This window comes from Coenobita brevimanus, chromosome 1 (genome assembly GCF_032717465.1).
Source record: "Coenobita brevimanus isolate Jiangsu-jjx chromosome 1, ASM3271746v2, whole genome shotgun sequence".
Lineage (NCBI taxonomy): Eukaryota > Metazoa > Arthropoda > Malacostraca > Decapoda > Coenobitidae > Coenobita > Coenobita brevimanus.
In genome coordinates, this window is record NC_136954.1 from 69,682,795 (window position 1) to 69,971,152 (window position 288,358).

General features: G+C 42.5%; 11 protein-coding genes, 5 non-coding genes and 1 pseudogene across 17 annotated transcripts in view; 8 read left to right on the forward strand and 9 right to left on the reverse strand.

Annotated features, from left to right (window-relative positions):
- Window positions 1-12,051: 12,051 nt before the first annotated feature.
- On the forward strand, window positions 12,052-17,686 carry Sec13 (nuclear pore and COPII coat complex component secretory 13). Its single transcript, XM_080279772.1, has 7 exons — window positions 12,052-12,157; window positions 12,624-12,797; window positions 14,191-14,329; window positions 14,579-14,709; window positions 15,205-15,459; window positions 15,821-15,964; window positions 16,660-17,686. Exons 1-7 carry the CDS (start codon window positions 12,155-12,157, stop codon window positions 16,768-16,770), a joined length of 957 nt encoding a protein of 318 aa, XP_080135898.1. The 5' UTR covers window positions 12,052-12,154; the 3' UTR covers window positions 16,771-17,686.
- A 1,552-nt stretch (window positions 17,687-19,238) lies between these two features.
- Window positions 19,239-35,918, reverse strand: Idh3g (Isocitrate dehydrogenase (NAD(+)) 3 non-catalytic subunit gamma). 2 transcript variants are annotated; one of them, XR_013899127.1, is made up of 10 exons: window positions 35,833-35,918; window positions 34,362-34,397; window positions 33,834-33,940; window positions 33,125-33,237; window positions 32,302-32,492; window positions 31,293-31,426; window positions 30,493-30,724; window positions 30,103-30,289; window positions 29,067-29,218; window positions 19,239-19,830 (listed from the first exon to the last, which is right to left on the reverse strand). XR_013899127.1 is itself a non-coding variant. In XM_080279880.1 (10 exons), the coding sequence occupies exons 1-10, from the start codon at window positions 35,908-35,910 to the stop codon at window positions 19,809-19,811; spliced, it is 1,182 nt and encodes a 393-aa protein (XP_080136006.1). In that variant the 5' UTR covers window positions 35,911-35,918; the 3' UTR covers window positions 19,239-19,808. The 2 variants fall into 2 exon arrangements, 1 of the variants encoding a protein (XP_080136006.1); XM_080279880.1 differs by having other exon boundaries at window positions 29,137-29,218.
- Window positions 21,676-27,110, forward strand: LOC145409336 (uncharacterized). Its single transcript, XM_080279838.1, has 3 exons — window positions 21,676-21,779; window positions 24,395-24,514; window positions 25,466-27,110. The coding sequence occupies exons 1-3, from the start codon at window positions 21,743-21,745 to the stop codon at window positions 25,645-25,647; spliced, it is 339 nt and encodes a 112-aa protein (XP_080135964.1). The 5' UTR covers window positions 21,676-21,742; the 3' UTR covers window positions 25,648-27,110.
- A 2,036-nt stretch (window positions 35,919-37,954) lies between the features above and the next one.
- Window positions 37,955-42,979, forward strand: LOC145409573 (TNF receptor-associated factor 6-like). Its single transcript, XM_080279962.1, has 6 exons — window positions 37,955-38,027; window positions 38,160-38,299; window positions 38,537-38,720; window positions 39,670-39,804; window positions 41,124-41,330; window positions 41,636-42,979. The coding sequence occupies exons 1-6, from the start codon at window positions 37,986-37,988 to the stop codon at window positions 42,668-42,670; spliced, it is 1,743 nt and encodes a 580-aa protein (XP_080136088.1). The 5' UTR covers window positions 37,955-37,985; the 3' UTR covers window positions 42,671-42,979.
- A 5,812-nt stretch (window positions 42,980-48,791) lies between these two features.
- On the reverse strand, window positions 48,792-69,572 carry LOC145409673 (3'-5' RNA helicase YTHDC2-like). The gene is made up of 29 exons (XM_080280049.1): window positions 69,423-69,572; window positions 69,014-69,104; window positions 68,413-68,606; window positions 67,554-67,756; window positions 66,904-67,070; window positions 66,120-66,214; window positions 64,435-64,599; window positions 64,252-64,306; window positions 63,269-63,483; window positions 62,579-62,706; window positions 61,331-61,512; window positions 60,803-61,038; window positions 60,251-60,378; window positions 59,506-59,640; window positions 58,837-59,025; window positions 57,876-57,995; window positions 57,355-57,512; window positions 56,937-57,051; window positions 56,246-56,406; window positions 55,749-55,859; window positions 54,650-54,900; window positions 53,524-53,717; window positions 53,093-53,219; window positions 51,919-52,386; window positions 51,446-51,657; window positions 51,081-51,218; window positions 50,179-50,280; window positions 49,241-49,376; window positions 48,792-49,120 (listed from the first exon to the last, which is right to left on the reverse strand). The coding sequence occupies exons 1-29, from the start codon at window positions 69,535-69,537 to the stop codon at window positions 48,924-48,926; spliced, it is 4,788 nt and encodes a 1,595-aa protein (XP_080136175.1). The 5' UTR covers window positions 69,538-69,572; the 3' UTR covers window positions 48,792-48,923.
- Window positions 69,573-70,249: 677 nt separating this feature from the next.
- Window positions 70,250-70,368, reverse strand: LOC145390367 (5S ribosomal RNA). The gene has a single exon (XR_013895614.1). It is a non-coding gene; the product is annotated as a 5S ribosomal RNA (ribosomal RNA).
- A 2,106-nt stretch (window positions 70,369-72,474) lies between these two features.
- On the forward strand, window positions 72,475-82,257 carry LOC145409782 (uncharacterized). The gene is made up of 9 exons (XM_080280121.1): window positions 72,475-72,555; window positions 73,410-73,585; window positions 74,021-74,249; window positions 74,785-74,941; window positions 75,631-75,757; window positions 75,940-76,170; window positions 76,741-76,913; window positions 78,302-78,430; window positions 82,150-82,257. The coding sequence occupies exons 2-9, from the start codon at window positions 73,426-73,428 to the stop codon at window positions 82,189-82,191; spliced, it is 1,248 nt and encodes a 415-aa protein (XP_080136247.1). The 5' UTR covers window positions 72,475-72,555; window positions 73,410-73,425; the 3' UTR covers window positions 82,192-82,257.
- Window positions 82,258-90,471: 8,214 nt separating this feature from the next.
- Window positions 90,472-123,522, reverse strand: LOC145402883 (uncharacterized). Its single transcript, XM_080274812.1, has 16 exons — window positions 123,469-123,522; window positions 120,643-120,790; window positions 120,273-120,398; window positions 119,839-120,011; window positions 119,033-119,233; window positions 118,119-118,272; window positions 117,674-117,789; window positions 116,982-117,155; window positions 116,042-116,320; window positions 115,634-115,775; window positions 114,131-114,252; window positions 113,158-113,319; window positions 111,184-111,276; window positions 110,997-111,068; window positions 110,409-110,513; window positions 90,472-95,596 (listed from the first exon to the last, which is right to left on the reverse strand). The coding sequence occupies exons 1-16, from the start codon at window positions 123,520-123,522 to the stop codon at window positions 90,713-90,715; spliced, it is 7,005 nt and encodes a 2,334-aa protein (XP_080130938.1). The 3' UTR covers window positions 90,472-90,712.
- Window positions 123,523-134,330: 10,808 nt separating this feature from the next.
- Window positions 134,331-155,508, reverse strand: FER (tyrosine-protein kinase Fer). Its single transcript, XM_080280165.1, has 17 exons — window positions 155,287-155,508; window positions 154,566-154,739; window positions 150,988-151,084; window positions 149,817-150,009; window positions 149,058-149,195; window positions 146,284-146,541; window positions 145,454-145,631; window positions 144,017-144,055; window positions 142,518-142,556; window positions 138,777-139,007; window positions 138,275-138,469; window positions 137,704-137,880; window positions 136,728-136,941; window positions 136,121-136,273; window positions 135,771-135,893; window positions 135,123-135,245; window positions 134,331-134,607 (listed from the first exon to the last, which is right to left on the reverse strand). Exons 1-17 carry the CDS (start codon window positions 155,500-155,502, stop codon window positions 134,468-134,470), a joined length of 2,688 nt encoding a protein of 895 aa, XP_080136291.1. The 5' UTR covers window positions 155,503-155,508; the 3' UTR covers window positions 134,331-134,467.
- Window positions 155,509-195,490: 39,982 nt separating this feature from the next.
- LOC145415854 (5S ribosomal RNA) lies at window positions 195,491-195,607 on the reverse strand (annotated as a pseudogene).
- A 6,775-nt stretch (window positions 195,608-202,382) lies between these two features.
- On the reverse strand, window positions 202,383-213,487 carry LOC145409972 (glutathione peroxidase 2-like). Its single transcript, XM_080280227.1, has 5 exons — window positions 213,395-213,487; window positions 207,504-207,673; window positions 204,539-204,667; window positions 204,079-204,230; window positions 202,383-203,051 (listed from the first exon to the last, which is right to left on the reverse strand). Exons 1-5 carry the CDS (start codon window positions 213,447-213,449, stop codon window positions 202,988-202,990), a joined length of 570 nt encoding a protein of 189 aa, XP_080136353.1. The 5' UTR covers window positions 213,450-213,487; the 3' UTR covers window positions 202,383-202,987.
- A 23,339-nt stretch (window positions 213,488-236,826) lies between these two features.
- Window positions 236,827-236,898, forward strand: TRNAP-AGG (transfer RNA proline (anticodon AGG)). Its single transcript has one exon. It is a non-coding gene; the product is annotated as a tRNA-Pro (tRNA).
- A 99-nt stretch (window positions 236,899-236,997) lies between these two features.
- Window positions 236,998-237,069, forward strand: TRNAP-CGG (transfer RNA proline (anticodon CGG)). Its single transcript has one exon. It is a non-coding gene; the product is annotated as a tRNA-Pro (tRNA).
- Window positions 237,070-237,153: 84 nt separating this feature from the next.
- Window positions 237,154-237,225, forward strand: TRNAP-UGG (transfer RNA proline (anticodon UGG)). Its single transcript has one exon. It is a non-coding gene; the product is annotated as a tRNA-Pro (tRNA).
- Window positions 237,226-237,308: 83 nt separating this feature from the next.
- TRNAP-UGG (transfer RNA proline (anticodon UGG)) lies at window positions 237,309-237,380 on the forward strand. The gene has a single exon. It is a non-coding gene; the product is annotated as a tRNA-Pro (tRNA).
- Window positions 237,381-243,049: 5,669 nt separating this feature from the next.
- LOC145402975 (uncharacterized) lies at window positions 243,050-271,618 on the reverse strand. Its single transcript, XM_080274851.1, has 9 exons — window positions 271,517-271,618; window positions 260,877-261,692; window positions 256,469-256,638; window positions 255,064-255,223; window positions 253,831-253,942; window positions 253,121-253,284; window positions 252,504-252,731; window positions 251,059-251,235; window positions 243,050-243,100 (listed from the first exon to the last, which is right to left on the reverse strand). The coding sequence occupies exons 1-9, from the start codon at window positions 271,616-271,618 to the stop codon at window positions 243,050-243,052; spliced, it is 1,980 nt and encodes a 659-aa protein (XP_080130977.1).
- Window positions 271,619-283,165: 11,547 nt separating this feature from the next.
- Window positions 283,166-288,358, reverse strand: part of LOC145410067 (uncharacterized) — a 12,717-nt gene continuing 7,524 nt past the window's right edge. The window contains exons 5-6 of the mRNA XM_080280299.1: window positions 284,817-284,893; window positions 283,166-284,027 (exon numbers count right to left, since the gene is read on the reverse strand). Coding sequence (XP_080136425.1) covers window positions 283,769-284,027; window positions 284,817-284,893 — 336 coding nt within the window. The 3' untranslated portion in view covers window positions 283,166-283,768. The remainder of the gene's footprint in view (window positions 284,028-284,816; window positions 284,894-288,358) is intronic.

The window sequence follows — 288,358 nt, forward strand, 5'->3', positions numbered from 1 at the left end:
ATTCTTATAGCTGAGATTTTGGAAGTAATTACGAGAAAAAAAAACTACAAAAAAAGAAAAAAGTTAATACAATTTTTGGACTTAGTGGCAGTGCGATATTAATCAGCTAGATAATAAAACAATAATATTAATAATAATAATCATCATCATCATCATAATTAAGGCAAAGCTGTACTTTTTGAAGCAAGGGAGTGTTTTCAGGTCTAATTAAATATAAAAATACAAAATGATAAGATCTAATACCTAATGGCCGTAATTTGCGTGGCTCCCGTTCTTCGTGTAATCACTTTGGAAGGTATATTTGTGAAGTGGGTTGATGGTTTGTTAATTGTGCTGTCTTGCTAAACGACTGCGTGACTAGGGGTGATTTACTGGGTAGGAAAAAGAAGGGGGGCGGGGAATGGAGGGGAGAAATGGGAGAGGAGAGGAATGGAAGGGAAAGGAAGGAATGGGATGGGAGGGACGGTAATGAAGGAATGGGAAGGGAAGAAAAGAAGAGGAAGGAAGGGATGGGAGTGGAAGGAAATGATGGGATTGGAAGGGGAGTAGAGGAGGGGATGGGAAGGGGGGAGGCGAGAAGGGGAGGAAAGAAAGGTCTATCCACATCAAAGCAGTTTTCCATCCACCCATTTATTGATCTATCCAGTGTTAATGCCTCTCTCTCTCTCTCTCTCTCTCTCACACACACACACACACTTTATAACCAGCTATCTAACGTTCAATCAATGACAACAATCAAGTGGCGCCAATATAACCAATTCTATTTAGTAGGTACGGTACCCTCTAATTTCACTCCCCTGGCCTCCCTCTCTCCGACTCTCTCCTCTTCCCTCCCTCCCCCCCTCCCCCCTTTCACTCCCTCCCCCCCTCCCCCTTTCACTCCCTCCATCCCTTCCTCGTTCTCACGCCCCTACTATCCTTCCCCTTCTCTCTCCTCTCACCCCCTCCATCCCTCCCCTCTTCCCTTCCTCCCCCTCTCTCTCATTACCTCCCTCCCTCTTTCTACCTCCTCCTCCTCTCACTTCTCCCCCTTACCCCATCTCTCTCCCTTCCTACCCCAAAGGGAGATGGTGTTAAAATCCCCCCCCCCTCTCTCTCTAAGGTCCATTCAGGTGAGCAATTTCCGGTGGGTCGTTAACCAATCAGAAGCCGCCCCAATGACACGAGAGAGAGAGAGAGAGAGAGAGAGAGAGAGAGAGTGTAAAAAATGCACTAACTCGTCGGAAAAGTTCGGACACAGAGCCTTCATTATGTACACCAACTCTAAATACGTAACGAATCCTTTGACCCAAATATCCTACCCACCACCACCACCACCACACCACAACCATCATCGCCACCACCACCACCACACAGCCACCATCGCCATCAATATTTAGAACTACATAAGGCCAACACCACTGAATTATCAAAACACACACACACACACACACACACACACACACACACACACACACACACACACACACACACACAGACACACACACCACATTTTCTAATACACCGAAGCAGAAAACGGGGAGGAAGAGGGGGCAACTAAAGGAAACGCCCAAACCTCAACCTTGGACGTGATGACGCGCTGAACTGGTTAATTCTAGCTACCTTCACACGCTTTTATTTAAGACGGGCCTCTCTTACCAAACCACCACAGCACAGGAGGAAAACAACGTTTGAGTCGTAAGAGTGGCACTAGGAGCTTTGTATCCGTTGCACCTCTTCGTTAGCGATCGAGGTAACTGAGTATACCGGTATAAACGAAAGAAGGAAAGCACAGCAGGTACTGGATTCTCTCTCTCTCTCTCTCTCTCTCATTTAACCCCTCCCCATGCTGGCGAAGTTGGTACAAACAGGGAAGGGCTGTATGAGAAGTGATACATTTGTAAATCCTTTCCACAGCACTGACTAGCATGAGCAACAGGAGAACGGGTAACAAGACAGACAGCAGTGTACAGGAGAGCTGACAGGTGTTTGGGTGCACACCTGTCACTCTATTCATGTGTACCTGCCTCACATACACTCCATTTGTACCTCATGAACACTTCATTCATGTGCACCTCTTATGTATACCTGCTTCATGTGCACATTTCAATCAGAGCTACTTCCAGTGCACTGTTCATTTAGTGCACACCTGATTCATGTGCAGCTCTCATGTACCGTACACTTCTTTCCCATACACCTGCTTCATGTGCACTTCTCATGTGTCTATGTGCACCTGGATGATGTGCCCTCTCATATACAACAGTTTCACGTGCACCGCTATCATGCAGTTCCCCTCTGACTTGTTTCATGCACACCTAACAACTTCAAGAAAAAATTCCTTCATCCCTTCACTCCAAGTACATCACATATATTTCACTTCCTGCTGCCACAAGATTTAAGTCATTCAAAGTGAAGTTCTAGTACTGAAGGAGCAAAAGGAAAGTTCCATCAACAGCATCCAGTTAGAAAAATATCTCCTATGGTGAGAGAGAGAGAGAGAGAGAGAGAGTGCAAGTATGTACTGTGTGTGTGTGTGTGTGGGGGGGGCTGAATAAGTGATAAATGCTTGGAATAAACAATGTAAAGTGCAAGTCAGGAGGGAATGAATAACTGAAAAGTCTCTCAAAGTATCAAAGTGACCAATGACATACTGTTTCTAAAATAATAAAAACAGAGTTACCAGTAAAATGTAAATACTGTTGCTACTCCTTAATAAAAATAATAAATAATAAACATCAGTCATATTAAACAAGTGCCTGTAAACAACACGACCAGATCGACGACATGCACAAAAAACGAACATTCCACCACCAGCCAACCTGCAGGACAAAAACTACCAGGTACCACAACTTATAATCGCCACACCAATCAATACTTCCCTCACCACAAATCACAAAACACTAGCCTGCCACTCAGCTGCCAGTGCGTAAATCATGGTTGTATTGGCCTTGCAAGCAATTCTAACATGTGCACAACCACAAATCAAACAAACTTCTACTCCATTCCTGTGAACACTCTGCACTCTACGTTACTGGCATTCCCTCACTCTACTACATTCATTTTACTCTAACCTGTCCTAATACTACCATCCCATACTGTCCTATACGGTACTCATTTTGCTCTAACTTGGCCTTTATGCCATTCCTCTCTGCAATGATCAGTTGTAACAATAAACTAACACCAGAATATGATGCTACTCAATTAAGTGTGCTGTGGGAAGGGTGCAGACCCTTCATGAATGGATGCAAGGATGGAGCCATCATACCGCTTTATTATACGCCAATGAGCCACAGGACAAGAATCAGGGCAGAGTAAAGAAAAACAAAAAAAGTAAAAAACAGAACCATTTTCCCCAATATTCATGCATAAGACTGTAAAAGATTTCAGTGCAATATCACACTCAATAACTACTAATTCACACAATCCTGACAGCTTATAAAAACTTCAATACAGAACAGAATGGAACTGCAGACTGTACTGCAATAATTTCCTTGCCAACCTCACACCAAATGCAGGTCATAAAAGCCACAAAAAAGTTCATATTCAGATACAATCAACCTTCAAAGTACTGGTCCTCTTATCACACATTACTGAGAAACATGAACAAAGTATTGTGACATATGGGCCACCCACTGATTAGGTTATACGTACAATATTGTTCTTGGTATTTACTACTACTATCACTTGCATAAAATTTAACATATTAACCTAGCTGCTAGATTTTTTGAGGCACCCAGTTAACAGAGTCATGTGTGTCTGCAGAACTTGCTCATTTTCACATCCACTGAACCCCACAGATGTGATAATTTTCTTGGTCGACTGAGCAAGAAGCACAAACACATCCATCAATACAATGACCGAACTAGACTGGTGGTACTTGTTACAGGTAAGAGATGTGTTTTCCAACATCACAAATTTTCTATATTATAGTTACAGGTAATTATTTTTCATATACTGTACATTAACTAGTCAGTTTGCTTTCATCTAATGGAACTGGGCCACATATACAACTTAAGCACCTGTCCACATATAGCAACATTTTTTTTTTAATGATAGAACTACAGTAGGTCACTCACACAATTATGCTGTAGTGGCATGAAATTCAGTGGCATCAGTTATGAGGCAAAAATGAGTCTCCCTGGTTACTAGTCAGACAGACCCTCCAATCTAACATGTGGCCATCAGTTAATCTAAAAAGAAGTGATCTTTATCAGGTGAGAACATGCACACCATAGTATTATAATCTGGAGAGAGAGAGAGAGAGAGAGAGAGAGAGAGAATGTTTAAGTAACAATGAAACATGAGTACAAAATTTCCTGCAAATTATAACAGACTAATACTAAAACCAAAGTTTTTAGAAACGTTAACGAAAAATGTGCTTGCTTTATCTGGCAAACAAGTTTATATATTCACCAATCAATACCCAATTGACGGGCACAGGGAAAAACGAGCACACAATTACCTCTGCCTTGTCAATAAGGTTCTCTATCCTATAATTTTATACTTCTCACCCTAATTTCTGTTGAGAGAGAGAGAGAGAGGAGTGGAAGTCTAGCCGATAAACAAAGGATGATGATGAGCATAAGCAGGTCGTTCAATATCATCCCCAACAACCTGGTTTAGGCCTAATGTCCTGAGCTACTTGGGGAGGGTATTGATTATTGGACAAATTTCCCCAAACATGATATGGATCACAAAGACCCAGAGGCACAAGAGAAACTAAAGATTAGCCACTTCGGAGCACTTCTTTTTCATTTTGTTCAAGCAACCACGAAACACTTTTATTCAAGTTTCAATGGCCTTTTCACTGTGAATAAGATAATGAAGGAAATAACTAACCTCTGTCATTAGAAGTGCCTCCCTCAACCTGCATACAATGATCTGGATAACAGTATGTGAAATCTACATTAGCTATGTGACTATAGAAGGTAACATAAGGTCTACCTTTGACTTGAACTGCAATGGTACAGCACTCATTCCAAAGCTCACCACCAAATACTAGGCTACAGTTTGAAGCTTATGTAAAATCCTGTTACTCTACTGCTGAACAATTTATAAGGTAGCTACAAATTACAAACTGCAGGCCTGGGGAGCAATGACAGAAGCCTCCACAAAAACACAACACCCGTAAATTTATATGGCTACTTGATTTACTACAAGTCAAAGTTGTGTGAGGAATCTCTTCTAAATACCCTCATTCAGTAATTAAATTTGTATTTAGAATGGTATGGTATTTACTGCTGGCTACAACAAACCCAGTTTATATTTCCCTGCCTCTAGACTTCAGTTAACAATGTAAAGGCATGCTAAAGTTCTTGTGTTTAGTGTTTAGATCTGTGCTTTTTGTTTAGTGATTAGATCTGTGCTTTAGAGTCTCGCCTGCTTTCATTCTTTGCCGTCATCTTTTTCCTTGAGGTCTGGTGGCACATGACCCTGTCAGCTGCACTGCCAATTTTTTATTTCATTTTATCAATCATTCAATCTACCATGTTCATCAAAACACAGTAACAACTTATAAAGCCATGGGCTATAGATCTATTTGCAAAAAAATGTGAGTTAACAAGAAAATATACACACAGTGTATACTGTAATAACCATCCTCATATGGAAGTTAAGAAGTCACTGCACGATGGTATTGTGATCCCTACCCTGACGTATGGAAGCGAGGCATGGACCTTGCAAGAGGGGAACAAGTCAAGAGTGAGAGTAGTGGAAATGAGTTACTTGAGAGGAGCATGTGGAGTGACGTGGAGGGACAGGTTGACGAATGAAGAAGTGAAGGAACGTTGTGGGGTAGATATGGATGTGGTTGAGATTAGGAGAAATACACTGAGGTGGTTTGGACATGTGGAGAGAATGGAGAATGAAAGACTGACTAAGAGGGTGTATGTAGGTGAGGTGGAGGGAGGGAGAGGGAGGGGTAGACCGAGGATGAGGTGGAGGGATGGAGTCGAGAGGTATATGAGGGAGGGGGGGGTGAGTTGGGGGGAGGGTAGTCAAATGGTGGGTGACAGAGTGACTTGGAGGCATTTTGTCTGCGGCCACCCTTTGCAGGATTAGGGCGTCGGGCTAGACAGATAGATACCGGTAGATAGATATACTCACGAGCCATAGATTCTGCTCACTGTATACCATACTCCTACCCTCATTTGGAGGGACGCGACTACCAACAGATTAAAAACTATTAAAGGAGAACAATGTGAGATGGAAAAGTTGAAAAGTATGAATTGGAATACAATTACAGAGAGCATCCCAGACATATTATTGAATGCAACACCCCATCTGGCAAATCTAAATTTTCTATCAACTTGCACATTTTCTTCTTGCTGTAGGTCTGTTCTCTTTAAGCCAGTTACGGTACATCCACTCAAGTCAGAGGCCACAACTACAAAGAGGTGACTCTTTCCATCCTTCTACTGCCCAAATGTCTTAATCTTTTTTATTTCCAAAATACCCGGTACCATACTTAAGTCTTGATGAACTGGAAGATTTTGAAGCACCCTCTCCCCCCCCTTTTAGGGGGAGGGAAGAGATCTTTCCAAACTGTCAGCATGGGCAATTTTTTACCTTCCTTTCATATGCCTCACCATCATCATTTGACACATTTAATGAAACTTAAGCAACTGTGATCATTATATTATTAGCACTTGATGAAATCTGGCACAAATCAATAGCTACTGTCTTCTCTAGGATCCTATAGCATACTTACTGGTATTTCAATGTCTTCATCTCAAGCTTCAATTCTAGTACATTTACATCTGCTAATGTATATAACTGATCAATTATGATGTTTTCTTCTAATGTGTCAACAGTTCTGTTTTGTAATGGTGCTGTATCATAATCTTTGTTGTATTCTAGCCCTACCCACTCATATACTTAGCGAATCCTTCATTTTTTTAAATTGCTTCTTGCAACATCTATCACAACAGTTTCACATACAATACCGGCTACAACACTGATAAAATAAGGTTCAACACACGCCTCGTGATATATACAAATTTCTGGTGGAGAAAAAAGAAACCCTGGTGTTTTTATTAGTCTACTCCCAAAACTTAAGTCCTTCATCTTTCTATTCAGCACAATTCATCACACAAAAACTAGAAGACCCACTAACCTCCAACAACAAAAAATGCAGTCATTCGCATTCTTTGCCCCCTTGTGCTTCTCACAAATACTGTATTAGGTGACACATTTCTTTCTGAGACTACGGAGGTGGTCAAAAAGCTTTCACCTTATCACCTTTCCTTCTTTCATTGATTCCCATCAGTCTCTCTTCAACATAATGTTGCATCAATCTTTCCTTAATTATTGCTATTATACTGGAAACTTTTCTTCTCAACTCCCTTTTCTGTCAATCTTCCTTCTTAATCCATCTACATCTCTCAACTTTCCTTATGGCATTTTTCTCCCCTCTTTACTTCTACAGAACTTCCATCTCTCTCCTTTCCTCTTTATCTCTACACCCTTATATCATCCTTCAATCTCCATCTCTCCACATCATTCCCTCTTTTTCAACATTCCCTGTCCATCTCTACTACCACAGTATCAACCTTCCCTTTTTCACCTTCTCTCCCCTTTAAATCAATATTCCTTCTCTACAATACACCTATTTCTATCCACCTTCCCTCATCTCTACTTTCTTCCCTTTCAATCAGACATTCATCTTTATCTACGCTCCTTACCACTTCTTTTTTATTAAAATCAAGCTTTCCTCTTTAGGCTATACCTCCCTCACACTCAATCAACACCCCCTGTCAGTTTTTCCCTCATAATCTATCAACCTACTCTCCTCACTTTATATTGCCACAGATCGTATCATATATACAGTAGCTATATCCTTTATTCCTACCTTAGCTTCCCTATTTGGTAAATATTATGTTAGCCTGCATAGTCTTATTTATGGATATTACCCAAATCCACCCTAACAAGACCTAAGCTGACCTGACCATAAAAACAACATACAGGTACCAATTTTCTTGGCTTCACCATAAAACACATCCAGCACTTGAATCATGGCTTTTCCATGTTACCCTTGATCAGAGCTAAAAGATGCCAAGGTACAGACCAAGTGCTGTGCTGGGCATGACCTGTTTAGTTATATTAGTCTTGATCTTGTTAAGGTCAAACTTTTAGAGTTGGCTTAGCCTGCCTATGTCTTAGCCATTTGGTACAGTTTGTTTGGTAACCACTAACATGGCTGCAGAAATGAACTTGATGATTAAGTCTCCTTTTATGTTCCTATTCTTCCACGCTTTCAAATTAACTTTCCATACTGGTATCCACCTCCACTAATATCTACATTCACCAGTACAATATTTATTTTCACGAGTATCTATCTTCATTTGTATTTAGGTACCGATCTCCATTATGAATTTCAAAATATCATATAACTCCCACTAACTGACACCCACACAGCAAACCAGCCTGGCAACAGCCCCTATCATTAATCAATGTTCATGGTCACAGTTCCATGGTTTATCTAAAATTTCCAAAACCTGCATCTGTACAGGCCGACCCTGGGATGTGACACCCCAGCAAAGCGATGTGGGTACAAATACCACCCTACCCCGCTGAACAACGGCCAAACGCCGGTATGACGATGGGTTTTGCTTTCTTTTTAAACTGATTTTGATGATATTTTAGAACAATTTTGTGTTTAGGTTGATTTACAGTATAAACCATTTTTAAGCTAAGATTAATGTGCTTTAGTCATAAATATTGTCATTTTGGGGTACAGTTTACAAAGTTTGATATTTTCCTGACATATTTTAGATGACTTTCATATTGACTCTTCAGGCTTTGTTTAGCTTCTTTTAAAGCCATCTGGGGGTTTTGGTTAGCTAGAAACTTGTTTTTGGACTCAACTGGGTGGGTTTAGGACTTGGTTGGGGGGGAAACCTAAGGTTCAAAAGCACATCCCTATACTTTACATGTTACATCTACCCCGAGATACGATACCCTGCCTAACGATGGGTTTTTACTTAACCAACTGCATCATTAAACCAGGGTATGCCTGTATCTGTACCATCATTAACCTCTTCCATTCAAAGACTTTTTTTTTTTTCCTTATTTCATGCTACCTTATGCAATTCTGAAATGGCAGGATTTCCATATACTGTACTTCAATAACCCTTTCATTAACAGAGATATTTTTCAAGTTGCTTAGATAATCAGGAAGTACATTTTTTTTTTTTTTTTTTTATCATGACCTAAAATTCCTTTCTCAAACCAGAATGCTTAGTTCCAAGATTAAAAATAAAACATCATCCAAGATACACACAATGTTATAGGACGAATGTTGAGCTGCAATAATCTTATCATTGTGTGTAATAAGCTGCAAATGGAAGAAATTATCCACCAGGCAAAGCTGATGGGAACTGTAGTAAGAATAAACCAATAAAATACAGTACATCAATGGAGAGCAGCAGTTATTACCTTCATGCAAATATATAGACGGAAACAGAGACACCTTTATGGTAAATCAAAGCTTCATTTTAGCACAGCCTACAACAGGATTACATTTCTTTTTCTCCAGGTGATTTACTCAGCTCAGGAAAAGCATTCAAACTGGAAGGTTTAGTTCCTGCATAAATACTTTCTATACAAGGCTGGTAGATTGGCAGCTTCAGACAGTCATGGCTTTCCAGAGTTTCTTTTAACCTGTGTGTGTAGGGGTGCATGCTTGTACCCAACTAATCAAACTGATCTAAATAATCTAAACATATAAAACTAATCCAAACATCCTTGCTGAGGGTCATGACTGTCCAAAACTGCAGTAGTACAAGTTGTTGTTAAATAAAATGGTCTAAAGTAGGAAAAACATGCTGAACTACTATGCCACCACAGTGAAAGGCATGAACATGTCCTTAAACATCATATTTCACAAAAATTAATCATATATTCTTCAAATTAGTTTGCTATAAATTGTCAAAAATATGAATTAAGTGACCTGGACCTAATTAAAAACTAAATATAGATAATAAATCAATACATCTACACAACTACAATATAAACTTCACAATTCAACCACATTTCTGATCAAACAATACCCGCAATATACCGATTATACCACGTCAACTTGCAACCTAATCAATATTGCAATTAACATCAAAATCCCTTACAATATTACAATAAATCAGTAAAAAAAAAAAAATCTCCGGTAATACGATCTAGAAAGCCAGTTTAGAAGGTTAATAATACTCGTAAGACACATCAACTTCGAGGAATATCGGAATAATTATTAATACCGACATTCGAGGTAAACAAATATTGCAAATAATTCACACCGATAATAAAAATAAATGGTTTGTCAGCTCACCTCATACTGTTGTACATCTTGGCGACCCTGGCTGGACAATTCGCTGGGTGGTAGTGGACAGAATCACCTCAAAGGGCCGTAATTAGAGGCCATTATGTTATTTCACCTGTGCACTGACATTTGCTGATATAGTGATGAAAGTGGTACAGCCTTCACCATATCCATCCCTTTATTTCACATGTTATTAATCACTCGATCACTAATGCAATTCAAACACTAGTCCAACAATTCCTCACCAGTTCGAAAAGCTTGCCAGGAAGTCGGTAATTGCTCTGCCTGCACTGGAAATCACTGAAAATGGGCCATATATTCACTACTGTTTGTCCGCCATTCTTACTAGTTGCTTCGAGGTGCCTCCAATATCATTCCGCGCGCAGGAGTACCAACCCTCATTAATATATACTTATAATGTCCAAAATATTAATTTTTCAGGCTCATGTAACTAGTGAAACTACTAATAAGGAATTCATCTTGCTCCTAGGCTAAAATTCTAAAGATATCAGGATGAATAATGGAGCTTTAATCATCATCGTATTTTTATCGGCTGTGTCCCCAATCTACTCACTTACATTTCAGAAATCAGCCATATCATACTGTCATAGGTTTCTGATTTATAGAAACACACATATTAAAATAATGTATGTGGACTGCTTGTTATATAAATATGGGTGATGGGAATTATTAACATCCATATGGAACTGCGTTTTAACAGTGACGGGTGTCAATATGTTTGGCAGTAGTTTGTGGGTAAGTAAATATTCCAAAAAGAAGTCGTGGAGATATCCTGAAGCTGCCTACATAATAAGTCATATGTTAGCCAGGTATTGAGAGTACTAGTTTCTTTCGCGCGTGCTCTTGGCTCCTTGCCAGGGAGAAAAAAACACTATGTCGCGCTAAATTTAAAAGCCCTCACTATCTCTCCCTTATTTTTTTGTTGGTAAAATAACCGAGAACTTGGCAGAAAAGTAACTCATTCCATTACTTCATTACTGAGGGTGGTTAATGAGGAAATAATAAAAAAAAAGAAATAAGCAGAATAATCCATTTACCAAATACTGCTCCTCGTCTTTTGTACGAGTTATGGAAGCATTAAGAATAATCTGCTCGGAATGAGAAACATACCTACTCCACATAATGAAGACTGAGTACAGAAATTTGGTTTTAACAAGCAGATACGGTAGATTCACTTGCAAACTATTCCTAACATAATTAATGTTACTATTTCACGAGTTAATTACGTGAATTAATCAGTGGAATGCGTTTTGGCAACTTCATTGATTGTTTAACACTGAAAATCTACCGCAGCATGCATGCTTTGTCAAAATGTCACAATAGTAGATAATAATGGGCTCTACCAGAGATCTTGTTCAAAGAAAACGACAATGAATAATCTTTTCAGCAGCAACTACTGTAATTTTGAACTTCCCTCATATGCTCACTCAACATCCACTAAAAATGAAAATTTGTGTGACATGTCAGAAATATTGCTATTAATCTGGCTGGTGATGTTAATTATATAATATTATTTTATTTAGTTATTCTAAAGTTACTGACAGCTATAACTGGTTGCTCTAGAATCAAGTGTTATAGGCAATAATCTACGGCTAACTACAAATATTTATCAGTAACATTCAAAATATACAAATAGAGTATATCACACACATATTCTACATTAAACAAATGGATATAAAACATTTTCGAAGCTAATGCGGGTGCACGACGGACATTTTCGTGGACCCGGCGGTTCTGCCACGTCCAGCTGGAATTTGTTGTTGTTCGAAGAGTTGGAACCAGGTTATCCTTATTTTGCATAAATTATTGTACCAGATAACATCATCTGGCCTTCCACCTGTCATCATGGTGAGTGTCTGGGACGTGGGTCATCTCATGAGCTTATTTATCAACCTGCACTTGATATTTGCTGTAAATTTTGATAGCCTGACCACCCATCTCTTGGACTTAGTTTTATATAAGGTGTTCATAAGATTAATGTGCCCCACCTGTTATAATTAGGTTAATACACCTTGAGTATATGCTTCTCCTTTTTCTGTCAACTGTAACTGTCATGTAAAATCCTGCGTTGTATAATCGTGGTTATGGGCAAAAAACTGACTTCTGCCTCGTTATACAAATGTCCCATAAATCCCTCCCAGTCCCCTGAAAGACGGATGAAGAACTGTGGGAGGAGGGCAGCTTCAGCCTGCAGCCTTCTGGGTTCAGTGTCCTCAATTTATTCAACCAGTTGTATGAAAAATATTGGTATTTTGGAGGCCATCCCCATAATATGCAACTCTGCTTACTACTCTCCTTGTTCATCCCCACGCAGGTGTCTGTAATAAGCAACGTGGACACTGGTCATGATGACATGATCCACGATGCCCAGATGGACTACTTTGGCACCAGATTGGCCACTTGCTCGTCAGATCGCTCTATTAAAATTTTTGAGGTCAAAGGATCCACACAGACCCTGGTAGCTGACCTTAGGGAACATGAAGGACCCGTGAGTATACTGCATATAAATTTCACTTAGAAATATGTACCATGTGTGTGGTATGAGAGAGGGGGGTGTGAGTTGGGAGCAGGGCAGTGAAATGGCGGGGGACAGGGCGACTTGGAGGCGATTTGTTTGTGGCCACCCCAAACGGGATTGAGGCATCTGGCAATAGATAGATAGTGTGTGGAATTTCCAAAATATTAATACACAGAGCTCACTCCACCCATAAGTGGAAGTATTTTGAATGATGATGAGTGATATGTATGTACAGTTCTTATTATAATCATATTTCCCTATTTTGTAAATTATGTGGAGAACTGTCGTCAAAGTGCCTTGGCTAAAAGGGTCATTCCTCTATTTGATCACCTGCCTCTCCACACAGGCAAAGCCTTCCATACTAATTACGTATATAATTAACTTTACTGGACACATTACTGTATCTACAAGAACATAATAGCACACAAAATTATGGTTTAAATGCTTTTTTTTTTTTTTTTTTAACAGACTTAGCCTAAGAGTGCCACCTCTCCATCTGAAGAGCAGAGTTACAACAGGAGGTTAACATTAGAGTACCAGTATGGTGTTAGTGAAGCCTCTGTGATACATTGGTAGAGTGTCAGTCTTTGTACATAGGAAAACAAGGGTTTGCATCCAGCCAGGGTAATAAACTTTGGGAGTGTTCACCTGGCCACCTACTGCTTTGGCAGACATAAGGGATGCTGTGGTTGAACCAGTCACATACTATAAAATATGCTTACACCCAGTTGACTTGCGCAGTCTGATTACACTTGTTTCACAGACTACACACACATATCCAAAGCCACTCAAATGTTACAGTCACACTTACAAGCACTTCTCACCCTACATACAGTCTCTACCAGACAGCCTAAGTTGGTAGAGACAGGCTACATAGGCTGTATCGTCCCCACTTCGGTCGGGATAGGCCAGTCCTGCAGCGGACACTCAACGGTTGATGGTGATGATGGTGTTAATTATGAAGTGATATGAAAAGAGTGTAGATTGGAGCATTGTCTTTTTCTGCTGTATGACTATGTAAAATATGAAACTGAGGGCCAAGTTGATATTCAGGAACTGTAATTGATGGTACGGTAAATATGGTAAAACTTAAAATTATATTTATTTCACAGAACAATCCACCCAGTGAAGTGGTGGCTTATATTGTACAACCGTGGATTATGTACAAGGGATTATTCCCCTGAACTAGATCTAGATAGATCATATAGTCCTGCAAGGATTACAGGAGAACGCTACCCCTCCCAACAAAGGCAGTTACTGTACCTGGAGTGGTGCAAACTCTTGACCTGGTGATCTCGAGTCACTCGCTTTACCGCTGAGTGACCCCACTCCCCGGATGATGTACAAGACATGTTTGTTTCAGGTGTGGCAGGTGGCCTGGGCTCACCCCATGTACGGTAATATCCTGGCCTCGTGTAGTTATGATCGCAAGGTGATAATCTGGCAGGAAGATGGACATAAATGGAAGAAAATACATGAATATGCTAACCATGACTCTTCAGGTGAGGGACATATTGATTTTGGTATCTTCTTTAATTAAAAAAGAAAAAGTTTAGACCTTACTAGAACTGTACTCAAAGTTATTTAGTTTTATTATGTGCACTGTACTGTTCCAATATTGTATTTTACTCCCCGCACCCATCCAAAAAGAAAAGTTTAATGTATATTTTTTTCTTGCCTTGTGTACCCAACCCCACACCATCCTTAGGTGGGAACAGAGACTTGAATAATGATGATGTTATTGCTTACAGTGAACAGCGTGTGCTGGGCACCCCATGAACACGGCCTGATACTGGCGTGTGCATCTGCTGACGGCTCTGTGTCAGTCCTTACCTCCACTGCACAGACCTGGGAAACTAAGAAAATCACCAATGCTCACTCCGTAAGTCAACACTTAATTCAAGCACAGCATTTTGAAATAGCTTCTGTGCTGAACCACTACAGAATCAAATTACAGTTTATTACTTTCAGTTGCTTTCTGGAATCTCTGCCCCTCTCCCTCCATCTGTAATAAAGTGCTGGAAAAGCAGAAGTTATAGATGGGCATATAGGCTTATAAACAGCATATAGGCTTATAAACAAAAACTCATTGCATCTTTGAGTGTCTCTGCTTGTACTGTACTACGTTCTATGCCTTTCAATCCAGTGATATATTTTATTATATTGTGATAATACTTTATCAGTTTTATAGGAGTGGTTTACTGAATAATATGTGCTTTTTGAGTTCAGAAAGTCTAATCTAAATAGAATTTTCTGCAGCTAGCAAGATTAAAGTAAAAAGTATATCATCAGATTGAAGGGGTAATACATTAAATACAACTGTCAGTACTGTTTTATAAAGTATTGTGTTGACTGAAGTGTATTGTCCAACCGTCAGATTGGGTGTAACTCAGTCAGCTGGGCTCCAGCAGTGGCGTCTGGCGCTGCTGACGGCTCTGCACGGTCGGGCCCGCCAGTGCAGCGCTTGGTAACTGGTGGCTGTGATACCTACGTCAAGATCTGGCGGCTGGATGCATCGAGTGGAGAGTGGACTGAGGAGAGCAAGCTGGAAGGGCACTCAGACTGGGTCAGGGATGTTGCATGGGCTCCTTCCATTGGCCTTCCACGCTCTATTATTGCATCTTGTTCCCAGGTGTGCACAGTAGTGGTACAGGCAGTTCAGAAATATCACAATGCTTTATGTACACATGTGACAGTAAAAGGCTGGGAAAGACTGGCACATCAGCAGGGGTAAACAAGGATCTTTAAAATAGGGTGACACAAGAACTTTCTTCTGGGGATATTTTACCATAAGTCTGGAATGGCCAGGCATATTTTGGGAGTGGCTAGTGGCCTTTCACAATATCATAGCATATTATCTCCATAGGCAACAATGGAGTTTTAATTGACTGGCTCTATTTGATTTACTGAGGACTTAGCAGCAAAAGATAATGTCTAAAGGGCAGTGTATAACGAGAACTTAGTGGAGATCTGATTCCACCTTACGTTACCAGGACCGGCGAGTGATCATCTGGGTGAACGATGGTGTGACTGGTGTGTGGCAGCCACGGGAACTGAACACCTTTGATGATGTCATTTGGCACGTCAGCTGGTCTGTTACTGGCAACATCCTGGCAGTCTCAGGTGGAGACAACAAGGTCAGACTCTAAGGGACATACAGCATTATGAACACTAAGTGCTTGCTGGTATAAGCAGGAAATCATCTGGAAGTACAGTAGCAAGAATATACTGATAGAGTACACCACCAAAGTGCAGGGGTTTGCTTGGTAGACATTTTCCTCATTTTGCAGCTTATTTCTGAAAGGTCAGTGACAGAATAAGACTATGGCTGTACATCCATTCCATAACACACTGTACAGTAATTTCATCTAGAGCTTTTTTGTTCTCAGAGTAAAGAGCCTTGATCTAGATCTTGTCCTATGCAGTGTGGGAAATTGGGTTAGGACAATGATAGAGCCATGATAGCTCAGTGTAACTGTGTTTGCCTCATAATCTGAGAGTATCCTTAGTATGGGTTTGAAACTAAGGTAGACACAAGTGGGTGCTGGTAATGTCCTTGAATATGCAAGGGTATGTTCACACCATGGCAATTCAGACTGGCAATCTACAGATAAAGACTTAGACATTGCCAAGTACAATACTCTTGACTTCCCCTTGCACTACAGTACTCATACTACATTACACAGTCTTCTGATTTTACTCGGCCAGAGTGGGGAAAGCTTGAATTTGGCAATAATTCTGCGGTTGACTTAATCTATACCACATACAAATGACGATGCATAGCTCTTTAGCTCGTCGCCATGTAATCATGCAGAATTATACTTTTTTCCAGATGAGCTTGTGGAAGGAGACTTTGGAAGGTCAGTGGGTGTGCCTCAGTGACTCTGCCAAGAGCCAGCAGCAGCAGCAGCAGCAGCCAGCCTCAGAGCAGCGAACACTATAATTTATTGCCCGAAAGTCACATTAAACACACCTCGGGAACCTATGCCTGACTTCATTTATGCCAAACGTATCTGCTGGGTATACCATATAAACCAAAACCTAAACCTTGTATAACCTTTTCAAAATTAATTTCAGTCTTGTCTTTCGAAATTCTGCCGGATACCAACTTTATGTCTGATGCTATTTTGCAGCGTCATGTAAAGCCTTTAGTAAAAACATACCCCAGTATAACTACCTGGCATACCCCCCTTAATATGGTTTATTATATTAATGTCACAATACATCAGTGCCAGGAAAGAATAAAATGGGAGTAACTGTGCACTTCAGCTTCATCATAGCATGGCTGGTGGAATGGAGTCACATGGCATGTAAAACTGCCCAAACCACTGGCAAACCACTTATAAACCAAACTTGTACATGTATCCAAAATTCTAGGTAATTTGTGGGATATGCAGGTACATCAGTTGATGTAAACCAATGTTCATCAAAACTATCAGTGGATGCAGTCTGATAACAAGTGCTTAAACAAAAATACAAGTGAGTTTATACCAGTTTTCAGTGTTTTCATAAACTAGGATATATGGAGAAAAGATATCTATATACAGTACCTGTATTACTGTACCAGTACTTGTATAATGTGGAATATATCTGATATTTTTCAAGATTCTCCATTCCTGTGAAACTCTAGTACAATCTTTTTTTAACTTCTTCATGAAAGCAGCCGTAAGGAGCAAGTACCATATGATTTAAGTGTAAATACTGTAAAATTAATAAATTTGTGTTGGTAATTATAACTAACATAGCATAAGTGAGATTTTCATTGGGTACAAGTTTTAGTTACATGATGTTTTGTGTACAACTGAAATCCTGTATTGTTTAATTATTGTTTTGAAATATTGTAATCTAGGCTTATTGGAAATAAATATTTATAGATAAAATCATTGTTTAATTCATCATCATCATCTGGACCTCCTTTCCCACCCTAGGGCAGGGTGAGGAGTATCAATGTCCAGACAGCCCAAATTCGTCCAATCCAAAGGGTCACGCTTCCATTCACTCATCTTTCAAGCCCCCGGAATCCTGGCTCTATCGGATACGCCAAAAACATTCACCACATTCTGAAGCTCACGTAATCATATCCAACAGAGTCAATACAGACGTTGCCATGTTAAAAAGGGGTGCCAAAATCCCTAATCATGCACTTCTCACAACATTCATCCAGCCAGCTCGATCTCCTGTCAGTTCTCTAGCCTCACCGACTTCCATCATAGTTTAAAACTGTCTTTAAACTACTGCACTGTACTGTAATTACAAAACCTATTTTGAACAACTACAAACCATGTTAGAGTTAATGTGGCTTGATGGTAGCATGCTCAGTTCATGATGTGCACACTCTTAGTCTGGGTTTCAGCCCAAACCATGGCAAACAACTGATGTGGATATTGGTAATGGGCATCTTGGAAAAGAGGGATGACTGCGAAATTTAAAATAACTTGTTTTTGCATGACTGCTGGATGCAGGAATGGTTAAGATTCAAACTGAATACAAATTTCATTAAGCCATAGCCTGTCTCCATACTCCAAACTTTTCTTCATCCATCCATCACCTAAACCTGTGTTGCCCCATAAGGAGTGTAGGAGCCCAGAGAAAGGCAAGTTGGTACTGACATTGAAGATGAGAGTGACCAGCCTCACTCATCCCTGTGTGGCATTACGTGAGCAATAAACCACAACCACCCCTTGGCTATAAACTTACACAGGTTCAATCCAGCTGGAGCACCTTAATTACCCACTAAACCACCAGGTGCCATAGTTTGGTTGTATGGTTACCACCCAGCATAGTAACTGGTTTCCTTGTGTACAGGAAACCATTTGGCTTGTCACTCAGTGTTGAGTCATCCATAGACAGAAGGAAGAGAAAATAATGAAGGAAAGAATGATCACCTGGAAGCAGCACTACATCAAGTGAGTGGATGGTGAGCACCCCCACCTCAACTTTTAACCCCCGCTAAGCAGCAGACCTCGTATGAGGCACAATGAAGGTCTGCATGGACCAGTTTGAAAGCCTCATAAAGAACAAATTATCCTGTATATAAAAATGATTCAGGGGAGGTAAACTACTTACAATGAATCAGTCAGGCAAAGGTTAATTACAAAAACCGATTTGACGATTGCTCCCCTGGCCTAAGAAGCCTTGCATAGCTTTCATATGCTTGTACTGTATAGACAGAAAGTGCCACTAAAACAATGTTGTCACATTCATCACTGCTCCCCTTCCCCATTTGTACCTCACCAGCATGGGGAAAGGGGAATGGCTAACTTGGCTATTCCCAAGAATGTCTGTTCCTACAGTGACTAATTTAGACATACTGTAAAAAAAAATAAAAATAAAAAATAAACGTTATTGCTGCAAAACTGGCTAATAAAATGTCCTGGAAATACCAGAGTACAGGTTACACATGCATAGTTTTATTGCAGCAAAGGCTATGTACATGATATTCTACACAGAATTGCTGAACCTTTATAATTTGCTACAGTTCAAGGATGTCTAGTATATCTGTGACGTATATGTCAGTAGTGCGTATATGTCAGTAGTGAAGTCAAGACACTAAGCACAATAAAGTACAGGTACATTGCTACATTTATCTATATTTTGCAGTAAATATAGATTTTCTACTTTTCACCTAGTTATTCTAGAAGTATAAACAAACAGTACCAACTAACAATATATCAGTACCATAATGTGAGTCACCTGAAGTTGTACAAGCTGTGGGTATGTCTGCTGAAGTAAGGTTCATGTAGAAAGGAGTCTTCACAAGTATGTCAACATACCTGTACAAACTAAAATTCTTTAAAAATGCATATACTGTACATGTATTACAAAACATTTATAATAAACAATACAAAATTATTTAATGGACCATTTCAATATAAAATTCAATGCATACTGCCAGTCATATTATATTTCACTACTAGCCATCACTGGAAATTTAATGTTCGATGGATGAGGGCATGATTTCAACTTTACCTGTTGTCACCATCACTGCAGTAATGCTGGATCCCTGTTGAAGAAAATATTCAAATATTAGGAGTACACTACGGGAACATATCAAGACTTAATGTTCCGAATACTGTAAAGTTCCATACCACCATGTACAGCTGTGGACAATAAAACTGATCGACATCTCAGTTGATTAATTAAGAAATTTCTACTTTATTCTGAGGTCTGTTGGGCTTCAAAGATCACACTGCTGAGTTTCAACAGCTACTGTTCAAGGTCTTCCTATTAAAGTGAAGTGAAGCAATGTTTACTCGTATGTCTGCAGCTGTGCATTAGCTTTCTTTCATACTACCTGTCATTGTTGCGGAGTTCTTACTCCTTCCACAACAAGGTGCAGGGGAATATAAGGCAGCTTGGCTCCTGGGTGAATACCACAGCTGCTTCTCTCAGGGAGCACAGCATCACTACTACCACCTGATTGATATTGATTTGCATACATACTGACAATCAAGTCCAAGATGAATGGGTCTCACATGGGTCAACTGTGCTAGAAGAAAAAAACGTACACAAAATTGTACTGTGGCTACTGCCAAAATATTTAACTTTAGAATCAACACCTGTCATCATCATCATCATCACCTTTTTCTTCCACTGAAGGATAAAGTGTGGTAGAATCAGTGGCAGAGTCATTGAGGTGGCCAGAGCTGCCCTGGCCAACCCTGAAATATGCCAGGCCACCTCAAATTTTAGAAGGATTACCTCCAGACTCCACTGAAGAGTTCTTTGGCCACCCCATAAGTGGGTTTGGCCATCCCTTTGCCAACCCATGTTCAAAATCATAGCTATACCACAAATGGGCAGGACAGATACAGCATGAGAGAGGGGGGAGTGATTTGGAGAGAGGGATGCATGATAGGCTGGGGGCAAGAAACAGTTCATTGTGGTCACCTTTTACAGGATTGATTTAAAAATGCCATGATCCATTCATATGGAATTCTACCCACATGGTGAAATTGTGCCTATTTATGACATAACTGTTTCGGCCTGACTTGGATGGACACAATTTTCACATTTGGTTATGCTCTTCCAATCAAAAGTTCTTGATTGTGTCAGAGGCCAGTATTCATCGAGCACCTTAGCAAATTTGTGTGCTATGCCCGTAGAAGTTTTAAACCCGCCACAATGGCTGCATGGCCTGCGTCAGAGACTGAAGCTGCTGGCCTGTTAGCACCTGGGTTCAAATCCTGGTGCAGGCAACTGGCATCACTCAACTTGGGTGTCCATCCATCCTTTACGGGTTAGAAGGTAAATGAGTACTTAAGGTAACACCTAGAGGAAGCACCTGTGGCAACCTGGATGATGCAGTGGCCTTGTATTCCTCGCTATTGGATGCAAGCCCGCTACAGGCTCATAGGCCTAAGTTAGATATGAGCACCAGTGTTAAACGCCTCGTGGTGTATGCCCCCACCTTTTACCATTAACTCCTGTCTGGGTGGAGTGTTCGCAGCTCTCTCTCTCTCTCTCTCTCTCTCTCTATAGACACACTTCCAGTATAAATGGACGGCAATGTCAGAACAACCTTGAAAAACCGTCGGGACATAAGGAAAAATAAGAAACAAAATGAAGTATTCACAAGGAATCTCATACACAACTTCATCCATTCCATCCATCATCCAATCCTACGTTGCCCCACGAGGACCGTAGGATCCCGGGGCTAGGCAAGTTGGTCCTGACATTTAAGATGGGATTACGATCAAGAATTTTGATAAATAATCTTGAGGGTGTGGGAGGAGCGACCAGCGTGCGGAGAGGTTGCTAGCTACCACCACCACCGCAAATACCACAATTTCTTCCACAACCAGTCACCATGCTGGCAGTGAAGGAAGCAGGGGTGGGTATGGCGGCCGCGAACCCAACTGCATACCAAATCACCACCTAAGCAACAACATCCAAACCCAGCCTCAACAAATTACATGGAAATCGCCTCTAATCTACGAATGCAACGAAGAGGTAACGCAAACTAAGCACGGATACGCATACGCTCACCATCGCTCCATTTCGCAAACTGACTAAAACTTGTGACAAAACTTTGACCCTCGCAGCTGTCACTTAAACCCTATGACCGCAATTTTAAGAACTTGAGTATATGGACATTTTGCTACGTAATACTTCGAATTAAGACACTGGAAACCTAACGCAGAAACTGCTGCAAATTCAAAAGAGATAATGATAAGAAGAGATGAACTAAAATCAAACAAGGGCGTGACTGGCTTAAGTAAACAATGCCCTCTCGCTGACACATGATATCTCAAGTAACATCTCAGACGACTTGTGCCTTCATCCCAACATGTAACTTATTAATATATTAACCACTTCAAAATGCAGATATAATAGTTTTGATTTCAGACGGCGACTTACTTATTCTACCTAAGCAACGCTGAATACTAGTTTCACTTTGTGCAGATGAAGACGTGTACTGAAAGAAGCATGGGTAAGATGGATCAGGACAGGTTGGATGGAAACACAAAAGCTGATAAAAGTGTAAACGAAAAATGAGAAGCTAGGGAGAGAGGCGGCAAGGGAAAGACCGGGATGGAAAAGGGTGTGTGAAGAGAGAATGACAGAAAAAGGGAATGAAAAGAAGTGAAGAAATGAAAGGGTGCACGAATGGGATATGGGAGCAGGGATATAAAAGTGACGGAGTATGGGAGGGAAAGAGAAACTAAAGAGAAAAGGATGGAAGTGACTGAGAGAAGGGCGGACTGGGAAGGATGATACTGACGAGGGAGAGGCGAAAGCGGGAAGAAATGAGAGGGAGGGAGGGAGGGAGGAAGAACAGGAAAGTATGTATTGAAACGATGAAAAGCGTGAGTGGGTGAAAATTTTATGCAAAGATCAGAGGAGATTTAGTGAGGAAGTGAAGTAAGTTGGATGGATGGAGGGAAGGAGGGAGGGGATGGAGGAACAGGTGGACGGATGGAGGGAGACTGGGAGGGGAAGGATGGATGGAGACCAGGCGTGGGAGACGATTGACTGTGGGAGGAAGAATGGAAAAAGAAGGATGGATAGATGAAGAGAGCGAGAATGGGAGTTGGGAGTGGACTGAAAAGAGGGAGAAAGCGTCAACAGAAGTGGATGGAGAGTGGGAGACAGATGTGGAGGTACTAAATAAGGAGGGAGACAGAGTTAAGACAGGTGAGAATGTGAAAGGCTTAAGGAGCAGTGAATGTACAGATGAGAGGGACTAACAGAAAGACAACTCCTACAGAATAATAAAGAGCACATAAAGATATAAAAAACGGTTTTGATAACTAAATGTAGTAACCTAAGTCGCCCCGTCCCGACCGATTTTCCACCACTGACTCTCCCCAATCGCGACCAATTTTGGAAAAAAAAAAAAAAAAGCTCAAACCTCCGCTTTTGGTGAGAAACATCGCTCACCTGAGGTTTAAAATACTCGATACAGGTAGCAGTACTCCTTACCTTACTGGGTTTTCGATCATGCTGGCTCCAAAGAAAACGAGTTACAGTATATGGGAGGGTAACTATTCCACACCACTCAAAAACGATATTTATTTATTTATTTATTTGGTACGATTTTATATGTAGTACGAGAGTATATTGGTTTTCATACAATAATATAGGCAATATAAGCATTGTTTCACTCACTAACACATCAACATACCTGACCTTTTTTGGTGACATTACCTGATCATCATTTCTGTTTCTTCCTCTAATACTACGTAAACTTTGTCCTCCACATTGTCATCGATTGGGGAATCACTCTGGCCCTGAATGTCTTTATTGGCCAGGTCACTGGTAACAGGTGAATTGCTGAGACAATGGTGTGCAGGGGGGGGGGAGGTTATGCAGGGTAAGGCATTGTCCCTGCCTGGCATCTTGTAGAGGATGGTGTCCCATGTATACGTACCAAAAACCACGCATGAAAATTGAAAATTGTGCAAAGTATGAACCTTGCAATTGCGCGATGTACTGGTACGTCGATGGATCTAGCTGTGACAAAACGTTGTAACGTCCTCATACGTCGATGGGACGTCTCGGGTTAAAACACACACACACACACAAAGATGCATGCTCTCTCTCTCTCTCTCCATATAATCTTCAAGATACATAAACTCCCAAATAAGTATTGGTATCAATTATTAATAGTGAATTAAGTAATCCACTTTCCTTATCTTTCCATCTTTTCAGATCTCAAGAAATGCAGGGATACCACCAACACATATTCTCCCCTCTCTTCTCCCTCATTTTACACTTCTCTTTCTTATCTCTTGCACACTCCATCTCCTCAGTCCATGACCAAACCTCCATTCATCATCAACATCTGCCTCTCCTAAAACAACAATACATACAGACCCTTCTTCAACGTCGCATTTCATCCACATCCAGACACAGAGTTAATTCTCTTTTCCGACAAAAATATCTCACACACTCTAACCACCAAGCATTTTCAACACTCTACAGCCACCAAGCCTCATCTATTAATGATCTCCTGTCACTACCTCATGACCATACGAAGTTCACCTCCCTCCATCATACACCAAAAGTAAACTATCACCAAAACATATTCCTACCCCAAAACACTTTCCCATTCCCTTCTCAAGACCACACCAAGAGGAGGGTGTGGGATGCAGGACAAACGAGCATTGCTGAAGAAGAGACTGAAGTGTGGCAACTAGATGAAGAACCTGTTGTAACTTCAAACAACAGATCAATAAAATCAGGTTTGTATATTCAAATATACTTTATGCCCCACAGGAAGCAACTCCTCTATGAAACTGTCTGTCTATGCAGTTCATTTACCCTATGATTCTATAGCCAGATGCCTTAATCCTGGAAGGGGTTGCTATGAACTAATTCCTTCCATGTCACCCTGTTCTTTGCAATCAGAAAGCCCTCCCTTACTCATATACCTTTCCACCCTATCCCTCCACTTCATCCTCAGTCTCCCCCTCCTTCTCTTTCAATACATATTTAGGTAACAATTCAAATTTTAATGGTGGTTTGGTTTTTCTATCACATAAAATTTTTTCTAAGTTACTACAGCCTAGCTTCAGAGCCCTACTCCACAAAGAAGGTAACATGGGACTGGCTGGTAAGGTTTCCCAAATCACTCATGTATAGTAGAGAGCCACTTTAAGTATTGGTACACAAGAAGCTTGTATGTATAACTACAATACCGGTCAAGTCCTATACAGACATAAATAACCAGTTTTAATATATCATCTAAACTTAAAAAGAAAGAAATATCAATAACAGACATAAATACCAAGTTTTAACATATCATCTGAACTTAAAAAAGAAATAATAACAACACTGTTCAGCTTCCTTCTACTCTAATTTACCTGATGTTATCCTCTATACCAGAAGATACCTTAAAGCATTTCCTAGTCTAGTATAATAAAATCATTCTCCTGGTAAAATAACATTTTTAAAGGTAGACTACTTCTCTCTCCGGTGCTGGAGAGGGATGCCTCCTTGTGGTAGCACTAATATAACTGGATGGCTCTACAGCCTGCCTATTTGAATGTCCCTCAACTCCCTCCCAGTCCCACGAAAGAAGGATGGTGGACAGAAGAAGGGCAACTTGAGCCTTAAGTCCACACGGTTCATGTTCTACTGAGCCTCGGCCACCACAAAAACAACAACAACCCTTTTTACCCTAATAATTCCAGAGGGAGAGTCAAAATACAACATGGGAGGCGTGTGGTGGAGGGTAACGAGTCCTGATGACCCAGCAGAAGGAGCGGAGCCAGCAAAGTGGGATGGGGATGGGGTGGAGGAAGGAGTATATAAGAATGATCTGCAAGACTATGAAGTGCTGCAAGATGAGTGGACTGAGGAAGCTGTTACATGAAGCCAGTGCTTGGGAATTAGTTGCAAGGAAATAAGCTGCTGCAAAATGAGTGGGTGGAGGAAACTGTTACAAAAGGTCTATGAATGCTAAGGAAACACATTAGCTATTGTAAACTGTATGATGCTCTCAAAAACTTGCCCTTCAGCTCTTCCAGTGTTTTGCAGCATGGTTTCCTTTTCTGCCCAAGGCAAGGCTTCAGTTACTTTTCGTACCTTCCCACAAGATTATACCCACACGCAATGATTCATATAATTATTAATAAAACTAAAAATATAGCTTTACACACACTCATAAGCAATGTTAAAATTACTTCGCAGTACTAATCCCAGTACCATACCTAAGAATCAAAGACAATATATTAAACCACCGATTTAAGCAAACATGGCACTGAATACTATGGGAAATGCCAGGTAAACTGAAAATGTAATTAAACAATCTCTAATTTACAGTGAACTGCAAAATTCAACAGGAAATAACAATAGTGCCAGTAAGCACTGTTTATGAACTGAAAGCAAACATGACAAAATACTGACAGTTTCATCACATTACAAATTTTTGGTATCTAGTACAAGAGTAAAGAAGGAAGAAACATTGAACTGCAGATATAATACAGTCAAAGGCAAGACCATTCAGTAACATACAACTCTAAGAAGGAACTACTATACTATCTCTACACCTGCCACAATACAACTAAGCCTTAAGTCATGCACAACCTTCATGCATCTACTGTTACACTACTAGAAGGGTAATGATATTAACATTAATTATAGACTTTTGACTACTGTTACTACTGTACTGTAATATCATGTAATGCCTGTAATTTGCAGATGGCAATGCATCACAATGCAAATTCAGAGCAGCTAGGCTGGTGATGATATTGATATTATCATCAGAAATATATACTGACTCTATTGGGTACATTTATGTGAAACTACAGAATGTGGTGAAAGTTTTCAATGTATCATATTGAGATAGGATTCAGGGGGCTTGAATGATGAGTGAATGAAAGCATGGCCCACTGAACTGGGCAAACTTGGGCTGTCTGGGCATTGCTACTCCTCACCCTGCCCTAGGGTGGGAAAGGAGGTCTCCAGATGATGATGATGATATAATATGGTTGGGGAAGTGGGTAATGATATTAACAGTATCTAGTTAATAGGTTATTTTTATAACCCTAAACTACTGCATTTAATTAGCATTTTTTCACTGCAACTTGTGTGTTTCTATTAACAAATGCCTGCTTTCAAAGAAGTGCAATAAGTTAATAAAGTCAGGTATCATATATGTCTGTATTTTGATTTTGCTTCACCTACAGATAACGGTTGTAAGACATCTCTAATTTGGATAATATGTGCAAGCGATTTTTCATTAGGACCTCAGAATACTCATTCACTATCTTCAAAATAATGTCAAACTAAAATACTTTCATGCAGACCCAACCATACATACCAAAGATATCTTTACATACAGAATGTATGCACTATGGGTCACAAAAGTGTTGGTTCACAGGATGTCCGATGCCTACCAAAAACATCTGATCAACTGCTGATGTTTACCAACGTCTCATTGTGTAGGAACAATGTCTCTTCATATAAACATGACATCTGCTATATGTTTGCGAAAGCATATTGCTAGTTGGCAATATATGACACCTCCTGATATGCGGGATAGCAACGTGAGGTAGGTCGGACATTAATATTTCAGTGACCTTCATTCTGTGGTCCCAAATGTTTCATGCATATTGTGCACTGATACTTCTACGACCCACAGCACATACATTCAGGATACCAAAAATATACTTTTATATATGTTCGACAATACTATTAGCACATTACAAGGTGCTCAACTAGTGTTCTTGATTACTTCTGCCAAGGAGGCTATGCTTTTGCTGATGTTGGTTTATTTGTCTGTTAGCGGGCTTACTCAAAAAGTTATGAATGGATTTTGCTAAAATTTTTTGGAGGGGCAGGGTATGGCCAAAGGAACAGTCCATTATATTTTGGTGGTGATGCAAATCAACACCTGGATACAGGAATTTTTTAAAAGATTCTCTACCATTGTGGGATAGTGGCAATTTCAACATTTCTGCTTCTAACTCGATAAATAATGCCTACAATGCTTACATAAAAATTACAAGAAAACATCTCCATTAGATCTACCACACACTCTGCCTTGGCAAAGGTTTGCAATCTCAGATTGCTCGTGTTTTGTTTTTGTGATGCATGTATGCGAGACCCAGTATTAGCTTACTTTTTCTTGTGTGTGTGTGTGTGTGTGTGTGTGTGTGTGTGTGTACAGTATACAGTACTCATTTAAAGCTAATTTCTATCAGGATCATGAGTCAATACATACAAACAAATGAAGGAAATCTGAAAATAATAAAGATTTATCAGCAAGTACATAGCTTAAAAACAAAAAAAAAATGTTTGCTATAGACATGCTGATGCTACTCTAATAAAGATGCTGGCCATCCGATAAATAGAGAAGAAATGAGGACACCTCGAAATCCTGAAAGAACCAAATAAACCCTTTCAGTGCAATGATGTCTTTTATTGTTGCTACAGTTGCTGCACATGGATACCTTCATATGGCAGCACCAATATATTCAGGCAGTGAAGCTGCCCAGTTATAGTAATGTCCCTCAACTTTCTTTCCCCTGAAATATGATGGTGCACTGAAGGATGAAGGCAACTTCAGCCTGCACTCCCTTGGACTCCCATTCTAAGTGACCTAAATGACTCTAGGATTGAAACTACCACTATTTTTGCTTGGGCCAAATTTTGTTCAACAGAATAAAAATGCCTGACTGTAGCAGGAACAAAAAGGCAAAAAACATCATTGTAGTAAAGGGTTCAAAATCAAGAGCATGTTGTCTAAACAGAAACTCAGCTAAAAATCCATCTACAGAGGTCCCAACATCAGTCTAAATCATGTTTAAAATGAAGGGAAGGCAGTACTTGTACTATGGCACGTAAGTTAGATTTCACATAGCCTTAAGCTAAGCGACGAAAGCTTTCCTTGGTTGGCATTGTTTTGGCAAATTATCTATAATCAGTATTAACCCCTACACATCAAGTAATGTCCTTTTTTGTTCATTCTTGCTGCTACCAGATAATTATAATCAACTTAGGAAAGGTGTTTTGTACTGGGGGGGGGGTTTGTCAATGTTATATCTAACCCCTCCAGTTCAAAAAATTTCTCAGCTGAATAAAATGGTGAGGAGATAGCAAGAATAAGCAACAAAAGACATCCCCAGGCTGAATTAGTAAATGACTACAAGCAAAACTAAAGCAATGACCAGTGATCAGTAATTCTTCAGGTCTGATATCGTACGGTGAATCTAAATATCATACATTAAACCCACTAACCGACTAAGATGACTGAAACGCAACTGTAAAGCTTTCCGTCTGCTAACTTACAAGCTTGGTAGGTGCAGGGCAAGCTTAGGGTGCAATGAGGAGAGGGCTGGAGGGGAAAGGAAGAGGTTACCAATGGCGGTCCTTTGTACTGGCTTGTAGCTCCTTGATTATATTCTGCACAACATCCAAGCTCGTTGCTTGCCCACCAAGATCTGGGGAAAACAAGTGGAGAAAGGATGAGAACCCGACTTGAAAACAATAAATGATATGGAAAGAAACAGTGGCATTAAGCACAACAACAGGAAAAGCGATGAGAAACTGACTTAGAAAATATCAAAGATGTCAAATGAAATGGTGTAATAAAAAACAAAAACAGCAGGAACTAAGAGAAATGGACTTCAATTTAAAAGAAATTAATGGCCTAGGCTGAGGACTAAGAAATGTGCACAGTTGGGAACAAATATTTGCCTAATATTTCACATCGATATCACACTTCCCTCTGCTGGCTGATATTCCTAAGCTTAGAGAAGCTTAGTATAAGCATTTTTCCTGACTGAAAAAGCATGTCTATCAGATATGAAGAATCTGGAAAGCAAAAGATGGGCATGCCTTTCTATTTCTTACTTTTCTCTGCTGATTAAAATCCCAAGATAGAGAAAGGTTGGGTATGTTTCTCTGCCAACATATTATTCTCCTTGACATAATGCATCAAGAAGTAATGGACATGCCTTTAGTATGAAGAAAGTACTGTGGAATTGTAGCCACACATTTGTCCCTGAGTGGACAGAGTGAGAATAAGTATCTTCCCAAAGCCTGATGAATACATAGCAGAAAAGTTGAACCATTTGAACCAAGCACTAGTAGAGACAGGGATTTTATTGTATTTCAACGGTTGTAAATTTTCTTCACTCTCATCTTAAATGTCGGTACCAAACTGCCTAGCCCCGGGCTCCTACGCTCCTCATGGGGCAATGTAGGATTGGATGATGGATGAATGGATGTAAATTTTCTTCAGACGAAACTGGAAAAGCTGTTTCTCTAACTGTACATGCTATATTCTAACAACTGGGGAAAAAAAAAAAAAACAAAGGCCAACCTGCAGTGTGAATCATGTCAACATTGAGTGTCTTGTTGATGGCATTTCTTATTAGTTCTGAGTGTGAGTTAAGTCCAAGATGCTCCAGCATGTCACAGCCTGCATTCAGCATAGCCACTGGGTTGGCAACGTTGAGGCCGGCCACTGAGGTACCAGTGTTGCGTGTTCCCGGCTCGAACACTGCATACTGCAAACGTACCATTAATATGTCAGGGTATGGCAGCAGTTCATTTTCTGTATTCTCAAACTATGGTCTTTCATATGGTAAAATGTTGTTTCTTTTCTACATACTCAAACTGTAGTCTTTTCCAACTACCAATAATAATTCTTCTTTTTACATGGAGAGAGAGAGAGAGAGAAAAAAAAAAATCCACAAGGGCCAATACTCACATGATCTCCATAGTTCCTGCCCGACAACAACCCAGGTCCTCCCACCAGACCACAGATCACATTGGAGACCACATTGCCATACAGGTTTGGCATCACCATAACGTCAAACTGCTGCGGTCGAGCGACCAACTGCATGCATGTGTTGTCAATGATCATGTCACTGAACTCAATGTCTGGGTACTCCTCGGCAACATTGCGACATGTCTCAAGGAACAGGCCATCCGACAGCTTCCTGTAAAACAGAATTAATCCCTTTACTTCATACTCAGCCAGCCTGAGAACAGTTTAAGTCTAGCTATCATTCTCCCTCTGAAGCAAAGGTCCATTCCTACTGCAGACCTCATATGGACTGACTGACATTGTGAAGAATACAGTCACAACACCATAAGTTGCACTGGAAGGCTTGAAAATCAACAGTCCATTAGCATAAGAATGAGACTTGCTAATCAAACTACTGTTCAAATCAAATGTAGGGCCTTGTCATATTGAGGTAAAAATCAGACACATTCTGATGCAAAATGTCCAGTCATGCAGGCAAAAGTTCAAATAAGAACATCTGCTCCATGAGGTCAAATTCTGGGCAGTGTGTTTCTCAGTACTAGACATGATGCACCCAATAGTGAAAAAGGTTATACCAAGAATGTGGCCCAATGGAACAGAACTTTTCTCATACCTGCTTTAATCCCAAACCACACAGATGGACAACTTGCATTAGCATACTAATGTCCTACTCCAACTTAACTATGACGAGGCCCAGTCTATCAACAATTGAAATTCAAACCCTAAAAATGGAGACTTACATGATGTTGGCCTTATGGACAGCTGTGACCTTCTTACGCCCATGCCTCACAGCATACTCGAATGCATAGCGTGCCAGTCGCTCAGAACCTCGACGGGTGATGATCTTCAGGCTCTCGATCACACCCTTCACATTCTGCAACATTAATTATCACGAACATCATCACCTCCAGTGCCTTGTTCCCTCCCAGGAACCCCCAAACAGGATACTTTTTTCTCACAGACCTCTCTCTCTCTCTCTCTCTCAAACGCTCCTCTTTCTCTGCCTCTTCCTTCTCTCTCAACAATATACTGTGACACTCTCTTTTGGTATGTCACAAGAATACTGTACAGAAATTCCTCATTACTACTCACCTTTCTGATATTCATTACTGATATCAAACCCACAACAAGAGACCGAAAAAAAAAGGGTAAATGAAAGTTTCACTGCTCTCTTACAGTACCAGGTGTACGAAAAACTTTGCTACATCATGGCACATCTTCCTTAATTAACCTATAATGAGGATTCCCTGTATTACCAAAGTCTAATGTAAGCTCAGTTAGCCCAATTGCCCATTACAGTTCTATTGTTGCCTATAAAACTGATATGTCTATTACCTGATTTACAAAACTAAGTGTAAGGAAAAATTTGTGATGCTCTGGAATACATCAGCAACATATTTGAAGAACTACTTGTTTCAGATGACACCATGCCAACTCTCTCATTCCTTCTCTGCAGACAATGGCCTCTCACAAATCTGTCAGGACCACAGTGGTAAAACTGAAAACATACAGGTGCTGGCCACCCTCCAATTTTAACTAATTTTCTAAGCATGTAAAGATGATAGAACAATTGTTTTTCTTTTAGTACCGGTATTGTTGCTGACTACATCTGTAATATGGGATGCAGGCATTCACACTAAACAAACAGCTACATGTGTTTCATAAATAACCATAACAAAGCAGAGGCTAGCTTATACACTTAACATAGGCAATCTTACTAATATAGCCAGCACCTCTACTTCCACGTACCTCATGCTCCATCATCGAGTACTCTCCCTCAGTATTTTCTCTAATGATCACAATATCAACATCTGAGTAGCGTGATCGTACAGCTGGGTATGAGTGACAGTGCAAGACGTTGGCAAACAGGTCCAGTTGTGTACGCAGCTCAGCATTCCGGGAACATCCATCCATGTCTCCATATTTGGATTCAATACTGCCTGAAAAGACAAAGATAAGATGTAACAGAATGTAAGTACCTGTACGATATCAGTAAACCTTCTATATAATGACCTGCAGCATTTCAATTGGGGAAGTCACAGTGGGTTGTTAAATCCAAAAGTTTGTTACATCCAGTGTTCAATAGTTCACTTAATCTTCAAACCCAAGTCCCTTACAGAGTTACCATAGTTTGTTAGGTACATTATATTATCCTTAGTGTTCATATATTCCATTTTAATTTTCTATGGACATTTGGGCATCATACAGCCATGTATATCTCAATCCAAGCTATCATATGTCAACTGGTTGGTTAGTTACCCCAACCAGCTTCTAAATGCCACCTTAACTAACAATACTCCACAGGTTTATACCTTCACCTGGCAGCTGCCTCTAATTGGATACGATCATTTTCTTCCGATTAATAAACTGGTAATCTATGTCACACAGTATGTTCATACTTACTTGTAAATTTCACAATGACCTTCCATGAATCTCGAATGGTGACTGAGAGAATGGAGTCCAGAGAGAAAGTTAGAAGGTATGGAGCACACACCACCAGGTATTATAAAAACTCACATGCTTTCAGAACAAATGAAAATACAGGTAACTACAAAGCGACACATAAACCAACCCTTCAGGGCAACACCATTCCTCTTGATGCAAATGACTGCATTGGCAAACTCCTCCTCTGTGGAGTCCTTTGTGATCTGAATCTCCTCAAAGTCTACTGGCACACCTGCATATCTGGAAAATTACATCACCGTCACCATCATCATTCATCTTGACCTATTTTTCCAACCACACAACAGGCAGGATCCAGAAACATGGAAAAAGAAAGTACAACAATGGGAAAACAAGAGTGCGCCAAGTGAAATGGGTAAAGGAATCCCTCATATCTTCAATAATATGGTACAGTATCGTATAACAACATTAATAATAATACTGGTATCAATAATAACAATAATGATACACAATTCATTCACTAATTCATCATCTAATCCTGTGTTGCCCCATGCGGAGCATAGAAGCCCGGGGCTAGGCAAGTTGGTCCTGACATTTAAGATGAGAGTGACCAGCCTCACTCATCCCTGAGTAGCATTACGTGAGCAATAAACCCCAACCACCCCTTGGATATAAACCTTCACTGGCTCAATCCGAATGGAGTGCCTTAATTATCCACTAAATCACCAGGGGCCATAAATTGGTTATATGGTTACCACCCAGCATAGTAAATGGTTTGCTGGTGTACAGGAAACCACTTACTACACTGGGCAGTATATATACTGCACATGTATTCTGTAACAATATCTGGCATATGGAGTTTACATAATGTACGGCACCTGAAAATGTTGCGCACGTATCCCATCAGCTCTGGACCGATGCCGTCGCCTGGGACCATTGTGACGGTGAAGCGACCCCCATACTGAGCCACTGGGAATGGCTGAGACTGCAGAAGAAAAGTCAGCTTACTACACCATGTAAAAAATAACAACGCCATCATAAAAAAGTATTAATATAGAAACAAGAAGTGACTGGGAAACCTGAACTCATTAGTAAGGTACTGACTCATCTTTTACCACCAGACTGTGTTACTGAAATTAGGGGAGGTCACTTATAATAAAGGAAAAAACTCATGGTGACTGTTTTCACCCCCTTCATCATGCAGAATAAAACTGTCTGGCAATAGCTTAAAAAAAAAAAGAAAATCTGGAGACTCATTTAGATAGAATACTTTAAGTAAATTAGGTGCAATTATCATACACTATTAACTTGGGGACAACAGGACGTCCATTGAGTAGGTGATCCAATGAATGGCAACATAAAGCAATAGCTACCTGTGTACAGTGTGATGGTGAAAATTTACTTACTGCAGTGAATGTTCTCCTCTGGGTGACATTTGGTGCCTGAAAAGATAAAAATATCTGCACTGTATACATTTTATAGTACAATACAATACTGTATAAACAAAGGCTGTCCAGCATTTTCACCAAGCAATATCTGACATTAACAACATGTAACAAACAACTATCTATCTATCTACCTTAATAAAAAATGATAAAACAAAGCTCCTATTAACTCTCGTGATGCCCCTCTGGTATATGTCAACTTGGGAAGCAATCAGAAAAAAAATAAATAAATAAAACGTGAAATAGAGCACTGAAACACTGACCATCATTAAAGGATATACCATACTTAATAAACAAGGGTGGAATTCTGAGACAGTTACAATCAGTTCCTTGTCGTAACCGAGATTTGTTTCTACAGGATGAACTACACACAGGAATATACTGGTCTACTGAACATTCTCATTTCCTTGTTCTTCCTTTAAAAAAGAAAAAAATCATGAACACGACAGGGAAATTATCAAATGTTTGTTTATGTACCTCAGCCCAAGATACAACACTTCTGTTAAATACTGTACATATACTGATGATAGCTATGACCACAAATGGATGCTGAAGAGTATGGTAATGTCAAACTGAAAACTATCCTTCCTTCAACAAACCTGTACCTGGAAATGAACACTCCAAATTAGCCTACATATAAATCCATATCATACAGGCAAAAAACTCACTAACACGAGAATGCCAAAGTTATCTCGAGGGTTACTCTAAATTAATTGATCCTTCCCCAGCTACTGCAGTCTCACCTAACTATGCTAACTGATCAGACCTAACCCAACCAATCAAAGTAAGCAGTGTGACTCCAAAACTTCAATATACCAAAAACTCTGGGTTTTCAGAAATTATGAAACAATGAAAGGGTCTGTGTCAAAGAATAATTCTGGGTAGCCTTAACAACTTCAAAATTCCAGGGTTAGATGTGCAAGTCCGCTCGTCTTACCCTCTAAGACTTCCCAGTGGCCTGACTGATAACACTGCATGGCATGTGTTGTGCAATAGTACACATTTAAATTTGCTTTGCTTTTCCCACAACACCTACGCTCCCTCATGCACAATACTTTCACACACCATGGGACACGCCTCTTCGACTGTCTACCCTGAAATATATGCGACTTCGCCAATGTGCCACTGGAAAACTTCAAAAGGAAACTAGATTAAATGTTCAGCACACTGCCGGATGAACCACCAACACCATGATACCCCACCTCCCACCACAACACCCACATACAAGTCATTCAAAGGGCGAGAGATTATTAACAGCGTCTCAACGGAGGCTCACCTCAGCTGTGCCACTAACGGGCAAATATTATTCTTCAAAGTAATTGTCAAGTTAGCAGACGGCACCAACACAAAATACTTAAAACGAGTAACTTGCAGCATATATCGTGTATGTTATATACTGGCAAACATTACAATGACACACAGTGTAGTATACCTGAGTAACGGCTCGTGTCCCTTGCAGCAGTGGGCTTATTTTGGAATACAAACGAGATGTTCGGCGTAGACTCGCCATACTGGAGTGATATTCCTTCTCAACCTGCTGCTTAAGATAAACAATCTGAAATCACAAAGATTTTTTTTATTATTGTGTAATTTATGTAATCTTCCCACAAAATCTCACAAGTGTTTGTAAATGTATTGAAAACAATCAACCATTCTGGGTGTATAACTAAACATCCCGAAGCTGAGAAGAAACATTGCTGCTATGGTAAAATTAGCCGAGATTTGTATAACAAAAAACGGAGAAATGTCTATGGTATTGCGAAAGATAAAGGTAAAGGTGATGACACACGCCATGAGACGCTAAAATACGGTGATAATTAGGACTGAGCCTGTGGCAGGTTATTCACCCAGTATCCTAGGATACATGGCAACTACATTTTAAGTTACCAGTTACCTATAGTTTCCCTTAACGTCCTGTCGTTTTCCTTTTTACTTTGGGGTTTATTATACAAGCGACCAAAACTTCACATAGTATATTTATTTGTCATTTTAAATACTTCTTTCTATATCATAACTGCGTTATTTAATCTAGATGTTGGTGGCCGCCATATATGGTATGCCTGATCAGTTAACCCAGTAAACAGTCCTGAAGTAAAAGTGCCTGTCAGACGGGGGAAGGTACGTTCTGCCTTTCTTTCTTTCATATATTCCATTACTCATGTGTTTCGGAGGTATTTTTCACATATTAGGTGCATAAAGATGTGTAAGAAACGGAGAGGAAGTCCAGAAAATGCGGAAGGAAGTGGGAGAGGTGTGAGTCAGTGGTGAGTCATTAAATGGGAATCTCCGGGACCAGCAACAGGTGCCTATTGGTAAGGTTGCATCATTTTGTTCTGTCAACATTGCATTCATGAAAACCACCCCATAGTTTGGTAATTAGAATGGCCACGATGAGAATGTGATCCTTACCACCCAAGCTTCTAGATTATTCCTTCTCTGTATATACCAGCTCTGTGCAAAAAGAAAGTTTCAATGAAGTAGAACAGGTTATTTATTTATTTATTTTTTTTTTATTAACTATAGGCATTGTCATTCATAAAGTTGGGTAATTGGGGTGGCCACAAAGAGAGTATAATTCCTGCTGGCCAGGCTTTTTAAATTTTTCCTCCTGTCATTGTACAAACTCTTCCTTGTTTGTTTTTCTTACTCCTTAATTTTGTAATTGAAATTTTGGGGGGTGTCACTTTTTTTTGTGTGTGATTCCTGATTGTGATGTTTTCTTGTCCCTCCCCTCAAAATGGTAACATGTGGTGTTTCTGAAAATGAGCTTTAAAAAATAATTCGAAAACATGAGGAAACAAGTGCCTGAATCAACATTTTATTTGTGGTCTTCATTCGTAGAGTCTGGTAACTAGGATGGCCTCAAACAGAATCCGACTCTGGAGTTCATGGTACTCCCCAAACATCATATTTTTTCTCCCATGTACTGTACAGTATGTACCTTGAATGATTATTTTGAAGGTGAACAATTATTTTGAATTTGATCTTCATTTCCATCGCAGATTAATATTTTAAAGTGTCCTTAAATGCGAGGCCTGGGAGGGCTAGGTTTACGATTGAAGAGTTGAGAGGAAGGATGGGACTGGAATGTATTGGTTTTGTGATGAGGAGGGGCAGATTGAGATGGTCGGGGCATGTGGAGAGGATGGAGGATGACATTTGAATGTGAAAAGTGAGAAGTATGAACATCAGGGGTAGGGTTGCAAGAGGCAGACTGAAAAAGACCTGGGACAAGGTTATAGTGTGTGACCCCAGGGATAAGGGACTGAATAGGGAGGCTGCCCGGGATCGAGCAGCATGGAGAGCCACCATCAGGTGACCAAGGCCGAAGCATGCAAGCATGTCGGAGCCTTTATAAACAATATGTTGACAGCCTTTCCAACAGTGACCTTATCAACCCCTGGCAGTATGTAGTATTTTAGAAGTATTATAGTTGTCATGATATGGTATACAGACCTGAATATTTATTTTCCACATCAGTTTGGCTGTGTGTAAATTGACACCTCTGTAATGTCCTTTCAGTTTTGTTTGGTGGAGGACAAAGGGACCAAGTGTGTGAAAGGACAGGCTCCTGGAGCATGAGTCATGGAGAGTGCGGAGATAGAGTCCGTCACTGTCCTGTCCAGAGTAAGTCTGTGGTATTCTATATGGACCATACTGTTGTGCAAGGTGTTGATGATGATGAAAATTATTATTACTTTTTACTATTATTAATGCTGTTACTACAATACTGGTAACCATGTTTCCTACCCCTAACAGCAAGAGGGTTATGACTACGTGTTTGTTCCCAACTTGGACCCCAAGTATGAGTGTGCCATCTGTCTCCTGGGTCTCCGCTCCCCCATCCAGACCACCTGTGGACATCGCTTCTGCAAGGAGTGTATTTTTAACAGCATGGCGTGAGTGTTATTTGTTCGCTTTTGTCTCTTTCCATGTCTAGCCCTGGATTCACCACAGTGCTCTTAATGATGGCCCATGGGAATGGGTTACCAGTATTAACTCCATGCTGATGATAAATCATTATAAAAACAGACCACATTGGAAAGAAAGAATTTATGAAGACTACTTGTAGTCAAGAATAAATAAACACCTATAAATACTATTGGTTTGAAGAGGTTTATACTGTGGTTTTGCAGAGAAAGTTCCAACCGATGTCCCATCGACAACAAGCCACTCTCAGAAACAGACCTGTTCCCCGACTCATGCGCTGAGAGGGAGATACTTCAGCTGCCTGTGCGCTGTCCTAACTACACCCTTGGCTGCCCCCAAGTTGTTGACCTCATGTATATTGACAACCACACTCAGGCTTGCTCATTCCAGGTTGGTATTTTAGTCATGTGCATTGACCTATTTCAGTTATTAGGTTGTAATAAGGCAAGGATAATAATGATGATGCATTGGTGGAACAGAAATCAGTAAATCTATCTGCCTATCAATCCATAGCCCGACACCCTAATCCCGCAAAGGGTGGCCGCAGACAAAACGCCTCCAAGTCGCTCTGTCACCCACCATTTGACTACCCTCCCCCCAACTCACCCCCCCCTCCCTCATATACCTCTCAACTCCATCCCTCCACCTCATCCTCGGTCTACCTCTCCCTCTCCCTCCCTCCACCTCACCTACATACACCCTCTTAGTCAGTCTTTCATTCTCCATTCTCTTCACATGTAAATAGATAGCCTAAATAAATAATTACTGTACTTGACATAAGAGTTGAATACCGGTACAATATGTCTTCACCCCCCCCTCCCCAGACCGGGTTGGAATGGGGCTCAGATCTGTGCCAGAGGGCATAGGGCATTGTAGTTCTGAAGCTGCCACTTCCATTCAGTAGAGAGGGCCCCCAAACTGGGAGTAGCGTCCCAGGAGGTTGCCGTATCAGTGAGTGTATAATGGTGGGGTAGTAACAAGGCCAAGGTGCACTTGGAGTGTGTCCCTGTAGCTGTCTTTGCAGTGTGCCCTGAGACCACTGTTACAGCCACTGGCCATGGCTGGTGAGCTTTGGGTCCCTGGTTCCATGCCTGGACTTGGGACTGTGTGGATGGGCAGGGCCTGTGGTCTGTCTCTCCCTTTATTTACCAGACGACAAAAATGCCAGAAATCGAGCAGCATGGAAAGCTGCCATTCAGTGACCAAAGCATGTTGGAGCTGTTACAAACGGTACAATACGATGATCTGAGTGACTGGAGTTCGTTCCTAATTACAGCCACAACTCACACCCTTCGTCATCTTCCGATCCTCCCTCATTCTCCATAAATCTTTTCAACAGCCAGTGATGTGCCCCAACGAGTGTTCTGCCACAGTGCTTCAGAAGGAACTGGAGGAACATTTGACCTCGGAATGTGTCAGGAGGGTCAAGAAGTGTGAGCTCTGTGACGAACCCTATGTCTTCAATGAGGAGCAGGTAAGTTTTTTTTTTTTCCACTAAATTGATGTATCATAACCAGAAGATTGAACACATTTGTCCAACCCTGATATTTACCTTGCTGCAATTATGTTTTTCTAAACGGCCCCCATTGCGAGATTTGGGCTACAAGGAAATTGAAAAATATTAGCAGTGATAATTTTCATAACATTAGCACAAATTGAGAGTACTGTATAAGAGAAAAATATCGGGTGGAAATTCCTTTGATATAATATCCAGTATTAGTTGAAGAATCTTATGCTTCAGTGTATGTTAAGGAAAATAGTTGGCAATTTCTTAGACTTAAAAGATGCGTAGTCTTTGCCATTGTATTTTCCTTATTTACAGCAGTTCTACATTCATTCATTCATCTAATCCTGTGTTGCCCTATGAGCGTCAGTTCTCCCATTTGGAATTCACTAGCACTCAACACACATATGCATTACTTTTACAATTACAAGAATTGTGACATCTCTCATATAGAATACAAACTTCATCAGTAATAAATGTTAAAGTGGCAGTAATTAAACCCTGTAATCATCCATCACAGTACCTCTGCAGGTCGTAGCATTTTGAAAAGAGAAATGCTTTCAGCTGTCTCTTAAAGAATTCAGCAGAAGAGAGTTGTCTCATGGACAGCAGCAATCTGTTATATAGCCCAGGGGCTCAATACACAAAAGAACAATCAGAGAAAGATGAATGGTGAATGGCTCCGGGTTCGTCAAGACGCAAGGAATCATCTGCACTACGTAGCATCACGTGGGCGTGCCAATGGGAATTTCATCAGTTCAGCAAGATACTCCAGTTCACTAAACTTAAAAACCTTGAATGTAATAAGACACAGTTTAAATTCAATTCTAGCCTTTACTGGTAACCATTGCAGCTCAATTAGGAACGGGGTAGTCGAGGTTCTCATGGGGAGACCAAGGATAAGCCGTGATGCTCTGTTTAACACAGACTGAACTTTTGTAAGTATATTATTTGGAAGACCAGTCTACAGTGAATTACAGTAATTGACACGAGACAAGACCTCTGTGTGGACCAGTGTTAAGAGGCAACATCTGTTCAGGAATTTTCTCACAGTACAGATTTCTGATATGCAAGTTACACCCTCTAACAACTTGGGTATTAGCTATGTTCTGTGTAAATTAACTTTGAATTAAAGTAAACACCCAGACTTTGAACAGAACTGGTTGGATGAAGCTGTGACACACCAGTGTTCAAAGCCAGGGCATTGTCAGTCGTCACCTTTTTTTTTAAACACTTTATTTGTTTAATTACTGTGTTTTTTTTCATGATTCTTATCCCTTTATTTACAGTTGCACCTGCTAACGTGTGCCTTAGTGCGAGTGGTGTGTGAGACCTGTGGGATGATGCTGGCACGGGGGGAGCTGACACAACACCTGACCGAGAACTGCCCCAAAGTGGTGGTGGCGTGTTCATTCGCTGAGCACGGCTGCCACCACAAGATGACACGCGCTAACCTCATTGAACACATGGCACAGTCTACACAATTTCATCTTCAGGTTGGAGGTTTAATCAGTCTGACTAGTAGTAAGGAGACGCTTTCCTCCTAACTAATGCTTAGCAGGTTCCAAGCAACCACACTTTGCTGTTCAAGTTGTGAGAATGGCTCAGTTGTTAACTGCAAACCAGCTGATTAGAGGCATTGTTGACAGTTCTGCTTTTTTTACTTTCCCATTTTTCTGACTGGATTATACTGTCATATCCTCTGTCCATATGTGGGAAGTACGGTTATGATAATGACACAGTCATATACAGTAGTGTGCTGGTTTTAAGATTTCTTTTAATAGTCTTCTCTTGATTTCAGCTAGTGTCAACAGCTTATAAAAAGATAAATGCATTTGTGTTGGACCTCAGTCGAACAGTGGGCATCATCCAGTCTCCCCATGGAAGCTTCAGCCGGCAACCCAGCCTCCGGAGCCAGATCTCGGCCACCTCCCCAATACCTGAGCACAACACCAGCCCTTCCAACCCAGACCGCACCATTGAGAAAACCTTGGGGGCAACAGGAGGTGGAGACAAGCCCCCAGTGTTCCCACAGGTGTGTGATAAAAGTGCAACAGATGGAGTGGCTGAAGCAGGCAAACTACAGCTACATCTGGGTCCTAGTACAGTTGAGGAAGGATGTAAAAGTTCTGGGAAAACGACAGCCTCCACGCTAGGACTGAGTCAGCAGAACATTGTCTTGCGGGATCTGTGTGAAAAAAGTGTGGACCTGAGTCAGAGCTTGTTAGAAGAGAACATTAGACTCAGCAACCTGGAGAAACGGGTTGAAGACGTGGTAGCCCTGGTGGAGTTGCAGGCATTGGAGCTTAGTGGAAGGACATACAATGGAGAATTTGTCTGGCGAATTGGGAATTTTACCCAGGATCTTCAGGATAATATGGGCAGGGTGTGGTACAGTCCATCCTTCTATACCTCTCAGTTTGGTTACAAGTTTTGTCTGCGACTCAATGTAACCGTCCGAGAAGGCAAAGAATACATCTCCTTGTTCATCCATCTAAAGCTCGGCGAGAATGACGATTTCCTTGACTGGCCATTCAGCGGGAAGATCACATTTTCAATTCTTGACACAGGTTTGTCTGCAAAGCAGAAGAAACACATAACCGAAACAATATATACCAAGCCAGGGGGAAAGGCATTCATTCGACCCGAAGCGCCTCGCAATCCAAAAGGCTTTGGATACACAGAATTTGTTGCCCTGAAAAAAGTGTTGGATGATCCCGAGGGTTGCTATGTGAGGAATGATACACTTAGCATCAGGGCAGTGGTGAAGCCAGGGGAGACAGAGAATAATAAGAAGATGGGGTGTATTTGTAATTATCAAAAATCAACTCTTTAATAGTACTTTTCGCAAGAAATGCAAGACTAAACCGTAGTCAGTATCTGGTACAAAGTTATAATTCTAGGTGGAGGTGGTATCTCATGTTGGCTATAAATGATTATATACGGTATATTAATAAACGTTGCAGTTGATACAGACATGAGATTTTATCATTCATAATTTTGTTAGTTATAGATTAAGGTTCCCAGATAAAAATTTAAAGGTAATCTTTTATCGGTGCAATCATCCAGGTTCCCCTTCTTACATCCATATACTGGTAACTGCTAGCAACCCTTTCCCAGCCAGCATAAAAACTTTCTGACCACTGAAGACTGTATGGCATCCGTTCAAAAACATAATACTGTACAGTAATTCATCACTGAACTTAAGATATGTTCCTAAATGCTTCTATGCCAAGGGAGCAATGTTTAACTGAAGGTTGTGTTCCAGTAAGAAAAAATTACTGTATTAAATACTGTATTTAAAAATCATATATGGGACAGCCAATGAGTATCAGATTGTGTCTGATATTATCAGTGGATGCATCTTAATGTATTAAATATTAAAGCATGTAACTCATCCATCTATCATCCAAACCTATGTTGCCCCATGAGGAGTGTAGAAGCCTGGGGCTAGGCAAGTTGGTCCTGACATAATATTGCAAGCAATAGTTAAATATATTTTTGAAAAGTGGTGCTGAAGTAGTGGTGATTCAGAGCACTTGATAATGAACAATAGCATGCCACTTAAAGAGTGTTCCCTTGTTAGTAATAGTTTTTCAGTAAAATTTTTAGTTGAAGTGCCTGAAATGTAGAATCACTGTAGCCACCTGCAACAGTGTTTAATGCCTCAGAATTTTTGGTGAGTTTGTTGCATATTACTTGCAACAGTATTTAATGCCTCAAAATTTGGAGTGTATGGCATACTACCTGCAACAGTTTTTAATGCCTCAAAATTTGGAGAGCTTGTGGTTTCCCATACCAGGGAGAGACACTGGCTGTTGCATCCCAAGCCATCTGCTCACTCCAATGCTTCCCTCACTAGAAACCATTCCACATTACTGTTGTCTAAAACCTGTAGCTGTTTCATATTGTACCTAAATAAGAAAATAATACATTGTCCATGTCATGTATAATGCCTAAGAGTTACTTGTTCCTTATTGGGACCAGGTTAGATGTGATTGCATTTGTATATAATGCTTGTATATAATCAGTATATCTCCTTTTTTTAAGGCAATGTGTACATAATTCTCATGGTATATAAATTAGTTAATTTTCTATTTTTGTACTGGTGATGTGACCCTTTTCTCAATTCAGTATTAGCTAAGGCCTAATACAATACACAGTTTTATTATTTCCCTGCAACCACACCATTAATTTACTGTATTCAAATATTTACATAAGTAGGAAATAAATATACTGTATTTTAATAGGTCTGTGGCACAAACCAAAAAAGTGAAATAAAACAGCCTGTCAAGCCTTTTTGTATTATTTTAACCTAATTTTGCCAATTTCCCAAAAGAATAAAATGTTTATGGACTTAACTCAGCCTTGATGCAGTCTGTATGAACAGATTCTTACTAAGCATGTACTATGGATACTGTGATGTATGTATTGCACTGTTTTGGTCTTATCCTATGGTACCTTAACCTAACAACCAATCTAGCCTAACCTCACTTAACCAAACCTAACCCAATCTACCCAATGGCAACTTAGCAAAACAGGCCAAAATGGAAAACCGAATAAGTTTTGGTACAGCTGCGTAGCTTTTAATAAGTGTCAGCCATTATGCTTAAGAAACAAGATGTGTCAGGAAAGCGAAACATGGAAAAGGGTGAAAAGAAAAAAGGGTGATACGGATGTGGGATTCCCCAGTCTCCATCCTTAAGCAGCATCCACACCAACTGTTTGCCGGCACAAGGGAAAGTTCTGCATCACTGTGATCCATACAAGTTCTTAACTGCACCAGTCCTCATCCAGTGGGGCCAGTTCAATGGGTTACGGACAAGGATGCAAAACTCCTGCCCAAAGCCACCCGCACCAGCAAGTATTTGGTAAGGATGCAGCTTTACTCTGGAAAGGGCAAAGAAAGCCTCTGATGTGGCTCTTGTGCCTGCCAACGGCCCAGGAAAATGGGTATATTGGCTTGTATGGGTGTGCAGAGTGTGCGATAAATAAGCCTAGTGGGCTGCAGACTGAAGTTACCCTTCTCCTACAGTTCACCATCTTCCTTTGCGGGTTAAGAAGGAAGCTAAGGGAAGTTTGCATAACCAAGCAGCAGAACCTGGCTATATCGGTGCCACCACATGAGAGCCGGTGTAATACGAAAACAATAGTGAAACGTCAAGCATTTGAAACAAATACTGTACTCCATTATTCAAAAAATATGAGACAACAATTAAAGCCAAGATACATACTGACAAACCTAGACAAACCAACTGAGAAACATTTGCTGATTCTGTGAAAAAAATTGTCATAACTCTTAGTAAACCTGAAACAATGTAAAGAGTTTCTGCCATTAACCTCTGGAGCCCAGCGATGTCTTTTTCAGTTTATTCTTGTCATCTCCTGTCAGTTTTAATTAGTTCAGGACAGCCTTCTCAAACTGGAGTCAGATACTGTACAGGCTCAATAACCCCTTCAGTATGAGGACTTAAGCTGAATACCAATTTCTAGGTGGCAGAGAGGGACACCTTCATATGGTGGCATCTATATAACCAAACTGCTCCACTGATTCATTATACAAACATCCCTCATCTCCCTCCCTATCCCCTATAAGGAGGAGGGCAAACTGCAGGAGGAGGGCAGCTCCAGCCTTCAGTCTGTGAGGTTCAAATTCACATGAGCCCAGGGCTGAAGCTACAAGTACTGTATGGATGCAGCAAGAATAAACTAAAAACAATGTCTTCTGGATTCAAGGGGTGAGTAAATGGTGATTTCATGAGACACAAACTTTGCTATGAATGGGAACAATTAAGAAGTACCAATAATTACAGACTTATTGCACTTGTTATCCTCTTTGAGCATAGCTGCACACAACCATAAAAGAAATTCCATTTACACAATACCAGTTATGAAAATTAAATGTAACTTTCCCATGGTTAATTATAACCTGAAATCATCTATACTTAAATGCAGGAAAGAATACCAGTTGACAATATTTTAAGGATTCAAATACTGTACCAGATAATTACACAGTCTGCTGCTGTGATACTACGTAAGTGTTTGAAGCAAATATCATCGTTTCCCCTGATCACTGCAGCATAAGTTTATTCCAGTATTTACTGCACCAACATAACTGAAACACCCAAGTAATTTTTATAATTCAGATACTCCAACTCATAACATAGATACTGTATGAGAGTTTTCATTCATAATTTTCTGTGTGAAATTTTGCCATATTTCAAAATATTGTACTTCACTGTCAATGGATGTCTTCTGCTCAAACCACTGTCAATATGGAACTTCAATGCAACACTTTTACAGTAAACACACTGTACAGATATTTTACAAGGGGAACATATAATACAGGGTGTCTTGGGAAATGTGCTAAATATCAAGTGATTATTCTTGGACCATCTATCTATCTATCTACAGCCAAACACTTTAATTCCATAAGGGGTGGCCACAAACAAATTGCCTCCATGTCTCCCTGTCCCATGCCATTTCACTACCCTCCCCCCCAACTTACACCCCCCCCCCTTTCTCATATACCTCTCTACTCTATCCCTCTGTCTCATCCTCGAACCTAGCCCAGCAAATAACCTCCTGAAGCGTCTCTTCCTAGGACACCCTGTACAACAAAAGTGAAGTTCTGCTGAGGATTCACATGATTAACAAAAAATATGTATATTAAACATTTACTAAGTCTGACGGCTATTCACAAAAACTCAGCACTATCAGCATCATCTTCATAACCCTGTTCTTCCCTTCACTCCAATTATTCTTGAACCTTTGTTTTCCTTTACATTAGTCAACTCTTTCAACACATAAGGACTTGTACTGTGCACACACTGCATTCATATTACATCTACGAATGGAAAAATGTCAACTTTGCTACCCAATTGGATGAACAATTAAAAAAATAATAATAATTACATGAATCTCCCCTCAGATCAATGACAAAAGATTTTATCAAGGTTAAGATGACTCTACACTAATTAAGAATCATAACAACACAGGATCTTAGTCTAGTTAATATCTGTTTTTCTCCAAACCTCCTGGACCCAAAGAGATAATGCTAGCACCTACAAATCTATGCTGAATATCGGGCTACTGTCACTAGGAAATCTAATATAATGCTGACTATCGGAAGAATCTTAATACAAGATTAAGCTAAGTATCAGAACTCAATTGGAACTGTCATGCTATGTTTGCATGTCCAATAAATTATAATTATACTCCATACTGAAAATGTAATTGCACAACATCATCATCATCATCACTATCATCCATACCTTAGGACTGCGAAAAAGAGAGAGAGAGAGAGACAAACTGATAGGAGAAATCATTCAGCAATCTGCCCTACTAAATACAAAGTCACCTTCTCATTCACTCCCCATTCAAACCCCTGGAATCCTGACTCCACCCCACAAGCATAAACATCCACACCTAACCCCTCCATACCACCTATCATCCAGAGTCAATCTCATAACTACCAGGTATCACTTCACCGGGAAATAAAAAACACAAGCACCAATCCCTTGTCATACATTCCTCAAGCCAACATTATCGTCAGCAAGGGAAACTATCTTACACCTCTTTTCTAACAGCTGTTTCTGCATGTAACAGTTTGATATTCTTTTCTATTATTTATTTTTCCCTTAAACTGACTTAAAAAATGCATATATAACAAAGAAGAAATAATATCGTCTTAGATGCAGAAATAAATCTGTAAGAAAGATGTACAAGCTTCCTTAAATGAAAAGAATACAGTACCATCCCCAGTGTAAAGTTTTCAACACCACTGTACTTAGTCTGTAAAAAAGTTCATAGTGTTACAAATCAGGCAATAAAGTTCTGAATAGTGAATTAACAACAACAATGAACATAACTTTGCTACTGTATAATTTTCCCCCACCCAACTAGCTGCCAGTCCATTCCCTAAGGGCCAGCAGTCCTGTCATCCTACACACCAAGAGAAAATGCCTCTAGTCTGACATGTCACTGCTTAAGCACTAACACTACACTGTTTATTCTGGAATATGTCAGGGCTATTTAAAGAAGGGCTGGTTTGAGCGTACAGTATTAGCAGAGGTGTTTTTCACATATTTCTTGAGGAAGATCAGCAAATTTGTTTTAATGAAATTAAAATCTTCAAACTGTTCCCTGTCCCATCTAGAATTGATCTTGTAATCTTATAGTCAGCAGTCCACTCTTCTACCACTTACTGGTAATCATATCTCAATAAATCCACAATCATCTCTTTTTTAATTATTTTTCATATTCTTTGATAAAGCTGCACATTTAGCCTCTAAGTGCATATAATGCCCAACGTCAACACTTGTAAATGCTCTATCATCCTAGCCTCTCTGTTAATAATACTGTGGCAAGACATCACTCTTCACTGCTTCACTACCAACACAATATAAAACTCAAAAACAATTAAATTTATCCTCACTGTAATGCATCACCTCACTCACACCACATTATACTTAAATTCCTCCGATTAAGCAGCAGAACAACTTTCATCGTAGGGAACAGCACAACACATGGCACACTAAACGCAGACACAACAGCCATACTGGGAACCTGTGGGACAACATTATGAGGGCAGCTGCTTACCTGCGGTTGAAGAGTCTGCTGGGCCAGGCATAACCAGGACTGAGCAAACAACAACAATCTCATCTATTTCACTCTCATAACAACAATCCACAGGGTTCTGGTCCAGATGAGTCAAGGAGTGCAACGAGAACTTACACTTTGTTTTCTTTCTTATACGGTCAGTTTGTCTTCTTCTTGGCATTTACCACTTCCTATTTCAAAAATACATACATGATAACTTACACAGAATATCTCTATTTCCTATATCTTCCTGAACAGTCTTCCATCCTATGTCTCTATCTCTTTATCCTCCTCAGCAGTCTTCCAACCTATATGTCTCTACAGAGTCCTCCACATCTTCCAACCAATTTGTATCCATCTCCTATATCCTCCTCAGTAATGTTCCCTGTATCTTCCAAAGTATGTCTCTAGCTTCAACCTTGGTGTCTTAACTCCTATATCTTCTACAGAATTCCCTGTATCATTCAACCGACTGTACACATATCTATCTATCTCCTATATCCTCCTCTGAAGTTTCCCCTGTACCCTCCACCACCCCCACCTCCGTAGCCATACCCGTTGCCATAGTTACGACCAAATGGTGGATGGTGGAAGGGTGTGTGTGTGGAGCCTGGGTGGACTGGATGCCTGGGTGGAGGAGCAGTGTGGTTTTGTTGGTTTTGTTGTTCTTGTGTTGCTTGTCCACCTGCAGTGTTGCCTGTGCTAGCGTTGGAACTGGTGTTATTGCTATTACTACCGGTATTATTTCCACTACCAACATTACTGCTACTACCACTTCCACTACCACTACTACCACTGTTAACACCACTGTTGTTGACATATGCACTGGGTCCCTTGTTATAACCACCTCCAGCACTACTACCACCACCTGTGTTCCCTCCACCTCCTCCGCTCTTCTCCCACAAGCGAATCAGCTGCTCCCCCACACTTGGCTCCACCTCCTGAAATGGGGAAAAGGCACATAAAGATGAGTTTCCCCAATTTCATCCCACACTCAACTCTACACAGCATCGTCTGCAAATATTAAATACTCCGCCCTTAACTATCAAATGCTCCAGATACTCCACCCTTCACCATCCATTACCATCCCAATCCCTCTCTCCACAACTTAAATATTAACCTCTTTCATAACGACCATATATATATATATATATACTGAACAGCTTTGGAGACATCACACACCCTTGCTCCACTTCAACACTGATACTGAACCCCTCACTCAGACATCCACCTACTCCAAGGCCACATTCACACCAAATGCTTGCTGGTACTGGCAGGTGTGGGTGGCAGTTCTGCAGCACTGTAACCCTAGTAGATGTGGGCAAGAATTGCTGTGCATTGCAGTGATGCAGAACTCCCACCTACACCAGCATGCATTTGATGTGGACATGGTAATACACACACATCAGTAGATTACAAGGATCATAAAAATTCATTATAGCATTCAACAGCTTTCCATCCACACCATACACACATAAAACCTCCCACAATCCTTCTCTATTCACGCCTCATGGACGACAATAAAGTACTGGGGAATCAATCTGTCTGTGATCATCCTTTCTGGGTTTAAAGCATCTGGCTATATAGAGACAGAGACTGACATACAGATGGATAGATACATAGACAGACAGGCAGACATTCAGAGACACAGACAGATAGATATAAACACACATATAAACTGATATAGATGGGTAGACTTAGAAAAACTCTTGAAATACAACTCAGGGCCAGTACTGTACTTGCCTGTCCATCTCTGCTCATGTGGACCTGCATATTCTCATTGTAGGAGTTGTACAGTCGACGGGTCAGGTGGAAACCAACGTTCCATTTCCGTACCCACTCCACCTGACAAGCATTACATTTCATCACATTACAATACAACACATTGTAAGTACAGTATTCATGAATGTCCTACACATGGTGGTGGTGTGCACCCGGGGTGGAGCAGCTGCAGCATCCACCTGGCAGCCAGGCCTCACATTTCCCTGTACCTCACTTTGGGGAGGACCCTGGTCTGGCCCTACTGAGATTCTGCCTACCATACGGGAGTACCAGATCCCTGCCTGGTGTATATAGTACACCATACCTGTAGGCCACCCCCACAGAAGCAGCTGCTTACCTGTGGTGATCTTTGTTAACTGTTAAAAGTTATGATGATCTGTTTATCCAAAGTTATGGAGATTTGTTTATCCTGAAAAATGATCAAGATCCTATACTAATACAATCCCACAGTCTTCTGGCTTTTCCTAAGCAGAATAAAATCATCTTACAGCAGAAAAAATACACTAAAAATTACATCACCAGCACTCAGGGAAAATATTTACTCCCATCTAAACGTAAAGTGCTTGGTGGTTGTATGAGGGAAATCATATACAGTACAACCAATCTTACACACAAGTCAAAGAGAATTTATAGTTCAGGAGTACTTGCAATCCCAAGCTTATCTGAATGTAAACCCTGTGGAGTGCAAGCCAAAACTGTCCTTCTTTCACAGTTCACCATCCTCCTTTTGTGAGACATGGAGGGAACTGGGTGATGTTTGCATAACTGGTCAGTTCCAGCACCCAGTTATACCAGTGCCACCACATGAAGGTGTCCCTCTCCAGCACGAAAAGAATTAATAAACACAGCAATATGACACAAACCTTATACAGTGGTCCAAGAGTGGGTCCAATGTTGGTAATCTCTGGGCACCTCTCATCACTACGCTCGCCTCCAAAGCGTGCATAACCATTGAACTGTCCCCCACGGTGAAGAGTAAACACCAGAAGCACCGCACTGGCCTGGAAATGCATTCAGTTAATAAAGAATATCTATCTTTATCCATTATGTAACTAATAATAATTACATTAACTATAATAATAATAATAATAAAAATAATAATAAAGTACAGTATAATAAGCTTGTCTTTGTTTCTCAAAATTCACCAGCACTTGAAACGTGCTTGCATCTTCGCAGTTACAAAAATATTCACAGACACTACATCCTTCACCTGCAGGAGTGGCAGTACCTGAAGTGCCTGTAGGACCTTCTTCTCTGTGGCGTGTGTGAAGGCCCAGAGTGAGCTATGGTGTGAGGCCTCCAGCTGCTTGTATGTCGACGCTTTGATGATGAAGTACCGAGTCTTGGGGCTAGTCCCGCCCGACGCCCCTCCTCCGCCCTCATTCACACTGTTGCTGCCCCCACTCTCAACACTCACCCCGGGTTTGCCACGGAAACTCCCTGGGGATTAAAGTATTGCATAAAGTCATTATCACCATCACTATCATCATTATTATCATCATCACCATTCTCATCATCATCATCATCAATATCCAGACCTCTCTTCAACTTTACACAGAGCATTTAAACTGTAGGACTCAGATACAGCCTTAACAAACCCCTTCCATACAAGAAGCCTTTCCTAAGTTGAACAAGTTACACAGCAGGAAAATAACTAAAAAGGCCATCATGCAGATTCAAGAAGATTAAAGAGAAACAAACCTTTCACATCCCTATTTCCGATTCTGTTGCCCACACCAACTCCAAGGCCTGAGAATGCAGGTTTGGCCGTGGCGGTGGTGGTGATGGTGGTGGTGGGAGCTGCGGTGATGGTTGGTGTGGAAGTTTTAGTTCCAATTATACTAGATGGGGCTGTGGTTGCTGCAGTGGTTATTGTCGCTGTGGTAGGAAGCTGCTGTTGCCTCAAGTTTGTCGTCGACAGAGGGTAGTTAGTGCCAAGCTTTGACGATGCACTGTTAAACGATGATGTGAGGTTTGCTTTGGTGTCACTTGGTGCTGAGATCTGATTGGATGGTCCCCCCGTTGATGAGGTCTTTGGGCCCATGGTAGAGGGTGTGGGGTACTTCAGAGCAGCCAGTGGGGCCGGGGGCGTGGCTGCATCACTGGTTCTACGTGAGGATGACCTACTTGACTGGGAATCTTCAGAGGTGCCACCAGACCATCCACCCTCTGTAGGTGGCAAATAGTTATATATATATATATATATATATAAAAGGGGGGGAGGGGACCTATCCCCATGCAGGTTCCAACGCTAGGTTACCACAGTCCATTTTTCTTTTTTTAACAAGATAAACAGAGGAAAGAAAAGCAAATTAGTAAATAAAAAAAAAATCCGTACACCAGATTACAGGTGTCCTCCATTCAAATTGCCAATCTACTTTCTGTGGTGGCATTATATGACTGAAAATTCTCCAGTCACCTCTAGGGGAACAAATCTATGAAGGACCATCAATAAGACAGGGTATCTTATGGAATTTTTGCTACTGCACTAAGTATCGCAAAGACAAACTCTGGCACAAGTCTTTAAATCCAATAGTGCCTTCCTACATATTCTGCCCCTTACTTAGGTTGACAGGAACTTAACTGCAGTATTATACACATAAAAATCCATGCATATTTGCATTGTTTTCACCTAGCAGAATTAGGCCATTGTTACACTTTGAATTCTAAATCATGGCTGCATGAAATTCATTGAGGCTAAGCTATGAGATGAGTCTGCTTGGTTACTAATTAAACTGACCCTCTAATCTGACTACACCTGCCCATAAACTGGGCTGACAGGGGTTAGATCTTAGTCAGGTTAGTGGAAACATACTATAACATCGTACATATACGTGTAACTTAAATAAGGTTAAGTATCAAGAGCTGGACTAACCATGTGGGTGTGTGTGGGTATAAAGTGGACGTGGTCGCTGCCCAACACCAGCCGGCTGGGTAAGGTTAAGAGCCTGCTCTTCATGGCTCAGCGCAGCAGCCGTCACTCGCACCACGTCCTCATCAGCCTAAACAACACAAGGCACTAACTTAAACTCTTTTTACTCCAACCTGGCCTAAAATTGCAATCTCCCTATATTAAATGCTGACCTGAATTAACATTTTAACACAAGGATATGATGCTTGTCACAAAGAAGTGCAATGGAAAGAATGTAAAGCCATATTATTGTCTTTTTCAGCGAGTGAGCTGTACAAGATGAAAATCTGACCCAAATTACTGTGAAAGAAGTACCTGTATGGCACACTGTAAATGGACAAAAATATGGACAAAGTTAATGTGAAAGGCATATAGCACAACTTCAGAGTGCCTACCTGTGTAAGTGGCTTGTTGGGTGCCCTGAGTCTGCGCAGGATGAGTGCATGCAGCTTGTGGCGCAGCTGGAGTGCCAGCTGTGCTGCCTGAGGATCCCCCAGGAACTGCACCCAGGAGTCAATGCGCACCAAGCAACTCAGGCCCGCCGGACGCTCCTCACTTTCACTGTCGCTGCTGCAGTCACCGCCGCTGCCTGGTGTCACAACAGTACGGTCACATACAACAGTCCATTAGCCTCCCAGGCCACTTTTCACAATGTTTCAGTGATAAAAGAAACTCTGTTCACCTCTCACGTCTCTTTTTCACGGCGGTTCAGTGAAATACAAAAGTTCATTAGCCTCTCATGCCTCCTTTCACAGTGCTTCAGTGAAATACAAAAGTACATTCATCTCTCATGCCTCTTTCTCTCACTGCTGGAGTCATAAAACAACAGTATTTGAAATGAGAACCCGGTGGTCTGCAAGATGAAGCTGCCCTTCTCTGACAGTCTACCATCCTCTTTCGGGGGTCAGGAGGGAGTCGAGGGACTTTGTACAACTGAACAGTGAAGCCCCTTGGTTTTATTGGTGCCACACAGAATATAGAACTCTCACACTATGCCCTATCTTTTCTGTTTTACTCAGTTAACTATATCCCATGAATGATAAATGTCTATTATTCTTTCTAAAAAATGCTTGAAACCTAAAAATTTGATACATCTTTCACTGGTTCCTTCACTATAAAAGGTTTCTTAAAGATGAATAAGAATAAGGAGTATGGAACACGACTGAAGGGATTAATAAAATACATCATAAAGGTTACCACTCATTTGTTGGCATGCATTAAAAGAAGTGCCCTGAGATGGTCTGGCCATGCAATGAGAGTGAAGACAGACAAACTGACTAGGGAAGAGTATGTGAGTGACGTGCTAAGACCAAGGATGAGGTGGGAGGGGGAGACCAAGGATGAGGTGGATGGGTGGGGTGGAGAAGAACTGTAAATGATTGAGGATAGTGTGAGTTGGACAGAGGGCAGCTCAATGGAAGAGAACAGGGTGACAGGGAGGTAATCTGTTCACAACCAACCTTTCCAGGAATATGGCATCTGCTTATAGATAAATGTAATGACGGGCTCATTTTAACTTACGTGTGGATGGCTCTGAGAGTGCATCAAGTGGCAGCCTCATGGGTCCAGCCAGGAGCAGGACAGTGAGTGGTGACACCAGTGTGACGGTGCGCACGTGAGCCACCACCCCAATGCGCACCATCTCATCATACACCAGCCAGTCTGATGGCAGGGCTGTGGCCAGGGCACGGTGGGCAGCAGTCAGTGAGGGGTGACTCCCAGCTGCATCAAGAAGTGACGATGTTGGATGGAGCCGAACTTTGCTCTCCTTCCTGGGGGAAAAAAAAAAAAAAAAAAAAGGTTGTTGCACTTGTTGTTATAGCTCCTGGGTTCCCTCAACATACACCTAATGACCTACAGTATGAAACTGCTTGAGGAATGCTTAAGTTCTGCAGCTGGTGTGGGAAAGAGAACTAGCACTCCTACTGCACTCCATGACTCACAAACTTCGGTACTGCACCAGTATAGTTCGTTAGTTTTAACTTGGTGATCTTCATAATTTGCAGCTTATTTCTTCTACTGGCAGCTCAATGGAGGGATAAGACAATACTACTGCTCTACATCCTTACCATAACACTTTTTTCATGATGAACACCAACCTCTAGTGTTGATCTCTTGTTACAGCATTCAAGATGGAAAGATGACAATTTAGGCCATGTTAAGGAAGACCGAATACAGTAACTTCCCTCTGCAGGATAATGAGTAGTGAGGGCAGTGGAGGGAGAATTGGAAGAAACATTACAAATTATTCTGCTTCAAAGTGTCAGAAAAAATTTAATTCAACCATTCAAAAGTACCATGCTTGCTTTCCTCTAACTTGGCCTAACTCTGCCCTCTCCCCATCATCAATAGTGAATTTTAACAATACCTGTAGATTAACACAAGAAAATTATACCAGTCATGAATAAGTGCTGTGGGGGCCACTGTACTGTCCTATTCTGCCACTGAGTTTCATGAAATATGCTGCAAAGGGATGAAAACCTGGGACAAGTTAAAGTGAATGGAGAATAGCTAGTATATTAGTTCCCAAGGTTCTTCTAACATCATACCCAACACACTTCTGAAAATGAGATATATCACTACCACCTGATCTTCTGATAAAGGCTGCACCATTACTTACTGTGTTCTCAACTGGCACTGCTCACGGTCAACCCGAATCAGGTTGGGGTACATGCCTGACACCAGGGCGGCCTTCACCACTGCCCAGTTATCACTATTGCTGTTCACATCTCTATCAAAAGACACAAGGGAACATGAGACAATAGAGAGCAACTTCAGCATACAAGAATTTTACTGCAGATTGGAAGATTATTATTACATGTATGTAAATGTATGGCTAATAGAAGCTGTTGTTCTTGCAGTACCTGCAGGCTCATATAATCATGAACCTAGTGGATTGCACATTACCAGCCACTTTGAATGGTCATTCCTAGGGAACTTGAATGAGGTTACGTTGAATGACTGCTTGTGTTGTGATAATGATATGCATGAAGTTAGCAAGTGATGTAAGTTTTCCATTCTGTGCAGCAAGGAAATTTGTAATATCTTAATAAACATTCCTTACTTATACGAAGCATTCAGAATTACTCTGGCAATTCACAAGAGAACCACAAGTACCTGATGTCACCTGGTCCTCTTGCCCTAACGAAGCCAGCCCCTCTAAGCTGTGCCAGCACCTGTGCCCGCACCCCGTGTATCATCTCCATGGCCGCCCCGGAAACGTAGCTTCTCTCGCACCACCCTCGCTCCCACCCCTCACCACACGCCTTCTGCCATGCCTGAGGAAGGACAGAGAGGATGCCTGTCTCTCAAATGTGCTGAACTCATCAACCCCTTCACTAAGATAATGTATTTTTATTCAGTTTATTCGCATCACAACTAAACAATTTCATCCAACTTCAGATGGCCCTCCAACAATCAATGAAGATTACTGCATATCTAATGCTTCCATTTTAAAAACTCTCATAATCCTAAATTGTCTGGATAAAAAATAGTTAAATAACAACTAGCCTAACTGGGTTGATGGGAATAAATGTATGTATGCACACTTGCATGACTTGGCCTTGGTCATCTACTAGCAGCTGTCCACACTGTTTCATCTCTGGCAATTTCCCCATTCAGTTGCTTATCCATGGGGTCACATTCTACGACCTCATCCCAGGTCTTATAATAAGAAAACTACATAAATAAATGAAGCTGTGAGCCTGCTAAGCCTGTCCCACTATATCCAGTCAGCCACCAGCTCAACAGCTTGGATACATGTAACATGAAATCATATAAAGCAGTTCAAGTGTCAAGCCACACATACCTGGAATGCTTTGAGGAGAACCATGTGATCACTGTACGTGCCTGCTGTGAACTTGCGCCTCACTGCATTGGCATTACGCTTCTCATTAGGGTGTTTGGGCAGGGTGAAGGGATCTCTGTGTATGAGTGGGAAGTAACAGAATACATTAATCTTCTCATGTATAAGTGTAAATTAATATACTGTATATATATATCATACAAGATATATTAAGGTGTAATAACAGCAAGGTGATGAGGTATATAAGAGATATATGAGAGAGGGAGGTGTCAGTTGGAGAGAGGACAGGAGATATAGGAGTCAGTGCTGTGAGTCGGAGAGAGGGCGGCCTGATGGAGATGGACAGATGAACATGGAGGCAATTCACTTGTGGCCACCGCTTCCAGGATTAAGATGTGTGGTTACAGAACATGAACCTTACTTGTGAGCTAAACAGGCAGCAATGGTGAGGACCGGGTCGAGACACTTCAGCACTGTTGCCGTGATCACCATTTTGGCCAGGCGAGGTGGGAGAGGTACGTCTAGGAGGTGGTGGCCCAGCTCCGTTACGTCTTCCCACCCATCCAAGGCATCCATGCTCTGTGGTTATGAAGGATGGCATAGTTAGTTTGTTTCCACTTGGCAAAACTGAGTCACTCCTACTGCCTGACACAGAATACACCTTGTTTGCATGTACAGTGGGGGTGTCTGGGAATGTATTAACCCCTTCAATCCAATGACGTCTTCACTTTAATTAGGCTACCACCATGATTAAATTCAGCAGGTGGGGGATACCTTATAGTGTAGGGTAAATGAAGGCTATAGGTAAGACCTCCACTTACAGTATACAATTATCTCCTACACTGAATACAATGACTTGGAGACAGCATGATATAATCTGTGTCACTGGAATAAATGTAGTAAACTGTATACAATGCACATTACTAGTACAACAGATCTCACCTTCAGCAGCTGGACGGCATTGCGCACCACCATGAATGCCGGGGCCTCAGGGGCGCGGGCCAGGAAGTCTGCTATGGGCATATTGGCGGGGGCAAGCAACTTGGTATGTAAACACAACTCCTGTAACCAGAAATCATCACATTAACAGGTGGAGTTCACATTACAGTATTACAAAAGAACCACACTATATGAAATTAAAGACATACAAATATATCATCATCATCATCATCAAATCCTATGTTGCCCCATGAGAAGCGTAGGAGCCCAGGGCTGGGCAAGTTGGTCCTGACATTGAAGATGAGAGTGACCAGCCTCACTCATCCCTGAGTGGCATTACATCAACAATAAACCCCAACCACCCTTGAATATAAACCTACACAGGTTCAATCCTGTTGGAGCGCCTTAATTACCCACTAAACCACCAGGTGTCATAGTTTGGTTATATGGTTACCATCCAGCATAGTAAATGGATTCCTGGTATACAGGAAACCATTTGGCTTGTCACTCAGTGTAGAGTCACTCACTGACAGAAGGAAAAAGAAAGAAAGAAGGAAAGAGAGACAGAAGAGGATGGAAGGAAAGAAGGAACGAAGAGAGGAAAGGGCAGTCACCCGAGAGCAGCACTATACTGAGAGAGTGGATGGTGAGCATCCCCACCTATATTATGATGTTACCCGACAATTCTTCTCATACTGCAGTATTACAAAAGAAAAACATTATATGAGATTTTTAAAAACTCTAAAATACTAAGCAGTTACCTCGGAGTTCCTTTCACACAACAATATTACAAACGAACAATAACAACGAAAGAAAAACATTGCTACTCCTCACTCTGCCCTACGGTGGGAAAGGAAGTCCAGATGATGATGATGACAATGATGAAGAAGAACCTCAAAACATTAAGAACTGACTGCATAGTTCTTAAGTGCCATTATGTGCACAAGTGGTGGTCTAATCCTACCTGCAGTGGAGTCCTGAGTATCTCTGGAGTTTGATGGGGCTGCAGGGAGTGGTAGCGGCCACGAGAGAACAGGTGGTAACAGATCCCTGGCTGGCAACGTCCAGCCCTTCCTCGCCTCTGCTGACTGGATGCCTGCGACACCCACACCGCACGCAGGCAGGACACACCCACTAAGGAATCGTAGCTCATCTGGACGGTAAAAGAATAAATAAAGGTAAGTGTCAGGGAACGGGCACCAAATAAGAATAGCCAACCCTAATTTTTTGCACATACTGTATTAGGGAAGAAACACCTGTGAATGACCAAAATCTACAAATAAAGAAAACATGGTCCCCACAGCCATGATTTACATACGGTATGTGACTGCCTAAAACCCTCTTGTGGTGCCTTGAAACATCACCAGACATTTGAATTTACTTGTTTAATGTGTTTGTTAAGATGACTTGATATAAGTTTTGGTAAATCAACCCAAAATACAACTTACAACAATGTATTTCATGATGGTTCACTCACCTGCAAAACAAGCAAGTGTCAAAACCGAAACTGAAAAAAATGAGTGATGGCTGTATCATTAATTGGAAAATGCAAACATGTAATGTGGAAGGGAATGTGAGACTGGTAAAATAATGAGCGAGATGAACTGAATGCAAGGACACCAACTGCACTAACCTCCTTGACCTTGCCTGAATCCACAACATACACCACATCATTGATGGTGACGCTGGTCTCGGCAATGTTAGTGGACAGCACAATTTTGCGCACACCCGTGGCTGCCGGACGGAACACTCGCTTCTGGTCACTTGACTGTAAACAAACCTCACAGATTTAGGAGAAACTAAATAAATTTGGTGCTGAAGTACACAATTTAATCCTGTGGCAGTGAGTAACTACAGTACTATACAGATTTTTGCATTTTATTCAGTAACTACTGATGTGTACTGTACTAATAGCTACAGTGGGACAGACACATGTAATTCTGGCTAAGGTATCCTGACAACACACACAAAAATTATGAGCTGATGGTTGCAGGGGACCTTATTTATATGCACCACCCTCCTTATACACCCAACAAAGATAGCGTTACCATAATAAAACAAGCTTTATGCTATAATATATGATTTCCAAACCTACTGCAAGTACAGTACAGCTATAAACCAGTACACAGGGATGAGGCGCAGCAATATATGCATGAGGTCAAGGGGAGCTGGATGGCAGGTGACAGGGTGGCACGGATTGTTCATGACCACCCCCTCCAGGATGAAGGCATCTGACAATAACTAGCTAGCCAGACAGATAGACAGACAAACACACAGATGGGGATACAAATAGATAAACAGATAGATAGATGATAGATAGGGTGATACCAGCAGATATACAGACTGACCACCAGCAGTAAAAAGGGTTAAGCCCCAACCTGCATGCTGGAGTGGAGGCAGAAGATGCAGTACTTCCCACCCTGCAGGTAGTTCCTCTCCTCGGCTATGATGCGGTCACGCAGGCTCACTATGTCATCGTATCCCGGCAGGAACACCAAGATGGCACCTGGGAGAAGAACACAGCCAATAGTTTGATTACACATGCACCACTTGTTATAAGGACTCTTTTTTGACATCCTATTTTGCAATAAAATGCTCATTAATGAAATAAAAACTGCTGGTTAAAGTTCCATTGCTACCTATGAAGCTGATATCAGTTTCCTTCAACTTACACTACAAACTGTATAATACCTCTCTAATGAAAAAAGTCTTTCCTAAGCAAAATACAGCTGTCTGGAGGTACCAAAAATAAGGATACATCATCAAACTGAAAATGCTAATATATTAATATCCTTTACCCGGTGACTGTGACGTACAACTTGAGACAATGAGAAGGTCACTGTCAACATACTCATCTGAGACTAAGTAGCAAGAACTGAGTAAAGAATATGTCATTGGAATAAGGAGATTCAAAGACCAAGATCATTTACCTGGTGGCTGTGACGTATGCAGCTTGAGGCAGAGTGCGTTGAGTAGGTCGATGTCAACATATTCATCAGAGACTGAATGATGGTAGGCGTCCAGCAGTTTGCGGTCCTCGGAACTCAGCTCAGGAGGGGCCGGCAGAGCAGTGGGGATGGAGCCTGGGGTCTGACGAGTAGGTGCCCCCTTACCCCCACCCACTACACACCCGGACAGTGACAGTAGATCCACACCCTCACATGCACTGATGATGGAACAAGAAGGTGGTTATTAAAGAGTTGTTATCTTTACTGCATCAATATATCTGTGATTACAATGACAATAACAAATATATATGACAATAATGGTGATGGTAATAGAGAAAATGATGAAAGCAACAAAAATAACAACACTTGTTGCTGCAGATGATGATAAAGAAAACAATGAAAGCAACAAAAACAATAACAACGACAATGATGATGATAGTGGTGGTTAAAAACTGTAGCCCGACCCTCAACACTGTTACCCGACCCTCAAAACCACTGGCTAGATCTCACCTATAGGCATGCAGGAGGTCGAGTGCCTCTTGCTGACCAGTGGTGCTGGCCCAGGTAGCGGCCGTCCAGTCATTGGCCGCTCGCAGGGTCAGTGATGCTCCCAGGGCCAGCAGCTGTTCTATTATGTCCACACGGCCCCTTCCAGATGCAATCATTAGGGGAGTGGCCCAGGTTTCAGAGTGCTGTGGAGGGATGCATGAAAGCTGCAAGTTATGGGATCATTGTCATTATCATTATTATTATTATTATTCAACATCATCATTATTATCATTACTGGGCATTATTCATTATTAATCTCAGCCCTGTTTCCTAATAGCGAATCTTGGTACAGTCCTAAATAACACAAAATCTTCAGTCCCCTCTTAAAAATACAACTTGATTCAAAATACACCTGACCTTCACCCAACTGATGCTTTTGATAACTGAATCACCATAAACCTAACTGTACCATGTGCAAAAATTATCACATAAAATAAAACACCAGGCTTCCCCTTAAGAAATCCCCACACTGAGGTTTGCTAAGGTACGGTACATTGAATACTTTCTATTGACAAGGAGTTCAAACAAGTGGCAATCTATATATCTATTGCCAGAGGTCTTAATTCTGTAAGAGGTGACTACAAACACACTGCCTCCATGTCACCCTGTTCCCTGCCATTTCACTGCCCTCCCCCCAGCTTACACCCAATACTCTCATATACCTCTCAACTCCATCCCTCCATCTCATCCTCAGTTTCCCCTTCCGTCTTCCCCCCTCTCCACCTCGTTCAAATATACTCTCCTAGTGCCAAACCAGCTAATTACTTCCCAACAGTTTCTGGAAGCTGTTGAGAAAAACAAACCTAAGACGTGTAATAACATTTGTAGCATAATGAGAACCTCGGGTTGGACTCTGACTCTATAAACATGTCCTTGATCTTCCTACCTAAAAGTGATGATGATTGTGTGGCTAGTTTTTTCTTTTTTCTTTTTAATGTAAGGAAGAAGGAACCAAAGGACAGATGCCTGCAAGATTGTTCCCTTCAAGAAAAAGTAAAAACAAAATAACAGAGAGCCAAATTCAGGATCAATTAATTTCAAGAAGCCTGGACACACTGGAGGTGATAGGCAGAAGGAAGTATCGGTAGTTACCAAGCTTGCAGCCATAGTTCACTCTCATGGCAACACCCCCTCCCCCAAGACTGATGTGGGCAATAAACCCTCTCCCTTCCTTGGACTTAAACCCTAATGGGATGAGCAAATATTCACCTGGTAATCCGGGGAGACATTTTCCGACATAATGAGGTACATCATCTGGGAGAAAGCCTCATCCGAGCCACTGAGGAAGGCCTCCTGGATACACTGGTCCATCTCCTCCCTCAGTGTGTTGTCAAGCTCTGGTGTACAATGGGGTAATCATTAAACTGATGAAAACATATGCTGATAAGGTGTCTTGTAGGTCAGACAAGAATAGAATTACAGACTACACAAAAGTGGAATTACCAGTAGGTAAGTAGAAAACACTGATGGGTAGCTCCGAAGGATAATCTGTTGAGATTATACAATGGGATATTCATTTGGTGACAACACATACGGTACTAGTAAATAAGTCAAACAAGAAGTGAATAATGGAGTACAAAAATATGTATGTGATGGGGGAGGGTTGTATTAAAGTCAAATCAGTGTGGATTGTTTGTGAGTTGTATTCTGTGTTGGTACGAGTAATGGTCGTACAGTATCTGTACTAGTAGTTCAAGTTTCACCCAAAATGTGAAACTGATGGACTGCAGGCTAAAGTTTGCCTTTCTACAGCCCACCATCCATCTCTCAGGGGATAGGGGGAGAGGTGAGGGATGTTTGTATAACTGGGCAGCAGAGCCACCTGTTTATAACCATGCCACCACAAGACATCCCACTCCAGTATCATTTTATGTTGGAACTGCAGTACTACAAACTCACCTCCCTGGTTCCTGGCTTGTGCTGAACCATGTGTGGCATTTGCATGTAAACTCTTCTCCAGTGCAGCCCCTGCTGACCCTCCCCCAGCACTGGAGACATTGCTCAGGATCTGCTGTGAGATCTTCTGTGTCCAGGCGGCTGCTGTTTGCTGCCCGCTGTGCCTCTTTTCCAATTCCTTTGCAGATTTGATCATCTCAGGACTCTGGTAGTTTGTGCTGTGAATATTTACCCCTTTTCAGTTCAGTGAGGCATTTTTCTGATTTATTTCTGCTACCTCCAAATCATTTTACTGAACTTTGGAAATACCTTTGTGCCATTCGGCTATCCTCCCTCCAGCTTACACCGCCCTCTCTCTCACATCTATCTCTCTGTCAAAACCCTCTATCTCAACCACAGACTTCCCTTCCCCATCCCCATCTCCAACTCACTCATATACTGTACACTCTTCCAGCCAGCCTCTTATTCTCCATCCTCTTCACATGACCAAACTATCTTAGAGTATTTCTCCTAATGCTTTCGATCACATCCGCATCATAGCACTACAGTATCAAATTATTTTATTTTACAAGTCAGAAAGAAGGCTTTTGCAAGGCAGTACAGCAAATCCTCATTATAAGTTGCCTTTTTTTACTTTTTTCGTATGTCTGATAAGCTTCACTACTACAGTACTGTATCTGTAAAGCTAATCTGCTGCACATTATCCCAATTACAGAATCTATCTCTATCTACCTACAGCTAGACACCTTAATTCCATACAAGGTGGCCACAAAAAATTGCCTCCATGCACTCTGTCCCCAACCATCAGGCCGCCCTCCCTCCAACTCACCCCATTCTCTCATATATTTCTCCATATTCCTCTATCTCATCCTCAGTCCAACTGCATGGAAAAAATTATGATGTTTTGGACCACATCCTTACTTAGAGGAGGAGTACCTCTGAACTGTGCTTACTACAGTACCTTAGGAAGACTATACTATACTCACAACTTCAGCACATCCTCCAAGAAGTACTCCTTTACTGGGTAGCACCTTCCAGGAACTGTGTGGACAGAAATATGAAGATATATGTGACATACAACATTAAACTTGCCATTTAAGAATGGTTTACGGCTCACTGATTTTCTCTCTCTCACCAGCGACAAACCACAAACAATCACATCAACTCACTATCAATGACGGGGCAGGAGTTGAAATACTTGGCATACAAATTGACATCGAGGGCAGCCGACATCAGGATCAACTTGAGGTGTCGGAACTTAGGCAGGCAGTCTCGAAGCACAATGAGGAGGAAGTCCGTAAATCTGTCCCGCTCGTGAACTTCATCAACTAGAACTATGGAGAAAAGGACTGTGAGAATGGAAGAAGGATGGAGAAGGATTAAGAAGGAAAAGGAGAGGGGGAGTGTGAGAGGGAAAGAGAGAAGATGAGGGAAAGGGAAAAAGAAAAGGAAAGAGAGAGGGAGAGTGCAATAAAAGAGGAAGGAGTGTGAGAGAAATGATAGTAAGAATAGTGAGAGGTAAGTGTGGTATGTGACAACAGAAAAAGGTAAGGTGTGGTTTATAAGAGGGACGGACAGGAAAAGAGAAACAAAGCAGCTGAGTTAAGGAGAAAGACTGAGACAATATGGGGCAATCAGGAATGAAAATACCTGCTCTGGCAAAAAAGTTGCAGAAATAAAAGATAAAAATAAGAACATGGGGTAAAATAAAAAAAAGCCAATCTCATATGACCTTCAAAGTGGATGGACCCAAGGTGAGGCTACCACAGTCAAGTCCATTTAAGGGTAGATGATCAGTGTACAGACCAGGGTCTGTTACAGCCACGGTCTGATGCAGCTACTTCCCTTGGTGGCAATATACTGTACAGTCAAAAAAGCCACATAATCTCTAAGGGATCAAACCTATGCAAGACCATTCGTTCTAACTAGACATAAATTTGTCCTCTCTCCATATTGAATTCTGGGCTATACCACGAGACCAGCACTAGAATATGGTGCTAGTCATGAGAAAGTGCAATGGGAAGGTTGTAAAGTCACAGCATTTTATTATTCTGCCACCAGGGTACATGAAATAAGCTGCAAAGAGACAAAAATGTCCGCCAAATTAAAATGAAATGAACTGTAGAACACATTAACCATTAGACCACCAGGTTTACTATACAAAAATAGGGAAACCATGCATCCCTTCTGCTTATCCATCAGTAGTTAGCCCCTTCAACCTAGGTACGTCTTTTATTATTGTGGGTAATGCCAGATCATTTTATTCAACTTTGGTGGTAACATTTCTCTAAGGTGAGGGGGATATTGAAAGGATTTCCATCAATCTTATTAGAGTTGGATGACAGTACACCCTTTTATTCAGCTTTATTTAGACATCCCTGGGTGGCTGGGGTTAAAACTGCATGGAAAGAAGGTAACAAATGAAACAGTAAGTTTTCATAGTAAGGGATGTGTTACATAATACCAGTATCAAACCTGTTTTCTTAACCTGGTATTAAAAGCTATAGGAAACTCTTGTAGTACTGTATTTGCAATCCTAGGCTCACTTGAATATAAAACCAGTGGACTTCAGGCCAAAGCTGTCTTTCTGCAGTCCACCACGGGATGTGGAGAGGACTGAGGAAACTCTATAACCATGTGACTCCAACTACTGGTCACATTGGTGCCACCACATGAAGGTATCCCTCTTCATCACCTGGGGAAACTTATACCAGCTTTACAGGTAGCAAAGGACCTTACAACAGGCAGCCTTTCTACAATTTACTATAGATTATGCCAAAAATGTAAAAAAGGAAGATTCAGAACAAGAACTGACTGTACAGGACTAACCACAAGTGACACAGATGCTACTTACTGTGTGTGACGCTGGCCAGGGATGAATCACCACCCATCAGTGTGCGCAGGAGTACACCATTAGTGCAAAAGGTGAGCAGGGTCTTAGGTGATAGCCTGGTGACAAAAGATGAACCTTCATTATCATCAGCATCATTGTTATCATCAAGTACAAATTTTGCAGGGATTAAGGCTTTAGTATTTTCCTTTTTCGTATAAATGTAAATTAGGTTCAATAATCTCAAATAACTATACTCTTTCAGCCTTAACTTAGCTGAGATTTTATCCTTCCGAAGTTTATACCACAAACTTCAGTGGCAGAAAAAGATAATGCTACAACTCTACATCCTTCCTAGTGCACTTCTTGATAACTGACATCATATTCTAGTGGTACATTAGTCTGTTTTCGCAACTCAGGGTGAAGGGATGCCAATTTTAGGCAAGGTTAAGGTGAAGTTAAAGTGTGGTGTTAACGTGGATGTGATTGACAGTGTTAAGAGAAATACTCCGAGATGGTCTGGTCATGTGGAGAGGATGGAAAATGAGAGACTGACTAGAAGAGTGTATGTGACTAAGGTATAGGAGGATAAAGACGATGGGAAAACCAAGGATAAGATGGAGGGATGGAGGGGAGAGATTTACGAGAGTGAGGGATGTGAGGTGTAAGGAGGGCAGCCATGTGGCAGAGGGCAGGTCAACATGGAGGCAATTTGTTTGTGGCCGCCCTTTAAGAGATTATGGCACCTTAAAACAGGTAGATGAATAGAGAGGGAGGGTGAGAAGAGTATAAAATTAATTGTACACACTTGCTCTCCAGTCTGATCTGATAACCAACTGTGTATCCAACTTTCTCTCCCCTTTCCGCTGCCACTCGCTCTGCAATAGTAAGGGCAGAGATGCGTCGGGGCTGGGTGCAGAAGATGCGGCACGGTTTACCCAGGGTTGATGCCTCCTGTAGCAACATTTGGGGTACCTGTGGAGTAGGAAAAAATATTAAAGGTGGCCCACATATTAGGTATCTGTTTTTTTTGTGCTGAGGGGATGGCACAGTCAGTATTTCTGGTGTCTACCCAGCATTATTTTCATTTACCCTAACCCTAAGCATGTTTTACACTATATCTTTCTTATGTCCACTGACTGCCTGGGTGATAAGTAATTCAATGCAGCAACAATAACACCTGCAAAAGGAGACACTGAGGTGGTCTGGCCATGCCAAGAGAATGGAGGATGAAAATTGGGTCAAAACATCGAGGAAGAGTAATGTGCAAGACAGAACACCAAAAGGAAGACTTACCCCTGTGAAAACATTAGAAAAATGCTCTACAGAATAACCTCAAGGTTAATCAATCAGAGATGCTGCCAGTGGTTGTGTAGCATAAACTGCCACCATTAGGTTAACAAAGGTGATACCTGTACACATGCACAAAGTCACTCAGAATACAAGCCTAACTCTCACCTGTGTTGTCTTGCCTGAACCAGTCTCACCACAGACCAATATGACTTGATTATGATGCACGGCAGCCAACAGCTGATCCCGCAGGCCCCAAACTGGCAACTTACGTGCCTCTGCCGCCAACTCACTTGGCCCAGATGGCGGAGGCACCTGCGGTGGTCCGGGAGTCAATCGCCCAAGTGACCGTACCACACTCAGATCACGTACTGTAAAAAAATAATAAATAAACAAATATCATCATTATCCCAAATTTTTTTCAACCTCAAGATGATGAGGTTGGCAGTAAACAAATAAATGCATACAAAAGGAAAATAGGCATTACAAAGTCACTCTGTAGAATTATTTACTGCATAAATACCTCAAAGCTAGCTCAAATTTCCCACTGCTAGCCAGGCACTAACTCAACCTAGGCTAACCCTCACTGCCCAAGTCTCTCATCTGGATCAGCTTGCAAAAACATGACATCAGCAATCAATGGTACCACACAGGTATTCCGATATGTGTGTCATGAATCTCCCAAGCTACTTAGAATATGGCACGGTCATCTATCATTCCAATTACCGGTACACTCCAGGTTGGAGGTAGGTCCTGGTACTTCTTGTTTGCCAATGGAAACAGGTGAGAAGTGTTTGTGGAAGACTGAGTTAGTGGAAAGGCACTGTTTGTGTTATAGTCATCTTTCAGTCCACTTACACTGTAAGATCATAAAGTATGTCTCACTTGGTGGTGACTGGGAGATGATTTTAGCACTCCTTGTTAGTGAGAGGGCAGGGTGAGAAATGTTTTACAAATATGGTACTGGAGTGGCACTGCCTGTGGTAGTGGTGCTGTCAGTGTTATAGATCTCTCTCACTGCACTTACATTCAGGGTTCATGAGTCTGTCCCGCTCAGTGGCTGGGAGTAGGTCCTGGCGCTCCTTATTTGTGACAGGACAGCGATGGAGGAGGCCCAGGATGGTGGAGCGAGTGGAGTCCGCCAGGGTGACCTCTGCCTCACGACTCATGATGGTTGATCCCTCCTTCTTGTACACCGTCAGGTACCGGGATGAACCCTTCCTGTGGGGACCAGGGGTATGCTGCTTAATTACATTATCCTCCTTCTCCTCATCATCATTTTCATTATTGTCCCACTTCTTGTTCCTATCCAAACGTGGGGTGGGGTAGAGTTCAGAGTGCAAGGGAAAATATAAATACATAAAGCAGCAGAGCTAATCAACAGCATGCCCTACAAAATGGATCTCTCATTCACTCAGCATCAAAGCCCCTGGAATCCAGGCTCCAACTCACAGTGAGATAAAATCAGTGAATTTAGACACAAGGTTCTCTTTCATTATGAAACCATGAGACAGAGAGAGAGAGAGAGAGAGAGAGAGACTCTGGGCAATACAGATATGAAGGTACACCTGATAACTGCTGAACTACTGTGACTCCATCTAAAGAACCTAAAACATGATATTACTCACCCTCTGCTCTTGCTCTTAAATCCCATCTGCTGTGAGAGGAAGTGGATGTACTTTCTCTCCTCTGACGTAAGAGAGGATGGAAGCTCCAGCTCTGTGAATCAATATCAAACACTGCATTAAGATCATATTAAGAACACTTTGTTATACATCTCTTTCATAAACACCAGTAAGAGTACAGGATGTGCACTTACACTAAACCTTCAAATAAAATGCTTCAAATTACACTGAAGTCCTTGCTATAAGTAAACTTTTCTACCAAAATGGAAGCAAAATAGAAAAAAAACAAAAGGATGAAGAAGAAGTTCGAGAAGAAACATTTCTAAAGGAAACTGATGTACTGTGAAGGCGCTAATTTCCTGACAAGCATCACATCACTCAGAGAGACAGATATGGGAGGGGCAAGACGCACCTTTCTGGTCCTCATTCTGGGTCAGCTTCTTCAGTGCGAGTGCAATGGTGATCTTCAGCTCCTCACTGACCTGTGCCTCATTCACCATGCGGTTGGGGCCCTTGCGTCGCCCCATCCTGCCTCCTGCAAGTCACACTCTTCTCTGCTCAAGTGGCCTGTGGAAATAAAAGATACTGATGGTGGTAGTTGTAGCCCTAGGTTCACCTGAAATAGAAACCTTGTGGACTACAGGCTGAAGTTGCCCTCCTCCTGCAATCTCCTATCCTGTTTTGAAGTGACTGGGAGGGGGGTTTGAGAGATATTTGTACAGTATTACCCCTACTACCACTTAAGCAACGTTGGGTCTGGTTAGTACTTGGATGGGTGACCGCCTGGGAACACCTGATGCTGTTGGCATCCCTACTTGTCAAGTGGGGTTGGTGGAGGATTAGTGCCCCTCCCCGTAAAACAATTAACTCTAAGCCCTTGGCCACTCCGTCTGGGATACATGGCGTCTGGCAATGAATGAATGAATGAATGAACTACTTCATGGTTTGTTTTAATTTTCTTATGATTATTTTCACTTTCCTTATTGTATGGTTTGGCTTGGCTATACTAGGCTAGCTTGGTTACATTAAGTTGGATGTGATTAGGTTAGCAAGTAATTCTTCCTCCACAAAATGCATTAGCTATGGTACATTTATAGGCACTGTCCCTGCCAATGTTTTTCATTCATTCATTCATTGCCAGACACCATGTATCCCACACGGGGTGGCCAAGGGCTTAGAGTTAATTGTTTTACAGGGAGGGGCACTAATCCTCCACCAACCCCACGTGACACGTAGGGATGCCAACAGCATCTGGTGTTCCCAGGCGGTCACCCATCCAAGTACTAACCAGACCCAACGTTGCTTAACTTCGCTGATCGGACGGGAAGCGGTGTACTCAACGTGGTATGGCCGTTACTGCAGCTAAATTGGGCCTACACACATGAGCAATAATCAAAACAGCTTCTTGAGTTATCAGAAAAGGCTACATGACTCCACTGCTGAAGCCTGTCCAGGATGCAACACAGCACGTCATACTATTAAGCACATTATGGAAGACTGCATTGCAAACCGCTGCCTGCGCCAACAACACAACATACACTCCTTGAGAGCTATGTGGGAAAGCCCGGTCTTGGATGTGGCCTTCCTTAGGGACTCAGGGTTGTTTGGCCAGACTGGCTAGGGATCAACTTCTACTCTAGCTTCTTCACATCAATATACTGTACATGGCTTTCACCATATGGTACACTATGTTTGTACCAATGCTTCATTTTGGCATGACATCTTCCATACAGAAAGAAATTATCCTCCTTATTTCATTCCTATGGTATTTAATTTAGTTACTGTATATACAAATCATCCCCTCAATTCTGTTTCGCATGCTTTACCTCGTACTTTCCCTCAAATTTCACATCATCTCATGGACTCATACTGCAAAGTGTAAATTACAGTACATTTCTAACTGATAGCTCCACCACCAGACCACTGGGTACCTCTCCTTGATTTACACCTCAAATTAACGTGATAACTAAACAAACTCAGTACACAGCTCAATAACACTTTCTTAGGACAGCCAATAATACTGGTCTAACTATTAAAGAAGAATGTATGATAAAGTTTTTTTCATTCAGTGATATTGTTAAAATATGCAATTACCAGTCACTAGTTCATGTAATTATGGGATCAATAATTTTTAATTGTATATAAATACCGGCAGTTTTGAACACATTGTAAGTTCAATAACTGGGGTTATTCACCACCCCTTCCACTCCCACCACCCTCACACTCCTGTGCATGGTTATTAGTATTTTACTATCAAATTAACCGCAACAGCTTTGGCAAGTTAAATGCCTGACATGAAACTCAGTCAAATTCAACCAAAATCTGGAATTCAACAGGGCAGGTGTATAGACATCCGAGATACTATTAAGCAAGAACTTGATTATCAGTAAGAAACACTTGATATTTCTAACAGTGCAAACAAATAATTCTATGAGGATGGTAATACTACAGTCCTGGAAATATACACGTACCAAACCAAAACTCAGCTGCAACCCCGTCACTTGTTTACATCCCCCTCAACACTCAGTTCGTGCAAAATCATATTCGGATTATGACATCGATATTTCATTTTCCTTCATCTAAGAGTGATAAATGTGTAGATGGCACAAAATAAAAATATTTGTATTACCTGCAATATGTTAAGGAACTTCTGTGTACATTTGTATAATCATGATTAATGCATTGAATTGAAATATTTATTGTTGTAAAAAATTATAATTATGAACTGATGTTTGCCGTCACAGTATATACATAGCATTTATTCTACTCAGTCTTTAGCACAATGGTTTCATAATTTTACATATTAACGAAATTTCAGTAGATTGCAGGTGACATATGTACTCTTCCCGAATACGCATTTTGTCGAAATGCCCCACCCACCTAACAGTACTTACAAATTCTACAATATTCCTGATCTCAACTTCTGGATATTATGAAAATATCTATAGAAACAGGGATTTATCGATCATTTGCTAAATATTACATTATAGGGAAGATACCAAACACAATACAGTAACATGTCTGCATAATGTTGCTCTAGGTTAAGTCAAAACTCTAACAGTAAAGAGAATAAGAATGTATATTTGTAATGTGTTTGTTTGGACGTGGGAAGACATTCGTGGATAATCAGCCTTTATATCGCATTTCTTAGTCTTCTTGGCTCTGGTATTTACTTTTTGGTTAACACAAAGCAATGACAACTCAACAGTGGTTACCGTATAACTGTAACTGGAATATTAGCCTGTCGCTGGTGCCTGTCAAGATGGCTTGGTTAGCCTTTGCAGTGCTTTCAGTACCTTGATTTGAGTATGTTTTAGCGTTTTTATCGTTGCAGCTGGTATTTGTTCTTAATTTTTAGGTTTTTAATGCTTAAAAGGCTTGGCCCTTGAGTATTAGGTCCATTCACCCAAGCGACTGTCTGAAATTTAGTCTCTACTATGGTGATACAAACCGCATTTTACATCCACTAATGCCAGATGATTAATGGTATATTTAGCCCACGAATGGGTGCTTGTCATCTAAGGGTTCAAATATTACCTCAAAAGGTACAGTTACAGTAGTTAATAAGGGTGCGGAACTGCATTCTGATAAGCTTTCAGTAGTTATTTAATTTTTTTTTTTTTACAGCTTTCTAAGTATTCTCAGTGAAAAATATACAGTCATACCACGCACTACAGTTAATTTGTTGAAAAACCAGTCTGTCCTTTCACACAAACAGTGAATCATTTTTTCTTGGATTCCTCAGACTGTCAGACAGTATATGGGGGAAAAGTTTGATAATATTTATCATAAGTCACAAGTGCAGTTCAGGTATTCTGAAGCATTTGTTATTTATAACATAGGGTTGCCATACGTATAACATAGGAGTGCCATACGTATCAGCAATTGGTGAAATATGAGTGCAGTGCATTTCAAAATGCTTTCATTGTAGTTATGGCTTCTGTATTATATACCAGTGAGTCTAGTTTAGTCATGTGAGTCGTAGATCTTATGAACTAAAACATTGCAGGGTATAGTTAAACAGTATGGTACTAATGCAGAAAAAAATGTATATGAAAGCACAAAATATAAACAGGGTAGCTTAGAACATAGACTTTTGTCTGTTTGTATATCTTTTACCAGATGCCGTAATCCTGTAAGGGGTGGCCACAAACAAATTGCCTAATCATTTTGTCCTCTGTCATTTGGCTACCCTCCCTCCAACCCTCACCCCCTCTCTCATATATCTCATCCTTGGTCTCCCCCTCCTCCTCACCCCCTACAGTTCACACACATACAGTCATCAAGTCAGTCTCTCATATTCCATTCTCTCCACATGGCCATACCATCTCAAAGTATTTCTCATAACACATTCAGTCACATCCACACCAATATGGACTTCCTGTAATAATTTTTGCAGAGCATTCAAGAGTACAATGGTGAAGTTTGCAGAGGCCGAGAAGCGTGGGCGTGGTGGTGAGGGCAGTGACCGGCGCTACCCGCCAGTGGTGATGGTGGAGCGCGCCAAGATGAGCCGGGCCATGTGGGAGTCACTCAAAGCACACATCATACGCGACCGCAAACGCAAGAAGGAAGGTTCGTGCTGGAATACACTGAGTGTAGTATAGTGTAGTAGTAGTAGCACTGGTAGTAGTAGTAGTAGTAGTAGCAGTAGTATCCCTAATTTCATCTGAACTGTGAACCCAGTGGACTGCAGGATGAAGTCTCCCTCCTCCAGCAGTGCACCATCCTCCATTGTATAAACAGTACAGTAATACAGTATAGTCTGCATTTCACATGGGGTGAGATGGGCCTCAAATTAACTGTTTGAAATTGAATGCTGTACTGTAGATGTGAAAGGACCAGCATGCTTGTGCACTGATGTGGTTGGACCCCACTTGGATATTGATGTTAATGATGATGATAATGATAATGATAATGACAGTGATAATTTTGTGGTGATGATAATAATGATAATGAAAATGATAACAATGATAGCTTCCCTCCTTCATAGCATGTATCAATCCCCAGAGCAAGAGGCAGATGCAGAAGAGGAACGTCTGCGCAAGGAGCGAGAGAACCGCAAGAAGCAGCACGCCATGACCCTGGAGGAGACCCGGGAGAAGCTGTCCCAGATGGAGCAGGAGCTGAGCGACCTGAAAAGCCAGAAGCACCAGCTCTTCCAGGAACTAAAGGTGGTGTTGAATGAGGACGCCACCAGGAAACGAGCACAGCAGCAGCAGAACTACCTGAAGGAGAGGTGAGGGTGAATGACTTGTTGCTGAGGTCCAAGGCTCATCAGAACATAACCCTGGTGGACTGAAGGCTGAGGTTGCCCTCCTCCTGTATTCCACCACTCTCCTTTTGGGGGGATGGGGAGAGAGCTGAGGGACACTTGTGCAGCCTAAGGGAAAGGTAAGGTGGATGGTTGTGTTGTTTTTCAGGTGAGACTGGATGACTATGTTGCTGTTGAGGTGAGATTGGATGTCTGTGTTGCTGAGGTGATATTGGATGACGTGTTACTCTTGGGTGACATTGGGGGTTGGGGTGGAGTTGAGGAACAACTTAGTAAGCAGTAGAGCCACCAAGCTATAACAACACCACTGTGTGAAGGTCTCCACTCTGGATGGGTGAAGAAGGAAGGAAACAGGTGGAGAAAACTAAGATGGAGACAGAAGGGAACAGGCAGAGAATAGTTTGCCCTAAATGAAATCATATGTAGATAGTAAGAATAAACTCAAGAGACATCTTCTGAATGAAAGAGTTACCGGTGTGTCCCATTTTCCTTTCCGAAGTGAGATGATCGCCCATTCATACCCTCATGGCACCATCCCACTTGGAGGCCACCCACAAATGTTGTTTCCTTCGAACCTGGTGCCTGGCCGTGGTTCTCTGCCCATCCATGGTTACAAGGTGCCCACTGCTGCCCAGCCACAAGCTCTTATGCCTTCTGTAAGTACATAAAGCACAGGTACCGTAATGTTATGCTTGCCAACTACAGGTCTTGTGTTTTTGTTACAGATTTATTACACATTGCCTATTTCTCTTCTGATAGTGGTTTCCAGCAATTCTTGGGAGGTAATGAGTTGGTTTTGGCACTTGGTTCCATTCCACAGAAAACAGCTGGCCAACCTCAGGAGGGGGATTCCATAAGAGGAAGCATGGCATCATTTGATTTATTGAGTGATTGGTTAAAGTGATTGAAAGTGTTAAATGTGTTGAGATGGTATGGCCATGTGGCGAGGTTGGAGAATGAGAGACTGACTATAAGAGTGTATGTATGTGAGTGAGGTGTAGGGGGAAAGGAGGAGGGGGAGACTAAGGCTGAGATGGAGGGATGGAGTGGAGAGATATATAACATTGGGGTGTTATTTGGAGGGAGGGCAAGCAATTTGTGGACTCCCGGCCATTGATTCCTTCTTTCTTGCATTAAAAAATAAAGAAATTGCGGAGGATAGGGCAGTGTGAAATGATTTGCTTGTGGTCATCCCTTATGGGATTAAGGCAGCTAGCAGTAGATGGATATAGAAATACAGACGAGTAATTGTTCCCTTCCTCACCCTGCTCTAGGGTGGGATAGGAGGTCTGGTTGATGATGATGATGATGGTAATGTAATTGTTTTGTATCTTCCCGGTGATAGGGTTCGCTCAAGAGGCCTCGCACTCCGTCCCCGCCTCCCCAGCCCGGCTACCAACAGATACCCTACAACTTCAAGAATCTACCCAGCCACCCTCCACCCACCGTCCCCGTCACCGTACCTACCACAAGTAACCCTGCCAGTTTGTTGGTTTATAATTTTGGTGTGTGTGTCCACAACCCACATTACAGAGTGTTGGCAGGGGTGATACATAAAGGTCAGGCATGTTTGATGGATAGATACAGTAGATAGATAGATAGATAGACTGATAAATATTACTTGCCTAACATTTGTGTTACACGTTACCCACAGAAGGCGGTAGTGGTGGTGGAGTATACGTGACAGGTCAGACTCCCTCTTACTACCACGGGTCCTCCCAGGCCCATGGCAGCTCCACACAATACCAGGCCAGCTCCCAGGGTGTGGCCTATCTCCCACCAGCTGCACCCACCCACACCAACCCACCCGCACCCACACAGCCTCCACAGCCACCCACGCGTGATGATAAACACCACCAGCCTGTGTATCTGCAGAGCAGTAGAGGTACGCACTTTATATCTTTATCACATTAAATCATTTTTTTTTTCATAATAGTCATACCATTTCCTGACTAGGAGAGACATTTAGAACTGTAGGAGCTGTTTATAAGTTTCATGTACCCTTTCACTGCTAGCAGGCTCTCTTGAAGTCGAATAAAATCGACTGACAGTTGCAAGAGTAAAATTTAAATGATATTTGGTACTTGGGCTAAAAGGGTTAATCTTGTGTTAAATCAGAGGACAGCAACTAAGAAAATGGATAAAGTTTTTGGAATGTTAAGTGAATGGGAGTGTGGCCCATTTCACTGAGGAGACTTTAGATTAGTTTCTCTTTCAGTTTTTTCATGCTCTCTCAACCCTACCCCACCCCTTCCTAAGATGGGAAAAAAAGAGATCTGAATGATGATGATGATGATGATGACCCGTGCTTTAAGATGGGTGTAATTTTTTTGCTGCCACACATCTATCAGCACTGTCATTTGCCATCACCTCTTCTGGGATTAAGGCATCAGGCTATCGATAACTAATAGACCTGTACTGTATGTTACTTTAAGGCTTTTATGTATGTCTGCAGCCACACATGTATCGGCACTGCACCCACCCCTGGAGCACCACAAGACCAAGGCAGTGGGCAGCAGCTTTCACCCAGCAGGCGAGGGAGCACAGGAGAAGTATTTCCAGGCTGGGGTTCGCAGCCATCTCGCTCTCCATCCTGGTGTCCTTCCTGTTCAGCAGCCTCATCCAGGGGTACATTCTTTTTTTCTTTTTTTTACTAGTGTTCTTGCATTTCTAAATGTTCTACAGGTTGTCCTCATTATAAGTATTTTTTTTTTAAAGATATTTGTGCTATTAATCCTCAGTATGTTGATCAGTTAAGTCCAATGATGTGTTTTCTGTTGTGTAGGCTATTTAGCTATCTGCATTTTTTTTTTTTTTTAACATCTTAGGATAGACCTTTTTTTTTTGAGGGGTTAGATATCACCATAATCAACCCTTTCAGCAGATCCTTCCTAAGTTGAATTAATAACTTCCGGTGTTAGCAAGAATAAATGCGCAAACATCATTGGATTGAAGAGGTAAAGCATTTTCGTACCTATGAAGTTGATGTGTCAGCTTCCTGTCATTATTAGTAGCAACTGTACGTAAAAGTCTGTGATGTATTAGACCCCATCCCTTGCTTACAGTGAGGACCGGCCGACATTTATTTGTAACCCTTGTCATTTTTACGTGATTCTATCCTTAACTTTCGGTCTTTTCATCCATACCTTGTAGAGAATTTTTACATATTCTCAGTGGTTATTTTAATGACCTTTTTTCAATGATGCCTTGTACTAGACATTTTCTTATGTAAGGGTGATTCAGATTCAGGTTAGACAAGGAAATACTGTATTATGCCATTATATAGGAGGGAATACTTTAGGTAGTAGATGGATAGCTACCATCAACCCTGGGAGGTACTGCCTTGAGAGTGAAATGTGACTACAAGCTTGATATCTAGCTATGCAGTCATCACTCTTAGACAGGAAACATTCAGCTGCAAATATAGTCACTCAGTAATTTGTCTTAGTGTCTGTACGTAAAATCCGAGTCCAGGCTGATACTCTCACGTTGTTACAGAACTTTACACATCTCAAATTTCTTCCCAACAGCCTCCAGCACTGTTAGAAAGTAATTAGCTGGTTTTGACACTTGGTTTAACTTCCAGTCCACGGAAAGCATCAACTGTGCCATGGCCAACCCCAGTGTGGGGATTCCTGAAGAGGAAATGTGGCATCATTTTCATGTATGTATGGGTTACTCTCATCTTAAATGTCAGGACTAAATTGCCTAGCCCCGGGCTTCTATGCTTCTCATGGGGCAACGTAGGATTGGATGATGGATGGATGTATGTACAGGGGAATACTTACAGCAGATGTTCATTATAGCTGCTGCCAACAGCAGTGTACTTGTGCAGATGTTCCTCCCAGTGACAGAACACATTCCTTGGCATTGCCACAATGATACAGTACATGTATTTCCTAATGTAACCTGACTTTTGAATGAAACTCTACATTCAGTGGATATTCCAGCGATCCCCTTTCTGTCCTCATTCTGTTTTCTCTTTCCTTCCACACCTGCTCTATTTCTGTGGTCAGGGTGGCAAGGGCGGTAGCATAACCTCGGGCTTCCCTGTGCGCACCGCCCCGCCACCCTCCGGCCAGCCGCCCCCACACACCCCCGCCAGTTCAGCCAGCCACGTGAGTAAGCCAGACGCCAAGCCCAGGGTTAGTGTCATCTATGTGTTTTTTTTTCCTTCTGTTTGCATTTTTTCTTTCCTTTTCTTTTTTCTTTAGGGTTGGACTGCCATTTTTTTCTTGTGTTTGCATTTTTAAAAACTTGATATCTTGGACTGTCTTTTTCTTCTCGTGTTTGTTTGTTTGTTTTTTACTTTTTCCCTGTAGGGTTGAGCTGCCTTTTTTTTTTGTTATATTTGCCTTTTTCTTTTATGACTAGGCTGCTATTTTCTTGTGTTTGTTTTGTTTCTTTTGGTTTGGAGTACTGCCTTCTTCTCCTTATGTTTTGGGTTGCTTGTCCTGAGGGCAGGGCTTCTCTCATGCCCCAACAGCCATGCACGCCACAGTTTATTTTTCTTGTTGCCGACGCTGATGCCGAAGCCATCTCTGGATGCTTGTATAGTGTGTTTGTTTTAACCTGACAAAGATCCCTGGTGCCATTCAGCATAGTTGTTACCCAGGTACAGTCAGTGTGGAGGGTTGATTTGGCTAGTAACCAAGGAGACTCATTCATACCTTATGCAACTCTTTAAATTGTGAGAGTAAACCAGTTCTGTCAGACTAAAACAAGCTAACAGTAGTTTTTGTTGGTAGATGCCTTGAAGTGATTAGTGATTAAACAATTCTGTTCCATATTTCCTGCATGAGTATAGAAGCTTCAGTACATGTTATCTATCTATCAACTGCTAAATTCCTTAATCCCATAAGGGGTGGCCACAAACAAGTCACCTCCATGTCACCCTGTCCCATGCCATTTTGTTGCCCTCCCTCCAGCTGACACCCCTATCTCTCCTATACCTCTCCACTCCATCCCTCCTTCTCATCTTGTAATTATGACTGCATGCATATCTCGGCCATATTGCGTGCTTCAGAAACTTAATGATTTAGATAAGCACTGAACTGTAAGTTACTGCTTTAGAGGTGTACTGAAATGCTTGATTAATACATACTTCTAATTGTAGCACAGGTAATATTGTACTGTTGTACAGTCAGGAACAAAAGTTGGCCTAATATTTCAACTGATTAGATGATGATAATGATGATGATTCACTTTTGTCTGGTGGTTAATATTCCAAATCTGAGAGAGGCTTTTTATATTTCTCTGATGATTCTCTTTGATATGATGTGTTAGGGAGGAAAGCAAAGGATGTGCTTTAACTGTGAACTTGATGCAGTGAAATAGTAGAGCAGACTTATGTCCCAGTCTGTCTGCTAATAATTAATCGGCTCCTGATATTACACAATACAATATTATAGTTTGTAATTCATTTTATTCCTGAGAAGCTGTGCTAATAAAAACCTTGATTAATGAATTATGCTTTGTGTACTGAACTTGACTCTCGAGCAGTGTCCCAGCAAAACGAATTATCGGGTTGTAGAATGAACAAACTACAGAGTGACATTATTGTGGCAAAAGAATGAAGGGTGCTGTTGTTGTTGTCACTCTACCGCAGTCTGTGTGGCCAAGCAGACCCATCACTCACAAGCAAGCAGCATCTCCCCTTTATCAAAACAGGGTCCTTTCATGTGGCGGGTTGCAGGGAAAACAAAGGAGACATAGCCCTTAAGAGGATGAGCTGTGTGTAGGAGATATGTATGAGTAGTAGTCTCAGCCTGAACTTTGACTAATTGGGTGAAAAATGTAAATGTTGGAAAATACTTGCTAACTTGGTATGGAACACGACGTGGAGTCCTCATTCACTTGTGCCAGATTGTGTTTTAGTGCAAGTAAAATTTTCACAAGAATTTGCATTTCCTTGCAGTCGTTTACTTGTGCCAAATTGTGTTTTAGTACAAGTAAAATTTTCACAAGAATTTGCATTTCCACGCAAGCCGTGGCTCAGTGTGTTAGAACGCTCCGCTCTGACCGAAGGGTCGGAGGATCGAATCTACCCAAGGGTCATTGGTAGACATCAAGAAGGGCATCCGGTCATAAAATGCTACACACTCCAATCCAAAAATCCTCCACCCAGAGGCAACGCCTTAGCCCTTCGGGGATACATCGCGTTAAAAAAAACAAAAAAACAAGATTTATATTACTAGTCAAGTATTGAATATAGACCTGTGTTGTTAATGTGCAACTTAATGAAGTAATAAACCTTGAAACAACCTCACAATATTAGAAAACTAACATAAAGTTTTCCTAAACTTCCTCATTACTGCATTTTAAAACCAACCAATTAAAACGAATGATTGTTTGAATAAATATCGACTGCTGAATATTGTTTGTTAGGCTGAAAATAGTGGATATAATTGGATACATTAGCATGGTTTAAAATCCACAAATTACTGTTTGTACCGTATAATAAAATTTCTGATACACCTGCCAGTTAAATGAGTGTGCTATACCAATGTTAAAAAATGTTGTACTGAATAATATTGTCTATCAGTAGCAAAAAAGAAATAAAAAATTGTGTATACTCTTTTTACTCGAACATGGCTTAAAACTGTATTCTTATCTTGAAAGCTGTATTGTATTGTATTAACATGAGTATAATGCTAGTCACAAAGAAGTGCCATGGGAAAGGATGCAGCACTCTTGGATTGTCTTTTTCTTTCACTGACTTACATAAAAAGAGCTGCAAAGGGACAAAAATTTTGGCCAAGTTAAGGTGAAAAGAGTATAGTGAAGTGGCTAACTTGCATGGCCTAAAATGCTGACCCACAGAAGCTTAAGAGAACACACACTGAAAGAATTATATTGCATAGTGAATGTTGTTAAGTTGTGGAGAATGAGAGACAGAACACACATTGAAAAACAGAACCCACATTGAAAGAATTATACTGCATACCATAGTGCAAAATCTTCACCAAGTTAGGGTAAATAGAGTGTTGGAGAGTGAGGTGGAAAGGGAGAGTGGCAGAGAAGACTGAGAATGAAGTGAAGTAATAGGGTGGAGAGGTATATGAATGAGGGTGGTGGGGTGGAGGGATGGCAGCCTGATGGCAGAGGACAAGGTGACATGAAAGCAATTGTTTAAATCCAACTGTTCCAGGATTAAGCCTTCCAGCAGACAAACAGACAGACATACACAGGCAGATATTGTTGATACAGATAACAGGTAGGTACTGGTAAGCAGATATAGGGAGATAAGTAGATGGGCAGATAGGTAGGTAAGGAGGTATATTATAGATAGACAATAAATTTCAGCCCAGGATGGACCCTGGGAGACCTAAACAGCAACCACATTAGGCCAAAGCCATCACTCTCACACAGCAACATTCCCTGTCTGCTTATAATTCTTCCATTTGAACTGTGGCATCAGGGGGTCATCTACTTGTCTCTGGAGTGGCCTGGGAGATTTTCATAGCAATTCTTCCTTAGTGATTTATTCTGCAAATTACACCTTAATATCCTTTGGAAACTGAGTTGCTATTAAAATAATGCAAGTAGCATACAAGATTGGTAAAGTGTAAACTCCGTTGATATTAACCAACAGAGTGCACAGTGACCAGCCGTAGGAGTCTCCCCAGTGCGAGGCTTTGAAGTGTAGGTGTGTTTGGTGTAAACTGAGTTCCAACACACATTCCCCCATAAAAACAGCTGGAGTCAACTTGGGTTAAAACGATATAAAAAGCATGAAAGGGAATGTTAAAAATCTAATGTCCAGAGAAATTGCTAAGGAAGAGATACTACAAAGCCTCCAGTGCCACTTACGTTATTGCCCTAAATCATACCGTCTCTCTCTCTCTCTCTCTCCCTCCCACAGTCATACAGCACCCAGCCAAACTACTCCCGTACATACTACTGAGCTGGATGCTGCATAGGTGTGGACAAGCATTTGGAATGCAAGCACCTTCCAGGAGAAAGCAGAGAAACTGGTGGATGAACAGACGGAAACAGCCGTTGAAGATTCCTTGTTAATTACTTCAGCCTAGGGACATTTTCTTTCATTGTGTTTTGGCCAATATCAGACCATGTAAAATTTCCAGGAGAGTATAAATACTGCATGGTTAATATTCAGTGGTATTCAGTGTCTGCAGTGTAATATATTTCTGGTTTATGTTTACTTATCATTGGATCTTTAGTACCTTACTGAATTTTAGTCCCATGAATATGAGAAGCACCATTTAAGCACAAAATTATAAGAATTATAAAAAAAAAAAAAAAAAGGGATGGCTCATAAGCAGAGGGTTGACGGAGTTAGTTTCCTAGCATCTCAAGTACTGAATGTGAGACACCTAAGTTGAACAGAATTATTTGACAGTCTCTAGGAAAAGGTTAAGAAATTTAGAGGTGAGAAGAGTGGGAGTGGGATGTATAATAGAGATGATCAGAGAAGCAAGACTAATATGGTATGGCTACATGGTCAAGAAAAAAAGATGACCCAGTCAAAACTTCATGGGGAGAACTTGCGAGAAGAAAATCTTGAGTAGGGGAGAGATGGAGTGGAGATAGATGTTAGGGTACTTAGCCTGAGTGAGGAGCCACAATGGCTTAGTGTGTAGTGTTGTCTCATGATGTCTGTGTTACACTTCTAGAGTTGAAACCTGAGTCATGGCAGACCGTTGACGTGGATGTTGGTAGAATACCCTTTCATATACTTGTGAATGTTTTGCTCCCTGTCTGTTTTACCAATGCCATATACAGTCTGGAACACACACAAACATTGCCATTAGGCCCATTATGACACTTCACCTTGGACATGCATCAGTCTTCCTACAGACACCCATTCCCCATTCATGCCTGCTAATCGGAGGAAATGGTTAATTCTTGCCATCACGGCCTTTAGGAAGAAGGTCTGATCCTGCAGCGGATCTAGGATGAACTGATACAGACATAAAGAACTGAATGAACAAAATGCTCTGGATAGAGACTGTTGGAGATAACACAAAAGAGTGGCAGACCCCCAAGTAAATGGGAGAAACAAAGAATAAGAAGAGGCTGAAAGACATGCTTTAAGGAGTTAAATACATGAGACAGCAGTCATTAACCTCTACTGCTTACAACTTTTGCTCTTTGAATCTGGGTGATGTCTCTTATAGTTGGTACCAGGCAGTTTTATTCAACTTGGGAAAGGCCTCGTTATTGAAGGGGTTAATTAATGCCGTATCCAAGCCCTCCAGTTTCAAGAATCAGACTAATGCTGAATAAAATCAGAAGTGGGGGTGCTCACTACTCACTTGATATAGTGCTGCTTTGGATGTCTGTCCTTTCCTCTCTTTCTTCCATCCTCTTCTGTCTTTCTTTCCTTCATTCATTCTTCTTCCTTCTGCCTATGGGTGGCTTTACACTCCCTCTTCTGTCTTTCCTCTTCCTTCTGCCTGTGGGTGACTCTGCACAGAGTAACAATCCAAATGGTTTCCTTTACACCAGGAAACTATTTACTACGCTGAGTGGTAACCATTTAACCAAATTATGGCGCTTGGTGGTTTAGTGGGTCATTAAGGTGCTCCAATTGGATTGAGTCAGTGCAGGTTTATATCTAAGGGATGGTTGGGGTTTATTGCTCATGTAATGCCATTCAGGAATGAGTGAGTCTGGTCACTCATCTTAAACGTGAAGACCAACATGCTTAGCCCCAGGCTCCTATGGTCCTCATGGGACAACACAAGATCGGATAATGGATGGATGGATGGATAGCACCAGTACAAGAGACTTCCTCAGTTTCAGTGGCTAATTGGTGTCTCGGACAACTCAAGGACCACCCTTTCCAGTGGAGGATTAATTAACATTAAAAGTGCCTGGCTGAGGTGGCTGGTTTCCTACAACCCATTGGGTTCACATCCATATGAGTCAGGGGTTGCAACATCAATAACAACAAACTGTCTGAGAGAATACTGTTTGTTTAGTACATTATTTGATGACCACAATATATTTTTCAAGTAGAGTACGAGCTTATGAGTACCCAATATTTCAACTGTTACAATCTTGAAATTATTCACTGCAGTACAGTATTAGATGTTAGTCAGTAATTCTGAGTGTAGGTGAAAGGTGTTTTATTATGTAACTGCTTTGCGTGAGGTTTGGCTACATTGCAACAGGTGAGCTTAGAAATTAATAGACAACTGGTATGTTTTATAGGCCTATTGAGGCATAATGCAGGGGGTGTATATAATGGGATCATACAGCTTATACGCAGTGGGAGGTGGGTGGTCAAGTACAAATAAGTTATATGGTATTAATTTGTGTCATTGTCGAGTGTTGTGGTGTTGGCAGGTACAGCTTGAGGAACTAAGCAGTATAATTATATAGTCCCCCCCCTCCCTGCATTCATGGCTGCCACAGTAAAATTTGTACAGTCAATCAAAAAGGTACCAGTATCTGAAACTTTCCTTCTTTAAATTTTGAAACAGCAGAATGAAAATAATCTCCAATGACTCTTGATAATTTATGTCTGCTGTTTTGTCAATACTGCATGAAGAAGGAACAGTGTAAAACTTATGACATACTTTGTCCATGGAGAAATAACTGCTTTAGGAAAAAATGTGAACAGCAACAACATTCACTGTGAATCCGTTGACCACATGCTTGATGATACCTTTTGACTGAGGGTACAAATGTAAAGTACGAAGCCTGAGAACCATTTTGTGGTAGTTTTTGTATACTGAAACTTTATTTGTGTCATAAATTTTTAAGATGAGGAATCTTAATGCACTCACTGTGATGATGATATACTGGTGAAACTGGGAAAACGCAATCAGTTTCCCACTCTGCAAAAATTTAAATACTTTACTGGTAATGGTTATTTTGGCAAGTCAAGTTGCACAAATATTAAATAAATAAATTACTGCACCTCGTTGCAGTTTGACAGTACTGTAATATGTACAGTTACGACTTGGTAATCATTAATGCCTGCCATCATTACAAATGTGAATGTAGGTATGTAAGCTAATGAACTGGACCAAGTTTTAAAATAAAGTTACAGTTCACTTTGTGGTATTATTACAAAGCCTTATGTAATGACGAGAATGGGAAATGTTGTTCAGGACTTAGACTCAGGCAAACAGGGGTATATAAACTAAACATTTATAGGGTATATCCTCTGGCCAGAGCATCTGCCCAGCAACTCTTGCCAGTTCTGGTTCACGACTGTGTGAGCTAGAGTTTATGGCAACAAAAACTACAAAATAATAATAATAATACGATCATGATCATCATCATCATCATCCTGCCTCTTTTTCCCATCTGCAGGTGAGGTGAGGTACAATAAAGAAAGTCAGGAAAAAAGGAAGAATATGGCACAGGAATAACTACCTGTAACCAACAGCATACCCAATGCAATACATCACACAGCCACTCATTCACCATTAATTTATAACACCATAATTGCCTCACAGCACTGCACTGACAACAAATATGAAAATGCTGTCTGTTGATTTACTTAAGGAATCATTATAGAAACGTGATATACACACAATATTCCTGATTTATGTTACATTTATTGATACAGATAAACAGGAAATACTGTATGATGTATAACCTAACCAAAAAATTGCACAGACAGTATTTACACCGCATAACAGCAGACAGTTTATAACTAAGAAACAGCACTATATCAATACATGGAAAACAGACAATTTAAAAAATGTGAGTTGTACTGTACACTGATCCTGAAGCACAATGTTCCTTGTGCAACAGGTACAGTTCATGTAAAAGACAAACCCTAAGAAAAACACCACCATCGTTATGACAGGAAAGGGGAAGGGGGGGAGGAAGAAACACAAATTAAGGTAAAAGTATTTGAACCTTGGAAAAGGAACAAGTTTGCAGATTTCCCTCTTTTTTGTTTTCTTTTTTCACTACTTACTGTTTTTGGTGCACTTCCAACATAGATTATGATGTCCTAGATAAAGTTAATTTACTGTAAGAAGATTTTTTTTTTTTTTTTTTTTTTTAACCACACAGCTTCCCTCAAACTTCAAACCCTCTTCTTCAAAGCTGGGTTTGGCATGGATGTTTCCTTTTAATCAGGGGCCACATGCATAAACTATTAAAAACTTAAGTATTGTATAAAACTGCTTGTTTCACTTATACAATTACTACACATTTTGCAACAAAACTAAAACAAATATTACAGCAAAAAAACAAAAACAGAAGAATCAGAAATATTAATGTTGGCTCTTATGGAGACTTGTTTATCCTGTACACTGGTTAGGATTCTTTAAAAATATGACCCCCTGAAGTTTAGCCTGTTGGGTAGGATAAGTGGTGATGAAAACCTATTACAATCACCTTGTTTTCACCTGACAGACATCCCTAACCCCTTCCAGCGCAGATGATGGTCAGATATAGTTAGACTGGAGGCTGGATTTGACACGGAGACACTTTCATACCTCAATAATTAACATTCATTCATCACCTCATCCAATGTTGCCCCATGAGAAGCATACAAGCCCAGGGCTAGGCAAGTTGGTCCTGACATTTAAGATGACAATGACCAGCCTCCCTCATCCCTGAGTGGCATTACATGAGCAATAAACCCCAACCACCCCTTGGATATAAACCTACACTGGCTCTATCCAATTGGAGTGTCCTAATTGCCCACTAAACCACCAGGTGGTATAATTTGGTTATATGGTTACCACCCAGCATAGTAAATGGTTTCCTGGTGTACAGGGAACCATTTGCCATGTCACTCAGTGTTGAGTCACCCATAGACAGAAGGAAGAGGAATGAATGAAGGGAAAAAAGGACAAGAGGAAGGAAGGAAAGAATGAAGAAAAGAAGGACAAGAGGAAAAAAGGAAGGAAGAGAGGAAAGAAGGAAGAAAGAGAGGAAAGAAGGAAGAAAGAGAGGAAAGGGCAGGCACCCAGGAGCGCACTACATCGAGTGAAAGGATGGTGAGCACTCTCACCTACCACAAAGAACATTAATTGAAATCTTATGCAACCACAGCTTAGTATTCAATTTGAGTGTAGCCCAGGTCCTTCAGACAAAAGTATATTGACAATAATGCACCCACTTATGAATCTACTGTATTAAACAGATAACAATACAAGCCACCCAAAAAAAGTAGAAAAATCATCAATTACCATGTAGCTAAACTATAGTAATAGGCCTTTCTTTTAATCTGAAGTTTATCATGGTGGGCAGGGGAAGAAATGATCAAGACCTGTTAGTGCACTGATCTGTGAACCTGATTAACTGATGAATATGATAAAATCCCCCCCCCCCCCAAAAAAAAAAAAAGTTCCTTATCTGAGAGAAGCTTGATATGCTTCTCTGTCCACAGATGATTCTCTCTGGTATGATGCATCACGAAGTATGAAGTAGATGCAGTGGAACAGAAGGCAAACTTTTGTCCCTGGCTGTATGGGAAATCTTGTGTGTATGATCCAGAATACTTCAACAGGGTTCATATTAACACATATAAACATTCATTAAACTAATATAAATATTCAAACAATAATTATTAAAATATCAATACTGCATACCATGCATATTAAAAATGTCAGAGTCAATATAAAATTACATCTATCATCCAATCCCTAAAATAAGCGTAGAGGCCTAGGGCTGGGCTACTCGGTCCAGATATTTAAGATAAGAGTGACCAGCTGCTTGCCCCTTTGTGGCATCATGTAGGCAACAAACCTCAGCCACCCCTTGAAATTAAATCCTTAAGGGTTACATCCAGTTGGAGCGCCTTAACCCTCTGAATCTAGGTAACGTCTTTTTCTAGTTTACTCTTTCTGTTCCCAGATGATTTTATTCAACATCAGAAAGGTCTGTCATACGGAAGTGCCATAATTGGGATGTATCTAATCCGCCAGTTCAAAAAGTCTACCCTTAGCTGAACAAAATCATCAGGATATGGCAAGAATAAAGTGAAAAAGACATCCAAAAGTTGAATGGGTTAACTCACTAACCCACCTTGCATCTACAAACCACATGAGGGCAATGAGGCTAGTGCACTACGTTAATGCACAGCATGGAGGCCCACCCTTGATCTCCCTGCATACACCAGACAACTGTCTCATAAAGAGGAAAGTACTTTGATGAAGATTATTACTATTATTATTATTATTATTTATTTTATTTTATTTTTTTTCAGATGAACAGTGGAAGAAAAAAACAAGCAAAATAAAAAAAAAATCCATACACCAGATTACAGGTGTCCTCTGTTCATGAAACATTTGTAACAGTTGGACAGAGACTATAGAAGCAGCATATAGCACAAAAACCATCTCGTGAGCCTTGCAATAACACCTGTTTTTTTCCATACACTCACTAAAAATTTATTCAGCATCCCTGGGGGTGATGAGCTTTGAAATGAGTCACAGAAGTGAAACCATATTCATCTGGCAGTGTTGGTACTTTGGAATCCGTAGTCCATGCATTGTATTTTATCAAACCATAAGCAACGTTGGGTCTGGTTAGTACTTGGATGGGTGACCGCCTGGGAACACCAGATGCTGTTGGCATCCCTACGTGTCAAGTGGGGTTGGTGGAGGATTAGTGCCCCTCCCTGTAAAACAATTAACTCTAAGCCCTTGGCCACCCCATTTGGGATACATGGCGTCTGGCAATGGATGGATGGATGGATGAGGATCCCAAATAATTTTCTGGGGGGTGTACATAAAACAACTCAATCTCATTACCTTAAAAAAAAAAAAATTACATTCTACTTTACTTTTGGCATTTCCTGATGATTTTAAACAGCTTAGGGAAGATCTCTCACACTGCAGGAGTTAACATAGGCTGTATATAACCTATCTAGTTTGAACAGTCTCTCCTAAGCTGAATACAGTTGTCTAAGGCACCAAAAAATAAACTTTACAGAAAACACTAAGCTAAACTGATTAAAACTGAGAGTAAAACAATAAATCATCATCACCATCATCTAATCCTGTGTTTCCCCATGAGAAGCGTAGCAGCCTGGGGCTAGGCAAGCTGGCCCTGACATTTAAGATGAAAGTGACCAGCCTCACTCATCCCTGAGAGGCATTACGTGAGCAATAAACCCCAACCATTCCTTCGATATAAACCTGTACAGGCTAAATCCGATTGGCGCGCTTTAATTACCCACTAAACCACCAGGTGCCATAATTTGGTTATACAGTTACCACCCAGCGTAGTAAATGTTTTCCTGGTGTACGGGAAACCATTTGGCTTGTCACTCAGTGTAGAGTCACCCATAAGCAGAAGGAAGAGGAAAGAATGAAGGAAAAAAAGAAGAGGGGAGTGTGGTCACATGTAAGCATTAGGAGGAGGAAAGAATGAAGGAAAGAAAGACAGTAGAAGACAGAAGGAAGGAAGGAGGAGAGGAAAGGGTAGTCATCTGAGAGCAGCACTACATCAAGTGAGTGGATGGTGAGCACCCCCACCTACCAATAAAATAAATATAAACATTAGTCCAGTACTGTAATACCTATTAGTTCAAAGCTCAAGTTCCATCTATAAAACTAGCAAAAATCTACCTACCTATATGTCTACAACCAGACTCTTAATGGTGGCCATGAACTAATTGCCTCCATGTCACCCTGCCCTCTACCTGCAGGCTGCCCTCCCTCCAACTGCACCATCATTCAAATACAGATCATAAACTGTACTCTAATTTATATACCATAAAAATTACTTAGTACAATTAGTAAACATGGAACTCTACACCTCTGTCAACAAGCTGCCTTTCCTCCAACCACACCAGCATCACTCATATACTGTACTCTCATTTATACACCATACAAATTACTTTAGTACAGTTAGTAAACATGGAACTATACAGTAAAATCAAGAGTTCATAATTTACACATTCACAAAGACTAAAACAATCTTATAAACACTCATTCAAGCTAATTACAACTACTGGGATTGAGGAAAATTGTACTCAGTTTAGTGTGGGGGGAAAAAAGGGAGTAATGACTGTATGCTTAAAATCCAAATTGCAATGGGAAAGATGAGGCCAGAAATTTTGATGAAAGTTCTGAAGCCCCCAAATTTAGACAGATTCTGAAGCCCTCAAAGTTAGATGAAGTTTCTGAAGCCCTCGAATTTAGATTAAGTTTCTGAAGTACTCAAATTTTGATGTATTTGAAGCTCTCAGATTCAGATGACATTTATGAAACCCTCAAATTTACAGGATGTGCTGTACTCCCAAATTTAGATGCAAGTTTCTGAAGTAACAGATGATAATAAAACACATCTGGCATCTCTATAGTAGTTAGCAGTTGCTGCCCATCTGCAGCTCATCATCTTCCTCTGGAGGAACAAGGAAGGAGTTATGGGACATCTGTATACACTAATCAGTCTGTGGAATCACCTGGTATTATCAGTGCCACCACATTAACGGGTCCCTCTCCAGCACCAACACTCATTTACTTTACACCAGCACCCTACTGACACATGGATAACCTACGAGGGGACCTGTGTGCACGTTCTGGCCTTTCTCTGCTCCCTGATCTCTCTCTTGTTCCATCTCCCTTCTTTGGCGTCTTTGCACCTTCTTCACTGCTGCTTCCATCCTTGCTTTTCTTACTTCCACTACCTTCATCTCCCTCCTCAGTCTTCCTCTTGCCATGCTTGGTGTCTCCAGCATCACTTGAATGTTTGCCTGGTTTTTGTTCACCTGATTCACCAGAGCTGCTGCCTTTCTTTTCATCTCTGGATTCGTCCTTCTGCCGTTTCTCTACATGAGTTTTCCAGCTCTCGTCATCTCTTGCTGATCTTCTCCGTGACTTTATCTTCTCATCTGCTGATTCCTCCTTCTTTGGAGATTCAGTCGCAGAGGAAGAGGAATTTAAGAAAGAGGAGAAGGAAGAGGAGGAAGATGATGAATTAGAATCTGCCCCACCGAGTTCCCCATCTGTGGATTTTCGGCGTAGTTTTGACATGTATTCCTCGGACTCTGGTCGACTTCTCTTGCTTGTTCTCAGCTCTTCTTCCCTCTTTTCTCCACCTTTGTCCTTTTCTCTTCTTCCCCCATGCCGTGATATTTTACCGACATCTCTTTTCTGTGAATCATCTGTTGTTGGATTATCTTTATCATCCCTTGATTCTCTGCCTCTTCTTGAGATGGCTCGTGAATCAGCACAAAGTTCACTAGGTTTCAGTATCCCATCATCATCTTTGGTCTGATCACTTTGTTTGTCTTCACTCCCCTTTTCTGTTTTCAACCGCTTGGTGGATCTCGTAACAATATCTTTCTCCTGTTTTATTCTTGGGAAGGTTTCTTGGGATTTGTCACTGGTTCGCTTGTGTCCTGTATTCTGCTTTTTCTCTTTTTCTTCAGCTTTCTTCGTATTCTGTTGCTTTGAGTCATTCTCACAAGTCTCCTCAACAGTGATCTTATTCATTTCCTCCTCCCTTGTCTTCGAGTCCTTTCGTTTATCTTTTGGAGACTCTGTCCCAGGGCGATCGGCTTTCTCCCGCTTTTCATCAGCTTTCAGATCCTGATCATCCCTGGATCTTCTCACACTCTGTCTCCTCTCTGGCCTTCTGGTTCCTGTTTCTTTTTCTGCCTTATTCTCATAATTGTCTGCCCTGTGAACCTCTACTGATGTTATTATCACATTCCTCTGACTGACTGTTTGGCTGTCTGACTGCTGCTGGCCCACTGCTTTCTTATCTCCTGTCTTTCTCTTCCCAGTATAATCTGATGTCTCTCCATCCACCTCCTTGCACTTTGCATTTTGATCATCATGTGTAGAATCTGAGCCCTTTGATGAGTTTGTAGAGGAAGATACTACAAAGGCTTTCTTACCGTTGGCTTGTCCTGCTGCTGAAGATGTTGATTGTTGCTGCTGCTGCTGTGATAGGACATTTTTTATCGATTTTTGTTCATTAGTACTTTCCTTACAAGTGACTGGAAGCTTTGTTGAAGTACTGGTGATGTTTAGTGGTGCTTTGATTTGAGAGGATTCAGATTCTTTTGATATATCTGATGGGGAGTTCTTGTCCTTCTGGATACTATCCTTATTTCCCACCTCTGTTCGGCATTCAGCCTTGGATTTGATATCTCTCTGTACTCCCTCTTTACTTCCCAGGTCTTTCTGACTACTATCCTTCCTTCCTGCATCCTTCTGAGTGCCATCTTTTGTTCCTGAATCTCTCTTGCACATCTCACCACTGCCAGAATCCCTTCTTACCATTTCTTTGCCACGTACATCCTGCTTAGGTTTCACAGCTTTCTGACTTGGCTCATTTGTTTTGCCATCCTTCTGGTTTGTGTTCTTACTTACATTTCCTGAGCTTTTAAGGTCTGTATCTTTATTGGTATGTTCTTTAGCTTTTGTTCCTCTTGCTCCAGTATCAAGTTCTTTTCTTCCTACAGCCTTCTGTTCTGGCTTCTTGTCTATTGCATCCTTCTGACTATCCTTGTTATCAGAACTTTGCTTGGCAGTTTCCTTTGTTCCCGAATCCTTTTGGTCAGCTTGTTTTGGCACAGTGTTCTGTAGAGGTTCCTTCCCTCCTACTTCTTTCACTGTACCTACATTTATCCCTCCATCTTTCTTTGTTCCTGCATCCTTGAAGCTATCGTCTTTCTCTACCACTACCTTCAGCTCTGTCTCTTTGCACTGAAAGACTGAAGATTTTTTGTCCTCAGTTTTTTCAAGAGATTGAGACTTCTTGTCTCCCAGATGACTAGATGATGATTCAGTCTTTTTAAACACTTGTTCTTGCTCCTTGGTCTTCACACTCCCATTGTCTTGTGATGGGGTGGAAAAATTTTTGAAGCCAGGTGCTGTTGCACCCTTTTGTTTCTCTTGGTGTGCAGGTGAGGAGAATTTCTTGGTTGTCTGTGCAGGATTCACAGTCTTCTTGATATTCGGTTCTGGTGGTGGTGGTGTGGCTTTTATTAGATCGGTTTCGGGTGATGATTTTGCTCCTATTACAGATTTTGTTGCAGTGGTTTTTGTTGATGATGCGGTTATGGTTACTCTCAGTGATTCTGGTGTTGTTGCAACATTCTTCCTGGACATCTGCTGTGAAACTATGTTCTTCTTCCATGATGTCTGACTGGGGGATGGAGCCTGAGGAGACGATCCTTTCTTCCCAGTCTCTTCAACCCCTGGGCTGACTCTGGATGGCTTCTGTGAGAGGCATGATAATGAAGGCTGATCTTTTGTTTTTTCAGATGTTCCTGGTATCGTTTCTTTCTTTCCTCTCTCTGTAGGGTATGCTTTCTTGCCTGTCTGATCTCCACATGAGGTTTTCTTGCTGGACTCAGAGCTGGTGGCTGGTTTGTCTGTCTGTCCTACAATTGGCGTCTTTTTCATATCAGATGTAGAGAGGGTTTGACTCGACAATTCTGCTCTAACTGTGGTTTTCTTATCAGTATCAGCTGGCTGTGGCTTCTTGCTAGCTTGTTCTACATCCACTGTACTACTCCTCTTGTCAGTGAGTGAGTGCTTTTTGCTTTCTTGTTCTGTGGATGACATTATTTCTTTCTTAACAACTTCCACTGGCATCACCCACTTACCTGTCTGATCTGGAGTTGATGGTGCAAATTTCTTACTATCTGTAGGTACTGGCAGCATATTAACTACTTCTGTTGCTGCGGTGCTTTTCTTAACAGTTTCTGGAGACTGAGGAAGTTTTCTGTCAGACTGTTCCATGGATGATGCTGGCAATTTCTTGATACCTGTAGCTGCACCAATTTTGCTGGCATTTTCCATCACTTTCCTGTTGCCCTGTTTGCCTCTGGTCCCTGGTTCTCCATCTGTGTTAACTGGGCGGCCCTTCCTCCTCATGGATACCCTAATACCTGGACTTGAACTCTGCTTTTGTGGTCCTGAGTTTTGCTTCTGAGGGGAATTGTCTGGTGAATCATTATCCTGAAGTTTACTTTTGATAAGCTTGCTTTCATTTTCCTTTACCTCTACTTTTACTTCTTTTTTCACTGTCCCTATCTTTTCTTGCATGTCATGGGCATCACTTTGGGTTGATGATATTTTCTCAGTATTTTGTTCAGCTTCTTTAACCACATTCCCACTGGATTCTGGTACTGCTTCCTTCTTGATCATAATCTTTATACCATTCTGTTTCTCTGCCTTCCCTTCACTGCCTTGTTCTACATCATTCCCCAGTTGAGTCTTTGATGGATCCCTGGCAGGGGCTAAGAAGGATGCAGGGGTTGATGAGGAAGCAGAAGCACATGCGGTGTCAGGGGCGGATGAAGATGCAGGGACAGGGGAGGATGCAGGAGAGGGGACAGGAGATGCTGAAGCCTCTGAATCTGAAGGGTTTGGAGCAGACGGGTCCGGTGGAGGGGGTGGAGCACGAGTGAGAATGTCTTCTGGACCCATAGTGTAGCCATGAGTCACACCCCAAACTCTGATGGCCGCCAGGGGGATGCGGTTACAGGGATGAATGGCAAGTCTGGTGAGAAAGGGGAGACAGGTCAGAGCTGGAAGACAGGTTGGGGCTAGGCGGTGACACCCTCGTAGGTCAAGTGAGGCCAACGAGTGACTGACCACACTGGATGGGTGGGCCAGAAGAGCCACACCAGCCTCTGTTACTCTCTGGCACTCACTGAGGTCAAGGGTGGTCAGAAACGGAAGGCAGCGAACTATGGCTCGAACTCCCTCGTCCCCGACCTGCGTGCCAGCCAGGTGCAGCCGCGTCAGGTGTCGTAGTCGGGTGGTGGTGTCGCGGTGGCCAGGCCGGTGGGTACGGGGGGCAGCCAGCAGGACAGTCAGCGTGTTGTCAGTCACACCTTCACAGTGGGATATGTCCAGCAGGGTGAGGGTGGGGCAGTAGGGTGAGGACAGGCAGGCCAGCAGAGGCCATGACTGACCCACCAACCGCAGCTGACGCAACTGTGGCAGGCGGGCCAGGAGCCAGGCCAGCTGGTCGGGAGTCACCTCAGCCCAGCTCAGGTCTAAGCTGGCTGGCTGACGGCGCACGATTCCTTGAAGGTGATAGCGTCCTATGGTGTCGTGGGCCAGGTTGATAGAGGTCCAGAGAGAGGGCGATATGGCCCACTGCGCCCATGTCCGGCACACTCTCATAACCACACCAAGGTCCCCAACACTTAGGTGACGGAACACCGGCAGCATAACTGACCGGTTCATGGTCGGCGGCAGTGGCTCCCGGGCAGCTGGGCGGCTCTCACCATCACTTCCACTCTCCTCCTCCTCCTCCTCCTCCTCCTCATCCTCATCCGGGGGTGGTGGTGGGGGACGCACCACCCACATGGGCCGCACCAGAGGCATAGACACTCTCGCCTGCAGCTCCTCCCATGTTGGCATGTGAGGAGGCCCTGCTGTCACACCACCCTGCAAGGGAAAAATGCCATTGCAACCCCATATATTGAAGGATTTATCACCTCTAAAGTACTTCAAGTACCAACATTCTTCCCCATACATACAAAGCATCCTGGATTAAGGTTTCTGGTTATGGGTAGATATAAATAGGAAAGGATGGTGATCACTCAGCAACAGAGATCAACTTAAATACTTGCATGATAACTCTTCAGCCACTGGATATGCCCACTGACCAAGCTGTCAGTACTTTGCCTACTACTTTATTCTACTGTGTCTACTTCACATTTGGAACATATCCATCATATTCCTTCCCGATGAATTATATAAAAAAAAATTACATATGGCCAGGGAACACGCCAAACATTTCTCAGCTTAGGAATAATAACCATCAGACGAAAGTGAGAGGCAGAAGAGATGAATAATCAAGCAATCTTTTGTCTTCTACTGTACACCCCAAAACCCAACACGCATCACTTAACACTAAGGCGTTGTGAATTGCTCTTTATGATCTCAAAACTGAGACACTACAGTACAAGTCCTCTCATTTGGCATCTTCGGGACCAAGCAGGTGCCAAAAGAGCAGAAACTGCCAAATGACCGGGAAAACCTGCCAAAAAGTTCCCAGCAATCATGGTGTCACCCTAATGTATTTAATGATATAATACACATGAACTTACCTCAACTTAGGTGTATTTACATGTGCACACTGTAAAATAGCACAGCAAAAGTTTCCAAACTTTTGAAAGGTCCCCCGCACAAAGCCAAACATTCACGAGTCATGACAGCTGACGGCGCATGCAGTGTTGGCGAACAGAAATCTTCAGAAGCACTAAGCTCAACTTTAAAATTTGTTAAGCTATAAGTGAACTGTTCAGACTTTTGCGCTAAATTGGACTTCAAAACGTGCTAGATATAGAAGAAAATTAATATTTACTGGTCCTAAATCATTATGAAAAGCACTGAATTATTATGAATAATGCTAGATCTAGTGCCAACAGCGCCAAATTGGCAACTATGGGTGCACGAATACCAGCGGTGATCCGGCGACCCTGTCGCAGGTGCCGATTGGCTCAGCATGTGTGCCGGAAGAACAGAAAACTTTCGTAATTAGACTAATGTATTTATGAAAATCATCGAAAGACCGAAGTACCGTAACACCAGATACTGAATGAGAGGACTTTTACTGTACTACAGTCTTTTTAATCCTGAGCTGTTTCCATCTATAAGCTGTCTTGCAGTGATTTGATGAATAACTGCTATTTCAATCTCAGGTATAATATAGGACTGGCAAAACTATGTTCAGTCAGACCATAAGGTTATAAAATAAAACTGGTTAGATTGTTGTATTATCATATATATGCAAACAGGACAAGGTTCAGAGGCTGAAAACATCAAATTACTGCAAAAGTTCTAAAAGATGAACGTATCACTATCACCCTGAACTTATTTTTGCCAGAACACATCACAGACTTTGAAATGATGATTAAATATGGTGGGTTTATATGCAGCATGTTTTGTGAGGCCGATTTATAGTTTAGCTTGGGTTACTTTTTACTGCATCATATCAGTTTACCAAATGTCATCTCACCGTCCTAACATATCCTACCTCATTTCCAACCCTCACAACACAGACATCCTTCAACATAACCTCAACAAGAAATACGTGGGAACGCCTGGCGTAGGTGGATGCTCTCCTGCAGTCCACTGGGTTGATGTCCTGAATAATCTAGGGTTGCAACTATGACAACTACTATTACTGCTACCACTACTACTACAATCAGTATATCATATTAAGTAAGGCCCAAAGGAGTCAACTAGGTGAATAAGAATCCATGGTCAGAGACTGGTTAATAAACTGAAGTACTATTTATGTTTTGTTTAGGCTGCAGTACACTACACAACCAACTGAATCAACAACAGCAACAACAATCAACTTATACAGTATTCATTACCAGTGCTGGGGTTCATGTAAACACTGTAGACATCCAGATTTTCTTTTAGTCCTGTGTTTCTTAGATGATCACTGACATCACCCTGTTAAATGATAATGCTCATACTGAGGTTGACTGTGATACACCTGTTGCCTTGAATGTACTGAAAACAAGATCAAGTGCCAATACCAAGACATGTAATAAATCTGTAACAGTGCACGAGTCTTTGCTTGAACGCTGATTCTATTCAACTGTGACTGAGTTTCTTGCCTATGATGTGCTGCTTCTTACCAAGCTTGTAGCCACACTTCACTCCATTCCAGCAGCTACCAAATACATATATAATCAGTATCTACCTTCCCCTTCTTCAGTACATTAAAACTAATTTAATGCTGTGGCCATACTAAATCAAACTACTGGTCATGGTTTAAGTATCCCACTCATATTACCTGGCCACTATTGTTGCTGTTGTTGCTGCAACTGCTTTGCTCCTCCATCACAAAACACAGGATACAGGTGACCAACTTAGGCTCAGTTAGGGAAGTAAACTTGCTTTCTAAAATAACTAGGTTATTATTAAGTAGTAACAATTATTGTTTAAAAACAGCTATCAACTTTCATAAAAAAGTAAGAATTATTACTGTAATTTATGAAACATTGCTCATAGTTTTATTCATTTTTTTTTTTTCTTTTTAAGCATGATTTGACTTTCTTGTAAAGCTTCACTGCCGATCATTATTAGAGCAAATATCACCATTTCATTGTGTTCTACAGCTGCAAATAGACATCCCCATTACATTATTCAGTGCTACTTGCTGACTGGCAGTACATTATATCCTGGGCTGCACTCTCAAAAAAAAAAATCTATCTTGTCTTGGTTCTGTCAGACCTTCATTCAGTTGCAGTCCACCTTACGGTATTGTCTTCTAATTCTCAAGCATCAACATTTCCCTTCCACAAAGGACAGATCAAAGATGCTCTCCACTAAGCCTAGTAACCTCTTTCTCATTATGCAAGGTACCTGATCATTGTCTCAAGCAATTTAACTACAGCCTTGTTCCCCTAGTCTATTCTGGTTTCCCAATACGCCAGGGAAAGGTTGAAGCAACTTTCTATTTCTCTTACTTCCCTTCCTTTCAGTTCTAATCAACCAGTCTCTGAATTTACTCCAATCTGGCCACATCCAGCCTCACACACACAAAGCTTTCAATCCCCCCACCCCACTCCCCTATCATCCACTCAATAAACTGCAAATCTACTTCTCAATCCACTCACAACTATCACCCTTTCTCTATCAACAAACTTCACATTCAGGCTCTATTCACCCTGTCGTGTAACTTCCACACAAACATTTACACTTATAGCTAAAGCTGCGTCCTTTAGCTACTACATATGGACTGCGTGTACTTTACTGTCACTGTACTGATACTTTTATACTTCACATTTTGCAATTATTTATGTTACACACACATCTGCTATATCATTTCAGATTACATTAAATGGGCAGTTAGAAATGGTTGGCTAGCCGTGAAAGTTAAAATATCAGCAATCAGTAATGGGTAAGCATAAGCATGGCACACTGTAGTTTGGCCTGGCTTGTGTTAATAGTCAAAACACAACTCCAACCATTAGAACCAAATGTACAGTCTCTCTCAGTTCTGCATTTACAGGCAGGTTTTAAACTTCAAGCAGCTGCATTAAATTTGGAAGGTTTGTTAACTCTGATTACAGTTGTATAGATTACATCAACACCCAAACAATGTCCATTCAGCCACGGCTCCACTACATTAGTCAAAACTTGGAGTCTGCCTGTAGATGTGGAAATGGGGGAGACTGTGCTTCTCGCCAACTAATAGTCAATCAAGTAAACGGTTGGCTCTTGGCAGAGCAGAACACTTTACACCACTAACATGATATACAAAGTGCATGGCAGATTAACCACTTCAGCCCATTTGATGTAATTTTTAATGCATTCTTGACACTCCCAGATTATTATATTGAACTTATGAAAGGCTTCTCACACTGAAGAGGTTTATCAAGGCTATATTCAACCACTCCAGTTCCAAGTCTCCTCTAAGTTGAATACAATCAACTGGCAGCAGCAAGAATACGATCTGAAGTCACTGGTGTGAAGAGGTTAAAATACACTTTCCCAGACCCCAGTGAAGGATCAATCAAACAACGATTAATTTGTATTTGGATATTTAACTAATAATTTTTTATTTTTTACTTACAAAAAAATTGGGGAGAGCCAACCTGTTTACAAAGTGACTACTGTTTGATGCGAGACACATTTACAAACAAGCCAGGTGCGACAGCCGTGCCCTCTCGAACGAGCTTCATCTCACATCCTAGGAACATAAGTGTCTGTATTGTACAGCATGATCTACCTTTGTGGAAGAGATGAAAAAAAATACAGTACTCTCCCCCCAGTAAGTAAAGGGAGCTCCATCATTCTACTATAACCTAGCCCACTTTAATTTAGAATTACAGTACACAATGCCAGGTTATACCAGACACAAACCAACCTATTTTAACCTAGAATGACATAATGCTAGGTTAAATTAAGCCTGGTGAGTCAGTGGAGTTGAACCCACAAAGGTAAATCCTGCTCATAAGTTGTTGTAAAGGTGGGAGCGTTGGCAAGAGGCTGGGATGCTGGTGACTGTTGTTGGGGGACGAGGCAATACAACAAGATTAATTTCAGTGTGTCTCGCTCATCAAATAAAGACTGGGGGAGATTTAATGACACCTCTTCCTCAGTGCTTTACTTTGCATATTGCTCCTTAGCATCCTCTTGGATGTTATTTATATCCTTCTACAGTAATACTGACATACCTTTCAATAACATGAAAGTGGATATGGATATATAATGTGCAGAATAAACTGGTAAGGAAGAGATGTTAAGTCTACAAAGCCATTTAACATATGGTCCGAAGAGCAAGACTACTGAACCACACAGCAAAATCCTTATCATCCAAGTATTGTGCCTGAATATCATGACAAGATAAGCACACGGCTTTTTAGGCAATAATTGTGAGTATCAGTACAAATATTCAGGCTTATAAATACTATGTGTTCACTTAGATGTTCAACTAAACAAAAAATATTGGGTGTTCATCAATGTTCAACTATACAATTAACGTAAAGAAAAGCATAACTTAAACACTCCAGAAAGGCTCTGCAAAGGTTCTGTATGGATAACGAAGTTGTAATTGTAGAGAATGGGTCATACATTGCACTCTACTGGTAACTTATCAGGAAAATTCTTGTGTTGGCAGGGTGGCTCAATCAGTAGTTGTCTACCCGCCATTATTTTCTACTCCCCATAACCCGTTTTATACTTCACAGTACTTGCCGTTTTACATCCACTGATTGCAAGCTTAATTTATGAGGCAGACAAAATATCTGCCCTCCTCACACACACAGACGAGCCATCCCTGTTAACATACAAGATACTCAAGGCCCGGGGTGCCATATATGAACAACCAATAAATAAATATATTAAACAATACATACATAACCCAGAGAGGAAGCTAAGGGGTTACCTCTAAATCCAGCATGCCCAGACCCTTCACCAACATACAGCCTATAGTTCTTTCACCTTAACTTGGCAGAGGTGTTTGTCCTTTTGCAGCTTTCATCCCATAGTTTGATGGCAGAATAAGACAATACTATGGCTCTACATCCTTTCCATTGCATTTCCTTGAGACTAATGCTCTGTTCTTGTGCTAATCTCTTGCTATAGTCCAGCATTCTTGACGGAGATATGTCAATTTTAAGCCAAGTTAATGTGAAACGAGTATAGCATAAAACCTCAAGTCTAACGTTGGGAAGATGAATGAGAAGGGAAACTCCAAAAATAAAATAAATTCTAACATAAGTCATACAAGATACTGCACTATGATCAATTCATAAATGAGGAAGAACAGTGGCAATTACTCAGAAGTGTTATAAATACAGCATCTTTAAATTTCAGAGTAACAATGGCAAAATATATATTGGTTATTATTTCCCCAGTGTATCAGATTTAGTTCTAACAAAACATTAACCCCTCATATCTGGGCGATGTTTTTGGCTTTTTATTGCTGCTAATGCCAAATGATTTAATGCAACTTGGGCAATGTCGCTTGAACTGAAGGGGTTAAATCAAGGCTGCGTCTAACCCCTCCAGTCGGAAGTCTATCCTATGCTGAATTAAATCATCTATTCAACCTAGGAATCATCTCTCATACTGAAGTGGTTTACCAACACTGAATCTAACCCCTCCAATTTGAAAACTCTTTCCTACACTGAATAAAATCATCAGGAGATAAAAATAAAAACCAAGAAGACATCCCCAGATTCAATGGGTCAATTCCCTTCTCAGCAGCCACATACAGTGAATGCTGGATTATAGCTTACATATTAAAACACTAAATCTGTCTTTCCATGCCCTAAATGATCTGAAAGAAAACCATGTATATATATCACATGCAAAAATATACAAATGTGTGACTACTGTCTGTCCTAACAATGATCATTATTAATCCAGTTCCCTGGGCTGTACTGGTTTTTCTGAGGATTAACCTAAACCAAATAGGTTCCTTTGAATCACAGACATCAGTTAAAAGAATTGAGCTTGTATATTTTTGAAAGAAAATTAATCTTGAGACTCAGTACAGTATAATAACAGTAACCCAGACTGACCATCCCTACATTATTAAGTAAATGACACTGAACTAAGACCTAGACTATTACACATGAAAATATTACTAAATCTATCTGGAAGACAAAAAGAAAGAAAATCACTTTCTGGAAAAGAATACTTTTCTGGGGAGAAAAAAAAAAAAAAAAACAATGTGACATATCACACTGTAGAGCAAATGGGGTTACAATGTGCACTGCCATGGTATGGTAACAATACACATGTAGACAACAGACCTGCATATACAACACATACAAACAAAAGTACAAAACTTCTCTAAACTACTGATAAGCCTCTCTTAACTGGCAATTCCTGAACTCTCATCAGACTTTGCTCAACTTAACCCAGTCTAAAGAGCTTGAATGGTAATATGAAAGAAAAGGTGGTGTTGCATATCAAGAGAGAATACCAAGCATGCAGAATGACACAATTATTACAGAATGGGTATATAACTTACAAGTACTGACTAAAACTGAGATCACAGTAACTTTGCGTGTCTGGCAGTAGTAGGAGGGTCCACAAAAGAGGTAATAGGGGCCCATTCAGTCATCACAACTCCTAATATTAACCCCTTCAACACAAGGATGCACTTTATAGCCCACTCTTGCTACCTTCACACAATTTCACTCAGCTCTGGAAAGACACTGTTTTTGTGACAGGGTTTATGGAGACTATTTCTAATGCCATCACTACAAAATGTTCCTCCAAAGCTTTACAATATTGTCTGGAGGAAGCAAGAATATTATGTCATCATGCTGATACGGTTATAACCTTTAGGTAACTACTAACCGTACCGGCATCAATAATGCCCTTAACTGAACATGGCAGGAACCAATGCAATCTGGCCACACAGCTACCTGCTAATCCTCATCTGTCTTTTTTACTAGTTTTAATCACTCTTCAGTTTAGTTCAAGTGACACTAAGCTTCTCCTTAATGGATTCTTATACTGAAATTGGCCATGATACAGCAAATGTCATCTAAAAAGTATCTGAGCCAGCTAATTACTACCCAACTGCTCCAAAATAAGTGTAAATTGTACCCCACAGCAAAACAGACAGGATAACTTAGTCACTGTGGGTGAGTTCACACCACATACAACAGACATGAATTATCTGTATAAATTATTTTCGATGATGCTGGTTCTTCCCTCAATTTATGACCAAACACCTACATCACAAAGTGACCATTAACAAATCATAAGTCAGATTCATACAATCATGAGTGTGATAGTGATATCAGACCACAACACAAACCTGAATGATTTTTAACACTTCCTTTTTTTATTATTACTGTACTACCATGGTTCCAAGCACTGCTTTCTCATTGTTTATTTCAAAGACATTACTCAGATTCACAATATGAGTGATGTGGAGTCTGCGATATAAATTCAAAGTAACCAAGGACTCAATTCTCACCACTTTACGAAGCTTTCTAGTATCTCGTCAGTATCTATTTCTATTTCATACTTCAGCTTATTACATTCTTCTCTTGTATTATGGTAATGGAGAGGGATGGATGCATGAAAGCAATGCCTTCATGTGGTGGCACCAATGTAATTAGACTGCTCCACTGCCAGGTGTACAAACATACCTCTCCCCCAAAGGAATAAAATGGACTGCACAAGGGCCTGGAGTCCATCTGGCCACAACCAGTACAACACAGATGTATCAGAACCTCCTATGCCGATGAGAATACAGACACAACTTATCTAAGTCCTGTATGGTTATACCATGGAGGGTTAACAGTGCATAGGGTGAGGTGGGTGGTTAGGGACCTGGGCCTGTATTCTTGTCAGTCAAGGAAGCTCCCTAATGCCTCTTCCTAATGGATTTATTTTATTACACTTAGCCATTCTTTTGTGTGTTATTCTGATCATTTTAATATCATTATAACTCCATATATAACATGCACAATGATATCTGATCAAAATAATGCATCAACTCCCTCCACAATGAAGTATAGTGGACTGTAGGAGAAAGGCAGCTTCTGCCTGCAGTCTGCCAGGTTCATGTCCACATAAGCCTGGGGCCATTAGTGATGACTTGGACTGTAATTTGTAGGAAGAATAAGAAACAGGGAAATTTCTGAACTCCACCTTCCTTACCCTTCCTGCAAAAACAGACACAGTTCATGATCATTTCCCTTTCATAGCTATGTTGGTGAAAAAAGAACATGAGACTGAGAAGATTATACAGTCTCCTCCTCCTTCCTGTCAATCAAAATCAGATTTACAATCAGCAACTGATCATAAGTTTGTGAATCTGGTGTCTGAAGTGTATTATCAACCTGAAAGTATTCTATTCTTACTTTAAAACACCATGATCGTAAGTATTTACACAAATCTAGAAACATTTACAGTCGTGAACAAACTCAATCGGATAATGTACTACACTATACCTCTCTTTCGCCAGACAAATTTACTTGGCTTTGGTGGGACTTTTCCAACTGGAGATGTTAGATACAGCATTCATTATCATTTTACATGTGAGAAGTTTCCCGCCTTAAAATTGTCTGGGGACAGTAGTAGTAGTAGTAGTAGTGGTGGTGGTAATAGTGGTAGTGGTGGTAATAGTGGCAGGTGTAGTTGTTGTTGTTGTGGTGGTGACAATAAAAGTCTCAAACTCATCTGAAATGAGAACCCGGTGGACAGCAGGCTAAAGCTGTCCTCCACCATTCCCTTTTGGTGGATGGGGATGAACTAAGGGATGTTTGTATAACCAAGTAGTGGAGCCACCTGGCTACATCAGTGCCACCATGTGATGGCATTCCTCTCCAGCACCTCTAAAGACAAGAAGGCTAAAGATTAAAAAAATACACCATCAGATTGAAAGGGTTAAGAGACCTCACAAATGCTTGGCTAGTGTTAATTTTCTAAAAGGAAAAATATACAGACACCTGAGGATCTAAGTATTGGCATAAGCCAAGGGCAGAAAATATTTTTCAGGTACCCCGTACCTACTTTGCGCCAGCCAGCCAACCCGAAGTACAACAACAAAAAAAGCACACCAGAAAACAGACTCCATGGAAAAGAGCAAGAACAATTTTACCCACTTAACCATGAGACTCTTTTTGGTGGTGGTGGTGGTAGTGGGGACTCCTGATGGTTTTATTGAGCTTAAGAATGACTTTTGGAACTGGAAGGGTTGGATACAGCCTTCATTAACCCCTTCATTACTGAGTGGCTCTCCTTAGTTAAACAGTGTCTGAATATAGCAAAAGACCAGAGTATTATTATCATTATTATTATTGCTGGAATTTTTTTTTCCTTTGTTGTATCCATTTTTTATTTTTTATACTGTATAGGGAATAAGCATTTTGCAGATCCATCATTTTGCCTTGGGGTCCATCAACAGATGCTGAACCATCACCCACACACATGCTCTGTCTCCCCTGAATAACCAAATTTGAGGCACTTCTCGTCCTCGGTTATATTTTTGGCTTATTATTATAATTATAAGAAAGACTGAAAGGGTTAGCTCCTTGAATCTAGATGACATCCGTGTTTTTCTCCTACCAAACTAATTAACTTAAAAAAGGTCTCTTGTAATATCAGTTTAGTTTTTCTCCTACCAGGCTACTGAATTTCGAAAAGGTTTCTTGTATTAAAGGTGATTATCAATGTTTTATATACCCCATCCAGTTCCAAGTCTCTCCTATACAGAGTACATGTCAGGAGATGGCAAAATTAAGATGAAAAAGACATCCACAGTCTCAATTGGTTAAGATGAGTTGAGGCAGCAGCAACACTCATGGACAGGGAATGCAAGAAGACAAAATAATTAGATGATATGATAGGCACAATCGGGTGCTTGTAATATATTCCCAATTAGGTTGTAAAGCCACACGAAAATATAACTTTGTAAACTACGCCTTTGTATTAATTAGAAATGGTACAGTTCCTTCAAATTAGCATGTGATTTAACCTGCCTTGAAATTTGCTGATAAATGAATCATCCTTAAAATAAATCAAACACAGCATCTGGTCAAACTTTACACATCAAAAAAAATTTAGTAATGACCTACGTTTTCCAAGGACTGAAAAATATTGGCCAAGTGTTCATCAAAACAAACAGATCCAAATCACCTTTAACCCTTAGCCGGCAGCAGAACTACGGTATACAGACTGCAAAATCTACTGAAAACTTGCAGGGAGACTGTATATAGATGCTTACCCAAATCGTCCCCTGTAAATCCTAGCAGAGCCTATATATAGTCGACAATGTGCAAGTGCCCTAGAGCAGTGATCCCCCACCTGTAGTCCGTGGGTGCCATAGCGCCCTTGAAGCCGTATCATAGAGCCCACGGGATGCCTTGGAAACTTATATATTTCTCATTATTTCTCAGAGTTATAAATACATTAGTAAATAAACAAATATATATACACACACACAAACACACACACACATATGTATGCGTGAATTTGACTTTTATTTTTCTGGTGCCCTCCATTTTACCAACATTCGTAAATGTGGCCTGAAGCCTACAAAAGGTTGGGGACCACTGACCTAGAACCTCAAATATCCCTAAATGGCAATATACGTGTTGCAGGTGGCTTATAAAAGGTTGCTCACTCAGTGACTCAATCAGTATGTTCCCAGCTCTTGGAGGGGACACAACACTCCTTTGTTTCTCCTGTAAACCTCAGTTTCTTTTTTTTTTTTTCTTTTTTTTTGGATATTGTAGACATAATCATGTCCCACACAAGGAAGAACATTAGTGATGATGAGATAAAACTAATTCTAGATCAGGATTTGGATAATGATTTCACTAATGATGTTAGCAGTGATTCTACATCAGACAGCGACGGTGATGACACACAGTGGTGATGAATCACAACTTGAGATTGCAGAGGAGCCAGATGATAATCTGTCAAGTGCAGAGGATGATGGCAATGATGACAGTGCTCCAGTTGGGTGGTTGAGTCACTCCAGTTAGTAGAGAACAACTGCCATTTACAGGAGACACAAGGGTCAAAATAATTTTGCCTCAGGACCCACTGGAGATTTTTATGTCTTTTGTGGACAGAGATGTAACTGAACATATAGTGAGAGGAACAAACAAATATGCTGCCAAGGTCTGTGAAGTACAGAGAAGGATGAGAAAAATGATGAGAAAGAATAGAGATCTGATGTGGAAGGAAACTAATGTTGTGGGATATGTATACATTTTTAGGTCTGGTTATTTTACAAGGCATAGTAAAGAAGCCCACAATCTACTCCTCCAACCAGATGCTTGTAACATCCTTTTTGCTATGTTAATAATATATAGCAACTGCTCAATACAGCAGTACAGTCTGTATATAATGTTAAAATCATACATAATGCGGTGCAACTATATGCCCAATCCTGTGGTCGGGGGCATCTATATAATGATTTTTTTATTTTTTTTTTTTTAAGATGCTTCTCAGCAACTGCTGCCACCAGCTAAGGGTTAATGGTGTGACAATATTAGGCTAAGCTGTGTAAGTAACCAAACACCAGCAAGCTGTGAGCCAGAACCTGCACACAAACTAACCACTGCTGAAGACACTTTGTGAGCCTCCAAAATGTTTCCTGAGACAGCAGGTATAGATTAACTGTATATATTTCAACACAAAGTGTACTGTGACAATTATTTTCTTCCTATAGCCTTCCATTATAAACATTTCTGTTTTTTCAACAACATAACTTGCCAACAGTACACAATATTTTAAAAAACATTTTTGTGTCAGTTTTTATACTATTAGATGGGAAAATAAATGACTGTTTTGTATACTCTGTACATAATTAATTTCATGAGCTACATTCAGAATATAAAATGTGTGGGGAATAACACTAAAGAGTAGTATGTTCAAAAGTCAACTCTACTGCACTGAAATTCTGATCTGTCACAACCATATGCCTACCTTAAATTATGTCCATTAGGATTATTAACTTCACATACATTTAATAATGTAACTACGCACTTCTGCTGCAGGAGTTAACTTTGTATGTTCAACATTTTTCTCCCCATCTAACCAAAACTAGTACGGATTACCTGAGCATTACCCTATTTTCATTTTGGCATTAGGCAACAAATATTTCTTTTTGTCTGCTTGACCATGTCTCCAATTATTCCATATAGTTAACAAAAGAAGACCCAGGCAGCTTATTGACATTTTTTTTCCAAATATGAAAGTAACATGTCTTAACCACCCACAGAGGAAACATTAATTAATCTTCACCTAGTGGGAATTCTATTTATGCTATATCACAAAAATCAATAGCAGTCAAGTGTGCACCAAGTCCTAAGCACTCACATAATATAATATAATACTTGGTGTGTATTATATCCAAGCAGTATCACACAAAACCATTAGTATTTATCCAGAGTGCACTGACTTGTTCATTCCTTATGTTACAGTAGTTACTACCAAAATTATCAACAATTTAAAGCAATCCATCAATGTACTGAATTGTCCTCATAGTTTTACTGAACTGCTTCAATCTAAAAAAATATTATTTATTTAGGCTAAACAAACAATTTTATTAAGCTTCAGAGAGACTTCGAAGTGGAGGAATTGCATATTATGGTCACTAACCCCTTCACTAACATCTGCTCTTAGCTGAATAAAACTGTCTGGGGGTAGTGTAACTGAAATGAAAAGTATGTCAACAGATTGAAGGGGTCCAGATATCAAAAAAGTGTATACAGTGGAGGTACAACTTCAAATATCAGTTGACCATTCCTTGTATAATACTGTATAGCTATTTACTGCACTGTATAATCCATGCCAAATCAGAATTACACGCAGCCACAACTCCCATCCCTCCAAAAAGACCATACTCACTCTAATGCCAGCAGCTGTACCAGTATATGTAATTCTAATATGGAATGGACTACAGTTACAGGTGCCTGGGTTAGAGAGAGGGAATACTGGCAAGTGTGGAAGAGTGCAAGTCGTGGCTGAGTAATTCTAATTACAATGGACTATAGTAAGAAACAGGCCAGGATCAACTGAATTTGTCAGTGAAAAAAGAGACAAAGCACTAAGCCTGAGTGGGAACCATTAGCTAACGGTAAAATTTTACACTGGAGCCTTTATAAACAGTATGATATGATATGAACTATACGAAATGGACAAAGAAAATGCTTGTTATGTGTAGCTATGGACCAAGATCCTGTTCACTGTTATCTCCAACCATATATTATCCAGTGCTGAAGTGGGAAACCAAATTCACTTCAAAATTTCAATTACTTAATTGACCTATCAATCTTGTATTGCATATTTTCAAGCAACAAGGAAAGAAGCAAGTGTAATTACAAACTTTCCAAAACTCAATCATCATATTTTAAATTAAATCCATCTCTCTGTTATAATGTGACTATACCCTGTATATACATTCCAAAGGCTCTTAATTCAGCCACTTCACAGATTCATATACAGTATTTCTGTCCTTTGAGCAGACAAACATGGATGGCTATGGAAAAATTCAACATTCAGCAACAGGGTCACCATCAGATACACGTAACTGGACATCAGAGGTGTGGGGATAAAAGGTCAAACAAACAACAGAAATATTCATCACATAAAACATATGGGAAACCACTAAGGACAAAACCTACCATGCTTGGAAAACTGGAGAATTATTACCTCAGACTTGAGAGGCAAGAGAGGACAGAGACCGAACAACTTCTTGGACGTGGAATGAAAGTGAAGACAAAATGAAACAAAATAAGAAAAAAACAAAAGGAAAAGTGATGAGTGCCCAAAAGCCAAACAAGTTCCTGGATACGGAATGAAGGAGACTGACACATATGATGACACATTCCGGATTAGTGAGATTTTCCAGATTAAAGAAGAGCAGATAGCCAAGGTGGGACCAGCTAAGCAGACCCTTCTCCAACCCTACTCTTACATCAGGCCAAGCGACTAACAACCTGGGGTGCAATTCTACAACACATTCACAATCAATTCCCTGTTGTAACAACTTAGGTCTGTTTTTGCAGGAAGGACTACATATATGGGAAATTCTACTCTCTCCCCTCTCTGTCCATCCTGTAGGAGAATTAAATAAACCTACAATAACTTGCCTTTCATATTCAAGGTCAGTATCTACAGGAGGAACAAGGGACATACGAGGACTTTCCATTCTCCTTTCTTTGTCTCTCCTGGGAAAACAAATCACAGTTACAGCAGGAAACTGATCACAAGTTTTGTTATGAACGTGGCCCCAGTATCATACTTTTACCTCCTCCTTCACCTTGGTCGATGATGGGTCCGACGTCTTGGAGTGCGGCTTGCTGTCCCCTTCGATTTTCACCTTCATGTCTCCATCCTCTGCTTCTGACTGAAGGGGGGATGAACTGTAAGCTTATTCCTTTTGAATATAAAGATTTATTTTCTACTTTATTACTGCTACCATCATCATCATTCCAATCTCTTTTTCAGATCTAACGACGGGAAAACAGAAGAGGGAAAACTATTCAACAAGACTGCCCAATGAAATGGGTCACTTTAATGATAACAGAAGACATGTTAATTGCTAAATTAAATAATACATTAAGAAAAAGATTATCTTGCCATATAGTGAAAATTTTTTAAGTTCATACTACATCACTTTATACATCTGGGTATCTGTATCTGTATGTATCAATCCACATTACCTCCACTGCAGGGAGTAATAACCAGACTTTACTCTTCTCCATGTTAGCCAAGTGCAAATGAGGACAAGATGTTCATTAGATGTGTGATGCACGTGGAGGTTGTGATATTACAACAGCTACCGTACATATACGTCAGAGTTGTAGTGTTTCATCGTAAGTGAACTTACCAGTATCTGAGGCGTCTTCATTCCTGTGTCACTGCCAGCACCTGACATTCGACTGCTTGGAACTCTGTTATGCTGCAAAGAGAGGGAGAAACCATAAACCCAAGATAATGTAGCCATTACTTAATGACAGACTTCAGTGGCATATTAATGTCAATAAGAAACTGCACAACATATCTAATATACTTACTTTGTACTCTTTATTGTAGCCTTCTTTTACACACTCTGGACACTCCCAACTATTAGGCAAGTCTTCATTGACGATACCCTCAGCATCTGTGAACTGAAAATAAAAATATTAGCCTTGTTTCATTTTGTTTTTGAAAGCTCCAACATGCTTGCATGCATCGGCCTTGGTCACCTAATGGGAGATTTCTATGCTGCTCAATCTCTAGCAGCGTCCCGTCCCTTTACCCTGAGGTCCCACTTAGAGACCTCGTCCCAGGTCTTTTTTGGTTTACCCCTCGCAATCCCACCCCTAATATTAATGCTTCTCACTTTCTGTACCCAATTACCATCCCTCATCCTCTCCATATGCCCAAACCACCTTCATCTACCTCTCCTCATCACAACACCAATACATTCCAGTCCCATCCTACCTCTCAACTCTTCCATCACAAGCCTAGCCCTCCCAGGCCTTGCACTCAGGGAATCACAGCACATCCACCTAATCATTGTCATTTCTGTACATTTGAGCCTGCAAATATCCTCTTCCTTTACTGCCCAGGTGTCACTATCATACAGCATTACACTCCTAACACATGCAGCATACAAAGATCCCTTAGCATGTATGGAGAGCCCTCTCAATGTCAGGAGAGGCACACATTAATAAGGAGAGGCCTCACATTAATAAAAATGAAGAACATGACAAAGTTAGAATGTGCCTTGCTTCTCAATATTATGACAAACCACACATTATCAGCATCTGATAAATTACTAAAATTTTGACAGCTAACCTACTCTCGAGTTATCAGTATCAGTACCAGTAATATGGCCATTTGCTCAGATGCAAAGTCTATCACTTAATGGTAGCAGGAATAAATAAATTACAAGTCACTTAACCCCTTCGCACACCTAAAAGTTTTCTGAAAGTTTGTGTGACATGATCAGAGAAAATGCCACGAGGGCAGCCTGGACTCATGCACAAAGCAAAACATTCCCATGGATTTTATCTGCCCCAGAAATTGATTATATTTGTATAAATTGTATACCATCGTTTTTGCTGATGTTTATACTATAGGATAAGCTAATAAAAACACACAAAACTGATCATTAAAAGTGCAATGAAAGTACCAAAATGCAGTGACAATAATGTTTCCTCAGTGAAAATAATTTCCTAACACCCTACTACAATATTCTGCCCACATCATGCAAGAGCAAAGCATATGCCTAAATGCAGAATTTCATGAGCTTTCGCATGGAATCTTCAGAATTTTGAAACAACTGATTGTTTTCGAGTAAATTGCCAAAAATCATGCGAGTGCATCCTCCCCCCACCCCACCAAAAGCCAAGAGAAAGCAGACTATTTGAGAATGGCCTTGAAATAGACACCCTCCCCTATAATGCAGCAACAATTGATGCACTTCATGCTAAAACTTTTGGTGAATATTTTTGTCCAAAATTGCCTAATCGGCATCTCTTCAGACCAACATTGACAAGTGTGTCATAATGCATCATCGGTTCCTCTACAGCCTAACACCATTTTGACTCGTTTTGCATCATCATCCACAAGGGGGTCAAGGATGAGATGCAGGGATGGAGTGGAGAGGTATATGAGAGAGGGGGGGTGTGAACTGCGGGGAGAGCAGTGAAATGATGGGGGACAGGGCAACTGGGAGGCAATTTGTCTGTGGCCACCCCTTATGGGATTAAGGTGTCTGGCAATAGATTGATACACTGACTTCAGCAATGGGGTAAAACAACAGAGTTCTTTGGATGGGTAGAGGCTGTGGTTTCTGTGCTATGGTTTGAATCCAAGAGGTGGCCAGAGGTTTTTCCACCATGCAAAATGCTAACAGGAGTGTAGGTCTGTTCTGTTCTTAAATGCTATGCGTAGCAGCCTAGCCTTGGCTCCCATGCTCCAAATAGTGACATGGTGCTAGCTATTATTTTCTCCTTCCCCCTCTGTGATTAAGGCATTTGGCTACAGATAAACAGACTTACTTTACTACTGATACACTTAAGGTGAGAGATCTTGAAGCAGACACAGCACTCAAACAGGCTGCTGGGTGTGTTGATGGGAGGCTTCTGTACTGGGGTGGACAGCACACGATTCCACCCATCCAGCTGGCACTCGTAGCACACAGCAGCAGCAGGGAGCATTGGCTGCAAACATACAAGAAAAATTCATAAGCACTACCTGCAAAGATCCACAGAAAATCTATACAATTTTTAACACTTGACAGCACAAGTATATAATACCTTCTCATTACAAACTCTAAGTAAACAACTCTGGGTGGAGAACTGGCTGCAAACAATCTGTTAATACTATCAACCTAACATTTTTTACTGCTTGACATATTACAAAATGGTGGATCAATGTGTGAGGAAGAGAGGTTTGGAAGTTGGTGAGGCTAGGGGACTGACAAGAGATGGAGCTGGTTGGATGAATATTGTGGGAGAAGCGCATGATCAGGGATTTAGCAACCCTTTTTAACGACAAGTGTCCGGACTGACTCTATCACATACATTTATGTGAAGCTACAGAATGTCGTGAATGTTTTTGGTGTATCAGATAGAGCCAGATTCTGGGGGCTTGAATGGTGAGTGAATGGAAGCATGGCCCATTGGAATGGGCAAAGTTGGGCTGTCTGGACCTGCCCTAGGGTAGGAAAGGAGGGCCAGATGATGATGATGATGATAACTATAAGAAAAAAGCTCTGATATTTTGGAATTCATTCTCAGCTTACAACAAGGACTGCCTAAACAGAAAAAATATGCAAAATATATGTACTTTTTCACTGTTTGAGATAGAGCAAAAATATACTATACCATGTTATTAACACACAGACAACAGTCACTAATCTATAGGTACCGTATACAAAAGTGTGATTATCAAAGTACACTTTTTAAGATCTATCTGGTTACTTGAGTACACTTATTAAACCAATTTCAGAGTAAATAAAAAGGTAATTACCTGAGTACACTTCTTCATCTTACAGGTCTGTTTCATTGTCCCAGGCCCACCATATTTGACCATATCTAGGCAAAACACACACTTCCGGCAGTCCTCACGTTGACACGACTCACACAATTTACCTGTTACACACCAAAACAAAATGTATTTTAATTTTTCTTTAACTTATGGCCACATAAATAACCCCTTGAATACAATACAATAACTTATGAAGCAAGTGATGATACAAGAACATGTATTACTGATGACTACACTTGTACTGTAGTATGTTGGCTGATCAAATACAATTGCCATCTTCAGCAAATGACCATCAACACTCACATTTTTTGCTTGTTTTTTGCACTGCGTTTTAAGCACATGACCATTATTTTTAGGATTAACACATCATACACTTCTATTATTTATACCGGTAACAAAATTCACTGAGCTACAGATACTGTAAGGTGATAATACAATAATGTAAAAATACTGACAAAAATTTGAACTTTTATGTAAAAATAACTGACACATGGGACGATATTTTATACAGCAACATCACAATTCAATACATGCACTATATAAAAGAATAATGCATAGCCAAACAAATGATAACTAATTTACGAGTGTGTCCAAAATTTGTGGTTGGTGGGGGCGCTCACCATCCACTCACTCGATGTACTCCTGCTCTCGGGTACCTGCACTTTCGCCTCTTCCTTCTTTCCATCCTTCCTCTTCCGTCTTTCTTTCCTTCATTCTTTCCTCTTCCTTCTGTCTACAGGTGACTCTACACTGACAAGCCAAATGGTTTCCTGTACACCTGGACACCATTTACTATGCTAGGTGGTAATTATATAACCAAATTATGGCTCCTGGTGGTTTAGTGGGCAATTAACACACTCCAATCAGATTGAGCAAGTACAGGTTCACTTCCAAGGAGTGGTTAGGGTTTATTGCTCACATAATGCCACTCAGGGATGAGTGAAGGTGGTCACTCACCTTAAATGTCAGGACCATCCTGCCTAGCCCCGGGCTTCTATGCTTCTTGTGGGGCAGCACTGGTTTAGATGAATGAATGAATGAATGAATGTGTTCAAAATCCAATACAGCAACTATTTTTGGAAACAGTTTTTTAATCAAACCCCATCAGTATTTTAAAAATCCTTACTCAAGTTTCTCAAGAAATATATATGAAAATTCTGGATGTTATTCTCAATTTAGTTTCAATTAATAACAGCTATGTACACTTGGGCCTAGGCTGTTCCTGAACTGTCACAGTGCTACATTACTGAAGACCTTGTGGGCACAAATGTTCTCCATAATGATTCACCCAGAAAGTCACAAGTACCGGGTAATTAAATCTCCGTAATGGCCAAGAATTGGACCTATGTTGATACAATATCTTTTCGGGCACAGGTCCAGATGACGATGATGATGATGAAATAACCCGAAGAACAATCTCCCAAAATGTTTACAATTCCTGGGCCATCCTATGTAAGAAATTCTCAAACAACAAGAAACACTTACATCTGACCCTGCGATGTCTGACTTTGGCCACATTAGGAGGTAGACCCACGATCCTATTGCTGTCGGAATTTCTACGTCTTCTCTTGATCCCAGCTCCTGTGTTCTCTCCTAATGGACGCTTCATACCGAACTTTGTGGGTTCCTGTGGGGTGTAAAATGTTGAATTTGTGGCACTGCAAATATTTTAGGGATCCATTAACAGACTGTAATATATAAACATTTGCTTATATTTTGGGATATAAGAACCAACTAAGTAATATATATAAAGATTTGATTCTGTTATACTATACATTTGTAGAAAGAACAAGGAGGAAATGAAACATAAAATTCATGTAACAGACAAAGGTTAATGGAAAATAATGAGATGCTATAAATATTCTGAGAGAGAGAGAGAGACAAAATACTTACTCTAGCCCACCACTCCAGCACCGGCTTAGACGTCCTGGCCATTTCAGGCTTATCATATCTGTGCTTCTCCACCACTGTCCGCACGTCCCTGATCAGGGCTATAGGATCCGTAATCAGCTCTGGGACGCACTTTTTACTGGTGGGGAGTGCGTGGAGGTACATAACGATGGCCTTGAGTCCGTGTAACTCAAACTGTGTCAAGTGTTTGTGTTCTTCTGGAGGTACGGTGATGGTCGGGTCTATCTTGAGTTCATCTTTGCCGTCGTTGTCATCTCCGTCCTGGGTGCATTGCAAGAATTAATGACCTTGATAAAGCTTCCCTTATACCCAAATACCTATATCAAATCCAAATACTGTCTTCATGGCATGTTGCAAGAATTGAAGAGTATGGTAGAACTGCTCTAAATCAAAATATTGTACTGTCTTCATAACATACTGCAGATCGTATGTTGCAAGATTAGACTGGTGAATCTACTTCATATCCAAATATTGTTTTCATAACACAATAAGAATTGATGAGTAAGATCATACTACAGTAAATCCAACTATTGTCTTCATAACATACTGTACAGCAAGAACTGATATGGTAAAACTATTGGTAATGTCATTACACATTGCAAAATATGAGCTTGGTAAAACTAACACTTCATTCATCTAGTCTTCACGTTATAGGCTACAAGAGATATATCAGTATTCGAGTGTTTATATTACATATACTACACTTTTTTACTTTAACCTGACTTAAAATTACAATCTCTTCAGCTGTAACAACAGCTCAGCATTGAAACATCGTGTAAGTCATAAAGAAGTGCTAAACAAAGGATGTAGGGTTGTAGCACTGTCTTTTTCCCGCCAAGCTACAGGTACGTGAAATAAACTGCAAAAAGACAAAAACCTGGGCCAAGTTATGGTGAAAAGTGTATGCCTGTGTCCTACTTACCTTCATTTTATTATTGTTATTAGCCTTGAGTCTGGACGAAAGGTATTTACAGTACTTGTCCTGTTCATCTGGCGGCAGGGTGAGGTGTGTTCGGCCCAGAAGCACGTGGACATAGCGCTCCAACACGTACCACAACATTTCCGTGAAGAAGGGGTATCGGAATTTTGATGGTACCTGACGAAACATATGAAGTGCAGGCTTGATAAAGGATTGGATGACATAATGGATGGACATGGTGCTTCAGTGTGACAGAGTTTTTTATTAAACCCTTCAATACTACAAAATAATTAAATGTTAATCTTGCTACTACCCTGAGACTTAACTATAGAGGGGGGAAAAGTACCTACATTGGTTAAACAGAAGTGTCTGGAGATACTGCAAATATAATGAAAATGTAACTAGCTTGAAGAGTTCAGTGCAAAAAGCAGTGTCAGTGACAATAACTCCTTCAATACCGATGAAGTTCTTTTACAGTTTATTCTCGTTGCTACTATACAATTTTCATAATCTCAGAAAAGGTCTCTTGTAGTCAGGTTTATTAATACTATATCTAACCCATCCAGTTTAAAACATGTGGCCAAGCTGAATAAGCATCAGGAGATGGCAAGACTAAAATTAAAGGGACATCCCTGGGCCCAATATAAAAAAAAATAATACAGAAGCACCAACAAATCTGGAACGTCAAAACTCACATGTGTAGCATCCTCGACCTGAGCCACCCTGAGTTGCTTCTCGATGCCAAAGCTATGCAGAAAGTTACCACCAAACACCAGGGAGTCCTCAGGTGTGTACACAGCATGGATCCAGCCTGAAACATGGCCAGGTGGAAGTGAATGTTAAAGTTTAGGTTTAGAGATTCCGGAAGCTTGAATGGTAAGCAAATGGGAGTGTGGCTCATTCAACTGGGCAAACTTTGCTTAGTATCTCATTCTATAATTTTTTTTTCTGACTCTCTGGACCCTATCATACTTCCCCCTAAGGTGGGAATGGAGATCTGGATGATGATGATTACAGACCAGTAACTAGGGTGGTCTTGCTACCTGATGGCAGCCCTGTGCTGTTACCAAGCATTGTCAAGACAGTAGTTCCTAGGCTGATGATGGCATGCATGGGAGTCAACACCTGATATATTATTACCAGTGGGTATGAAGAAGGTGTTGCCCTGGTGGAGTTCCACACGACCACACTTGCCCACAGTGTCCCCAAAGAAGATGTCACTCTGCTTCCCTGACAGCACCCACTGCTCATACAGTTGCAGGTTACGCTCCGTTGGTGGGATCAGCCAGAAGATCTAAAATGCATAACATCAAATGGGTTATCTGACTGGATCATAATTTTATACAAGTTATAAAGCTATCAAAACAAAAGTTAACCTTCAAGGGGCAATGCATGCATACATAAAACAAATGCCTTGTTTCCTCTTAGGGAATCCCCTTTATATGGCTGCCAATGGTACGGTATAGTTGATACTGTCTATGGACTGACAGCTAAATCAAGTGCCAAAACCACCTAAATACTTCCCAACAGTTCCTGGAAACTGTTTAGAGAAAAGATATCAGAGTTGTATCTCAGCTTGGACTCCGAATACAGTACAGGCACGAAATGGCTATATCTACAGATTTACAGGCAATAAACCCTTAAAGGCTATTAGAAGTAAAATTATGGTTGCATCAAGAACAGCAGCTCAAGACTGTTGGAGGAGAGGTGAGCCAGCATATAATAAGTTACTGCATCAAGAAACTTGTTCTAAAACTCTTTGCATATCATAAAAATACCAAGACGTTCAACCCATTCTCTGTCCCAACCGTGATTTCCACCAGAGATGGGACATGTCAGGGGAGAAACCACAAATGCAGAACTATCATAAGTGTTCAAACTATTTGTTTCTTATGCACTGACATAACTCTTTCTCTATTCCTGATAGGGAACTGTAGAAGGGCACCTTCAGCCAGCAGTCCACCAAGTTCACATCCAGAAGAATCTGTGGTCACAACAATAATTAGAACAAGCTGTGTATGTCAGGTGGATGTATCCCTCTCCCTATCATTCACCTTCTTGCCTCTAAGGACGTGGTACCAGACGGACGTGCCTCCAAAGTCTATATGGAAGTCTGTATAGCAGCCTCGGACGGACATGAGGCAATACTTCTGTACTTTGGGGTACATCATGTCTTCCAACACATTGGTTGCCTCTGTCTGTGCTTCCTTCAGGTGTCTTGGCCATACCCGCTCAACCCAGTCTATCTGTCGAACCTGATGGATGGAAGTAAAATGGGTTTAAAACACAGGGGAGGGAAGTGAAAAGGTAAAAACATGGTGGGTAAAATAAAATAATGGGGAAAGAAAAAGAAAAAGACACGATCAGGTTAATCCTTTAACTGGTGTTGCACTGCCAAACTTTCTCTGTCCATGAGAAAAGTTGTATAAGAATTAAGAGGAAGGCACAATTAGCTGTCATGGTTCAAATACCTTGCCAAAACATTTTATTTAACTAAATATTTTCTACTTCTTAATCAAGTCTAGAATAATGCCACCAGGGAAGCAGAGCATAAAAAATAAATACCTATCTATATCTGGATGCCTAAGTATCAGTGGGAGTGGCCACATATGCACTGCCTCCATAACATCCTGTCCTCCACAACCACACTGCGCTTCTTCCAACTCACACCATCCCCATTTACTTAACTCTACTCCACCCTCATAACTCTCCTCTCCCACCTAACTCACATATCCTACAATCTCCCAGTTAATCTCTCACTTCACCTTCTCTCCACATGGCCAAATCAACTTGACGTACTTCTTCTACCACTGTCCAGAAATAAGTGAAAAATTTGGCATAGCTCCATCCAAAAACTCACCACAGTTGGGGCTTGAATGAGCGACTCTAGCTTGGTGTGTGAGAACTCAAGTGATATAACGTTAAGAAGCTTGTCTTTGTCCTGGCTTTCAAAATACCGCTGCCAGTCCTTCATGGTCATCTCTACGTTCTTTTGTGTATTTACATCCATGACATCAAGCATTCTGCGTGAACCTGAGGGCAGAGTTTGTGAAAGAAAATGTCATTTAGCTATCATACACCATCATCATCATGATTTATAAAAAATGCTCTGTACCACAATACAGTACAGTACTTCATTTACATAAAACATAAAAATATTAAGTTCAACCTATGGAAGTGAAAATAAACAGAAGAAATGCTATAAACACGTACCATAATAATTCAAATGAGACAATACAATAATACATCATTTACATACAGCAAAAAAAGTATAGAGTAAATGGTAATACCTACCCACACAAAGTCTTACATCATTGATAGTAAAGCTTTGGTCAGGTATCTGGATACCCAGCTTGGCCTTATCCCGAAACAGCAGTGGCCAAATAAACCCATTCTCCTGTACATACGCAAGGTTGAATTCTGGAATAAGAACAGCAGTGGCAACACACTGGCTTGGTAAAGTATATCCTCTTTTTTTTTTTTTTCCTACTTACTGTTACAAAAATTACTTTTTTCCATAGGCTGAAAAGAAATAGTCACAGGCAATAACACTTACAGTACAGTACGGTACAGTATACAGCAACACAGTCCTTGCAACAGTAAGGATATGACTGCAAAGAGGGAAAAACAAGGTAACATAAAAGGAATCCTGTCCAGAACTCACCAATATTAGTCATGTCCTTTACGAATGAAGTAGAATTAAACTCGTCTGACTTGATTTTCTGTTCCAAGTCAAAGGTGTGATGACCCTCAATCTCCTCATCGCCAAGAGCCCAGTCATCGCTATATAGTTTACGCTCCTTTCTCTCACGCTGAAACAATTACGTAGGGTAAATACTTTTTTTTTTATAAAGAAGAAAAAAAGGCTTGTAATGCTATACTTACACTCCAACATCATTTTGGCCATATAATCAAAATCTTAAATACAGTACCATGCAGCATTCAAACTATTTCAGTCATTTTAACCCTTAACATTTCCATTTCTTTAACATGTCGACCTGAAGAAGTGGGATTATGATTATGATGCTGTATACACTATACTGTATACCGGTACCATACATACAGTGAATCCTTTTAGACTAATTGGAGAAGTCAAGTTTGTTCTAACCACAATTTGTACTTATATGACATGATATATCAATGCCACTTCTTACAAGATAAAGTACTAGTAATTCATCCAGAGTACAGTACATTACATAAAAATAAACAGTGGCACACTTAATGCCCAACACACATCACCCTCAATATTCATGTTAGGTTTAAACAACACAGTTCTTTATCAAATATGGCTTATTATTTTGCATGCATGAGTATCCTTCACACTAACTGCTGAGATGTACAAGGTCAAGGCTGCAGTTCACACTAATCAGGACAAGTATACATTCATCTGACCTTGAGGGTGGGCTGCTTGTAAACAAAGGTGAATGAATGCCAAGCAGCATTTACTAAAAAATATTTGACACCTTTCTGACATGCTGAAAGTGTCCATGATATGAAAGGTCTATAACACACAGCATCCATTACTGGAAGTGGTGTGTGTGTGTGTGTTCTTACCTGACTATCATTATAGGAATGAGTCAAGCTCATACTGTCCCATGTATTAAACCATTTTTATCATACATATCCTTAAACTTATGAATAGTTTTAGCACACGCTATTTTGTTTGGTAGTGTATTCCACTGATCAACTGCTCTATTTGAGAAACTGAATTTCCTTTAAGTCTTTATTGCCTCTCTCTTTATGTAGTTTTTTGCAGTGTCCTCTAGCTGATGCTTCCCCATACATTATATATTCATTTATGTCTATTTTCTCTTTCCCTGAGAGTTATACAGCATAATCATGTTTCCTCTTTTCCTTCTCTCCTCTAGTGTTGGTAGATTCAATTATGTGTGTGTGTGTGTGTGTGTGTGTAAGTATAATATTACACACACACCCAGATGAGGGGGGTTATGTGGGTCAATTCAACACATTTTTAAATACAGCAGAACTGATATGCATGTTTCTTTTCCTTTGCCATTAATATCATAAAAGGTGAATACACCTGTGTTGCCCAAGAGAATGCTTAAATATAATTCTCTGATGCATGCACTGTCAAACACCAAATATTTTTCTTTCCTGCCATACCTCATTACAAGTACTGTATCCTAAGATGGTTTGGTCATGTGGAGAGAATGAAGAATGAGCCTGACTAGGAGGGAGAAGTGAAGGGATGGGGTGAATGAGGATGATGCAAGCTGGAGGCAGGGAGGCAGGGCTGCATAGATGGGTGACATGGAATTGATCAGCTTATGGGCCATCACTTTGAAGATTAAGGCATCTAATAACACAGGTTATATCTCTATGCACCTAACGACTCTCCTAGACATTTTATAAAACGCTCTCAAAACACTTTTAGTAACTTCCATTATTTCCTCTTTCTTGGCCTCTGTCATCTTCCTTCAATTCTCCAGCATATATCAGCAGCAACCATACCACCAACATTACCAAATTCATGACACCTTCCTTTGCAGACCCTAACAGTAACACACACACACACACACACACACAAAGCCCTGTTATCTTATCAAAATCCTGTGTGTGCTGAAATGACAACTGGAAAAATGTACCCATGACTTCTGACATGTACAAAATCATCACCAAGGACATTTAAATACTGTACACCCAAACCCTGCCAATCCAACCAAGTATAGTAACTTTCTATTGCTAAATTATTTCTCCTACAATCCTAAAAGCCCACCAAAAATGTATATGCTACAATAATTATGGTGAAGGGAACTTAGAAAAAAACATTATCATGGACATTTGAACTCGTCAATTCATCCCACTCCAGTAATTCTCTAATGCCAATCTGTATCCTACCACAATGCAACCTCATCGGACATAAATGAGTTACCAAAAAATGAAAAATGAAAAGTTCACGTACTGCTAAAAGGATACTAAACAGTGTTATCTATCCTATCTACTTATCCTAGTCTCGCAACCCCGTCAAAAATACCCATGGTACCAAAAATATGAAAGGAAACTCACCCATCACGAAATTAAAGACGTAAAAAATTTTATCTTTTGCCTCTAGGATGTAATGGCACCCCAGCATCATTTTCATCAAAACAAACCACTGAAAAATCCCGTCAAGAAAAATGGGGAATACGAGAAAACCCACGAGACGCTGCTATTTCCTCGGCCATTTAAACCATGAGGAAAAATTTCTTGGAAACGTTTCCGGGTCCAAGAATTATAGATACGACGATTTGAGAAGTGAAAGTGAGGGAGAGGAGGAGGAGGCCGGGAGGAAGGATAGAGGGAGGAGGGGGAGAGGAGGAGCATCAAGCACTGCTCACTTGACAAAGGCGCTGGATCCTCTCATTTCCCCTCGGTTTTCCCAACACATCCATATCTTTCACCAAAACTACTGCCAGGAAAGCCGCAAAAACATCTCTTCCAGCAGAAAACGTCCTCAATTTCAACAGACAGGGACGATTAAGGAACTTACCGTCCTAATTCCTGAGGCGAGGATGGTCCCGCCGCCTGTCGATCGTGACGCCATGTTTACTACTGACTCAACCTCACCGACTTGGGGCCTCCATTGTGGTTCGTCTTTACTAACCCTCACGGTCTTGGTGTTTTTTCCTGGGCGCGGTGAATACAAATCAATTTCTATTAATAAATGGCTGTGCACATGGGCATTTAATGCATGATGATTCGATAAGTATACCATTAAGACTCAAAAACCTGGTGATTTTTGTGTTTCATGAGATCATTGTCATTTTATCCACTCTGAGAGGAACATGACTGCAAATGCCATTTGGAGGTTTCCTTTGGTCACGTAGGCAAATGTCTTTATTGATTGTCAGGCTCAGGGAAGAGTATTACTCATCTCTCACAGAACATCCCATGAATAACTCGTCCTCAGTCGTTCATATATGGTAAATCACCGTGCGAACACAGAACACGGATGTGAAATACGTATTGAACGTGTGAAGCAGAATATGGAGTAAATAAATCACATACCTATGGGTACTTCTGCCATTGTTAAGTACTTAGCAACTGGAACTTTACTGTAAACATTTCCATGAACTAAACTGAAAGGTGAACATTCCTTCAGGACCCGCTCAATTCCACCTCTTCCTTTTTTTGAAAGGTTCGACTTTCAACACGTAGATTTATGACTAGGTCGGGGGTGGGGCGATATGATAGTCGAGGTAAGCAAGGCGATCTGGGAGGAATAAGGATATTAGAAGGAAAATAAAGCAAATATGGAATGGAAGTACAGTAAGTGGTGACAATACTTTTCCCCAATCGTGCCTGGAACTGAAATAGGGCTGGATTGTACATTCGGTGGTTGCGTATTAGTCTGGGGGAAGGCTGGGGGAGAGTAATCTTTTGTTGAAAAAATGAAATGATAAAAACTAACAGGCATAAAGGACGAAAATGCTGTGCTGTAGATTAATTCTGTGAAGGAAGGAATACAGAAGAGAAAAAGCCGAGGAAAGGGAGGGAAAGAGCAGAAAGGCCAGATGGGTGAGATTAATTTTGTAAGAGAAGGCAGGGACTGGAAAGAGAGAGAGAGACGGGAGATGGGGGACATGACAGACTGTGGTGATGAAGGAGATTAATTTTATAAGAGATGGCGAGGTTGGGGGCGTATGCAGTGCGTGCAAAGAGTAAGAGCAGCCAGAGATTACCACACACATCCCGTTTACAAATTAAAACTTTTCCCCCGAGGATAAGGGAATTAGTAGCTTGCTACCCACTTATTCCTCGCATATTAAAGATACAAAAGGAGGCGAAGTGGGGAACAGAAACCCCCTGCCCCCTTCCTAATGTAGTATAATCTTCAAAATATAAAGACAGCAGGAAAGTGAGTCAGAGGAAAACGTTTTTAGGATCAGACCTGGGGTTTTTATTGTATGTAGGTGGATTATACTGTACAGAGATTAAGATTTGTGAGGTATAGATTTACATACAGGGCCGGGAATCCCGGGTTTAACTTAAGGGTGGGTAGGTGATACTGGATTAGTTGGCCTTTCTGTCTTGCGGCGAAGGTGTGACTCAGTGTAGTTAAATCTCCCTCCTCCCTCCCAACCTCTCTCTCTCTCTCTCTCTCTCTCTCTCTCTCTCTCTCTCCTTTCTTGGGGGTAGGGCAGGGCACGACGAAACAGGATAGGGCAGGGCATGACAGTACAGAACAGGGCAGAGCAGGGGCAGGAGAGGAGGCTTACTTAGTGTCCCTGTATCGTGTCCCCTTCCTCTGCTTTGGTTCCATGGTTCCTATCATATTTTGGTACCCATGACCACGACCTTGTCCAAGTATGGTTATCTTTGGGTTTGTGAATATGGACTATTTAAGGAGTGTGAAGACTGGTCCATTGGTATTTGGTCCAGCAACACCACTTAATTTGATGCTTCAGTGAATGTCACAACAAACTTCATTATCATTACATGCTTGTTCACCAAGACCACTGAGTTCATGGAACCTAAGCTTGCACATACTATAGTTTGTACTATACTTAACAAAAAAGGTCCAAGATCCTTTGGTTTGGTCCATTTGTTCAGAGATTTCACCCACCATTTTCTCCATTAAAGCCCATGTTATCTTATCTTTCACACCCAAAGGACACTACCTGCTATTTCCATTGGATTATATGCTGATGCTGTTGTTTCTACTGATTACAGTGGATTGTGGATGATACTCACATGTCCTGTTTCAGTTCACATAAAGGTCCCCATTCCTTTGGTCAAGTTCAGTGATCTCTGCTTGAGATGATTAGCTTTACCCAAGTGTATAAGAATTAATCTTGCAGCTCCCTTTAGTTTTCATTTCCAATTCCCTAACCCCCCACCCCATTTGTAAACATAGCTGATTGCTTCACATGTGTTAAGAAACCATTTCCCTAAGCAAGTACAGTAAGAGTACAATAGTTGCAAACCCAGGCTCATCCAAATGTGGATCTGATGAACTGTAGGCCAAAGCTGCCCTTCTGCAATCCACCATCCTCCTTTCAGGGGATTGGGACGGGGGCTGAGAGATATTTGTATAACTAGGCAGATCCAGCACTCTCTCATACCAGTGTCACTACATGAAAGTGTTCCCTTCAAGCACCTTCCCGAGGAAAAAATATAACAATAATCACATCATCATCGATTATGGCGTCTGGCAATAGATAGATAGATAGATCATCATCATCACCTTTGCCTTTTTTCCCACCTGAAGGTGGTGTGATGTAGAATGAGTAAAGGTACAAAGGAAAATATATTCTTCATCAAATATTTATGGAAATATGACTTACAAAGATTTATATGTTTCAAGTGTTAGTACAAGGCAATAGGCAGTATGAAGCCTACACTATTATTCTTGCAAATTACACTGTGCACCCCTCAGCTTAAACATTAACAAGCTGTATAAATGTACAAAACACTGCATAAAGCTCCACAAAGAGTGTGGTGCATTAAAATACTGTATACAGTATTAGATTCAGTGTGTATGTAGCCAGTTGCACACAAACAAGTCTGCCCAACTCTGCACATTATTCAAAACCTCAGTTGTACAGCATAGATTTTAAAATCTAAATACTGTATTGGCATTGTCCACATGTAAAACTCAACAATCTTCCCAATGTTTATTGCCTAAAATCTTTTTATCTATCTATCATCAGATACCTTAATCCCATAGAGGGTGGTCACAGATGAATTGCCTCCATGTCACCCTGTCCTCTACTGCTTAAAACACAGTGCAGTAATATATTAATCACACCAGCCTACAAGAAATGAGATCTCAGCAGACATCCAACCCAGTGTGATTTCTTAACCCCTTCAAACTGAGTACATATTTTATATTCTTGTAAGCCCCACATGATTTTGTTAAATTTTAGAGACCAAATACTTAGTGATGGGGTTTGGAAGTCTCCATGAACTCCTCCACAGGCAGATGTCTCTCCTAATGCTGGTAAAAATTGAAAGTAGAAAGACTGAGTTTAATTAATACAGCACCAGTATGAAGAGGTTAACCTTGAGTAATTTATCTGGAACATTTGAACTGCCAGTCATCCTATAAGGAAGTTTAGAAAGTTTGCATTATCCACCATAGTCTATGGTTTGTACTCCCATGAACTAAGAAAACTCACTAACAACTCTTCCTTAGCATTTTATTTTGCATATTGTGGCTTATTATGCTCTTGCATGTCATTTATCCCTTTTTAATATTGACACAGATTGCATACATGGCATACGAGAATATATTAATGTTGCAGATACAGAAATAAACTGGTAAAGAAGATACATTAGGGAACCTCCTTGGCCTACAGGAATATGAATTTTTGACTGGGCATATAGGAAGGACTGGAGTGTTTTGGGCAGCAAACACAAATGTACCCTAAATATCAGCAGCCATCTAACAGTAGATAAATAAATAGATAGAAACTATAAACCTCCAGGAACCACTTAGAACCTTTCCATCCTGCAATACTGTGTCTGGGTGCTCCAGGAAACATCAGGAGGTTATTCTCAGGCTAATTTTGAGCAAAAAATGCTATATCAACATGGGTCCATTTACCACCCATTGTGGGGGTATAATTGTTGATGACCTTATGGATGAGTAATGACAGAGACCATTTTCACAAACAATGTCATCAATAATTGTAATTCTGTAATGACTGAGAATGGGACCATTGTTGATACAGAATTCATTCCTCAAAATTAGCTCAAGAATAACCAAAAATTAGTCATACATTTCGTGGGACACCTTGTATAATAATATAACTTTGTATCACAACTGCATCACTATCAATTCCCATTCAAACTGTCAGTGACTGTGGCACACATATCCTGGCAGCAATTTTATTCTGGCTAATGCTTAAGAAAAAAGGCAACAGTCATGTACACATGAGAATTAAAATCAGTTATACATATGGCAAGCACAACCCAAAATACAATAGAGCAATGAACAGTAGAAAAAAATCAACATAAATTATTACTGCATAAACCGAGAAAAAACGGTGCTAGGAGAAAACAACAACTATGGAGAATGGGGAAAAAGGAAGGTGACAGCATAATGCATTTTGCAGAACATATAAGATCACAAATATTCTTGATCCTTCTTTATAACTTTACACTAGGGAAGATGGGACAGATCAAATAACTACTGTACATACAGAGCAAGACAAGCGAGTACTTACACAACTGACAAAAGGAGAATACAGAGTGATGTAAGACTTGCTTTTATCAAGAACATGTATTAAGGCTGGGGTCCTTGGTAAACATATGAACTATTAACAACAAGTGTAGGATAGCTGAAGCAGAAAATTTCTTTATTTGAAATCTAATTTTATTCTCTTATGGCTGGGTTGTTAATGGACTAGATAACAATTCACAAATATATACAGACCATGACAGGTGGAATATAAGTTAATCTAATTAGTGTGTGGTTGTAAATTTACCCCACTGGAAATTTAACTATAAGTCACAAGAAAGTGCAAACCCCGGTATTCACAGGATTTGCAGTTCTTTATATTCACTGTAATCTATAGTATTAAAAAAAAAATCCACATGAAGCTTGAAGCTGGTTTTTAAAATTCTCTATAAACTGGGATAAAAATTCATCTTTAATGTCTGAATATTATCCTACACATACATATATACATATGCAAAGCACTGTTTGCTGCATGTACTATACAGATCATGTATCTGCAGATGCAGTGCAATTGAAAGAGTATCAAATTACAGTACACTATGTATCATGCTCAGTGAATGATGATAACATTATTGTACTGTATCTACCAACATCATAACACATGTGTACTATCTGTGTACAGCCATGATCCAAACAATACCATGGGCCACATTCATCAACATACTGTACTTGCTGTTGCAGTGGCTGATAAAGATGGTGGCCTTCATTTGTCAGTGCTACTATCCCATTGGCTAACTAGCATATTACTATCTTGCATTGATAATACCAATATAAATGCCATTGTATGGTAAAGTGGAGTTATTATTACTTACCAAGCACTGCAGTAGTAGGGATAGGAATCTGGCCTCAGGTGGGTAACATTTCTTTGGATCGTCACTATATGAGCCAAGGTACAAAATCTGAGAACTTGCAGCTTGATGTCAGTACATTATGTGGAGATGGGTTAATCATCCAGCTTGAAGCCAAACACTAAGAAACCTGTTTAGTGGCGTGTGTAGGAGGTTCAGGTTACACCCACTGAACTGGACAACAGGGGTGGACTTCTCAAGAATATTTGCAGTACTATCAATCAGGGCCCAGGAAAGTCACCCTGGGGCCCTGGTGCTAAGAAACATTATGGGCCTCTGGCCTCTGATGAGGCAGCCCCCTACCTCCCTCGAAACAAAAAATCATTAATTCTGGTGATACATTCTGTTCCTTGTGTGGGAAAACTGTAGATGAAAAATATTAGAGCTAGATTATGTACCATAATTCTAAAGAATATTTACCACATATTTCTAAATACTGGTTTTGCTTCTGGCTCCCCTTTGGGCTTGGGTTCTGGTGTTGTGGCATGATTAACACCCTACTCTCACAGGCCTTGCTACCAATTCTGTCTTGTATTTCAGATTCGTTCTAGCAGGATGAACTAGGCATGTGGGAAGATTCTGAATTCCCCTCCCTTTACTTTAAAAAAAAAAAAAAAAAAAAAAAAAAAAAAAAAAAAATTTGCTTTTTTCCATGAGGTAACTGAGTCAGGAAAATTCTGAAATCTTGTTGTCCTTCCTGTGAAAACAATCACATTTATGACACAGAATCAATTGTAAATATGTTTGAGTATCTCACCCCTTCACTATTGTATTTTACAAGCACAGCTGTGGTAATACAGTGTGCAGGAAATAATACCTATCAATGCAGAATGCTTATTTTGGTATTCACTTCTTTTTGGACCCAGGCAATCAGCTTCAAGTCCTATTCAGTACCACAGGAAGGATACAGGAAGAAAAAAAATAAAACAGTCACACAAAATTACATATACAGGGAATTCAGTACATATAAGCATGCATTCATATATTCACAAATACACATATACATCTGGTTTAACCTTAGATGTGGTCTATAAAATTTGTCAAATAACACTCTTTAATGGCACTGAAACACTAGTAGTAAGCATAACAGATATGGCACAATTTTCACATTTATTTTATTTTTCAACAATTTCAGTCAGGGACTGGCATTTTCTTATTTCTGTATACAGGGTGGTTCATCTATAATGCTCCTCTTTCACTCCGCTGGGCAATTTCTCATGTGTCACTGGGATGGATGGCTGTCAGCACTACCATGTTTACCATGCAACATTAATTCATTTCCTACTCCAACTGCCATGCCCACTCCCAAACCAGCAGCCTGAGACATCCCCGCAACACACAAGATACCATCAGGGGAGTTTCTAATGGAGTGCTATATACAGAACATCCCGTATATTGGTTGTCATCAAATGGTATTCACCTGCAGTAATGCAAGACTGTACTACATGTGAATACTGTGGCATGTTTTGGGTTATCAATGTCTGTTCATTGTCTCACATCTATCTAGGGTTTTTGCTGTGATTGTTGTCTTGCATTTGTCTCAGGCTTTTACTGTCTGTTAGGTGTCTTGTGTTTGTCTGGCTATATAAGACTTAATGGGACTCATTTTTAGACCATTCCAAACAAGAATTACATTCAGCTATGACTCACATCCTTCCACACCTACCCATACTCTCTAACTTAACCACCTGCAGTTATTGTCCATTCCAAATTACATTATACTTCCAGATGACTGAGTCAGAGCGATGGAGTATGGCGTGCTTTAGAAGGGTGTTAGTCATGGCCAAGTGTGACTCCAAAATGCAATGGACTATAAATACCAAACAAAGTAGTGATGATATTGTGTTTGTCTATAGCACCACTATCATCTCACCTTCCCCTCATGTATCACAGCTGAAGTGGCCTACGTTAAGGTATTCCATGGCGCTGTTTAATAACATCAATGTCCCTTGATGCAGCACCTTCTTACACAGAGTTAAAGCGACACAAATCAAATAACATTCAGTCATGAATCATGTCCTCCCACACTGGCCATATTCACTCAGTCTAACTTTATCACTCATAACCATAGTCTATTCCAATTATGCAGAGATGCTGGAGAGAGACACCTTCTTGTGGTGGCACTGATATGACTGGGTTGCTCCTCTGCCTGGTCGTACAAACGTCTCTCAATTCCCTCCTTATCCTCCAAAAGGAGGATGGTGAATTGCAAGAGAAGAATAACTTATGCCTGCAGTTCACTGGGTTCATATTCAGATGAGCCTAGGGTTACACCTAATGCTACCTCTATAGTTACAGATGATGGAGTTAGAGTGAGAAATTATATAAACAAGTGGAACAGTGCAAGTTATGGCCAAGTGCAGTTCTAGTTTGGAATGGAGTATTAAAGACACTGAAATCCTGTTGCCATTGTGTGACAGTTAATATTCATTAGTGACCATCTCCACAGAAATAAAAACAATTATTTTTACTTGGGAAATGGCAAATGGGCAGGTAAAATTTATAATTTGTAATGAATCACACATTAATATACAAAGACCACTGTTACCTCACAATATTGATTCATGAGATGTACACGGACCAAACAACATCCACATTCAACTGGCAAGAGTAATTTTATTTTAATATCCTATACTGTAGTGCATTTACTCTAACAGTTGAAAACCAAATGTATTCAGACTAGAGGGTTGATTTGTCTTGCAACCAAGGAGACTCATTCCTACCTCATAACTAAGGGTCATTAAATTTCATGCAACCACAAATTAATATTCAGAAAGGCCCAGTTCCATCAGATAAAAATAAACCAACATTAGTTCCAAATCTCCACTGGTTACTCTGACTGCACAAAGTATGACCTGCACCTCCATGATGCAGTACTGGGGTAGCTTATGCACACTATGTGGGAATCTGTATGACAAAATACTTTACTTATGCTTGTGTACATTTGCACAAAATTCAACAAAACTTCCACATTACATTGAGACCACCAGTGAGTAAATTAATCAAGTTACATCACTGATATTTTCTTTTGTCTCAGAATTATGACAGATGTGGTAAAGAAGTTCGTTAATCATTAAAAAGTTTCATTATATCAGTACCATTAGGCAATCTGACTCACACTGTACATCATAAAAATACCCTTTCTGTTAGTGGCTTATTATCATAAAACTGACATTTTGCTACTGCCAATATTCCAGACACATAAATATTCTATGTGACCTTTGATATCACTGAAATATAAGTTGCTGTACCTATTGCAGGTCTCTGGGTACACACCTACACACTGTATTATACACAAATCTTTCACCTTACTGGCAAAACTATACAGTGGGTAAAAATACTGTGATCTTGCTCATGAGAAGCTTCACTAACACTTCTCCTAAGATATAAAGGATACAAACAGCATCACCACTGTAGCTCCATCTCAAGCTAGAATTACATGCAGTCATGTCTCAAGCCCTTCCATACTTACCTATCCTTCCTCGCTACATGCAATAAAAAAAAAAGTAAAAAAATAAAAATATGCAAGTGATTGATAGTTTCACAATTAGTGTTGCAGCTGTTTGCATTTTCTTCCTAAGGCAAATAGTTCTGAATAACAGTTTATTTCACATGTTGCATTAATTGACTGCTTTATGGGGTGCTGAAAAATAATAACAGGCATAAATATAAATAAAGAGGTGACTGGAGAACATTTTCACATAGTTTATCCACTGTTTCACCCTGTCTCAACAAGAATGTGTACAGATACTCTTTTGATCAACTGTACATCACTTGCAACTATCATCCATTCCAAATTTGAACTGAGGAGGTCCATAGAGTAACTCTGAAGGTGCCAAACTTGATAAACCAACAAAAGAGAAGTTAGATAATGACTTTGTTTTACTCATGGTGCCTTAGTTCTTCCATGGAGCAGCATCATAAAAATAATGAGGCACTCTGTAGAGGAACAATGAAGGTCCCATGTATCCAAAATTCTGTATTTTATCCTCCGTTTTCTCTGTTTCACTCTTGGCACCTCCAGAATTACTCCAAGGAGTTCCTTAATTGTAGTTACAGGTGATGGAGTTAGAGTGAAGGAATATGGGCAGGTATGGAAAAGAATGAATTCTGGCTGAATGTAATTCTAATTTTAAATGAGCATATGTAAACACTGTCTCATCTATGACAGTTTAAAAATGGCTATGATAATCTGTAGGCTCTAGAATTAAAATTATCACCATATGTACAACAGTGCACAGTCTAAATAATATAATATTTAAAACCTACCTAGGCAGTGCAGTATATATAATATGTACATTAATGGCATATATGTACTGGGTATGCCATTATTTCAGTACATCAGACACTAAATCATTCTAGTCAACTCTGGATGCTCTCTTGCACCTCTTCCTCAGCCATTTTTTTCTGCATACAAATCATTAAAATTCTGTCAGTTCTACTGATAGCCAAATGCCTTAGTCATGGAAAGGACGACCACAAATGAACTGTCTCCATGTTAACCTGTCCTTCACCATCTGGCTGCCTTTTCTCTAACTCATACCATTCTTTCTCATATACCTCTTCATTCCATCCCGTCATCTCATCCTCAGTCACCCACTCCCCCTCTTCCCTTCCACCTCACTTACATACATTCTCCTAGTGAATACAATTCCTCAGTATTTTCTTGTATGTTATAATGTCTTTTAGAGTGACACAGTTTACATAAATAATATAAACAAGAGTATTAACATGTCATATATACAAATAAACTGTCAAGGAAGAGGTGCTACAAAGCCTCCTAAGGTGAGAAGAATGGGGCTAGTACGCTAAAATTAGTGTGAACACTAAAGCATTACCCTCCCATACCTTGCACACTACAACACACTTCATTCTGTCATAAATACTTAACATCTTACCATGCTCTTGGCACCCTTGCATACTTTAAAACAAATTCACCTCTAAACAAGCATCTCACTGAACACAATCATACACAAATATGTTTTCAGTGATCATGAACTACACTTTATTAACCAAGGATTTTTGTGCCTTAAAACACAGATATAAAACCTCTGCAACACAGATCAGTAGCTGAGCACCACTTGAATAAATATACACCCAAGTAATTAAAACCCCAACTTTGTTTAACCTCTTGAATCCAGGTGACAGCCTCTTCAGTCTGTTTTTGCTGCTACCAGCTGACTTTATTCAACTCAGTGAAAGTCTCGTACTGAAGGGGGCCAACCAAGGCTGTACCCAACCTCTTCAGTTGGAAAAGTGTCCCCTAAGCTGAATAAAATCCCAAGCAGATAACAAAATAAAATCAGAGACATCCCTGGGTCCTGCAGGTTAAGCTGTCATGATTTACTCACTCCCTGTGTTAAAAAATGAGCTTTTCACCACAGATGCTATCTAGTAAAGAATTTATTTACTACACTCCTCCATCACAAACAAGACACCCAGCTTGTTTCACTCTGCTATAAGGTTGAATATATATTGTCCACAGTGGCATAGATCTCTGGAAAGTGTGGCCTGTTCTCTGGGTCGTACTGCCAACACTTGAGCATGAGTTGGTACATGTCGTCTGGGGTATTGGGTGGCGCCAACATTCTGTACCCTGTGAGGAATGGATAGGAATCAACCACAGGGGGAAAAACTGAACACAATTATGGTTCTATGACCTTGAATTAGCTCCAATTTTTGTCCATTTGCAGTTTACCATCATGTAGCTCTTTGTCAGAAAAAAGTACTATGGCTCTACTGTACATTCTTTCCATATCACTTTAAGCTATTGTTACAACTTGACATTCAAGATGGAAAGATGGCAATTTTCAGTCAGTTAAACTGTAAAGAATATTTCTGTAGTCATAAGGAGTCAGAAGTTGAACCAAGGCATCCGGTACTGGTTAGCCAACGGATATTGAGTTTAGCTGCAGTAAACAGGAAAGAGTTAGCTATGGAAAATAGCTGTGATAAAAAGGGCTTGAATGATGTAGTCCATCCACCCATGCATCATTCAATCCTGTACTGTCTCTGAAATCAGGGAGTACTTTGGGGTCTCGGTAAATGGACTGCCTATAGTCAATGCCCAAAGATGGAAGATAAAAAAATGCATGGAATGCATTACTATACCTGAGTCAATAATTTCCCTGGCCTTGGTGTTGGAGTACCCAAGATATGGCACCTCTCCGCATGAGAATATCTCCCAACACAGCACCGCGTAGCTCCACACATCACATAGGGACGTGTACTTGCCTGCACACACAATAAACATATCACTCAAATACCCTACATCTCAATTAAACAATCTCTTCAGTACCTGATGCATTTCACAAGTTAGTCACAGTGGCAGTACTTGCAACACCAGCCTCATCTTGATAAGACCCCAGTTGACTGTAGGTTGAAGTTGCCCCCTTCCTGCAATCCATCAACCTTCTCCAGGATAGGGAGGGGATTTTTTGTGCTGCCACACAGTATTCAACTCAGGAAAGCTCTCTTTTGCTGAAGGGGTTTAGTTACTCTATACCTAATGCCTCTAGTTCAAAGAGTTTACCCTGGGGTAAATAAATTGTCTGGCACTTGCAAGAGTAAAATTCTTAAAAATACATCATAAAACTGAAGAGGTTATAGGACTATTTAGGTTATATCTAATACCTCCAATTAAAAGTTTGTTCTTGGGTGAATAAAACTGTCTTGTAGAAGGAAGAATGAAAGAAAAAATATGCCATCAGAATGAATGGGATCAGGTAGTGGAGTTAGGAAAGAGGAAGAGGGACTGACCAAAGTTAAGAGCCTCTGGAGCGGTCCACTTGATAGGTATCTGCTTCATGCCATCGCTCACAATGTACTCCTCTTCCTCACGAGACATCCCAAAGTCTGAGATCTTGACAACATTGTTGTGTCCTATTGACGGATGGGGATAAAGGAGAAATCAGATTCTGTACTCAAGGATATTTGTACCTCACCCCATCCTTTGGTGAGAAAAGAAGTATGGATGATGATGGTGATGATGATGAAGATAATGTATGGCAACAACTATAGCACACACTAAAGCAAATATATATACATACAGTACTACAAGACAGGCTTCATATCAAACAACTGCACACAAAACAAGAAAAGGTTCATACCAACAAGACAATTTCGTGCGGCCAGGTCTCGGTGTATGCAGTTCTTTGACTCGAGGTACGCCATGCCTGATGCTGTATCCAGACACATGCCCATCATCTGCTTCACAGTCAGCTGGCCCTTGTGATTCCGTACAAAGCTCAGCAGCGAACCTCCTATTGGTGAGAGAGAAGGTTGTGGGGTTTGATAATAATAGCTAATATATAGTAGCATTAGCAGGAGTTTTAGCTCCAGGTTCATGTAAAACATAAACCTCATGGACTGTAAACTGAAGCTGCTCCTCTCCAGCAGTCCACCATCCTCCTTTTGGGGAATAGGGAGGGAGCTGTGGGATGCCTGGGCAGCAGGACCACCTGGCTACATCAGTGTCGCTGAGTTGAGGAAATTTGACAGATATACCAGTACTGTATCATTTACCTTTGGACTGTTTTATTCACTTTATGGAGAGATGAGGTTTGGAGAGGTTAATGAAGACTTTCTCTAATCTAATCCTGCTACCATGCTACAAATAGTCTCTCAAAAATTTTGCAAAATCATCTGGAGATACCAAGAATTAATATAAACAAAAAGTACATCAACAGACTTCAGTTAATATTTACACCATCTCACCTGGTACCAGCTCCATAACAATCATAATTGGTTGTTTCTGTACACATATCCCGATGAACTTGACAATATTAGGATGGTCATATTGCTTGAGAATACGACCTTCTTGAAGGAACTTTTTCTTCTGTTCATCTGGGAGTGTCACGCGGCAGGTCTTGACAGCAACTTCTAAGCCAGAGTCACGCAGTCGAGCCTTATATACATCCCCAAAGTTGCCCTGTAAAGATAAGGTCAGAGGAGTACTGTATATTAAGGCAAAGTTGCTCTGTAGAGTAAAGCTAAGGTCAAAGAAGTACTGTATATTACAGGTACAGGTAGTCCTCCTTCAGGTTAACATAGGAAGCACTGTTGGCTGCCTTGCTGCTTCCTTGGGGGTTGGCTGGATATGTCTCTTTTTGTCTTTAGGTACACTAGGGACAAATGGTGATTGATTTGCAACTTTCTACATACACTGTATGTATACATTTCTATGTCCATCTATGTTCATCTACTGGCCCTCGTCAGTTTGGTCTCAGGTTACCGAACTGTCAATCCTGGACCTGTCCAGCGCCCTCAACTGAGGGCAGCTCCCTTGGTTACTAAGGATCCCTTTGCCAATCTTCCCATTTATTATCTTAACTGACCCAGACAATCTCTCACACACAGAATGCCATAGAGATGCAGGGTCTGTGCTCTCTGGAGACCCACACTATGCCACTTTCTCTGATGTGAGATACATTCCAAACCTCTTTCAGCTCAGTTAATAGGCAAGTGTAACCAGGTTAAAGGGTTGATTTGGATAGTAACCAAGTTTATTAATTTCTACCATACAATAAAAGCTCATAAAAAATCATGCAACCACAAATTAGTATCCAAACTGTAGGAGTGGTCCAGCATGACTTTTCTATCTAAAAATTCTTCTACAATTCTTTCTTTTTCTAAGATTACTGGTACAGGAATTCTATTGTTAACTCTCTCTCTCTCTGTTTCCCATACGTACCCTTCCAATCTTGTCCCTGAGCTCAACATCATCGTTATTCAGCTCCCATCGCTCCCTGAAAATGGGTGTACGTAAGATGGCGCCAGACTTGTTAGTGACAGGGAGGCCACACCCATGCTGGTACAGGATCAGCTGCTGGATGGTTGGGAAAGCTGGGCCTTCAAACCTGTAATGGCCCTGTGTGGAGAACAGAATATTCTGTACTTGTCTATGTAGGTTATCATTACAGTATTTCTGTACTGCCACTCTTATCTGCAGGGCTAAAGTTTGCGTGAGCCTCATTGCTTTTGTGAACTAAGTCTGTGACCTCAATGATTTATAACAAGGACTTACAGTATTGTGCCTGTAACAGTGGCATGGCCAGAGGGTTGCCTTGGCCACCCCTGAAATATGCCTGATTATCCTTTTGCCATTCCATTAAAAAAAAACAAAAAAAACAAAGTCCTAGCTACTGTACACTCCTGCCCGTAACATAATGAACCATGAGGAGGAAGAGGACAATGAACATAGATACAAACACATCTTAATTATAGACATTCTGAAGACCCCACTACCTGATCATGAACTGTACCTCTGGTGTGGTCTGGACAATGAAGTGTTTGTGTGAGCCCCAGCAGACTGATAACACCACCTGCTGCTCATCATTGCGGGTTGTCTCCCTCACCAGGTACTGCCCCTCCTCCACCAGCAGCCGCACCACCTCTTCCCTTGGCAGTACACCATGGAACCATGGCTCATCCTCCAGGCAACGATCAGGGTCATAGGTCTGCCAGGAGAGTCACACATGCTGGGTATTTCTTTAATTCACTAAAGATCAGTTTTATGGGTATGTGATAGAAGAGGGCATGCTAAAAAACGCATATGCAAATATTTTGGTCAGTATCTACAGTACTCTGATTTAGTCATATTAAGGACCAGAAAAAGTACAAAAAATTCAACATTCACTCCAACTCACATGATGAATGTAGCAGTCCATGGAACAACTCGTTATGTAAAGTATGTCACAGTTCTCATGTTAAGAGTGTTTGTATAATCAATTATCCATTATTTCTGCTCAAACACACAGCACCTACCAACTCAGGGATGCCATTAACGGCGTGCCCATCAGTATGTGGTTCCTGTGGTGAGTTGGCATCAGGTGGAATTGCCCTCTCCTCAGTGTTGGAGCGTGTGGGTGTGGGTGGGGTGGTGGAGGGAGGGGACTGGCTGCCTGCCTTGCTGCCACCCCGAGTGAATGGCTTACGTAGGAGCTCTTTAATGGCTGCTGACCGGGACTTGAGGGAGAGTGAGTCCGAGCGCTGGTGCTGAGGGAAGATAGGCGTAGATGCAACGGAACTTGGGAACTAATGTATTCTACCCTACAACAGTTATTCACCAACACATTCATCCATCTATCTATCAATCATCCAATCCTGCATTGCCCCATCAAGACCATAAAAGCCCAGTGCTAGATCAGTCATTTAAAACATTCAAGGTGAAAGGACTTGTTACTTTCCCAAGAGCAGTATTATAGAAGAAAGAAACACACATGAAAAATAATAAAGGTAACAAAATTGTGAAATACTTAAACATAAACTCAGTAAACAGAACAATGCTGATAAACAATAGAAGGTACAGTCAACAAAACACAATGCACTACTATATGAATTAACTAAGGAAAGAAGAACCAGTTTAATTCACAAATGCAACCAAACGATACCGAGGTAAAATAGAATTGCTAAGTTACACAACCACATAAAAACTCAAGCAATATGAAAGAATTAATTCAAGAAAGATAAACATGGTAGATTACTAGTGGAGAAGGGAGAAAAAGTGAGCAGATGGAGAGAACACTTTAAGGAATTGTTGAACGTAGAGGATGGAAGTAATGCGAGTATAAGTGGCTGGGGAATGGCTGGGAGAAGGAGGGAGGTGAGAAGACAGGTAGAAATCAGTAGGATAGAGGTTGTGGAAGCAATGAAGAAAGTTAAATCGGGGAAAGCCCCAGGAATTGATGGAGTGTGTGGTGAGATGCTGAAGCATGGGGGAGAGATAGTAGTAGAATGGATGTGGAAGATGTGCAGATTGGCCTGGGAGGAAGGTAGAGTCCCGGAGGATTGGAAGTCAGGTATAATTATTCCCTTGTACAAAGGAAAAGGGGAAAAAGAAGTGTGTGGTAATCATAGGGGCATTTGTCTTCTTAGTATAATAGGAAAAGTGTATGGTAGGATACTTATAGACAGAGTTAGAGAAAGAACAGAGAAATTAGTTGGAGAAGAACAGGGAGGCTTTAGGAAGGGAAGAGGTTGTGTAGATCAGATATTCATTCTTAGATCTTTAGTGGAAAAGTTTCTAGAGAAGGGAAAGAAGTTGTATGCGGCTTTCATGGATTTGGAGAAAGCATATGACAGGGTGGATAGACAAGGATTGTGGAAAGTGTTAAGAATATATGGAGTAGATGGGAAGTTGTTGAATGCTGTGAAGAGTATGTACGATGGTGCGAAGGCTGCAGTGCGTGTGGATGGTGAACTAAGTGAATTTTTCTCTTTGAAAGTTGGGTTGAAACAGGGATGTGTCATGTCTCCATGGTTGTTCAATCTGTACATGGATGGGGTAATAAAAGAGGTACAAGGTAGGGTAGTGGATGTTGGAGTGGCCCTGGTGAGAGAGGATAGTGTTTGGAAACTCCCTGTACTGTTGTTTGCAGATGATACTGTGTTGTTGAGTGAAGATGAAGGGGAGCTGCAAGGCTTGGTGGATGAGTTTGAGAGAGTGTGTAAGAAACGGAACCTAAAGGTGAATGTAGGGAAGAGTAAAGTGATGGTCTTTGAGAGAGGTGAAGTCAGTGAATGTATAGCGAGGTTGGATGGTGAGGAATTGGAAAATGTGAGTACGTTTAAGTATTTGGGTAGTGTGATGAGTAAGGATGGAGGTTTGGAGGGTGAAGTGCTTGAAAGGGTACAGCAGGGAAGAAAGGTTGCTGGTTCCTTGAAAGCAGTGATAAGAAACAGGGAAGTGAGCATGGAAGTAAAAAAGTTACTACATGACAGTATTGTGATACCAACTCTAACGTACGGAAGTGAAGCTTGGACTTTGTTGGAAGGACACAAGTCAAGAGTGAGAGCAGTGGAAATGAGTTATTTAAGAGGAGCCTGTGGAGTCACGTGGAGAGACAGGCTGACAAATGAGGATATAAAGGAGCGTTGTGGTGTTGATGTGGATGTGATAGGAAGCGTTGTGAGGAACACACTGAGGTGGTTTGGCCATGTGGAGAGGATGGAGGGTGAAAGACTGACGAAGAGAGTGTATGTGAGTGAGGTGGAGGGTGGAAGAGGGAGGGGGAGACCGAGGATGAGATGGAGGGATGGGGTGGAGAGGTATATGAGAGAGGGGGGTGTGAGTTGGGAGCAGGGTAGTGAAATGGCGGGGGACAGGGCGACTTGGAGGCGATTTGTTTGTGGCCACCCCAAACGGGATTGAGGCGTCTGGCAATAGATAGATAGATAGATAGAATTCAAGAATAAAACAATAAACATAGGCAATGAATTTGAGGCACAGACATGGTCAACAAATACTGTATTAACTTTGCTACCATCAATCTCACAAAGACAAAACATATACAGTATTACAGTACACAAGTGATGCAAAGATAAGGAGTATGAAGTCCAAACTACTGTAGCTTAGTTATTAAACTGATGCAATTTTTTAGTTTATTCTTATTACCTCTGGATGACTTTGTTTAGGCTGGAAGATCCTCAGAGCAGGAGGGATTAGATACTGTATTGCCTTAATAAACTCCTTCAGTACGAGAAACCTTTTACAAACTGAATACAAATCGTCAAGTAGCAGTAAGTACAGTTGTACATCACCTGGATTCAAGATGATAAATATACAAATACTGTACCACAAATTCATCAAAGCTGCACCATTAACCCTCGAATCTGCAAGAAGCCTTCTTATTCTTGCCACTACCAGACAACTTTATTCAACTTAGGAAAATCTGTGTACAGTAAACTGAAGACGTGTCACTGATGAGGAACCTACATGTGGCAGTGATGTGCACCCTGGGTAGGTAGCTGCAGTGTCCACCCAGACATCAAACCTCCCCATATTTCCCTGCACCTCACAATGAGGAAGGACCCTGGTCTGACCCTGGTGAGACAGTCTACCACAAGGGGGCACTGGTTCCCCATGCCCTGTATGACAGCTTCACAGGAGCAGTTGCTTACTGTACTTGTGGACAGTGGTTCTGCTCAGTCTCACAGATTGGAGCTGAGCAACAACAACAGTTGAAGGGATTTATTAAGGCTGTATCTAACCCCTTAATTTAAAAAAGTCTTGCTTAAGCTTAACAGAGTCATCAGAGGATAGCAGAAACAAAATAAAAAATGATGGCTCAGGACTGACTGGTTTAATATATGCAAATAATAAATGAATAAATAAATAAATAAAGAAAGAAAATAAGTAAATAAATACAAACATAAATCTATCATCTAATTCTTTACTGCCCCATCAGGAGCTTACGGGTTCAGGGTTGTGCTATATAGTTCACATATTTAAGGCAAGAGTGATGATTTCCTTGTCTCTGTGTGATATTACTAAGGGAGCATGTAAACCCCAATCATCTCTTGGATGTACACCTTCATGGACAACATATAGCCACCATACCACCAGGCATCCAAAGAAATAAATAAATAAGTAAATAAATAAATATATCCTTGCTGTCCATCTGTGCTTGCAGTGTCATGTACCACAACACTGACTGGTTTACTGGCAGATACTACTGAAGGGTTTATCAAGCACATGGGATGGGGAGTCAATTCAACACTACATACCAAGAAATTGAGGCCCAGTACTGAATTGGATTTAAGCCCCTGCAAGTGAAAGCAACAATACACATCTGTCAACATGACTTCATGGAGCACCAAACACATGATCCTAACAAATGTCTACACTGACTCCAGGAAAAAGGTTAAGCTCCGAAGTTCATTATCATTTATTTAACCATATGAAGTCAGATCATTCGTGAAATCATTCATGTAAGAAATAAAGTATGCTAAATATAGCAATTATGCAACAGGCAAATGAAGGCTCGTTAAACTTCACATTACCCTATTATATGCAAAAAAATCTCATTCTCTGCACCCATACTGAATCATAATGAAAAACTACATAAGAGTTATGCAATTGACTATTGTGTAATCTGAAAACCACAACTTAAGGCTCTGCAGAACATATAGAACTGCATAGTGCTGTACAAGTACCAGTAACAGGATCACAGATGGTAATTTAATACATAAAACCTAAACATTAATCAATGTTTTGAGAAAAATCAAATAAAAAAATACAAAGGACAAATTCAGTTCAGGGGGAATTTCACTCTAACTGACACCAACAACAATGCATCAAAGGACAAACTACTGTAGGTTCAACAGTACTACATTAAAGCACAATAAACAAATGCACAGTAATAAAACATCTGTCATTCTACCATACATAAGTAACTAATAACTCACTAGCCACATTATACTTCTTCATACAATATAATCTTTATCAAAATAGTATTGTCCTGTAAGAGCAACTACTGAATTACATGTATCTAACAGAGCACTGAATGCCCTAGGCAGAGTGTACTGAATACTAGAGTTAGTGGAAGCTTAGGTCAATGTGATACTCATGTAAAATCAACTCAGGCCTAAGATTTACTGGATTTATGCATGAACATTTTATCATTCTCCTGCCCTTAACCATTTGTTGGTATTTATGCTACATGGGCATTTTATCCTGTCCACTTGAAGATTTTATTAAGATGCTTGAGATCCCTGCCTGACAAAGAACATTACAGTACTCCTATGTTCTGGCTACTGCCAAACTTTCTACTGTACAATACTTAACTTAAGAAGACCTTTGTCCAATAAAGGATTAATATTCAATGAGACCTGATCATAATGCCTTATTGCAGCAGTGTAACATGGATTTTAAAATGTGGTAGCCATGGTTTAAGGAGAACTCTTTTAGGAAGGTTGGCCAATGGAGTGGAGTATCTCAGGGGTGGCCAGTGCTACCTAAGCCATCCCTTTGACTAAGTTAGTGCTTTATTGTGCAGCTATGAGCTTAGAGTGTGATTGTCAGTTTCTATCTAAATTCAGCTGGTCATGCTCTTAATGTCTCAACACCACCAAAAATTTCAGTAACATGATAACAAACTGTGGCACAGTATTTACTGTAAATGGGTTTGACTATAAAGATCAAAAGTGAAGTGAAAGATGAGTCTGATACACACAGCTGAAGACTAAAACAATCTACAGGGATCTACTGCACATGCATAACGTACCGCAAAGTTGAGGGACAGTAACGACTTTGACCTGTACTCCTGCAAAGTTAAGATACATAATAGTTGGGAAAGCTGGCAAGATACAAACTTATCTCATCATTTATACGTATGAACTATGTACAGATGAGGAAAATACAGTAACATCATCACACATTTTAGTCAAATCAGTATAATCCTCTAACAGTATTCTGAGAAGCTTGTTGGGATCAAAAGACTTCATTATTGCATTTCAAAAGTCACTGTTCTTCTCTTTCTCTGTCACAAGGAAGTGCACTTTATTGATAACTGATGTATGTCTGCAGCTGTATATACTGTAGTTATAATTTAGTACAGTATAACAGTGGAGCGTAGCAGTACTAATTGCAGCCCCAGGCTCATCTGAATGTGAACCCAGTGAACTGCAGGCCAAAGCTGTACTTCTTCTACAGTTCACCATCCTTCATTTAGGGGACAGGGAGGGGAATGAAGGAAGTTTTTGTAACCAGGTACCTCCACCATCCAGTCATATCAGCGCCACCATGCAAAGGTGTCCCTCTCCAGTACAAATACAATGGAAACTATAAGCAAGAAAGGAATTACTGTATATAATGAGTGAAGATGAACCACAAGCATTTAACCATTATAATAAAACTAGATCAGTATCCTCTTATTGTACAGTGATACCATACTTATTGACTGATATTTGAGTTTAAGAAGTGTTAATTCCTTCAGCACCGTCACATCCTTCTCATTTTTTTGACGTCACCACACAATTTTATTCTGCTTGGGAGAGAGTTTATGAACTGTAGCAGTAGCAATTGCAGCCTCAGGCTCCTCTTCTCCTTCAGTCCAGGGAAGTAAATAAGAGACATTTGTATAATTAGGTAGTAAAGCCTCCTGGCTATATCAGTGCCATCACATGAAGGCAGCCCTCTCTTGCACCAATTCATGATGTATGATGCAAAGCCTGGGCTACTGAAAGCAGATGACTGGTCTAAGCTCCTCATGGCATTCTATGACTAAAATGAACTCCAACCACCTCTTGCAACCATCATTATTATCATCATTAGTCACCATCATTATCATTGTCATCACCATCATTACTATCATCATCATTGTCACTATCATCAGCACCATAATCACCATCATGATCATCATCAACATCATAATCCTCATCCTCACTGAGTCATCATTAACATTTTCACCATCAACATTGTTAAAATCATCATCATCCTGACCTCTTTTCCCCACCTATGAATATGATGAGGCAGGGTCCAGAAAACAAGGAAAGAGAACTACTGTACATGAGAGATGGAGAACTCAACAGCATGTCCAGTGAAATGGGCCACACACTCATTCCCTAGCCAATCAAGTCCTCAGAATCCTGATTCCATCTCATAAACATAACCATCCACATATTTAAAACAAGTACAACAATTCAGCACAGCCCATATTTACCGACTCTCCGTTGACATGTCCCTGCGTGGCCTCCCATGGCTGTGGTGCTTCCTCACAGCCGAGAGATGCGAGAGGGTCGTGGATGATGCTGTGCTGGTGCTGCAGCCATGACTCCTTACACCGCAGCTCATTCAGTTCACGGTGCAGCACGTCACTGGCCCGCTTCAACACTGGTAACCTGCTAGACACAATTTATCATCAGCAGTGTGGAGAGGATGGAGAGTGAGAGACTAACTAGAAGAGTGTATGTGAGTGAGATGGAGGGATGGAGCAGAGAGGCATATGTGAGAAGGTGTGTGTGAAGGGGGATGTAAGTTAGAGCGAGGGCAGTGAAATGGCAGGGGACAGGGTGACTGGAGACAATTTGTTTGTGGCCACTCCATATGAGATTAAGGCATCTGGCAATAGATAAATAGATAGATAGATAGATAGAGATCTCTAATATAAGATGCCTTGTGGTCTGACTGTAGAGCTCTCAGACTGAAATGGGCTGTGGTTGCTGTGCAAGTTAGTCCTAGAAGTAACTGAGGTTTAACTATTACGTATAATGCTACCATGGGCATAGGTCAGTCTTCAACCCTTACTGTACATTTTCAGGATTATGTACCCTAGGCTTGGGCACCTATACTCCAAAGGGAGCATAATGGGATTGGCAGGTGTATTGTGGGACGTGGCTGTTTGACTGCTTATTCTTTTTCTTTTTTTCTTTTTACTATCACCAACACTTACACTTTGTCAAATACACCTTAGTGTCACAACTTCATCATCTCTCCCTTTTGACCTAAAATTGAGGATTAAAAGTTGTAAATGCAGAGATTATGATCACAAACCTTGATGCAATGTTAGAATCCTGGAGTGAATTCTTGCGGATGTTGACCACTTCTGTCTCGTGCTGGTTAAGTAAGTTCTGTTTCTCTCTTAGCTCTGCTGTCACCTCCCTCAGTCGGTGCTCTACGTCTGTCAGTCGCAGACGGAGGGAGTCCACCGTCAGGGAGTCCACCGCCAGCTGGCCAGCTTGTAGCGACCCAACACCGTCACCCAATAGGTCAGGACTGAACTCAAAGGTTACAGGTTCAGGGGGAGAGCTCCTGAAGGTGGAATATGATGCATAGGTTGTTGAATCATTATCAGAGGCACAGGAACTCTCTTACTTATTGGAGAAATCAATGTTAGTAATCATCAAGAGATAATGTTGTTGCTGTGGCCCAAGACTCATCTGAACATGAATCCAGTGGACTGTAGGCTGGAGTAGCTTTTTTCTTCTGACCCATCAGCCCACCAATCTCTTTTGAAGGATATGGAGGGAGTTGAGGAAGGTTTGTATAACCAAACAGCGTAACCACCTGGTTATGTTGATACCACCATGTGAAGGTGTCTTTCTCAAGCACAAGATAGCAATATACTACATGATATTTATATATGAATTGCAAGAATGATTAACTAATCAACAGCCACAGAATGGATTCAGGCTATGTGAAAACAGTGTACCACAGATATCAAAATCTAGATATTTACAATATAGTACTGAAATGCATAACACAGTATACACATCACATAAATCAAGCTATAATACCATTCTTAAATTAGAGAGGAACAAGATATTTAGCCCACTAAGATCAGGGACATCTTCATTTTATTTTTGTAATTTCCTGATGGCTCAATTCAGTTATTCAAACTGGTGGGTCAAATACTGGCTTACTAATCCTCTTCAGTAGGAGAGTTCTTTCCTAAGTTGAATAAAACTGTCTTGTAGCATCAGGAATAAACTAAAAATGACATCGTCAGATGCAAGGGGTTCAACAGCGGAGAGGACATATATCAGTGAGTCTTAAGCCTCGTACACACCAAGATACAAAGTCGCGCAACATTGTCTCTGGACTGTCTCGCATCTGTCTCAGAAAAATCTAAATTTGTCTCGCAACAGTCACTAGACATTGTCTCTGGGTCACGTACACACCAGGATACTTTATCCAGCAAAAGTCGCACGACAATGTCACTAGACCGTTGCGTGACTGTCTCAGGAAAGTCTAAATCTGTCGCTGGACAGTCGCGCGACAGTCCGGAGACAAGATTTCGGCTGTATCTTGTCTCCTACTAGATATGGGAGACAAGATACAAGTTGCTCAATGCGAAGGGATTTGGCAACGGATGACGAATTTTTTTTCCTTTTTTTTCTTTTTTAAGTTCGCATTTAAAAATGCACGCCTCCTGCTATGAGGCGTCAGTATTCACATATTTTAACAATATAAATGCATAACAGTTGAACATACATTGAATAATTATATGTATATGGTTCAATCCTAAATAATTACAGATTATATTTATATACTCTAATTTTGCATAAAAGTTATACATCATCGTTGAAAGATTATGCTGTATGTATACGGGTCTGTCCTAATAATTGGTATATTTACATGTTTTACATACATCGCTGAAAAATTATGGGTACGTAAATGGTTCAGTCATGACAGTTATTAACTTTAGTGATTCCACTGTTGGTTTTGGCAATTATTCACACACACACACACACACACACACACACACACACACACACACACACATATATATATATACGTAGGTGTGGGCGCTCACCATCCACTCACTCGATGTAGTGCTGCTCTCGGGTGTCTGCCCTTTCCTCTCCTTCATTCTTCTTTCCTTCCATTCTCTTCTGTCTTTCTTTACTTCATTCTTTCCTTGTCCTTCTGCCTACGGGTGACTTTACACTCCTTCTTCTGTCTTTCATTCCTTCATTCTTTCCTCTTCCTTCTGCCTGTGGGTGACTCTACACTAAGTGACAAGACAAATGGTTTCCTGTACACCAGGAAACCATTTGCTATGCTGGGTGGTAACCATATATCCAAATTTTGGTGCCTGGTGGTTTAGTGAGTAATTATGGCGCTACAATCGGATTGAGCTGGTGAGGGTTTATATCCAAGGGATGGTTGGGGTTTATAGCTCACGTGATGCCACTCAGGGATGAGTGAGGCTGGTCACTCTCATCTTAAGGACCAACTTGCCTTGTACCGAGCTCCTACGCTCCTCATGGGGCAATGTAGGATTGGGTGATGAATGAATGAAATGAAATATATATACCGGTATATACGGTACACACACACACACACACACATACATATATATAAATAGAGAGAGAGAGAGAGAGAGAGAGAGAAAGAGAGAGAGAGAGACAGACAGACAGATAGATTGATATTTGTCCATATATGTATATCTTCACATGTACATTTTGCCTGTGACTGGAACATCACTTCTTGAGTTTAATATGACAAATGTTGGTTGTAAACTGATATTTCAAAATTCACGAGGTGGATAGTTCAATCACGGACGCGCTACAAAGTCGCTGGACTGTCTCTCGATTGTCTAGCAATAGTACAGCGAGAAAGTAGCAGAAATGTCTAGTGACCGTCTCGCAACAGTCTCTAGACAATCCAGAGACAAAGATACCTTGTCTCCAGTGTGTCTCTGGACTGTCACCCGTCTGTATCTGGATTGTCTCGCAACAGTCGAGATACATAGTCGCTCGACTGTCTCTAGACTTTGTATCTCGGTGTGTACAAGGCTTTAGGAAAAAGCTGACAGAACTAACTTATTGTTATCAGAAAAGACAGTATATTCAGTCTTGGGTGAGATGGCTGCTACAGCTGCACCAACTTCAGCTTGCAGCTGTGCAAACCTTCCCTGGGTGGTGTCGGTCAGCTCCCACACTTCCCGTAGGATACATCTCCTGCAAGAAAGAAGATATAATTATGTTAGTAGTGAGAAAGCAATCGAAAGGGAGGATGTGCACAGGTTAGAGTGTACAGAGATGAGAATGATCGAAGGATATGTAGTGCTTCCTTAAATGACAAAGCTTCAAATGGCAAGACTGTGAATGTGTAGCCAGACAGGCTGAGAAATGAAGGCATTGGTGATGTGATGCATGGGAAGAGACTGAGGAGGTCTGGACATTTGGAGAGACTGCAGGATGAAAACTAGGTGAAATTATCTAGGAGTGTGAATGTGGATGACAGAGCAGATTAGGCAGACCCATGAAGGCTTGGGATTACTTCACACAGGACTTCAGTGAGGCCTACAAAATAATCTCTGGGTTAGGTGACTGAACTGAGATGCTGCCACAAGTTGTGAAACATGAAAAATCCATCCTCAACTGAATACGGTTGACACATGCAGTCATGTATGATAGCTTTCAGAATTAAATTAAATGAACAAATATGGAGCATCACTGGTTATTTCTCTCTAACTGCAGAGGAAAATATTTTCAACTTCACTTTCCTCTTATCTTCAACTGAGCCAAAGGAGGTTGGACATTTTCATCAGGTTAGACAAAACACACTATACCACTCACCACTTATCAATCATGTCCTCTTGCACTCTCTCCTGGTACTCTAGCAGGCCTGGCAGCAACACAGTCCTGAAGTCCCTCTCATAGTCAGCTGCCTCACACAGCAGCAGGACGTAGTCATTGTGCACTTGATGGAGCTTACGACATGCTTTCTGATACCTTTCTTTTAGTTCATCTAGCTTGCGACCTGGCTTACCTGCCAGAATACAGTTTAAATTTGTTTTAGCTTGGGAAAGTGAGAGTCTTCTGGTACTTCTCTTTTAGTTCTTCTGGCTCCTTACCTGGCATATCTATCAGAACACAATTTAAATTTGTTACAGTTAAGGAAAATGTAGGCCTACTGGTGCTTCTTTCTTTGTTCTAGTTTCTAATCCAGTTTACCTGTCCACACCATTTAAGGAAAACAAAACAGTGTTTTTTTAACCATTTGGCTGTGGTGAGTTTCTATGAGCTGATTAAAATACAGCAGTTCATCATAACCAACATAACAAGTGAAAGATTTTCTTATTCTCTGACAACGCAAAGACTGAGCTAATTTTCAAATATTTTTGTTGCTCTAGGTTTACCCAAATATCATCTGATATTAGCTGAAATAAAATGTAAAGCAGCTACTTCACAGTACAAGGTTTTGGACAATTTAACTCTCTGTACACTGAATAGTTCTGTGGAAAGAAAGTCTTTGATCCTACTTGAGATGGTAAAGTACTGTATTGACTCATTTAATCTTATAAGCTGTAAATATGCTATGAAGTGTTTAATTACTTTAAACTCTGGTATTTAATAAACTGTTATAAACTAAGAGGAAGAACTGTCATTACAGCTTACTTCTAACTTAAAGATGTCTTATTTCACTGTAGCAGGGGGACAAATCTTCATATAATAATTTTCGCCTCTTCTACTTCCCGCTCTCCTCTGCTGGCTAGTATTCCTAAGCTGAATGAGGTTTGGCATGTTCCTCTAACCATATATAGTTCTTTTTTATAATTATAACACATCAGAGAGGCATGAAATGCCATGCCTAAAGTGTGAAGTAGAAGCAGTGGAATAGTAGGCAAAGTTTAGTCTCCAAACGTACAATTGAGCTAGGAGGTGATGTCTCAAATTCCATATATTACCAGTGGTCTTTGTGATAGGACTTAATAGGCATGACTGTATAGTCCTACACAATCTTCACCTTTTAAGTATTGATCTTCATATTTGGTCTTGGAGGTCTTGTATAACTCCAGTGCCTGCTCATAGTTGTTCTTCGCTTTTCCCACTGCCTCTTGGAGCTGCAACGTGAGATGGAAAATTATTGTTATGGAAAATGGTTTATAGGTCTGTATTCTTATTAGTTTGGCCTATAGCATCTCTTTCTTGTTAACAGTTTATTCCTCTATTTGGTATACAGTATTAACATATTCTGACAGGAAAACACAGGAAGTTACAGATAACAAGAGGCCTATTGGACCAGAATTAGGATATCTGTTGGGGTAAAAAATAAAAAAATACTAAAATCTAAACACAGTGTATGAGAAAAGGAAAGAAAAGAGTAAGACACTCCCTCACCCACTTCACCATCGGTATCTACGGTAAAATGACATGGGTAACACACAAGAAAGTACCATAATAAGCTGTAATATGGACAATAAATTGGCAAGGAAGCGCCTCCTTAGCCGACAAAGAGTTTGGGCCTTTGAATCATCCAGTCCAGTCCAGCAAAAGTTTTGGGAGTCTTTGCTGTGATTCCCACTGTATTTCTCTTCTTCACTGCTGTGTCAGAGCTCTTTCATTATTTTCTTTCTCTTTTACCACAGCCTCTTGAAATAATTTTTTCTTGAATTAATGCTTTACTCCTTGTAGTTCCCATGAAGTAATATGTCTGCTATGATTTTCTCAGTGTCCTCCTGATGAGGCTGCAGTACGAAGTCATAATTTGTTCTAATTATGCTAATGCCTAACAAATGCACGAGGCTAAATCCACACCAAATGCTTCCTGGCATGGGTTGGAGTTCTGCACCACTGTAACCCATGTATGTTCTGCACCACTGTAACCCATGTATGTTCTGCACCACTGTAACCCATGTATGTTCTGCACCACTGTAACCCATGTATGTTCTGCACCACTGTAACCCATGTATGTTCTGCACCACTGTAACCCATGTATGTTCTGCACCACTGTAACCCATGTATGTTCTGCACCACTGTAACCCATGTATGTTCTGCACCACTGTAACCCATGTATGTTCTGCACCACTGTAACCCATGTATGTTCTGCACCACTGCAACCCATGTCTGTTCTGCACCATTGTAACCCATGTATGTTCTGCACCACTGCAACCCATGTATGTTCTGCACCATTGTAGCCCATGTATGTTCTTGCCTGCACCTACCTGTGTCCAGTGGAGCCACGTGTATGGGTTACAGTAATGCAAAACTACCACCTGTTCAAGCAAACATTTGGTGTGACTGTGGCCTGAATGTCATTAAGGTGGAAGTCAAGCTTTAATCGTCTACTATCAGAATGGAACTCACTGTAGTCAATATAATGCCAGGTCTTCAGTTGTACTGTTGGTGAACAGTGATGTGGGGCAACAAATTGCACCCAAAAGGCTGACCAGCCTAAGAACTGAACTCTGGTTCTTCCACTTCCACTTACAATCTTGATCTGCTAACTAATGCACCATTAGCTTCAGAAGATGTTGGCACCTATGGGATTCATTATACAGTACATGTATGACATAATTTCAAATCTCAATTATTTCTGGGTGATACAAGGTGCTGTATTTTATCATTTCTGGGTGAAAGAAGGTGCTGTATTTTATCATTCCTGGGTGAAAGAAGGTGCTGTATTTTATCATTCCTGGGTGAAAGAAGGTGCTGTATTTTATCATTCCTGGGTGAAAGAAGGTGCTGTATTTTATCATTCCTGGGTGAAAGAAGGTGCTGTATTTTATCATTCCTGGGTGAAAGAAGGTGCTGTATTTTATCATTCCTGGGTGAAAGAAGGTGCTGTATTTTATCATTTCTGGGTGAAAGTGCTGTATTTTATCATTTATGGGTGACACAAAGTGCTGTATGGTATTTTATCATTTATGGGTGATGCAAAGTGCTGTATTTTATCATTTACTGGTGATACAAGGTGCTGCATTTTGTTATTTCTGGGTGATTAAGGTGCTGTACTTTATCATTTATGGATGATACAAGGTGTAGTATTTTATCATTTATAGATGACACAAGGTGCTGTATTTTATGGGTGATACGAGGTGCAGTATTTTATCACATGGGTGATACAAGGTGCTGTATATGTATTTTGTTGTCTCCACGTGAGTTTTGCTGTATCATCATCAGTACCCTGAACTTATTCCCACCTGAAGATGGGGTGTGGTAGTAGAAAAAAAATAGGTATGAACATAGAACTATCAGCATCATTAGCCAGCGAAATGAGCCACACTCAAGGCTGTGTCTAGGTTATATACTTAGCCCTTCCAATTCGAAGTCTCTAATGAGTTTTGACTAAGAAAATCATCAGGCAGTGGTAAGAAATAGCTACAAAAGGATGACCCCTAACAGCACCCCGAGAACGTCTTCAATTTAGTTTTTGCCATCTGACAATTTTGGTCAGCTTTTGATAGATTTTTCGAATTTCAAGGATTAGATACTGCACCTACTAAATACGGCAGGCTTTACGCTGAATAAAGATAATCTAGAAGCATTAAGAATAAACTAAAAAAAAAAAAAAAAGGGTTTTCAATGAAGGTGACGAAGGATTTCCTGCCACCGTAAAACATGGATGTGGTGATGCGTATGTTGGTGTCGACGTAAGGATATTCAATCCTAAGTATATAGATACCGTATTCTAGGCTTTATAATATCTATCTTCAGCAATTTATCATGCATATTACACCTTTATATAATTTATTTTGTTACAGATGCAGTACAGATGTAGTCCGGATCATTAACATACAAGAGAATAATGTGGTGTAACGTGCTAAATAAATAGCTAACGAAGGAAGTGTTCCGAACAGCGAAAATAACATCGAATACGACCTGGGCGATGCGTACCTATTTATTTTGACGACTATAATCGATAAAAACCAGAGTTTATGAAAAATTCAAGTCAGTGGCGGGAAGCGGTCGGAGATGGGCGTGTCTTTGTCGCTCCGTGCGTTAATCATCGCACTAATGGGAACTTAGTTATATAATAGACCGCATGTAAGTTACTAGCCTATATAATTATTTCAGTGAAAGACGATACCATATAAAGTGACTACTGAGCTCCAGCTGCAAATTTAGGAGTGGTCGCAGCGATTATAATTATATGTATAATATACACAGGCGAACAAAATGCTTTTGTTGAAACTTTGGAATATAGCGGGTTATTTATCAGCGAAACTAAATAAAAAATTACGGAAGAGTGGCAGAAACTCCTCCTGAGAAAATATTAACACCGGTGAATGGTTCCCAGGTGTCATGTGCTGAGAGCGACACACACGTAGCCACGCACTGTTGTGTTAATGTTAGCTAGGAGAGAGCCTGGAAAAGTTTTTGAAACAGATCATCTTTAAAGAGGAATTTACCCAAAGGAGACATTTTCTGTCAACTCCTGTATTGCTTGGTACTCTCTACAGCATTGAAGGTAAGTGACTATGAAATTAAACTTACACCCAAACCAAACCAAATCAAGCCCGAAATTGAGTCGCCCAGTCCCGCCGGGGAAAGAGAGAGAGAGCGGTGACGAAACAGGCGTACCCACGCTGAACCCTCACTCACCCTAGAAACTTCATTGGTTATCCTTTGGTGCTCTTCATAGTACACTTTCCTAGACGCTCGCTTTTCCGTGATGAGCGCTGCCAACTTCTCCACAGTGTCCAATACAAGGGTGTCAGCATTCTGTCTCATGACGCTGCTCCACTCCTCCAACCCCTCCACCATCACACTCCACGCCTGTATGGGACAGAAATGGGGGTTTCTGGGAGGGATAGCGAATACGGGATCACAGGAGTTTGGGAGAGGATGTGAGTCTGTGGGGCTGGGAGGGGTGTGGGTTTGTGGGACTGGGAGGGGTGTGGGTTTGTGGGGTTGGGAGGGGTGTGGGTTTGTGGGGCTGGGAGGGGTGTGGGTTTTTGCGGTTAGGAGGGATGTGGGTTTGTGGGGTTGAGAGGGGTGTTGGTTAATATGTCAGGTATAGCTCTGTGGGGTTAGGGATGGATACGTGGGGTTGGGAGTGTCCATAGGCCTAATCCACGAACCAGGAAAAAAAAAAATTACGGTGATATTTACCAAGTTTCACGTCTTAACTTGGATACGATACCAGACTATCCAAAACTCCCATAAAAAAATCAAAACATAATAAACGTATCCATGCTTCACAGAATCAGAATTAAAAAAAAAACACTAACATTCTGACTTTTTTTTTTTTTTTTTGAGTGCCCAAAGTTATGATGAGAACAAATTAAATGCGAAAAGGATGAGAATACAAACGAAACGAGACCTTGTGTAGTTGTGAGTGGTCTAGGTCAGCATCAGCCGTGTCCATCTTAGCTGCAGTGTGTGCGAGGTGTGTGAGTGCTGCGGCGTAGTCCCTGTCACACTTTGCTCTGGCCACCAGCACCCGCCGCATGGTGTCTAGCAGCCGCAGCTCCCCGTCCTGCCGCACCAGCAGCGCCGCGTGGCTGCTCTCACCCTGCAGCGCCGCGCTGAAACCCATACCGCGCCTGAAAAATGCAAATGTGTTATTAGCACAATCGTATCTCTGCACACACACACACACACACACACACACACTGTATTATTATCAGAATCATGTCACTACGTTTTCATTCATTCATTCATGCATTCATTGCCAGACGCCATGTATCCCAAACGGGGTGGACAAGGGCTCAGAGTTAATTGTTTTACAGGGAGGGGCACTAATCCTCCACCAACCCCACTTGACACGTAGGGAGTACGTTATGCCAACAGCATCTGGTGTTCCCAGGCGGTCACCCATCCAAGTACTAACCAGACCCAACGTTGCTTAACTTCGCTGATCGGCCGGGAAGCGGTGTACTCAAGTAAAAATGCAGTTTTGTCAGCATCATGTCATTACCCATTGCACATCACACACTATCATATTATTACTGAACACTCCTAATGGAGCAGTAAAGGACTGGAGATGGGTAAATATATAGTTAGATAGATTATTTCATTAAATTACGAGTATTATCGAACGCTGTATATGCGACAATGAAGGCCAGGATTACCATCATAATATATAGACAGAAGTGCAATAATTATAGTGTTAATGAACGTCCCCGGATGATACAGAAAGACAGATACGCAGACAGTCTACATATTTTCGCTAAAGTCCATTTGTTTTCATCTGACTGAACTGGACACCCCCACAGCCAAAATACTAAGTTGTGCTTGTATTGCCCTCGAATGAGCTTTAGTTATGGAGTAGGAAAAGCCTCTTTGTTATGACTACACTTGACCATCAACTGAGCTGAAAAGGGTTTGGAATCTCCAGGTTGGAACAGATACGTCACAGTATCATGCAACTAATTCTGCACACAGCACTGTAACACGTCACAGGGTGTTATAGTATCAGGTTGCTCTCCCTCTCTCTCTCTCTCTCTCTCTCTCTCACACAAACACACACACCTGCTTTCGTCATTCCTACTTCATCTGCCTTTCTGTCTTCCTTCTTTGCCTTCCATATTCATTTCTCCCATTTTCTCTTTTCTTTCACCTCTTCTGTTCTGTCCAATTCCCCATTTCTCCTTTTTCCTTCCCTGTTCTCTCTCTTCATTCCTTTTTTTCATTTTTACTTCTCATTTCCTCCTTTTCTATTCCTCACTTTTTTTTATTTTTCCATTCGTTCCCCACTCAGTACTTTCATCCCTTCGGTTTTTCTTTATCCTTTTCTCCCTCCCGCCCTCCCTCCTTCTTGGCTTCCTCCCTCCCTTCCATCCTCCCTTCCTCCCTGGTAACGTCCCTTAATAGGTAAATGGGCCCTTATTACAGGTGAACTCCTCTGTACCTACCCTAATTAACTGTTACTTGCGCTGTCCCCCTCTCTCTCCAGTGATTTTGTTTTAAATTCTTGTTACCAGACGGAAATTATCAACTTAAGAGAACTTGAGTACGGAGTAAATTAGTAAAGACTGGAATATAATCTCTCGAGTTTCTAAAGTCTTTCCTAAGCAGAACATAAGTAAATTGTCTGTAAGTAACAAAAATAAAGGGAACAATACATCAGCGTAGAAAGGTAACTGTGTGTGTGTGTGTGTGTGTGTGTGTGTGTGTGTGTGTGTGTGTGTGTGTGTGATGGTAGTTTTGCTTTTGGTGTTAGCTGCGGTTGTGTTGGTAGTTGTGGCTGAAGTGGTGTGTAATTATACTAGCAGTTGTGGTTAAAGTGATGGCTGCTTCAGTGAGAGAGAGAGAGAGAGAGAGAGAGAGAGAGAGAGAGAGAGGGTAATTTAATTAGCTAATGTTGTGAATAAATACTAAGTTAGATTAAGCTTTTTGGTTGCTCGGTGCTCAAAGGTGATGGCTGGGAGGCTGTGTGGAGCTTTGGCATTAATGTTTGGAGTGAAGGTCGTGTGTGTGTGTGTGTGTGTGTGTGTGTGTGTGTGTGTGTGTGCTGATATGCTTAGAAACTGATGAAGGTTGTTGCTGAGTAGGTACAGAAGTGGGGCAGGAGAACTCTACGAGGAACGCTGTTTATTGACCAGAAATTAACGCTGGTATTGTCTCCCGGCTGAGAATTCGTGGAGAGGAAGTCAGCAATTTTCTTTCAGTTTGTTATTATTATTGTTGTTGTCCGAATGAAGTTGAACGAGAATGAAACCAGTCAGTATTTGTTCATTTTGAGAAATCACCGCCGCTTGCAAATTGGTATCAATACTTTCCCGTTCCCTAATCACTCATACCTTTCCTACATTTAATTACCAGTACTTCCTTTTCCTGTAATACCAATTCCTTCCATTTCCTTCCTTTCATGTCCTTCTTATTTCCCTCTTTCTTCTCATCTCCCCTTTCCTCTGCTGGTGATAGGCAAGGCGAGAGCAAATGAAAGGAGGGGAAGGAAGTGAGGGAGACGAAAGAAGAGAGGGGAGGAGAAGTGAATGAAAGGAAAGGGAGTGAAAAGATAAAGGACTGAGGGGAACGAAAGACTAACCAAAGAGAGGAAGGGAGAAGTGTGAGAGGATGAGCTGTGTGAGCCGGAAGGGAAGGGAAAGGAAGGAGAGGAAAGGAAAGGGAATAAGAGGAAAGGAAAGGAAAGAACCGAGGGGAATGGAGAAGAAAGGAGAGAGGGGAAGGGAAGGAAGGGGACTGTGGAAAAGGAAGGGCGTGGGAGGAAGAGGTGTCTGAGCCGCCAGGGGAAGGATGAGAAGGGAAGCTACCGTGTCAACATCAATTAATTAGGCTAAGTTTGCTCCTCGTAACTGTGTTCCGGGAAGGGGGGAGAGGGGGAGGCAGGGGGTAAGCAGAAGAGGGATAAGGAGGAAGAGAGCGAGGGGGAGCGTGGGAGGTAGAGCAGGTGAAAAGAGCAAGGATCAGATGAAAAGGAAGGAGGAAGAAATAATTAGGAAAGGCGAAAGGAATGAGAGGAAGAGAGAGGGATGGAAAAAGGCAGGAAGAAAGGGGACGAAGAGAAAGAAGGAGAAATGAGGGAGAGAGGACGGAATGGAGAAAAGAGCAAGAAAGGGAAAGAAAATGAACGAAGGGATGGAGAGAGAGAGATGAGTCAGAAGGGATGCAACATGTCATTAAAGTGTTTATCACCATTACATCAATTACTTTCTCTCCTGTCATTTCCGTTTCTACAAGGATATACAAACAGGCACTTTCAACGCCATACCCTAGAGACAGGGAGGGAGGAGAATCTGTAAACGCAAAACTGGCGATGACTGATTGATTGAGAGAGAGAGAGAGAGAGAGAGAGAGAGAGAGAGAGAGAGAGAGAGAGAGAGAGAGAGAGAAGGGGGGAGAGTCTAGAAGCATCCGTTAGCCATAAATTTAAGAAAGGTTATCAGGATAAATAAATAAATAAATAAATAAATACCTATTGAGGTCGCGCCTTTAGATACGACATTTCACCGTCACAGGCTGTTGTATCTCTCTCAAGGCCATGCCCTCAAAGGAGCGTCCTTAACAATACCCTCGGCATTCCTGGCCCAATCTACAGATGTGACGCATCAAAGAGGTCTTTAAAAGTGTGAGTAAGGGAAAGAGGAAGGACGAGACGAGAGTAAGAGGAAGAAGAGGAGGGAAGAGGAGGAAAGGATGGAGGGAAAGGGACAGAAGTAAAGAAGAAGGGGCAGAGGAAAGGACTGTAGGAGGGAGGAAAGAGTAGAGGAGGAAAGGATGAAGGGAAAGAAGAGTGGAAAGAATTAAGTCACTTGTGGCCTAAATTTCTATAATAAAATAAACGCCAGTTGTTGAACAGGTCAAAACTACAACAGGACTGACATTCAAAAATCCCTCCGCAAAAAATAAACCTAATGAGTCATAGGATGTATTCAGCGATTCTCAACAAAACTACGCTTATGTTCCAGTGGGTAATGACTGAGGGAGAAAAAAAGGTGGTTGAACTTAAAAAGATTTGCTCACCAGAATTTTAAAAGACGGTGAATCTGGGTGATGATACCAGTGTTGACGCTGTTCAGTGAAGAGGAAAGATTATCACCATTATCAAAATCATATTCGTTAATCTGTTATGATGTACCTTACCAGGTATTTGCTGCAATATAGGTATTACCGTATTTTCAAAGTACAGGGGTTACTCTCTCTGTCTCTCTCTCTCTAATCTCATCACGCAGCCCATTCACGTCTAATCCTCTCATCACTGGAGAGAGAGAGAGAGAGAGAGGAGAGGGTGAGGGGAAGACTGGGGAGGGTGAACGTGCGGGGAGAGACGATAAGGAGAGGGTGAGGGAAAGGATGAAGAGGAAGTGTGGAGGTGAGGGAGTGAGAATAATAAATGAGGTGAGTAACAGTAGAATGTGAAATGTGGAAATGAGGTCAGAATTACTTGGCTGAATGTTTTTTGCATTTCATTTAAAAAATCTAAACTTCAAAATCCAATTATTATAAGTTTATGACCTACACGTGGGGGAGAAATGCAATTAAAGATTACAGCAATGGAGAGATAGATCGATAGATAGATACAGGGGGGGGGGATTTTCAAGGCGAAATCGAACACGGGAGTGATGAACAGGAGACAGCGACTGATACAGAAAGACTATTTTTTCACCAGGCTGCGTGGGTTGGCGTGTTTGCGTGTGCGTGCATGGGCTGGCGTGTCATGTGTAGGCTAATCCTGTACGTGGATTAGCGTGAAAGTGTTTCCGTGAGTGTATGTATACGTGAGAATATGCATAGGCGTCTTTTTTGCCTGTGCGTATGTTTGCATGCGCTTGTTACGGTGCTTGTTAAGGAGGACGATAACGTTAACACTTAAGTACGCACATAATTACTCAGTCTACCGCCAGTGTAAATGCGCAGAAATATATACCGGTATATATACTGTATATATATATATATATATATATATATATATATATATATATATATATATATATATATATATGTATTATACCTAAGACCCTCATGACCTACAATTTCGTAAAACCTGATAAGGACACACACACACACACACACACACACACACACACACACACACACACACACACATGTAAGGGTAAGTGGCCAAGCTTTCTTTTTTTTTTTTTTCATGATCGAAAAGTTTCCATTCACCTCTTGGGCGCCAAACCTAGGGAAGGCTGTCACTCCCATCGGGGCATTCTCACCACTAGACCACTTGGCATGCATTATAAGTAAATAAGTAAAACCTCATGAATAAGTTACCTGGAACCTGAGTAACCCAATATTTATATTGTGGTGGAACCTTGCGAAGTATGAATGAAGGATATTCTCTCTCTCTCTCTCTCTCTCTCTCTCTCTCCTGTTCTTGCTACCACTTGACGATTATGTCAAGTTTGAAGGAGGCTTCATAGTGACTGAGTTTGTTTAAGGACCTGTTCACACTGAGACAAGAATCTGAGATAGGAGCGGATTGTAGGTGGCGCAGGAGGTTCGTAGCACCTCCAGAGAACGATTTATTCTGCGTATCCTTTTTCTCTGGTACGCTACTTGTGTCGTTTTAGCACTTGTTAGCCTCGTCATCCTGTATCTCATTCTGTTTTCATTTAGCTTAGAAGAGCACCCATGCAGCGAGGGGGTTAATGACGGCTATATGTAAGCCCACCACGTCAAAAAGCTCCTCCTAAGCTGAATGAAATTTTTTGGTGGTAGGATAACTAAGCCAAAAAGTACGGTTTCGGGATCAAGGGGCTAAGCCACCGCGTGAAGGCGTCCAAAAAGGCGTGCCAGAGGGTTAAAAGATGAAAATAAGAATCCACTCACCCATGCCACCAATTCCAAAGCCGGTACTGGAACCCGTATATGTGGGACAGGAACTCCATAGCCATTTATTGTTTGTCGTTCACTTAGTCCATCAATAAATGATAGTAATAATAATAATAATAATAATAATAATAATAATAATATATCTGGAATAGAATTAGACGTCATTAGTTTCTTCACTATGTTCTGCGATCACGATAAAGTTGTCTTCATACTGATTTCAGAAGCAGACTTCCCTGTTACACTACGATATGTGAACCGAGTGATAGTATACTCTTTTTACTCTAACTTGGCCTAAAACTCCCATCTCTCAAAGCTGAATGCCGAGCTGTAAGAACAGATTGACAGTACATGATGATACTGATAACGAAGGAGTGCTGTGGAAAGACTGTAGAACCGTAGTATTGTCTTTCTGCCAGTGAGCTGCGTGAAATAATCCGCAAAAGGAAATCTGAGCCAAGTTAGAGTGCGAACAGCAGCTATAGCTAATATTGTCTGGTCTTCTTAATTTTTCTTCATTAATATTCAGTTTAGAATCACATTACAGATTAGTCGGTAAATGACACACACACACACACACGAACAAACGTTTAAACAGGCCTAAAAGCTTCTCTACAACGCATCGTTCACGCTTGTTCAGTGAGGTGCATACTTCTTGCTAACACAATAAAATATGGTGTTTGTGTTCTATATAGCACATTCTGCTGTAATTACGGTGCTACCTTCTGCTTTAAAAAATATGCTCTGTGTGTTTTGCTTTATAAACTTCAGAGCAAATATTGACAAAAATATCACGAATGCAGACTGATTTTTATCGCGGCAGATTTACAAAGAAAACGGGCACCGGTAGAACACTGTTGACAACTAATGTAGCAGGATTGTACTTCGTTCTGTCACTCCAGCCAGCTGAGTGACTGAGAGGGCAGTGAGAGAGTGAGAACGAGAGAGAGAGGGAGGGAAAGAAAGAAAGTGAGAGAGTACCTAAAACCACCAGTCTATTACCGCACCTCTCGCATCGCCTCCTCTGCTTCTTCCTGCACCTCAGATGCTCATCGTTTTAACTTGCTTCTAACGCTATAAATCATTTCAATCTTGCCCTGTGAGGTTGGGGAATTGGGTGTGAGGTTGGGGAGGTGGGAGGAGCTGGTAACTATGTAAGGGGGAGGAGGAATGAGAGAGGAATTGAGCTTCGTTGAGGCAATTGAGGTGGTGAGGCTTTGGTGGTGGGAGGCTGGTGGGCGAGGGTGTGGTAGGGTGAAGGGTGGGGCAGGATGAGGGAGGGGGTATCGTATGGAAGGGTGAGGGGTGTGGTGGTGGAGGGTGGGGGTGTGCTGGTGGAGGGTGAGGGGTGTGCTGGGATATGGTAGGGTTAGGGAGACGGGTAGAATGTGTAGTGGTGGTGGAAGGTGAAGGATGTGGTAGGTGTGGTGAAGGGTGGGTGAGGGCACTGGTGGTGGGGTGAAAGATGTGGTTGAGTAGGATGAAGTGGTTTCATATGGACGGGTGAAGGGTGTGGTGAGGTATGGTAGCGGGTGATGGGCGTGGGGTGTATGGGTGAAGGGTGTGAGGAAGGTTGGCAGGGTAGTTGAGATGGGGTAAAGGGTGTGGTGGTGGAGAGTTCAGGGCGTGATGTGGTGGTGGAGGGTAAGGGGTGTGTGATGGTGAAGAGTGGGGGTGTTGTGGAAGGTGGGCGTGGAGAGTGTGGGACGTGATGTGGTGGTGGAGGGTAAGGGGTGTGTGATGGTGAAGGGTGGGGGTGTTGTGGAAGGTGGGGGTATGGTGATGGAGGGTGGAGGTGAGGCAAGGGTAGACGTATGGAAGGGTGATGGATGAGACAGGGTGTGGGGTAAAGTGGGGAGAGGATTGAGGTGGGATGAGAGGTGAGGAAGTGTTGAGGAGGACAAAAGTGCCACAAACAAACTCAAGGAATTCATATCCCATGCCTCTGTCACTCAGCAGGAATATTATTTGACGAAATGCGAAAAGACAGCACGAGTATTACCGTAAGTTTGTCATTGTACTCCCAGTCTCCCTCTGTGTACAAGCGCTGAAGATGTACTGTGTTTTATTGGAACTCAAACTCACCACCAGTAAGTGTGATCGGAGACGTTCATAATCAGTTCCATCAAAGTAATTCACCAGTGTAATCAGTGAGGCAAACTTGACGAATCGGATGATATTTAGGAAAATGATCGCACGGAAGCCACAATCTTTTTCCCCTCAAACCAATCAATATGACTGGTGACAACCAAATTCATTTCCATTCAGGATATTTACATGTACAGTCGCTGAGGCAATTTTGACTCAGACGATGTTAACCCTTTGACTTCGATGACGTTCTTAATTGTATTCTTGCTACTTTTAAAGTGTTTAATTAGCTTACTATAGAATTATCCAAAGTGTGGGTTTAGTTATAGCCTTCCGTAACCTCTTTGTTTCTAGAGATTCTTCCAAGGCTGAATAAATTTGTCCCGAGGTAGCAGGATTAAATTATAAATTGTGTGGAGAGAGCAAGAGTAAAATATTAATTGTCTGGACATAACAAAAATAATATATAAATTGTCTAGAGACAGCAATAAAGTGCATCACAGGGCTGAAAAAGTTATAAAGTTATCTCACGGAAACCAATGTGTGACGGACGGACTGACGAACCCAGATCAGTGTTTCCCGTTTCCGCGAAGCGGGTAACAGAAGAGGGAAGGAGGAGAGGAGAAACAACGAAAGAAATACGGAATACCAAAAAGTGAAGAGGAAGAGGAGACGAAGCAACTCGAAAATAAGTAAAAGAAGAAGAACAGAATAAAGGAATAGGAGAGAAAAATGCAATAAAGATGAAGGAAAAGAGATGGGGTTGACGTTGCGGTCATCTCTCTTCATAAAGGAGGGAGGAGAGATAATTAAGTAATGTGGGAGAGAGGGAGGGGAGAGAATGAGAGGATGGGGGAGGATTAAGAGTAAGGGAGAGAGGGGAGAGAATGAGGGGATGGAGGGAGGAGTTAGGGAAGAATGGAGGGAGCGAGGGAGTGTAGAATGAGAAAGGAAGAGGGGATGGGGGAGTGAAGGAGAATGGAAAGGTAGGGTGGAGAGGGACGGGGTGGAAAAGATGGAGGGAAAGTGGGGTGGAAGAGGAAAAGAGGAGGGGGGAATGTGAAAGGAGAGAGGGAGGAGGGGGAAAGGAGGGACGGAAGAGACATATAGGAAGGAGTGAGAAGGGGGAAGGAAGAAATGGTGACGGAGGAATGGGAGAGAAAGAGGGAGGGATGAGGGAGGAAATGAAAAGGGGAATGCGTGGACAGAGGAGGGAGGGAAGGGTGGAGAAGGAATGAAAGGGTGAGAGAAAAATTCTGAAGGGTAGGAAAGAGGGAGAGAGGAAGCATATATAAAAATAAAAAAGGAGAGAGGTAGGAATGAGGGAGAGAAGAAAGGAGAGGAGAGAGTTTTGGAAGGAGAGGAAGGGAGGAATGAGGGAAGAGAGGGGAGAAAGAAGCGCTGGCAAAGACAAGAGGAAGGGAAGGAGAGAGAAGACGGAGAGAAGAAAGACTGAAGGGAGGGGGAGGGAGGGAAGGATATGACAATGATCATGGAGTGAAAAGAAGGGAACGAAAGAAAACAAATAAGAAAATATCAGAAAGGGATGGAGGGCAGAGGAATATTAACGTAGATGAATATGAGAGAGGGGGGTGGGCAAGGAATCTCCACGACAAGAAGTAAAAACGAAGAAAGAACGGTCGAGAGGGTGAGATAAAAAGGAGAGGTGGGCGTTATTGAGGGTAAAAAGAACAGGAAGAGGAGGCAAAGACAGAATAAAGAACGGAATTATGAGAGAGAGAGAGAGAGAGAGAGAGAGAGAGAGAGAGAGAGAGACTGTAAAAGGACATTATTAGGGTCAATATTAAACGACATGCAGCGGGCTAAGGGTGATGGTGGTAGGTAATTGTGGTGGATGGTGGTGGTAGGTAATTGTGGTGGATGATGGTGGTAGGTAATTGTGGTGGGTCATGGTGGTAGAGTAAATACATGTGGGTGGTTGTGGTAGTTGGGATGCTGGTGGTGATAAATGGTGACAGGTGATGGTGTTAGTGCAGGATGTGGTGGTAAGTAATTGTGGTGGTAGATGATGGTGATAGTGGTAGGTGGTGGCAGTGGTAGCCTGTGTTGGTTGGCCGTGGTGTTAGTGAAGGATGGTGCTGATAAGTAATCGTGGTGGTGGAGGGATGGTGTAGTGGGTGATGACTGTAGTGGAGGATTCAGGTGGAGGGGATGGGGGTAAATGACGGTGGCAGGTGGTAGTGGCGACTGACGACGGTGGTAGTGCATGACTAGGAAATCATAGTGGTAGGTGATGGTGATAGTACAGGAGGATGGTGGCTGTGACACGAAAAGAGTGGTAGTAAACAGGTCAAGAGGGTAGTTGTACAGTAGCGGTCAGTGATTTTCGTACGTTCCCAGGTTACGGAAATGTCCAAGTGAGATTTTTAGTGATGATCTGACGATCTGACTCATCAACATAATTTAAGTATGTACCGTAACTGACAGGAGTCACTGTTGCAAAGAACAATATCATGGTTGTAGTTATGCAAGAGTGACATTACGTACAGGCGGCGCCGTAACACAATAGAACGTCCTGTGAATACGTGTCAAGACTAGAGCGAACCGGGGCAGGACAGACAAAGGCAGTGGCAGCTCGTCGCCGATCCATTGTTGAACTTCTCTCATTGTCTGCCGCATGGCTGACCACGGTAAATATACTTTGGTGATTGGTTTATCGGCAAACATCAGTTGGCTGACTTTGTAACAAACATCAACTTGAGAGGGTATTCACAGAGCACAGCCACGTCTTAATCAACAGAGACCGATCCGAACCAGATTTGAAACACAGCACTTCTCCCCATATAGTTTGTGTGTGTGTGTGTGTGTGTGTGTGTGTGTGTGTGTGTGTGTGTGTGTGTGTGTGTGGAAGAATTACAAAACTCTTAATCTATACTCTGAAAAGTATGGTAGACCTCGATTAATGGGTTAGAAAATCATTGTTCACTCTTGCGTTATTTAGCTATCATAATGACGTGTACTGATATTAATGTCTGCGACTGTACGTGTTTGCCCATTTTGCCAACACCGAAATTACATGCTCTTAGTTGAAGCATGTAAGAAATTTTGGCTTCACTTTTACGTAATTAATCTTAAAAATAATGAACCTGGCATGAGATAAAAACAAAGTATAGAAAAAATGAAAAACAAAAACAAAAAAAGGAAGTACTGGACCTGACTCTGGTTGTCCCGTCAGGGCGATCTACCAGGCACGTGACTTCATACCTGTGGGGTGGGAAAGAGAAGGGTATTAATTAGTTGTGGCAGGTAATAGACATCGATAGAGAGAGAGAGAGAGAGAGAGAGAGAGAGAGAGAGAGAGAGAGAGAGAGAGAACCGGATGGAAGGCGGAAATCCGTGTACGAGGATGGATGGGAAAGACTACGTAACAACTATGGGGTCAGTGTGGAGAAAACTGGAAATGAAGTCAGCTCAAGGTGATAGTTCTTTGCCAGAGTTTGCAACCACCAATAATCTGTTTGTTGCAGCCTGATTATGGTCGCTTTATTTCCATGTGACTAAATAAAAATATAATTCCTGATACTGTTTTCCCTCAGAAGTTAGTATAATTTGTCTTCTTGACCTGAAATTGCCGGCTCTTTATCTTGAAGGAAGACTGTAGCAAGAAAGTAACACCGGAGTATGATGCTAGTAACCGAGAAGTGATATGGAAAGGATGTAGAGCCATATTCTTGTTTTATTCTGCGATAGTGCTACGTGAACCTGCCAGTGAGACGTGGAATCAGTCACAAAAGGACGAGAATCTCCGCCAGTTCTGGGTGTACGAACCGCAGTGGAGTAGGATTACCGGTAGTGATGCAATTAAGCAGCAAACTAACGAAAATCTCCGCCAGTTTAAGGTCGATGAACCATGTTGGAGTGGGATAGGGTAATGCTGGCACTTAAGGGACGTGCAGTGACATGTGTGTTGTGTTGTGTTGTGTTGTGTGGTGTGGTGTGGTGTGGTATGGTGAGGTAGGGTGAGGCAGTGATGTGTTGGCAGTAAGGTAGAGTGACTTGTGTGTTGTGGTGTGGCCTGGTGACCTGACCCTCCATCCTGGCCCGCTACAGGAAGGTCACAGGGTCAACCACGTTATACACTATTGTTACCGTACTCACGACACACACACACACACACACACACACACACACACACACATACACACACAGTACGTGTTAACATACGGATCATGCTTACCGGTACTGTTCTGTACATACATACATACATCTACTAAATTATATAAAATACGTACACAGCACAGTTGTATTTAACATTTGCAGTGAAGAACAGTAATTTGCATTGCTTATCATAATGTACTGTAGCCTATACGTATACACGAGGAAACTGTCTTAAATAGCTACTGCTGTTTTTACCAAGTTTCCGTGGAAGAAAGGGTGTTACGCGGAATACATTTCCTGTTTTCCCTCTGGTCCTGGAAACACTGGTACCCGGTGGGGAAACCTGGTATTATTTCATGATGAGCACTCCTCTTATGGAATGAATTTAGTTTTTAATTTTACACCCACATTGATTTTGCACTCATTAGCTTAAGAGGCGGGTGCACGCAGCAGAATTAAGGTCTGTTATTTAGGCTGTCTAGGCTGAAATCGTTAAGTCTTGAAGATGAGGTAGGCATGAGTTTTAGATGAGCCTTAGTTATGAGGCAGGCATGAGTCTCCTTGGTTATTATCCTGAGTTTCTTTAGATGAGCCTTAGTTATGAGGTAGGCATGATCTCTGGTTCTTTAGATGAGTTGTAGTTATGAGGCAGGCATGAGTCTCCTTGGTTATTATTTACATCAGCCTGACAACACTTGGCCACAAACTTAGCTGAGAGGTTTAATGGATCTTTGTCAGGCTAGAAAATTATTACGCGGAACTAGACATTGTTTTAAGGAGACAACAAGGAAGCCTGCAGCATGGTGACGTCATAACATAACACTGTGGGAAGCAGGATACAAGACTGCATTCCCCCCCCCACACACACACAGGTTGAGAAGGTTGATGGTTGATTCTCTCTCTCTCTCTCTCTCTCTCTGTCTCTATCTCTATCTCTCATAGGACTAAGAATTTTTCCGGAGAGAGAGAGAAAGAGAGACAGTAGAACCATCCTGCAGAAACAAATAAAATCGTCCCTGAAGCAGTAAAAATAATCCGAGAGTAACAAGAAACGATACTCGTACAGAAGGGGTTAATTCTTACGGACTAAGCCAAGGACAACTGTGCCAGCATCTGAAGCGTCGTCCCCCCCAAAAAAAAAAAAAAAAAAAATCCATGAAATTTGGAATCGAGAATAATAAAGTCATAAAATTCCCCATGAAGAATGGTGATAAGAAAAATAATGAAATTAATAGAAGGGACAATATGTAAATGTCACTATAACAAAGGAGCTATTTGCTTGGCTTCACGTCCACAATGGAGGCAATATAAAACAAGCTGAGAAATATTGTGTACTCCCCCTCCAGAGAAAGAGGCGTTGAAACCAATAGGCTCATAGTAAAGTGCAAATAATACTGTAGTTAAAAAGGCTTCTCGTGTAGTATATCGTCATTACTCAGGAGACAAACAGTAGCTACCTTGCCCACCCACAGCTTGCTCTAGAGGGGGTAAAAGGAGGAGGGTTAGTAGGCTGGTATTTATTATTCATTGCGTTTTTCTTTCCGAGTTCTAACCCCCTACCTCTTTCAGTTTCAGCTCAGTTAATGGCCAAGTGTATGCTGGTCATACTAGATGCTGAGTTCGACTAGATACCAGGGAGACTCCCACTTCATAGACAAGGGTTATCGAGTTTCATGCAACCGTGACTCAGTATTGCAAGTTGTGGGAGCGACCGAGTCAGTAAAATCAGCTCAAGTTTTTGTTGCTGTGCTTGTGCTGTTGATTAGTGCTGCAGTGGTTGGTGGAGTTGTTCCTGCTGCTGTTTTTGTTTGTATTTGCTGTTGCCGATGTGGCTGAGGTTTTTGTTGTCCTAAATTCTGTTGTTGGTGAACCCATTGGACCGTTGCCTAGGACTGTAGTGATGGTAAAAACTGGCAACACACACACACACACACACACACACACACTAGCCTACATGAGTAAATGCACATAACTACTCAAGGGAAAGCTAACAAGTAAAATACATACTGGTAATCAACTACACTGACAACTCACACGCATGTTCAAACAAGCATGTGGAAACTCATGCCTGCACATCCTACACAAACCCCAGACACTATCACCACCACCACCACCATCATCAACAACACCACTGCGGTACGTAAAACAGAACGATAGTAATAACAACACACATACTTCTACAGTATACGAAATATAAACCAACACTACCACCACTACCAACAACAGCAGCAGCAGCAACATGAACAGCAACAACAACAACAGCAACAAATTCTTTACCTAACACGACATATAACGGTATCAGATAAAAACTAAAAGAAAATAAAAACTAAGAAGTAGCCAACAGACGAAGGTGAACAGGATCGCTGTATATCACTCGGGTGGGCGAAAAAATGTCCTCGACGGTACGGAATATGGTTTTGTGCGCCTCCTAAAACGCAAGGAAACAAAAAATAAATTAATAAACTAAACATGGAACGCTGAAAAATGAAAGCCATTGAAGTACTACTGCTACTACTACTACTACTACTATGACAGCCACAGAGATTCATCGCTTAATCTGTAATACACATAATGCGAAACAGAATTTAAAAAGAAAGTAACATGAAGTAGTTACGATAACGATACTATTCTATTTTTTTTTTTCGTCAGCATACATTGATCCAGTGCAACATAAACAGAAATATATGATAACGAAAGATAAAAGAACACCATGAAAACTAATTATCAGCGTGCATTAGGGAGCCGTAAATATAAGGGATTATAGACGAAGAGTTTTGGAACATTTGAAGGTCTTGTCTTATTTTATCGCCTGATTAATAACACATAATGGAAACTGAAGTAATAAGCAAAAGCTACACTTCTAGTTTTTCTTCAGATTTATCATTTGCAACATAAACCATAACTCAATAAAACAAAAAGAAAACGACCAGTTGAAAAAATGGCCTCCGGAGTGCATTAGAGAGCAGTTTACAATAGAACCTGAACTATAAATTGTGACTGACCAAGGGTATTTAGCGATCTGTATACATAATACGAAAAGGAATTGGATAAAAGTCTACACAAGTTGCGTTTTTATTTCCCTCAGATTATGTTTGTCCAAGGCAGCATGATAAAAAAATATATATATATATAAAAAAAAGGTACACTTATAGTTTTTCCGCAGCTGAACATTCGTCAGTTGTAATATAAACGATGACATTTTCTTTTATCATCATGCATTTGTGTGTCCAGGCATCTCAAAATGATCGGATCTTGAATTTGGCTCTCTATTGTATCTTGTTTTTCTCTTTGAGGGAACTGTTACTGCGGGCTCATGGCCTTTGGTTCCTTCTTCCTCGCATTAAAAAAATATATATATATATAATCTATCCTTCTGTCTGTTATAATTGTCTGTTATTTGTTTGTGACTATCCGTATATTTTTTCACTCTTCATATTTATCGTTAGTCTCTCTCTCTCTCTCTCTCTCTCTCTCATTACCTGCCGTAGCTAATTAATACCCTTTCTTCCCACAGGTAAGAAGTCACGTGCCTCCTACATCGCTCTGACGGGCCACGCAAACGCAGGTGTAGCATTTCCTTCATTCTCGGTGTAGAATCTTGTATTTTTGGTTCACTTTTCTATTTCATGTAAGGTTGTTATAGGCTTTATTTCATTGGTATATTCCTTTTTGGTTTTACGTATTGTATTTTTTCGTTTTTGGTTATGAGTATAGATTATTTTGTGGTATTTTGTGTTATGGACTTTTTTTAGTCTCGGTAACTTTTTTTTCTCTCTCTCTGTCTGTCTGTCTGTCTGTCTGTCTCTCTCTCTCTCTCTCTCTCTCTCTCTCTCCATTTGTATCTATCTTTCTGCCTACCTGTTTATCTATGTCGATCTGTGTGTACTGATCTATATGTCTGTCTGTTTGTCTGCCTGCCCTTTAACATACCCAGTCCATTTACCCAACTGCCTTTCCTATTTTTCTAACTAGCTTTTCTCCTGTCCTCAGCTGTAGTATTGTCTTAATCCCTTCACTTCCAGAGCTCTTAAGTTAATGGAAAGAAAAGGAAAGTAAGAAAGAGGAAACTTAATCTAACTGAAAGGGAAACTGCATTTATTTTTAGTCCGAGATGTCTTTACTAAGTTGAGAGAGAGAGGGAGAGAGAGGAGAGAGAAAGTTATGAGAGAAAGGGAGGGGGGGGTATTAGAGAGGCAGAGTGAAGGATAAGGGGTGAAGGAGAAAAGAGGGAAGGTGGTAAGAGAAAGGGAGGGAAGGGGGACAGGGTGGTGACTGGAAGAAAGGGTGTTGAGAGAATAGGAGTGAGTGGTGAGAGAGGAAGGATGGTAAGAAAGGAATGCTGAAGGGTAAGGAGGTGAGGGAGAGAGAGAGGGGGGGGGAGGTGAGTTAAAGAGAGGTAGGGAAGGACGGTGGTGAGAGAAAGGGAGACAAGAAGAGTGAGGGTGAGGGGAAGAGAGAGTGATGTGAGAGGGAGGGATGGTGGTCAGAGACAGCGAAAGTGGGGGGGGAAAGGAGATTGAGAGGTGAGAAGTGGCCAGGTGGGGAGGGAGGGAAAAAGAAAGGAATATGGGAAGCAAAAGAGGGAAGAAAGAAAGAGAAAGAGAGGGGGAGGGGGGGAGCAAGGGCGGTACAGGTGGGTAGGGGTGGGAAAGAGGGTTGGGAGGGTGGCAATAAGACGGCTTGGTCCGGTCACTGGTCTGTCTCCTGGACCACAGCCAGCAACACCCCTTATATAGCAAAGGGGAGGGGGTAGGTACACTGGGGAGGGAGGGGGGGGAGATGGGGGGTAGAGGGGAAGTAGGTACACAGGAACGGAGAGATAGGGTAGGGAGCTGAAAGAGGGTAGAGGGGAGGTAGACTTACACGGGCTGTGACGGAAGGAAGAATGGGGTGGGTATATGGGAATAGGGAAGAGGGGAGGCAAGAGGTAGAGGTGGGGGGGTTTGGTACGCTGGGGGAGGAGAGATAAGATAGAGGAGAGGTAGACAGCCAGAAGGAAGAGTGGAGTGGGTAAGAGAACAAGAAGAGGAGACGGAGGGGGGTAGGGAAGGGGAGGGGGGAAATGAGAGGGGAAGGAGAGAGGGAGAGGGAGAAGCCAGAACGGGAGGGAGAAGGCGGAGGGGAAGGTGAATTAAGTTACGTAGGGTTGGGGAGGGGGGAAATGAGAGGGGGAGGAGAGAGGGAGAGGGGAAAGGGAGAAGCCAGAACGGGAGGGAGAAGGCGGAGGGGAAGGTGAATCATGCTACGTAGGGTTGGGGAGGAAGGAATAATATAATTTTGATGGAAGATGAGTTGGAGGGAGGCTGGCGAGGAATAATGAAGCCCTATTCTAGGTAGCGTGGGAGGCTTCGTAGCACCCTTTCCTCAGCTACTTATTTTTGCATATTACACATTAACCTTCTCTTGTATGTTATTTGTATCGTGTTAATATCGACCTAGAATGCATTATTTTCATGCAAAAGGAAATTGAGGTGTAATGTGCAAAGTAAATCGCTAAGGAAGAGGTGTTACGAAATCTCCAGTGCCACATACAATGCCATCTCTTGCGAGGGGAAGCGTAGAGGAGGAATACGGTATGGGGGAGGGAGAGGGCAGAAGGGGGTTGGAAGGTGGGGTTGAACTAGACAGAAGGAAAGAGAGGGGAGGGGTAGAGACAGACAGACGGCAGGTTAGGGGTAGGAGAAGATGGTGGAGCAAAAGGCTGAAGGAAGATAAAAGGGAATTAGGAAGAGACGGAAGGAAGGTGTGGAGTCAGGAGGGGGTTGCTAAAGGAAGGTAGTGGAGGTAGAAGAGGACTCAGAGAAGAAAGAGGAGGGATGTAGACAGACAGAGGGAATTAAGAGGGTGGAAGGTAGGAAGGAACAGAGAAAAGGAAGGGGAAGGGAGGTGGGAAGGGAGAGACAAAAGGAATAGTGGAGAGGAATAAAGGGGAGGAGGGGAAGGTGTGTGTGTGTGTGTAAGAGAGAGAGAGAGAGTTTTGTGGCTATCAGTGGGAGTGACTCAGTTCCACCAGATACAGACAGACCGACTGGTATTCCATCACTAAAATCGTCCATACTGACAGATTGGTTCAGGATGGAAATTAATCACTTTGGGGAGAAGCCTTGATGATGCTGATGATGGAGTCTGTGTACGATATTGCAGGGATGGACGATTACATTATCCTCTCTCTCTCTCTCTCTCTCTCTCTCTCTCTCTCTCTCTCTCTCTCTCTCTGCGCCCTTCCCTTTTAAGCGACAAGGGATCGTAGCGCCTCCTCCTCAGTCATTTATTCTGCATATTACACCCAGACTGTTGTTTGCATATCGACCTAGTTTGTATCAGTAACATAAAACAAGATAGTGAAGTGTAATGGGTAGAATAAATCGCTTAGGAAGAGATGTTACGAAACCCCCAAAGCCGTGAGGGCGATGAGTGTGAAAGTGGAAGCACCAGGTATCGGAGGAAAGAAATTTTGCCCAAACATTGAAGTGTTTGCAGAAGTGTCCTGTGATCGGATGGAGAGAATGGAGAATGAGAGACTGACTGGGAGGGTGGACGGATGTATGAATAGACAGGTATGTAGGTAGATGGATGGACGGATGTCTTAATAGATAGATATATAGATAGATGGATGGATGGATGTGTTATTAGATAGATGTATAGCTAGCTGGATGAATGGATGGTTGGTTTGATAAGTTCCTATGATGTCCACCACTTGGCTGGATCTTTATGGATGGATTAACTGATAGATATTTAGACAGATGGGTAGATAGATAGATGGACAGGTAGGTAGATAAACTCTTACGATTACTACAAGGCTGGGTCTTCTCGTAGGGGGTGAGTAATAATTAGGTTTTACTTTTCCCTACACTGGCCAAGGTCGAAGCAGGAATGAGTGTACAGTATGTAGGGTAGTGAGAGCCGAGGGGGTGAAAGTGCAGCTGTGTGTGTGTGTGTGTGTGTGTGTGTGTGTGTGTGTGTGTGTGTGTGTGTGTGTGTGTGTGTGTGTGTGCTGGCCCATAGTTTTCCCTCTTATAATTTTTCTCCTTCCATGCACTCTCGGTCCTCCCCCCCTCCCTCCTCCTCCGTGCCATCTTTAGGTGGGAAAAAGAGGTCGGATGATGATGATGATGACGGTTGTAGTGATGATTATGATGACAGTTGTAGTGATGATGATGATGATGGTTGTAATGATGATGGTAACCACTAAGCCACCCTGGTTCCAAATCCCTCACCCCCCCTCTCTCTCTCTCTCTCTCTCTCTCTCGTACCTACACATACATACATACAGGTAAATACAGATGCTTCGTTATGTCAGTCAATAAAGGTGATATATCTAGTTCTCTTCCTGTCTTTAGATTTCTGATAAAAGGAAGTTCATTATTTCATATACATTTAGCCCAACTGATTGCTAGTCTGCTCCATGTTTGTGGTGGTGGTGGTGGTGGTGGTGGTGGTGGTGGTGATGATGATGGTGATGATGATGATGAGTTCTATTTTTTACCCATTCTCTGTACATGTATTTGATTTACTGAAGAATATGTAACAAATAATCCTAGTGAATATTGAATACCCATTGCAATTACCGGCATGTACAATATTGCATCATCATTCCCCTGACTTCACTCACTCACTCACTCCGGTGCAATATCATGTTTTTACTCTATGTCTCACTCCCTCTTTCGTAATCCATTTCGCTGTCTCGTTCTTGGTCTCCTTCTCCCTTCCTCCACTTCATTTGATTTAGTCTTCATTTCCATTACATCTCACCCTCTCCCTCTCTCTCTCTCTCTGCATATCTATCTATTCTATCTGTCTATATCTATTTGTCTGTCTGCCTGTTGAGAGAATTTTACGCCACAGGTCAATCTTCATTAGTCTCCACCCCCTCCCTCCCCCTCTCCATAGTCCACCTACCCGCTGCCCCCCTCCCCCCTACCCCCCTGGCACCCTTGGCGTGCCTGCTTGACTTATAACGGGACCCACTTCCTGCCCCCCCCCTCTCTCTCTCTCTCTCTCTCGGTCAAGGAGCAAGTGTGGTTCGTAGTTCATCTGGTGGAATGATTTACCAGCAGTAGTAGTGAATGTACAGGTTGCTGTGGTTGTGTTCGAGAAGCTAGTTAAGACAGTATTAGTAGTAGTAGTAACGGTAATAGTAGTAGTAATAACAGTAGTAGCAGTAATAGTAACAGTAGTAGTAACAATAGCAGTAGTAGTGGTAGCAGTAGCAGTAATATTAGCAGTAGTAGTAACGATGGTGAGAAGTTGGTAGTACAGCATTAGTAGTAGTAACCTGATACCATTACACCTGTACCTGTGTGTATGTGTGTGTGTGTGTAACCTTATCTTTTATGTGTGTGCGTTCGTTGGAGTGGACTGGTAACTCTCTCTCTCTCTCTCTCTCTCTCTCTCTCTCTCTCTCTCTCTCTCACACACACACACACACACACACACACACACACACACACACACACACACACACGCACACACACACACACACACACACACACACACACACACACACACACACACACACACACACACACGCACACACACACACACACGCACACACACACACACACACACACACACACACACACACACACACCCTTGCCACACCCACTCAGCCACACCCTCACCTAGAACACTTTCGAAACTTGACCCTTGAAACACATACACATTACACATCTTGCATTACGATATTCCTTAATAATAATAATAATAATAATAATTTTAGTGGCAATAAACACTTTCTTACCCCTGCTCCTACTCCCAACACCTAATATTAATACCAAATGACTCAGTATGTTTCGTTTTCCACACCTCCCACTCATGGACATTCACGTAATAATAATAATAATAATAATAATAATAATAATAATAATTTCATTCCTAGCCCCCACTCCCCAACAGCTACCATTAACACCAAATAACTCAGCATGTCTCGTTATACACACCTCTCACGCAGTGATATATTAGCACCGTGCATCATTCAGACAGCTGGGTAATTATAGGTAATTACTTCATTAACATCATAATAAATTCATCACGTATGATTAACTGGAATATTTCACGTTACTGTACCGTTATGAGGGAGGTTTTAGGGGGTACGAGGATTCCTGGGTTGACATTTACAAACCTACGATCATATCCAAGAGTTCTGTTAGTTGGTTAGTTAGTTTATTTTTTCAAGGACAAGGAAAACATGTTATAGTGTTTGTGAATGCCAGCCATCATCCACAGGAGCGGCCAGTCGTTTCATTTTACGATAACCTCACCCAACGTATAGTAACTTTTTTTTTTCCTACTCTGGCCTGGCTTAAAATTTTCCATCTCTCTGTCTAGACCGCTGAGTTTTAATAGATTAACCTACGAACATGATGCCAGTCACAAAGAAGTGCTATGAAAAGGGCATGGAGCTGTAGTTTGGTCTTTTTCTGCCACTGAGATACGTGAATTAAGCTGCCAAAGGAGGAACATTTTAGCCAGGTCAAAGTGAAAATAAAATGGTATATGAAGGTAGCATTTCCTCTCCTCACCCCAGTGAAAAAATCTGTGGTTAACCAGGAAAGCGTAATAGACACCGGTCACTTCCTGATTCGGCTTGTCACTAAGTATGATATTCCACTTGGCATGGCAGGCTTCGTAACAGCTAATACTAAGCGATTTATTTAGCCACTTACACTTTAACATCCTTTTTGTTATCTGTGTCACTTTAATATCGGCATCGACGAGGTACGGGAGGGTGTTGATGTGTAACGTGCAGATTGAATCGCAGACGAGTAGGTGTTACGAAGCCTCATATCTGTCTATCTATCTGTCCGTCTGTCTATCTGTTGGTTTGTGCATTTATCTGTTTTTCATTTATATTTACCTGTTTATTCATACTTTCGTCAGAGGAGGAAATTAGGGTCACGTAGGGCAATTACTCCCTGACACTGAGAAACATCATTTTGACTCTTTCTCTCTCTCTCTCTCTTACACACACACACACACACACACACACACACACACACACACACACACACACATTGGCATGAAAAAGCTGCGGTAATGAACTTTGAGTCGAGTTTAATCCTCTTCCAACATTTCAACAGTCTCTATATACATTTCAACCATTTTTGACACATCACTAATTGGTCTTTTGAAATCCTTGATCAGTTTTTATTTTCAGCTTGAGAGCGTATTTTATCTTTTTTTTTTTTTTTCGGGCTAACGGTAGATTTTATTCCCCCCCCCCTCAGTGAGCCCCTCCAGTTCGATATTGATAGGTAGATAGGTAGGTAGGTAGGTAGGCAGGTAGAGAGGTAGGGAGAGAGAAAGAGAGAGAGGGAAGAGAGTGAGGAAGGGCCTGTGGGAGCTTATTCCATATTCATTCAGTACCTCTCCCTCTCTCTCTCTCTCTCTCTCTCTCTCTCTCTCTCTCTCTCTCTCTCTCTCAGTGAATGATGGATCGATGGGAGGAAGAAAGAGTAAGGGAGAGGTGGATGAAAATAGTGAAAGAAAAGAGTGAGGGGGGGATATGTAACACCTCCCACTACTCCTTCCCTCCTCACTTGCTCTACTGCCTCACCTTTTGTCTCCTTCCATCCCTTCCCTTCATCCTCTCATTCCCCTCCCCCTTCTTTATTCCAGATCTCCATTTTCCCTCCCCCTCTTCTCTCTCTCTTTCTCTCTCTGTTTCTCCTTTTTCTAATCTACCATTTCCTCTGGAACCCATACCCAATTACCATATTTTGGCTTCCCCTCGGCTCCTACACATCCTTCCTGGTTCTCTCTCTCTCTCTCTCTACGTCCCACCGTCGCATCCCTTCCTTCTTTCCATTTCTTTCTTCTCCTTTGCTTTCCCTCCCTCCCTAAGTCCCATTTTTTTCTTTTTTTTATCACTTTCTCCCTCTCCTTTTCCTTCCTTCCTCCTCCTCGTTTGCCACCTCCTCCTCTTCCCTCCCTCTCGTCCCTGCGGCATCTTACCTCTTAAAAATGGCTTCTCCTTCCCCCTCCTCGTACGCCTGCAGGGAGGGAGGGTGGGACTCGGGAGGAGGGAGGAAAGAATCTCTCCTCCCTCCCCCTCCTCCTCCTCCTCCTCCAGCTCCCCCACTGCCCTCCCCCCTGCTCCTTCCACTCCTGCTGCTACTGCTGCTGTTGCTTCTGCTGCTGCTGGCGTAGTCCTTCATCTTGAGGAGATTTAATTGAGCCTGCTTTCTCCTCACTTTGCATTAACGTCAGATCTCGTCTTTTATTAGGGTTTTTTCAACATAGCAACCCTATTTTTTCAACATAAATTCAGTGTATTCTCTTATGTAGGATTTTTCAACATAGCAACCCTAATTTCTTCAACATATATTTAACTTCAGTATGTTCTGTTATGTAGGATTTTTCAACACAGCTACCCTATTTTTTCAACATACATTTATCATCTGTGTGTTTTGTTATATAGGATTTTTCAACATACCAACCCTATTTTTCAACACGTATTAGGATTATATGTGGCTTTGGCAATATGCGCTTGATTAATATACCTGTAACTTACTTTCTCAGATTAACCTTTCATTGACTTTCAGATATTAATGTCACTTTTCTGCTCTATTTTTACACCATGTACTTAAGTAAGATCTAGGATTCACTGCCTTACTTTCTCAGCATCACTATTTTAACTCTAGATTTGTGTCTTAATTTTTCAACATCACTGCACACAGGCTTGAAAATATGTACATTATTTACCAGCATATCTTTACGTAAACTTCAGGTCTGTATCATTCCACACGTTCTCAACATTCATCTTATGTTTAGCAGGTTATGTATTTTTCAACATCTTCATACACATCAGTTTTTAGTTCGTTCACATGTTTCAGCTCTTCAGTTTTCACTCAGATGGCTTCTTTATCTTCACCAACTCATTCCTTTCCCAAGCCTCCCATATTCACGTTTTCTTTTAATTTCGTTATTTTCAGTTGGCTATTCAGTTATTTCTCTTCGTCACCCACACCCATGACACGTGTTCAGTACCGCAGTGCACCCAGTTGTCAATATGTTTTAAATCGTATCAGCAGCATTGGAATTCTGAAAAGGATATTCTTCGTTACCGTACGAAGGCTGACTTCCAGACCAAACACCTTCAGTAATCTAGCTGTGGTTCTTAGAGAGAGAGAGAGAGAGAGAGAGAGAGAGAGAACCTTTATATTCGTCATCTAAACTTAAACGTTCCAGTGTCACAAACGTCCTATACTCCATCCACCTTAAACTGGTCCAGATTTTCGTTCTTTTTATAGCACAGTTCAGTAGCAAAGACAGTGCAGTGGCTCAACGTCCCTTCCAAAGCACTTCTTCCTGACTACCATCATATTTTAGTGTTACCGTAATCTCTCGCTGCCGTTCTCTACTCACGATGGGGAGATGGCAGCTTGAAGCCAAGTTAGAGTAAAAAGACTATAGTGTCAGAAACGTTGGCAGAACAGCTGAGTAAAACGTTTCTTTCATTAAAAATAATAATTAAAAAAAAGTTTCAAATTTCTCACCGACTCAGCACCGTTCAAAAGAATTCCTATTATATTTTTCAGTCCAAACGCTTGTCCTATTTTCCGTCCTCAGAGCACAAAAATGAAAAAGAAATGATAAATCGCCCGAGGAAAAGAAATACTGGAGTTTAGTATCAGAGAATACCGTTTACTTGATCATAAAAGCTCTAAATGTCAACTGAGCGAAGTTAAGTGAATACGTGTGTGTGTGTGTGTGTGTGTGTGTGTGTGTGTGTGTGTGTGTGTGTGTGTGTGTGTGTGCAAGAGAGAGAGAGAGAGAGAGAGAGCTGGGATGCGAGATCAAAGAGAGTTTGAGACTGAACCAAGGGAATGAGAGGGAGGCGAGGATGAAAGGCTGATAGAATAAGGAGAGAGAGAGAGAGAGAGAGAGGCAAATTGAATGCATATTGGGTTGAATTCCAAGATCTTTCCATTCCATTTCGTTCATCCAGGCCCCCTCCCTCTCTCTCTCTCTCTCTCTCTTTCTCTCTCTCTCTCAACGTTCTGTCAAGGCCGGAGAGGCGTGGGTTCGCTGGAGGTCGAGTATTGTGAGGGAAGGTGAAAAGAGGAGGGAAAAAGAGGCGAGAAAATGAGGTCATGGAGAAGAATATGTGAGAGACGAGGGAGAAAATGGAGGAAAATTAATAGAAAAGGAAGGAAAGGAAGGAAAAAAGGAGAGAAATGAGGAGAGAGAGAGAGAGAGAGAGAGAGAGAAGGTGAGAAATGAGAGGTAACGTGTGGAAGGAGAAAGACTTATAAGAAATGAACGAAATGAGAGATGGAGGAGTAGAGGAGGGAGGGAGGGAGGGAAGGAAGAGAAAGTAGGGGAAAGGGGAGGGAAAGAGAGAGCAGGGAAAGGGAAAGTAGGAGAGGAATTAGGGCATAAGAAAATGTGAAGGAAAAGAGAAAACAATGAAGTGAAGGAGAAATGACAGAAACCAAGGAAAAGGAAGCCCAAGAAGAAATGACAGAAAATAAATGATAAGAATAGATAAAGAAGAAGATGAAGAAAAAGGGGAGGGAGGGAGGAAAGGAGGTCATAAAGGAGAGAGAGGAGGAAATTAAGGAGGTACGAAAGAAGAGACGGAAGAGAAAGATGGAAAAATATAAGGAAAGGAGGGAAAGACTGGGGAGGCTATAGAGAGGAGAGAAGAGATACAGGTAATGAAGTTACTTAGGAGGTGGAAGAGGAGGGACGGAGGGAAAAAATGGAGAGGGAAGGAGGTGGGAGTGACATAAGTAAAAATTGAGAACGAAAGAAAATAATCATGAAATTTAATCAGGATTTTTTGTTAATATACTTAGACCAATAGTAAACGAAGGCTTCCATTAATGCCTACCGCCCGCACGAGGCTCCTTACAGCAGACGATTAATTCTACTAAGCCTCATTAGAAAAGGTGAAAGGAAACAATAGGACGCAGACAATAAGAGGGAAAGAGGGAAGGTGAGGAAATACGCGAAAAAGTTATTAAGGGAGTAGAGGAATTAAGGGAGCCGCTACTACTGTTCGTTCCAGTACACGTTACTCCACGCAAAACAAACCACTTACAAGCCTCCCTGAGCCCAAGGACGTCTTTTTATTTTATACATTTATTTTTGCCATTGGTTACTTGCAGACCATTTTTTTGTCAGTTTAGGAAGTGTTTTTTTATAAGGATGAAGTCAACCTCTTCAATCCTGACGCATTTTTTATTCTTGATACCTTCGGATGATTTTACTAAGCTTTGGGGCTATTTTTTTGAACTGGAGGGGTTGGATACAGCCTTCATTAACTTGTTCAGTATGCGAGAACGTGAACCCGGTGGACCGCAGATCGAAGTGCCCCTCTACATTCCATAATTCTCGTTTCGAAGGATAGGGAACTGTTGAGGAACGCTTGTAAAGCCACGCAACGCCACCACCTGGTCATGTTGGTGCTACCTCGTGAATGTGCAGGGGTAAAAAGTCAGATGTTGCCAAATCACAATCTTTTTCTGACACACGCACACGCACACATTTTCTCTGACGGTAAAAATAATCTTCCTCATAACTGCGAGTGTCCAGCGTCATCCGTGCGACACGCCTGCGCACATCCAAGGTCGCACTCCAGTTCCCGCGCACAACAACAAAGCCGCTGCATGGCTCAACCCGGGTTTATGAATACTGTATCCATTGCGTCATTGCCATCACACGATTGTACGTTTCATCACTCGTATATTAAAAGCACATGTGTGAAGAAATTAACTCGCTCATGATCGGGATGACTCATGGTGGTACGGCTCGGGTTATTGTATATTAGATCCATTCCATCGCTTCCAGTACACTGATTTGCATTTCATCACTGATGGATTAAAAACAGACTGAGGTGGGGATGGTTTTGCATGTGTGAAGGATTTAGCTCTTGTGATCGTGACTCTCATAATGGTACAACCTGGGTTTATGTACTCGTATAGCATGCCCTTAGCCTTACCACTTTATACGTCTTGCTTTTCGTGGCAGATATTAGTTAGTGCCAGGAGGGAATGCGAAAGCTAAACTCACATGATGGGGACAACTTTATATTGTCGACGCTTAGCTACGTAACTAAGCTCCTCGGTTTTGCATCAGTTACAAAGATGACGTGCATGAGTGTATTCCCTTTGTTACATATTATGAGTCTGTATCATTCATGTGGATGTGATAGGAAGCGTTATGAGGAACACACTGAGGTGGTTTGGCCATGTGGAGAGGATGAAGGGTGAAAGACTGACGAAGAGAGTGTATGTGAGTGAGGTGGAGGGGGGAAGAGGGAGGGGGAGGCTGAGGATGAGATGGAGGGATGGGGTGGAGAGGTATATGAGAGAGGGGGGTGTGAGTTGGGAGCAGGGCAGTGAAATGGCGGGGGACAGGGCGACTTGGAGGCGATTTGTTTGTGGCCACCCCAAACGGGATTGAGGCGTCTGGCAATAGATAGATAGATAGATCATGCACCTGGAGGATTTAGCTGACCACTGTCCAACTCTCCCTTCCTCTCGAGTATACTTAACCCCTTCAGCACGATACTTTATTCATCTACCACCTGGTGATTTTTTTCAGGTATAAGATTGACGACTCGACCTGGGTGGATGAGATGTAGTCTTAATTAACCTCGTCACTACTCGAGATCCGTCCTAAGGTGAGCAGAATTGTTTGGTTTTAACTCTAGTGATAAAAGCGTTATCGTAGTGAAGGGGTAGTTGATGTATTGTATGACCAAATGCATTTTGTCTTTTATAATATACTTTTTCAGAATAGGGTCAGAATTTTGGTCCTCAGATAATTATCGTCACATAATATTACAAAATCTGAAATATTCCAGAAATAAAAATAGCCATAATACCGCTAGACTGCTTGCCATTACACGTTTTAAAAGTACCGCTAAATGGAGACGAATAACTCTGGAATCTAGAGTTATTTAAAACACCTCGCAAAGGGGGATGGGAATTACAATCTTTGGGAGCTGGGGTGGGGGATCATCAGAGGTTTTCTGGCAGATGTGGGGAAAGACCAGGAAAAGTTTAGATACCGGGACCACTGGTTTGGAGGGCACGTAAGCACTAAGAGAATTTATTTTGTTTAATGCTAGACGATTTTACCAACCTCAAGGAAGAATTATGCCCATCTCTTTCTCTTCCCCCTTTCCACGACCTCCTTCTCCCTCCCTTTTTGTCCCCCTACTCCACATCACTTCATTCTCTCCTTTTTTTTGTCTCACCTTTCCTCCTCCTCCTCCTGCTCTTTCCTCTCCCCCCACCAGTCCTTCTTATTCCATCTATCCCCCTTCCTTCGACCACATTTTTTTAACATCACCTGTCTTGTCCTTGAATTTACCCCCCTCCCCTGTGTGTGTGTGTGTGTGTGTGTGTGTGTGTGTGTGTGTGTGTGTGTGTGTGTGTGTGTGTGTGTGTGTGTGTGTCTGTTTTCTCAGTAACTCTGTCCTTGGCGTATTCTCTCACCATCAGTAGATTATAAATTACTAGGAAATTAACTCAGTATAAATTAATGCCAAGTGCTTATTATTATTTTTTATTTTTTCATTTATATTCTGACTTTGATTTATAGTTTTCTTACTCCCAGTGTCCATATTCACTTCATGTTAACTTCCTTTTTCTTTTTCCTTTTCCTTTCTTTTGCATCTTTCTTCTCCCTCTTTCCCTCTTCATCTTTTCATACTTTTTCCTTTTTCCCCCATATTCCTCCTCTCCTGTTCTCACATTTTTCCTATTCCTCTTCCCCTCCACTCGTCTTTCTATCCCCCATCCCACCCGTCTCACTCTCACTCACTAATAGCTGCTCTATCACGTACTCGGTTCAACCTCTGTAGGCATTGTTGTCCAGTTGAGAGAGAGAGAGAGAGAGAGAGAAGGGTGGAGGAGGAGGATGTGTTGACAAAAGGGGTGTGGCGGAGGGAGGAATGGAAAGGTGGAGAGACAGGGTGAGGGGGAAAAGTGGAGAGGCAGGGAGCGAGGGAGGTAGAGGTGGAAAAACAGGGAAGGAGGGATAGAGGGAGAGTTAAAGGGAGGGAGGGAGCGGTTGAGGGATGGGGAGGGGGGAGAGGTAGAAGGACTGGGAGGGGGGGAGAGGTGGAGAGACGGGGAGGGAGGGAGAGTTGGAGAGATGAGGGGTGGGGGGTGATAAGAAGAAGGGTGAGTTGACAAGACAGGAGAGGGAGAAGAGAGAGGGTGTGGCGGAGGGAGGGCGAAGGAGGAGGGGCGTGGCAAAGGTGGAGAGGGAGGGAGAGAAAGGGGAGTAGAGGAAATGTCAAAGTAGGAAAATTGCAGACCAATGGTCTCGTGGCCTGTGGAGGACGAGTTGTGAAAGTAGTTGATATTAGTAGTATTAGTATTATCATTACAACTATTACTACTATTATTACTACTACTACTACTATTATATTATGTAGTAGTGGCAATGTTAGTACTGTCTGTACTACGTGTATCGTCCATTCTATATTATTTAGTATTTATGTATTTTCGTGAATTTTAAGAAGTCCGGTATATGAACGCGAGCTTGTCTTCCAGTCCAGACAACGAAAACGACATCCAATAATCTCTTCACAAACCTTATGGAAAGAAAACGTGAACAACAGCACCCCTCCCACCAACCTAACAACAACAACAGCAGCAAAACACTCAGGCGGGGAAGGAAAATCAGGGTGGAATGTCAGAAAGCGTGAAAATACTGTAGTGTTATGGCGTGGGAGGGGAGAGAGAGAGAGGGAGAAAGGAGGGGATGTTGGCAGCGCGAGAGAAAGGTAAAGCAAAAGTGAAAATAAATAGTGGAAGAAGAGTGAGAGCAGAAAAAAGGTGAGGGAAAGTTGTAGGTCAGAGAGAGAGAGAGTGAGGGAAAGAGAGAGAACAAATTAAAAAAAAAGAAAGAACAAGAGGAGTTGAGTAAAAGTAAGCCAGAAAATGAATAAATGAGGCAGAGAAATAGCAATCTATCGGGAGCAGGAAGTGAGAAAGCGAGGTAGAGAAAGTAAGGAAGGAGCTAGTTTTAACATAGCGCGCTGGTCGGCCGTGGTGAGGCGAGACACTTTTGAAAAATAGAAGATAGTGAAAGGGTGTGCAATGACGCGAGAGAGCAAATAGACAGAAAGATGGTGAGCAGAGAGAAAAAAAGAGAGAGAGAGAGGGGGGGAGGGGGCAACGCTTGAGAAAAACAGAAGTCAGAGAAATTGATAATGAATTGAAAGGTCAGAGAGAGAGAGAGAGAGAGAGAGAGAGAGAAGGGAACTAATCTAGGAACTATTTATCGAGGTATGCGACTGACAAGTGGACATATACCTCTCTTGGTTGCGGGGATAATAAAGTGAGTGAGGGAGTGAGAAAATAAAGGGAGAATGGTGAATTAGAAAGTGAGAAATATAAAGTGAGAAGCACTATTTGACCATGACGTGCGGCTGTTACACTGGTTTCTCTCTCTCTCTCTCTCTCTCTCTCTCTCTCTCTCTCTCTCTCTCTCTCTCTCTCTCCATCACTACATCTACCACGACTATATCTATCTATCTATAGCCCGACGCCCTAATCCCGCAAAGGGTGGCCGCAGACAAAACGCCTCCAAGTCGCTCTGTCACCCACCATTGGACTACCCTCCCCCCAACTCACTCCCCCCCTCCCTCATATACCTCTCAACTCCATCCCTCCACCTCATCCTCGGTCTACCCCTCCATCTATATCTACAGGTAATAATAATGACAAAAATATAATAATAATAATAATAATAATAATAATAATAATAATATGCATTTAACCAGAACTGACTCGCCTTTTCATCTGAACAATAGAGGATGCTATTATCCGGTTCGCCGCTCTCTAGGCAAATCTTGTAATGGGAGAGAGAGAGAGAGAGAGAGAGAGAGGAGGGAAAATAATGTAAAGGGAAAGGAGAGAAGAGTGGAAAAGAGAGGGAGAGAATGGAGAGACAGAGAGAAATGCTGCGGGGAATAGGTGGGGGAAGAGGAAACAAGTGGAAGGAAGAAATGAAGGAAAGAAAGAAAAGAAGTGGTGAGAAAGGAAGAGAAATTCACTTTGGTGTGAGAGAGAGAGAGAGAGAGAGAGAGAGAGAGAGAGAGAGAGAGACAGAGACAGAGACAGAGACAGACAGACAGAATATAGAGCCGCTGAAAGAGAAGCCATAGTGCTGATATAGACGTACCGTAACAGGTGAGCAGGTAAAAAGGACAGGTTGATTGAGAGAGAGAGAGAGATGGTATTACAACGGATACTCTTAGATTAAAAGCGAGGGAAATGGGAGTAGGGTGGGGGCGAGGAAAAGGAGAGGGAAGGAGGGAGGAGGGGAAGAGGGAGAACGAGGGGAGAAGAAAGCCCAGGAGGGAGAGGGGAAGGAAGGAGCAGGGGACGGAAAGAGGGTAGGAAGAAGATAGTCTAAAGGAAAGTAAGCAATCATACCAGTTGCTCCTTTCTCTCTCTCTCTCTCTCTCTCTCTCTCTCTCTCTCTCTCTCTCTCAATAGTTATGCAGCTATTAGGGAGATTTTTTTTTTTCTGACGTAGCAGAGAGAGAAAGGGAGAGAGAGAGAGAGAGAGAGAGAGGGTGGATTGTGGGCTGAAGAAGGGAGGAGTCTGAAGAAGAGAGCTTCCGGTAGAGAGTCTTTCTTTAACAGCATCCTCCTCCCCCCACTTCCCTCTATTCTCTCTCTCTCTCTCTCTCTCTCTCTCTCTCCTTCTTCTTCTTCTTCAAGTCTAGCAGGAGAAGAGGTTAGGGAAGACAAGCATAGCAGATGAAAAGGAAGATAGTGGTACAGTAGGCTGAAGATGTGTACCCTCTCTCTCTCTTTCTCTCTCTCTCTCCCCTCCTCCTCCTCCACCTCCTCCTCCTCCTCCTCCTCCTCCTCCTCCTCCTCCACCTCCTCCTCCTCCACCTCCTCCTCCTCCTCCTCCTCTTTCTTCCAGCAGGGCGTGTTTGTGTTGTGCCCTGAACCGTGATAAACAATGGAAGGGAGGGGGAGGGAGGAGGGGAGAAGAAAAGGAGGGCAAGGGGAGGAGGAGGAGGGGAGGAGAGAGAAGACGGGAATGGAAGGGAGGAGAGAAAAGAGGGCGGAGGGGAATGGAATGGATGATGATGATGATGATGATGATGATGGGAAGGGGGAGGAGGGGGGAAAGGTGGGGATGGGCGAAAATTAACGTCCATAGCCTGTCCTGAAAGGAAAGGAAAAAATGGGAGGCGAACGAGAGAGAGAGCGAGAAGAGAAAGAGAGAGGGGGGGGAGGGGGCAAGAGAATGAGTCAGGAGGACGTGTCACAGAAAACTCATGAGCTCCTCTCTCTCTCTCTCTCTCTCTCTCTCTCTCTCTCGTAGGCTCCCGAGGCTAGGCGCTTCTTAGTCCAGTACATTTACGGGTAGATGACCAGCCTACTTCCGTGGGTGGCATTATATGATTGTAAAACCTCTAGTCACCTTTTAGTGGATCGAACCTATGCAAGACTCACTCTGGGGCGTCCTGGCCACTTGACCACCAGGCGACCTTAATTAAAACCTGAACGTACTGCTGGACACACTGAACTAACAATAAGAATCACATTAGCCTTCCTGGAACTGATCGGTGAAAGGAGACGAAATATAACTGACTTTTAAATGCCACAGTTACCTTACGAACGAGAAGTGGGGCAAACGATGATTTTTGAAACGTCATTTAAGTTATTAGGGGAAAATTGGAGTTACGTCTGATCGAAGGTTAACGGCAACGAGAGTACTCTAAGATACTGTCATGAAGGTCTTGTTTCGTAATGTATCGTCTTGTTTCATTTGCTTTCACTTTCACTGCCGTACTTTAATTAGGTTGCCTTTCATCTTCGTGATTATCTTTAACTATCAACATTTCTGCAGGTACTACCGTCACTAAGGTACTTCTGCCGTTCCTGCTCTTTTGAAACGAATAGGCTGTGTAGCGGTGTATGTCTCTGTTTATCTATGTCTGTCTACACACACACACACACACACACACACACACACACACACACACACACACACACACACACACACACGGTTTTGGACATTTTTGAAGAATATCGTTAAGTATAAGGAGGAATGAGGTAACATTTCGTGGGGTTAAGAGATTAAACTAACATTACGGTACTATATATGCCTCCCTTTAACCTAACCCGTACAGCCTCACATCCTCAGGGGCAGAGAAAAAAAAAAAATACAGTTGTACATTCTTTCCCAAGCACCTCTTCGTGATTAGCATGGTATTCTAGTGTTGATCTATTGTTACAACTCGGTACTGAAGACGATGAGATGGATATGTTAGGGCAAGTTAGAGAAGAAAGAGACTACAAAACTACATTATTCATTCTTTCCCCAGTGCTTCCTCTTGACTAGCATCATATTCTAGTGCTAATCTGTTGTTAGAACTCGGTATTCAAGACGGAGAGATGGATATGTTAGGCCAAGTTAGGGTAAAAATGAGTGCGTACGACATTGCACAATATTAAGTTCCTGAGTTGCACCACAGCGTCACCTTCAAGTGTTACCTATTTAAAGATCACGCCCTTCAGCCCGAGGACGTGTTTTTTGTTTTTATTTTGGTTAACAGTGCATGACGTGTTTGCCTCTGGGGAAATAACACGCCCTTGAGGTGAAGAGGTGATGGAATGTTGCTTGTTATTATACCTTACAGCCTAACGTAGGTGAACTTAATCTAACACCCAGGCTAACCCAACTCAACGTATGAAACAACTTAACCCGGCCCAGCCCAACTTAACCTGTCATAAACCAACGTAACCTGACCTAAACCAGCTTTAGTTTGATCTAATGTAATCTAACCACACACACACACATACACACACACACAGGAGAGAGAGAGAGAGAGAGAGAGAGAGAGAGAGAGAGAGAGAGAGAGAGAGAGAGAGAGAGAGAGAGAGAATAAAATAATAATCTTATGGATAAAATATACATACACATTTTCTCTCTAGAGTGGGTCTGGTCTGAGAGAGAAACCAGTCGTTCACTTTATATCTCTTTTTTTTTTTTTTTTTTTTTTTTTTTTTTTGCGGGGGTTGAGTGGCCTGAGAGGACCAGTCGGCCAGTTCAAGAGCTACATTTATAAAGAATCCTGACCAAATTTATAGGTAAGCAGGTCTCTCCGTATCAGTTAAGTGTCATCATGAATTACTCTGCTTTATGGTATTATTCACTTCATTCACTGTGGTTCAATTGTCAGGTGTTTGGTGGCTGTACAAGTGAAGGTGAAAGGATAAGCAAATGAACTCTAAGTAGTGTTATTGTGAACTGATTTTTTCCCCGTATTTTTCACCGTATTATTTACTGTGGATGTGTGACGTGTTTGGTGGACGTAAGAGTCATGATATAAGGAAACAAAAAATCTTGAGTTTAGGATGCAGAGGGGTTATAAGAATGACCTCGTATCAGTTAACTAATTATTTTGAATTATATGTCATCAGATTTGTCACCTCATTATTCACCTTAGTTATGTCGTAAAGAGGGAACATTAATGGATGAAATAAAAGATCTAAAACGTGTCTTAGAATCACAAAGGTTGTAAGCACAGCCCTATATCAGTTAAATATTATCCTGATTGACCTTTTCTATCACTTTTATCACTTCATTATTCATTCTAATTTACTTAAGACAAATTTGATAGTCGTACAAGTGAAGGTAAATGAATAAATGAAGGATCTTAAACAGGTCTCAGGATCCAGAAAGGTTATAACTACGACCCCCGAGCCCGGCTGGGTGGCAACCTCAATGCCAGGCAAGATAATTATCCTTGTGCTCCGCCATCTTTGCCATGTCTCACATTTCAAAGTTCAGCACACAGCGGAATTAATGGTTGATGGATTTTCTGCGAGTCTTTCACTGGTTTTGGCGTGACAGGTGGATTGAGGCGAGTAGAATACCAGGAGATAAATGACAAGGAGGAATGGCACTGCCTCCGTCCTCTACCACAGCTCCAGACTGACTGAATAATCTCGCAAGACCCCTGGCCGCCAAGATTAAACGTAGTTGCCAGTTACCTCATATTTCACTCTATTATTTCACCACTTAATTTTGAAACTTCCATAAATTTCACACCTTTCCCTACACAAACATCAATATTACAGGTGGAATGTACAAGCGAATCTATTTTTACGATATTGGTGAAACGGATGCTGATGAAAAAATAAATCTGGTGGTATCAGGCATATCCTTCACTGCAAATATGAAGGTAAGTTCTTGGGCCAGAGACAGCCTCCCTTGCGATCGGAATCTTCCTTTCATTTTTACCACTTAATTTTTACTTTTCCCGACCTGATGCAGAGATAACCAAAAGCCCTGAGATTGGAACATGCGTTAATTTTTTTCTGGTTGGTATTGATGAGTTGTTCTGATAAGAGGTAATGGATATATGATCGCTTTCTTGACACTACTATTTCAGCGTGATGAAATCTTTATTATTACTACTACTACGACTACTACTACTACTACTGCTACTACTATGTTCTTACTGCTTTCAGGCACGTTTGACTCGGCTTAGGTGATACTTTTTATGGGGAAGGAGGAGGCGTCTAGGTGTAATAAGCATGATAAATCGCTTAGGAGGTGCTTTTTGTTTTTATATGCGATCCCTGTCAGACAGAATATTTAGATGCAACACACCAAATAAACCAGTAAGGAAAGAGTGAACAAACCGCTAAGGCAAAGGTGTTACGAGGGCGCCCATGCAAGAGAGAGAGAGAGAGAGAGATTTTTAAAAAGTACTGATCACTAAAACAGGTGAAGAGTAGGTGAACATCTCGCCAAGGGAAAGATGGTACAGTGTGTGTCATGACGTCGAGGAGAATTCGGCTCTGATGGGTCTCGGGATAACTGTAGTGTGAGGGAGTGTTCGGCGTCTTACGAAATCGGATCGGGAGCGGACATGCCGATGTTTTTCTCCGCCGAAACGCAGGGTGGTTCGTAAACAGAGGGACGAGAATTATATCTGGCGGTACCTGTTGTGTTGGGGGGCGGCTCAGTGTGCTGTGTGGGCGAGGGTGTGGCAGTGGCAGTAGGAAATGAAGTAATGACGAAGGGCTGACATAACACTGACACAGCCGTCCCCATAGCGCGAGAATTTGGCCCGGGGGAGTGGAAGGAGTGTCGTGTTTAGACCACTCTGTATGTCACTCCTGTGCCACTCCATCGGGGGATTTTCTCGTGTGTTATGGGGACGACTTGGTCAGTGTTTTCAATCTATCCTGAAGAAGTCCACTGCAGCGCCCACACCAGCAGACTGAGATGCCGCTGGTTGAGTTCCGGGTAACCCCTTATAACCAAAAGAACAGACCACGGATTTTTCTCCCTATTATTTTAAAGATGATAAATTCGACTGTTTGGAAAAATGGAAAATAATGGAACAATAGACCCTACTGTTAGAGGTATGGCAATCTGGAACCGAATTAAAGTGATGCCGAAAGCACCTGAAAACTTGAGCAACAGGGTGGAGAGAGGGCAGGGGGAGGCAGGGAGGGAAATGGTGGTGGAGTACGTGAGGTTGAGATAGCGGAGGGGGGAGGAGGGGAGGAAGGGAGGCTGTGGAGAACGTGAGGTTGAGATAGAGGAAGGGTGAGAGAGAGAGAGAGAGAGAGAGAGAGAGAGAGAGAGAGAGAGAGAGAGAGAGAGAGAGAGCGACTATTGATGCTTAGGGAACTGGGAGAAATGAAGGCAGACAGGCTACCGGTAAGAAATGTGTTAAGAAAGTGTGATTACGTGAACTTAAAGATCGTCAGCATATATTATATTCTGCACACTTCCTCCCACTTCGCATACTGGCATTTACACACAACCTTTACTGATATACCAACGCATTCTCTCTCTCTTTCTCTCCGCATTCTCATTCTCTTTCTCTCTCAACCTAAAGCCTTGTTGAAGATATATGCTTATAACAAGGATCGTTTTGGTATGAAGAAATAATTTTTTCATTTGATTCAGAACGTTGGTATTATTATTATTATTATTATTATTATTATTATTATTATTATTATGACAGTAACGGCGGTGATGGTGTTAGTAGTAGTCGTAATAGTAGTAGCAGTAGTAGTAGTAGTAGTATCGTAGCAGCACCGGTAGCAGTGATAACAGACTGAGTGGAATTATATTAAGCGCTGAAACAGTACTACAAGAACTGCCAAATATTTTACTTATCAGACCATGCTGCTGGTACTGCTGCAGTAGTAGAAGTAGTAGTAGTAGTAGTAGTAGTAGTAGTAGTAGTAGTAGTAGTAGTAGTAGTAGTAGCGGTAGTAGCACCCCAAGAGTGTTGAAACAGTACAACAGGACTGGGGAAACGCCGATAATGTCAGAAGTTTACCAATCAGATTATGCTGTACTTGATGACATTTGCACCAGACGCCAGCCTACCTCACACCACCTTAATTACATCACTTGACCATTAGTGCTACTTATATAATTATATACAGTTAGAAGGCTATTGTTTCTCACAGGGGTAGTGTTTTTTTTTTTTTACGACTCCACACAGTTACATGTCTAAATATGTGACGTTGAGTTTATTATTATTATTATTATTATTATTATTATTTAGCTTAGTATCAGTGCGTTAAAATTCTTCCCAACCACTGTCCCCAACCCGTACCATTTCCTGAGTACCATAACCAAACCCACTCCAAGGCTACCATACACCACCACTGCCACCACCTTTACTACCAGACACCACCACCACTACCACATACCACACTACCCTCAGTACCAGACACCACCACCACCACCATCTCGATCCCAACTACCACATACCACACTACCCTCAGTACCAGACACCACCACCACCACCATCTCGATCCCAACTACCACACACCACACCACCTCCACTATCATACGCCACACCGCCACTGCCACCGCCACCAGTACCACCACCTTCACCACATACCTCACCACCGCAACTACCAAGGTGGTCTCCTCTACACCTTGCTGTGATTGAGTTTTCTTTTTCATCTTCTTTTTCTTCGTTTTCTTCTTCCTCTTCCTCCTCCTCGACCTCTTCTTCTTCTTCAAATGATTTCAGTCAAACCTTGGAGAGAGTTGTCGTAACGATGTGGGTAAAATGACGTTCACTTGTAGGTAACCACGTATCTCAAAAGTTGCTGGTAATGACTAGAAGAAAAAAATTGTGACTTTTTTGTATTTTCCATTTGTCTTTAGTTCTTTTTCGTTCTTTCTTTTTTGTTCCCCAGTTTCCCCAGACGAAGAACGCGTTAGACGAGTGTGATGATTGTGATTGTTTTTGTTAAGGTGATTAAAACTGTCTGACGTTACCTGAATGAAGGCTGAGTAGTTATTATTATTATTATTATTATTATTATTATATTATTATTATTATTATTATTTCAGCTGGCATTGCGTTGCAGGAGTCTGAAATTATTATTATTATTTTTCAGCTGGCATTGCGTTGCAGGAGTCTGAGGTTGTTACCTCCGCCAACAGAGTTGGAGGAGGTATGTATTCACCCATGTTTGTCTGTCTGTCTGTCTGTTCGGACGATATCTGCAAAAGTTCTCAATGAATTTCAATGAAATTTTGAAGGGTGGGCCGTGGGCCAAGAAAAAATTGATTGAATTTTTGGGCTGATCCGGATCCGGATTCTTCAGTGGCATTGGCGGAGGTATGCACTCCATGTGTGTTTTCTAGTTAATACTGCCACCATTAGCCTAGCTCATGCTTAGGACAGCTGCAGTACTGTAGTCCAGCTAACACCAAACTTTTATTCAGGCGAGAGTGAGTCATAGGAGGCTTAGTTTTAATATCAGGCTGCACAAAAAAGCAAAGAGCACCATCACACTGACAAGTGAGAAACAGCCTTCGTTTACCAGTCTTACCGGCTCGGGAATCGAACCCTGGATTTTCTAGTTGCGAGCTGGAAGTAATGTGCAGGGGGGGGGAAGGGGGAGACCTAGGATGAGGTAGAGGAATGGAGGGGAGAGAGATATGAATGAAGGTGGTGAGCTGGGGGAAGGATGGCCTGATGACGAGGACAGGGTGACATGGAGTCAAGTTGTTTGTGGACACATCCTTGGAATGAAGAGACCTGACTGTAGACTGATATATGGATAGATAGATAGATATACAGGTTAGATAGATAGACAGATTGAGGTAGATGCCACACCGTTGTACCACAGGCTCTTCCAACTCAGAAACCAATATGACACAAATATTTCCCCCAGAATACTCCTTATTTTCAGTTCTAGGTAAAGAAAATTCTGTTCATCTATAACCATACGCCAGAATCGTGGAGCGAATGGCGACAAATAAATTACTCCCATGCCACATCCGGTTGCAACAACGAGACCCAGTAGACCACCAGGCGTGCGTGTGGGTGTGGGTGAGCGTGAATGTGTGTTATATGTAGTATTTCGTCAAGTTGTCCCCTTCTCCCTACACACGAAACACAACAATAACCACAGACGTAAAGTACTGAGGTGGTTCTCGGGGCGTCATCTGTTACTGACTTGACTTACCGTCCTTCGTTATCGACCATTGTATCCTTGCTCCATTAACCGTCCCTCCTTCCTACTTTACACACACAAACACACACACACACACACACACACAATGTATAAAAAAGTTGTTCATCACCACATTCCCTGCTGACGCCCTCCTCAGTACGAATTGGTTCACATGCACATAGATTTCAGATAATTTCCTCAATGAGTCAAGTGATGTTAATATTATTCTTTTCCTGTACACCAACATTTTAAATAATTTCTTCGGTGAATCACGTTATTTAATCAGTGTCTTAATATTTTTCGTTGCATCATATTTTTTTTTTTACACAATTACCAGAGCGAATCAAGTTATTTCAGCAATGTCATTTAATAATTTTCATTGCATCTTTTACATGTACAGTAAGATCACGAAGTTCTGTCCTCCTAGTCTTCAATAACCCGTAACATTTTACCAGTTTGAGTGAAGGTGCTTGAAGACACCATAAACTAGTAGGTTAGTTAAATATCATTCATTCATTGCCAGACGCCATGTATCCCAAACGGGGTGGCCAACGGCTTAGAGTTAATTGTTTTACAGGGAGGGGCACTAATCCTCCACCAACCCCACTTGACACGTAGGGATGCCAACAGCATCTGGTGTTCCCAGGCGGTCACCCATCCAAGTACTAACCAGACCCAACGTTGCTTAACTTCGCTGATCGGACGGGAAGCGGTGTACTCAACGTGGTACTTATTAGTGTTCTTAGCCACTGAGGGGAAAGAAGAGGAACCCGAGTTTTGCATACACCTTTGCGTTTTCGTTAATTTTCCAGGTGATTCCCCAACAAGGAAGTAGTAAGGTAGGTAGAGATCCTGCTGACACTGAACAATCCGGTTAGAGTAATTTAATCTGTTTGTTCCCTGGGACGCTGCACGGGGAATTGAAGGCTTTGTGTGTGTGTGTGTGTGTGTGTGTGTGTGTGTGTGTGTGTGTGTGTGTGTGTGTGTGTGTGTGTGTGTGTGTGTGGTTGAGAGAGAGAGATTATTCATTTACAATTTTACTACAACAGTTCAAGGTATTATAATTGACATCTATATCTGTCTATCCGTCTGTCTATCCTGTCACCGCTAACTACTGTCACAACATCAGTATTTTATTCCACCACACCTGATGATTTCATTCCCTTGAGAGTGAGGCTAGAGACTAACGGTGTCTATTAACAACGTAATGACCTAATTACCTTACATTTGGTGAGTTAGTAAATTGCCACCGCCACGTAATGAGATTGGTACGTGACTCTCATTTTGCCTTTGTCTTATTTCCTTCACGTGAAAGCAGTATCAAAAAGAACAGAAGCCTTCATGATCATTATTCTTATAATTTAAAAGTGAAATATCCTCTCCACTTAGTTGATGTGTTTCTGGTTTATTGTTAGTTTAGACTGTTTCAAAGTTTATTTTAGTTCAGACGGTTTTTTAGGTTGGAAAATGCGTCTTGTAGAAAAACTGAGATTTGAAAGTGATCATGAGCAGGATAAAATCGTCTGGAGATGTGAAGTGTCAAATGAAAAGGACATCTAGGGTTCCATAAGTGAGGCTGTTCAGTCCGGTGACCTCGTGTGTGTGTGTGTGTGTGTGTGTGTGTGTGTGTGTGTGTGTGTGTGTGTGTGTGTGTGTGTGTGTGTGTATTCTTGCTACCTCCAGACGATTTTATTCAACTTAGGGCAAGGTGTTCCATTATTAAAGTTGAATAATATTTGCACCGCACCAAGCGTAAACTGGAAAAGACGTCGCCGTACTGAAAGAGTGAATGAAACATGAAGAAGAAGCCATCGAAATGAAGAAGTTAAAGATGCATAACGAGAGCGGACTCAATGGTGTGCCTGGATGAAGTGGTGAAAGTGCGAATGTGTTGTGCAAGCGGCGGGTATTTGCTGTGTTCGTCTGATTTGTTGCATAAGAGTATTTACTTGGCGGAGATGTATATTCTTTTCATACACATTATTTATATTTACGAAGTCCAGTGTCAGAATCAGACAATATTATGGCTCTTACAACCTTTCTGTAGTACTTCCTCGTGACTAGCACCATAGTCTAGTGTTAATCTCTTCTTACAGCTGAACATTCGAGGTCGAGCGATGGCAAATTTCGGCGAAGTATCCGTAGAGAGAAATTAGTTGCATAAACTTTTTGTCCGCACGCATACCAAGCATTTCGCAAACTGATTTTATTTACATTGAAGGAGTGGGGTTTGGTTAGCCTGGGCGATGGGAATGACAGGAGTGACTGTTAATGAAGGCAGGAACGAAGTTAGGTTAGACTGTGGTGTTTGTATGAGAGCTGAAAACGACAAAAATGAATCATTTTAAGGAAGCGTAGGTTGGGTTGGGTTAAATTTATAGACGAAGAAGACAAAAGTGAATGAGTTTAAAGAAGGCAGGAGTTAAAATGTTTGGGGTTAGGTTAGGTTAAGGAATATAGTGAAGGCAAGATTGAGAGTGTGTGAGGTTAGGTTAGGTTGAGTTGGGTCGTTTCTTTAGGTATACTAGACTACACCCCCGGGGCTAGACTACCAGTGGTCAGCTCTCGCATACCACACTGCCCTACCCCCTCCCCATTCCACCCCACCCCTTCTCGCCCCTTCCCTACCCCACTCCACCCCACCGCTTCTCACCCCCTTCCCTACTCCACTCCACGCCACACAGAGCCGCTCCACCCACCCCCACCCCACTCGTTCCCACTTCGCCTGTCTCACCCCTTCTCACCCCACTCAACTCCACCTTCCCTACCACACCATACCCCACCCTACCTCACCCCAGCCCACAAAGCACCGCACCAGTCAAAACCTGGCCAACCCCACCCTACCCCACTCCACATCGCACCGCACCATCCCAACACCTGCCCCACCATAATCCACTCCACTGCACCTGCCCTGCCCTACCCCACCCCACAGCACACCGCACCGCACCGCACCGCACCGCACCGCACCACACCACACCACACCACACCACACCACACCACAGTCCACCTCTCTCCATCCCGTCCCATCCCGGCCTATAAAAACTACAAGTATGTGGGCTGGGATGCAGAACCATGAAATACTGGGAAAAAACAAGGGGAGCCATTACTCTCTCTTTCTCTCTCTCTCTCTCTCTCTCAGAAAAAAAGTAGAAGGAAAGACGGACTGAAAGAATAAGAAATAAACGTGAAGGAAGATGGAAAGTTGTATAAATTCAATCTGTTAGGAAATTCGAAGAGAGAAGAGTGATGATGGAGATTAATAAAGGGGGAAGAGTAAGTAAGGGAAAGAGGGAAGAGAAGACGAGAGGAGAAGAGAGGGAATAATAGGAGTGAAGTGAAGGGTGGAGGAAGAGGAGAAGGGAGGGAAAATAATGAATAGAGAAAAGAGAGGAGAGTGAAGTGAGGAGCAAGGAGACGAGAGTGGAGTAAAGAGGAGAGGAGAGGAAAAAACAGAGGTGAAAGTGGAGTCCAGAGAAGAAGAGAGACGAGCTGGGGACAGAAGTGGGGTAAAGTGGAGAAGAAGAGAGAAGGGAAGCGAGTGGAGTGAAGTGTAAGAGGAAGAAGAGGTAGCGCGGGCACGGGGCCAAACACACACACACACACACACACACACACACACACTCATGGTAGATAGGTAGATGAACTCCATTAATATTGTCTCCTTTGCGTTAGTATTTATCAGTCAGAATCAGCACACAAGCCTTCATTCACCATCTCAGAACCGTACACAGCTGGTCATCAACAAACACGCCTTGCACACACCATCCCACTCCTGCATCCTAACACAGAAGCACGCAATTTGCATATATAGGCTACTGCATATATAAACGACTTGTAACGCTGCATGCAAATATGGTGCCTACGCTCTGATCTAAGTCTCTTCCCTTAGTTATTCATCAGTGTTATCTGTTTATTATTTATCACTTCTGTTATTTATTTACCATTGTTATGTACTGGCACGAAACTATGATACGTATTTTAGTTGGGGTAGAATTCGTAGCGCCCGTTATCTGAGCGACTTATTTTGTATATTACACCTTGATGTTCTTTTATTCTCGTCCTTTTGCAGCTCATTTCCCGGAGCTCAGTGGCATGATAAGACATTACTAGGGCCTCGACATCCTTTCCCTAGCACTTCTTCGTGACTTGCACCATATTCAAGCGTTAATCTCTCCTTACAGCTCAGCATTCAAAGTAGAGAGAGGGCAATTAAACGCTTAGGTAAAGTGAAGAGAGTACAGTTTGCTTCTGTAACTTACGAGAGGATAAAAAGGTGTGTAATATGCAGACAAAATCGCAGAGAAAAGGGTGCAACGAAGGCCGCAGTGTCACTTAGATAACGGTCCTCTGTCCATGCATCTTAGTATATACGTAAAGCTCTCAGATTTGAAGCTTATACTGTAAATAAAAATCTTATTCTGTACTGTATTATCTGTATATGCCTGTGAGTTGTGTGATGATTCCGGGAGCTGGAGTGATGAGTGAATAAATGTGTGGCCCATTTTACAGGCCATGTTTTTGGTTAGTTCTCTCTCTGTAGTGTTTTTCCTCGCGTTCTGGACCCTGTATTACTCCATCCGTATGTGGCAAAGAGGTCTGGGTGATATGACAGTGATGATGATGATGATAAGGAGGAGGAGGAGGAGGGGGAGGAGGAGGACGACGATGATGATGATGATGATGATGATAAATGAGGATGCTGCTGCTGCTGCTGACGATGATGTTAATGATAATAATGATGATAATGACGACACTCATGATCATTAATTTACAGAAGCGTTATCCCCGCATCTCAAAATATACGTAACTGCCAAATATAACCGACATTTGAGACGGGTGCCAATTTAGAAAATATTTTTATCCATAGCGTTCGCTCGCACGAAATAATACGAACACCTTCGAAGCCCATTCATACGCCCGCTATTTTTGCGTTGGCGAGCAGGGTAGACTTGGGCAGATTGTGGTTTACGATGGAATTGATGGAGTTCATTATGTTTGACTCTCTCTCTCTCTCTCTCTCACGGAATGTTTAGATGCGAAAATTACTCTAGGTGGGATATTGCACTGTTTTAGTGTGTACTTTCGGTGTGAAAGGAATATTTGGACGGGGAAAATATTGTACTACTTTGTCGTATTTCTGTTTCATATGTTTGGGTATAATGGAGGGGGAGAAAAAAAATATAGGGCTATATCGTATCTTTGTGTTATTGCTATAATGCGGAAGATTTAGGTAAAAAAATGTTCTCATCCCGAGTTTAACCTTATTTCCAGTAGGCATGCAGATTTTTTAGACGATAATGACGCTGACGTAAGATTTAGACGTATTAGTGATTAAAATTCCTTGTGTAATGGGAAGAAACGGTTGAAACAGTTATCTCCCCAGTCCGGTCTGATGAAAATTTACGACTGGCGAAATACAGTGAATGTCCCATCTCTACTAATGCGTGTTTCAGATGGTTTAGTTTTTTCCTCCATATCTTCGTCAGAGTTTTGGAAGATACTTATTTCTCTCTCAGTACGCCCCCATCCCCAGTTTCACCTTGATGCCCAACATGCTTAGCCTTAATTCTACCAGTCTTGACACCAAAATATACGTCTCCCCACCCACCCACTCCCAACGTATATTGTTAGACTAATAGTGGATATATAGGTGGAAGAAAGAGCTCTGTTCGTCCCCATCTCTTGCTTAATCTTGATGCCCAACATGCTTAGCCTCTTACCTACCTACCTTGCCACCAAAATACCTCTTCCTCCATGTGGAATAGTGGCTAGGTGGAAAAAGTGCTCAATACGATCCCAACCCTTGCTTAACCTTGATTCCCAACATGCCCAGCCTCCTCTCAACCTACCTTTCCACCAAAATAAAAACCTACCCACCGACCTCCCCTGGCCCCTCCCACACCCTCCAGCCACACGGACAAAAGATCACCGTACTTACCTAGATGTGCTGGTCTTCGTCGTGGATCAGTAGCTACTCCCAGACAGAGGGTTGTAATATCCCAGACAGCGAGAGGAACATCACACTATCACTGGCACCGACATGGTTCACACTGAGAATAAGCCTCTTGCCAAGGTGAGACGGAAGAGAAAAAATATGTCATCTCCACCTAAGTTATCATACTAAATATCACGGCTTTTGTACATAATTTCATACTTGTGGTAAATGTCGAGCTTGGGACTATCTCTTGTACAGTATTTTAGGCTCCTGCTTCATAAAAACCCCTGTTAGGATAGTACTGTCCGAGGATGGAGAAGTACTATTACCGAACTAGGAAAATGCAGGTGTCCCAGGGCATTGAATCCTCAGCACATATACCGGAAAGTAGGTCGCCACACACCGAGATACGAGCAACTAGAGTGAAATCGTCATGACGGGTCCCTTGATAGAGGTGGGAGGTGATATACAAGGGGCATAAGACAGTGGGGTGTGAAGCAGGCACGGAGCTAAATATAATGTGCCCCGGGGGAGTGCCTACCTGACTCCCATTTTCTCGCTCTCATAGAAAACTGAACTTGGGTGTCAAGAAAGGGTTAACTTAGTTCTTTGCTGGTACTGGAGCCTTCATGATGGCACAGATTTAACAGGGCAGGTTGTATAAATGTCCCTTATGTCCATCCGTGTCCCCTGAAACGATGGTGGACTGCAAGAGAGAGTCAAACTTAGCCTTTAGTCCTTGGGTTCGCGTAAGTTTCGTACAGGTGGCACCTCTTTCGTTGCAATTATTTTGCATAAGTAGCATAACGCCTCACTCAAAAGCTGGGAGGGTGTATGTGGGTATGTTGGGGGGGAAGGGGGAGACCAAGGATGAGATGGAGGGATAGAAAGGATAGATGATAATTATATGAGAGAGGGGGATGCAAGCTTGAAGGAAGGCAGTCAGAGGACGTTGGTGGACATGTTTGTAGCCACCCCTGAGGGATTAAGGCGTCTGGCTGTAGACAGAGGGCTGAGGTGTAATGTGCAACATAAATCCCCGAGGAAAAATCTTCAAATCAACTTAAAAGTCTGACCGATGTTTAACCTGACTTAGATCCTTAACCCTTTCAGCTCAGTTTATGGTGAAGCGAAGTCAGACTGGAGGGTGGATTTGACTGATAACCATGGCAGCCCATTCCTACCCCATAAGGCTCGGAACATTTAATGTAACCTTGAATTTGTGAGAGTGATTCAATTCAGTCAGGTGATGACAAACGGAATACATTTATATCACAGACTTCACTTGCTCCTGCTGTCATTCCTTCCTTATCAAGACCCTTGACTTAACCTTCGACACGTAAGTTCTACATAACTCAGTTTGTTATGTGAACTGGCCATATAAACATCCCCAAAATTAATTTCGATTTTTGAATTGGCCAGATGAATGATAGAAAAAAAGTTTAGTTATCTATATTGGCCAGATAAACCTTTCTTTTTATCCCTAACGATTCCCTTCTAACCATAAACATCTAACACTGAGGGACATAAAGGTAACGTTTGTCGCCAGCGAAATCCAGCATTCAAAATCAAAGTTTTATTTTTGTACAGAAAGTTATAACAAAAGAAATATATACTGTAATGTGCGTGTAAACTCAGTCTAACCACACTGGCATTAACCAATGAACAAATTAGACAGGCGCTTTATTTTTGTACAATATAATAAGTAAATATATACGTAACTTTTGCTGAAGTGCGTTAACCACGGAACAGATCAGGGACAGGAGTTTTATTTTTGTGCATAAATCTATACCAAAAGTAATGTTTATGTAACATCAATTGAAATAAACTAACATCAGTCAATGAAAAATGTTTTATTTTTCTGCAGAACATTAAGGAAAAGAAAGACTGTTTATGTAATCACAGTTGAAGTACGTTAACCACTATTGTACAGAAATCCACAGCAAAAGTAATATAAATGTAACCTCAGCTGCAGTACACTCCCATCAACCAGTGAACAGATCAGGAGGCAGGGAACGATGTACAGCCACACCGGGTGCCTTTATCAACACATCTGGGGGGCCCCACAGGGTATGTTTACGGATCCCCCTTCATTCCAGGCCCCAGGGTAGCTGACACTGGCCCCTGGGCTGCTGCTGCTGCTCACTCGGGTCAGAGGGGGGGTCACTGGGATATTAGGTCACTCAATTCTCTAGCAAGCTCTGGATATCCTCTGCTAGATTCTTGGTTGGGAATCTCTTGCTGTACCTGAAAAAATAACGCAAAATGTCTTGTAAATGAACTGTTACGAATATGTAGGCTATGAATGTGCGTAGCCTATGTATGTATGAATGTACTGCCCAACTTTCACGCCTGACATAACTCCCGTCTAGCTGAAGCCATGTTTTACAAGTTTTGATGCTCGACTCATTTATATGGCTGAATATCACTACTCCATCATTGGAAAAATGACCTGACACTTCTCAGGGCGTCACACACGGATATACTGTTGCTATTTGGATTACTGGGCGATGAAGTGCACTGTGCTGGAGTGGGTGTCTGTGTGAATGTGGAAGCATATATAATCATCAGGGCAAAAACAAGAGAATGTGAGCATGAGACAGCATATGACAGGACATTTTAAACATGACGTGATACCCCTTAAAAAAAAACTGTCAAACTTGCATCAAAACCAATCATCGAAACAATTCAGTTCAACACATTCATGTTTGTAAAGATTCTTACAGTCTACTCTCAATACTGTCAATGTTGTCCACAATGTCTTTCCACAAACCCTCTACATACTATAAAACTACAAAACTTAGCTACAACTGTCTCCCTCTCCATACTATACACCACCAACCACCACTGTTACAGCATTTCATCCACCCTTCTGCACGCATTGCCTCCCCGCCCATGCAAAAACTCTCCATTCTCCTCTGCAATTAGTCTCCACCTCAACAACAAAAAACACCACCACCACCAATACTAACCCAATCCCCACAGGTAATCAATACTCCCTGCCCAATTATCCCAGCTCAATATCGCACACTCCACCTCAACAGAAAGGCATTACCACAAACTTCCACATCATCATCATCATAATCAACCTTTCCCTTGCTCTCGTTCCCCAACCCCACCTCTAAAATGCATTACCACTAACCTCCACATCATCATCATCACCATTATCGTCCCAGAGAGAGTCCCAGTCTTATACAGTCCATTAAAAAAATCAGCATCATCAACCTTCCTGTCCCCCCCTCTAACCCCCCCCCCCAAAAAAAAAGCCCCCCACCTCCTGAAGGGGTTTCCATCCTTGTCAATAATGAACTTTTCAAAATTCCAGGCGATGTCAGCGCGAGTGACGGGACTCCAGATGATGCACTTGGGATCGCCCATGAAGCTTAGGGCGTCGTCTGAGGGCGTCGGCAGCATCGCCTTCAGGTACTGCGGAGAGATTGATAGATACGTAGATTGACAGACAGATAAAGAGAGGTAGGTAAATAGATACAGTTAACTGGATGGAATAATGGATTGACTGTAACAAATTAAACAGACTGGCAGAGATAGACAGACGGCCAGACAGACACATTTACAGACTGGTCGAGAAGTTACTAACCACAGTATTAGATTTCAAAAGACTCATAACAATACGGATATCAGACTTGAGAGTATGTGAAACAGCTTTACAAACTCACGGAAATTTACTGAAATACATATAACACTAATATCAAAAAAAGAAATTCGTTGTTTACCTTAAAGACGGGGTGAGCGCCTTCGCCATTAACCTCCACCTTGCCAAACAGTTCCATCATTGGCTCGAAATCATTGCCTGGACGAACATGCCTGAGGGTGTTCAGCAGCTCGCCCTCCGTGTTGTTCTCCTGGTGGGGTTCAGGGAAGGGACATTACATACATACTAGTACACAAGGAGAGGGGGTACAGTACGACTCTCTCTCTCTCTCTCTCTCTCTCTCACACACACACACACACACACACACACACACACAAAGTAACGAGTGTACTTTTTAAAACCTGTGTAACGAATGTAGCATTTTTCAGCTATGTAACAACTTTTTTTTAAACTATGTAATGAAGTGTACTTTATAAAAACTGTGCAACGAATATACTTTTTAAAACTTGTATAATTATATATATATAGACAGATATAGATAGATAGATATATGTATGTATGTATGTATATATATTTCAACTCTAGGGAACGAACAAATCGAGGTAGCGAAAACATACTTGAAAATTCGACATAAATAACTTGTGATTATGTACAATATCCGTTTCCCATGCCGGCCAGCCCAGGATGTCAGGAGCCACACCACACACTTCAGAAACGTACAGTGACATCCGCCGATACACCACGCCTCAAGCATACCGGATATATCACTGACACGTGTATCTACGACGCTGATATACCAAATTCTGGATCTCACTGGACTTCTTTCACCTTAACTTGGCCCAAATTTCGTTCATTAGTTCTGCGTTCTCCCCACAGCACTGCCTCATGACTGACATCGTATCACAAACACGTGTCTTCCCCTACCCTTCATTATCTGGTTCCCCCTCCCTTTCCCCCCTCCATCATCATCATCTGCCTCCCATTCCCACTCTCCCCGTGCACCTAACCCTCGGTTTCTCTTGCTCCCTTTTCCCCTCTACCTCCTTCTCCGTCATACCTTCCCCCTCTCCCCTCTACCTCATTCTCGGTCCTCCCCTCCAACTCGTTCTGTCTCCCCCTCCCCCTCATCCTCGATCTCCCTCTAACCCCCTCTACCTCATCCTCGACTTTACTCAGTTTACTCATCCTCCCCCTCCAGCTAATCCTCGGCCCCCCTCTCCCCCTCTCATCCTCACTTCATCACATCCTTGATCTCTCCTTACCCTCTTCCTCTCCACTTCATCCTCGTTCTCCTTATCATCCTCCCCTTTCTCTCCACTTGTCTCATACACTCTCCTAGTCAGTCTCTCATCTTCCATTCCCCGCACACGGCCAAACCATCCCAGGGTCCTTTAATCGAACATAGTAAGGCAAGAAGCAATAAACTTGAGTAATTAGCTACCACGTGATGCCCTCTCCTCCACTCTCCCTGATTAAACCACACTAGGCTGGATTAAGGGGCGTATTGTAGATGACACGGGAGGCCTCGTAGCGTCTTTTCCTTAGCGATTTATTTTGTCAATCATACCCTTGACACTCTCTGCTATACGGTACTTGGGTAGTTTTAATATTAATACAGTGTGCATCAGTAAAACAGAAGAGGCGAGGTGTATGACGCAGACTAAATCGCTAAGACGCAGGGATTATGAAATCTTAACAAGCAAATTAGAATGTTCGAATCAATATAATAAAAGAGGATGGTGCGGAGTAATACGCAGACTAAATCGCTTTGGAGCAGGGGTTACGAAATCTCCGTGGCAATTTGAAATACGACCCTCGCAATATCTTTTTAGCGTTATTTCCAGCTGAGTGGTCTTCTCCCCACTACTCTTCCTAATTAAAACAGACTCGGCGCAGGACGAAAGGTGACGGCGGGGATAAGGAAATCAGCATACAAAAACACGAGTCCTTGCAATAAAATAGGGAATACAAAAACAAGAGTCCTTGAAATAAAATAGGGAATACAAAAACAAGAGTCCTTGAAATAAAATAGGGAATACAAAAACACGAGTCCTTGCAATAAAACAGGGAATACAAAAACACGAGTCCTTAAAATAAAACAGGGAATACAAAAACACGAGTCCTTGAAATAAAATAGGGAATACAAAAACGCGAGTCCTTGAAATAAAATAGGGAATACAAAAACACGGGTCCTTAAAATAAAATAGGGAATACAAAAACACGTCCTTGCAATAAAATAGGGAATACAAAAACACGTCCTTGAAATATAATAGGGAATACAAAAACACGAGTCCTTGAAATAAAATAGGGAAATAAGTCCCTACCCAGTGACGGTCGTTCCTTCCACCACCCACCACCCTCCCTTACATACACTCACTGGCATCTTGACCCGTATTCTCGTTGGGCAAGGAGGCTCCCTAGCACCTCTTCCTTGGCGATTTATTTTCCAAACATTAATATCCTCCTTTTTTGCTTCTTATATCTTTTTAATATCGGCACAGATTGCATGAATAACATAAGAATAAAGTAATGGAACAGAATTGGAAATGAACCGGTAAGGAAGAGGTGTTAGTAAGCTCCCCTAACCACAGGAGTATCATCCCATTATCTCTCCTTTACGTTCTCGGTCACCCTCACCTTCTCCTGTCATACGTGAGCCCTATCAGTGGGCGAATGGTTAAGATAGTGAACTGGTTATCTGATCCTGTAGAACGGCAGGGGACGAAGGGTTAATGAGTCTGAGTTAATGAAGGCAATTATCTAGCTCCTCTAGTTCCAAGTCTCTCCAAAGCTAATTAAGTAATGAAGTCTTTATATAACCTCTCCAGTTTGAAAGTCTCGCCTAAGCTGAATTTCGTCGTCCACAGGTGGCTGAAATATAAGTCATCGGTCACAAGAGGTTGACATAAACTTTACCCTTATGAACACGACATGAACGGATGTTGAATTTGGCTTTGTTATATTTTATTTTTTCTTTGGGGGAACACTCTTGCAGACATCTAGCCTTTGGTTCCTTCTTCCTTGCATAAAATCATCATCATCATCTAGTCCTGTGGGCGTTGTTTATAAAGGTAGCATGTATTTACCTGATGGCCAAATTGGTTGCAGGGAAAGGCCAGGACCTCCAGACGATCACCAAAGGCTTCCTTGAGCTGGTTCATCTGCTGGAAGTCCTGGGTTGTCGTGCCTCATAGTGACGCTGTGTTCTCTATCACCACCACCTTGCCCATGTACTTGCTGAAACCAACAATCTCGCCTGCAGGAGAAAACCCACATTAACAACCATTCGGCAGACATTCAGTGTGGCGACGTCTTGCTACGGTTTATTCCTGTTATCGGTAACTCAGGATTGTACTTGCCAACATAACAAATTTCCACCTGTCAATAAAAAAAATAATAATAATAATAATAATCTGCCTAACCCATTCAATGCAGGTCTCTCTCTATTTTTTTTTTTCTATTGTAGCCTTTTGCTTGCTAAATCCCATAACTTCGCCTGAGGATTTAAAAAAATGTTCGAAGATCGGGACATCATGATCACGAACCACACCTATAACACACTCAGTTCATCAGTAACATTGTAGACATTCGCTGTCAGCTTGCCTGGCTTCATCTGCCATCTTGAATTGAACTGTACCAGCCCGACCACTCTGTTCAGCTGCTGAGTGAACCAGTTTCCCTACGAGAGGTTAACCAAGTCTGTGCCAATTTTGGTCCTTGTGCTGTTGTTGTCAGAAATATTTTGATCCCAGGTGACTTGCTATAAAAGTAGCTAAATCACACCAGACTCTTGTGGAGTTGCTAGATTCTCGAACCATTAAAAAATATGTGCTGCTATGTTGATTGTTCTTAGTGGTATGTTTGCTGTGCTGACTTGGCATGTATAGATTGGGTGAGTCTTTGCTTGTTGACAACTGTGACTCTGGTCTTTCTTTTCCCATTCTGTTCTGCGGTATGTGGATGGATAAGCACATAGTCACTGTTGATCACTTGCACAGACACGGGTACGCCTCCACTGCCTACGAACACACACACACACACACACACACCTGATACTTTCAGTGGTGATAACAGTGACTCATTTTGTTCAGGTGTTTCATATTAATAGTCCAGCCAAAAATAACTGACATGATTAATACCGGTCCATGTTCGTGCTAACCTCCACTCCTATTTCACGTAGCCCAGTGTCAGTATAAAAATAATAGCTACTACGGCTCTACATCCAGTTCATAGCACTACTTCGTGACTAGCACCATATTCTGATATTTATCGCTTTTAACAATTCAGCATCTAGAATGGTGAGATGGAAATGTTGGCCAAGTCAAAGAGAATAAGGTGTTGCTCTAGCATTTATCTCAGTGGTCAAAATGCAGTTATTCTCAGACTTTTCTTAACAGTTATTGTCCCCTGGTTCCGTTTCGTAATAATTATGTTCTGCAGAGAGAGAGAGAGAGAGAGAGAGGGAATGAATTACCCCTTATGTAACGCCACCTATAATTGCGCGTCTAACAAATTTTTATCACCTGTACTTCCTGTTTGTCTGAATTACCTGACTAGTTTCATGTGTTCAGTTCTGCATCAGGTGTACGTTTCCGCGAGATAAGTTTCAGAAATAAGGCCTGGGTTTCAGAATTAGGGGCAAGGTTTCAGAATTAGGGTCTAGCTTCAAAGGGGTTTCAGAAATATGGGCTGGGTTTCAGATATTTGGGCTGGTCTTTTTATATCAGGGCTGTTTTCTTTATATATCAGGGCTGGGTTTCAGATATTAGGGATGGGTTTCAGATATTAGGTTTTTTATATCAGGGTTTCAGATATCAGGAATGGGTCTCAGAATTAAAGAAGAGATATCAGAAATAAGGGCTGTGGTTACAAAAGTGCTCGGAATACAAGAGGTACAGGTGGATCAGTAACAGATTACGCAAAAACCTGTTCCACAACTCTAAGCGACCACACTAGGAAGGCAGCCCATCAAAAATTCTTCACTGGCTTCTGAATATATTGATTTTAATTGGGTGGTCTATATGTCATATGAAATTAAGTCCACCAATACGAATAAATATTGTCCACTATACTAACATACTATCAGCATGGAGGAACTCATACAAGACAGCGGCGTTAAAGGATACTTAGGGAAAAATTGTGCCGGGATTACCCCCACAAATACCGGTAACGAGTTTATATTTCAATAAGTTCCATATTAAGTGGAAGTAACGACAGAATGAGGGTGTGAAGGAATGTGGGGTTGACGTGGGTGTGTTGGAATGTGCACGGGGAAGTAACCAGAGATGTTCTAGACATCTGGAGAGAATGAGGAATGAGAGAGAGAGAGAGAGAGAGAGAGAGAGAGAGAGAGAATATAGGAACTGAAACTGACACGGTGAGTGTATGTGAGAGAAGGAGAAGAGGGGGGCTGAGGATGATGTTGAGGGATGGGCTGGAAAAGTATGATTGAAGGGTGGAGTCAGCTGTGGGGAGGGCAGTCTGATGGCAGAGGGAAGGGTGACAGAGACAAGCTGTCTGATCACCACCTCCAAGATGATGCGTCTGGCTTTAGCTAGGATAGATAAGTGGATAGATAACGTACATTAGGTAAGAAGAAGAGGAGGAGGAGGAGGAGGAGGAGGCATGTGCCGTCCTTTCTCTCCACCACGGAGGGTTACGACCAGGAAATCCTCTTACGGTGACTTAGGTCGAGCTGGGAAGGGATGGGGTGGAGGGGTGAGTGATTCAGGAAATGGCAGAGACGATAACCTCATTAGCACTATCACCAGACTGATAGTAAGGCACTCGATTACAGCCACACCTCAAAGGGGAGGCCTCACGTGGTGGAGAGGCTACAAGCTATCCATTATCCTGAAGTACCAACAATAGTTTATCCAGCAAGGAAAATACCTGCTAAAGGAGATAACACTATCGCTTCCAACATGCAGACGATTGTATTTAGCTTAGAGGAGATTTTTAGGAGGTAAAGGGTCAGTGAAGGCTGGATCTGAGGTTTATCACCTTGTCTGAAGGAGAGAAGTTGAAATAAAAAAGGGGAGGGTCACCTGATTGAATGGGTTTATACGCCATTAACACTGCCTGAAACTGCCATCTCTCCATATTCACTGCTAAGCTGTCAAGAGATACCACTAAAATATGGTGCCTGTCATGAAAAAGTGCAATGGAAAGGATGTAGACTAGCCTGGCAGTGTTTCACCGCCACTGAGCTACGTGAAATAGGCTGCAAAAGGAAAAAAAATCTGGACCAAGTTGCGGTGAAAGATGTATATGTCTTTCCGAAATAATTTTTGCTGCTAAAAGACAATTTTATTCAGCGTAGGAAAGCCCCATCGTTGAATAAGCTACTGAAGGCAATATTTTAACACCTCCAGTACGAAAATATCTCCTGAGCTTAATAAAATCGAGAGATAACAATAACACGAAATTCAAAACGTTATCAGACTGAAGGGGTACACGTTATCGCCACTCTGCCCGATAAGCATTTCAGGCAGGCGGTATTTCTGTATTATATAACCACTCAGCACCACACGGTACCTCTCGAGATGCACCGTAACCCCCCCTCCTCTCTCTCTCTCTGCCTTAATCCCGGAAAGGGTGGTCACAGACGAATCACCTCCATGTCACCCTGTCCTACGCTACCAGGCAGCCATTTCCCCAGCTCACACACCCCTCTCTCATATACCTCTCCACGGATCCTCCATCGCATCCTCGGTCTTCTCCTCCCTCTCCCTCCACGTCCTCTGGCAGCCAGAAAATGCTGGTTCATCCTCTTCCATATCAAACCTTATTCACAGTGCTTGGATACAGAGTGGGGATAAAGAGATAACACAATGGTTCCACAACTTACTTTATCAGCTTATCTTACCAATGCATCCTTAACAATGATTACTTGACTTGTTTAACCTCTTCAGTACAACAGCGTCATTCCTTCTGTATTTATGCAGTTATCACGATTTTACTGAGTTTAGTTGAGATTTCGCCCAAATTCGTAAATACCAGTGTCGGTTTTAACAAATAATGTGCGAGTATATGGGTATGTTTTTGTAGTCAGGGATATGAGTTCTGGTCATTTCTACTCGGTTTCCTCTGCTAGGTACCTTAATATTCCAGAAATGAGAGAGGCTTGGTTTGTGTCTCTGCCCAATCAATGGTTATCTTTTTACCTACGATTTCTCCCCGAAAAATTTCAATCGTGCAATGTGGATGAATCATATGCATGGTTATAAGTTAGGCGATCCCTGTCTGTACCATTCATTACACACATGCATGCACATATACATCTGTAAATATAATTCCAACTGGCCAGTGATTTTCTTCTATACAAGACTTTTTATTTATTTTTGTCGTATTGCATGTGTTGGTAAGCTAGACTGCAGGGTTATCTTGCAACAAGTGTGGCTCAAGGTCAAGGGTGCCAGTATAAGAAGCGGAACAGACCAGCACAGAGTATCTTAACGCATGCAATACCACGACGTGTTACCTGGTACCTATAGTCTGTTCAGTTTAACTTGGTTGAGAATTTCGTCCTTTAAGCAGCTTATTTCATGTAGTCAAGTGCCAGAATAAGACTACTATGGCCCTGCATTTTTTTTTTTTCGAATTTAGCAGCTGATTTCACGTAACTCAGAGGCAGAATAAGACAAAACTGCGTTTTTTTTTTTTTCAGCTTATTTCACGTAATTCAGTGACTCAGAAAGACTCCGCATCCTTTCCGTAACACCCTTTTCAAGTTGTGAGTAGCCCAGTTCCATCAGATGAAACAGGCCAGCTATACAGACCTTCCCTACATTGACTTCTGGAACAAAACTATAGGACCGTCCCGTCCGTGGAAGGATTAATATTTTGCAATGAATATACCTGGGAACGAACATTTTATTTATGTATTTTCGCGACCCGCCTCCTGTCATGGAAATCCTGTCTTCTTTTAATCTCTCGAATACTAGTGCTTTGAAGTGCAATGGACAATGGGGAAAGTTAGTTGGTTCGTGGGTAGGCAGGCAGCCAAGTGTGAGGGGTTTGGTTGGATATTTGATGGGTAGGTAGGCTACACAGGTGTGTGGGGGTAGGTAAGTGTGAGGGGGTTGGCTGGTTGATAGGTATAGAGGTGTGTACGTAGGTGTGTGGGGGGTTGGTAGGTAGGAGGTACGTAGGTAGGTGTGTGGGGGTTGGTAGGTAGGTGTAGGGCTGGGCAGGCAGGTAGGCAGGATGGCTGGTGGGTAGGGGAGAGTAGGGTTGAGAGGTATGTAAACAGGTAGGGAAGGTGACAGCCAGGTAGAGAGGTGGGTAGGAGGGTTGAGAAGCTGGGAGGAACGGAGGGAAGGATCCTGGTTGAGAGATAAGAAAGGGAGGATGCAAGGAAGTAGGTATCTTAGTTGGAGAAGGGGTGGGTGAGAATACAGAGATACCGGTACGCAGGTAAGTATGCAGTAGGAACGTAAGAAGATAATTAAGCAGTCTGGTAGCTACAATAAAATAGGTAGAGAGAGAGAGAGAGAGAGAGAGAGAGAGAGTTATTATATGCAACCAAAATCAGAGTTTTTCATCATTAAACTACAAATTATGCACGCTATAGTCATAAATAACGAAGTCCGATTACAGCAGGAGACAAAAAAGCTGAAAAATCGTGTAAGAGTGCTATTAAAACTTTAGTGATCGATACATAATGACATGGGCGAAGAAAAACTTAACTGCCTTCGATAATGGTTAAGAGAATCAATATGGGTAGGATAGGGAGCTGGAACTCGCGAACAAAATACTTATAAGTGAAATAAAGTCGGGTAATTCTCTCATCTATGCTCCTCCAGAATATTCGGGTCTGTTTTACGTAACGTTAATCTTTTTTTTCTTTTCCACATCAAACCATCCCGCCCGTATATCCTATTACGTAAGTGACACTTGTATCGCGCATAGTTGCAGTGAATCCAAATATTACTAAACCGAAATGAAACTTGCACTATTGTTATTATAAACTTACCTGAGAGAGCCCTGGCACTCAGTTCGTAAAAGTTCTTGGCGATTGTAGAAGCCATGACGGAGAGAGAAGCAGCTGCGTATACCCTCACCAGCAACCAACTGACGACTGCCCAGGTTGACGGAGCGGCCTCTATTTTATGCGGGCTGGAGAAAGGGCTTGCATGTTCACTCGTGTAGTTTACGTCATATATCAATAAAAACACTTCCACGTTCGGGTATTTGTGTAGCGAGTGGTACGATTATGTTAGTTTTAGGGACTGTTACTTGGTATTTTGCTATGAGTGAATTGTCACCTTGGTAAAATATGGTGCGATTTATGTGACTCAGCACCTCATGATGACGGTGCCCCAGGAATAAGCTCGCACGTTAGTCATAGCATAATACTTATCCTCTTATCTCAGCAAACAGTGTAATAAAGATCCGTTAACACAGCCCAGTTAAGTACTTCAAAACTACTACCTTCGCCATGCTTCGTACCTGAGGTATAAGATGTAAGGAGCAGGTGAAGTGTTAGGTGAACGAAAAACGAGTCTACTGGAATGGTATACTCACGTGGAAAAAGGGTATTAACGCTGCGTACAGGAAATTACACGATTCCGGAGATGCTTGAGGATCCTGAAGCGATTACTCAGAACATGATAATACCGGTACCCCGAGCAGTGAATGGAAGTAAAAAAATAGATGATTATATAACTAAATAAATAGGGGTGCTGTATACATTGAACAAGAGTTGAATGTGATGTATGTATGCTATATTAATAGATACATCAGTCTGTCTGTATACTTTTTGTAGTTAATAAGTAGATATTTCACTAGGTCTATACAAAGGAGAGAACCCCATTTATGTCTAGTTCTTACAGCACTAAAAGAATGTTTTGCATAACATATCCTCACTTTGTTTTCATATATCTAACTCTGCATTGACATACACGAGTACATACAACAGCAAGAGGTGGAGGATCTTCCCACACACCCCCATGGAACAAATATAGATGCATGTATGATTAACCGCGGTATGAGTAATGTGTTTCATCATTTGACCTTCAGTGTGGGGTTTTTAGGATTGCCCGCCGGATGGATACACAATATTTTTCCCGCTCGTCACTGAAACGTCTGGCAGAGGTGCATGGGAGTGTCGTGAGCGAAATAGCACAAGTTTGTAGTGGGGGTTACGCAACACCTGTCAGTAGCGACTTATTGCCATACTGCACACCTGAGTAGCCTCATCTTTACTGTTGATGCAACCTATGTCGACGTTCAAAGGGTATAAATAACATAAGGAAGATCAGTGTGTAACAGGCATAATAAATCGTTTGGTAAGAGGTGTTAAGATGCCGCCCATATTGCATTCTGCCACTGACCTTCACTTGGGGCTGGGAGTGCCTGAAGGACAAACATTTCTTCCCCTAATTATACGTCTGGCAGCAGTGTCCAGGGATAGGAAAAGACCTTCGTTACACCACTTTCCTAGTGATTTAGTCTGTATGTTACGCCTCATTATTCTCTTCAGTGGCATTGATGCAGCTATGTCGATATCAAAACAGTAAGAGAGAGAGAGAGAGAGAGAGAGAGGATATTGAGTGTAATGTGAAGTATAATTCGGCAAGGAATAGGTGTCACGCGAGGCCACCTGTGCCACCTCGTAGCTAGGGCGTAATATCGTGTTGCATCCCTGACCTTGAAGCAACATTTTTCCCGCTTATCATGTGAACGTGAGGCAGCGGTGAGTGGAGGTGTTAGCAGTACAATACGGTATAGGAAGATAACGAGGGGCGTAGGATAACACAGGATAACGTTAAAAAAGAGGGAATTAGTTAAACTTCACAGGATAACACAGAACAACAACGTCAAAAGGGAGAGAATTGATTAAGCTTTCATTATTTACCCTTGTCTGCAGAATAAGAAATAGGGAGATAAATGAGGGGCATAGGATAATACAGAATTACAGCTTCGAAATGGAGAGAATTTAATAAGCTTTTAATAACTCATTTATTCACTCTTGTCAGCGGAATAAGAAATAGGAAGATAATGAGGGACGCGGGATAAGGAAAACTAACGAGAAAAGGGAAATAAACGAGGGTGACAGGATAACGCAGAATAACAGGAATTAAAGCGGGAAAATTATTTAACCACTCATGAACCCACTTATGAACTCGTGTATTGATTTGCTGTCGTCGATGAAATAACAGTAACGGAAGGTAAATGGTGGGCGCAGGATAACAGAATAAATACATAGAGAAGGAGAAAATTAATTAAGCTTTCATTGATTTACTGTTGTCACCGGGATGGGATATAGGAAGATGAAAGAGGAAAGGAAAGGTCATCCATTTATTCATGTTCAGCTGTTTTGGTTTAACTGATGCTCGTTTGCTTTTAATTTCCCCACATATTCTGTGTCTGATGATTAAGGTTCCAACCGGAAGGAACCTGTAAGGGTTTTCATCTGAGAGATGGTTAGGGTTTACTCGTGTTGCTCACATTCTGGTGCTCAGGGAAAGTGAGGTTGATCCCCTTGCCCAGTGGCGCCGTAAGCCTTCCAAATTAGAAGGGACAAAAATGCAGCCACTGTGGACTGAAGTACTTGTGATTCTTGACTGTAAATAGTGGCGATGCCAAAAATTAAAATCGTCTTCATTTATTTCAGCTAGACATTATGATGGCATGCTTTTGTGAAAAATAACATACCGTACCATTTGTACTCAGATTTCCTATTAGTCGTGCATATCTGTAATGAGTTCGCGAAGATATAGGGAGAGAGACAAATCCCACGTTTGCCCCCTACCCCATATAAAAAGTCAGGGGAGCAAGCTATCCCCTTTCCTCGCCTACTTCCGGCGCCCATTCCTTCGCCTTACGTGTTTCGCTTCGGGTCCGTATGCTTCTGATGGCAAGAAAGGATCAGATGGTTAGTGATCATAATTTTGCACTGGCAGATTATTCTATTAACCCCTTCAATCCGATGATGTATTTTCCTCCTTTCAGATGATTTATTTAGTTTTGGGAAGACTTGTATTGAAGGGGCATGTGAAGGCTGTATCCAACCTCAGATTCATAGTTTCTCCAAAGCTGAAAGTAATGGTATGGAGATGACAAAAAAATGTCATTGGACTGAAGGGGTCAATCTTAGGGGGGGGGTTGCTTTACAGAATTGGTTGAAAAAGACGTCTAAAACCCTAACTTCTAATAGCCTAAGGTGAATAAAGATATACAGATATAGAAAAATAAAGTGAAAGATATGTCATTGGTTAGAAGGGGTTAGTAAGATGATAAAACCAGGGTAGAAGGAGAACAATGAGAGAGAAGGAGTCAAAATGACCTTACTGGCACTTATCATTGTAGAAGAAATGATTTAATATGCGAGTGCATTTTGTATTGTACTTTGTGGACGAGCTGCGGTGCTCTGGAGAGGGGCACCTTCACGTGGTGACATCGGTATAGGTGGGTGGCTCCAATGCCTGGTCATACAGACGTTCCTCAGCTCCTTCCCTATCTCCCTGAAAGAAGGATGGTGGAGTGCAGGAGAAAGGTACTTAGTTGCCTGAGCTGAACTGGGCTCACATTCAAATGAGGTTTTGCTTCAACTACTTCTGTTACTGGGAGAGTTGGGTTTGGTATGGCGTACACTTGAATATCACGACTCTCAGTGATAATATGCAACTTTGCCTGGAAGTGGTCTTTTGTCATCTAAGGGATAATCATTAAGCGGACTGAATTTTCTTTGTTTTTGCTGACAGTTCAAGGTCAAATAATCCATAAACTTCAACAAGGTAGTATTCAAAGTGTAAAATTCAGTATAATGCTAGGATGATATATTTCCTACGTGTGATTTGATACAAATTACATGTTTTAAGTGATTATTATCTGCGAACATTGAATATCAGCAGCTTCATTAACGATATAGATTTTACTGAATATCTAGCCCATTTTTTGCACGACAATTTGACCTGTTCAGTTATAGTTTAGCGCGTTTTAAAGTTTATGTCTAGCGCTTTTTAATATTTTTGTTTGGCGTCACCGCCACGCGGCCACGGTGGCCGATTATAGAAAAAGAAGAAGACGGCCACGTGGGAAGGTGGTTGGTGACGCGTTGGCAGGTGATTTGTGAACGTAATTTGTTATTCTTTACCTGTTACCAGTATTACTGCTTTAGTGTCTGTCACCTAGTCATCTGTTATATCTCCTGGTGAGTTTGACATCAACTGGAGCCCAGGATTTCTGCCAGTTTAGCAATATTGAGTATAAGCTGTTATGGTGTTAATGCCCTCGAAGATTGTCTTGTATATGCAGATGTTTTACTCGCATATCTTTTTGTATATATCTTGCAGAGTTCAGTATCCGTTCTTTTCAATTAATAATGGGTGGTGCTGGAGAGGGCTTTTGAATAATATCCTTTTATTTTCAGATACATCCTAAGAGATGAAAGATGATGTGATGAAGATCTGGTGGGACGCGGCCATCACCCCAAGACAGGAGAGGAGCATTGGGCCATCTAGGGATCCACATCCATGAACTTCATCAGTTAACATGAGTAAGTTTTTGTTAATATTCGTTTTATTGCCACTTTCATTATCAGTAGAATGATAGTTCCCTGCTATTGCCACCAGATTTTTTTTTTTTTAATGAAACTTTGACATAGTTATCTTCAAAGGTTTATTTGAGGTTAGACTGGAAAAATTGTAAGGTTAGGTTCAGTGGATGCCAGGTTAAGTTGAGGGCTGAATGCTGGTAATTTTAGTTTTGAAGTTCATGCTGCTTTTGTTAGATTTGGTTACCAGTATGTTTATTTCTCCATCCACATTCCATTCAGAGTAATGGGAGTTTAGGGTCAAAGAGTGCAGTTCTTCAGTCAGAATATTGGAATTTCTTTAGATTATGTTTACATTGTAAAGATTTTTCCCCTTCAGAGTGTATAGAGCAGATTTAGCCAGTGATTTTTTTTTCTTAAATCAGTCAACCATGAAAGGTAGCACTGAGCCAGGGTTAGCCTAGAAATTTGTTTTTCGTAATTGTCCAGCATGAAAGTTAACCTCTCAGTGGCCGCTGGCGTCGAATGACGCTTTACCATAAACGTGCCAGTATTAGTGTGAGCTATAAGAAACTGCGAACCTGTAGGAAGGGAACAGAGATCATTGGTACATTTACAAGATCCTACTGTAGTGTACCAAGCACTCAGACAGTCAATTTTTCTCATGTTTTCACCCATATGTTTACCTGTAAATGGCACATGCGCAGTAATTTTAGAATATCTTCCGCAAATTATAGCGAATCACAGGATGGGTTCAGGAAGCTAAAAAGTGCATTGCCAGTTGTGCCAATTCTCTTCACATCTGTAAGAAAAAGAAACCAATTTTAAAGCTTTGAAAAAATGGCCCTGGGGCGTGCCAGGGGAGCCCGCAAATTTCTGAAGCCACGGACATTAGGTGGTTAAAGTTCTGAATCAGGATTTGACCATTGGCATTTGTCATGATAAGTTGGTTGTGTGTGTGTAAAAAAGAAAAACGCGTTTTGTTGATTTTTTAGCACTTTATGTAAAGAGTAAACCCCTTTATTCCCTAAATTTAACTCACGGATGCACTAGATAATTTTTTTGTGGTGCCTCGCCTCGGCCAAGGAAGCATCTTGGAAAATCAATGTTTTCAAAAACAACTTCTGACCTTGTGTAATAGTTGTTTACTTCCCATGTGGTATCAGGTACGGAGTCTGATGCACTGCACTGAATTACTAAACTCCTACCTGTGTACAGTACAGATATGTCGTTGACCTGCTGTATACGTGGTCATTCATGCATTATTTCATTGAATGTTTTTTTAATCATGATATATATGAGGGACAATACTTGACTATTAGTTAATCGAGTCTCAGTGATTAGTATGTCTGTTTTTACCTCTGTACATTACTGTAATTCTGAGGGCTGGTTTGGCCTGTAGGTGGCTAATGACCAAGATGTTACCGGTACTGATACCAGCTTTTAAGTGTACCGGTAAATGTTAGTTCATTTTATGGCTAATTGCCAGTCAACCAAGTACTTTTTCAGTATAATTATTGCATTTCATTATTCCAGTAATGACCAGAAGTTTGTGTGTATTATATATTTCTTACGTGTTAATTTTGATTTTATTTTTTTTTTCAGGAAGTTAGAGTTGTGTTTGCTGTTTGTCTAATGATTGAGTGTTATGTACTTTTAACGAAACAAAACTTATGTGTTTAATTGTACGTGTTCTAATACAGGTATTTGGCTGATGGCAAAGACATAAATTCTGAGTATTAATGTGTCTTAATAACTTTGTAAATTATGAAGGTACAGTACTGTAGTCACTTTATATCTTCTTTAAAATGAAAATACAAATAAGAAGCTAAAGGTATTGTGATATTTCGATGTTTAATATATTAATACTGTATACATAATTTTATGACCTACCAGTACAGTATTACTAATCCAGATATTCCTTTAACATCAGCTGAACAAAATTAGATTTGCACGTAATGGCCAAATTCAGCGATAACTTTGTAAAGTTCAAGAAAGACGGTGATGATTAAATAATATATACTGTATTTGTTGATTATATACATTTATGAGGGTAGTCATTGGGTGAAACAAACATTCATTCATTTTTATTGTTAATCAGCCGATTGCAATACTGTATGTATCCGATTATTGGATAATTTTCCCCATCCGATACAGATACTGGTATAAATGAGCTTGCCAATTTGCAGGACCATGTTCAGCCAGTGTTTTACCTGAACATTGTTGGACTGAACATGAAACATAAGAACTGTTTTTGCAGACTTTTTGAAGTTCATTAGAGTTGGGTGAATTCATAATTTTCTGCACTGTTCCCACATTCTTCCGTTTTTGTCAGGCTCACTGCATCTCTTGTTAGATTGGGGTGAGCTGAGTTAGAAAAGATTAGTTTAAGTTTGGGTAGGTTATGCTGGGTTATTAGATTAGAAGTCCGCTTTCTCCTTTGAGATTGTTATGTTTGTAATTGCTGATTCTGTCCAAATGCTGCAGTCAAGATAAACATACTGAATATGTTTTGCTTCAGAATCAGAGTGGCATACTGATACCCATGTACTGTACATTGGGTTCACTGTCCTTATTTCAGTTTCAACAGGCAGACAAGCATGCACTTTTTTTTTTTTATATAACAAGTATTCTTAGCTTGACATTTTCAAGGTTATATGTTTTATTTATGTCGTTTTTCCTTGGTATGCATACCCTACTACAGTATTTCCATCTATCTTTAGGGACCGTTTCTTGGTAAGGTTGACCATGAAACTGAGGGGCAGCTGTACTCTTAGTTTTAACTAATAGCTCTGTGAAAATTAATCAGAAATAATATTGATTGTTATGAACCTTCCTTGTCCAGAGAAAGAAAATTCAGTAGATTAATTCTTACAAGTGACAAAGGTAATGTTGGGTATTACATTGACCCTAAATATGTGCAAATTTCCTGTATGTGGATTCTAAGTGCACTGTGGACAAAAGCGTTACCAGTAGCAGGAATGTTGTACGCATGGAAAAGCATGCGGAGTGCATGGCATGCTATTCATACACTGTCCCCGACAGTTAACTGACCACACGATTAGTAGTTTGTAACTTCTATAAATTTAAACTTTAATACTGTATCAGGCCTGTGTGTGCTTTACCTCTCTTTAGTAGGCTATATGATTAGGAAGCACATCTACAATCTAGTGGGATCCTGGTCTTTAATAGGCAAGTTGAGATCAGGCCAGGGAGGTTAACACAAGGGTTTTACACGTTGTTGTTTTTTGAATAACCCCGGTCTGTCTGGGTGAGTAGATCCATCAGCTACAGGTAAGCAGCCGCCCATAAAGGACCATCCTGTGGAGTGAACAGATTTTCCCTTGTGGTGGACAGTGCCTCACCACAGCAAAACATGTGGAAGGGTGTGGAGGTTTGGTTCCTGGATGGCCAGTGCATTTGGATCTCAGTATCTAGTTAACAGGGACACAATGGTAAGCTCCACATTACCCCATTATTTAGTTATTTGGTTACCGTATCATCCAGCATTGATGGCTTCCTGGGTTACAAAAAACCATTAGGCTTGTCACTGAAGTGTGGAGCCACCTGAAGTGGAAAGAAGGGTAATAAAAAGTGACAGGAAGGATTGGAGGAATGAGTAGAGAGGAAGGCAGACAGAAAAAGAGTGGTAATGGTGAAGAAAGAATTGGCAGCACTACATCAAGTGTGTGGATGTTGGTCACCACCACATACCACCGCACTTGTTTGTAATATGGCATAAATAGGCTAGTCATACAAACCAGTATATATATACAGAAGATTTATTTCTCCACATTCAATACAGCCAGTAATAAATAGGTTCACTCATTCCAGATTTATGCTGAATATGTGAAAATACATGTAACATTTATTCCTCTGTGGTTACAAATGGAGTTATATAATAACACTTACTACCTCGCTTAAGCATTAGCTGAGGTATTCTTTGAGTTTTGGTGCTTGGTAACCTATGCATAATTCCTTAACACTATATTTGGCCTGATGTTGTCAAAAGTCTGTAGGATATGTGTAGGCTTGTGTACAACTTTGATTCATTTGCTATAGTATTGAATGAAATTTTAGAATTGAGCCATGATAGAACATTAAATTTTCATTATGATTGTGGTGTCATAATTGAATTCAGATAGATGATTCAAATGATGTTGCATGTCGTCATAAATTACTGTAATAATACTGTTGGCAGAAACTGTTATCGAAAATTTCCTCACCCTGTTGCTGATGATTATTTATATTCTGTATGTGGTGTCAGAGACGGCCACATCAGCGACTGTCCCGTCCCTGCTACTTATACCCCAAGGAGACTTTCTAGTGGAGGGCTTTTTTTTTTTTTTTTTTTATACCACTTTGTATATATTGCACAAATTTTCCACTTTGTGTCATTAATTAAATTTAAAAAAATCTTTACTACTGTACAGGGAATTGATAAGTAGGAATAGTAGTAGTAGTAGTAGGTGCAAATCCAGGCTCAGATGATTGTGAGCTCAGTGGACTGCAGGATGAAGTTGTTCTCCTTCAGTCCCTTATCCTTCTTTTAGGTGATAGAGAGGGAGTTGAGATGTATTTATAGCCGGACAGTGGAGCGTCTTGGTTGTATCAGTGCCATCGTAGAAAGCCTACCCTCATCCTCAGAGGTAGCGGAGAGCGAGCGAGCGGTGGGACGGTGGACGGCAACAAAGGCAGTGTGTGTGTGACAGGCTGTTAGGGTGGAAAAAGAGAGCATTTAATCTGGAGAGAGAGAGAGAGTTGGATGGAAAAAGGTAATTTTTAGTCATACTTTTGATTTTGAGAGAGAGCTGGATGGAAAAAAGGTGAATTTTAGTCTTACTATAAATATTGAGAGAGAGAGAGAGAATCAGACAGTTTAGTCTTAAATATAGATCAATAGAATGACTCACCATTTATTTACAGAAACTTGAAAACGTGATAACAGTCGAACACCCAGAGATTTAATACTCTTAATTTGGTTGATGTCCCTGTTACTTTATTCTTGCTTGTACCAGATGATTGTGTAGAACTTATGAAAGGCGTGTCACACTGAAGGAGTTGTATTAAGGTTATATTTAACCCTTCCATTCTGAAAAGTCTGTCTAGAGCTGAATAAAATTGACGGGGAAGCATAATGTGAAATGACATCCCTAGACTCAGAGGGTTAATACCTACTGTGAACTAAGGGAACCCAACCCCTTGTGGCCTTAAAAGGTAAACTGGTATTGGCTTTTACAACTTTCAGGTTTATATAAGTAGGTCCAAGTCTTGTACTAAAATATGTGCCGGGGAGGAATGCCTTAACATGACACCAATATAGCTGCCTGGTTATACAAATTTCCCTATACAGACATCCTTCAGCTCATTACCTGTCCCTCAAAAGGAGGATTGTGGACTGCAGGAGAAGAGCACCTTAGCTGTGCAGGCTGTTGCCCTTGTCCTGCATTTCACTTAATTTACATTCAAGTGAGTTGGACAGCAGTGAGGAAAACAGCCAAAGAGATTAGCGTCAGAATTTACCCTGTGACCTAAATTTTAGTCCACTGCCGTAGGTGAGAAGTGCTGGTATCAATAAGTGATTAAGTATAATGTCTTTAAGCTTTAAAATTCCTTTTATTATTTTCAATTGGTTAAAAATGCCCATAACTAAAGCTTACTTTGCTTCTTGTGGACAGGTATTGGGAGGATCTGAACCAAGGCTGATGACTCTGCAGTTGTCCGCACAAACGATGGATCTCCCTAACTTTGAGCATAGAATCCGACTGTGGTTTTGCCTCTGGTTTGCTGTTGTTTACTGGAGTTTGTTGCTACTTCAATGAGTCATCATCCATGTATGGAAATCCCAGAACTACAGAGCGAACTTAGGGTAAGTCCATATTGTACAAGTTCTATACACAATGATGGTACCGTTATTGTGGTTTCCCAGAGGGATATCCAACCATTTTTATTCCAAAAAACGAAAATATTTTGCTTTGTTTTTTCCTTTGTGTCATTATTATTTTTACCACTTCATAACCAGTCTCACTCTTGGAGCCTATTGGTCTGAAAATTTCTCTGTGCCAGTACCTAGGCCTTGTATCTTGGGACCTGTTCCTCAGATTTTTTATTTAGACCTTTAAAATGATGTAGTCCAACAGCTGCAGAAATACAGGTGTAGAGCCGCTGGATGGCCAGATAATCATTTCAGTAAAGGTTGAGATTGGGTTTGGTTTTGAACACGGTAACAGTACGGGGTGAGAGACATTTCAGTGTGCCCTCTAGCCTGTTTGTTGGAAGTACCAGATATAAACAGATAATGTATTTGCTGTAATGTAAGGAAACTGAGAAATGTGCAGTTGCTTGCAAATTTTGCCCTTTTAGTGGGGTTGGTGGAGGATTAGTGCCCCTCCCTGTAAAACAATTAACTCTAAGCCCTTGACCGCCCCGTTTGGGATACATGGCGTCTGGCAATGGATGGATGGATGGAGGTGTTATTGATGTATTTTTTGTTTTGTTTTGTTTTGTTTGGAACCCTCTTCCTCCTCCCTTTCCTTCTTCAGTGGGCACACCATGCAACAAATATTGCATACTTTTGTAGGTGGTAAGTAGGGACGCTCACCATCCACTCACTCGATGTAGTGCTGCTTTGGGTGTCTGTCCTTTCCTCTCGTCCTTCCTTTCTCTTCTGTCTTTCTTTCCTTCATTCTTTCCACTTCCTTCTGCCTACGGGTGACTATACACTCCCTGTTCTGTCTGTCTTTCCTTCATTCTTTCCCCTTCTTTCTGCCTATGATTGACTCTACACTGAGTGACAAGTCAAATGGTTTCCCTTACACCAGGAAACCATTTACCACGGTGGGTGGTAACCATATAACCAAATTATGGCGCCTGGTGGTTAGGTGGATAATTAAGGTGCTCCAGTCGGACTGCGCTGGTGCAGGTTAATATCCATGGGGTCGTTGGGGTTTATTGCTCACATAATGCCACTCAAGGATGAGTGAGGCTGGTCAGTGTCATCTTAAATGTCAGGATCAACTTGCCTAACCTCGGGCTTCTCTGCTCCTCATGGGGCAGCATAGGCTTGGATGGTGGATGGATGGATGGATTAACAATATATTCAAATATCCCTCTCAGCATCCTGAGTTGAGGTTATTTATTTAGTGGACATCCTTCCCCACATTCTACAATCGTGGATATGCCCTTTCTACAAGACCATATAAAATGTTTTAATTTTTGAAGCGCAGAGTCCTTTTTGCCTTTGTGGTTTCGAGATATTAATGAATCCCAACGTGTTAGTTTATTTTTTTTACTTCAGCTCACTGTTTTGGTAAGTTGAATAATGGTAAACTCCAGTGATTGCTTTGAGGTACAGTGTTTGTTAATGATTCCCGCAGTTTGGTTTCTTGGTTACTTCTGTGTGCTGTTGTGGAATTTTAAAGATTGTTTTGTGAAACTGTAATTTCCCGATCTGTAAGTACTGTAATTTATTATGTTGTTCCATCATGTTTGAATATCTTATTGAGGAGGTTCTTTGTTTTGTGTGTGTGTGTGTGTGTGTGTGTGTGTGTGTGTGTGTGTGTGTGTGTGTGTGTGTGTTCCCATTCTATCTCATGAACGGCTTGAGCTATCAACATGAAACCTTCAGGGTATCAGGATGTGGCCAAAATCTTGCCCGAGTTCGAAAATGGACACTCGGGGTCAGCGTCAAGGTCACCAAAATGGCTGCCAAAGGTCAAGTAGTTTTTATCGGCCACCTTTAGCACCATTATATCTCATGGATGGCTTGAGCTATCAACATGAGACCTTCAGGGTATCAAGATATGACCAAAATCTTGGACTTGGCCAACAGCATTGTCTGGTGGGCGATTAGCATACGGCTCCCGGCTGCATTTATTTCATTTTAAATTGGGTTAGAAGGGAATAACTGTGTTGTCTGTACCCTTTAACATCCATCTCTCTAATGGAGGAGTTAACTGATACTCCTGTGATTTCCGTATGCAGCTTGTCTTCTCAGAAACTACCTTAATCAGCCTGTATTTCCCACTTAAACGCAGTGTGTCCAGGCATCGTGAAAATGAAGTGGCTTCTTGAAATGAACTAATCTCGATATTGGCTCACGTTTGTTTACTTTCCCAGCACATTTTCTAGTCCGATTTCTGTCGCGTGGCTCTTTGCAGTGAAAAAAAAAAAAGTCTTGCCTCTTCATTGGATCGCCTGTAGCCTTTCCAACATTCCCCGATACTCTTCTTCCCTCTCACTCTTCCTCATCCACACTCACTCTCTTTATCCCTCTCTGCGTCTTTCTCGTTCCCTACTGCTTTCCTCACTCTGTTACACTCTGTTTCAAGATTCTTTTTCACTTCCTCACTCTTACTCCCTTAATGCTTCCTCATCCTGTTACACTCCCCCTCATTCTACCCCAGATCCTTTTTCACTCCCTCAGCCTCACTCGTACTCTCCCCCCTCATTCTCGTACTGCCTCCCTCACTATTACACTCTCCCTCATTCTAGACTCATCCTCTCACTCCCTCTCTTTCTCTCTTCTTCACTCTCTTACTATACCTTCCTTGCCCTCTCACTCCTTCATGCACTTCTTCACTTTCTCACTCCTTCATGTGCTCTCTTCTTCTCTTACTCTCTTATTGGCTCTCTTACTCCATCTTTTCTTCTGTGTCTCGATTTGACTCACCAATCTCCTACGTAATGTTATTTCTTAAAACTCGCTCTTCCAAAAGTTTAAAAAAAGTCTTAAAAGGATTGGAAATAATTGCGGTACAGTCTTGTCATGTGAACCCAAGTGAGTAACACGGTAAGGGGACGTTATTGTTTGCAATGCTAGAAGAGTGGAGGACGACGTGAGGGGAGGTAAAAAGTGGAGCAGTGTTTGAGTGGGAGTGGAAATGGGAGTGGGGTATATGAGTGGGGAGTGGAGTATAGGAGTGGGGAGTGAAGGAATAGGAATGGAAAGTGAAGTGAGTGAGTGGGGAGTGGAGGAGTAGGAATGGGAAGTGAAGTGAGTGAGTGGGGAGTGGAGGAGTAGGAATGGGAAGTGAAGTGAGTGAGTGGGGAGTGGAGGAGTAGGAATGGGAAGTGAAGTGAAGTGAGTGTGGAGTGGAGGAGTATATGAGCGGGAGAGGTGGAGTGGACATGGGTCGTATACCACTGTAGCTGGTTTGTTGTGGTAGAAATGTTGGAAGTTGTGGTTGGAATGTGGTAGTTTTGGTAGGAATGTTGGTAGTTGTGCTAGGAATAATGATAGTTGTGGTGTAGGTGTAAGTGGACCGCATCTCACAACCTACATACCGGTGTAAAAAGTCGTGGTTGAGGATGGAATGAATCACCTTGGTTACTCTTTTCACTCCTGGTGTAAAATTATTCCGTCTGCATCATGAGTACTGAGCTGTAGCAATAGATTAACGTTAGAATATGATGCTAGTCACGAAGAGGTGCAGTGGAAAGGAAGCGGGGCTGGATTGTTGTCTTTTTCTGCCACTGAGCTACGTGAAATAAGCTACACAGGGACGAAAGTTTGGACCAGGTTAAAGTGAAAAGGGTATAGTCAGATTTCCCCTCTAATCCCATTACACCGGACCGTAAGATGAGCTGAAATTAATTGGGAAACTTTGCCAGGTGAAAACTCTTAGTTGTGTAATCTAAAGAGTCAGCCACCGCCATTCCTACCGCTACAACCACCATTCCCACCACAATTACCACCATTCTCACCACACGCACTACTATTCGTACAACTACTAAGGTCTGTTCCTACCACACATACCACAATTTTTGCAACAAGTAACAGGGTCCCTGCCTCAGTAATCATCATTTCTACCACAACCTCTACCATCTCTACCACAACTACCACCATAACTACCACAGCCATCTCACCACATAACCCTGCTGGGCTGCGTAGAAGACATGTCACCTTTAAAACAAGCCTAAACCACACTTATACGATACCATAGGCCGGTCCCGTCATGCCAGAGCAACGATAATAATGTTTCTATACTCCTTGTACTTCAACTTGGCCCAAATTTTTGTCCTAACAGATTATTTTTTCGTGGTTCACTGGCAGAATAAGACGGTACCGTGGCTCTGCGTCCTTTCCATGGCACTTCTTCGTGATTAGCATCTTAATCTAGTGCTTAATCTATCACAATAACTCCAACTTGGCCAATAATTGCCATCCCTCCGTCTTGAGTGATGACTTGTAGCTGTAGATTAACCCCGGAATATAATGCTAGTCATGAAGAAGTGCTACGGGAATGATGTCTTTACACTATCATGGCCTAAAATTGCCATCTGTCCGTCATGAGTGCCTAACAGCTTATTAACGCCTGGATAAATGCTAGTCACGAAGAAGTGCTACGGAAAGGATGTAGAACTGTCTGATGGTCTATGCTCTCTTCACCTTAACTTGGCCTAAAATTACCATCTGCCTGTCGTGAAAAAGAAATTGTAACAACAGATTAACACCCGAATACAATGCTAGTCACGAAGAAGCGCTGAAAGACACAGGGAAGGCGAGTGGACATGTAATTGACTTGGAGAGCGATGTCATGTATTTTCCTTTTTGTATATCATGTATTTGAGTGGTATGTGTTTTTTTAGCCTTATAATGTATCCTTCTTCATTTTATTATTATTATTATTATTATTATTATGCCAGTGTCCGACCTGCTTTAATTTTATTGCTGGAGAGCGGTATACTATAATGTCATTCAGTTTATTACTTCTATTTCCAGGCGGCTGCATTGCACGTCGGCTTTAATTTTACTGTTGGAGGGGTATAATGTATCTATCTATGTCTGTCTGTATCAGTTTGTCTCTGTCAGTCAATATATCTATCTACCTATCTATAGCCAGACGCCTGAATCCCATAAGGGGTTGCTGCTAACAGATCGCATCGCCGTGCCCTGACCTCTGCCATTTGAAGCTGTTGTCACTCCATATCACACCCCACTCCCTTATATATCACTCCACTCCATCTCTCCATCCTTCACCTCCCCCTCCACCATACACCCACACTCCCCACTCGAGCCTTCCATCTCATCCCTGGTTTTCCCCCTTCCCTCTCACCCCCTCCACCTCACTCACATAGTCTCCTAGTCAGTCTCTCATTCTCCATCCTCTTCCCATGGCCAAACCCTTTCTAGAATATTTTTCTTAACACTTTCAATCACATCCACATCAATAGCACAACGCTCCTTTACTTCCTCAGTTGTCAGTCTGTCTCTCCCAGTAACTCCACAACGCTCCTTTACGTGCTCAGTTGTCTGTCTATCTTTCCAAGGAACTCTACAGTGTTCCTGTACTTCCTCGGTACTCTCTCTCTCTCTCCCAACCTAACTCCACATGCCTTTTCGTTTATCTAGTATAGGGTCGGTCTTATACAATATTGGCTTCAATTCCCCGTTTTGTTAGGCTTAAGAACCTGTTATGAGATGGAAGGGTGGGAAGGGAGCGAGACGGTGTGTGTTTTCTAAGTCCTACAGTATTTTTGTTTAGTATTTATTCTTGTTACTTTCAGGTGATATTGTTCAGCGTAGTAGTAGTAGTAGTAGTAGTGGTGGTGTTTGTGTTTGTCTGTCTTGGTTTGTCAATCCATCTGTCCGTCTGTCTATCTGTCAGTCAACCAGTTTCTATATCTATCTGGCTCGGTTTATCAGTGTACCAGTCTATCTGTCTGCCTATCATCGGTCTGTCACGTGCCCTACAACCAATGTTACCATGATATGAAGCACGGTCCTGGCGAAGCTCATCTCATAAGTTGCCCAGAAGTTGAAACCAGGTATCCATTTTTGATACAGTTTCTCTCTCTCTCTCTCTCTCTCTCTCTCTCTCTCTCTCTCTCTCTCTCAACGTTTTGAGGAAAAGAAGAAATATCAGAAACGGCGTCTAGAATATATGAACCGTGCATCCACCATTAATTTTGCACTTGGTTATGAAATGAATGTGTTGGCCAGGAGTGATAACGCTGCATTGCACTCCCGTATTATGGTTACGTGTACCATATGATGCTGGTGGTATTATTAGTACTGGAATATTAAGTGTACAGTATAATTATTTAGTATGGTGTGGGTATATTCATCTGGTGTTGTTAGCTGGTTGTGTTATATAAAGCTGGCACCGTACAGGTATTTATCCCCGCTAATGTAGTTGGACGAAGGTTATGTATTCACCCGTGTCTGTCCGTCAGATCTTGTACAGTATATTTCAAAAAGTTGTTAATTGGATTTCACTGAATTTGGTGGACAGATAGGCTAGTGGTCAAGGAAGAATTGATTAGATCTTGAGGTGGATCTGGACTCGGATTGAGGACAAAATAATTCTTTGGGCATTGCCAGACGTATGCTGTCTTTGAGTCTATGTAAGAGACAAAGGCCATAGAATTCGGTAGCCATATGAGACCTTAAAAGTGTTCATGTGGTAGAGAACAAGACATGCAACACTAAATCATAAATTTTTTTGGCGTTGACTGAGGTATGTGGTCTCTGATGCTTTTTGTTTGTGATCATTTGGTTGCGTCGGTGTACCACTTATGATTTCTTGGTGCAGGAATATACTGTTATTTGTTCGTTTATATTCTAAGAATTACGGACGGCCACTAGCAACATTAACTTCTCTGTTCATTCTTCCAGGGTTTAGCAATTCCTCTGCTGTTTTATTGTTTGGTGGTGCTGGTGGTACTGATAGTAGTAGTGGTGGTGGTGGTGGTGGTGTGGTGCCCCTTTGACATATTATCTGCGACACGGAGATAACAAAGCCACTCTCTCTCACACACACACACACACACACACACACACACACACACACACACACACACACACACACAACCATAAAGGATCCAGTCTCCTATAACCGATGCTCATTTATTTTGAACGTCTTTATTTAAATTACCGTACAGCGTGATAGTATTTAAAGCAGCCGTATAAAGAGCAGCAGGGTAAAGGGAATCCAATCTCCTATTAATAAAAGTAATATTTTTTCTCAGCTTGGCAGAAATCCCGCGTCAGACGTGTGAAGAGTTGTCAGTATAGATGAATCCAAGTGTTATATAGGATGTGAGAGTGTGTGATAGGAAAAATATGCAAGAAAATAAATAAATACGTTCCCGGGTTCAAGGGGTTGAGAGAGGCCGTAGTGAAGAGGCTACGTAAAGGTTATCCTCGTCTTAGTTGACTTTCGCTACCACCAGGTGATTTTATTCAGCTTAAGAGACGCCTTGTAGTGAAGGGTTTAATAAAGGTTGTAACTCAAAGGATGGAAAGCAGACAGCAGCAGACCTGTGTGTTCATTCAAGGCTGTTTGTTGTAGGGAAAGATAAATACCATACCAAACAAAGCTAGTCTGTAAGTTAAAGCGAAACCCTCGTCAATCAACTCACCTCTCTAACAACACTTGGCCTCAATGAACTCGTTGCCTTCCTCCTCCACTATGACCTCCTCTTTCTTCCTCTTGCCTCCTCCTTTTCCTCCTCCTCCTCCTTCCTCCTGTGCCCCCACTACCTCCTCCAAATTCGCCTCCGTTGGCGCCCCCACCTCCATCTTCCTCCTGAGATGCGCCCAGTAACACCAACAGCACAGGAAACCAAAGGCGAGGTAGGTGAGGGTGAAGATGGCGCTGAAGATGAACACCAATCTTTCATCTTCCTCCTCCTCCCCTCCAGCACTTTCCTCCCAAGTCCCACGCCCCTTGGTTCTGTTGGAGGGGTCCCAGAGCCTAAGGTCATCCACGAGGTCAGCCGGGGTCACGGTATTTACTGGGAGGTCAGAAGGGGTCGCTGCTTTATTTAACAGATCACTACACGAGCCGCCCCCCGCTATCTCACACAGCGTTCTGAAGAGTGAATTATTTCGAGCACTCCCCATATCTGCCTGGTCTGTGTTGGTAGTTGTGATTGTGGTTGTTTCAAGGGTCACTTCACTATTACCCAGACCTATTAGTAGTTCACTAGTCATGGTATTGGTGACTACTGCTGGTTAGTGTCCATATGACAACTGAACCACACCCTCAGCTGAAGTACTAAGCCGCGGTTACGTGGAATTCCGTGAGCTTCAATTATGATGTTGGGTTGAGTCTCCTTGGTTATTAGTCAAATCAGTCCTCCACCTGGCCATCACTTGAGCTGAAGGGTGTTAGGATCTTTCGTCAAGTTAAAGTGGAAAGAGTCTAGCAGCTGGGAGGACGATTTAAAAGCGAGTTAGATTGCTGTTAAATCTTCACTGACGAAAGCTTTCTTACGGCACGCAGCCATTTTTGTTTTTAACTCATCACTTGGTATAACTCCACACGTATATTTTTCAGATATGCATTTTTTTATACACTTTTTTCATGCATTTTTCTACATTTATATATTTTTTCCCTGTAGGTACATTGACTTATACAATTGGTATGTTTTCCAAAAGCAAGTTTATATATCCACGTATTATGAAGTTAGTGTGGTTTTGGGGACGGATATATATATTTTTTTTTTTCACCGACTTACTGCACCTTATAAATTTTCCAGGGCGATATTGTTATGTATTAGAATTACTATTTTTTTTTTGGGGGGGGAGGATGACTGCGTTGAAGCGTTGTTGGTGAGATGCGTTGATTTTTTCTTTCTCGTAAATCTTACACCTTCACATTTTCCAAGAGCAGATTTATGTATATAAGACTTTTACGTGTTTTTTTTGGGGGAAGGTTACGTTGAAGAGTGTTATGTGTGGTGTGGTGGGGTGCGTTAGTGTGTATATAATGAGTTGGTGTGGTTGTATAGGCCTTGGTACTGTACTAAGGTTGCGTTGAAGCGTGGTCAGTGCTGTGATGAAGTGCCTGTATGTGCCGTATAAATATAATGATTTTGTGTGGTTGTGGTAAGGTTGCTGTGGTGTGTGTTGTGGAGTGAGGGGCTATGATGCGGCGTTGTGGAAGGGGTCTGTTTGAGAGTGTGGTTGGTTGGCGACTGAGAGTAGGAAAGTGTGTGGTGTCGTGTGTGAGAGGGAGAGAGCGAGACTAGAGAGAGGAGGGGGGGGGAGGAGGGAGGGTGAGAGGAGGATGAGGGTGGAGGGAAGATGAGGATGATGGGGGGGGGGAGGTAGGGTAGGAGGAAGGGTGGGAGGGAGAGAGGGCGGGGAAGAAGGGAGAAGACGTGGGAAGAGATAGGAGGAGAGGGGGGGGCGAGGGGGGAGTGATATGTAGAATGGAGAACAAGGAGAGGGAGTGATGGGCGTAGGAGGAAAGAGGCGAGAAAATAGGAAGGAAAATGGAAGAAAGTGAGGAGTGAGGGAGGGATGGAAGAAGGAGGGAAGTGGGGGGAGGTAGAGGGTTAGAGGTGTGAAAGGAAAGTGAGGAGAGAGGGAGGGATGGAAAAAGGAGCAAATAAGAGGACAGAGATAGACGGGGCAAGGAAATTTCTGTCAAGTTGTAAATTACGGGACCAGACGTGATGGTAGGTGGGGACATCCACCATCCACTCGCTGATGTAGTGCTTTCCCTCTGTGGTGGTTCTGCACTGAATAACGAGTCTGACGGTTTTCTGAAATCGGAACCATATATATATATATATATATATATATATTATATTATATATATATATATATATATATATATATATATATATATATATATATATATATATATATATATATATATATATATATATATATATATATATATATATATAAAATACCCTTTACCACTCTTCTTTCTTCCTGTTCGCTTGTCTCATTCCTCAATGCCTTCCCTCTTCCTCCCACCTCCTCACATCCTGCCTCCTCTTGTCCATCACTCTACCTTCCCCTCTTCCCTCTTTATTCCCTCATGTGACGTACTCCCTTTCCTTCCCTCTCCCACCTCCCTCTTGCTCTCTCTTCTCCCTCGCGTGTAATAATCCCCCCATCTCCCATAATATACAGTATATATATATATATATATATATATATATATATATATATAGAGAGAGAGAGAGAGAGAGAGAGAGAGAGAGAGAGAGAGGGAGGGAGGGAGGGAGAGAGGGGAGGCAAGGAGGGAAAGAAGGGAGGGGGGGGGTGATGAGACACAAGGGAATGAGGAGGGAGAAGAGTGGTAATGGAAGTACATATATATGTGAGAGAGAGAGAGAGAGAGAGAGAGAGAGAGTGTGGCGCCACTCTGAGCTGTGTCAGGTGGAAAAATCTACAACAACGAGAGAGAGAGAGAGAGAGAGAGAGGAGGAAAACAAGAGGAAATGGAGGGAAAGAGAAAGGAATGGTGTAAAGTGCAGAGAGGAAATAAGGTGAATGAACAGGAAAACGAGGGGAAGGGAGGGAGAGATAGTAAGAAAGTGAGAGGAGCAAGCGAAGGGAGACATTAAATAGGAGAGGAAGAGGAGAAAAGGAAAGAGAAGGAGGATGGGGAGAGAGAGAGAGAGAGAGAGAGCAGTAGGTCTCGTATTTTCGTTCAGTGAGGAAGCTCCCTAACACCTCTTCCTCAGCGATTTATTTGTGGATTTGGCAGGTTAATGTAATTTTATACCTTACTTGTGCAGAGTATGGCGATATTAGAATGATTTGAGCAACACAGAAGACGATAGGAACGCATAATCAAAATAAATCACTTAAGGAAAAGTGTTAGGGAACTTCCTCAACAGACGAAAATGTAGGCCTATAGGAGGGCGGTTGAGGCCTGAGGGGTGAAACAGGGCATGTGTCATGTTTACACACACACACACACACACACACTCTCTCTCTCTCTCTCTCTCTCTCTCGCTCGCTCTCTCGCTCTTTCCCCTTGTCTTTCCCCCTGAGAATTAGGTAATTCTCTCTCTCTCTCTCTCTCTCTCTCTCTCTCTCGCTCGCTCTCTCGCTCTTTCCCCTTGTCTTTCCCCCTGAGAATTAGGTAATTCTCTCTCTCTCTCTCTCACACACACACACACACACACACACACACACACACACACACACACACACACACACACACGCATCCCGGAAGCAGGAACCGTCATGTGCTTCACCCAGGCGACCCTGTTAGAGAGAGAGAGAGAGAGAGAGAGAGAGAGAGTTTATAATTATGAAAAAATCAAAGCCTATTTTTGCCTGCACTCTCATGATTCAGATAATAGACGATCAGATAGCGGAATTGGATGGTAGATGATTGAATGTATTATGAGTATTGATTATGGAGCATAATTGTGTTTTAGATATAATTTGTATAATATAATGTACGATATATTTAAGGTACACTTAAGTAGACGAACATTGCATGCATACACTTGAATATAATTATTTACATGCCGTACATATATATTGAGAGAGGGGGGTGTGAGTTGGGAGCAGGGCTGTGAAATGGCCGGGGACAGGGTGACTTGGAGGCGATTTGTTTGTGGCCACCCCAGACGGGATTGATGCGTCTGGCAATAGATAGATAGATAGATAGACATATATATTCCTGCAGCCATACGTCAGCGCGCAAACAGATGTACAGTATGAACACTTCAGTACATTCACACTCCATTGCATATAAGAATATACAAGCATACATAACGTACATGTCTGCATGCATACGTACGCATACACGGGTGTACGTACATGCTGAAGTAATGAAAAGGAACTTGATCCAGGAAAAGTGGAGCGGGAGACGAAGCACACACACACACACACACACACACACACACACACACACACACACACACACACACACACACACAAGTATATATATCCATGTCAGCCTCGAGTACAGTTCTAATCCACTAACTCTAGTTTCCTGTTGTGTGGTCACGTAGAATGTCCATCTCTAGTGTGTGTGTGTGTGTGTGTGTGTGTGTGTGTGAGAGAGAGAGAGAGAGAGAGAGAGAGAGAATTTTGTTCCTGTTACTTATTCTCTTCAGCATAAGACTAACGTTTCGAATTACAGGGGTAAGATAATAGCCTTCATTAAGCCCGTCCCTACGAGAGGCTCTTCCTGCATTATAGAAAAGATAAAGATAAGTCGTGGTGGTGGTGAAGGAATTGGGTCATTGACTTGCACGGGGGGGGGGGGTCCACAGCGGCCATACCAAGCTGAGAAGGGTAGATGATGCTGATGATGATGGTGGTAGTGGTGGTGGTGGTGGTAGGGAAGAGTCGGCGAGGATGATGATGATGATCGTGGTGGTGATGATAGTGGTGGTGGTGGTGGTGGTGGTGGTGGTGCTTGTGGTGGTGGTGGTGGTGGTAGGGAACGAGGTCGAAGAGGGGGAGGAGGAAGATTGTAAAATACTCGTAAGGGGATATATGATGATGATAGCGGAAAAATATCGGGGAGTAGGGTAGTGATGATGATGATGATAAGTAAGAGGGAGTGGGCTGCTGGTGGTGGTGGTGATGATATGGTTAGTATGGGGTAAGTGTGATGTCGGTGCAGAGAGAGAGAGAGAGAGAGAGAGTATCATCTAGCTACGACATAATGAAACCAAGTCTCCCTTTGTGTCTGGCATTGAAGTGTCTAGAGAAGCTTAAGGAAAAAAATATTAATGATTCCCAAGAGCCTCCCAACAGTTATTTTCATTGATTTATTTATTGTAATTGTTTTTGCAGTAACCAGTCTCCATTACCGTTCACTGGTATCGGGAGTCATTTCTAGTTTGTTATATATTTTCACTTTCATAGTCATTCTTTTTCTGTTTCTTCCCCGATGTACTTTGCGTATACCATTTTCCCGGGTATTTCGCGTTCCTGCTACTTTTTCCCAGTATTTCGTGTTTCTGCTACTTTTTCCAGTGTATTTCGTGTTTTCTTCCACTTTTTTCAGTGTATTTCGTATTTCCTGCTACTTTTTCCAGTATCTTTCGTGTTCTGCTAATTTCATCCGCGGATTTCGTGTTTTCTGCCTTTTTCGGTGTATGTCGTGTTTCTGCTCTCCAGTGCATTTCGTGTTTTCTCTTACTTATTACCCGTGTTTAGTAACGAAGACGAGACTAACATATGCACTGGCCTGTTGGTCTAGGGGTATGATTCTCGCTTAGGGTGCGAGAGGTCCCGGGTTCAAATCCCGGACAGGCCCGCGTGGACACTTTTACAACTGTGACGAAGGTCTGTTTACACCGCATCTGGCAGGGGTTCACGCCGGATGTGGTGTGCCTGCCCCCAGTGATAGTGTATCGGCCTGTTGGTCTAGGGGTATGATTCTCGCTTCGGGTGCGAGAGGTCCCGGGTTCAAATCCCGGACAGGCCCGGGTGTAGCTTTTGACTCGTTAAGTACTCCTAAAAACCAGTGGACTTAATGGTAGGTACAGGTAAACTAGCCACTTGTGTCAGCGGCCTGTTGGTCTAGGGGTATGATTCCTGCTTTGGGTGCAGGAGGTCCCGGGTTCAAATCCCGGACAGGCCCGTTGGCTTTTGATAAATTCCTGTTCGTCTGAAATTCTAGGGTTGACAATAACAAGTATAAAAATCTCTTGCTCGAAACTCAGCGGCCTGTTGGTCTAGGGGTATGATTCCTGCTTTGGGTGCAGGAGGTCCCGGGTTCAAATCCCGGACAGGCCCAGGAGTTTTGAATGATTCGAGGAGATGGTAAGGAAACGTAAATATATAGAGGATAGTAAAGGTGGAAGAAGAGGAAGTGTTAGAAAAGTGTGGGAAGTGGTGGGTGGATGGAGGAATATATTGAGGGAGGGAGGAGGTGGAGGTGACGGCTTGGGATAGCACAGCAGTGGCATTTGTCAGGTATGTGTGTGTGTGTACAGTAGGGGACAGAAGTTCGCATTATTCTCTCCATCTGCCTGTCTTTGTCTCAGCATATGGATAAATATTGCATAATAATGATAATAATAATAAAGTAATAATCTGAAGAAGGTTTTTAAATATGAAGTGAAAGTAGAGAAAGTGAATGGAGATGTAAGGAGAGTGGATAGTTGTAAATGGAGTAGAAAAATATTGAGAGAGAGAGAGAGTTAATGGTTTGTTTTAGTTCCAGTTATGATTATGTCGTTTTTTCCCCCGTTTGAATCCTGAACTCAAGTACAACGGAAAAATTAGAGAGAGACTTAGCTAGATAGTGCCCTCAGATGGTAGTGTTTTAGTGTGCATCTTTTCTCCTGTTTGGGTTATTACTTGCTGTTTTTCGTGATCCCTTTCCTCTCCCACTTGCCTTCCTCGCTTCTTCCCCTCGTTACGTCCCTCTGACTTACTCGGCTTCCTTCCTTCCTTCCACCCACTCGTACCCCCTTGCGTCATTCCCTCCTTCCTCTTATTTCCTTCCTCCCTTTACAGTCACTGCCATATTTTTCAGTATATCTGTCTATCTATCTATCTGTCTGTCTTCCCACGTATATATGTTTGTATCTGCTTACTTACCTATGTCTATATGTCTGTGTAATCAGCTATCTGTCTGTCTACCTTTGTGAATCTCAGTATCTTTCTATATTCCTGTCAGTACCCATTTCTGTCATTACCTGTCTACCTGTCTGTCTACCAGTCTGTTTATCTATCTACCTACCAAAAGCATAGCGTGAAGCAGGCGAGGGTAAGATATATGTGTTACGCCACGTCACCATTTACACGGTTGCCACACTTCCACTCTCTCTCTCTCTCTCTCTCTCTCTCTCTCTCTCTCTCTCTCTCACACACACACACACACACACACACACACACACACACACACACACACACACACACACACACACACACACACACAAACCAAGTAATCAGTTCCAAAATTCCTTTATTGAACACCAACATAATACAATACAGCAAAATACCACGTACAAAAATAATACAGGAACTACAAAAACATGAGATTTACCTGTCACGGTCCAGCCATGAGGAAGTTACAGAAATTTTACATAAAGTTTGTATCGTGTACTTAACCCTTCAGTACAGTGACCTAATTTTGTATTCTTAGTTCCTGTAGACTTTTTTTTATTATGTATGAGGAAGGTGTTTTGTGGAGTGAACAGTGAAGGGAATTTTGCTCTCTCTCTCTCTCTCTCTCTCTCTCTCTCTCTCTCTCTCTCTCTCTCTCTCTCTCTCTCTCTCTCTCTCTCTCGTGTGTGTGTGGATAATTATTTCACTGAGGGAGGTCATCTATAAACTGAGTAAAACCGGCAGGCAGTAGCGGAAATAAAATACAGAATTAGTCATGGTACTGAAGTGCATCTTAACCTACAGACTAGACTAGGGTTACTAGAGGGTATACAGGCTTAACCCTTTGAATACCAGTGTCATCATCATCATCATCATCATCATCATCCAGTGTCATCATCCACCATTTCCACCATCACTATCATCCACCATCACCACCATCATCATCCACTATCACCACCATCATCATATACAGATTTAGGAGGTTAGGAGGGAAAGGAAAAGGCCAGAGAAGGGCAAGGAAGAGGAACTAGGGAAAGACAGAGACGAAAATGAAGATGGTTAAAAGTAGTAGGGTAGACAAGAGGTCAAAGATGCGACTTAAGAGTAGAGGAGGAAAAGCAGAATTCAGGGGGGAGATGATGTGAGGGAGGAATAGGAGTGATGTGAACGAGGAATGAGAGAGAGAGAGAGAGAGAGAAAAACCTTAGATGCGAGGTACTGGAGACAAACTTCCGTCAGTAGAGGAAGGATTATGAGACGAAAGGTGAGATAATGAGAACGCCAGGAATGGTGATGAGACATTCCTACCCTCAGAACTCCTCGGACTCATCAGGAATGGAGTCAACGGTCGGGAGCTTTAGGTTGTTAGGGTAGGTGGAGGGAAGGTCCAAGGCCATTTTACTCGTAACTGATGATTACTCTTCGTCGGGTCTTCGCTTGCATCACTATTGCTCTGCTTGCTTGCCTGCTCAAGGAACCTTCATTGGTAAGCCAACCTTAAAAGTCCACAAACATAACAGTAAGGGGGTGGAAGTTTGGAGGCATCAGGTTGCTGGAGGTGCTTGGAGGGAGAGTCGAAGGTCATTTTACTTGAATCCGATAATGGTTCATTGTAGGGACTTTCACTTACATCGCCCTCGTTCTGCTTGCTTGCTGTAGGAACATTCATTGACAAGGCCCCTTCGATATTCCGCAGACAGATCAGTAAAGGGATCGAAGTTGTGTGGTTTCATGTTGCTAGGGTACCTGGAGGAGTTGAAGGCCATTTTTCTCGTAGCTGATAATCATTCTTCTTTCTGACTTTCATTTGCTTGAGGAACCTTCATCAGTAAGCTACCCTCGAAATTCCGCAAACAGATCAACAAAGGGGTCGAAGTTCGGGGGCTTCAGGTTGCTGGGATACCTGGATGGGAAGTCGAAGGCCATTTTACTGGTAGCAGATGATCGTTCTTCCTTGGGACTTTCACTCGCATCACCTTTGCCGTGCGTGCTCGAGGAATCATCATCGACAAGCACGCCTTCCTCGGGACTTTTCCTGCTATATGAGTCTGGTTTCTTGAGGTCTGTATCAACACTCGGGTCGTAGGTGTTGTAAGGGTCGTCCAGCACCATGTACTCGATCATGGGACCCTTGGGTTTGCTCGCAGGAGCTGGGGCGATGTAACCAGACGTCGGGGCATCATAACTTGGTGCAGGTGCTTGGTATGTTGGTGCAGGTGCATTGTAACTTTGGACGGGAGGTTGGTAACTTGGCGCAGGTGGTTCGTAACTTGGGGAATAGGTTTCATAACTGGGGGCAGGTGGTTTGTAGCTGGGTGCAGGTGCTTCATAGCTTGGTGCAGGCGCTTCATAACTAGGCGCCGGGGCTTTTACTGGTTCATAACCCGGCGTAGCCACTTGACTATACGTTGGGGACTCCTGCGTGTATCCATGTGTTGGTTCGTGGTAGTCCTGACTTGATCCTTTGTGGTCCGACTCAGGGTAGGACACGCTGAACTCAAATGCCTTTCCTTGTTCGTCTTTGTAACCTCCCCCACCATGTTGATCACCTGCGTAGCTACTGCCATGGTCGTCATAACCACCGCCGTGGTCATCGTACCCCCCATAGCTGCTACCATGATCATCATATCCGCCACCACCATGATCCTGACCATAACCCCCACCATGATCATCAAGTCCTTTGCCATAACCTCCCCCATGGTCTCCACCATACCCACCTCCATGGTCGTCATGTCCCTTACCATAACCTCCCCCATGATCCCCACCATACCCACCTCCGTGATCATCATGTCCGTACCCTCCTCCCCCATGACCCCCTCCATACCCACCTCCATGATCATCATGTCCATAACCTCCTCCCCCATGTCCCCCTCCATACCCACCCCCACCATGTCCCCCTCCGCCATGACCATAGCCACCCCCACCATGTCCCCCTCCGCCATGCCCATACCCACCTCCATGTCCACCACCATGCCCTTTGCCATAACCCACCGTACCACCTCCACCAAAACCCCCGAAGTACGCCAGGGGTTTGTCCCCGCTGTCGTGGTACTTCGCCTTCTGGGATTCCTTCACCGGGTCATCTCCGTACTTCACCTTCTTGTTAAACTTTGCCTTCCCCATGGCCTGGAGTTCGTAAGGGCTGTACGCTGGACCCTTGTACTTTGCCGGGTAGTAGCTTGGCGGCTTGTGGTAGGGGAGGTTATGACTGAAATATCCTGGGTTTTGAACCACTTTGTAACCTCCGCCTTGACCGTGCCCGTAATCCCTTTCCTCCGCTGGAGTTACTCTACTGTCGGTTCTCTGAGCTACCGGGGGTACGACCTTCGGAGCCACGATAGATGCTGCTTCAAGTTTCTCATCACTGGTGGTATCCTCCCTTCCCTCGCTTACCTGCGAGCTGGATGTGTCAGATAAATGTTTAGTGGAGTCACTTTGTCGACGAGGCATGGGTGGACCCTGGGGACGCTGTACGGGTTCCTTTCCCGTTTTCTTGGGATCCCAGGACCCTTCAGATAGATCTTCTGTTGTGTCTTGTTCGTCTGCTGACCGGCGAGAACGAAAATGAGCTATCCCAGATTTTGTTTCGCAGGCAAATACTTGGTCTTTGCCCTGAGCGATGAATAACTTTTCCCTGTTGGCCGAGTTCATGGCTTTGATGCAGTCCATGATAAGTGTGATGTTGTCGCTCGTTGTGAAATGAAGCGCATTAAGATCGCGTCCAGTGTTATCTGAGGAGTCACGAGTATTTTCATCGAGTGTGCCTTGGTTGAGTTCATGGGTGTCTCCGTTTTCCGTCACACTTTCAGTCAGGCAGGGTGAAGTAGCAGCTAGCGTGGCTATAATCACCCATCCCGCCTTGACTATTTCTTTTACAGGCACCGGCGCCATCTGTAAAAGGAGCGGGAAAGTGTAAGTGTAAACAGTATTTGGTTCGTCACTGTGAGTTGTGTCATCGCTGTTGCACAATCAGGGTGGTTAAGGGAAGTGTCTGGATGAGATGGATTGGCCCATTATAAGAGTGCGATTCCGTAGCTGCACACACACACACACACACACACACACACACACACACACACACACACACACACACACACACACACACACACACACACACACACACAGGTGGAGGGAATGTGAAAGGGGGAAGTGGAGGGCAAAAGTGAGGGGGGGATGGGGTGGAGGTAAGATGTGAGGGGGGCGTCGGCGTCTGTGAAAGGTGAATGGGGAAGTGGAGGGAAGATGTGGCTGTGGGAGGGGGGTGTATGGAGGGAAGGTGAAGAGGAACTGAAGGAAAGATGTTAGTGAGGGAGGTGGAGGAGGAGGAGGAGTGAAAGGAGGCAAACAGTGGCTTTCTCCACTGGTCAGGTGTTGGCTAACTTGATTCTAATTGATGTTACTTTTGGCTTAGTGTTTGCTTTAGATTTACCCACCCTCTTGTCTTAACACTTTCTGCACAAAGAATGTTATAAGTTTATTTTGTTTTCCATTCTTCCCATAGTTACCTGCTGTATTAGAGATCCTCCTGTCAAAGAAAAAGAATAATGAAGAGTAACAGCAATTACTGAACCCTTCAATCCGGTCACCTTATTTTGATATTCTTGTCACTAACGATTGAACCAACACAGAAGAGACCTTTAGTAGTGAAGGGCTTAAAGGAGGCCATGTGTAACTCCCTCGGTTCGAAAAACCTCTCCTAAGCTAAATAAATTAGTGGTTGTAGTATTTGGGTATAATATTTGTCACTATTGAAACAATTTCATGATGGTTTAGACGGTGTGGAATCGGTGATTTCAGTCGAGATTATTCTTAAATGACTATATATATAGAGAGAGAGAGAGATATATGTATTAGAAGATGCGTGTAAAGGTTTGGCGTGGGAATTTCTCACTGCCTGGTGACTGAAGTGTAAGATTAGTGTCAGATAACATGGTTCAAAATTGGTAATATCCAACCCCGTACCAAACGGTACTGTCTTAAAATACAACGGTTATGTCATCAGGAATAATCGAAGTTTTTCTTTGCAGTAAATATGTAGCAGCCACCATTACCAGATGCAGTAAATGTGTAACTGTACAACCATTACTATTACAGATGAAGTAGAGGTGCCTGTGGAGCGCGACCCCTTTTCCCTCCAACAAACATACAGTCATCACAACCAACACAGCAGCCGCAACATCTTCAGAGGTCAGTTAATGTACCACCAGTATCACAAAGGCTTATAAATGCATGTGAGGCTTTGACATTGTGTATAGTACAGTCACTTTAACTTAAAGGGAATTTTCGTACTTTATGCCTGTTTCCCGTAGCCTGATGGTAGAACAGACAATACTAGCTCTCTACATCGATACATATGTCCACAGTCCATAGATGTTTTTGAAGTGGTATTTTGGTTCTCAATATATTACTTGTTCGTGAGATGTGTGGTGGTATTGATTGTGGTATTGATTGTGTTTCATCCCGAAGTGGATCGTACAATACTGTTGATATACGTGCGGTGGTGTTTCAGTGCTGTACTATTTCACTTGTTTGTTTGGTGTGGTGGTGGTGATTGAGGTGTTGATTGTTATTTATGGCAAGGAAGTAGGTGTGTGGTGGTGATTGCAGTACTGATCGTTATATATCGTAAGGAAAGGGATTTGTATTTTTGTCCTCAATAGCACACTCAGTACTACTATATCGGTACTGTACTTACAATGGTATTTCAGTGCTCTTATATTTCACTTGTGCATGAGGTGTGGTGGTTGTGGTGGTGACTGTGGTGGAGGAGCACTTTCTCTCCCACCATACCTCGGGCGGCGACCTGGAGAGAAAGTACAAACTTAACACGCAGCATCATATACTCTCCGATGATGCTGGGAAATCTCGTGTGCATGAGAAACATACATGCAGCTCGCTCACAACACACACACACACACACACACACACACACACACACACACACACACACACACACACACACAAATCTGCTCTGCATCCGTCCAGTCACGAACGCGTTGGGAACGTCAACAAACAGGTATCGCTATGAAAACATACCATAGTTCAGTGACATTTTTTTCTTTTTGCACTTTCGCTTAAGTATGAAAACTATTTTTTTTGTGTTTATATGTGGAACTAAGGATATTTTTTTGCTTTTTTGTTTTTATGTAAAGTGTGTGTGTGTGTGTGTGTGTGTGTGTGTGTGTGATAGAGAAATTGTCATCTTCACGTGGATTCATATTTGGTATGAAGAGATTTGTAATGTAACATGAATATTACTCTCCAATATAATTTGTAATTTTGATATGATATTGGTCAGACATAACATTTCTTTTTCTCTCAACCCGAATAACAGTGGCGACATCACACAACTTGTTTCACCTCAGTGCTGATATTCAACCATTAGCTAAATCATGCACACATCCATAAAACTGCAACTGTCACAGAAACTCTCTGTAGCATTTAGCTTTTGTTTTCTTCGCACCATACATATTTAACGCCTTTTCATATTCCCTCTTTGTTCATCTTGTCATGTTGCTCTTTTCAGACCCATAAATTACCATAAAAAAATCCTTGTCCCTCTCACATACTTTCCCCATTACCTGTTGCAGTACAGTACAGATATATGATTCACACATCCCCTGCCATTCCTGAAACCACCCTGTTTATCTCGCACAAGATTTAATACCATCTTAAGGGAACTGAAGGGAGTAACGTGTAAATTTTTAATGCGGAAGAAGAGAGTGCCCAAGATACAGAGCTGGCAAAATTCGCTGTAGCCAGTAAACAGAAGAGAAATCCAAATATAAGAATCAAGAATCATTTATATCGATATGTTTGGACACTATTGAAAAAACGGGGGATTATAGGTACTAAGAAAAATAGGTTTAACTAACAGCATTAAAAGTATCACTCAGGTCTTAATTAAGGCAACTAATAGAAATAATGGGTAACACTACTGGAGTCCGTTTTCACGTGATGGAACTGGGCCACTTGTACAACGTGAACAGTTTATGGTTGCATGAAATCCGATAAGACATAGGTATGAGATAGGATTAAATCTCCTTGGTTGTTAGTTAATTTGGGTGTCCAGTCTGACTGCACATAGCGGTCAGTTGAACAGGAAAAAATTTAGTTCTAACCTGTGTGCCTCTCCCACGCAACATTTCCACTTGTAATGGATCATCTACCTAGGGATCTCTTTGCCAGGTTATAACGGGTGCACTATATGTCAGCCTAGCCTTGGGCCCCTACGCGCCGGATTGAGTAAAATGCAACTGCAGTTTTTACCGGTAGTGCTGGTGGGTGTGAGGTGGTGGCGGTGTGAGGTGCGGGGTGTGAGTGAGGCGGAGTGGGATGGCTTCGCTGATAACACTTCAATTCACTCCAGGCAGGGAAAGTGCTGTGACGTCACTACACACACACACACACACAAAGCTAGTTGTTCATTTCTTTCCATCTTGTACACATAGGTTTACATGTATTCTTGAACACACACACACATACACGTACACACACACACACACACATACACGTACACACACACACACGTACACCTAATTGCTCTGTACATCATCAGCCGTTTACACAGCTCCCGTCTCAAGCACACACAAACGCACATGTACACTTAATTACTGTGTACATCTTCAGTGGTGCACAGAAGCTCCCTTCATTCCCTCTCACGTGACGAAGCGTTACCAAAGTTACTTCTCATCTTTCTTTCATTTAGAGAGAGAGAGAGAGAGAGAGAGAGAGGATTAGAGAAAGTAGGGAAGCAGTGCGACAAAGGAAGAGATGGGGAGGCAACAGTAATATATTTTCGTAGCTCATGAAGTTGTGCTTGTTCATAGTTCCTCCCCCCCCTCCCCCCGTCTCTCTCTCTCTCTCTCTCTCTCTCTCTCTCTCTCTCAGTGAACGAGTACGAGAAGGAAGGCGAGTTTTAGCGGTTTTTCGAGGCGTGACAGAACAGAGAAAAATCAGTGTGGAAGTAAAAGTGCCTCATGGCGTTATATTAGCTTCAGCCATGAGTTAGAGGCGTGAAGATTGGATGGTACCTGAGAGACACATATTTTCAGTTTAAGTATACTGATTATTATTCTGACTCGGCCTAAAATTGCTGTATGTCCATCTCGAAAGCAAAATTTTAATGGTAGGTTAATAGGAGAATATGATGCTAGTCGTGAAAATGTGCTACCGAGAGAGGTATGTGAAATAAGCTACAAAAGGACGAAAATCTTGACCAAAGTACCGTGTAAAAGACCTGTAGGCGTAAAATTGACATCTCTCCATCTTGATTCCTGAGGTGCAGTAATAGATTAACAGTAGAGTATGGTGCTAGTCACGAAGAAGTGCTGTGGAAATGATGCGAGCGTAAAATTGCCATCGCCTGTCGTGTATCCAAAGATAGATAGCGGCTGATGGATAGATAGATAGATAGATAAAACGTCAGGATATAGATAGATAATACACGGGTAGATAGTTTGTTCAGAGTGCCCTTTGCCAGTATTTTTTTTTTTTATTAGCATAGAGATGACATTTACATGGGGTGATTAATGAAGGAGTTTGTAGTTCAAAGGTTAGAACGAGGTATGAGAAAGTGCGATCTCTCTCTCTCTCTCTCTCTCTCTCTCTCTCTCTCTCTCTCACACACACACACACACACACACACACACACACACACACACACACACACACACACTGCTTTCAGCTTTCTTCACACACCAAGCGTGACGAAGTGAACGTTGATGGCATATTGCGTTTAACCTAATTTTGGCTCAGTTGATGCCCAGGTGTAGCCAGACTGAGGATTGATTTGAATAGTAACCAAGGAGACTCATTCCTGCATCATAGCCAAGGATTATCGAGTGCTATATAAGTACTGCTACGAAGTTGAAAGATTGGTCCAGTTCTGTTAGGTGAAATCAAACCTTCAGACCAATGATGTATTTATGTCGTTTTTATTTGTACACTACATTTGTCTCAGTAAGCTGCCTTTAACATTCTCTCTCTCTCTCTCTCTCTCTCTCTCTCTCTCTCTCTCAAGTGAATTAATCTCCTTCAATCCTCCCTCTCAATTCTTTTTTTCTCCATCCTTCCCTTCTGTCTTCGCTTGTATCTTTCTTTTCTACATAACTTCCTTCCTTCCTTCCTTCCCACTTTCTACCTTTCCGTCCTTCCTTCCTCCTACCCTTTTCTTCCATCGTGTATTTTCACTTCATCCAAGAAGCATTCATTCATTTCTCCATTTCCCATTCGTTGAGAGAGAGAGAGAGAGAGCAATTTCCTCAACTTGCTCACTTCTCAACTCCTCCGCACTCGCCAGACATGTTACGGTTAATTAAAACGTTATGACACCGGGAGAGTGTGGGGGCGTGGAGTGCTAGGGCATCACGTGACCTGTAGGATATTTCTCTCTCTCTCTCTCCTCTCCTCTCCGTGCCTTCCTTTCCCCTTACTTTTTTCCTTCGTTCTCTCCCTCCCCATAATTACCTTCAAAAGTTAATCCATTGTTACCATTTTTTTCTCCGTGTGAGTTTTTTCTGTCCGTACACACAAAGGGAAATAGAGAGAGAGAGAGAGAGAGGTGCCTTTCCTCTGGTGGGAGTGACACGTGCCAGAATGATTTATATAGGCTCCTAGCTCTTATTAAATTTTTTGTTTATATAAAGGTATGTTTGTATGTAAGAAGACAGGTGTGTGTGTGTGTGTGTGTGTGTGTGTGTGTGTGTGTGTGTGTGTACGTACTAGTTACCATAGCAACCACACGCGACGCTTGCTTATGTCTAATATGTTGACTCCTACTTGTTCGCGTTATTTGCTCCGCCGTGTTTCTTTGTCATGTTTCTACTCATTTTCCATCACATTCCATTCCTTTCCCCACATCCACTGATTCATTTCTTCTGGGACTCATGTGTACTCAATTTCATTCAGTATATCAGATTCACGCATTCTCATTCACTCATCACGTCACATTCATTCATTTGCTCACTTTAACCCTGCCTATCACATTCACTCCCCCACTCATATTTTCCCTCACATTTATTCACATTCATCCAGCACATCACATTCACTCACTCACATCTGCTCACTTATCACACCACATCACTTTCACTCTCTCATATTCTCACATATAGTATACTTACATTCACTCAGCACCTCACGTTCACTCGTTGACTCACATTCACGTACACTCCCACTGCTGTACTCAGTCGCCGTCACTTCCGCTCAGTCACTTTCACTAGCAGTCCCATCTTGTTCTGTGTCATGGTCTTAGCTGAGAGAGAGGGAGAGAGAGAGCAGATTAATCACAACTCACCCACATCCACGCACACACACTCTCTCTCTCTCTCTCTCTCTCTCTCTCTCTCTCTCTCTCGCCTGTCACTTGCACATCACACTCACTCAACCGCATACAAGGGAAAAAAACAATCCACCTTTCTGATAATTGGATCACAAGAGAACAACACTACATCCTGATTGGTAAATGTTTAACAGGGAGGAAAATGCTGAATTCTGATTGATGTGTGTGTTAGACGAGGGAAAAGAAACGTTTGATGGATGGATGGTTTAGAAGGGAGAAGTGTTGGTTCCGATTGGCTGGATAGATTAGATACGATTACATGAAGGACTTGGAGAGAGAGAGAGAGAGGGAGAGAGAGAATGTGAATGGCTTGAGAGAGAGAGTATATGAATGGCTTAGGCGTGACGTCAGAGAGAGAGAGGGAGAGAAGAGAGCACGGGATTCTTTCATCTGCAGGCTGTTATATGATTGGTTTCCCTTTTTATTTCCCCCTCGTATGGAAGTGCTGATAAGAGAGAGAGAGAGAGAGAAAGAACGCTTGGAGGGAAATGCAGGCTAAAAATCATTGGTGCTATTGAGGAGAGATTTTTTTTTTTTTGTCGCTGGGAAATGGAACTTGTACTGTATATATATATTTTATTTTTACATTATTATTTACCTTTTGCATGTGGAGTTGGTAGTGCTGGAATCTTTTAAATTCATGTTGATGTTATGACTAAAAAATCTTAAAGCAAGGATGAAAAGATTGCTATTATTATTATTATTATTATGACATACTTTTTGAGACTTCTCCAGCTGAACAGATTAGGTAAAGGATTCATTGACCCGCCTTCAGTACGACGGGTTATTGGCGTGTCATAGGGGCTGTTTGGTAAGGGACGGGCTCAGGCCTTGTAGGATAATATGGTTTACCCTGAGTTTAGCTAGGTTAGGATTTGAAAACGAACTGTTCTTGATGGGATTTTATTGAATTGTACAAAAGAGCTTCACATATTTAATCAGAGTATTATGAGTGAGAAAATTATCAGCGTAATAGTACGGAAATGCCATTATATAGTTACTTATTGTCCCCACCTAAGGAGGTTATCTTTGGCTCTGTTGTGTGTCTGTCTCTCTTACCAGCATCTTTGAAAAATTGAAGGATGACATTACACCATTTTCATTCATTCATTGCCAGGCGCCATGTATCCCAAACGGGGTGGCCAAGGACTTAGAGTTAATTGTTTTACAGGGAGGGGCACTAATCCTTCACCAACCCCACGTGACACCAGATTTGGCATAATTAGTGAATACCATTAGAGAAACAGCTGATAGAGTGTTTGGGCTGTAAAGGACAAAGGTCAGGGTCAAAAGGAAGGATTGGTGCTGGCCTGGTGAGGTATTGTCTCTGAGTGTTCGTGTTATTTTTCTTTTCTCTTGTTTTTATTATTGTACATTTATTTTACCGTGTCTTAATGTAGCTAATAAGTGTGTAATTTACCTCTAATAAGAGTACCAGCATTGACAGACGTACACGTATGATATTTTTTTGTTATTTTGACAAATGCTGTGTTAGTTGTGACTAGATTACCAAAAGGATATATATAATGCTAGTCACGAAGAAGTGCTGTGTTAGGGATATTGAGCCGTAGTATTGTCTTTTCTCCACCACTGAGCTACATGAAATTTCTGAAAAACGAGAAAAATTTGAGCCAGGTTAAGACGAAAGGACCATAGCATCTTTTCCTAATGCCCTGGGGTGGGATTACCGACCATATTGACGATCGATTTCCAGTCGTAACTTAAGAGAGTTGTTTTTGCAGGAAGAAGGAAAGACGGGAAGGTTTTGTACTCACCTTTCCTTGTATTCCCTATAAAAAAAAAGATAATAATATAATAATAATAATAATAATACCGTAATAATTTTCCCCACGTAACTAAGCCTTCATTTTGCACAGGTCACGGAGAGATTCTGTATTGTAGTCCTTCTTGCAAAACCAAAGTGTGTGTGTGTGTGTGTGTGTGTGTGTGTGTGTGTGTGTGTGTGTGTGTGTGTGTGATGAGAAGGCGTGTTTCCCCTGTTTTTTGTGCATTGTTATTTGGCCTCTGTATTCGGTACTTGTGTGTGTGTGTGTGTGTGTGTATAGTTTTATGGGCACTGTCTGTCATCTGCTTTCTCTGTACCTTTATTTTTAGCATTGTTTTGCTGTGTTTTTTTGTGGGAAAGTGGATGTCTTCCCCTGTTTTATCTGTGTTCGTTTTTTTTTCCTGTTTTTCTGTACATTTTGGTTATAGTTCCTCCCTTTCTCTCTCTCTCTCTCTCTCTCTCTCTCTCTCTCTCTCTCTCATTTTATATCTATCTTCCTTTTCCATCCCACTCTTCACCTTCTTCGCTGTCGTCTTTTTCATCTACCTCAACTCCTTGCTTCTGGCTCCCATCTACCTGTCTCTTATTTCTCCGTTCATCCATGTTCTGTTTAGCGTCCTCCTCTGATTTTTTATGTCCTCCTCTTTCTCCTCCTCCTTCTCTTCCTCCTCTTACTCCTCCGTTCCTCCCTCTTGTCTGTTCTGCCTCCTCATCTGTCTCTCCCTCCTCCTCGCCTCCTGCCTCTGGGCCCTCCTCTCCTGATTCTGTTGCCTTCTTTCCTCCCTCGCCTGCTGTCTGTCTCTCTGTCGCTCCTCCTTTCTCTCCTGTTTCCTCCTCTCCCGTCTCTCCTCCTGTTTGGTGTCCCTCGGTCCCTGGATTACTGTTATCTCGCCGTTTATTTCACCACCAGACTGAAAGAAAGAAAGAAAGAATCATCGTTATCATCGTCATTTTCAGTATCGTCGTCTTCATCGTAATCATCCTCGTTTTCGTCGTCTTCATCGTCGTAAGAACCTTTTATTTATTTATTTATTTTTTGTACATTAAGATTAACACGTCAATTCTGGTGACATTATTTTTTTTTCACTCTTTCCATAACCAAACACTTTGTTCATCTTGGCCGTCAGTCTTATTGATTTTTTTTTGACTACATCTAACCCATCTGGTTGGAAAAGTAATGTCCCAAACTGAATTAAATTGTCAGGAGGTGGGAAGAAGAAGAGGAAGAAAGGTTTCGGGCTTAGTGGGTTAACAGTGAGTGCGGGAAGGTTTAGGCAAGTCCCTGATTTCTGTGGGTCAGTTTCAAAACAGGATTGGTAATACGTAGACTGCATTTCTCATCACATAACCCAATCAGCAGTGTGGTACAAGGGTAGATTTCTTTTATTTCCCGTCAGCGATTGGAGATTTTTGTTTTCCTAAATTCCCATCATGTATTGCAGGAATAGGGGCATTGCCTTGCCCTTCACGATCTCAGGTTTAACAAGAGCGCATAGGCTACCTCCGCCAAAGCAGCACCATGTCCCCCTTTTAGACTCGACCTTGGGACTTTTTCGTCCAGGATTTAAACTTATGTTTCACTGATGCTTCTCAGTCATTATTCCAATCTTGGTGCAATTCCATGCAATGGCTTTTCTGTAGCGCCGTTAACAGACAGACAGACAAGGAGGCAGGCAGGGAGGAAGAGGGACAGACAAGGCACTCAGACAGACAGACGAGCTAAAAACGACTTGCTTGGCGAAGGTAATAATACGGCCCTTAGTCTCTCCACACACTTGAAAGTATTTTACCATCAAAGGAACGTGGGTGTCTGTTCGTACCTTGTTCGTGCGTGAAGCTACAATGTGACTAAGGATGTCAAATTTGCACTCTCTGCCTGTATAATTATTAGCAGGTCCAGGATCGTCCTGTGAATGAAAGAGAGATGTTCAGCCATGAGCAAACGGACACCAAGAATATTCTGCTAGCATTGTGTCCTGCCTTCCATATTTCCTATTTCTTCCTAAAAGGCAGAGAGTGTCCTTCCTTCTCATACCTTTGTGTGTGTGTGTGTGTGTGTGTGTGTGTGTGTGTGTGTGTGTGTGTGTGTGTGTGTGTGTGATGGTTTTGTCGGTGTCTTGTGTACATTAGTTTTAATAGTACAGGTTGGAAAGCATTAGTCGTTGATGTCTATATTTACCTGCAGTTGTTCATTGTATATCGTTGCATTAGTGGGTGATGGTGTCGTTGTAGTGGGTATCCTTGCTTCAATCTGACTGCTGATCCACTGTTGATGTGCGGGCACGTTGACGTAGACGCCGGGTATACCGTCCTCCCCGCAGCCAATGCCCCAGGCCGTGATGCCCACCAGCAGGTATCTCTTGGGATCATCCTGACGTGGGCATGCCAGTGGTCCCCCTCCGTCACCCTGGACGAATGGTTGGGGTATCACTAGGGTTTCATTCCAACTTACTCTAAATGGTTTTCAGCTGAGTGGGTCATAGGAGCCTTGTGCGGTTTTAATAATTTCATCCACCAACGAATTTGGAGGAGGTTATGTTTTCTCCTGTGTCTAATTGAGTACAAGATATCTCAAAAGGTTGTTATCGGATCTCAGTAAAATTAGATAGATAGGTGGGTATTGGCCAAGGAAGAGTTTATGAGATTTTTGGTTGGATTTAGTTCCGGATGCAAGATACATATTTTATTGCTGTTGGTGAGGGTGTGCGCTCTCTTAGTGCTTTCTAATAATCAAATGTGTCAGTCATGTGTGCGGGAAGGAAAAAAACTCAGGCCATAAGGTTGCTATTCACTCACCTTACATGCATCCTTGCCCTTCTCCCCACCAGCACACACGAAGGAGTTGTGCAGCCGGAAGTGTCGCCCCAGTCGTGTAGTCCTCAGGCTGTTGACACACTGGCGACGCCTTACCAGCGGCAGTGTCAGGCTCTTCATTACTTTCTGGTACTCCGCGCCTTCCTCTGACAACGGTATGGGACTGTTAGGTTATGGGGGTCGTAGTAAGGGGCTTTGTAGCACCTCTTTGTTAAGTATAGTTTGCTGCAAGAATTGAGAATGAACTCTGCTTCAGAGTGTATGGTTTAGGTGTAATGATAAGTGAAGGGGTTAACACGAGTAGTAGTTGCTAATAGTAGTAGTTGCAACCCCAGGCTCGTCTGAATGTGAACCCAATGGACTGCAGGCTGCAGCTCATCCTCCTTCTTTCAGGGGATAGGTAGAAGCTGAGGTGCGTACTTATAACTGGGCAGTGGAGCAGCACCATTATATCGGTGCCACCTCATGAAGGCGTCCCTCTCCATCATCAGAAATTACAAGTACAACATAGATTCAGAAAATTTGATTGAAATAACAAATCCATTGAGTTAGTGAAGGAGGTACTACCTGATCCATTGAATAAGTGAAAGAGTTTATACCTGATCCAGTGAGTTAGTGAAGGAGGTAATACTAGTTTGAGTTAGTGAAGGAATTATTATAGATTAAGAAAATGTAATGGGTGAAATATATACCGAATCCATTGAGTCCCCATCCATTAATAACGCAGGCGGTCATATCGATATTCTGGAGGTCTTCGGCCACGCAGATAGTGTTGATGTGAGGCAGGTGTACACGAGCGTCGTCCTGTGGTGGGCAGAGGGGGAGATTATTATTATTACTATTATTATTATTATTATTATTTCATTATTATTGTGGTGATGGTAGTAGTAGTGGTGGTAGTGACTGGTAGGAAGTGTGGTGGTGGTGGTTGTAATAGAAGAACTATCTAAAGTTTGTTCATTTAAGGGCCACATTCACTCTGTCTCAGGACCTTACCACACCCCATTCTTAGGTGAGGAAAAAGGTTTGAATGATGATGATGATGATTTGTATTTATTATCCTTCTCACTCCACCGTAACATTGCTCTTTGGTAACTCATGTGGTACTTGCAGGACAGAGAGCCTTTCCAAATTGCAAGCCTTGGAAGAAATAACTCCAGACAGGAAGCAAACATCTGCATAGTTAGCTGTTCTTGACTGAGCCTAGTGACCAAACGAAAGACAGATCACAGGAGGCTGGGGATGGATTTGTAGCAGCCACCCCCATACGGAGCCACTAATAAAGGTTTGTTGAAAGAATCATTATTAGGACAGGGTTTTATTTCTTTCTTGAGGGTGATTATCATGAGCATAACTCACTAGTAAAGGTATGTTGAGGGGTGTCAGTACTAGGAACACGTTACAGTATATTTTCTTTATTGAGGCTGATGATTATGAGCACAATTAGGTCCTTATTGAGGGAGACAGTGACAGAGTAATTAATTCTTTGAGGGCAATTATTATTAACCTAAGGGTACATATTGATTTAGTGTGATTATTATAAAGCTGTTTACTTCTTTATTGAGGACACTTTCTATGACCACATGTACGTTTTAATTTGGAGCGATGATTATGAAACTGTTTATATCTTATTTTAGGGCGATTGTTTTAAAATGTGCTAGATCCATATTCTTGGCATTTATAATGAACGTATATATTTTTTGTTGTCGTTGTATATAACCAGGAGTGTAATTTTGTTTTCCGTAAACGCTTTTGTAAAACACATTGTAAGGAAAACAAGATTTATTGAAAGGGAGAATTGATTTAGAACAAAAGAACGAGAATTTATTTGGAACAAGAGAACGAGAATTTATTTGGAACAAGAGAATGAGAATTGACTTAGAACAAGAGAACGAGATTGGACTTAACAATAACAAGACACATACCTGAAGGATAAGCAGAGCGACGTCATGCCAGAGTAGGTCGGAGTTGAAGCGTGGGTGTATTAGTATCTCCTGTACCTGTATGTCTTGGAAGGGGAACGGCTCCAGCTCGTGTTGCGTGTCCCATTCACCCGCCCGCACCACTAGGATACTGGCGTTGTGGCTGGGGGGGAAGGGGGAGGGTTATGATCTCTTTGCTCTTACCCAATGGAACTGGTCCACTCACAGCTTGGATACTAAGTCACGGGTGCCTGAGTCTCCTTGGTTATAAGTCAGTTCGGCCCATCAGTCTGACCCCACTTGGCCAACTGAGGTGAGGTAGAAGGGATTAGGACTCTTGATCAGGTTAGAGCACACGCACTGGAGTGGTTTTAAGTTGTTAATAATGGGAAAGATGTAAGGAATTGATGGAAACGGTGGTTTGAAAGGACCTGTTTCCAGTTCATACACCCTCACCAACAGAATGTGTCTGTGGAGAGGAGGGCAGGGTTAGGTCGTGATATATTGACGTTAACAGTCCGTGGGGTAGGGGGGAGACCAGTGATAAGATGGAGGGATGGTGTGGAAAGATACGCTGTACAAGAGATGAAGTTGTGAGTTGGAGAGAGGGCAGCCAAATGACAGGAATGGGCGATATGGAGGCCATTTGTTTGCGACCACCCCGTACAATATTAAGGCGTCTGGTAATTGATATAGATAGATAGTTAACAGATGGAAGCAAAGTAAGGAGCCCAGTAAATAGTTATAAGTGGTCATAAATGTCATAAGACTTAGAATGTTTGCAGATTTTTCACTTAATGTTGAATAGTTACACCACAGTATACTAGAGAATGTTCAAAACCACTGAAGAAAACGATTATTTAAGGACTGTAAGCGTTAACTTACCTAAATGTAATAGAACTGTTACGATTTTCACGCACATCACCTCCTGTTCTCTCTTTTTTATCCCTCCCAGCCTCACCTCTCAGTGTTTCTCCCAGCTTAACCTCATTCCACTAGCACATTCCTCATCCAGTATTTGTCCCCGTCCTTTCCGTCTTCCTTCTCTCTCCTCTCTTTCCTTCACCATTGTTATGTTTTTCTCATGTGGATAAGAGTACCGCCACCCACGAACCTCTTGATATTCACACCCATCATATCCTCCTCCCTCACTACCAACACCTCCAGGAAACTCACCCTTGTGACTCTCTTCTTGCTTCCTCCAGTATTTCATCCCTCTTCCCCCTTCCCCTCCTGCTTCTCCCGTTCTTCCAACCTCTTACCTTTCCTCTGACACTTTCTTCGTTGTCTTGTCCTCTTCTCTGCTATCAGTCTTCCACCTTCCCATTTTTCCTTCATACCTATCATCTCCTTGTCGCTTCTTCCTCCTCCTTCTTACTTCTCCCCACCTCTAGAGATCTCCACTCACCCCAACACCTTGTGCGCGGCCGTGATGACAACCCTGGGGTGGATGAGAGTACCGCCACCCACAAACCTCTTGATATTCACGCCCATCATGGTCTCCTCCCTCAGTATGGCTGTCACCCATGGAAACTCACCGAACTGGCTCTCTCCCTCACGGAACCCGAGAATGCGCGCCTGGGGAAGAGAAAGGGAGGTGGAGAGGGAGGAAAGAAAGGAATGAACCTTAAAGGGAGGAAACATTGGAGTGTGGGAAAGGAAGGGAACATTGGAGGGCAGTAGTGAAAGGAACGGAACATGGAAGGAGGTGGAGAGAGAAAGAGATTACTAGAGGGAGGACGGGAACTTTGGAGGGTGAGAGCAAGGGAGGGAGGGACGGAACTTGTGCGGGGAGGAGGGAGGGAATAGTATTTATATAGAGTACAGGTGTTACAAAGCCTATAAAAAGCCTCTTAACTACACACATCCCGCCCAAACAATAGAGTAACCACAGGGATGCTATTGTTAGGGTGGACAAGGCTGATGTTAATGACAGGGATAGGGAAGAAAGGAAGGAATGTGCTTGGATTGTCTTCTTGAGGTATTTAATTAACGACAGGTGTAATTTTTACCTGCGTCCCAAGGTGTTAGGTACGTAAAAACGGAGCCTGCATAGGACAGTATCTCGTTCTTGCTCTTCTTGTGCATAAAAGTTTTTGAATACTCGGTGTGTCCGTATAGCTATTCATTACTGTCAGTATTATTAATAGTATATATATAATAATTTTTTTGGCTTTTATGCTTTTCCTTTTCCCGTTTCTACATCCTGTGGGACCCATTAATAAGTTGGAAATAAATTTTGAATGATTTTCGTTGCGGGTATTACTGTTTATTTATATATTTTTAGATTCCAGCAAACAGGCAGGCAAACAAATAAGCAAACCAGGTACAGTACGGGGCAGACCTACATAATTAAGCAGGTCAGTGAAATGGCGGTGGACAGGGCGACTTGGAGGCGATTTGTTTGTGGCCACCCCAAACGGGATTGAGGCGTCTGGCAATAGATAGATAGATAGATTATTGTAAAAGTTCATATTTGTACCGGTATATCATTTTTTTTTTTACTATAATGTCCGGAATGGATAAGATCAGGAGTGAGAGGATTAGGGGAGCGATTAAGGTTGTGGAAATCTCGAAGAAGGTGCAGGAGTGGCGACTACAATGGTACGGACATTTAGTGAGAAGGAATGAGGACTGTGTGAGTAGGTGAGTGATGGGCATGGAAGTGGAGGGTAGACGGAGAAGGGGTAGGCCGAGGAGACGGTGGATGGACTGTATACAGCGAGATGTAAAGGAAAAGAATATAGCAGGGGAAGCATTTGGATATAGAGGAGAATTTAGACGACATAGAAGCAGGGACCCCATATTAACAAGGACAATGCTGTGGAAGAAGTGTCCTTAAAGTAATTAGATATTCGTGAAGATTACATCACTCTTAACTCCAGGACACCATTTAAAAGTTTAAGAGGAGTACTGTAATAACAAGCTTTTATCATTATTGACTTGGATTTTATTTTTAAATCTGCTCTTATACTTTATATGTCTGATTCCAATTGCGGCAGTTCTTGTTTTGCATTGGTAGTACAACTTACGTAATGCATAAGTAGTGCATACATACACTCGTTCATGCATACAGACAGTGACACACATATTGAAGACATACAGAAGTGCTACAAATGAACAGCCATGAGCAAAAGTTCGCTTACAGTCCCCAGCCAGCATTGTATCCTTCCATTTAAGTGTCTCATTCCTCCCCAAACGACGAGAGGATCCTTCCTTCTTGTACTCTTTTGTTTTGTGTTTAATACTGATACCAAATATAAATAGTTCATGAAACACCTTCCTTTGTCACAGAGATTTGTCAGCGAAATTTTGCACTTTGAGACTATGTTTATTGCTAGAGCCAGTTATACAGACTTGCAGGCTGACCACAAACTGTTGCTCATGTACAAACCGCAGTGGATAGATACAGTGAAATAGGTATACAAACAGGTACAAACTGCTACAGAATTACAGACGTTGCTACACACACAAACAGTGCTACACATACACAAACAGTGCCACAGTTCTAAACATACACAGACAGTGCTACAGGTACACAGACGATGCTACAAGTGCATAGACAGTGCTACACATATACAAACAATTTACAAATACATAGACGATGCTACAAGTGCATAGACAGTGCTACATATATACAAGCAGTGCTACACATGTACAAACGATTTACAAATACACAAACAGTGACCACAAATGCACAGTCATAAAACTAAATATCCTCCCAGAGTCTGTCGAGTATAACGGCAAAATCGAACCATCTGAAATATGCACTAATGGAAGAAGCATTGCTCAGGTCCATCGTCATTGAATTGTAGGTAAGAATGCTGCTTTTTTTTGACTGTACAGAGTGGAGCACATAAATGCAGCGGGAGTACAAGTGTGTTACCAAGCCGCGATTATTTTTGTTGTGGCCCCACGCTCATTTGAAACGTGAACCCCGTGGACTGCAGGCTGAGTTTGTTTTTACCACAGTCCACCATCCTCCTTTCTGGGGCGAAAGAAGGAACTGAGGGACATGTATTTAACGGGGCAGTGAAGCCGCCCAGTCATATATGTGCCACCACGTGAAGGCGTCCCTCTCCAGCCTCAAAGGGCACAATGCAGGTAACTTACAGCCAGAAACATCGCTGTAATACTACGTACAGGGCTGTGAATGCAAATGGTGCAGCATAGATTATAACAGCGCTATGTACACACTGTGCATCCTAAGTACTGTACGACTATATACTGTAACGTAACACGACTACAGTGCCAGTTGAGTATTAACAATGCCATTTGAGTACAAACAATGCAGCATACATACAAACAGTGCTACGAGTACAGTATCACATCATTATAAACAAAGCATCATTACTTCAAACATTGCAAGATACAGTTAAAAAAAAAAAAACTGCAGCTTCAGCTACAAACAGCACGACATATAGTACAAACAGTGCAACATACAGACTTACCCAGTGCAATATCAGTACAAACAGTGCAGTATAAGCACAGTGCTGTGATGTTAATTGCAGCCCAGGAATGGGAAACCAGCCTTTAACCTCTGCTCTTATACCAGATTTATTTTCATTAGTTCTAAACCCGTCCTCGATTCAGCCAGAGAACGTCTTTTTTAGTTCGCGTTCCTTCCTGACGGCTTTATTCAAATTAGAGTACCCAGAGTGTGAAAGACTTAATTAAGGTTATTTCAAATTCCTCGAGTTAGAAGAGTCACTCACTGTGCTTAATGAAGTCGTCTGGCAATAGCAAGATTAAAATAAGGTGTCGCCGGATTGAAGAGGTTAACAGTGTGGTTAGGGACGGGCATCGATATAGCCGGGGAGAGGGAAAGGGGAGTCACTGCCCGGTTAAGCAAACGTCCCATATCTCCCTTTGCATCTCTCAGAAAGGAGGATGGTGTACTGCTGGTGAAAGTCAGCTTCAGCCTGCAGTGCACTGGGTTCACGTTGCAGGTGAAACTGGGCAACAACAACTCCTACTACTATAACCTCCCAACTTTCAGTAACGCCAACTACAGGAGAACCAACAAACCCAACCGAGCCATATTGTGTAAATTCGAAAAATCCGGTTTCGTAAATAAATTTCTGAATGTGTATTCTAAGTTTGAAATATAGGCTTTTAGATGTGGAGAGGATGGAGGGTGAAAGACTGACGAAGAGAGTGTATGTGAGTGAGGTGGAGGGGGGAAGAGGGAAGGGGAGGCCGAGGATGAGATGGAGGGATGGGGTGGAGAGGTATATGAGAGAGGGGGGTGTAAGTTGGGAGCAGGGCAGTGAAATGGCGGGGGGCAGGGCGACTTGGAGGCGATTTGTTTGTGGCCACCCCAAACGGGATTGAGGCGTCTGGCAATAGATAGATAGATAGATTAACTGCAGATATAAACCAGCTAACGAGGCCGAGTCACATTATAATAAGCAAATTCGAAAGACATAGTTTTGTAAGTAAGAAAATGATTGTTACTACTAAGTTTGAGGCTCGTTGATGAACTTTAAATGTAACTTGAGTCTTGTGACTTTCAGGCCCATAAGTCTCTCAAGTTTAACTTACTGATGTGAAACGTAGATTTTAAACTTAAATTTTGAAATAGGAGTTGGTGATGTATAGCTTTTTTTGCTAAGCTTGCTTGTAATTGAATTATTTAATGGGTTTGTAGGTGTGAAGTTATTTGGTGTAGATAAGGTGTGACGTTATTCGGTGTTGCTAAAGTTTGGAGTTATCTGGTGTCATTGTGTGAAGTTGTTTAGTGTTGCTAAGGTGTGAAGTTATTTGGTGTTGCGTCCATACCATGCCACCACAACCAGAGGGAACACATAGCTTACTTTTATGCCGAAGAAGTTCCTGGTGCCACAACTATACTGCTGGTCTGTTACGGGAGGAGGGGTGGTGGTTGTTGTGGTAGTTGTGGTAGTCGTGGCGGTAGTTGAGTTGTCAGGGGGAAGACGACAGCAGACAAGTCCATTTGGACAATCACCTTGCGGATTTGGCTTAACTCGTGTGCGCGTTCTGATGTTGATGATTCCAGTGCCGTCCGTGTTGATGTAGCCGTCCTCCTTACACAGGTGAGGTTCCACGCATTCACAGTCTGCCAGGTTTTCAGGAGCCACGGGTGTTGTGGGAGGGGATGTGGTGGTCGGGCCGACGGCACAGCAGACTGCTAAGGCCTGTGGGCACTTAGAATGCGAGTACCCACCAATACCCAGGAAATCTAGTGTAGTGTTCCCCTGTCCATCACTGACCAGCTTGTCCTCAGTGCAGTTGATGAACGATACGCACTCACAGGGGGTGTCCGGAGGCAGTGTTGGCTTTGATGGGGTTGTGGTGGGCGGTGGTTGAGTCGGTATGCCACAGCAGATATCAATGACGTCAGGACATCTCTCGACATTTGTGACTCTCTTACGTTCGCCGCCACCCATCCTCACATCCAAGAGCCCAAAGCCAGACGTGTTGATGGTTCCGTTAATGCACAAGTAGTAGGCCACACACTCGCAGTACACAGGTTCTGGGGTTGTGGTAGTTGGGGTCGTAGGTGCGGGTGTGGTTGTTGAAAGCCACCAGAAGCCGTCGTTAGCCTGGGCAGACACACCTTCCCACCCACACACCACCCACACCGCCGCCCACACCACCACTGCCTTCACCTATGGGGGCAGAGGGAGTGTTCATGTTAATGTTACGTTCATGATAACTTTACACTAAAGAGTAATTTAACCCTCTCACACCCGTCCACCCACACACCCACCACAGCCCTCATCTTTGGCTATAGGTCGTTCACTTTAACCTCTCAAATCCCCGACCCCTTTCAGCTCGGTTGATGGCCTGGTGTACCCAGATTGAAGGGTTGATTTGACTGGTAATCAATGTGAGTCATTCCCAGCTCATGACTAATGGTTGTGTGCATAAGAAGGTATTGTTGCATTCCACATTTATGGAGTTGGGATTCTTGTCATGTTAGAATAAACACACTTTAGTTATGAAGCGAGTGATGTGGAGTAGGTTGCCTGGGGAAGTTATCAGTGCCTCCAGAACACTTGCCCTTACTCACACCCACCGTTGCGCCGGATGTAGAGAGAGAGAAAGAGAGAGAGAGAGAGGAGGGATAGGGTAGGGAGAGTGAGGATGAATGTGAGTAAATTAACAAAATACGACCTTACAGATTTGGAACATAATACAAATCACCCCAGATCCACCCATGCATTTCCGGAGCCACAGACAATTAAAACACCATCAATACAAGCAAGGTAATTAAAACACCAACCAGTAATACAAACAGGACGATCGGCCTCTATACTTCTGTTCATCTTATTCAGTCCATCCGTCTGTCTGTGTACATTTCCATTCAGTCATCCATCCATATGTCAAGGCAGTCAGTCTGTGTGTGTGTGTGTGTGTGTGTGTGTGTGTGTGTGTGTGTGTGTGTGTGTGTGTCCAATAAAACATTCCCCAGCTCTTTGTATGGTAAACAAATTTTCCCAAACACTGATGCGGTGAAGGAAGTCAAGGTTGTCTGGCATCGCTGGCTTCGAAATTGTCCCATAGCACCTTCTCTTTTGTGATTTACTTTACGCTTACTACCGCCGGGCAATTACATTCTTAAAAGAGACCTGTGATTAGATGATCAGATGAGAGGAAGATTAATGGTCTGATATAATGAGGAAATGTGTGTTTGAGAGGGGGAGGGGGTGTGGCAACAGTCCTCCTTCGCGCGTCAGGTATTCCCTTAGTTACGGATATTACCCAAGTTACCTGATGTGGCGCTCTGGGTTACTCTGTCAAGGTGGACGGATGTATTACAAGGTTTCTGGCTTCCGGTGCTTGGAACGTCAACAACACAACACCACACCTCAGCCTTTGTTCACGGACACCCCCCCTCCCCTTCCTTGTACAAACTGAGTGCCCCAAAGTGTACCCAAGCTCTTTTACGGGTCGTTAATGGAGCACATGTACTTATTATTAGCCAGCTTACACTCCATATAACAGGACGTGAAGTGTGTGAAGAATGGTGAAGGAAAGATAGTGGTGGACAGTGAGGATATTGGAGACACGCAGCCAACAGTAATACGGAGATGCTAGACCAGTTCTGGATTTGTAACGTGCTTCACATATCGCCAAAATGGAAAGCCAAATGAGTTCTATATTCGTGACATACTTCATACTTGAGAAATTATCGAAAAAAGAAGATAAATAAATAACTTCTTAAATTGATATACACTTCAGAAATTATCGCATAAATATGATACAAAATCATCTCTAAATTTGTAACGAATTTGATATCGTCAAAAACTGGGGTCTTGTCCATACTTTTCCCAGCAGATACATCCTTAAGAACTTAGACATCTCACACTGCCTTTGAGCTGAAGTATCTGGAGCCGTATTTATGGATTGCCGTAAACTTATCTCGTATATTAAGATCAGATTGAAATGTGTATCTGATTAATCCCTTCAGATCCAATCGCGTGCCTTGACGATTTTACTCGGTTTAGGATATATATAATAGTGAAGATGTTAAAGGAGGGCGTATGTAACTCCTGCTATTTTGTCTCGTAATGTAATCTGTAAGGATAGCAGGAATGAACTGATTTATACGTCGCTGGGTTGAAGGCGGTAAAAATTATTGCAAAATTGTGAGAGGTTCCATTCCCCCTGTGCACATCTATCCCGTTTGTGTCTACCAGTCATGAGCATCGCTTGGTTCAGCCAGGGAAGGAGGGGTACGGGGAGGAAACAGGATGGAAATGGAGGGAGGGGAGAGGAGGAGCAGGAGGAGGCGGAGGAAGAGGGAGAGGAGGAGGCGGACGAAGAGGGAGAAGAGGAGGAATGGATAAGGGGAGAAGAGGGAGGGAGGAGTGTTAAACGGGGGGAGTAGAGATGGGATGAAAAAGGAGAGAGGGAGAGAGAGAGAGAGATGTTGCGGTTTTCTCATATACCGTACTACCCACAAAGGTAACTTTTACATTATCTCGTAGGCTGGGATTAAAAAATACACAGAAGTACGTGTTGGGTGTAGGTATTGTGGGGTGGGAATGGATGTGTATGGTGTGATGGTGTTGTGGCCGTGGAGTGGTGGTGGTGATGATGTTGTGTGGTGCTGGTGGTGGTGATGGTTTGTGGTTTGGTGGTCATGGGGTGGTAGTGTGTTGGTGGCAGTAGCAAGCTGGTGGTAGTACGATGATGCTGGAAGTTGTGGTGCGGTGTTGGTATTGATGGTGTAGGCAGTAGCATGAGAGTAGTACGGTCTGTTGGCGTGTGGACAAGGTAGCATGGGCTCGTGGTGCACCCAAGTTAAAGTGAAGAGTATGTAGTATGATAACCGTATTGGTGGCAGGGTGTCGGCGTTGATATACTCTTTTCACCTTAACTTGGCGCAGATTTTCGTCCCTTTGGATACTGTTTCATCAGATTCAGTGGCAGAAAAAGGAAATTCTAGAGTTATACATCCTCTCCATAGCACTTCTTCGTGAATGGCATCGTAATCTAGCGTGAATCTCATGATACAATTCGGCATCCAGCGTGGTGAGATGGCGAATTTAGGCAAAGGTAGAGTAGAGAGAGATTTTAGCATGCGGGTGGTACGGTCGTTGGCGCGTGTAGACAGGAGCAAAGGCTTGTGGTTGGGGACTCAGGCGGGGAGACCTTGACAGAACATGGAGAAGGGGACTGCGGAGGGGGATTAGAGAGTGATGGGGAGAAAAGGGGGGGGGGAGGAAATAGGGAGAGAGAGAGGGGGGGTGAGAGACGGGAGGTAAAGAGAAGGAAGAAGCCTGAGGGTAGATGAATGGAGGAAAAGGAGAAAACACGTAAGAGGTAGGAAGGAAAGGAGTTAATGAAGGAGGAATGGAGAAGAGGAAAAACAAGGAGGAAGGAATGAAGGAAGAGAAAAATGAGGATGAAAGAAACTAAAGGAAAGGAGGTTGGAGGGAATGAAGAAAAAATGGAGGATGAAAGAATAAAGGAAGAGAGGTTGGAAGGAAAGGCCAGGAGTCAGGATGTTATTTACCCTCGTTAACCTGTACTTATTCTCTCTCTCTCTCTCCTTCTCTCTCTCTCTCCAATTGCCAAGAGAGATCGTGGGAAAGGGCAGAGGGGAGGGGGGGAGAGATGGATAAGGAGAGGGGAGGTGGGAGGATAGATAAGAAGGAGGGAGGAGAGAAAGGGGAGAGGAGGAAGGAAAATGTATTGATTTTTTAATATTATTATTATTATTATTATTATTATTCCTTCTCTGCAAGTAAAACAGTTTGGCGGGAGAAAGAATAATGTAGGAAAGAGAAGAGGAGGTAAAAGGAGGAAGAGGAGAAGGAGAGTAAAGATGAGATGAGATGGGAAGGAGAGGGAGATGGTGTGGAATCAGGAGAAATAAACAACTGAGGATGTGGGGAAGGGGAAGAAAGAACGTCATGAGAACAGCGCATATTAACAGCAATCTCCAGATCTTGCCTAGCGTTGAATAGATCGTGTGAGGGTGTGTGTGTGTGTGTGTGTGTGTTTTTCTGGTGTCACACAACACTGATTGACTCTCAGATAAAATGGTGAATGATATGTTGGGCCCGATTGCCCTTTACCGTACCACGAGGCGATATTTTCCTGAGCTTGTGTGGGTGTGTGTGTGTGTGTGGGTGGGTGTAAGAGAGAGAGAGAGAGTTTAGGGTGGAGCAAGAATAGAACCGAAAGCTAGATCATCATACTGAAAGGGTTATGGCGATGAATTTTTTTTTATATTAAGGCCTAGAAGCAAGTGAAACAGTGTCTTAAGAAAATACAGAGAAAAACAGGGGAAGAAAAGTAAGGAAGGCACTGAAAGAGATAGGCGATGAAAGTGTGACTGTGTTGGCGTGGGAAGAGTGGATTTTTAGCCAACCAAAAAGTGACTGAAGGACATGAGGAAACAGAAAAGAAAGTGGAAGAAAAGGGGACAATGGGCGTCGTCTGTGAGCCACTTAATTACGGATCTTTATTTTATTTTATTATTATTTTTTTTTACGGAACGATCTTGCGGGTTTCTGGCCTTGGGTTCCTTCTTCCTTGCATAAAAGGTAAATATACATACGATTCATTCAGCTTAAGAGAGGCTGTTTGAGCTAGACGAGTTAGTTTACAGCGTTCTTTAACCATTGCTGCTGACGGGCTCTCCTGAATAACATCATCGGAACTGGAAAGCACGTCACAGGATTGAAGGAGTTATTAGCAGTAACTGAGTGATGATCCGGCGAAGCGAGGACCGGTGTTAAGATGGGTGTTTTCTGTTTTAACGGTGGGGTGGTTGTGTGATGCTGAGATCTGAAAATTATGCCAGAATAGTGGTGTTGAAAGCATTGTATTCCAGTGTCAATCTGTTGTAACAACTCAGCGTTCAAGATGGAGATATGGCAGTTTTAGGCCAGGCTAGACTAAAGAGAGTATTGCTAAACTCTTTGTACACTTACTTTGCCAAAAATTGTCATCTATCCGTCTTGAATGCTGAGTTGTTACAATAGTTTTCAGTATGATTCAAGTAACGAAGAAGTGCTGCGGAAAGGATGTAGAGCCGCTGTACTGTCCCCTTCAGCCATTGAGCTACTCGAAATAAGGACGAATGTTTAGGCCAGGTTAAAAAGAGTATTGCTGTAGTTAGCGGTAGAGGTGCAAGTGAGGCTTCAGAAATGACGAAGATACTAGTCCAAGGCCTTGTCTCCGCCATCTTGTTCCGGCACGCACTGGGGGAAAGAGAGAGAGAGAAAGGCGGGGGAGTAGAGGAGAATGAGGGAGGGAGGGAAAGAAATCGAGAAGATAGAGGGAGAAAGGGAGGGAAAGAAACGAGACATAGAGGGGGTAAGGAAGTAGAACAAATTGAGCGAGGGAGAGGATGTGTTGTGGGGTTGTTATTTTTTCATGGGGGAATTTCCGGTGGCTTGTCCATTGTTTTTGGAGAGTTGTAATAATAATAATAATTATGATCATTATTTATTCATGTTATTCTTATTATTACTGTCATCATCATCAGTCGTCGTCGCCGTCATCATCATCATCATCGTCATCATTGTCACGTACTTCCTCTTCCTATAACAGTAGTAATTGTTTTTATCGTTGTTATTTTCCTGTCCTTGAAGTTGGAGAGATTATGCTATTCACGAATCTTAACAATTCAACTTATTATCATCCTTATCTTATTAACCACCTTTATTTTCCATCTTATTATTATTATCCCCGTCTTCCTGTTTTTTCACTACCCGTATCAGCAGCAGCAGCAGCATCTTTATCAGCGATTTTATCTTTACCTCTCCTTTAATTACCGTATTGAATCCTCGTCATTGCTATTCTCCCAGTCTCGCTGTCCTCCTCATCTTCATCATCATCATCCTTCTCCTTTATTTTCCACATAAGCATTCCTGTCTTCTTTATTATCCTCCTCCTCCTGCTCTTCATCACCACTAGCATCATCACTGTTATGCATCCGTCTGCTTCCTTTTCACTGTCCCCCATCATCATCACTTCCACAAGCATCATCACCTGCATCCTGTGTGTATAGTATTTCCCCCTGACTCACCTCCATCAATAACACCTGCCTCCCCTCGTGCCACCACACTCACCTCAACTCACATCACTCTCCCCCGCCACACCACTTTACTTCACACCAGTCCATTCCTTATCTCACCTCTCCTCACCTCACCCACACTCACCGTCACCTCATCTTACTTCACTGCTTCACATCACACACCTTCACCTCATCTCACTTCACGACACACCTTATCCTGCATCACCTCACCACCGTTCTTCACTCACTTTACCTTACTTCACCTCCATTCCTCACCTCACCTCACAAATTTCATGTTGCCTCTGAGTATTCCTTTGCACCCTGTGGTGATTGGCGTTGAGGGGCGGTGGTAGAATTAAGTATATCGGTGAATAGACCCGGCCATCACGCTTGACTCAGTGGGTATTCATTCATGTACGTTTACTCTCAGTGCCACGATGCAGCGTATGCAGGGAGATACAAGAGTCCGCTCTCTCTCATACATACATATATATATACGTAGAGAGAGAGAGAGAGAGAGGATGCTAATAACGACATTTTTAAAGATACATCCATATTTTACTCACCATAATCTTCGTCGTCACGCCACACGTGTTATGATAATGCCGTAGGAAGTACCTGGAAAGGCGTCCTTCCCCTCCGGCGGTCGTAGGAAGACTGAGAAGGAGGAGGGAGGGGACAGCCGGCAGCGGCCGTATCCTCTAGGTGGAATGCATGACGTCATAATTGCGTCACAGCGTCCGCCAGGGTAATTTGGAGTTGATACGCTGGAGTCGTGGTGATTCCCGTGTTTGAGGGCAATACAGGGAAAATGTGTTGGTGGATGGGAAGGGTTTATGGAAGGGGAGGGACGGAGGCGGAAGAGAATGCTGGAGACAATAAAGGAGTATAGTTTTTTATTTATATATATATATTTTTTTTTCACCCAAAAAAGAAGAGAACCAAAAATCAGAAACCCGCAGGATTGCTCCTTCCATGATAAAATAGTACAAGTAAATGTTTGTGTTAATTCGCCGTGAACATGTTTAAAAGAGGATTAGATTCCTTACTGCATGGTAATGTGTGCTATATGTTTTCAACCCTGTCTTGCAGAGGAAATGCTTTGTTTAATTTGATGCAAAACGTTTGACCCTCATTTTATACCGGTGGAGAGTGAGGGGGGAGACCGAGGATGAGATGGAGGGATGGAGCAGAGGTATACGAGAGAGGGGGGTGTAAGTCCGGGGGAGGGGGGACAGGGCGACTTGGAGGCGATTTGGTTTTGGCTACCCCTTACGGAATTAAGGCGTCTGGCTGTAAATAGGTAGATCGATATTATCATACAGTATTAGCATGTCCTCTGAAAATTTTGCTAACATTGTAATTTGCGCCTTCATAAACAGATTTTCCTTAAGTGTGGTAGATGGTTTCGACCATCATCCACTCACGTGATGTAGTGCTTCCTACTTCCTTTATCTTTGTCATTCAATTTAATGTTTGCCCTCCTACCTTCCTATTTCTCCCATCTTTCTCATCACTTTGTATTGCCCGTCTTTCCTCTTCTGGTGGCTTTACATTGAGTGTCAAGCCAAATGGAGTGCTATAAGCCAGGAAACCATTGATAACGCTGGGTGATAACCATATAACCAACCGCACGTGTTCCCTACTTGTCAGTTAACTCAAAGACAGACGGCCAACCCTTAGGGGATTATGGCGTCTGGGTATAGATGAATAAGTAGACAGATGTTCCTCTTTTTGGGGGGGGGGGGGAGGAGAGGGGGATATTTTAAGTCATCCTTGCTCTACCCTCTCCGGTGTCTTCGTGTATTTTATTGTATCAGGGTGACAAAATTAGACAAGAAAAGGGTAGAGGATGGATGGAAGGAAGAGAGAAGAGGAAATCAGAGAGAGTCACACGAATGACGGGACAGTATTAGGGCAAATTAAAACTCATGGAATTTTGTAGTTACTTTTAGCAGTAAAGAATACCACCAATATGGATTTACCGATATAGCAGAGTTAGAATTATTGATATTTAAGCATCAGTTTTCAGCAGTTATTTTCGCATCGAGATTGTTCAAAAGGAATTGATTATGAACTGTTCTGGAAATGTCTGGCCTGAAGGTGACGTAAAATCATTGCATCAGAGGCTGTATATTTCGCATGTGGGAGAATAAAAATAAAGTTCATATAATTTCGGATGGATTGGTTAAGTATTGGTTAACTCACATGTGGAGAGGATGGAGAGACTAACAAGGAGAGTGTATGTGAGTGAGAGAGGGAAAGAACGAGGATGAGATAGAGGGATGGAGTTGAGAGGTATATGAGAGTGGAGTGTAAGTTGAGGAGAGGAGGGCAGTGAAGTGGCAGGAGACAGAGCGACATGACTCCTGATGGGATTAAGGCGTCTGGCTACAGGTATATAGATAGATAGAATGTCAGCGATTTTCTTGTGTTTGTAAGAAAGACAAGGAAGACAAAGTGGACATCGTTCGTTCCCATATCTCCCTGTCCACAAGCAAATGTTAGGGTCGTGTGCTTCAGCCTTAAATCGCAGTGTAGAATGCAAACGTTCACCTTGCGTCGATAATTTCTACAATCTTCATAATCATGGACGCTGAATCCGCTTAGTAACCTGAGGCGTTCCATAACTTATCGTTTCTCCAGTCCCTCCTTCTCCCAGCCATTCCCCAGCCACTTACACTCGCATTACTTTCATCCTCTATATTCAACAATTCCTGAAAGTGTTCTCTTCATCTGCTCAGTTTTTCTTCCTCCTCCTGTAGTAATCTACCATTTTTATCTTTCACTTCCCGACCAAGTTCTTAACACCCTGTCTAACTCTGTACCTCTTTCCAGGACATTTTCTTACATTCCCACCACTTTACACTCAAATGCCTTCCAAATCCCTCATCCACTCACTTCTTACTCTCTTACTAATCATTTCACCTCTCTCTTCTCAACATATAACTCTTCTGTCTCTCAACTTCCTCCACACTCTTGTTTCTCATCCACTCACTTTATGTTTTCTTCTTTTGTGCCACAGCCTGTGTCACCTCTTCATTCCACAATGCTGTTCATTGCATTCCCTTTCGTCTTCTCTTCACCCCACACACCACCTCACATGCTGCATAGATTTCTTGTGTGAATATCTTGTACACATCTTCCACGTTCCCCGTCTGCTCTAAATCATATGTACCTAATTGCTCCTCCACTTTTTTCTTATACTTTGCCTTTTTTCCATCCACTTGTAACCTTTCCGCCCTCCTTACAAAAACTACTTCCTCCAGGCCTTCCCTTCTTCTATTCCTCCACTTCATTTCAACCTAGACTTTCACCACCACCAAGTGGTGGTCAGAAAGTCCACTCTCCCAACCTCTGTATGCTCTTATTTTAATGTATTAATATAAATTTATTTAAACAGTAAATTAAGTACAATGAAATATTTACAAGGAGACGTTAGGAATATTTTGATGATATAAATTTGTGTGTGTGTGTGTGTGTGTGTGTGTGTCTGTCTCTGTCTCTCTCGTGAGAAAAAGGCAGTGGGTACGGCTCTTCATCTTTTCCATAGCACCTCTTCGTGACCAGCATCATTTCTCGTAATCTGGTTCCAACAGCATTCAGTATAGACCGAAGGTTTTATGTGTGTGTGTACCTTATAGTCTCCCCTCGATTAACCCTATCAGTGGGATAAACTTTTTATTTCATGTTTATTTTTTGAGTTGGTGGATTTGTTACCTTATGACTGGCTACTGTACCATCTGTATTATTAAAAGTAAGGACCGTATTCTAGCTAGCATAGAAGGCTTCGTAGCACCTCTTCATTAGCGATGTATTTCGCATACTAGACTCTAGCATAAGACATACGACCTCTAGTGTTTGGTTACCGAAGCAGACGATACAGTTAGGTGGTGGTGGTTTCGCAGCTCCTCTGAATTAGCGATTCATTTTCCATATTATACTTGAACTTACGACCTCTACTCTTTGGATATCGAAGCAACCACAATGAACGATGTAGTTACGTGTCTGTGTAAAGGTGGTGATGACGTGGCGGTTCAGAGGTGATGAGGCCATGGTCATTTCAGGAGGGTATTAGTTTTATTTCAGACGTTGGTCGACACAGGGCTATCACACCTAGGCGGCTGCTGCTCCTCACGGTATGTAGTGGTGTTCTGCTCATATAGTAGATGTTCTAGATATTTTTAAGGTATTCAAGCGTTACTTCTGTGTGCATTTGATAGCATATATAGTGACATTGGAGGATTGATTTGACCAGGAAGAAAGTACACTCGTTCCATCCTCGTAACTAAGGCTATTAGAATTTCTGGCCTCACGACTTATGGTGGCCCAGTTATCTCTGGTGAAAAAGCAAGTTTATGCAAGCTTTATTAATGATATCGCTACTTACAGCCCGACGTGATAGCTTTCATGACGGTGATAGTCCCACCGTGATTGTCCATATAGCCCTGTGGTTGATAGCTCACAGACCATCCGTGGCTGATAACCCATAGTCCCCCTGTGGTTGGTACCCCCCTGTAGTTGATAACCCATAGCCCCCACCCCCGTGGTTGATAGCCTAGGTGCTGTGGTATCTCACTCGCCTTCAAGTGGTGATAATCCATAGGCCTCTCGCCCGTGGTTATAGCCCATAGTCCCCCCCCCCGTGGCGTGATAGCCCATATTCCCCCCCCCCCCGTGGCGTGATAGCCCATATTTCCCCCCCCGTGGCGTGATAGCCCATAGTCCCCCCCCACGTGGCGTGATAGCCCATAGTCCCCCCCCCCGTGGCGTGATAGCCCATAGTCCCCCCCCCGTGGCGTGATAGCCGATGTTCCCCCTCCCCTGTGGCGTGATAGCCGATGTTCCCCCTCCCCCTGTGGCGTGATAGCCCATGTTCCCCTCCCCCTGTGGCGTGATCGCCCATGTTCCCCCCCCCCCCGGTGGCGTGATAGGCCCTTTTCCCCCCCCCCCACGTGGCATGATAGCCCATGTTCCCCCCCCCCGTGGCATGATAGCCCATGTTCCCCCCCCACGTGGCATGATACCCCTTGTTCCCCCCCCCACGTGGCATGATAGCCCATTTTCCCCCCCCCCCACGTGGCATTATGACCCATAGTTCCCCCCCCCACGTGGCATGATAGCCCATAGTTCCCCCCCCCACGTGGCATGATAGCCCATAGTTCCCCCCCCCTCGTGGCATGATAGCCCATAGTTCCCCCCCCCGTGGCATGATAGCCCATGGTCCCCCCCCCGTGGCGTGATAGCCCATGGTCCCCCCCCGTGGCGTGATAGCCCATAGTCCCCCCCCCGTGGCGTGTTTGCCCATTTTCCCCCCCCCCGTGGCGTGATAGCCCATAGCCCCCCCCCCACGTGGTGTGACAGCCCATAGTCCCCGTGGCGTGATAGCCCATAGTCCTCCCCGTGGCGTGATAGCCCATAGTCCCCCTCCCCGTGGCGTGATAGCCCATAGTCCCCCCCTCCCCGTGGCGTGATAGCCCATAGTCCCCCCTCCCCGTGGCGTGATAGCCCATAGTCCCCCCTCCCCGGGGAGTGATAGCCGATAGTCCCCCCCTCCCCGTGGCGTGATAGCCCATAGTCCCCCACCCCGTGGCGTGATAGCCCATAGTCCCCCCTCCCCGTGGCGTGATAGCCCATAGTCCCCCTCCCCGTGGCGTGATAGCCCATAGTCCCCCTCCCCGTGGCGTGATAGCCCATAGTCCCCCTCCCCGTGGCGTGATAGCCCATAGTCCCCCTCCCCGTGGCGTGATAGCCCATAGTCCCCCCTCCCCGTGGCGTGATAGCCCATAGTTCCCCCTCCTGTGGTGTGATAGCCCATGGTCCCCCCCCCCCCGTGGAGTGATAGCCCATAGTCCCCTCCCCGTGGCGTGATAGCCCATAGTCCCCCCTCCCCGTGGCGTGATAGCCCATAGTCCCCCTCCCCGTGGCGTGATAGCCCATAGTCCCCCTCCCCGTGGCGTGATAGCCCATAGTCCCCCCCTCCCCGTGGCGTGATAGCCCATAGTCCCCCTCCCCGTGGCGTGATAGCCCATAGTCCCCCTCCCCGTGGCGTGATAGCCCATAGTCCCCCCTCCCCGTGGCGTGATAGCCCATAGTCCCCTCCCCGTGGCGTGATAGCCCATAGTCCCTCCCCGTGGCGTGATAGCCCATAGTCCCCTCCCCGTGGCGTGATAGCCCATAGCCCGTGGCGTGATAGCCCCCCTCCCCGTGGCGTGATAGCCCATAGTTCCCCGTGGCGTGATAGCCCTCCCCGTGGCGTGATAGCCCATAGTCCCCCCCTCCCCGTGGCGTGATAGCCCATAGTCCCCCTCCCCGTGGCGTGATAGCCCATAGTCCCCCCCTCCCCGTGGCGTGATAGCCCATAGTCCCCCCTCCCCGTGGCGTGATAGCCCATAGTTCCCCCTCCCCTGTGGCGTGATAGCCCATGTTCCTCCCCATGGCATGATAGCTCATAGTCCCCCCCCCGTGGCGTGATAGCCCATAGTCCCCCCCCCGTGGCGTGATAGCCCATAGTCCCCCCCCCGTGGCGTGATAGCCCATAGTCCCCCCCCCGTGGCGTGATAGCCCATAGTCCCCCCCCCGTGGCGTGATAGCCCATAGTCCCGCCCCCGTGGCGTGATAGCCCATAGTCCCCCCCCCCGTGGCGTGATAGCCCATAGTCCCCCCCCCCGTGGCGTGATAGCCCATAGTCCCCCCTCCCCGTGGCGTGATAGCCCATAGTCCCCCTCCCCGTGGCGTGATAGCCCATAGTCCCCCTCCCCGTGGCGTGATAGCCCATAGTCCCCCCTCCCCGTGGCGTGATAGCCCATAGTCCCCCTCCCCGTGGCGTGATAGCCCATAGTCCCCCTCCCCGTGGCGTGATAGCCCATAGTCCCCCCTCCCCGTGGCGTGATAGCCCATAGTCCCCCTCCCCGTGGCGTGATAGCCCATAGTCCCCCCCTCCCCGTGGCGTGATAGCCCATAGTCCCCCTCCCCGTGGCGTGATAGCCCATAGTCCCCCCCCCCCCGTGGGGTGTTAGCCCATCGTCCCCCCCCCGTGGCGTTATAGCCCATAGTCCCCCCCCGTGGCTTGATAGCCCATAGTCCCCCCCCCGTGGCGTGATAGCCCATAGTCCCCCCCCCCCCGTGGCGTGATAGCCCATAGTCCCCCCCCCGTGGCGTGATAGCCCATAGTCCCCCCCCGTGGCGTGATAGCCCATAGTCCCCCCCCCCCGTGGCGTGATAGCCCATAGTCCCCCCCTCCCCGTGGCGTGATAGCCCATAGTCCCCCTCCCCGTGGCGTGATAGCCCATAGTCCCCCTCGCCCGTGGCGTGATAGCCCATAGTCCCCCCCCTCCCCGTGGCGTGATAGCCCATAGTCCCCCCTCCCCGTGGCGTGATAGCCCATAGTCCCCCCCTCCCCGTGGCGTGATAGCCCATAGTCCCCCTCCCCGTGGCGTGATAGCCCATAGTCCCCCCCTCCCCGTGGCGTGATAGCCCATAGTCCCCCCTCCCCGTGGCGTGATAGCCCATAGTCCCCCTCCCCGTGGCGTGATAGCCCATAGTCCCCCCTCCCCGTGGCGTGATAGCCCATAGTCCCCCCTCCCCGTGGCGTGATAGCCCATAGTCCCCCCTCCCCGTGGCGTGATAGCCCATAGTCCCCCCTCCCCGTGGCGTGATAGCCCATAGTCCCCCTCCCCGTGGCGTGATAGCCCATAGTCCCCCTCCCCGTGGCTTGATAGCCCTTAGTCGACCGCTCCCGGTGGCGTGATAGCCCATAGTCCCCCCCCCTCCCCGTGGCGTGATAGCCCATAGTCCCCTCCCCGTGGCGTGATAGCCCATAGTCCCCCCTCCCCGTGGCGTGATAGCCCATAGTCCCCCCTCCCCGTGGCGTGATAGCCCATAGTCCCCCCTCCCCGTGGCGTGATAGCCCATAGTCCCCCCTCCCCGTGGCGTGATAGCCCATAGTCCCCCTCCCCGTGGCGTGATAGCCCATAGTCCCCCCCCTCCCCGTGGCGTGATAGCCCAAAGTCCCCCTCCCCGTGGCGTGATAGCCCATAGTCCCCCCTCCCCGTGGCGTGATAGCCCATAGTCCCCCTCCCCGTGGCGTGATAGCCCATAGTCCCCCCCTCCCCGTGGCGTGATAGCCCATAGTCCCCCCTCCCCGTGGCGTGATAGCCCATAGTCCCCCCTCACCGTGGAGTGATAGCCCATAGTCCCCCCCCTCCCCGTGGCGTGATAGCCCATAGTCCCCCCCTCCCCGTGGCGTGATAGCCCATAGTCCCCCTCCCCCTGGCGTGATAGCCCCTAGTCCCCCCCTCCCCGAGGCGTGATAGCCCATAGTCCCCCCCTCCCCGTGGCGTGATAGCCCATAGTCCCCCCTCCCCGTGGCGTGATAGCCCATAGTCCCCCCCACCCCGTTGCGTGTTAGCCCATAGTCCCCCCCCTCCCCGTGGCGTGATAGCCCATAGTCCCCCCCCGCCCGTATGCGTGTTAGCCATTAGTCCCCACTCCCCGTGGCGTGATAGCCCATAGTCCCCCCCCTCCCCGTGGCGTGATAGCCCATAGTCCCCCCCCTCCCCGTGGCGTGATAGCCCATAGTCCCCCCTCCCCGTGGCGTGATAGCCCATAGTCCCCCCCCCTCCCCGTGGCGTGATAGCCCATAGTCCCCCCCCTCCCCGTGGCGTGATAGCCCATAGTCCCCCCCCTCCCCGTGGCGTGATAGCCCATAGTCCCCCCCCTCCCCGTGGCGTGATAGCCCATAGTCCCCCCCCTCCCCGTGGCGTGATAGCCCATAGTCCCCCCTCCCCGTGGCGTGATAGCCCATAGTCCCCCCTCCCCGTGGCGTGATAGCCCATAGTCCCCCCCCTCCCCGTGGCGTGATAGCCCCTCGTCCACCCCCTCCCCGTGGCGTGATAGCGCATTGTGCCCCCCCTCCCCGTGGCGTGATAGCCCATAGTCCCCCCCCTCCCCGTGGCGTGATAGCCCATAGTCCCCCCCCTCCCCGTGGCGTGATAGCCCATAGTCCCCCCCTCCCCGTGGCGTGATAGCCCATAGTCCCCCCCTCCCCGTGGCGTGATAGCCCATAGTCCCCCCTCCCCGTGGCGTGATAGCCCATAGTCCCCCCTCCCCGTGGCGTGATAGCCCATAGTCCCCCCTCCCCGTGGCGTGATAGCCCATAGTCCCCCCTCCCCGTGGCGTGATAGCCCATAGTCCCCCCTCCCCGTGGCGTGATAGCCCATAGTCCCCCCTCCCCGTGGCGTGATAGCCCATAGTCCCCCCTCCCCGTGGCGTGATAGCCCATAGTCCCCCCTCCCCGTGGCGTGATAGCCCATAGTCCCCCCTCCCCGTGGCGTGATAGCCCATAGTCCCCCCTCCCCGTGGCGTGATAGCCCATAGTCCCCCCTCCCCGTGGCGTGATAGCCCATAGTCCCCCCTCCCCGTGGCGTGATAGCCCATAGTCCTCCCCCTCCCCGTGGCGTGAGAGCCCATCGTCCCCCCCTCCCCGTGGCGTGAGCGCCCATTGTCCCCCCCTCCCCGTGGCGTGATAGCCCATTGTCCCCCCCTCCCCGTGGCGTGATTGCCCATAGTCCCCCCCCTCCCCGTGGCGTGATAGCCCATAGTCCCCCCTCCCCGTGGCGTGATAGCCCATAGTCCCCCCTCCCCGTGGCGTGATAGCCCATAGTCCCCCCACCCCGCGGCGTGAAAGCCCATCGTCCCCCCCCTCCCCGTGGCGTGATTGGCCTTATGCCCCCCCTCCCCGTGGCGTGATAGCCCATAGTCCCCCCCCTCCCCGTGGCGTGATAGCCCATAGTCCCCCTCCCCGTGGCGTGATAGCCCATAGTCCCCCCTCCCCGTGGCGTGATAGCCCATAGTCCCCCCTCCCCGTGGCGTGATAGCCCATAGTCCCCCCTCCCCGTGGCGTGATAGCCCATAGTCCCCCCCTCCCCGTGGCGTGATAGCCCATAGTCCCCCCTCCCCGTGGCGTGATAGCCCATAGTCCCCCCTCCCCGTGGCGTGATAGCCCATAGTCCCCCCTCCCCGTGGCGTGATAGCCCATAGTCCCCCCTCCCCGTGGCGTGATAGCCCATAGTCCCCCCCTCCCCGTGGCGTGATAGCCCATAGTCCCCCTCCCCGTGGCGTGATAGCCCATAGTCCCCCCCTCCCCGTGGCGTGATAGCCCATAGTCCCCCTCCCCGTGGCGTGATAGCCCATAGTCCCCCCTCCCCGTGGCGTGATAGCCCATAGTCCCCCCCTCCCCGTGGCGTGATAGCCCATAGTCCCCCCTCCCCGTGGCGTGATAGCCCATAGTCCCCCCTCCCCGTGGCGTGATAGCCCATAGTCCCCCCCTCCCCGTGGCGTGATAGCCCATAGTCCCCCTCCCCGTGGCGTGATAGCCCATAGTCCCCCCTCCCCGTGGCGTGATAGCCCATAGTCCCCCCTCCCCGTGGCGTGATAGCCCACAGCCCCCCCCCTCCCCGTGGCGTGATAGCCCACAGTCCCCCCCTCCCCGTGGCGTGATAGCCCATAGTCCCCCCTCCCCGTGGCGTGATAGCCCATAGTCCCCCCCCTCCCCGTGGCGTTTTCGCCCATAGTCCCCGCCTCCCCGTGGCGTGTTAGCCCATAGTCCCCCCCGCCCCGTGGCGTGTTAGCCCATAGTCCCCCCCCTCCCCGTGGCGTGATAGCCCATGGTTTCCCCCCCCCACCTGTGGTGTGATAGCCCATGGTTTCCCCCCCCCACCTGTGGTGTGATAGCCCATGGTTCCCCCCCCCACTTGTGGTGATAGCCCATGCCCTCCCCCCCCACTTGTGGTGTGATAGCCCATGGCCCCCCTACCTGTGGTGATAACCCATAGCCTTCCCTGTGGTGTGATAGCCTATTACTCCTCTACATAGTTCAGTCTGTGCTGATATGGTACTGTGCCTCTTTTACACTAACTTGGCCAAGATTTTGGTCTTATCTGCAGTTTAATGTTGGTTGAAAGATGTAGGAGACTGCCATGGTTCTTAATTCTTTCCACAGCATTTTGTGATGGTTAGTACCATATTCTAGTGTTAATCTGTTGTTTCAACTCTGAATTCAAGGTAGAGAGATGACATTAATAGACAGTTTGAGTAAATTCCAAGGTAGAGAGATGACATTAATAGACAGTTTGAGTAAATTCGTAGTCACAAAAACTGTGGAAACTGTGGTCTTGGCATTCTTTTTATGCTAAGGACTCTTGTGAAATACTAACAGATTTAATTGCGTTAATATTTATTTCAAATTTAGTATGGTATAGAGGCTTCACAGCAGACTTTTCACTTGTTTGAATTTACGTGTATTTAGACCTACTGTGGCATGTTGAAATGTCTCTTGTAAACTGCCGTACTCTGATCTACCGATATAAACCATTACTAAGCTTAGTAACATAGGACCATAAGCAGTCTGTTACTGTTATAAGTTGTTTAAATAGTATTAAAAGATAACATGGACTTCAACTAATAAGCTCGTACCCCGTAAGTTTTGTGTGCTGGCTACTGACCCTGCTGTTCTGGCATACTACTCTGGCCTTTCCCTTGCAAATTGGTGGAGGAGGAGTGTATGTTCCTGTGGAGCATGGAGTTGAACTACTGCACTGAAACTCCATACGTTTTTGTACCTGCTGATAACCCTGCCGTCGTGGCAAAGAATCTGCTCATGCCCCTACCAAGTGGTTGTACAGTTGCGAGCAAATGAATCGAGGCCACCTCCTCCACCAGCATGCTCGTGTTTTATGTGGTAACAGTGGCAGCTATGAACTTCATCAAAGTTTAGTCGTCTGCTCGAGCGAAACAAACCCAGTGATGATTTGTCACTATGCAGTTCTAACTTTCCCCTAGTCAATATTATGCATGTAAATGTATTATACTGATAATGATTAACGTGTCATACCCATTATAGATACAGTATATTAAAACCACAGTATTATTACATAGATACCAAAATGATGATGCATTCATGCATGTGAGAGACAAGTAGCGGAAGTGATGCAGCATTTTGTTCAATTATCGTCGTGAACCAAATATCCTTTACCAGTTCTCCAAAGATATGTCGTAGGGTTATCAGTGTCCCCGCAGAGTAGCATTATTACAAAATTCGGTGGCGACCCTCTTCCCATCCTCGTCGACCTGAGACACATAGCCGGGGTGTCTGCAGGTAGTGAGGAGGGGAAGCAGGGGGAGATGGTAGTGAGGAGGATGGTGGGTGGGGAAGAACTGGGAGGAGGAGGAGACGAATGTTGGCATAAATTGAAATGAATGTAAGGGAAAGGTTGAAGACTGCATTTTGCCACTAAAGGGAGAAGGAGACAGAGAGGAGAAACAGCAAAAAAAAAAAAAAAAAAAAAAAAAAAAAAAAAAAAGCGAAAGGAAGAATAGGGGAGGAAATGAAATGCACTGGCTGGGGATCAAGGAGGCGCGCCAAAACTCATAGAATATTGCCCACATTTAAGCAAACAATATCTCCATACTGGGTGATAGTGTGGTAGCTCATGTTGCTGGAAAATGTGGTATAGTTGTGAATGTGGCACTGGAAGTAGTAGCGAGACCAGGCATAAACAACAGAGATTAAGTAGTCATACTTGTGGTAAGTTCGACATGTAATAAAATATAGATAGTGGATCATGAACTGTCATTTGTTAACGCATAAACAGCTGCATAGTTGTGTGTAAATACCGAGATATTATTATGAAGTTGTTGTGTTGCCAAATCAGAAGGCATACACTTAATAAATCATACAATGATGTCCGAATGATCTTATTATCGGTGTTATTTATAATATTGTCAGGAATAAGTGACTGTGGTCACTCAAGGAAGTTTACTTAACTACAAACTGTAACACCACTTCATCAGGCAGATCGATTAAAAACTGTCCAGTCAATTCAAATTTAACATACAGTAATGGACATTTGTGAGCAACATTTTAAATGTTATATATTTGATATTTGACTGCATGCAGAGCTGATTCAGCGTATGTGGGGTATTCAGTACCCACTCCAGCCTCCACGGTGGTTGTTGACGGCCTGAAGTCGATCAGACATGTTAGCAACATGCCTGTGGACCAGTGGGGGATTTGCCCGGAACAGTTCCCACTGTTCATTTGTGTGTTGTGAGAGTTGTTCCGACGTCCTCTCCTGTGCCGGGTCCCATGTGTTGATAAGATTGGCCCATATATTTTCTATGGGGTTCATGTCACACCCTTTACTAGGCAGCTGAAGAAGTTGCGGATTGGGGTGATCAGCAAACCATTCCTGCACAACACGAGCGGTATGTATGGGGCATCTATCATGCACGAATATAACTGGGCTAGTGAAAGGATAGTTTCTTGCATGCAGAGATGGCAGAAAGAAGTCCTCTAAGATAACTATGTATCTGGCAGAGGTGAAGCGACTTTGGATGTGGGTTAGGTCCCCCATACCATGAAGACAAATCCACCCCCACATGTTACATGTAACGTGGCCACTTCGTGCTACCTCGTAGATGTTGCGCGGATGAAACCTGGGAAAAAAGTTAGTGTAAGCCATCCACAGGACTATGAGGTAATGATGGATATACGAAGGTGGTGGGTTTTACACTTTTGTGGGAATTGTGGTACTAAACATTTCCGCATTTTGAGATACCTTGAACAGCAGCGGCCTCGGGATTGTTAGAGAGAATAGAGAGGAATGTATTTTATTTAGCAAATTACATAACAATTTTACAGTATTGTATCTATCTATCTATCCATCTTTACTGTAGATAGATAGATAAATAATGTTTGAGAGTATAGAGAGGGATGTATTTTATTCAGCAAATTACATAGCCTTTCCCCCTTCCAAGCAATAGTGAAAAACTCAGTCTTGTCCCTGCCAGAGAACTTGGAATCGTCATGCTCATGCAGTTATGTTCTTACAGAGTGATTAAGTGGTCCTGCCCCTGCAAAGTGATGCCAGAGGAATGTGGTGGTCGTACCCTTGCTGAGTGATGCCTGAGGACTCTGGTGGTGGTCATACCGCTGCTGAGTGATGCCTGAGGACTCTGGTGGTGGTCATACCACTGCTGAGTGGTGCCTGAAGGTGGTGGTCAGGCTGCAGCAGAGTGATGCCAAAGGACTCGAGTGGTGGTCATACTGCTACTGAGTGACGCCATAGGACTGTGATGGTGGTCGTACCCTTACTGAGTGATGCTGGAGGACTCTGGTGGTGGTTGTACAGCTGATGAGTGATACATGAAGACTCTGGTGGTGGTCATGCCTGTCAAGTGATGCCCAAGGACTTAGGTGGGTGTTGTACCTCTGTTGAGTGATACGTGAGGACACTGGTGGTGGTTTTACCCCTGCAGAGTGGTGCCTGAGGACTTTGGTGGTGGTTGTGCCCCTGCAAAGTGCCACTGAAGAACCCTGGTGGTGGTTGTGCCCCTGCAAAGTTCCACTGAAGAACCGTGGTGGTGGTTGTGCCCCTGCCAAATGCCACTGAAGAACCGTGGTGGTGGTTGTGCCCCTGCCAAATGCCACTGAAGGACCCTGGTGGTGGTCATGCCCTTGCCAAATGCCACTGAAGGACCCTGGTGGTGGTTATGCCCTTGCCAAATGCCACTGAAGGACCCTGGTGGTGGTCATGCCCTTACAGGGTAGGGGATGTACCACTGAAGGAGTGGTGGTTGTGCCCTTGCAGAGTACTGCCATAGGACTCTGGTGGCAGTGCCCTTGCAGAGTACTGCCATAGGACTCTGGTGCTTGTGCCTCTGCAAAGTGCCACTGAAGGACTCTGGTGGTAAAGTCCCTGCAGTGTTGCTGAAGGACTATGGTGGTGGTGCCCCTTCAGAGTAATGCCTGACTACTCCCATGGTCATACCCATGAAGTGTTGTGGGTACAGTATTTTTACTCAAAGGTTTTTGTTACAAGGTTAAATATTGATTTATGAATTAAAAGCTTAATGTGGATTTAAACTAATATGTTTCTGCTCCATAGGTGTTGAGCTTGCTGCTGACCTTGGTATCCTGGCAAACAACTTGGGCTTCCTGAGGACTGCTGAGGATTCTGGTTGTACCCCCTGGTAAAGAAAGCACTCTAATCCCATGCTGGGCGATGGCTAAGAACTTTGGCTGTGATCCCTTGCAGAGCGATGGTGAAGAACTCTGGCTGTGGTCCCCTGGTGAGTGATGGCAAAAAACTTATGCTATGGTCCTGCCCCTGTAAAGTGATGCCAGAGGATCGTGGTGGTTATACCCATGCTGAGTGATGCTTGAGGACTCTGGTGGTGCTACTAGCCCTGCTAAGTGATGCCTTAGGATTCTGGTGGTGGTCGTAGCACTGGCAAGTGATGCCAGAGGACTTGGGTGGTGGTCATACCACTGCTGAGCCATGCATGATTACTGGTTGTTGTCATACCTCTGCTGAGTGATACCCGAGGACACTGGTGGTGGTTGTACCCCTGCTTGAGTGATGCCTGAGGACTCTGGTGGTGGTTGTGCCCCTGCCAGATGCCACTGAACCACTCTGGTAGTGGTCATGCTCCTCCAGTGTTGCTGAAGGACAGTGGTGGTTGTGTCCCTGGCAAATGTCACTGAAGGATTAAGGTGGTGGTCATGCCCCTGCCAAGTAATGCCAGACGACTTCTGTGGTCATGCCCCTGCCAAGTAATGCCAGACGACTTCTGTGGTCATACCCCTGAAGTGTGAGTACAGTGTTCTTACTCTTCGAAGGTTTTATTAGGTTAAATATTGAATTATGTATTAAAAGCTAATGTGGATTTAAACTAATGTGTTTCTGCTCCATAGGTGTTGTGAGCTTGCTGCTGACCTTGGTATCCTGGCGAACAACTTACTTAAACTTTCTTCCTGAGGACTACTCAGGATACTGGTTTTACCCCGTGGTGAATGAAAAACTCTACCCCCTGTCAAGCGATGGCTAAGAACTTTGGCTGTGATCCCCAGTGGGGCGATGGTGAACTATGGCTGTGCTCCTCTGTGGAGCAATGGTGAAGAACTCTGGCTATGGTCCCCTGTCAAGTGGTGGCAGTGAACTCTGGTTGTGGTCCCCAGCAGAGCAATGATGAGGCTGTGGTCCTGCCCCTGCGAAGTGATGCCCAAGGACTCTTGGTGGTGGTCATGCCTGTCAAGTGATGGCCAAGGACTCTGGCTGTTGTCATATCTCTGCCTAGTGATACATGAGGACACTGGTGGTGGTTGTACCCCTGCTGAGTGATGCCTGAGGACTTTGGTGGTGGTCATGCCCCTGCCAAATGCCATGAAGGACTCTGGTGGAAATGTGCCCCTGCAAAATGATGCCATAGGACTTTGGTGGTGGTCATGCCTCTGCAAAATGATGCCATAGGACTGGTGGTGGTCATGTCCTTACAGGGTAGTGGATGTGCTCCTGCCAAATGCCACTGATGGAGTGGTTGTTGTGCACTTGCACAATTCTGCTGTAGGACTTGTGGTTGTCCCCCTGCCAAATAATGCCAGACGACTCCTGTGGTCATACCCCTGAAGTGTGAGTAAAGAGTTCTTACTCTTCAAAGGTTTTTGTTATAAGGTTAAATATTGATTTATGTATTAAAAGCTTATGTGGATTTAAACTAATAGTGTTTCTGTTCCATAGGTGTTGCGAACTTGCTGCTGACCTGGCAAACATCTCTGGTCTTTCTTCCTGAGGACTGCTGGGGATTCTGGTTGTGCCCCCTTGTGAATGAAGAATACCCACTGCCAAGCAGTGGGTAAGAACATTGGCTGTGGTCCCCACTGGAGTGATGATGAAGAACTCTGGCTGTGGTCCCCTGCTGAGTGATGGTGAAGAACTCTGGCAGTGGTCCCCTGCTGAGTGATGGTGAAGAATGCTCATCTGCTTGTACCAGATGTCTGTACTTTTGTACTGATATTTTAAAATGTGTATTTTGTAATATGCAAAATAAAACTGAAATTTACTGTCTTGTTTTCTTATCTTTTTATGTAGTTTTTCAAATGAACTTTGAAATCTGCCTGACTGAAGTGACTTATGAGTAACTTATGTGAAATAAAATAACATACAACATGTTAGACTCAAATATTTTTCAAAACTGTACTTTTGGAAAAACTCATACTTTTGGAAAAACTTCTTGTCTAAAAATATTTTATTCAATTGAAAATTATATAAACCAAAAATATTTAAGAAAGTTCAATGGAAAAAATGTATTTATGAAAATTATATTGGAAAAAATCCTCCGAAAATGGCAAAAAATACGAAAAATTTGCAATTTTCAGGCCTAATATGGATTTTTCGGACCCCCAAAAATGTACCTAAGTCGATTGCGAAGATTAATGGAACCAGGTTTCGCGTCGAGCCTTTTGTACTCTGAAGAGTGTCCGGAGACAACCTGAAACGAGAGAAAGGTGTTAACAAAATAATAGGTACCCTCCAAAAATGCCCCACCCCTTTCCCCTTCCTCCTTCACCATAACAAGTAGCAGGGTGAAAGAGGAAGGGCAAAGGAGTGGGGGAGTTTTGGAGAGGACACACACAGGAGAACGAAGTGAGTGGGAGTGTGTGTACGGTTGCGGACATAAATACTGATTCACTTCATGAACGATAATTAGCCAGGAAGTGAGCAATGACTTCTGAAACCCAGTGAGGCCATATTCATGCACAACAAACCTTTCAGGATATTAAGTACGGGTTTCATAATTCGTGGACTAAAAACGTGGGGCAGTATTTTGGTCCGCAACCGTAACAACCAAGCTCACAGCATCAACACACACAGACGGCCATCTTGGAAGTGAAAGATGCCAGCTAGTATTTTTATGGGCAAAGCTTTGGACTTAGTCAAATTTTTGAGATGCCAACTAGTATTTTTTAGTGAATTTTTGGACTTAGTATAATTTTGAGATGCTAACTTGTATTACGAGTGATTTTTCGACTCTACTTTTCTTATATGGAAATTTTTTTGAGATGCTTCAGTACCAATAATAAAGAACTGTGGCCATCTTGGATTTGAAAGCTACCAATCAGTATTATTAAATGCAAATTTTTCAACTTAGCAAAATTTTGAGATGAAATTCTGAGATGTCATCTAGTATTTTGAGTGAATTTTTGGACTTAGTATAATTTTGTGATGCTTAGACACTAAAGATACAAGAGTGACGCATCAGTTAATTACTTTAATACTGTATTTCTGTGGACATTCATAACGGCAGTGATAGCTCTGACTTACAAATTACTCTCTTTTTCTTACTTCAAAAAAAGATATACAACACAACACTGAATTTACAAGATAATGTTGCCCATAAAACAACTATTCTCAGATTAATTGAGAAATGCTGGCTTGTAATTGAAACAGGGTGGTCCATGTATTACACTCGTCTAATCTGATGGGGAAGGAAGCTACGAGAGGAGCAAAGACGATTTGGCTGCTTCACAATATCAGTAATCAGCCATGCAATCAATGAACATTAAAATGCAAATACTTTATGGTACAGTACCACTAAACATACAAGGGGTTATACAATTAATGGACATGGTAAAGCAGTATTATAACACTAATCATGGAGAGGGTTATGGGAGTAGAAAATGACACAGGGAAGACAATGGTACAGATCACTTGACCATCCCCTTAACTAAGATACATAATACATGGACCGCCCTGTATGACGTGAGAGGCCTTAAATGTGTGCTGATTCACAAACAAACTTATGATCAATTTACAGTCGTAACTACTGTATTACTGCATCTTTGCTGGAAGGACAAGGAATAGAAGGCACGGACTCTTCACTGTCTCTTGTTCTTCCGGCAAAAAACATAACTTATTTCTTTCACCCTAACTTGGCCCAGATTTTGGTCTCTCAGCAACATAGTTCACATGGCTTAGTGTACGAAAGGACAATACAGTACCACGGCTGCACATTCTTTCCACATCACTTTACAACTAACTTCTAGCATGAGCTCAGTGAGTGAGAACACTATACAGTACTCTGGCTGAAATGTGTTAAATTCTTGTCCCATATGGCTTGCAAAATTGTCCCGCTTGAGGACCACCAAAATTTCCTTTTCTTCTCAGCTATGGTACCAGTTGTGATAGATTGTGCCATTTTTAAATTGTCATAACAATGTCAAAACAAATGTCTTCCACTGGTACCAAACATTTACCCCAACAGAGCCAAACACAGCCAAAAAATGCTCATAACATTTTCGCTAAGCAAAAACAGAGCAATGATCCCCCCCCCCCAGCTATTATTCCAATCATGGGACATCATACCATGTCATATGAAATGCCTTCCACTGGTATCATTAATTTTCAGAGTCAAACATAGCCTAAAAATGGCCCAAAAGACAACCCTGCTCACTCAGGCATCTCCCACATCTGCGGTGTGGATGCCTATTTCTTGATGCCAGATTTCCATGTTAATCTACTGTTACACCTCAGTGGGAAAAAAAGACAATACTAAGGCTCTACATCCTTTCCACATCACTGGAACCATATTCCAGTGTTAATCTGATGTTAAAACTCAACATTCGTGATAATCGGAAGGCAATTTTAGGCCAAGTTAACGTGAAACAAGTACAGTATAGTTACGAGAGAAAAGTTATCACAAGTTGTTTTGTGAGCGCTCCCAGTACGCAAAGATAAACGGCCACATGGAACTCACTGCATACGAAAAATAATCTGGTGGCAGTAGGAGACTTCTTAGCATATTTTCAGAGTGAATGAGCAAAGCAAGCCAGCAAGAACATTATTAGACATGTTGTTGGGTGACAAAGCACAGCACCTAAACTGTTATCTGGAAAACTGTACAAGCATAGGTGGATCTCGGCAAATCAACGTAAATCTTAAGAGGAAATAGGTGTTACATGTCACTTGTCTCAACATTTGCCTCCATTTGGCTGAAAAAAACAAACAAACAAACCACCAAAACTGTGTTATCTCTGAAACTATTACGCTACAGTGGATATATGCACACTCCTGAAGAGTTTATGTGACGAAGGGATGGAGTGGAGCAGTATATGAGAGAGGGGAGCAGGGGAATGAAACGGAGGTGATTTGTTTGTGGCCACTCCTTACGGGATTGAGGCGTCTGGCAACAGATAGATAGATAGACAGATAAAAGTATGATGGTGTTCTCCAAAATGTCAAAGTCTGCAATAATATGGGGCAAATGGAGTGGCACAATTCTTTTAACTAAAATAATGACATTAGCAAGCTGGCTCATTCATACAAGGTCCACATTTTCAAGTGAATATGTATAACTTGATTTTACTCATTAACAATGTACTGATGACAAGCATGTAGGCAGTTTATTCCATGTGACCTCATAAGACATACACATATAAATTAGAAAGGCACAAATACATATAATAAATACACACAGACAAAATAAAACAATGAATTCTGTCTAAACTAAAAATTAGGGTCAAATGGAATCTATCTAACCTCTAAAAATTCTAGTCAAAATCTATTAACCTCTAAATATTCTACTCAAATGAAGTCTATCTAACTTCTAAATATTCTGGTCAAAGTTGTTTCACTAAGCCTCCTCAAAAACTCATAAAACAGGGTGATCAAGAAAGTCATCACTTACATGAGCTCTGGGTAGGGTAGGGTAGGGTAGGGTAGGGTAGTGTAAGGTTGGGTAAGGTAAGGTTAAGTACGGTAAGGTTGGATGGAGTAAGATATATATGGTAGTGAAGGTTAGATTGGGTACAGTACATTGGGCAGGGTAGGGTAAAATACAATTACGTAAGGTAAGGTGAGGTAGGGTAAGACCTGGTCAGGTAAAGCAGCGACGAGAAGGGAAGGGTAGGATAGGGTAAGGTTGGGTCAGGCAGGGTAAGGTATGGTAAGGTAAGGT

What these genes read in the sequence shown, in the direction of transcription:
- LOC145402883 (XM_080274812.1), bottom strand. Translation starts at nt 123,522, where the DNA reads ATGGCGTCACGATCGACAGGCGGCGGGACCATCCTCGCCTCAGGAATT. An exon ending in AAAGGACATGACTAATATTG is followed by an intron (nt 120,399 to 120,642) that starts GTGAGTTCTGGA and finishes TTCTTATTCCAG; the next exon opens with AATTCAACCTTGCGTATGTA. An exon ending in CAGACATCGCAGGGTCAGAT is followed by an intron (nt 114,253 to 115,633) that starts GTAAGTGTTTCT and finishes GGTGTGTAACAG; the next exon opens with GTAAATTGTGTGAGTCGTGT.
- Sec13 (XM_080279772.1), top strand. An exon ending in TGCTAACCATGACTCTTCAG is followed by an intron (nt 14,330 to 14,578) that starts GTGAGGGACATA and finishes TATTGCTTACAG; the next exon opens with TGAACAGCGTGTGCTGGGCA. An exon ending in TTATTGCATCTTGTTCCCAG is followed by an intron (nt 15,460 to 15,820) that starts GTGTGCACAGTA and finishes TTACGTTACCAG; the next exon opens with GACCGGCGAGTGATCATCTG.
- LOC145402975 (XM_080274851.1), bottom strand. Translation starts at nt 271,618, where the DNA reads ATGGCCTCATCACCTCTGAACCGCCACGTCATCACCACCTTTACACAG. An exon ending in GCCGCGCACAAGGTGTTGGG is followed by an intron (nt 255,224 to 256,468) that starts GTGAGTGGAGAT and finishes CTTCCCCCCCAG; the next exon opens with CCACAACGCCAGTATCCTAG. An exon ending in GGAGGGCCCAGAGGCAGGAG is followed by an intron (nt 243,101 to 251,058) that starts GCGAGGAGGAGG and finishes CTTACACTTCAG; the next exon opens with TCACCAGGCAGTGAGAAATT.
- FER (XM_080280165.1), bottom strand. Translation starts at nt 155,502, where the DNA reads ATGGGTTTCAGCGCGGCGCTGCAGGGTGAGAGCAGCCACGCGGCGCTG. An exon ending in GAGGACATGATTGATAAGTG is followed by an intron (nt 149,196 to 149,816) that starts GTGAGTGGTATA and finishes TCTTTCTTGCAG; the next exon opens with GAGATGTATCCTACGGGAAG. An exon ending in TCCAGAGGCTCTTAACTTTG is followed by an intron (nt 135,246 to 135,770) that starts GTCAGTCCCTCT and finishes TTGTGTGTGCAG; the next exon opens with GCAAGTACACGTCCCTATGT.
- LOC145409673 (XM_080280049.1), bottom strand. Translation starts at nt 69,537, where the DNA reads ATGGGGCGACGCAAGGGCCCCAACCGCATGGTGAATGAGGCACAGGTC. An exon ending in CTCCTGCCCCGTCATTGATA is followed by an intron (nt 64,307 to 64,434) that starts GTGAGTTGATGT and finishes CTGTCCACACAG; the next exon opens with TTCCTGGAAGGTGCTACCCA. An exon ending in GCTGCCTGTTTAGCTCACAA is followed by an intron (nt 57,052 to 57,354) that starts GTAAGGTTCATG and finishes ACTCATACACAG; the next exon opens with AGATCCCTTCACCCTGCCCA.
- LOC145409573 (XM_080279962.1), top strand. Translation starts at nt 37,986, where the DNA reads ATGGAGAGTGCGGAGATAGAGTCCGTCACTGTCCTGTCCAGA. An exon ending in CCGTCACTGTCCTGTCCAGA is followed by an intron (nt 38,028 to 38,159) that starts GTAAGTCTGTGG and finishes TACCCCTAACAG; the next exon opens with CAAGAGGGTTATGACTACGT. An exon ending in ATGTCTTCAATGAGGAGCAG is followed by an intron (nt 39,805 to 41,123) that starts GTAAGTTTTTTT and finishes CTTTATTTACAG; the next exon opens with TTGCACCTGCTAACGTGTGC.
- LOC145409336 (XM_080279838.1), top strand. Translation starts at nt 21,743, where the DNA reads ATGGAAATCGCCTCTAATCTACGAATGCAACGAAGAG. An exon ending in TCTACGAATGCAACGAAGAG is followed by an intron (nt 21,780 to 24,394) that starts GTAACGCAAACT and finishes TCCCTTCTCAAG; the next exon opens with ACCACACCAAGAGGAGGGTG. An exon ending in CAACAGATCAATAAAATCAG is followed by an intron (nt 24,515 to 25,465) that starts GTTTGTATATTC and finishes TAATAATTCCAG; the next exon opens with AGGGAGAGTCAAAATACAAC.
- Idh3g (XM_080279880.1), bottom strand. Translation starts at nt 35,910, where the DNA reads ATGGCGAGTCTACGCCGAACATCTCGTTTGTATTCCAAAATAAGCCCA. An exon ending in GTCCATAAGGCCAACATCAT is followed by an intron (nt 30,725 to 31,292) that starts GTAAGTCTCCAT and finishes TCTGTTTTACAG; the next exon opens with GAAGCTGTCGGATGGCCTGT. An exon ending in TGACATGATTCACACTGCAG is followed by an intron (nt 29,219 to 30,102) that starts GTTGGCCTTTGT and finishes TGTTTTCCCCAG; the next exon opens with ATCTTGGTGGGCAAGCAACG.
- LOC145409782 (XM_080280121.1), top strand. Translation starts at nt 73,426, where the DNA reads ATGGTGAAGTTTGCAGAGGCCGAGAAGCGTGGGCGTGGTGGTGAGGGC. An exon ending in GTATCTGCAGAGCAGTAGAG is followed by an intron (nt 76,171 to 76,740) that starts GTACGCACTTTA and finishes GTATGTCTGCAG; the next exon opens with CCACACATGTATCGGCACTG. An exon ending in TTCAGCAGCCTCATCCAGGG is followed by an intron (nt 76,914 to 78,301) that starts GTACATTCTTTT and finishes TTCTGTGGTCAG; the next exon opens with GGTGGCAAGGGCGGTAGCAT.